Genomic DNA, 282,266 nt, shown 5'->3' on the forward strand with positions numbered 1-282,266 from the left:
CAGAAATTTTTCTAAAGACATTTTTCTAAATAGACACTTTTCTAAAGAAGACATCCAGATGGCCAACAGACACATGAAAATATGCTCAACATCATTCCTCATCAGGGAAATACAAATCAAAACCACACTGAGATACCACCTCACACTGGTCAGAGTGGCTAAAATGAACAAATCAGGGGACTATAGATGCTGGCGAGGATGCGGAAAAACGGGAACCCTCTTGCACTGTTGGTGGGAATGCAAACTGGTGCAGCTGCTCTGGAAAACAGTGTGGAGGTTCCTCCAAAAATTAAAAATGGAACTACCCTATGACCCAGCAATAGCACTACTGGGAATTTACCGAAGGGATACAGGAGTGCACATGTACCCCAATGTTTATAGCAGCACTTTCAACAATAGGCAAATTATGGAAAGAGACAAATATATGGGATAGATAAAGAAGATGTGGTTTAAATATACAATGGAATACTACTTGGCAATGAGAAAGAATGAAATCTGGCCATTTGTAGCAATGTGGATGGAACTGGAGGGTATTATGCTAAATGAAATAAGTCAGACAGAGAAAGACAGATACCATGTTTTCACTCCTATGTGGATCTTGAGAAGCTTAACAGAAGACCAGGGGGGAGGGGAACAGGGGGAAAAAAGTTACAGAGAGGGAGGCAAACCATAAGAGACTCTCAAATATAGGGAACAAACTGAGGGTTGATAGGGGGTGGGGGTGAGGGGAAGGTGGGTGATGGGTGATGGGCATTGAGGAGGGCACCTGTTGAGATGAGCACAGGTGTTGTGTGGACACCAATTTGACAATAGATTATGCTTAATATAAACAAATAAATAAAATAAATAAATAAATAAATAAATAAATAAATAAATAAATAAATAAATAAATAAATATTTGGTAGGATTCCTCTGGGAAGCCATCTGGCCCTGGACTCCTATTTTTTGGGAGAGTTTTGATTGCTGATTCAATTCCCTTCCTGTTTATGGGTCTGTTTGGATTTTCTACTTTCTGTTTCAGTTTTGGTAGTTCATATGTTTCTGGGAATTCTTCCATTTCTTCTAGGTTGCCTGATTTGCTGGCATATAATTACCCATAATATTCTATTATTATTGTTTGTGTTTCTGCATGATCTCTTCTCTTTCATTTGTGACTTTATTAATTTGGGTCCTTTCCTTCTTCTTTTTGATAAATCTGGCTAGGGAGTTATCAATCCTGTTAATTCTTTCAAAGAACCAGCTCCTGGTTTCATTGATCTGTTCTACTGTTTGTTTTTTTATTTCGATATCATTGATTTCTGTTCTAATCTGTATTATTTCCCATCTTCTGCTGGTTTGAGGCTTTATTTGCTGTTCTTTTTCCAGCTCCTTAAGGTGTAAGGTTAGGTTGTATATCTGAGATCTTTCTTCCTTCTTTAGGAAGGCCTGGATTGCTATATATTTTCCTGTTATGACCCCCTTCGCTGTATCCCAGAGGTTTTGGACTGTCGTGTTAATCTTTTCATTGGCTTCCATGAATTTCTAATTTCCTGTTTAATTTCTTGGTTAACCCATTCATTCTTTAGTAGGATGACCTTTAATCTCCAAGTGCTCATGGTCTTTCCAAATTTCTTCTTGTGGTTGATTTCAAGTTTCATAGTGTTGTGGTCTAAAAATATGCACGATATGATCTCGATCTTTTTGTACTTGCTGAAGGCTGATTTGTGTCCCAGTATATGGCCTATTCTGGAGAAAATTCCATGTGCACTGGAGAAGAATGTGTATTCTGCGGCTTTAGGATGAAATGTTCTGAATGTATCTGTTAAGTCCATCCACTCCAATGTGTCATTTAAAGCCATCGTTTCTTTGTTGGTTTTCTGCTTAGATGATCTATCCGTTGCTCTAAGTGGGGTGTTAAAGTCCCCTACTATTATGATATTAATATCACTTATTTATTCCACCTCTTCATCTCACTTCTTTCCCTCTGAGGGTGTTAAACCCCAGGCCAGTGTGGTTTGAACCCACATCTTCAAATTTGTTTCTCTGGGCTACTCTCAGTTCCTAGTTCATCTCTAGTGGCTGGGATTATCTCTTTCTTTCTTTTGAGCTGCGTATTAAATAAAATCTTTTGTTGTAATGTAGCCATTATTTCAATTGTTTGTTGAGGAGAGAGGTCTCCCAGAGCCTAGCCCAACAGTCTGTAAACTGGGGATCCTGCTGACCTTCCCAGGCCACTTGAGGCCACACTCCCCAACCCCATCCCCTGCATTAGCCATGCTTTATGCTCCCCCCACACAAAGGGCCTTTGCACATGCTATTACCTCTACCCTGAATGCTCTCTCTCTCTCTTCCCCCATCTGATTCCTCCTCATCCTCAGGAAAAGCCCCCCCCCCCACACACACACACACACTAGGTCAGATCTCTTCTTCAGGGTCCTCAAACCACAGTTTGGTGCATTTCTCCTTTAAAATACTGCTCAGATGCAATTTTGCATTTGGTTCTGGGGTTAGCAGATGAATGTTGGGCTTCCTAAAGGTAGAGACCATGTCTTTTCACCTCTTTGCTGTACCCCACCTTCTCACCCAGGGCTGAAGTATAGTCATTATTCCAGGAATATTGTTGGAAAAAGCAACAGTATCTCTTGGAGGGTTCCCATGCAGCAGATCCTGTTCTAAGCTCTCTATGTGGATTATCTCATTTTATCCTTGCAACAACCCTATGAGGTAGCTACTATTACTATCCTCACTTTGCAGAAGAAGATGGGTCACAGAAGGCTAAGTAAAGGCATCCTTGCCAAGCCCTGACAGGTGGACAAGGCAAAGGATTGCTTCACTGTCATATAGATGAGGGCGCCAAGGGCCAGAGAGGGCAAAGGTCAGCAGTGGCAAATTAGTGATGGAGTGGGGCCTCTGACTCAAGCCACAGAGCCCAGCCTAGACCCCAGCCCCTGCCCCAGGCTGCTTCCTCTTTTCCCAGCCATGGGGACCCCATATCAACGCATTCTTCCCATCTCTGGGGGAAGTGACCACAGCTGTTCTGACAGGTCCCTGTCCTGGCCATGGAACCCCTTATGTCTCCTACAGCTTTTCCCTGGTTTCCCCCACCATCCATCCTCAAGTAACTGTCCACTGCTCTAGGATGCCCAAGACTGCTTGTCAGAACAAGGTCATGGGCAGTTCCTTTGTGATAGTATAACTCCTCCCATGCCCAAGCAGGTAACTCTTGGTGGCTTATGCTTTAGAAGAGGCGAGGAGGGTATGGGGCGAGGTGGGGAAATAGGGGACCCAGCCCACAGAGGGGCCTCCAAAACCTCCAAATTCTTCTCACCGCCCCTGTTGCAATTGACTGCTTTTAAAAACATGGGCATCTTCCTGATAAAACCATATGACACAAGTTATGGAGAGGTACACATGGTGTTTCAGCCATTTTAGTAACATTTCATTCTTAGGCTCGGAGGTAGGACGTGGGGGGTTTGTCACACAGATCCACAACCCCCTGGTCCATTAAGACCATATGAACTTCCACGTTCAGAATCTTGTGGATTTCAGAAAGGTAGCACCGTGTGTGTGACCTGGATATATGGCAGGACACCCCCTATGGGATGTGGGGTGGCACCCCACAGTCACACACACTGGTCTCTCTCCACATCACGAGAAATGAGATAAATACTATAGATAGCCCCCTATCCAAATGGCCGGGTCTACTGACAGACAGGAGGAAAAAATGTGCAGTTTTCAGAGCTCACTTGCTTTTGTCATTGTAGATAAGGAATCAAGCCTAAGAACTATGTGTATCTTCAATATTTCTTAATGCACAAATGCTGAAGACAAAAGGAATGCAGGTACATCATGGGAAATAGAGAAAAGCGTACTGCCTCCCACAGTCATTCCTAACCTTTGTATTTTTGTCATAACTTAGAGATTAATGTTGGTACATTGCTGTTAACCAAACTCCAGACTTTTTCCACTGATACCCCTTTCTGTCCTAGGATCCAATCCAGGATAGCACATTGCAGCTAGCCTTTTGAACACCTCTTGAGGTTTTGTATTATTTTATTTACTTTTTTGTTTGTTTGTTTGTTATTTAGGAATCTGAAAAGTTCAGTATACTCTGACAACTTACCAACAACAACTTTCCAACAAGAAGCTCTTCCTAAGCCTCTGGGATTCCTGGTATGTGCTTTAGAGAGAGAGAGAGGAGGGGGTGGTTGACTCCCCAGATCTCTCCCCAGCCCCCCCTGGGGACAGGCACAGATATCGGTGGGGAAATATGGTCCCTTCCCTCCAGGACTTATGACCTGACAAGATCCTACCTAGACTTTTTTGTTGTTGTTGTAAGTAAGCTCGGCCCCAACGTGGGGCTTGAACTCACGAGTCAAGTCATACACTCTACCGTCTGAGTCAGCCAGGTGCCCCCTTCTACCTTGACTCCTAATTAGGAGGAAGAATCACCATGAAGACCAGAGGGAGGGCAGGGTGGGAGGAAAGGACCACCTGAGCAAAGGACTGGAGGCTGGAGGCAGATCTCAAGAGAGCGCTCAAAAGGGCTCTCTTAAGAAGGGCCTCGGGGCGCCTGGGTGGCGCAGTCGGTTAAGCGTCCGACTTCAGCCAGGTCATGATCTCGCGGTCCGTGAGTTCGAGCCCCGCGTCAGGCTCTGGGCTGATGGCTCGGAGCCTGGATCCTGTTTCCGATTCTGTGTCTCCCTCTCTCTCTGCCCCTCCCCCGTTCATGCTCTGTCTCTCTCTGTCCCAAAAATAAATAAAAAACGTTGAAAAAAAAAAAAAGGGCCTCAAATATTAGACAGAAGCACTTGGAATTATTCCCACAGTTTCTTTTCTGGGGCATGAGGGTCCAACGGAGGGCCAAATTCTCATCTCTTTTTGATTTCAGAGTTATATCGAAGACTGTTTCCAACTTGAGAGAGGGAAATGGTCTTGGGTAGACGGGGAGAGCTAAGCCCTAGAGTAGCTTACGTCTTTTGTTTTTTTTAATGTTTATTTATTTAGTTTGAGAAAGAGAGAGAGAGAGAGAGCACATGCACTTGGGGGAGGGGCAGAGAGAGGGAGGGAAAGAATCCCAAGCAGCCTCTGAGCTGTCAGCACCGAGCCCAATGCGGGGCTCGAACTCATGAACTGTGAGAGCCGAAATGAAGAGTCGGATGCTCAACTGACTGAGCCACCCACGCGCCCCTCAAGTACCTCATGTCTTAAAGAAAGCAGACAGAAGACCCTAAAGAAAATCAGGCAACAGGACCAAAGGAAATAAGACCCCAGGATCCTTCCCTTGTCTCTTTCCGGGACCCGCCATTCTCCCTGAGTGTCTGTTGGGAAGGGGATCCTGGTGGTATGGCTTAAGGGGGCCGAAGGGGGCAGGAGAGCAATGGCCAGCAGGCTGTCCCCTGAGCCTTGGATTCCCCTCTGTGGACAGTCAGAGGCCACCCTGGGGCCTCTCTCAGGAGAGGTCCCACACGAGGTGGGGAGCAAGACGAGAGGTGTGGGTTGGGATGGACTTCATCACGGCCATACAGATGGATGGATGCCTGCCCAGGCCGTAGGGTCCCCGCCGCATTGGTCACGTGAGTGCCCAGGGAGCACTCACAGTGGCTCTCTTGACGGGCACAGCAGCTTCAAGTCTATCCAGAGCTGTTGGGGGATGCGAACCTCATGGGGAGGCACTCATTCACCTTTTAGGCTCTCCTCAGACAGAGCTGCAAATGCCTCTGACCCCCTAGCCACTAGGAGCCCCGGGTTCCCTTCCTTCAAGGCACCTCTTGAAGGAAGTGGCCTTACACGCTGATGGCCCAGCCAGAGCATGGAGCCCTGTTTCTGGGTTGACCCGGAGAATATTACCTCTGCCATCACACAGGGTGGCTCGACCCACTTTAAGGGCACAGGTCCCCTACTGGCAACCTGGTGTGACAGAAAGAGCTGTGGGCTGGAAGGCTGGGACCCGGTGCAAGCCCAGCCCTGAGCCTCAGTTTCCCTTCCTATAAAATGGGGGCGTTGGATTTGATGCTCTCCGAATTCTTCGACATTGTAGGATATTCATCCATATGAGGTGACGCTCATGGCGGAGTGTCAGACACCATTACTGGGGCGTGCCGAGGGGAAGGCCCCGAGGAGGCCCTGACAGCTTTCTGCTCCCTTCCCCACAGGATACGTGCTCTGGCTTTGCTTTTCTTGTGAATATCTGCTTGCCCATGTGGCTTTGGGAGAGAGGAAAGAGTGGAAGCTGGAATGGCCCTGGCTGGGTCTCCTAGCCTTCCCCTTGGTCAGCAGAGAGCGTTTCCCAGACCCTCTCTCCCCTCCCCCACAGCGCTGGCTCCTTTCAGCCTCTTTGCCTACCCACCATCAAAGGTGCCGTTTCCTCTCCTGACCAGCTTCCCGCGTGAGTTGTCACTCCTCTGTTCCATGTGGTTCCAGTGCTGGACAGGACCTATGGGGGCACGAGGGGCTTCAGATCCTAAAGATGGCGGGGGGGGGGGGCAGTAAGGGACCCTCACAGAGGTCTGCTTTCTGGTAAAAGAGGGGGACGGAGCCCCTAAAAAGTAAATCAGATGTTAACATGGAAGAGAAATCTCTCATAAGCATATTTTCAGTTGGACCACCTTATTCTGATCAGAGGTCTTCTTCCCACCCTCAGGCTGTAGTACGAAAGGTTTCTATCATCCCGGTCTTGGGAGGCACTAAGGCTCCAGGAAAGATGCATGAAGAAAATCCCTCCTGCCACGTTGGCCGAATGGGATGGGGGAAAGAAAGCAAGACACTGGCATGTGCAAAGTCCCTGGGGAAGAAGGAATCATGACAGACTCAGGAAACTTCATGGAGGCCGACGTAGTATAAAGAACAAAGAGCAGAGGGAGAGAGATGAGGTCAGGGTCCACATCATGAGGGTGCCAAAGGGGGCTGGCCTGTATCTTTTTTTTTTTTAATTTTTTTTTCAACGTTTATTTATTTTTGGGACAGAGAGAGACAGAGCATGAACGGGGGAGGGGCAGAGAGAGAGGGAGACACAGAATCGGAAGCAGGCTCCAGGCTCTGAGCCATCAGCCCAGAGCCTGACGCGGGGCTGGAACTCACGGACCGCGAGATTGTGACCTGGCTGAAGTCGGACGCTTAACCGACTGCGCCACCCAGGCGCCCCGGGCTGGCCTGTATCTTGATGGCTAGGAGGCAAGGGCTGATATGGCACTTGGCAGGGGGTGCCCCTTCAGGTTTGGGAAGATTTGTCAGGAGGCCACCATCTCCTGAGTCAGGCTCCTTCCGATCCCTGCTCTGTCCCCTCCAATGCTCTCTTGGGCTGCTTTCTCTTTATCTTGGGGCCCAAAGCAAGGGTCAGGCTCACTAAGTTGACCAGGAGCACTCCTCGGGACTGTCAGGCAGTGCTTCTCGCAGGGTCAAGGTGGTTTCACAGTCCTTGAGCCCTGAGTAAAGGTATTTGGCCAGTAGTTGGAGAGAAGGGCATAAATCCAGGGGTGCCTGGCACTGATGTGGCTGTGCTCATGACCACCACCTTGCCTACCTCCACGTTCACACCCTCACACACGTGGCCTGGGAGGCAGGGGGACAAAAGTGATGAGAGGAAAGCTGCTTCGCTGCAGGGCTGTCACCCGGGCGTGGGTGGAATCCAGGGATGGATGTATTCCCTGCAGGAGAAAGGGAGCTCCCTGTCCCGGGAGGGGTGCAAAAGCCAGGAGGTTGTTAGTGGAGCTTTGGAAGGGGAGTCGGACCACTCCCCCCACTGCCGTCGCCCCGTTCAGGACTGCTGCTGAGACCCTCCTGGGGGAGCCAGCTCATCTTTCTGTCCGCCCAGTGCTCCTGGTGCCTTTCTCTTCCTGTGTCTGCCTGTGCCACTGGGGGCAGAGTCCTTCACCTCTCTCCGCTCGACCTCAGTTTGCGCATCTGTAAAACGGGGTCACGCTCGCATCTGCGCTTTAGGGTCCTTTTGAGGATTAGCGAAATTCCTAGATGGTGTTTGGCACCGTGTCAGAAAGCCAAAGGCTCAGTTCATAAGACCAATTGTCGCCGTTATTCCCTTCTCCCTCCTTTCATGGAGGGACAGGAGCCAGGCCGGGTGGGCTCCATCTCCTCGCGCGCCGCCACCATCTCCTCTTTCCCGCCCCGTCCCCGCCTCCTTAGCGTCCCAGGAGAGCGGACCGTTGAACTCATCCCGGGGTCCTTCTGCAGCGCTCTGACCCCTTCGCGCGCGCGCGCGCGCCTCTGCCTCAGTTTCGCCTCCGCGGAAGCGGCGAGCGCCCGCCGCGCCCCTCGGGGGTGTGTCCGGGTCCCGCCGCCCCGCCGGCGGCGCGCAGGAACGGCGGTGCGCCCCCGCCCAGCCGGCGCGCGCGTGGTCTCCGCACCTCGGGTCCACGTGATTTCCCGGCAGCGGCCTCCGGCTCCCGGCACTGCCCCGCAGCTCTCCGCGCTGGCTTTCAGTTTCGTGCGCAGCGCGCTGGGGAAGGAGCGCAGCCGGTGAGTAGCGAGCGCGCCCGGGGGCCGCGGTGCAGGCCGGGTGGGCGGCGCGGGGAGGTGGCGGTGCCCCGGGGCGCTGGGCGGGAGACCCCGAAGGTCGCCGGCTGGCCGGGTGGAAGGACTGACGGACGGGTGGACAGACGGGGCGCCCGGGGCCGGGCGGCGCTCCGCCTGCCGCCCGGAGAAGTTTGGGGCATTGGGTGCGAGCCGCAGAGGAAGGCAGGTCGGGGTCCCCCCCGCCCCACCGCCGGGCCAAGGGACGGGGGACGCGGCTGCGCTCGCCTTTCTCCGCACCCTCCCAACGCCCCTATCACCTCCTGGAACTTTTAACTTTTAATTGCTTTTTAAAGAATTAAAAAAAAGAAGAAAGATGTGGGAGATGGGTGGGGGGGGGGGTGGACGAAATACATAAAGGTAATTAAGAAGTACTAAAAGATTGCTTTGGATACACAAGATAAGTAAGTCCTAGAGACCTTCTGTACAGCATACAGCCTATAGTCCACACACACACACACACACACACACACACACACACACACACACACACACAGGGCGAGAGGAAACTTTTGGAGGTGATGGTGGGTTTATGGCATGGATTGTGGTGATGATCTCACAGGTGTATATTTTCTTGCAACCTCATCAGGTTGTATACATTACACACAGCTTTTTCTGTGTCAGTCATACTTCACTGAAGTGCTTTACAGAAAAGCGGTACAAACTTTCAGTTACAAAGTAACTCACGCAGATGAAAAGTAATGTGCATTGTAATGGTGACAAAGGGCAGCTACAGGTGTAGAGAATGGTGGAATAGCCAGGTCGGACACCTGAAACTAATATGACATTGTATGCCGACTGTACTTCGATAATAATTTGTTTTAAAAAGAATTACAGAAGCCACGCTGCTCGTCACGCACAATTCAGTCTTTTTAGCGGAAAAATGCTTTTTTGTTACCATGCCACACTTACAGAATAGAGGGAACAGAGTTGGGTTGAGCCAGATGAGAAGCCTCATGTAACCACCACGCCAACCTTCCGCAGCCCATTTTCGTCTCTACCACACCTCATTATTTATCTTTTTAGTTTAGAGAGAAAGAGAGAGTGGGGGAGAAGGGAGGGGAGAGAGGGAGAGAGAGAGACTCAAGCAGGCTCCCCCTGCTGAGCGTGGGGCTCTGCCTGACACCCTGAGATCATTATGACCGAAGTGGAAACCGAGAGTGGCTTGCTCAACCCGCAGAGCCACTCAGGCGCCCCTACCACACCTCATTTTGAAACAAATTTCAAACAGACATCACAGCATTTCAACTGAAATATCTCAGAATGTACTAAAAGATAAGGAATCTTAAAAAAAAATAATAATAACCACACTGTCTGAAGACTGTAAGCATTTTAACGGTAATTTCTTAATGTCAAATTTCCCGCCTATTTCTCATGAACATTTTAACCCCATAGTAAGTGAAGACATAGGAGCATTTTGTTATCTGCTTTTTTGCACTTTATGTGGTTTTTAGACATTTTTCTCACTCAGGAGGTCAGGACATGGAGTTTGCTGAGGTGGCCGTTTGGGGAGGTATGAGAGGGATCCCTACCTGAAGCATGCTTTGCATCTGTTTTATAAGTTGGGGATCCTTACATTTCCTTTTTAAAAGATTGGGGGTTTGGAGACTCAAAAAACAGTTTGAAGGGACACCTGGGTGGCTCAGTCGGCTCAGGCCCTGATCTTACGGTTTGTGAGTTCGAGCCCCATGTCAGGCTCTGTGCTGACAGCTCAGAACCTGGACCCTGCTTCAGATTCTGTGTCTCCCTCTCTGTCTGTCCCCTCCCCCGCTTGCACGCATACTCTCTCTCTCTCTCTCTCTCTCTCTCTCTCTCTCTCTCTCTCTTTCTGTCTCAAAAATAAATAAATATTTAAAAAAACACAGTTTGAAAATCAGCACTTCCTAGTCTCCCAAACCTGGGGGTGGTGGGATGTGGGATGTACCCCAGGTGAGAGCCTCATCCCTCCAAATTGCTTTTCCTTCTAAGAAGCAATAAGCCCAGAAAGGCACTCGGCTGGGTCCCCCACTGGAGAACACAGCAGAGGGAAAACTGATTATTGTAGGGTGCATCCAAGCTCCTCCCCAGTATGCCTTCCTCAAACATGGTTGAACTCTAGTGCCAACTGGCCATTGATCGTGGCCACCTGCCTTGTCTCCATAGCACGGCACGCAGCTGGGTACCTGGCGGGGGAGGCGGGCAGACCAGGGCTCTCAGCACCTTGTATCTGCAGGGTGACCACGAACTAACATCTCTCAGAAGCTCAGTTTCTTATCTGTGAAATGGGGATGATAATGTGTCCCGCAGAGGGTGCTTCATGGTTAGATGAGATGAGACCTGCCCCAGGGCGTGGTCAAACCTCAAAGCACCACACAAGCATGCGGAGAGCCATGGGTCCTTGATGAAGGTGGACGAGCAGAGGGGAAAGTCTCTGGAAGTGTTTCACAATTAAAAAAAAAAAAAGTTGCAGAGGTGACTGGATGTTTGGCAGGCCAAGTAGGCACATATATCGCCCTGCTGAGGAAAATTCCACAGAACTCCTTAGTATGTTTATTCCTGTCTGTTATGGATTGAGTTGTATCCCTGAAAAAGATATGTTGAAGTCCTAACCGCGCTCCCCGCCCCCCCCCCCCGCCCAGTATTTCTGAATGTGACTTTATTTAGAGATAAGGTCGTAGCAGATGCCATTGGTTAAGATGAGGTCATTGGTTAAGATGAGGTCATACCAGAGTAAGTGGGCCCTTAATTCGCTATGACTGGTGTCCCTATAAGAGAAGAGGTCAGCACACAGTGAGGTGACAGCCATGTGACAACAGACGCAGAAGTCAGAATGATGTATCTATGAGGCAAGGAGCCCCAAGGATTGCCAGCCACCTCCAGAAGCCAGAAAAGGCAAGGAAGGATCTTTCCCTGGAGGATACTTTGTTACAAGTCTAGCCAGCTAGGAAGCAAATTCACCATCCCCAAACCTCTCTTCTGCCTCCCACACAGAGTCGACTAAGGGTTAAGCAAATTGATACAAGTGCCAATACTTTGTAAAGACTTTTTTTTTTAATGTTACTTATTTTTGAGAGAGAGGGTGCAGGTGGGGAAGAGGCTGGGGTGGAGGGGGAGACAGAGGATCTGAAGCGGGCTCTGCGCTGACCGCAGAGAGCCCGATGTGGGGCTCAACTTCATGAACCGCGAGATCACCCCCTGAACCAAGGTCAGACACTCAACCAACTGAGCCACCCAGGCGCCCCATAAAAACTTGTAGGTGTTCTAAGGACACAAACTACTGGTGTCCTTTGCCAGGTCTGTTTTTGTGTTGCTGGTAGCCCACAGGTCTACCTTGGCTGAAATCTAGTCTGCAAGGAAAAGGCCCAGATGATTTGCGAAGAAACAAAGAATTGAAAAATTGATCACTTTGGCTGTGGGTGTAGGATTTCTAGAGAAGGGAAGATTTTTGGTCCCTCTGGTCACCCTGGAGAACATGTCTCTCCCACACACTACTTAAAACCATTGCAAAAGCGGTGAGGCAGACAAGCGCTTGGTTACATGTGGGACTTGTTACCTGTAAAACACGCGTCCTTGTGTAACCTGCATGCTATCTGGGGTACTTGGGTCCTTCAGAGCTGGGTGAAGTTGGCACGGACCCCCCTTCTGTTCCTTTGGGAAACCCTAAGTGGTCTTTAGCTCTCTGTGAATCTGGAGGGTGGAGGTAGGTATGATCTTAGTTCTGGCTATCTCTGACCCCAGACTCTTCTTCCGCTCTGTGGACATCCTTTCTCCCTAGTGGACCAAGGCATGAAACCAGTCATTTTCCTGGGATAGGGGGATGAGAGGCCTGGGGAAATGTGAGTTCACTCATTTATGCTGCTTCCAGCCTGACTCTCTGTGATGGGACTCCTGCTCCATCCTTTGGGTCACTCCAGAGTCTTCTGGTAAATTCTCAGACTCAGGAGTCTTCCCCAGAAAGGTTTTGCACAGCCCTTCTCGCTGAGATGCTCTGATGTTTGGTAAAGGAGAACTTCAAAGAGCCTTGAGAGAACATTGGCTTGACCTCAGATCGTCTCTGTTTTCCCTTTGGTTACTTCCAGTCTTTTTTCTATGTGTGTATATTCATATTTTTAAATAGACTCATATGTAAAAATATACATATACTTTTTAAATGTTTTTATGAGAGAGATTGAGAAAAAGCATGAGTGGGGGAGAGGGACAGAGGAGAAGAGAGAGAGAGAGAGAGAGAGAGAGAGAGAGAGAGAGAGGAGAATCTTAACAGGTTCCATGCCCAGCACAGAGCCTGATGCAGGGCTCTATCTCATGACCCTGGGATCATGACCTGAGCTGAAGTCAAGAGTCAAATGCTCAACCAAGTGAGCCATCCAAGTCCCCTGGAATTATACCTTTTGAACTACAATGGAATTATATGTTACAGGAAAATTACATCCTATCTCATTTTTTAAATTATTTCATTTTTTTAGTAGCTAATACATTCATATAGTAAAATAATATAAAACCTACAAATAGGTATATAATGGAAAGTAACTCTCCCTCCCTCTTTCTCCCAGCCACCTGGTTACTTTCCTGAAGGCAACCAATGTTATTAGGTTCTTACGTCTCCTTCCAAAAATACTTCAAGTGGGCCTTTACAAATATGTGTGTGTGTGTGAGTGTGTCTGTGTGTGTGTGTGTATAAATGTGTATATATATGTGTGTGTGTGTATGTATACACACACACACATATATTGTATATATACAAATATATATATATTTTCCCCCCTTTTCACAAATAGTGGTATGCTCTAGATAGTGGTTTTTATCTTTTTTGTTTTGGGGGGGGGTTAAAAAATGTTTTATTTACTTTTGAGAGAGAGCACAAGCAGGGAAAGGGCAGAGAGAGAGGGGACAGAGGATCCAAAGCAGGTTCTGTGCTGACGGCAGTGACCCCAATGCAGGGCTCCAACTCAGACTGTGAGATCATGACCTGGGCCGAAGTCGGATGCTCAACCGACTGAACCCCCCAGGTGCCCCTTTATCTTTTTTAAAATGTAATGTAATTTGGAAATCTTCCCACATCACCACGAAACAAAAATATCTGCTTTTTTCTTTTTAGCGGCTAAATAGTATTTCTCTGTTATGGTTGTTCCACAATTAATTTAACCGTTATTGGGTATCTAGGGTGTTTCCTGTCTCTTGCTGTCCCTAACAGTGCTGTAGTGAATATCTCTGTTCAGGCATCATGTGTGCGTATTCTCACATATGCAACATTTGCAAGGCCAAAGGGAATATGCAGTTTGAGCTTTAGTGAATACGGCAAATTACCCTCCTTATGTGTTGGACTAATGCTCACTCCCAGCAGCTATGTGTGAGGGGACCTGCTTCCCACACCCCGCCCCCCAAACACACGTGTTATCAAACTTTTCCATATTTGCAGACCTGCGAGATGAATAATGGTGTCTTTCCCCCCAGTTTCTCTTATCTTTTCAAATATTTAAGCGTCATTTGTAGTTCTTTTTCCATCATCTGCCTCTTCGTACCCTTTGTCCACTTTCCACTGGGTTGTTGGTCTTTTTCCTAGTTAGCTGTAAATAAAACCACTGTACATATTAAGGAAATTGGCTTGTTGTCTGTAATATGAACATACTGGAACTTTAAGTGGCCACATAGTTGTCCATAGAATGGCGGAACCATATCCACTTTTTTAAGCATTGGTCTTGTTTTCTTCTACTACATGTGGACTGTTTCCTTTCTTTTATATGAAAAACAAAATGTGACATTTTAAATTTTTTAAAATGTTTTTTAATTTATTTTTGAAGGAGAGAGAGAGAGGCAGCATGAACGGGGGAGGAGCAGAGAGAGAGGGAGACACAGAATTCGAAGCAGGCTCGAGGCCCTGAGCTGTCAGCACAGAGCCCGACGGGGGGCTCAAACTCATGAACCGTGAGATCATGATCTGAGCCGAAGTCGGATGCTCAACCAACTGAGCCACCCAGGCGCCCCTAAAAATGTGACATTTTAATTCTTTCCACAGCCCCCCTCCCGCCCCCGCCCCAGATTCCTCTCAGGAAGGGAAGTATTTTGGGAAAAATACCTTGAAAGGATTGGAGAGAGTGGAGCCTGGGTACAAAGTGGTCAGCAAGGACCAGGGTGTGGGGGATGGGACAGACTCTGCATGGAACATGTGAATGGGGTGGCGGTACGAGGGGTGGGTACTGTATTTGCTCCTAAGAGAAGGGAGGAGAGGGAGAGAGGCTGGGCCACCCAGGGAGGAGACCCCCCAGAAACTTCTTGGGGGTAGGATGGCCAGAGGGCATTTTTGGTGGGGTGATGCCCCCTTCTCCACGTAAGGGGGGTACTGCCAGCACAGATTCCCGCCTGGCTCCGCCCAGCGATCAATTGCCCGCTCAGCACAAGTTTCTGTAACATGTCAGGTCCTGTGCTGGGCACTCAGTTATAGCCGACAACACGACAAAGTCTCACTGATGTGCCAATAGAAAAAAGGCAACAAACAATTGCATGGAGATGTGCGGTTGTGGAGAGGCGGTGACCGCGGTAAAGAAAGACTAGGTAGGCGAGGGGGTAGGCGGAGGGCGCAGGAAAGGTTGTGTGTGGAGACGCCAGGCGTGGCCTTCTCTTGAGGGGCACCTGGGACAATTGGGGGGAGTGAGGCAGGGAGCCATGAACCATTATGGTGTCTGGAGGAAGAGGGAACCAGGCAGAAGCTGTAGCAAAAAGCAAAAAGGGAGGGGAGGAGAAAGAGGACCTTAAAGTCCTCTGTGCTCACAGTGCTTCTTGTGAGTGAATTTTTTGCGTGTAATTTAACAAAAGGCTGGACCTGCACTGGAGGCGACCTCATGACTGCAGCCTCCCATCCCCTCCCCTGCGGGGAGACCTGGACAGACCCTAATCTTCCCGAGGCCACAGTATTCCAGGTGGCTTGGTGTCTGAGCCAGTGCATCTGTGTCCGGAAAGGTGTCTGACATCCAGCGCTGTGATGACCATCCTGGCAGCTAGAGCTTTTCACGTTCTGGATTATTTCCTTAGGCTATGTTCTCAACGTGGACTTTTTTTTTTTTTAAGTTTACTTATTTATTTGGAGAGAGAGCAAGTGCTCTGGGGAGAGGGGCAGAGAGAGAGAGAGAGAGAGAGAGGAAGAGAGTAAATCAGAAGCAGGCTCTGAGCACTGTCGGCGTGGAGCCCGATGTGGGGTTCGACCCCATGAACTGCGAGATCATGACCTGAGCAGAAATCAAGAGTCTGCTGCTTAACTGACTGAGCCACCCAGATGCCCCTCAGGGTGGACTTCTAAAGGAATATATGGACTTTATGAAGTTAAAATACACATAACATAAAAATTGCCATCTTAACCATTTTAACCACTTAAAATATTCAGTGGTGTTATGTCCATTCACACTGTTGTGCAGCCATCACCCCATCCACCCCCAGAACTCTTCATTTTGTAAAACCAAAACTCTATGCCCATTGCCCAGTAACTCTCCAGCAACCCCTCCCCGGTCCCCAGCATCACCGCCCTACCTTCTTCTGTCTCTAGGGATTTGATACTCGACGTACCTCATATAAGTGCAGTCATACAGTATTTGTCTCTTTGTGACTGGCTTATTTCACCTAGCATAATATCCTCAAGGGTTAGCCATATTGTATATTGCAGGACTTCCTTCGTTTTTAAAGCTGAATAGTATTCCTCTGTATGAATATGCCACATTTTGCTTGTCCGTTCCTCCATTGATGGACACTCGGGTTGCTTCCATGTTTTAGCTGTTGCAGATAATGCTGCTATGATCATGGGTGTACAAATATCTCTTTGAGACTCTGCATTCAGTTCTTTTGGGTGTATGCTCAGAAGCAGAATTGCTGGGTCATATGGTAATTCTGTTCTTAGTTTTTTGGGGGGAATCACCATCCTGTTTTCCACAGCGGCTGTACCATTTTACAGGCCCACCAGCAGTGCTCAGGCATTCCAATTTCTCTACGTCTTCGCCAGCACCTGCTTTTTTCAGTTTTGTGTGTGTGTGTGTGTGTGTGTGTGTGTGTGTGTGTGTGTGTTTGATAGTAGCCATCCTAATGGGTGTGAGGTGGGGTCTATGTCTGTAGTTTTGATTTGCCTTTCCCTGATGGCACTTATTGGCCATTCATAGGCCTTTTTTGGAGAAACATCTCTTCAAGTCCTTTGCCCAATTTTGAATTGTCTTTTTGTTGTTCAATTCCAGGCATTTAGTTTTGTTACTGAATTTTAGGCATTCTGTATATATTCTGATGATAAATCCCTTATCAAATATATGTTTTTCAAATAGTTTCTCCCATTCTGTGGGTTGTCTTTTTACTCTGGGGCTAGTGTCTTTTGATGCACGGAAGTTTTAAAATTTTCATGAAGTCCAAAAGTAAAATTTTGTGAAGTCTAAGATATATATTTGGTTACCTGTGCCTTTGGGATCATATCCAAGAAATCATTGCCAAATCCATGGTAGTTCAGCTTTAGTCCTATGTTTTCTTCTAAGAGTCTTACTGTTTTGAGTCTTGTAGTTAGGCCCTGGACCCATTTTGAGTTAATTTTGTATGTGGCATAAAGTAAGGGTCCAATTTCATCCTTGTGCGTGCAGATGTCCAGTTTCCCCAGCACCATTTATTGAAGACTGCCCTTTCCCCATTGAATGGACCTGACACCTTTGTAAAAACTCATTTGGCCATATATGCAAAGGTTTATTTCTGGGCCTTCTATTCTATTCCATTAGTCTATACAGTTAACCCTTGAACAATGTGGGGGTTAGGGGTGCTGACCTCTGGGCAGTCAAAAATCCGTGTATCACTTTTTGACTCCCCACCTACTGATGGCAAACTGTTGAGCAGAAGCTTTACCAATAGCATAAGCAGTCGATTAACACATATTTTGTATGTCGTACGTATTCTATACTGTATTCGTATGATAAAGTAAGCTAGAGAAAACAAATGTGAAGAAAATCACGAGGAAGAGAAAATATATTTACAGTACTGTACCGTACTGTAAATTGATAAATTTTGTATTTATCAAAAAAAATTCTTGTAGAAATGGACTCCTGCAATTCAAACCCATCTTATTCAAGAGTCAATTATATGTCTATTTTTATGTCAATACCACATTGTTTTGATTTAGTTTGTAGTAAGTTTTGATATCAGAAATTACGAGACCTTCTTTTTCAGGATTTTTTTTTTTATTTTGGCTATTTGGGGTCCCTTGAGGTTCCATATGAGATTCCATTTTAAGATGGGTTTTTCTGTTTCTGCAAATCACATCATTGGGGTTCTGGTGGGAATTTTCTTGAATCTGTAGATTGCTTTGGATAATATTGACATTTTAATGTTATGAAATCTTCCATTCCATGAACCTACAGTGTGTTTCCATTCATTTATGCTTCTAATTTCTTTTGGTAATGTTTTGTAGTTTTCATTGTACATGGTTTTCACCTCGTATGTTAATTTTTAAGTATTTTATTATTTTTGATGCAATTGTACATGGATTCATTTTTGTAATTTCCTTTTCAGATTCTACATCATTTGTGACTAGAAATGCAACTGACTTTTGTGTGTTGACTTTATATCCTGCGACTTTGCCAAATTCATGCATTAGTTCTAATGGTTTATCTGTGCAGTCTAGGATCTTCTACATGCAAGAATATTGTATATCATCTGCAAACAGATAATTTCACTTCTTCCTTTCTGATTTAGATGCATTTTGTTTCTTTTTCTTACTTAATTTCACTGGCTAAAAATTCCACTACTATATTGAATAGAAGTGGGGAAAACAGACACCCTTGTCTGTTCCTTATTTTAGAGGAAAAGCTTTTAATCTTCCACCACTGAATATAATGTTTCCTGTGAGTTTTTCATTCATGGCTTTTATTATGTGAATTTTTTCATTCATGGCTTTTATTATTATTATTATTTTATTTGTATTATGGCTTTTATTATGGCTTTTATTATGCTTTTTATTATTGAGTTTTAAAATTTTTTAGTATTTATTTATTTTTGAGGCGGGGGAGGGGAGGAGAGGAGCAGAGAGAGAGGGAGACACAGAATCCGAAACAGGTTCCAGGCTCTGAGCTGTCAACACAGAACCCAATGTGGGGCTTGAACCCACAGATTACGAGATCATGACCTGAGTGAGCCAAAGCTGGATGCTCAACCGACTGAGCCACCCAGGTACTCCCTTAGTTTGTTGAGTTTAAAAAAAAATAATGAAACCATGTTGAATTTTATCAAATGCGTTTTCTGCATCGATCGAGATGATTATGTGGGGTTTTTTTCTTCCTTTTGTTGATGTGGTGTATTCCATTGATCAATTTTCATGTGGTAAATCATCCTTGCATTCCAGGAATGAATCCCACTTGGTCATGGTGTATAATCCTTTTAATAGGCTTTGCATTTGTCTTGATATTATTTTGAGTATTTTCACATTAACGTTTACAAGGAATATTAGTCTGTAGATTTCTTATAGTGTCTGTATCCTGGCTTTGGTATCAGGGTTATGCTGACCTCATAAGTATGTTAGGAAGTGTATCCTCCTCTGCAATTTTTGGAAAAGTTTGAGAAGAATTGGTATTAGTTCTTTAAAGGTGTGATAGAATTCACCAGTAAAACCATCAGGTCCAGGGCTTTTCTTTGTTGGGAGACTTTGGATTTCTGATTTAATCTCCTTATTAGGAGATTACAGGTCTATTCAGATTTTCTATTATTCATGAGTTAGTCTTGGTAGGTTGTGTGTTCCTAGAAATTTCTCCATTTTATCTAGGTTTCCCAATTTGTTGAAATATAATTGTTCATAGTACTCTCTTATAATCCTTATTATTTCTGTAGAATTGGTAGTAATACTACCACTTTCAGTTATGACTTTAGTAAATTGAATCTTCTCTCTTTTTTTCTTTATCTTTCTAAAAGTGTGTCAGTGTTGTTGATCTTTTTTAAGAGCTGACTTTGGTTTCATTGATTTTTCTCTATTGTTTTTCTGTTCTCTATTTCCTATACTTCTGCTCTAATATTTATTATTTCCCCTTTTCTGCTGGTTTTGGTTTCAGTTTGTTCTTTTTCTAGTTCCTTAAATTATAAAGTTAATCTGTTGATATGAGACCTTTCTTGTATTTTAACGTAAGCATTCATTTAACACTGCCTTCACTGGATCCCATGCATTTTGGTATGTTATGTTTTTTATTTCATTTATTTCTAAGTATTTTCTAATCTCTTTTGTGATTTCCTATTTGCTCTATTGGTTAAGTGTGTGGTTTAGGGGAGTCTCAGTGGTTCAGTTGGTTGAGCATCCAAGTGTGAAGCCTGCTTGGGATTCTCTCTCTCCGTCTCTCTCAACCCCTCATCCCCTCCTCCCTCCTCCCGTTCTCGCTCTCTCTTATAGTAAATAAACTTTAAAAAAAAGTGTGTGGTTTAATTTTGACAATTTTGTGAATTTTCCAATTTTCTTTGTTATTGATTTCTCTTCATCTCATGGTCAGAGAAGATACTTTGTGTGATATCTATCTTTTAAAATCTATCAAGACTGGGGGCGCCTAGGTAGCTCAGTCTGTTTAAGTGTCTGGCCCTTGGTTTCAGCTCAGGTCCTGATCTCATGATTCATGAGATCAAGCCCCATCTTGGGCTCCACTCTGACAGCTCGGAGCCTACTGGGATTCTCTCTCTCTCATACACACACACACACACACACACACACACACACACACACACACACTCCCTCTACCCCACTCCTGCTCACACACCCACACACTCTCTCTTGAAATAAATAAACTTTAAAAATAAAATCTACTGAGACTTAATGTGTGGCCTAAAATATGGTCTATCCTGGGAAATGTTGCTTGTGCACTTGAGAAGAATGTGTATGCTGTTGTTGGGTTGAGTGTCCTATATATGTCGGTCTAGTTGGTTGATTGTATGCTTAAGTCCTCTATTTCCTTATGTCTCTTCTTCTGGTTGTTCTATCCATTATTGTGAGTTGGGCATTATCATCTCCAAATATTACCGTAAAACTGTCTATTTCTCCATTTTGGTGGTCTGTCGTTAGGCATGTAATGTTTACAATTGTTACATCTCCTTGCTGTGTTGAAGCTTTTATTATTATATAATGTCCTTCTTTGTCCCTTATAACCTTTTTTGTTTTAAAGTCTATTTCCTGTGATATTAATATCGCCATTCCTACTCTCTTTTGGTTATTATTTGCATAGAATATCTTTTTCCATTTTTTTACTTTCAATCTGTTTTTGTCTTTGTATCTCAAGTAAGTCTCTTGTAGACAGCATATAATTGAATCATGTGTTTTTATCCATTCTGCCAATCTCTGTGTTTTGTTTAGAGAGTTAATCCATTTACATTTAACATGATTACTGACAAAGAGGGACTTATTTCTGTCATTGTACTCTTTGTTCTTAATATGCTCTACAGCTTTTTTGTCCCTCACTTCTTGCATTGTCTTCTTTTGTGTTTAGTTAATATTTTGTTTTTTTAAAATTTTTTTTTCAACGTTTATTTATTTTTGGGACAGAGAGAGAGACAGAGCATGAACGGGGGAGGGGCAGAGAGAGAGGGAGACACAGAATCGGAAACAGGCTCCAGGCTCCGAGCCATCAGCCCAGAGCCTGACGCGGGGCTCGAACTCCCGGACCGCGAGATCGTGACCTGGCTGAAGTCGGACGCTTAACCGACTGCGCCACCCAGGCGCCCCATTATTTTGTAGTGAAATGTTTAAATTTTTTCTCAATTTCCTTTTGTCTGTATTCTATAGCTTTATTCTTTGTGGTTGCCATGAGAATGACATTTAACATCCTGAAGTTACAACATTCTAATTTGATTTTATAGTAGCTTAACTTTAGTAGCATACAGAAACTCTGCTTCTTTACAGCTCTGTCCCTACCCCTTTTGGTTGTTGATGTCACAAAATTACAACCTTATACATTGTGTACCCCAAAACATAAACTACTAACTCCTTCAAATATATTCATTTCCTAAATTATGTAGAAAACAAGATTTAGAGTTTCCAACCAAAGTTACAATGATACTAGCTTTTACACCAATAATTGTTTTCCTTTAAATATACTAGACTCTTAAATCCTGTAGAAAGCAAAAAGTACAATTACAAACCATCATTACAATACTAGATTTTATAATCGCCTATGTATTTACCTTTGCTTCTCCATACAGCTTCAGAATAATGTGTAGCATCTGCAGGACTTCCTTGAGCATTTCTCGTAAGGCAGGTCTAGTGGTCATAAATGCCCTCAACTTTTGTTTATCTGGGAATGTCATGATTTTTCCCTCAATTCCAAAGGACAGTTTTGCCAGATGCAGGGTTTTTCGTTAATAGGGTTTTTTTTTTCTTGTATCACTTTGAATATATCTGCCCACTGTCTTCTAGCCTCCCAAGTTTCTGATGAGAAATCTACACATAATTTTATTGAGAATCCCTTGTATGTGATGGTTTGCTTCTTTCTTGCAGCTTTCAAGATTCACTTTTGGTTTTGGCTTTTGAAAATATGATTATCATGTGTCTTGGTTGGATTCCTTTGAGTTCACCTTACTTGGAGTTTGTTGCACTTCTCGAATATTTATATTCATGCCTCTCATCCAATTAGGGAAGTGTTCCGCCATTATTTCTTCAAATATTCTCTCTGCCCTCTTTTCTCCCCCCTCTTCACCTCTGGGACTCCCGCAATGTGCATGCTGGTCCACTTAATGATGTGCAGGTCCCTTAGGCTCTGTTTGCTTTTTTTCAATCTTTTCTTCTTTTTGTTCATCAGCTTCGGTAATTTCCATTGCCCTGTCTTTAAGTTTACTGATTCTTCTGCCTGTTCAGATCTGCCTTTGAATCCCTCTAGTGAATTTTCCATTTCAGTAATTGTACTTGTCAGTTTCAGAATTTTTTTGGTTTCTTTTTATCTCTTTATTGATTTTTTTTTTCATTTTGTTCACATATCGCTTTCTTGAATTTCTGCACCTCTTTAGTTCTCTGAGCATTTAAGACAGTTTTTTAAAGATTTTATTTTTAAGCAATCTCCACACCCAGTGTGAGGCTGGAACCAACAACCCAAGATCAAGAGTTGCATGTTCCACTGACTGAGCCAGCCAGGCTCCCTTTAAGACAGTTGTTTTAAAATCATTGTCTGAGATATCTGCCATGAAGTCTTTCTCAGGGAGAGTCTGTTGGTGTTTTTTTTCCCCCTTGAATGAGTCATACTTTCCCGTTTCTTCATATGGTTTGTGATTTTTTTGGTTGAACACTGGACATTTGAATATAATAGTGTGGTATCTCTGGAAATCAGATTCTCTCCTTTCCCCAGAGTTTTCTGGGATTTTTGTTACTGTTTTTGGATATCGTGTGTGTGTGTGTGTGTGTGTGTGTGTGTGTGTGTGCTGTCTTTGTGCTGACGAGCAGTCTGAGCAGTCTGAGGTGTAAATCTAATGTCTTCTTGTGTTTTTGCTGAGGTTTCCTTGGGCATATGTGGTCACTTTCTAATTTTCTCCTTATGTACAGATTCTGTGTCCTAGTCTTTAATGTCTAGCTCCAGAAAGGGGAGAAGGGAAAAATAATGGTGGGATCAAAGGGGTCTAGCCCTTTAAATCTCCTGACAGTTTAACTGGAGGGAGAGGATTTTGCAACAATGAGGGGAGGTACAACAACAATGACTACCTGCCTTTTTTTTTTTTCTGCACCTGTGATCAGAAGCAATAATCAGCAATCAGAGCACAAATCTCCAATATTTGGAAGACAAGGTCCTTTTTACTCACCCTGAGTCTTCCAGGCTGTGTGCAGGCTGCTTCAGGAACATATGCACAGCTGTCTGCCATGTGACCAGGTTTGGGGTATGGAGAGCCGCTACTGTGCTTAGAGCTGGAATTGACCAAAATTAACCACAATTTACCACCGAGGCCTTCCCCTGGAAGTGGGAAGTCTTCTTCAAAGACTTCAGAGCTCCCCAACAATTCCATCAGACAGATTGTGCCCGTGCAAGTGTTGTCTAGGTGGGGAGAGAGAGTCCTGGTGCTTCCTACTCTGCCATCTTCCAGAATCCTCTCCTTGACCTTTATTTTTAAACTGTTTGTTTCTAAATTTCTCTCCTGTGCAAATGTAGAGGCTGCAGGCAGCTGGGAAATTGCATGATGCCCCAACACCCATGTCCTTGGTGGAGGGATAGAGCCTGTACCGTCACCCAATCCCCATCAGTCCTTTGCCTTGGTGATTCTTTCTGCTCCTCATGGCAAAATGAGGGAGCATTCAAACCCTGGGAAGCTGGTACTCTGAGGCATTTGGATCTTGTGGTAAAGAGAAATAATTTGCTACTTATGTGTCTTCGTGGTAGTCTTTTCCCTGAGTTCTTAAGGGTGTCCTGCGTATTGCTGGGCCTCAGCATCCTCCTCTTGAAATGGACAGGTCAGTGTTGCCCCAAAGAGAGACATATCCAGTAGGAGTCAACACGATTATTTCAGGAGGTGTGCGGTCAGGGCTTTCATGCAAATTGAATCATAAAGTGAGAACATTGTCATCTTTTCAGTTCTCATTAATCCTTCCTGATTAGTCAAGGAGAAAGTCTCCGTTGGTGCTGAATTAGTGCTTCTCACACTCCTGGTCTCCTTTTCAGCAACGGGAGTCCAGGCCCCAGGTCAGAGCCCTGGGCAGGTGGTAACTTCTTCTAGTTCAACAGCACCATTTTTTTTTTCTTGAGGGTTATCTTCTGTTCATGGTGAGCCACAGTTTAGAAATAAAGTTACATGGGAGATGATTTTTAGAAAAGTTTTAAAGAAGTGACATTCTTCTGATTCTCGGATCAGGCAAAAATGTCCTCCACTATGGGTAAAGAGTCATAGAAATTGTATGCCTCTCCCTAATGGGCGAAATCGTGAGATATAAACTTTAAGTTTTATTTTTGCAATGTTTAGGACTTCTTAAGTGACTGGTTATTTTTTGTAAGCAGAAAAATAATAAATATCTATGGAAATGGGAATTTCCTTTGGAAAGAAGACCATTCGTTGAAGGTAGTATGGTGCTTCAGTTAGTAAAAAGTCTCTGGATAGGTCTTATTTCACCCATTTATTTAAAAATTGTCCGTTTTTCACTGAGGTATAATTAACATAGGACATTATATTAGTTTCAGGTGGACAACTTAATGATTCAATATTGATATATATTGCAAAATGATGTCCACTATACGTGACATCCATCCCTACCCATAGTTACAGAAAATTTTTTTCTTGTGTTGAGGACTTTGAAGATCGGTCTCTTAATGATTTTCAAATATGCAATAGAATATTATGAACTGTAGTCATCCTGCTGTGTATTATATCCTCATGATGTGTTTATTTTATAACCAAAAGTCAGTACCTTTTGATTTCCTTCACCCATTTTGCCCACCCCCACCAGCACTCCTTGGCAACTAATCTGTTCTCTGGATCTTTTGTTTGGTTGGTTGGTTGGTTGGTTGGTTGGTTGGTTGGCTGGCTAGGTTTTGTTTTTTTTTTTTTTTAACTCTATGTGTGAGTGAGATCCTATGGTATTTCCCCTTCTCTGACTGACTTTGTCCCGCAGAAATCCCGAAACTAAATTCCTTTGGGATTCTCACCAAAGGGTGGTTGGAGACAAAGAGGGGATTTCCAGACCTTGGCTTCCTTTCCAGTTTGGTGGAACTGTGCTGAGCCTGGGCCTGTGTGAGAGCAGCTGGGAGAGCCACAGAGCCTGCCAAGGAACAGGCTGGAGGCGGAAGTGTTAGTCATTGGGGGATACCCACAGCGTTTCGTCTAAATACGGCTGTCTTGGTGGCTTTCCTGTCCCCAACCTTTCAGAGGGCAAGAATCACTTGGGTCTGGTTTACTGGAGAAGCAGGGTGCCAAGTGCAAGGGAACACAGAACCAGTCTCCCCCAGCTGGGAGTGGAGAACTGGTGTCATCGTGCCTAGAATATTAGTTCCCAAGCTTGTCAGCACATGAGAATCACATGGGGAACTTCCAGAAGTACCGATGCTGATGTTCCACCCCTAGAGACGATGCTGTTATTGGCCCAGGGTGTGGCCCTTTGGAATTTTTGAAAGCACCCCCCCCCCATTATTCTAATGTGCAAACAAATTGGTGAACTCCTGACGTGACCTGACAGATCCCAGGAGAGCCTTCTGGAGGCCCAGGAACATGTTGGGTAAAAGCCTCGTGGAGGCGTCACCAGCCACTTCATGTGGGTGCTGGGCCCAAGCTGCCAGGGCTGAGTGGGAGAGGCAAGGCCACTACCTGGTCCCCTGCTGGCTCTAGGGCACCCCGATCCCAGAGGAGAGCTCAAGCCTTTTGAGCAGGAAGGTGGTAGGGGTGAAGGAGGTGACTTAAAGCCTAGTGATGCGGGCTGGGACCCAGATTCCCCAGTTTGCAGTGAGGAGAAGAGAGAGGCCTCGTTGGATTTGGGACAGGTACCACCCAGGCCTGAGGCCCAGGGTGTAGGCTTGGGCTGCTCCACCCTCTCTGGATCCCTCCCCACCCCCCACCCGTGCACGCCACCCCCCTAGAGGGGCTGCAAGGCCAAGAGACCTTTGTTCACCTGCCGGCTCTCTAGAAGTGGCCTGGGCAGATCCCCTCACTGCTGGGAGCCTCAGTTTCTGCATCAATAAAGGCCTGTAACTGAGTTTAAGTCCTGGAGGAGCCTGACATTGTGAGGATAATGAAGATGGTGGTTTTCAAAGGAACAGTCACCCCCACGTCCTCATCCCCCCACAGGGGTCCTGTGTCAAGGACCCCTCTTGTCTGCTCCACTGGCTTTTGTGGTTGAGGGAGGAAATGGCTGCCAACATCTTTATTTATTTTAATGTTTATTTCTGAGAGAGAGAGAGAGCAAGTGCGTGCACGCAAGTCGGGGAGGGGCAGAGAGAGAGGGAGACGCAGAATCCAAAGCAGGCTCCAGGCTCTGAGCTGTCAGCACAGAGCCCGCTGCAGGGCTCAAACTCATGAACTTCAAGATCATGACCTGAGCCAAAGTCAGATGCCCAACTGACTGAGCCACCCGGGTGCCCCTTCTGCTAACATCTTTCTGAAGGTGTCCCCCCAGGGAACCCTGCAGTGAAAAGAGGGCCATTCCTAGGGTGGGGCTGCATCGGCCTTCTAGAAAGAGCCCACTGGGTCAGTCTGGGTCACTGGGTCATGCACCCAGGCTGAGACATCCTCTGAAGCCTTAGACTGTAACCAGCCACCCTTCAGGGAAGGCAGAGGCCCAGATCTCGTTACTTCTTTCAGGGCTTGGCATTGGGCATTCTGAGAGGGCTTGAGGGCCTCTGTGGGTCGGGTCCATCCCAGGGTCCCCAGGCCTGACTGTCCACTCAGTCCTGAGAAGCCAACTTCAGCGGCATTTTTCTTTCTCACTTGCGGGATATTTCTGTCCAAGTGTCTAAGGTTTCTGTCCTGACAGAGGGTGCCTTTCATATGACCCCACCAACCATGGCCTTTCTGGGGCTGAGGTTAAACCCAAACCCTTTTTTATCTCTGTCCCTCTCTCCTCACTGGCCATCCTCAGCCTCCCCCTTCTGTCCTCTCTTCTCCCACCCGGGCCCAGGGGCAGAACCCAGGCCTGCCGGTGCTGTGTGGACGAGGCTTCTGGCCTCCCATGGGCCCTTCTCCTTGGCCTGACCCTTCCCACCAGCCCCGGGAACAGGGAAGGCAGGTGGGAGACCCCCTGGTAGAGACAAGGAGACGGGACCCAACAAGCCAGTGGACCCGTCAGCCCCCCGTTTCCCTTTTCTACCCAGCCTTCTGGGTGCTCCCCCATAATCCATGCCTGGGGAGTCAGGAAGAGGGAAGAAGCCAAAGGAACATGGCTCAGAAGCTTCGGACTCAAGCTGTGTCCTCTTTGCTGTCCCTCCCTTCCTTCTTTGGACCCTTGCTACGGGCTGGGGCTATGGAGGAAACAACAACAACGCGGTTGTAATCATAGCTAACATGTCTCGAGCCTGTCTAGTGGGCCGGAAGCCATGTCAGGGATTTTTGCCTGCTTCATCGCCCAACAACCTTGCCTGGTAGATATTAGGACGCCCATCACAGACACTGTTGGTGTTCCCTCTCACTCACCTGCTTTGCCCCTAGCCAGCCAGTGCACCCATCCCCCATCCACTGTGGTCCCAGGCCACCAACATCAGCACCCTTCTGGAAGGGTTGCCGTTGGCTAACAGGAATTACTTCATACAGAGATGCCTCCCTGCCCCACACCATGGGCATGACCCATAGCCAATGACTGACTGATATGGGGGTGTAATGACCCAGCCTCCTTGCCTCTTAACAGGACAGACTCTGTGGCATCGTTCACATTCCAGAGCTCCCCCCACGCCGTCCCACCCCACGTGTTAGGCTGAAGCAAGACTTCCCTTACCCTCTCAATACATAACTTTTGCAGGAGCCCCTCTTGTCTTGAGCTCCGCTTCTAGAAGCCTGATCTACAACATCCCCATTTTACAGATGGAGAAACTGAGGCAGCAAGAGACTTAAGTAACCTTACCAAAGCCATATAACTGGCAACTAGTAGAGACTCAGATCCAGGGCCCTGGTGCAAGGTGTCTGCTCTTATCTGGAATCAGGCACTGCCCCTGCCCTCAAGGTATCACCAACACGCAGAGGGAAGCAGGTGGGCCAAGAGAAAATGACAGGGCACAAGATCTGCTGTGGAGGAGAAAGAAGAGAGCGCTAAGGGGTGAAGGCCAGTGGCAGGGGGCGGGGGCATGACAAGGTCTCGGAGGGCAGACGGGAAGACTTTCTGGAGAAGAGAACAGGAGGAGGAGTTGCACAGGTGAGAAGAGACAGGAAGGGGCACCGCAGGGAGAGGAAGTCATGTGATCCAAGCAGGAAGATGGGGAGGTGGGGCTGTGAGCGCTGCCCATGGGCAGGGCGGCAGGTGTGTGAGAGGGCCAGGAGGTGGCCAGCAACCAGGTGGGGAGGGACCATTTATTTATTCATACTTTGAACCTTTCCTGGTGGCCTGATGTGTACCTACTCTGGGGCAGGCATATTAATGCTGTGACTTTATCTGAGAGGTGTTGGGAAGCTGATAGGAGGTTCAGACAGAAACGAGGCCAGACCAGAGCTGAGTGTTAGAGATAGCTCTGGCCACAGGAATGTGCACGCGTGATACGAACGCTGTTCCGTGTCATCCCACATCCCTCAGCCTCTTCCCTCTTAATGGCTGCGTGGAACTGCATTGTTGTATGGATGTGCCACAGTTTAACCAGTTTCTTTTCAATGGACAGTTAGGGTTTTTTTTTTTCCCCAAACTTTTACGGTTATAAACAAGGGCACATTAAGTATTCCCGAACAGAAGTTATTTTGCACATTACGAATATATCTGCGAGCTAAGTGCCTGAGCATGGAATTGCTAGGTATGGTTATGTGACATTTGAAGTTTCCATAGATAAAGTTGTATTCGTACATGCTCCCACTAGCACTGCATCAAAATGCCTGTTAATTCACAACCTTGCCAGCTCTATAGTTTGACCATCTCAGAGCTAGAAAATAGTATGTCTGTTGTAGTTTTAGCATGTATCTCTTTCATTTCCTGTGAAGTCAAACATCTTCTCATAAATGCTCAAGAACTCTTTGTATTTCCTTTACGGCAAACTGTTCGTGTTCTTTGCCCGCTGTTCTGTCAGCTGCATTGGACTTTTTTCTTATTGACTTGCAGTAACTCTTGATATATTAAAAACATTCAATCTTTGATAACTTGCGAATATTTTTTCCAGGTTTTCATTTCTCTTATCACTTTATTTGCCATGTTCTTTGGCAATACAAAAATTCTAATTTGTATCTGATCAATTTCATTCCATTTTTCTTTTATGGTGTCAGACCCTAGACCCTCTCTACTCCGAAATTACGTCGATAGGCTTTTCCGCATGTGTTTCTCCAGCACTTAAAAAATTTTAAGTTCTTTGTTGTCAAATCTAGCACATAGGAAAAAATGCAGGAAATTCAACAAGAGCTTCATGAGTTGTTATAAATTGAATACTTGTAGTCTCCTAGTACCTTTATGGTTTAACTTCTTACATTTAAATTTTGGCCTCATTTAGACTTTATTTTGGCATAATTCAAGGGACAGAAATCCATATTTATTGAAAAAGAATAACTTTTTAAATGTCATGGAATATTTTAAAATTTGTCATATGCCAAGCAAAAAAGGAAAATTTCAACATATTTCCCTAAAGCAGAAATTGCATAGAACTTATTCTTTGCACGGTACAGTAAAAAAAAAAATTAATGGCAAAGGTTTAAAAAATATCTCACCCCTCTATTAAATGACTCCGTTTAAAATTATAATCTACTAGTAACGTGATATAAATTTGATATAAACTTGACATAAATTTATGGAAATTTGCCAAAAGTGTTCTCTCTTATTATTATTTTTTTTAATTAAAAGACTAGAACTGATTTAAACAATAAACTGACTCATAAGCGTAACAAGGAACACTCTCAGTAAATCAGGGAAGATAAGTCAGGAGATTAAAAATTATAAAAGGAAAAAAGGAAAAATTCTACAGAATTAATAAATGAACATGAAAGTGTGTTTTCTCTTTTTAAACATAAGAGATAGCAGCTGCTGGCCCATCTAATAAGGAGAAAAAGACAAAGCAAAATAAACTAAATTAAATGTGAAAGATGCAAGATTTCTAAGTATAGGAAGATATCATCTGCAACTGTGTGCTCTATTAAAGTTTGAACATTCTTGGCAAAATGCAGTTTTCTCACAAAAACATAAAGTGCCAAAAGTTAATAAAAAATAAGTGTCAAATGAAAATTTTAAGTTGTCAAGTTTGATTTTTTTTTTTTAACCGTTCAAACAATTTGAACAGCGTTGAAAAGGACTCTGGCTTTCACTTGGGGTCAGGGGGGCGGCTCTGTGTGCCGGAGGCACCTGCTTTGGGTCACAGTGTGACAGTGATACCCAGGCCCTCCGTGGAGGATGTCGGGGCAGGGAGGAGAGGCACCAGGTCTGCTGGTGCAGGAATCCAGGTGAGAAATGGTGGTGCCAGGTTCCCATCTTTGGCCTGAGCTCGAAGAAACAGGAGGCCGCCCTTCACTGACCTGGGGACGGTGGTGGTGCACGCAGGCAGTGTGGGAGGGGGACAGGGAGGCCAGGATTGCCATTGGAAGCGGGGGACATTTTAAAATGCATACAGGACATCCAAGAGGCGTAGTTGTGAGAATTGAAACCGCTGAGGCCGAAAGGCCCTTGCCTGGCACTGAGCCCGTATTCTTTGCGCTGAATGTTCAGTTCTTTCCATCGAACGTGGCGTTTGGTCCCCATAACACACATGCAAACGTTCAACTAACATGCAGAGGAAATATGTCCTCCATATGTATGAATTACTTTTTGATTTGAATGTTTTAGCCTCTCTCTGTCATACTTAATGCACGTGTTTATCCTTTTTGCTTGCCTTCCTACCTCTATTTTAGTTTTATTATTTAACATAATGGAGGGAACTGCCATTTCTATGAGCCAACACTGATAATTTCTTGGCCCATTTATCACCATGTATTTATCTTCCTTACACATCGGGGAAATGTCTACTCTCATTTTTAATGTAAATGTCTTTACGGTTTTGTTTGTTTGTTTGTTTGTTTGTAAAAATGTGCCTATTAAAAAGTTTGAGGGGCACCTGGATGGCTCAGTCAGTTAAGTGTCTGACTTCAGCTCAGGTTCATGAGTTCGAGCCCCACATCGAGCTCTGTGCTGACAGCTCAGACCCTGGAGCCTGCTTTGGATTCTGTGTCTCCCGCTCTCTCTCTCTCTCTCTCTCTCTCTCTCTCTCTCTGCCCCTCTCTCCCCTGCTCACGCTCTCTCTCTCTCAAACATAAACATTAAAAAAAATTGTTTTTAAAGTTTGAATGTCAAAGTGGTCCGAAAGAGTACAGCGTAAAGGGTTCTCCTTTGCCTGTGCTCTCCACGTCCCCTCCCCGGACATAGTCCTGTCACCAGTTTGTTGTATAGGCCTAGAGTGGGTCTCTGTGTATGCAAATACACACACATTTGAATTTACTTATAAGGATATACTTTGGAGCTTTTTTCCCTTGGCGTAACATTTTTATGGTTCCTCCTCGTAGCATGTGTCCGTACTTTGCTCCTTTTCGTTGCCGAATCACATTGCGCTGTGTAGATGTACTATATTTTGCTTCTCCGTTTGTAAGCTTTGGGACATTTGCATGGCTTTCGCTGTTGGGCTGTTACGGATAACAAACATTTGTTCACACGTTTTTGTGCAAACGTCTGTTTTCGTGTCTGCTGGAGGGAGATCTGGGAGTGGAATTGCTGGGTTATGTGGTAACTCTCGGGGGTAACATTTTAAGGACCTGCCCCACTTTTCCAAAACGTGGATGTGCTCCATTTCACGTCCCCGCCGGCAGCATATGAACTTCCCATGTCTCCTTATCCTCACAGACGCTTGTATGGTCCTTTCGTTCGTTATGGCCATTCGGGGGGAGGGGGTGTGAGAAATTGCAGCTGGTTTCCATCCAGAGCATTTTAACTCAATTACTTAATTGCAAAAATAATTCCTTAAATTTAAACCACTTGTATTACCGTGTGGGTTAATACTATGTGTTTTTCCATATGTCTTCTCTTCATACCATTGATTCGCTGGTGAGTTTTAAGTGAGTGTGAAGCTAATTTGATTCCATTCCTGTGGCCAGTTTGTTTCGATTTTTAATACCGTTCCATAAAGTGTTAATGATCGGTGCTTTATAAGATGTTTTACGATGGTTGGAAGCCTCCCCATTATTGCCTGCCCCTCCCAACAAATAGTCTTTGATATAATTGCCTTCATTTTTTTCTTGTTTTATCTAATATGTTTATTATGAAATACTTATGAAATATTTAAGGCATATGAACACTTGTCGTGTCTGCCCTTTTTCCTCTAAATGACTGTTATTGTAATTTTATCAAGCTATCCAAAGTATCCTGCTGTAATTTAAGTGGTTCTGCCTTAAATCTACATATTTACTTAGAGAGGTTTTTTTTTTTTTTTCTTTTACTTTCTCTGGTCACAGCCAGGTTTGTCTTAGTCATGTCAGGCTGCTGTAACCGAACACCCCAGGCTGGGTGGCTTACACGACACACATTTATTTCTCATGGCTCTGGAGACTGGGAAGTCCCAAGATCAAGGTGCCAGCAGATCGAGTATCTGGTGAAGCCACTCTTCCTTTGTAGATAGCCACCCTGTCCTTGCATCCTCGTGTGGCAGGGACCAGAGAGGAAGCAGGCTTTCCCCTGCCTCTTCTTGGAAGCTCTCGGAACCCATCATGAGGGCTCCGTCCTCATGACCCAAGAACCAAAGGCCCTGCCTCCAAATACAGTCACACTTGGAATTTGGGCTTTAATGTATAAATGGGGTGTGGGGGGAACACAAACCTGTCTAGTTACCTTTTTTTTTTTTCAAAGATTTTTTTAAGTTTTTTATTTATTTATTTATTTATTTATTTATTTATTTATTTATTTATTTATTTATTTATTTTTGGGACAGAGAGAGACAGAGCATGAACGGGGGAGGGGCAGAGAGAGAGGGAGACACAGAATCGGAAACAGGCTCCAGGCTCCGAGCCATCAGCCCAGAGCCTGACGCGGGGCTCGAACTCACGGACCGCGAGATCGTGACCTGGCTGAAGTCGGACGCTTAACCGACTGTGCCACCCAGGCGCCCCATTAAGTTTATTTATTTTTGAGAGAGAGACAGAATGAGCAGAGGAGGGACAGAGGCGGGGGTGCGGGGGTGGGGGACCCAGGCTCCAAAGCAGGCTCTGTCGACAGCAGGGAGCCCCATGCAGGGCTCAAACTCGCGAACCCGTGAGCTCATGACATGAGCTGAAGTCGGAAGCTCAACTGACTCAGCCACCCAGGCGCCCCTCTGTTACTTACCTTTGTTGTGTGAGAGGGCGCCATATTTATGTGGGTTTACCTAAAGCCCTGGGGCTTGGTAAGTTACAGTCCTCACTTCATAGACACACAGTCAGGGCACACGCTCATCTTCTGCCTTGCTTGCTTTCTTCCATGTACTCCTCAGCCACCTTTCTTCTTGCCCATCCTCTATTGTTAGACAGCGTCTCTTAGGCATGTGCGCCAGAGTGTCATTTCATTGTGTTCCTGCAGAGGCAGCGGGCCGTGCCTCTGGGTTTTCTCATGAAGAGGAAGGTGTACTCGCGACCGCCTAAAAAAATACATCAAATGTAATGAGAAAGAAAACCGCAAATCATACCCTTTTGGGAGTTTTACTGGGAAAGGAAATTGGCATCTGTCGTGAGGATTCTTCCTTTCTCGTCCAAATGAATTGGCTGTCATAAGTCTGCTGGATTTGAAGGGCACACTCTGATGCCACAAGTCACTGTGAGGTGAATGTCCAAGTTGGAGGAGGAAGAGGGGCAGCCTCTGGGCCACATGTGGTAGGAGGTGACGCCAGAGAGGGTCGGGCTATACGCGATCCAGGGACAAGAGGAGCTGTGGTTGGGGAAGAACAAGATCGGTGCATGAGGGCAAGGGGACTCTTCTGGATCGAACACCTACCTCAGAGGTGTCTCCAGAGGAGGGGTAAGGGCTGGTGCCTTCCAAACAGCGTTCCTCTTGGGATCTGGAACATTGAGGAGAGCACCCTGTCTCCTCTCTTTAGCAGCCTGCCCTATGGAAACAACCTGAACATCAGCTCATAGCACAAGACTTGGCCCAGGTACTCATGAGACCATCTCTGCGGACACCCTCGAACGTCTAGGATGAACCAGGAAGCCAAGTAGGTGACCTCTACCCTTTGCCCCCTCTCTTACCCTCCCACCCACTCCCTCACTCCCCTACTACTCCCTACCAGCTGCTCCCTACCCAGATTACCCAGGTTTACCTCTCTGGGCTGCCCCTGATATAACAAGCCTACCCTTAGCCACCATTCAGCTTGAGAGTGAAAGTCATGAGACACAGAAAATCAGGAAGGGCCTTGAGACGGCATCTGATTTACCCACCTTACAGATGATGTGACTGAGGCCCAGATAGAGAATAGACTTGCTCAAGGCTATGCTATGAGTGTATCAGCTAGGATAGGCCAATAACAAACAACCACCAATGTCCTGGTGGCTTATGACAACAAAAGCTTACTTCCTGATCCTACTTCTTGTCTATCATCAATCAACTGGGACCTCTGTTCCGCATAATCCTCTTGCTGGATCCAGGCTAAAGGAGCAGCCAAGATCTGGAATACTGCTGGTCCCTGTGGTAGAGGGAGAGAGAGAGCATGGTGAATCACGCACTGGCTCTTAAAACTTCTGCACAGACATGACATGTGTCATTCTTCAGCATATTTCATTGGCCAAAGCAAGTGTTGTGGCCATACCTGATGTCAAGAGAGCAGGGAAGTGCAATCCTTCCAAGGGCCTAGAAAGAGGAGAAAGAGAATATCTGTGAACGGCCCTAATGCTGACCACAGAGAATTAGATACAGAGCCGGGTCAAGAATGCTCGTCCCCTAACTTTGGGGCTGAAGATCTTTCTACTATAATCCTCTGTCTCCAAGGCTATTTTCATAGAAATCTCAATGACCAATCATAATGTAATGTGCTCTTTCTCCCAGGGATGGTTACCCTTAAAGAGCTTGATGCTGTACCCCGAGGGGATCGAGCACTAATGCTAGAGATAAAGGCGTTGTGTCAGACCGGCAGGAGGACACATTTGAAGATGAAAGGACTTCCACAGAAATGATACCGTCCAGGCGCACCTCACTTCCGCCTGACGCCTCGTTGTCCTGGCCGATTTCTTTATGGACATCGTGGACTTTGAACACTGTAGCCCGGAAAAGAAGCTGCGCCCTGGGCCATAACCACATCCTCTTACCAAGATCACACAAAGTCCGGGGACTTGTCTGGTGCCATCTAGGGCTCCAAGGCCTCAGAAATGTACTGATCTGACAGGCGATAAATCTCAATTCTGAGCCTGGCTCTGCCATGGACTTTCAGTATGACTTTGGGTACATCCTTTCCCCTCCTTGGCCTCAGTCTTCCCGTCTGTTCAGTGGGGATGGTGATCCCTGCCTGCCCCATGGATGTGAGCATGTTTCATGAATTCTGAAGCTCTGTGTCTGAGAGAGGATCTATTGCCATCAGTCCAGTTGCCAAGGTATGACCAGAGGAGACTGGGGACACGTGCCCAGAGGCCTCTGGTGGGTGGGACTCAAGGGAACAGCTGCCGTCTGAACCTCAGGACACATAGTCCTGTGCCCCAGCCTCTGGGAGTTGCTAAGGCTGCTCCTGGGTGAGCCTCCCACTCTTCTCAGAAGTGGGGTCTCCATAGATGTGGGGATTATATGAGACACATAAAGCACTTAGAACATAGTATGTGCTTTCTGAGTGTTTGCTACTGTTGTTAAGGAAATAATGCCAGAAAGTTCATCTGGAAATGTTACAGGATTTTCCACTGTATCATGGACCACCAATTAGTTAACTAATTAGTTAACAACTAATGTTGTTTCCAATTTTATGTATATAAAAAGTCTTGAGGTGAACAGCTTTGCAATTAAAAATTTTATGCACACCTATAATGATATCCTAAGGTTAGAGTGCTAGGAACAGATTTGCCGAATCAAAGGGACTGCATATTTTTTAAGCTTTGCTGTGTAAGTGCCCCTGGCCTTATATTGGTATTCCTACCAGCAGGTTGAGAGTGCCAGTTTAGAAAAGAAGTTGCTTAGAGAGAGAGCGATGGTTTGTGTTAGATTGGATTCAATTTTAGGGCAAAAAGCCCTAAAAAATAGTGCTTTAAATAGACATTTCCTTGTCATGTAAGAGACATTCAGGACAGGTGGAAAGGCTTACCTTACACCTTCTCTGCACTGGCTTCCACCTCATGATCCAATATGGCTGCCCAAAGTTCAGCCATCATGCTGACATTCCAACCAATAGGAAGAAACAGAGAAAGATGTACAACACTTCCATCTATATCCCATTGGCCAAAACTTCGTAAGATGGCTAATTCTAAATGCAAGGGAGGCTGGGAAATAAAGTCTATTCCAGATGATCAGGAAATATTCAGGGGTTCTGGTCCTAAGGAAGAAGGGGAGAACGGATTTTGGAGGACAACTAGTTGTCTCTGCCATGAGCTTAGCTCAGAGAGCAGCACAAACAGGTCCATGGAAACAAGAAAAAATAAAGCATCCTCAGGAACCATCTGCAGGAGATAAACTGGACCATTGCAGAGCCAGGACACAGGCACAGGTAATTGGGGGATGAGGAAAAGAAGCAAACCGCTGTCTGGCACCAATCCCTGGGCGCAGGCATTGAGGCTCCATGAAGAAGCCACTTGTCTGCCTATTTACTGCCCCCCAGATATGGGAGGTGGTTCTTGACTACCCTCTTTGGCTTCCTTCTGGCTGAATTGTCCTCCTATTCACCTGTCTCCCAGCTCACCTGTCCTCCAACTCACCTGTCCCCCTACCCCCGCTCACCTGTCCTCCAACTCACCTGCCCCCCACCCCCGCTCACCTGTCCTCCAACTCACCTGCCCCCAGCTCACCTCTCCCCCAACTTACCTGCTCCACAGTTCACCTGCCTACCCTATCCCTGCAGGGCCAGCTCCTCATGGACCCCGTTAGCCTCCAGCTGGGCACCAAGAACCTGTGGAGCTTGCTCGTGAGGCTGCTCAGCAAAGACCCACAATGGCTAAATGCCAAGGTGAAGTTCTTCCTCCCCAAGATGGACCTGAGCTCCAGGAACAAGGCCGAGGATGCCACGCAGGGTGTCATGCTACAGCTCAACAGACTGCACACTCAAGGTCAGGCCACTTGGCAGGCGTTCATCCACTGTGTGTGCATGGAACTTGACGTGCCGCTGGACCTGGAGGTGCCGCTGCTGAGCACTTGGGGCCATGGAGACGGTAAGGGCAGACATAAGAGGCACAAAGCAGCCAGCCAGCCCCCTGCCATGAGAGCCAGGGAGGCCAGGGGAAGGCTGGGACCCACCCAAGTTACACAAAGACGACATGGTCAAGCCAGGAACAAAATTCTATGTTTCTGAGCACTTTCCAGAGTAAATTCCCTATTTTCACCATATCAGCTGGGGACCTGGAAGATCCCTTCTTCCACCCTGCTTCACCCCAGTTGCCTAGAAAGGCTGGATGCAAGGAGAGAAAGGACCAGTACCTACTTCCAAGCAAGAAATTCCAAATAGCCCATAACGCTCAAGACGTTTCTTTCTTCAGCACGGTCAGGAGCAGTTGCGGGGAGAGCCCTTTGACCTCTACGGGTGGGCAGGTGCATTGAACGCTGTTCAGTTCTGTGGGTGTTTCTTGGCACCTTCTACTTACACAGCGTCGTGCGGAAACAAAACATTGAGGGCCAACAATGTTCCTGGGGAGGAAGTGAGAACTCATAGAAGAACTTAGCACACGACAGAGCGTAGGATATGCAGGGGGGTTCACAGTGCGCATGCAGGTGTATGATCACACACACCTGTGCACAAACATGCATACACACAAGCATAAGCACATACCTATCCGTGCACAGACCTGCACATACGTACACATTTCTGCCGGCAACTGCCTTCACCAGTTGTGTCCCCCACAGGTTGTGGAGCGTCCACTTTATTGCTCCCCTGCTGGGGACCTGCCCTGAGGGATGAGCCCTGAGAGCTGGTCCTAGGGCATCCCTCTGCATCCCCAGCCCATGTAGCACTCTCCCCTTCTCTTTCAGGGTTCGCCAGCCAGCTGGAAACTGGTGAAGAAAGCCGACCTGAATCTCAGCTCCACCACGGTGAGAGCTGGGGTTGTGGAGCAGGAGGGGGTGGTAAGCATGCTAAGTCCCCACCTCAAACCCGGAGGAGGATGGTGGTGGCCAGCCAGCTGCTTCCCTTAAACCAGCCTCCTCCACCCTCTAACACTTTCGCCTGTATCCCCGCCCCTCCCCGTGGCTCCTAGTCCCGCCTCCTCCCCCTCTGCACCTGTTAAGGCTTTGGCCTGTTCTGATATGACCTGTTCCCAGGGGATCTAAGCTGGAGCCTCCCGAGAGACTCTGAAGTTGACAGCTCCTGGGCACCTGCCAGAATCATGTCTCGTTTCACTAGGGGAAGTGTGTTCTCACTTCCGTGTCCCTAAGCCTCAGGGCCTCATATTCCAAACCCACAGACTCAGGCCTCCTCCTCATTTAGATACCTTGGGCATGACGCTGACCCACGGACCACTGTCCACACCCTGGAACCTCTGACTGATTTTTTGATGGAGTGCGGCAGGGATGGGGGTGGGGGGTCAGCAGTTAAATGGTGACCACCTCAGGATTTATTCACTCTATTCTCCAAACCTTTCTTTATGTTCATTTTTTTTAAAAACTGTGGTAAAATGCACATAACATAAAACTTCAATCTTAACCATTTTTAAGCACACAGTTCAGTGGTATTAAGTACACTCTCATTACTGTGGGACCGTCTCCACCACCCATCTCCAGAACTCTTTCTGTCTTGGAAAACTGATACTCTATCCCCATTAAACACTAACTCCCCCTTCCCCTCTTCTCCAGCCCCTGGGCCCTTTTACTCTCTGTCTTTATGATTTTCACTACTCTAAGTACCTCTTGTGAATGGAATCATTTTGTGACTGGCTCATTTCACTTAGCATAATGTTCTCAAGGTTCCTCCTACGTGTTGTGGCAGAATTTCCTTCCTTTGTAAGGCTGAATAACATTCCATTGTATGTGTGTGCCACACTTGACTTGCCCATCCAACCACTGATAAACACTAGGCTTGCTTCCACAGTTGGGCCATTGTGAATAATGCTGTTGTGAACATGGGTAAACAAATATTTCTTCAAAATCCTGCTTTCGGTTCTTTCTGAGTATATATTCAGAATCCAGGGTCGTATGGTAACTCTATTTTGAATACTTTGAGGAACTTCCACACTGTTTCCACATTGGCAACACCATTTTGCGTGCCCACCGACGGTACATAGGGGTTCCAGTTTCTCCACATCCTTGCCGACCCTTGTGGTTTCCTGGTTTGTTTGTTTTTTATAGTAGCTGTTGTGATGGGTGTGAGGTGGTACCCATCTAGCGGTAGTTTTGCTTTCCATTTCCCTAACGATTGGTGATGTCGGCCATTTGTGTGTCGTCTTTGTAGATCAGTCTCTTCAAGTTCTTTGTTCCGTGGTTTTAATTGCCTTGTTTGTTTTGTTGTTGTTGAGTTTAGGGGGTCTCTATATATTCTGAATGTTAATCCCTTTTCAGATACAGGTTTCACAGATACCTTTCATTCTGTAGGTTCTCTTTTTACTCTGTGGATGGTGTCTTTTGATGCACAAAATGTTTTTCACTTTCATGAAGCCTGTGGTTTGTCTGTTTTTTTCTTGTGTTACCTGTGCCTCGGTGCCATATCTGAGAAATCATTGCCAAATCCAATGTCGTGAAGCTTTTGTTTTATGTTTTCTTCTAAGACTTTTATTGCTTGAGATCTTATATCTCAGTCCTTGATCCGCTTTGAGTTAATTTTTGTATATGATGTTAGGTAAGGGTCCAACTTCATTGTTTTGCATGTGGATGTCCAAGTTTTCCCAGCATTGTTTGTTGGAAAGATTGTCCTTTCCCCATTAAATGGATGTGGCACCCTTGTCAAAAATTATGTGACCATATAAGTGAAGGTTTATTTCTGGACTGTCATGTCTGTTTTTATGCCAGTGCCACACTGTTTTGATTGCGTAGCTTGCTTGTAAGTTTTGAAATCAGGAAATGTGAGTCCTCCAACAAGGTTCTTTTTTCAGGAGTGTTTTGGCTATTTGGGGTCCCTTGAGATTCCATATGAATTTTAGGATAGGTTTTCCTATTTCTGCAGAAAAGGTTATTGGGATTTGATGGGAATTTCACTGAATCTATAGATCATTTGGGGTAAGATTGCCATCTTAATAATAGTCTTCCAATGAGCCTGGGATATATTTCCATTTATTTATGCCTTCTTTAATTTCTTTCAACAATGTTTTCTACTTTTCATCGTACAGGTTTTCCACCTGTTGGTGGTTAATTCTTAACCATTTTATTCTTTTGATGCTTTTGTAATTTCCTTTTTAGGTGGTTCATTATGTGTAGAAATGCAGCTCACTTTTGTGTGATGACTTTGTATCCGGCTACTTTGCTGAATTCATGTATTCTAAAAAACTTTTTTGTGGAGTTTTTAAGGCTTTCTACATATAAGATCTTCTCATCCATAAACAGATTTTACTTCTTCCTTTCCAATTTAGATGCCTTTTATTTCTGTAGAAGTATGGGCTTTGTACTTATAGCTGTGCTTGGCATTAACTTCAGCAGGCTTTAACAGAACAGCCACTCCATAATCCCAGCTCCCCAGCAGATCAAAACTATTTGTCCTGGTCCCTGTCCCTTCTGGCTTAAATCATTGAACTGGCATAACTATCACATGGCTATGGCCAAGCCTGATTGATATTTAGCCAGTGAGTCCCTTATTAACAGAGAACTTGGGGAGCCTGGGTGGCTCAGTCAATTATGTGCCTGACTCTTGATTTCAGCTCAGGTCATGATCTCACCGTCATGGGATCAGGCCCCGCATCGGGCTCTGCACTGACGGCGTGGAACCTGCTTGGGATTCTGTCTCTCCATCTCTCTGCCCCTCCCCCACTTACGGGCACACACTCTGTCTTTCTCAAAATAAATATATAAACATTTTTTTTAATAGAGGACTTATTGGAATATTAAAATACTCTCAAACAGGTTCCAGTTCCTCTTTGGGATCCCTGAGTCTCCTATAAGCCAGCACCTATAAAAAGTCAACCAGGGAGTGCCTGGGTGGCTCAGTCATTGAGGGTCCAACTCTTCTTTTTTTTTGTTTTTTTATTTTTTTTGAGTGTCCCACTCTTGATTTTGGCTCAGGTCATGATCTCACGGTCCTGGGATTTAGCCCCTGCACACTGAGCGTGGAGCCTGATTAAGATTTTTTTCCCTCTCTCTCTGTCCCTCTCCTGCACTCTTGTGCATGCATGAGCACATGCTCTCTCTCTCTCTCTCTCTCTCTCTCTCTCAAATATAAACAAACAAATAAAGAAAATCTTTTGAAATAAATAAATAATAAAAAAAATTTAAGTTAACACCTGGCAACGCAAGGGACCTCTCAGGGCTGCTCTGATTGGTCACTAATGCCTGGCTGTAGGAATATCCCACATTACTTCTTCAAATTCTTCCCTAAGTCCTCTTTCCCTTCTTCCTCCCCTCCGTCCTCGCTCCCTTTCCTTCTTGTTTTCCTTCTCCCTTTCTTCCTTTCCCAACCTCTTTAGAAAGGCATTAAAGTGACTGTTGACAATCCATAACCGACAAGAATTCGTGAAACCATTAAGGGAAGCATTAAACCAAATGTGGAAGATGTGAAATGAGGGCGATAAAACACACGGGCACAAGAGAGAGGGCACAGGCCTGGCCCATTGGAAACTCCACTTTTCTAACCAGCGGTGGCCTCGACAGACCTGGGTCTTTCCCAAGCCATGCAGTGCTTGGGGCCACGTGTTCCCAAGGCTGCTGGCTGTGGGCCCAGCTCCCTGCAGCCTGGGAGATCCCCAGCCCAGAGCCTCCAGGCCTCTAACACAGGCCTGAGACCCACTTCTGCAAACAGAAGCTGGTGTTGATGCAGCCTTTGCCCGTCGCTCAGTCCCCGGGTGTGGAGACACTTGTCTGCCTGCTACGTATTTGTGGACTGGAGCTCCCCAAAGGTGCTTGTGCCCCCTCAGCCCAGGCTCCCAAACGTCGTCCCTTACCCTTCTTTCATTCTTTCCAGGCCTCAAGCGGCCTCATCAGAGCTGTGGGTCCTCACCCCGCCCGAAGCAGTGTAGGAAGCAGCAGCTAGGTGGGTACGAAGGTGAGGAGAGACCCAGACGTAAGGATTGGATTACCTTGGGGCTAGGGCACAGATCCTGGACTCTGTGCCCTGTTGACAAGCCTCCGAGGGCCCGGTGACTCTTGTTTTCCAAGCTTCCGGTAGATATGGACTGGAGGTCTTGGGTGGGCGGAGGAGAGGCTGGGTCTGGCAAGGAGGACCTCCCCCACAGGAGGCCACAGGGCCTTCTCCAGAGATGGTGCAGCTGAAGGGGCTTGAAGCACTCCCAGTAGATTGCAGCTTCATCATCTGGGCTCTTACGGGGACACCATTTCCTCAGGATTGAGGGAGCCTCAGGGAGGTGACCAGCATGACCTCAGACCTGGACCCTCAGTGGCCAGTTTAGAGATAGGCGGGATGTCAGGGAGACCCCAGCACCACCGCAAGGCCCGGGGGACGGCCGAGGACCAGCTAGGCCAGAGGAAGTGGAAAAGACAGAACTGCTCTCTTTTCTCCACCAGTTGTCCAGAAGGGTCCTTGTTCTCAACCAGTTGTCCCCAGTATCCCCTGACAGTGGCTCCAGTCCTTCCCCTGGGCCACCCAAGATCTCCCAGTGATCCAGCAATTAAAAAGTTAGTACCTCGCGCAGTAAGGGCCCAGCTCCAATTCCGACTGGTCAGCGCTTGGGCCTACAGGTTATTAGCGCTCACCCCTGGGCATTGCAGCCCCGAAATATTAGGGAGAGGAACGGGCTACTGAGATACACAGTCTGTTCCAAGAAGATGCTACAAAGGGAGTGCTCCACTTTTCCTCCCCATCTCATTGAAAGCTTTACATGTATACTGTTGCAGAACAAACAGAACCACGAACCATGCTTCCCCGGTCGGACTTCCCTATTTAAATGGCCCAAAGGCCATTCTACAGAACCTGTGCTTCTGTAGAACCAGTTCCTTCTAGGGATTTGGTTGGTACGACAGCCCCCGTGCGCTCTTGCCAGCCCTCCCACACCTATATATACACAGCTGAGGCCACAGGCTCCCAACTGCCGGTACTGGGGTGAGGGGATCTGGGGGTGGGGGGCTCCAGCCTTCATGCCTCTCCCTGCCCCTTGCAGAGCTGGCCAAGAGGTACCTGCAGCTGCTGAGGAGTTCTGCCCAGCAGCGCTATGGCAGCAGGACGCGCCGGCCAGGACAACCCCTTGCCTTCCACCAGGCGTATATCCCGCCAATCCTGCAGTGGAGCCGGGCCACAGCACCCTTCAACACTCAGGAGGGGGCCATCCTGGGGGACCCCAAGGCAGAAGATGGCACTGAGGCGAGCATCCTGGACCTCTTCAACACCAAGGCCGACAAGGGTCCGAGGGTGACGGTGCTCCTGGGGAAGGCGGGCATGGGCAAGACCACACTGGCCCACCGGCTCTGCCAGAAGTGGGCTGACGGCCAGCTGGACCGCTTCCAGGCCCTGTTCCTTTTTGAATTCCGCCAGCTCAACCTGATCACAGAGTTCCTGACGCTGCCCCAGCTTCTTTTTGATCTGTACCTGAGCCCCGAGGCAGGCCCCGACTTGGTCTTCCAGTACCTGGAGGAGAACGCTAAGGGAGTCCTGCTGATCTTTGACGGACTGGACCAGGCCCTCCACCCCCCTTCCAGCAAGGACACTGCAGGTCCTGAGGCCCCAAGTCCGGCCCTTGCCCTCTTCTCCGGACTCTGCAAAGGGACCCTCCTGCCTGGCTGCTGGGTATTGGCCACCTCCCGTCCAGGGAAGCTGCCCGACTGTCTGCCCACAGAGGCGGCCATGGTCCACATGTGGGGCTTTGACAGGCCGCGGGTGGAGGAGTACGTGGGCCGCTTCTTCAGTAACCAGCCGTGGCAGGAGGCAGCCCTGGCAGAGCTGAGGGAAAACAGACATCTCCAGAGCATGTGCGCGGTGCCCGCAGTATGCCAAGTCACCTGCCTCTGCCTCTACCATCTGCTCCCAAGCAGCTCTCCAGGCCAATCTGCGGCCCTTCTGCCCACCGTGACTCAGAACTATGTGCAGATGGTATCTACCCTCGGCCCCCGTGGGCACCTGCTTCCTGAGTCCCTGCTGGGCCTCAGCGAGGTGGCCCTGAGGGGTCTGGAGACCGGGAAGGTTATCTTCTCTGTAGGAGACATCCCTCCCCCCATGATGGCCTTTGGGGCTGCCCTCGGCTTGTTGACCTCCTTCTGCATCTGCACAGGCCCTGGGCACCAGGAGACAGGCTATGCCTTCACCCACCTCAGCCTGCAGGAGTTTTTTGCCGCCTTGCACCTGATGGCCAGCCCCGAGGTGGACAAAAATGCACTTGCCCACTATGTCACCCTCAGTTCTCGCTGGGTGCTGCGGACCAAAGCTAGACTGGGCCTCTTAGACCACCTCCCCACCTTCCTGGCTGGGCTGGCGTCCCGCGCCTGCTGTCCCTTCCTCAGCCACGTGGCACAGAGGGACGAGGTGTGGGTGGGTGCCAGGCAGGCTGAGGTGATGCAGGCCTTGAGGAAGTTGGCCACCCGCAGGCTCACGGGACCGAAGGTTGTGGCACTCTGTCACTGCGTGGGTGAGACCCAGGAGCCTGAGCTGGCCAGCCTCATGGCCCAAAGCCTCCCCTGTCACCTGTCCTTCCACAATTTCCCACTGACCTATGCCGACCTGGCTTCCCTGAACAACATCCTGGGGCACAGGAATGCCCCCATCCAGCTGGATTTTGAAGGCTGCCCCCTGGAGCCCCACTGCCCTGAGGCCCTGGCAGGCTGTAAGCAGGTAGAGAATCTCAGGTGAGCTGTTCTTGCTGAGGGAGGCTGGGTACGAATCTCAAACATCAGAACAGATAGTCTGAACTACCGCTTAGCCTGAGAGCCGGTGGGGAAGCTCCACGCCTCGCCAAGACCTTAGGGTCCAGCTGGCCCTCCTTTTGCTGCGGTTGCTAGGCTTTTAGTCTCCCCCTCCCTCTCAGCCGTGAGCTGGAGCCTCCGCGTCCAGAGGTGGTTTGACTTCTGGCAGGCTACTTAACCTCTCGGCCTGAGTTTCTTCCTCCCTAAAATGAATTCGTGGTAATACCAACTGCGTGGGGTGGTTGGGAGAGGGGGTAAGAGAATACGGGGAAGACCCTCCTTAGCCAGTGCCTGGCTCATGGTGGAGGCTCAGTATGTGTAGTAGTAGCTGGAGAAAAGGTGAGGCTTATAACAGAGAACCCTTCCCCCCCGAATACAGTGGGTTAAATAATGTTGAATTTTGTTTCGCTGTCATGGGAGACCCAGAGGTCAGTGGTCCAGGTTGGTGAGATGGCTCAGCTCTGTGTGGTCCTGCAGGGACCCAGATCCCTCCCACTGTCTCTCCATCATCTCCTTGGGCGTCTGAATCTGCATGGTCAAAGCTGGGTCATGGGCATATCCGCGTTCTGGCTTAGGGGAAGGGAAGGGGAGCATATACTCAATACACCCAGCGTATTAAATCCCACACACGTGGACACAGAGCACATTCTTTCCACTCACATTCCAGTGGTGACAACATAGTCATATAGCCACCCTGAGCTGCAAGGAAGGCTGGAAATGCCATCTCTGACTGGGAAACCACGTTCCCAATTAGAGCTCTATCAGTGGAGAATGGGTTTCAATGGACAGTTAGCAGTGTCTGCCATAATATGTATTTGTTACTACTACGAACAGCAACTACTGCTACCACTATTAACATAACTGTATTCAGTTCCATCCGTCAGAGGAGGGGGTGGGTGATGGCCTCTAAGCCCTGTTCCGTGCTGATTCTCTGCCATCTTGCCTCTTCCTGTGGCAGCTTTAAGAGCAGGAAGTGTGGGGACGCCTTTGCAGAAGCCCTCTCCAGGAGCCTGCCGACAATGGGGAGCCTGAAGAAGCTGGGGTGAGCCAGGGCTTGGGTCCAAGAGGAATCCTCAGCCAGAGATGCCTGGAACTCTCCCCTCTCCCTTCAACCCTGCACAGGGCAGATTCCTGGCCTACCCCCTTTCCCATCTCTGTTCCTTCCCACCCTCTTTGCTTATCCTGTAGGTTAGCAGGAAGTAAGATCACTGCCCAAGGCATCGGCCGCCTGGTGCAGGCTTTGCCCCTCTGTCCACAGCTGGAAGAGGTCAGGTGAGTGATCTCCAGGAAGACCTGCTGGCTATGGGGACAAGTCACTTCCCAGGTCCCTGTGCACCCCCTGGAGCCTGTGATGAATCCTGCATATTCCATCAGGATCTGGCCAGTTGTTTTTCAATGGGACCCGGAAAGGGGAGGCATAGATCCAAGAACTGTGTGGGTCTGGATCCAAACACAAGGCTCCCAAAGACCCTAGAGCACTGCTTCCCTCATCTAATATTTTGCTCCATCTTTAAGGAGCTTGAATTTTGAGCCCTCTTTCCGTGACCCTGAGAGAAGGGATAGCAGCGTGTAGGCAGGTGTTGGGCACTGTGGATACAAGTAAGTGCATGAAACACACACATACCTTCACACTCGTGCACCTATGTATTCACACTTGCACTCTCCTGCTCTCCTGACCTGCACATTCATAGGTGTGCACACATGCACGCACACTTAGATCCACATACACACTTAGATGCAATTACACACTAACTAAGCACATGAGCACAAATATACTCCTGCCCTGTGTTTGTGATGAGTAGCCTGAGAGGGGTGGAGCCAGGGAACCTTCTCAGCAGTTCATTGGTAGAACCATCACTAGCTTATATGGCACCTTTATGAGACTTAGAAAAGGCATCCATTCATCCAGAGAGATGCAGCCTGGCACTAGGTTGTACTGGTTGTTGAGTGGAGTGTAGGACCTCAGCTCCTATTCCCCACAGCTGAGTGCCTTTATGTGGAATCACTAGGTGATAGGAGAAAAGATTAAGGTCACTCTCAATAATCAGGAAAAACAGCGTTAACAATTCACATTTCCAAACCTTTGCACTGACCAGAGCAATCATGCACAAAGGTACCCTCACACTTCTGTCCCTCCAGCTAGGAACTCAGGCAAGGCTGGGTTGTGGACTCCATTTGACAGATGGAGAATGTGAGCCTGGAAAGAATGTGCTCAGACTAGGGGTCAAGGCCAGAGCTGGGGATGGAGGCAGCATCTCCTTTATCCAGTCTAGACTCTGCTCATCACCTAGGAGCCGAGAGGCCCTAATAAACTCCAGCCGCAGGCACATCCCAGACATAGCCCTGAGAGCAGGGTGCTGGGTGTCCTCATTCCGCTTCATGAGGCCTTCACAGCCCCGTTATCTGGATCTCTTGGGCCTAGGCAGGAGCTCCCCTTTGGGGCTGAATAGGGACAGAAGTGAGGCTGGCAGGGGGCCTTTCCACTTAGCTGGGCTTACTGGATACTGTGGAGCAGGCCACCAACACCTTGTGGGCCTATGACTTGTGTCTCCTGCACAAGGGCAGCCGTATCACCTGTCAACTGGGGCTCCCAAATCCCCCAACTCCATGGCTGAGGGGCTGGGCCTTGGTCTCCCTGCAGTTTTCAGGACAACCAGCTCAAGGACGGGGTGTTGCTGAACATTGTGGAGGTGCTTCTTTGTTTGCCGCGGCTCCAGAAGCTTGAGTAAGCAGTCTTTCCACCCCTTTGCCTGAGTCACCCTCCTCCCTGGAGAGCAAAGAAAGTCTCTTCAGGAGCCCATGGAATATAGGGTTCACTCCTGACACCCTTGCCACAATCTTGCAGCCTGAGCCGCAACAGTGTCTCCATGTCAACCTTACTCTGCTTGACAAAGGTAGCAATCACAAGCCCTGCTGTCAGGATGCTGCAGGTCAGGTGAGCAGGAATGGAATCTGGGCCTCAGGGTCTTGAGAAAAGGGGAGGGGAAGGTAGTGGGTGGGAAAAGGAGCACCTAGTCTGCAAGACCTACATGTGTGGGCACCTGAATTTGTTTTATTCATATCGTTATCTCCAGAGCCTAGTTCAGATATGGCACCTGGTACTCAGTATATAGTGGATGGATAGAAGGATGGATGGATGGATGGATGGACGGACGGACGGACGGACGGAAGGACGGATGGACGGATGGTTGAATGAGTAGAATAATGGACGGATAGATGAATGGATGGACAGATAGTTGAAGGAATGGATCAACAGATCTAGGAAGCATAGGCCTAGCCCAGGGGATAATTAGCCGCATGTTGCTCTCCATGGTGCTGAACTAGGGATACCTGTTTGGATTATGGAGTAGGTTAAGTGCCATGCAAACCTAAAATACTGTAACTCCCATAAAAACTCTTTGCATTCCTAATTTTTAAAAGTCCTCTCTGGGGGCGCCTGGGTGGCGCAGTCGGTTAAGCGTCCGACTTCAGCCAGGTCACGATCTCGCGGTCCGTGGGTTCGAGCCCCGCGTCGGGCTCTGGGCTGATGGCTCAGAGCCTGGAGCCTGTTTCCGATTCTGTGTCTCCCTCTCTCTCTGCCCCTCCCCCGTTCGTGCTCTGTCTCTCTCTGTCCCAAAAATAAATAAACGTTGAAAAAAAAAATTTAAAAGTCTTCTCTGGAAAAAAAAAAGTCATCTCTGTAAAAATTGCTTTCCTGACTTTTAAAAACACTCTTTAAGTATTCATCAAGCAATAGCATAGTCACAATTTTAATTTCTGATTTGGGGCACTTTTGCCAGTTGTTTCTCTGTTGATTACAAAATCAACTTTTTCTAGATGTTTGGAACAGCAAGGGGTGTGCAGGCAGGGGGTATTGTGCTGGTTTCCAGTCCACTGGTCTCATGGCTCGGTGTCTAACTCTTGCAGGGAGGCGGACCTCATCTTCCTTCTTTCCCCGCCCACGGAGACAGCTGCAGAACTTCAAGGGTAAGAACGTAGAAAGGGGGTGAGTCTGGGCTTAAGAGCAGTCTGGGCTCAAGCAGTTGCAGGGAAAGGTGGGCAAGAGAGCACATGAAGAGTTGGAATGTGGGGCTGCTTCTTGCTATGGCTGCCCTGAGAAATGACTTACTTCTCAGAGTTGGCAAAGAACTTTAACTTCCTCTAGCGTATCTGGACCACATCTGGCCCCTGTGATGAGGGAGCATCCCCAGAAGTCTCAGAGCAAGGCAGGCCCTTAGGGAAGGCATGAATATACTGTTAGGTTGGCATTAGTATGTGGAGAACACTCTGGAAAACTCTTCCATCTAAAAAAAGGGGGCCTGGGTAGTTCAGTCACTTGAGTGTCTGCCTCTTGATTTCTGCTCACGTCATGATCCCAGGGTCATGGGATCAAGCCTCATGTCGGGCTCCACACAGAGTGTGGAACCTGCTTAAGATTCTCTCTCTCTCTCTCTCTCTCTCTCTCTCTCTCTCTCTCTCTCTCTCTCTCTCTCCGTCTCCCTCTGTCCCTCCCCCATGCTTTTGTGTGCTCTCTCTCTCTCTCTCTCTCTCAAAATAAATAAACAAATAATAAATTAATAAATTAAAAAATTCTAAAAAGAGAAGACGATGATACCTACATCTCAGAGTTACTCTGAGGATTGAATGAATTAACGCATTTAATGTACTTAAAATACTACTGACATCCAGGTGACACTTAGGTGCTGGCTATTCCAGATGTGCGTGGATTCCAGCTTGGCTAGTCCTGCATGGGTGAAGAAAGGGAAATTGCCTTTCCATGAAAGAACATTACAACTAGGCTTCCTCATACCCCTCCCTGGCTGAGACACACAGACAGATGATGTCTTATGTCCTTGGGCAAGTCTTTTCTCTGAGCTTCAGTTTCCTCGCCCATACAAAGATCCGGGAGGACCAATGTCTTTTTCTCCTCCAACTGTATAGCTGTGATGCCCAGTATGGTAGCCACTAGCCACATGTGGCGATTCAGGTGTATATTAATTAAAATGAAGTAAAGTGAACCTTTAAATTTATCAGTCACATTAGCCGCATTTCAGGTACTCAGTGACCGTGGGAGGCTAGTGTCTCCCGCAGCGGGTGGCACAGATATAAAACATCCTCATCATCGTGTAAAGTTCTTTTGGGCAATGCCAATCTAGAGGTCTGTGAAAACGTAGCTAATAATGTTCCAGCTTCTCGGCAGCCTCCAACCCTCCCCTGACCCAGTGAGAGAGAACCTGGGTGTGCCTGGCCCCCACAACCTGGACCCACTCACAGTCCATGCTCCCAACCTTCTGAACTACAGGTAGCACATATACAAATCGAAAGCTTCAACGTTGAAATAGCAGCTTCTTTTTACTAAGCTTCAATTTTGTGCTTATGCGGGGCACTTGACCGTGCATCATCTCATTTAATCCTTCAATCACTCTGTGTTAGATATTGTCGTCCCATTTTGGAAAAGAACAGTGGAAGCTCAGATAGGTGAAGTGACTTGCCCAAGGCCACACTGCTATATATAAGGCAGAGCCAGAGTTTGAATAAAGCCTATTTGACCTCCGGCCTTTTGCTCTCCTTGCTCTGCTGAATAACGCCTTCAGCACCTTCAGACAACTGTCTTTGTTACTCATTCACTTTGGGTCATGCTGCAGGGTCTTCAGCCCCTAGAACCTAAAATAAGAGGTGTGGCTCATCAGGTCTTAGACTCTTAAGCCAAGGCCAGTGTTGGATTTGTTCTTTGCAGGGCATCAGACCTACAGGGAAATGCCAGCCAGAGGAAAGAGGCTCAGAGCAGAAGCCTGGCACTCAGGTACCTCTGTGGGCTCCATTGCCTTAAGGGGAGGGATATAATATGAGAGGAGGTGCCTTCCCAGGAGAGGTGTAGCAGGGGCAAGGAGGATAAAGGATAAAGGCATGGAGCAGAGAAAGCACATGAATAACCCATCCCGGCTTGAACAAGGAGCATCTGTTACAACAACAATAATTATGATAATTTAATGCGCCCTTGCTGGGCACTGTAGTATTTTATATCCATTACCTCATTGTAATTCATTTGAAAACCCTGCAAAGTATGCTCTATTCTTCCCATTTTATAGAGGAGGAGACTGAGGTTAAGTACCTTGTCCAAGATTTCCCAGCTACCAAGAAGCAGGGCCAGGATGAGACCCCAGGTCTGTCTGCCTCCTGGCTCCCACACCTGGCAGTGGTCCTTAGAGCCGTAGGAGGCATGGTGTAGCTTCTTACCCTGAGCCCCTCTGCCTCCACCCTGACCTCAGGCTTCAGCAGTGTCAGCTCAGGGTCCATGACGTGCAGGAACTCATAGCCCAGCTCCAGGAAGGCCCCCACCTGGACAAAGTGGAGTGAGTATCATGGGAAGTTCTGGGGCGGAGAAGGGTCGTGGGCAGGGCAGGGTCTGAAGGGCCTCTACTGTGTGTGTGAGCATGGTGTGAGGAAGGGCGTGTTGCCTCATTAAGAATTTGGGGGATGCAGATATCATAACAGCTACCACTATTTAGCATTTGCCCTGGGCCAGGCTTTTTTACAAACATCCTCGTATTTAATCTCCCCATCTCTTTGACGTAAGTGCTGTTTACTACACGCATTTCATAGAAGAGGAAGTTAAGCCACACAGAGGTAAGGTCACACAGCTAGGAAGAGTCCAGGCCAGGTTCAAGCTCAGACAATGACTCCCACGGGCCTCGTCCCCATAACCAGTGTCATCAAGACCTGCAGAACAGAAGCCTCATCGCACCTGTCTTCTGGACCACAACTCTCAGGTGCCCTCACCCAGAGTAGAGTGAGACCACCTTCTTCTTTGGGGCTGGAGAAATTCCATTCATGTCCAGCTCCTTGAGAGTAGGGCTTGGGGATTGGTAGAGGTCCTGTCGTGTCATCCGGAGAGGACCCCTGCCAAGACCATTCCAGGAAATCAAACGGGCACGAGGGTGGAGTGATGGAATGCCATAATGTGTTTTGAGGTGAGTGGCCCCACCCCAGGGAAAGATGGACAGGTGAGGGCTTGGTGACCAAAGCTTGAGCCTTGACTTGGTCCTACTGAGAGAACCAAGACAGGATTAGGTGTTTTTACCAAACTCGCATGCTTCCACCCACCTGGCCGTCACCAAGCTTGCCCCTCCCCCGGTGCTCTCACCTGCAGTATGACCCCATCACCCACCTGGCTACACAGACCAAACACCTCTCAGCTCCCTTCCCTTCCCCCCATAACCAGTCCATGCCAAGTCCACCTACCCCTCACGTAGTTCTCAAAACCACCCTCTTCTCATCCACCTCTCCAGTCTGAACCGCTCTCATTCCTCACCTGGATGACCCCATCAGCCTCCTCACTGGGTCCCCTGCTTCCACACTGGCCACCTCCACCGGGTAGAGAGTGAACTGCACTCCACTGCTGCCTGCCCCCTTCACTCCCTCCCACTGCTCAGGATAAAGCCCGGATGCTAAAATCCTGTGTGACCCGGAACGCTGCCTCCAACCCCCCAAGCCCCTGCTGACCCTGCCCTGCCACTGAAATCATCGATCCTGACACACTGTCCCCCTTTCAGGTCCTCCTGTGTGCTACGCCACAGGGCCTTTGAATGAGTTGTGCCCAGTACCGGGATCACCTTTCCCCCATCTCTCGCCCACCCCTTACCTACTGAGCTCCTGGTTTTTTCAAGCAAGTTGTTCAAACATCAGGGAAACTTCCCTGATCCCCAGAGTAGATCTGATGCCCGTATGACTAAGGAGTTTATCACAAGAAGCAGTTTTGCAGATTGAAGCGTAAAGAAAGAGCTGAGGGCGAGGCCTTGGAATCAGGCTGCCTGGGTTCAAATCCCAGGTCCCCCTTTCAGGAGGTGTTTTAACCACTCTGTACCTTGGTTTGCTGCTTAGTAAGGTGAGGATAATAATGGGGCCTGCTTCACAGGGTTGTTATGAGGATTAAATACCCAATAATCATAGAAGCAGCTGGGATGATGCTGCACATGTAGTGCACAGTCTTGCAGCACCCATTATTAATAAGGCTCACTTACCAGAGTGATGCTTTGGCTGAAGTCAAGGAGGGACGGCGTGCATGCAGAGGCTGGGGGGACCCCGCCTTAGCAGCACAGAGCATCAGGCCCTTCTGTCTCAGCCTCTCAGGGAACCAGCTGGACAATGAAGGCTGTCGGCTGATGGCAGAGGCTGCAGCCCAGCTGGACATCACCAGGAATCTGGAGTGAGTTGCCCGCCTCACCGTGGGGTAGCAGGGAGGGCCCCGGAGAGCCCCTGCTGGTCCCTCCCACCTGGGTCCGTGTGCCCAGTCACCAGACGTAGGTCTGCCGCACTGGCCACGCCTACTCTCTCCCCAGTACCAGCAAAACTGGAGTGGTTTGGCCTTGACTTGCCTTTGTCTGGCATGAGCCACTGTCTTCGTTCCAGTTCTTAAAACTCCTTGCCTGTGTAGACCGTGTTCCTTGTATATCAGTGGCTTGCATTCACTTTGTCCTTACGACAGCCCTGGGGTGGGGTGGGGTGGGGTGGGGTGGGGTATTGCACCGGGTGGATGGGTGGTGGGGTACTGGAGTGGGGAGAGGTGTGTTGGGTGGGGGTATGGTGCTGAGGGAAAGGGGTGGGTTGTTGGGGCGGTGGGGTGGACAGAACGAGTAGCAGGCTGTTGGTATGCTGTGGTATTATGCGGTATGGCATAGGGTGGTGTTTGGCTGGGATGTGTTGGGGTCTTGGCCTCAAATGTGGGTTAAAAGTGGGTGAAAGGTTGAGGTTGCGAAACAGTGGTTTGGGGCCTCGGCTTTGGATTTCATTCCTGGCTCTGTCGCTTAGTAGCTTTAACAGAATTTAATGTCTCTGGGCCTCGGTTTCTCCGCTTGTAAAATGGGATTAAAATGGTGTTTATTTTACAGACCAGGAAACAGGCCCAGAGAAGTGAAAACAGTGAGTCAGTGCTTATCGCTCAAGCTGTAGAACCTTATTCTCTGAGTGGGGCAGGGGGCCCAGGCATCTCTTGGCTCATCCACACGGGCCAGAATCCTTTGAGACACCCTGGTTAAGGACCCGGGACATCCCGAGGGCGGCAGTCAGCAAGCCTACGGTGCCAGGAGGAGGGGACCAGAGCGGTCTAGGGCTGAGGACTTCGGCTGCCGGCTGATTGCCACCTTATCCCTCCTCTCCACAGCCTCAGCGACAACGGGCTGTCTGTGGATGGGGTGGATGGTGTCCTGAGCGCAGTGAGCATGTGCCAGACCCTCGCAGAGTTACACATCAGGTAGGAACTCCCAGTGGACCACTGTTACCCACTCCTACCTCCAGCCTAGAGCTCTGGGACTCTCCCATCCTCCTCTCTCAGTCCTTAGAATTCTTTCTGGCCCCAGGCCTTTGGGACCTGTAGAAGGTGCTGCCGCGCCTAAACGCTCTTTTCCCAGCTCCTCTGGGTGTTGGCTACTCACAGTTTATACCTTCTCCGGGAAACTATCCTGGGCTGATAGGAGCCAGCGATGCCTGGGAGGTAACCCTCCCAATTCCCCCAGCCAGGAGTGGCCAATGGCAGAGGCAGAGATATCACTCTCCAGCCCTCTGGCCTCAGGTGGGACAAACTTTTGGGGCCATTCATTCTCCAGAGCTCCCTGTGGGATCAGGCTGACGACTTGCTCTGTTCTGCTTCCCTTCCCTTCCCAGTTCCTCCTGAGAGCAGGCCCTTAGTACATCACGCACACGAGTGACCATCAGGTGACACTTGAGCCACTGCCCCATTCATAGGCTCAGGCTCTGCTTCTAGGGAACTTGACCCAAGACAGGGCCCAACCTTATTTCTGTAAGTCTCAGTATTCAGTCTTAGGAGCTGAGGACAGATGCTAACACAGTCAACACAGTCCCCACCCAGAAGGGCTCTTCACTGAGTAGGGTGGTCCCTCCTTTGAGGAGGAGAGAGACGCCAGTTAACCCAAACGAGAGATTAAGAGACCTTGGTTCACTGTATATAATGATCTGATAAGGGATCCTTAGCTCATTCCGAATGATGCCCTTTATTGCTAGAAATTTATAGTAAAGAAATCATGCTGCTGGTACAAACACATTTAGATGCAGGGATGTTCACCTCAGCATTGGTTATATAGGAAAAAATGAACGTACTTTAAATGTGTAACAGTTGAATATTAGGTAAGTAAACTAAGTTATCTTCAGAGAGAAAAACTCAATGAAAAATAGTGGTATAGGTACAATTATAGCATGGAGAGCTGACTGTGGCGTATTAAATAAACAAAAATTTTGATTCATTGCTTTTACAGTAAGGCTTTTCAAACATACTCAAAAGGTAGAAGGAATGTTGGGATTCTCTCTCTCTCTCTCTCTCTCTCTCTCTCTCTCTCTCTCTCTCTCTCTCTCTGTCCCTCCCCTGCTTGTGCTCTCAAAATAAATAAACTTTAAAAAAATAATAAAACAGACAAACAAAAAAAACAAAAGACTTGGAGAACTCCCAGTATTATCAGTGGTCTCCCACTGATAATCCCAAGTATTATCAGCAGTCATTGATAGGTAGAAAAGATGGTTGGTGGTTTTCTTTATTTCTTTCCTACTTTACTAAAGTTTGTAAGTTCTCCACTCAGAAGAAGTATGACCTCTGCAATGAGAAACGTGTATTTAGCTTGTAGCTTATACAGCTGAGGTTAGGGATGCTCCTGCTGTAAGTTACAGCCTCGGGTGGACTGTCGGTGCCTGTCCCGGACCTGGCAGTGACCCCGCTGTGCTGGGGTGAGTGCCCTCGACCGAGCATGCTCTGAAAACGTAGCAGAGGGAGGAGGGTTTCAACCTGAGGGCCACACCAGAGAGAAAGCAGAACTGAGGCTTTCTTTGAAGGACTTGTCAGGAAACGGGGCTTAATCAGTTTGCAAAATCTCTGTTGCAGAAAGACTTCAGGAGCCCAGAAACTCAGGAAGTGACAGCAAGTAGCTGCAGCTACAGGCGGGAGGTGACACCTTCTAGGTCTCTCCAGGCGAGCTTATAAAATGACACAAGGACCCCCTGTAAGCCTCTTGTCTCCTTCCTCTCTTCTCTCTGCAGCCTGCTGCACAAAACCGTGGTCCTCACGTTTGCCCCGAAGCAGGAGGAACAGGGAGGGATCCAGGAGAGGTAGGGCCGAGCATCACCCTGGCCACATCCTTAGCCAGGGCCGGATCCTCCCTGGCCTCCACAGCTGGACAACATCACTCAGCTGCCAGGGAACCTTGACAGATTCACGAAGGATTAAGAAGCCGACAGACTCAGCAAGGGAGGCAGCCCTGAGAGGGAGTGTCAAAGGACAGACTGCCTCCCCTTTGCCCCGTGACACAGAATGGTGTACTGGGGTGGGGATGGGATAGCCACACAGCAGAGCACCAGAGCCTGGGGTCCTTCAGCCTAAACCCAAGGACTGCGGATTGCTTGGTCTATAGCTCTGATTTTGGTCAGAACTTCTGGCTCCCTCTGGCATGGAGGACCCCTTAGAGGAAGTTTGCCGCCTACAAGGTGCTTGGATTATCCCAGCCCAACATACGGGCAGAGACTCAGCTCTTGGCCCCTCAGTGTCTCCTACAATGTCTTATGTAAGGTCTGAGCTCTAGGCTGACATCTCTGAAGGCACTAATGGTGTTGTGGAGATTAATGATACTAACAGCCAAAGTTAGCTGAGCACTTACTATGATGTGCATGCAGCAAGAAGCACATTCAGGCAGTTCACATGCATTGTCCCAGCGAAAGGCTACGTGATTTGTCCCACGTCACACAGCCTGGAAGCCAAGAAGCCCAAGTGGAACCGAGGTCTGGCTGTCCCCGGGCCTCGTGTAGAGACTGAATGGCGGGAGGTGAGGCTGAGGGTGGGCTTGGAGATAGTGGCTGAGGAGTTTGCTCAGCCTGGCCTTGGTGTGTGTCCCTCCAGGGCTGCACTCCATGACGGCCTTATGCGGCAGATGCCCTGTGAGCTGCCCCCGCACTCCACAAGGATCAGGTACGGTGCTGGCCTGCAGGCCTGGCTGTGGCTCGAGGCTCATCCCTTCCTCCGCTCGAAGCCTGTCCCCAGGCCTCTGGCCTCAGGTGCTCCCTGGAAGACACGACCTGTTGTATCCAGGAGTTGTGGCCTGGCTTCCCTGCCTCCCACCTCCCCTGCCCAGTCCATCCCACCCAGGGCTCACGAGGCAGCTCCTCAGTTACCTTCCCCGCCTGGGAGCCCCCACTCCTCTTAGCTCCCCTGACCTCCAGCAGCTGATGAGTTGCGAGGACTCTGGATGGAGAGAATGGGGACATGTGGCCCCTTCCTTCCTCATCCTGGGACTTAGCTCAGCCGCCACAGGGCTCCTGTCAATATTCTTCTGGACTTCTCTCTTACTCTAGGTCCATCTGATTCTCCCTGTCTCTATTGCTTCTTGTTTCTCTTATATTTCCTGTTTCTCTGTCTTTGCTGCCTTTTCTTTCATTGTCTGTCTGTCCTCTCCTGGCACTGTGTGTGTATGTGCACCTGCATATGTGTGTGTGCGCATGCATATGCGTGTGTGTGCATGCATGTGCATGTGTGCATGCACATGTGTGTATGTGCATGTTTGTGTGTGCATATGCATGTGTGTGCATGTGCATGTGTGTACGTGTGTGTGCATGTACACGCATGTGTGTGTGCGCATGTGTATGCATTGTGTGCACGTGCATGTTTGTGCATGCATGTGCATGCGTGTGCACGTGTGTGCATGTGTATGTATGTGTGCATGCATATACGTGTGTGCATGTGTGTATGCGTGCACATGCATGCGTGTGTACGTGTGTGTGTGCGTGCATGCATGTGTGCACGTGCGTGTGCATGTGCATGCATGCGTGCGTGTGCATGTGTATGCATGTGTGTGCGAGTGCATGTGTGCACGCAATGTTTGTGCGTGTGTGTGCATACTTGTACATGTGTGTGCGGGTGTGCATGCGTGTGTGCATGTGCATACATGTGCGTGTACATGCATGTGTGTGAGTGCGTGTGCATGTGTATGCATGTGTATGTGCACATGCCTGCACGTGCATGGGTGTGTAGGTGCATGTGCACGTGTATCTCTGCATCTGTTTCCTCTGTCTCTCATCTTAGTGTCTCTCCGTCTTAGTCTGCTTGCCTCCCTGTGTCTCTTACTGTCTCTGGCTTTCTACTGCCTTATGCGGCAGATGCCGCATGTGTGGCATGTCTGATGTGTGTGGTGTGCGTTGGTCCCTCTGTCTGGATCCCAGATGCATCCCCGTCCCTCTCCTGAAAGCCTCTCCTATGTGTGTGGGGGTGGTGGCCACTGTCAACCTCTGTTCAAAGAGGCAGACACCGCAGGGCTGTGCTTCCCCCTCTGCAGGCTGACACACTGTGGCTTGCAAGCCAAGCACCTAGCACAGCTCTGCAGGGCACTGGGAGGAAGCTGTCGCCTCAGTCACCTTGAGTGAGTGCTTGCTGTTGGAAGGTGGGTGGGCGGGGGGGCGGGGAGGGGCCCGAGGGGCCCATCAGGCAGTGGGTGTCAGCGTGCTGGGTTTTGTTTTGATTCTTTAAGATTCAGATCGGCAGTCTTTCCTTCCTGCAATCAGGAACCCCTTAGAGAATCTGGCGAGGGGTTCCCCCTTCCCCCTAAAATACAGGTCCCCACATACGACCCCCTCTGAAGTCCATTCTTGACTCCCCAGCATCACAGACCTCAGGATAGGAGCCCTGGGGGAAACTGCGGCTGACCCATGTGGGACCTTCTGAGATCCGGCCTGGCAGCTCAGGGTGGTGTCCCAGTTTCAGGAGAAGCTAAGTGACTGAGTGACCGGAGTGGAGAGACAAAGCTCCTACCAGCCCCAATCCGATCCTGCATTAACCTCTTCTCCCCTCTGCCCTCCCAGCTTCTCAGGCAACGCTCTGGGGGACGAAGGCGTGGCCCAGCTGGCTCAGCTGCTCCCAGGGTTGGGCACTCTACAGTCCTTGAAGTGAGTAGCTAACTAGGCAAAGCCTCTTGAGGCTTGTCCTCATCAGAAGGAGAGAGGGAGGGAGAGAGAGAGAAGGAGAGAGAGAGAGTGAGAGAGTGTGTGTGTGTGTGGGGGGGTGTTCTGTGTCCCATCTCATTCCCTCCTGCGTTATTGTAAAGATTAAATCAGAAAATGCAAGTCAGTAACCTAGTCCAGTCCGTGGCACATGGTAAGTGCTCAAAAAGGGTACTTACGCTGTGATTCCCATTAACAGAGACTGGCCTCTGTGACTCAGTGATCCAGCTGCTGACTTAAGGTTCTGTTTCTTGAACCTGTCTTTGTGTCTCTGCACAGCCTCTCTGGGAGGCCCAGGTCCAAGCATGGCTGAAGTGTCACCTAATGATTAGTTAGCCTAATGACTGGCGGCCATGCTGGCCCTGGGGTGTAGGGAGGGGCTGTTGATAGGGAACAAGCTGGTAGGCAGGGAGGATTTGTGGCAGACAGGATACCCAAGCAGGGTGCCCGGGGAAGCTGGAGAGCAGAAAGAGGGAAGATGTTCAGTATGGGAGGGATGCCCTAGAAAGAGGCCAGGAGCCCCAGGTCTTTGCCTGCAACAGACTAGAGTTTCTGGATGCTAAAGGACCCCTGTGTTTTAGGCTCCCACATACCCATGTCCTCCTCCTGAGCTCTTCTGGGCTACGGTGAGAGGAGCCCCTGGGGAGAGCTCACAACTATTAGTTCTCTGTGTGACCTGAGGCAAGTTACCTCACCTCTCTGGGCCCCTGGTTCCCAGTTAACACCTCAACTATAAGAGGGGCTGGCTCTGGTTTTGTCTACAACTTTAGAATGAGTGCTGTGGCCTGAGGGCCCTCCCTGCTGTCTTGCTGTGGGATCTGGGAAGAAGGGGTGGCCTCTGTTCCTGTTCTGGGCCTGCATGTGGGTGGGGAGGTAGGCCTCACCACTGCAGGCAAATTATATGTAGATGGGCGCAAATTTCCATGTGACGTCCTCCATACTGTGAAATACTCTGACCCCAGACCCATGAGAGTCTGCACTCACCTACCAGTACCCGTGCCAGAGGAGTGCGACGTTAAACGGCAGATAGAAAAACACCGTGACAGATTGACAGACCCAAAGGCTTTGCTCCTGCCTTTTGAACAGGAACCCCTGCATTTTCATTTGGCACTGGGCACCGCCCCTCTTTTACCAGGTGGGGAAATTGAGGCACAACTCTGGCCTGAAAGCACTCCCCAGATTTATCACAGACCCAGGGAACCAGACTTGTATTCTCAGCTTTGTCACTGACATGTCTCATAACCTTGGGCAAGACCTTGCCGCTCTCTGGGCCTCAGTTTCCCCATCTGTACAATAGGGAGTTAGAAGAGGCACCCCCCGACCATTTGGGGTTCAGTGAGCTCTGTTGTCTGGACTCAGGGACAGCTGTCCCCTGCCCTGGGTTCTCACCACAAACAGGGAGGTTTTGAGTCTTGGGTGAGCTCTGTTAACGTCACCCCTATGATTCTCCAGCCTCAGTGAGAACGGCTTGTCCCTGGATTCGGTGTTCATTTTGACCCAGTGCTTCTCAACTCTGCAGTGGCTTTTCCACCTGGAAGTCAAGTGAGTGTGCCTCTGGGCCCCCGACTCTGCCCTCTGACGGCACAGGTCATCAGCTCCCACTGCACTTCCTTGTCTGTCACGATCACAGTGCAGCTTCCTCGGGGCCCTGCATGGTCCCAGGTCCAGTGAGCATGTGCTAGATGTCTGCCGAATGAGCGAACGGCCGGATGAATGAATGTCGCCCTGGGACTCACATCTCTCCAAATTTGCCATGGGACACAATCCATCAGCTCTCCCTTGCTCACTCTCTGGGATTATCCTGGGAGACTTTTATGGAAACTGGGAGCTCCCTTGTGGCCATTGAGCGCTCACTCATGGGGTCTCTGGAGCTGATGAAAATATAGGAGGGAAGTCACCCAGCCAGGCCATGCAGAGGAGCCATGGTTTCAGTGAGGTCTGCCCAGTCCTCCCCTTTCCCCTTCCAAGAGCGGGAGGTGTGAGCACAGACAGATCAGGTGCAAATCCAGGCTCACCACTTACATGCTGTGCAGATTTGAGCACGTCGCTGAGCCTCTCCATACCTGTTCCCTCATCTGTCAAAGAGAGGTAAGAATCCCTCCTTACCTCACTGCGGCACTGTGAGAATAAAAGGGAGTCATGTCAGTGGTGCACCTTGGATGTGCCCTAATCAGTGTAGTTATGCTTAGTCTACGTATGGTTGTATTTGCTGAGAAAGTGGACCACTCTCCAGGTGCTCCTTGACCAGGCCACCTGGTCTCAGTCGGACTGATGCCTCCTCTCTCTCTGCAGCTCTGAGAGCCAGCACGTCGTCCTGAGAGGTGACAGAACAGGCAGGTGAGGAGGGAGAGCTCCGGGGGTAGTGTGGGCTCCCCTCTCCCCCCGGTCCCCATTTCCTCCGGGTGCCCCCCACCCCAGCCCCATGCCTTTAGCCCTAGAGTAACCCGCACAGGTGTGGCACCACTTCTGCACATGTACCCTTCTGTCAGTAGGTTTGTGGTCATCGGCCACTGAGGTCTCTCTTGGAAGGAAGCAGTGCAGTTGGGGAGGGAGGCCACAGTGGTGGTGTTCCAGCCCAGAGCAGGCGTTGGCTCAGGGCTGCCGAGGGGGAGGGAGGGCAGCGAGGCTTCGTCCCTGGAGACATTTGGCAGATTTCTGCAGACTTCTGACCTTGTGTGAGTATGGCATTTGAGAAGCCAAGAACCGTTGGTGCTCGACAAAGTCTCCCCACCTTTGCAGTAAACAAGGAACGACACTTGGTTCTGCGCAGATATTTCTGGCTGCCCCCTAGTGGGGCCGGGCACCCTGGGCTCTCGTGGGAGGTTGGCAAGCCCCAGGGCGGCCTGATGTGGGCCCAGCAGCTGGGCAGAAGGTGTTCCCAGCTAAGATGTCAGGGGAAAACATTGCCAAACCAGCTGGGCCGTCTGAAGCTAGAGTGGCCCAAGGCCCGGGTGGTCGTACGTCCTGGGCCCAGGTCTCTGTTTCTGGGGACTCTGGGTTCTTGAAGCCTAAAGAATGGAGGCACAGGAAGGTGAAGTCCGTGAATGCCGCACTGGTGATCAGAGAGAGGAGGGGCTCCCTCCTGGCTCCCCCTGACCTAGTCAGGTGCTGCCATCTGGACCATGTGTAAGCTGCTGGCTTTTCTCACTCTGGTCTCCCTTTCATGGGCCTCAGTTTCCCCATCTGTGCAGTGAGGACCTTGGTTGTCCCTAGGCCCCCTGCAGCCCTGACTTCTGAGTCTTTCTTCCAATGTGCACGATCTGAACTTCCTTCTCAAAACGGTCTCCCCACCCCAAGGGATCAGTTGGCTGGTGGACCTTTGCCAGAGTTCCCAGCGGGAGCCCAGTTCTCCGCGTTTGATCAGCGCTGCATCCCCAGGAGCGTCTGGTACTGTCTTACCCACTTCTTATTTGGGGGTAACCATGATAGGGGTGAAGGGTCGGGGAGTGAGGAAAGGCTAAAGGGAGCTAAGGCTGGGAGAGAGGGAGTTTGAGGGAAGAGAAAGAGGGCCAGTATGAAGGCTGGTGAGGGGGGCTGCTGGGCCCAGACTTCTCCCTTGAGAAAAGACACCACATTGTTGTTTTCTCAGAAGACTTCCCAGCTCTGCCTCGGGGGGCTGTGTGACCATGGCTGGGCATCTCCCCTCTCTGGGCCTTGCTTTCCTCACCTAGGAAGAGAGCCACCTCAGCTGGGGCCCAAACAGGGTTATCCAGCGGAAGAGTGGGGAGGGGTGTCCCAGGCAGATGGGTCAACTTGGGCAAAAGCCCTGAGGAGGGAAAGCTTGGTTCTTGGAAGCATGTCAGTGTGGCTGGGACATATACAGGGCAAGTGGAGGTGAGCGAAGGCAAGTGAGGCCATGGAAAAGGCCTTTTGCTTTTAGCATAAGAGTAATAGGGAGCCACAGGGGACTTAAGCTCCTGAGAGGCATGGTCAGATTTGCATTTAAGAGATAAGATACTGGCGCTGGCAGGTGGAGGATTCCATGGAGGCCAGAGGGGAGTTCGAGGGTGTTAAAGTGGTCTAGGCAAGTGACAGTGGTGGCCTGGACTCAGGCAAGAGCAGTGGCAGTGGGGAGGCCTTGGAACTGAGCAAGGGCAGCTAGGCACTTGGGGTCCTTTACTGTCACTGTCTGAGTGGTGGGGATCGGGCTATAGGGGACACTTGGAGTGCAGAGCATGCCCTGAAAGGGAAGGGTCCTGCAGCCTAGAGGTGGAGGAGGAGGGGCAGAGGGAGAAGGGGAGGGCCCTGGGGCTGCAGAAGGGCCCTGGGTCCTCTCTGACGCCCTGCCCCGCCCACTGCTCCCTTTCAGCCTCCGGCAGTGTCTGCTGGAGCCCTTGAGCCTCACCCACCTCTGTGAGACTCTGGAGAAGTGCCCGGGGCCTCTGGAAGTCAAGTAAGTAAGGAGGACACAGCCCTAGAGGACACCATGTGGGCATCTGCCCCGTGGGTGGGGGTGGGGGTATCCTGGCTAGAGGTGAGTCTTTGCTGGTCCCTTCCCACCAGACCCTGTAGCCCTGCCCACCCCTTACCTATTGGTGGAAGGCTCCTTGTGTCCCACAGGGCACCTTGCCCCTCCTCCTGGGAGAGGCTGCTTCCTTTTCCCCATCTGCTCAACCCCGGGCTCCTGGGAGCCCCGATCTGCTCCCTCCATCCCTGGAGCCCTGACCACCCCCCGGGCTGCCTCCATGGCTAAAGCAGATCACCTCTGAAGGCCCCTCCTCCGGGCCTCTCTCTCCCGGTTAGCAGCTCACCCACCCCAGAACACTGGGGTCTGTGACCAGAGACTGGACCTTAGAATCAAAGGAGTCCTGGCCCAGCCACCTCCAGGCTGGGTGACTTTGGGCAAATGGCTCTAACTCCCTGTGCCTCAGCTTTGTCATCTGCAGAGATGCTCGGCCTTTCCTTTGGTCCTCATCGTTGTCATCTTCTGACAGTAATTACCTTAAAGTAAATCCAAGACAAGCCTGCCTCACCTAAATATGCCCCTCTCCTCATCTAGTCAGTGCTGTATCCATCTTTCCATGCCTTTCTCCGTGTGCAAATGCTTATGGACACAGAACAAGGGGGTTTTGACATTGTTAACCGACACAGGATCTTACCGTGTAACGTCTCTGCGACGAGCTTCTGTCTCGTGACAGTACATCGTGGCTTTCCTGGAATATGGAGCCAGTAAACTTTTTTAAAAAAATTTTTTTTAATGTTTATTTATTTCTGAGACAGAGATAGAGCATGAGTGGGGGAGGGGCAGAGAGAGAGGGAGACACAGAATCTGAAGCAGGCTCCAGGCTCTGAGTGGTCAGTTTGACACGGGGCTCAAACTCACGAACCGTGAGATTATGACCTGAACCGAAGTCGGTCACTCAACCGACTGAGCCACTCAGGCGCCCCGCCAGTAAACATTTTAATAAACCATTTATTTTAGAATAGCTTAAGACTTGATTTCCAGAAGAGTTGCAAAGCTGGTCCAGAGAATTCCTCCACCCACTGCCCCTACTGTTTATATCACTTGTCATGGTACATTTGTCACAACTGAGAAATCAACTTTGCTACAGGACTATTAACTGCACCCCAGGCTTGATTGGGATGTCACCAGTTTTCTACGAAGGCCCTTTCTCTGATCCAGAATCCTGTCCAAGATCCCACAGTGCAGTTAGTCAATGTCCTTAGTCTATCTGGTCTGTGACAGTTTCTTAGTCTTCATTTTTCATGACTTTGACAGCCTTGAGGAGTACTGGTGACATGGTTTGTGAAACGCCCCTCAATTTGCTTTTGTCCGATGTTTTTCTCACGGATGAACTGGGGTTATGGGTTTGGGGGGAAGAAGACCACAGAAGTGAAGCATCCTTCTCGTCGCGTCTCAGAGGTGCATGCTATGGACTTGACTTAGCACTGTTGATGTTGACCTTGACCGCCTGGCCGAGATACCATTTGTCTGATTTCCCTACTGTGAAGTTACTTTTTTATTAAACACACACACACACACACACACACACACACACACACACACACACTTCTGTAATGGGGACTTTCAAACATATATAAAAATAGAATGAATAAGGGACACCTGGGTGGCTCAGTTGTTAAGTATCTGACTTCGGCTCAGGTCATGATCTCACAGTTTGACAGTTTGAGCCCTGTATCGGGTAAGTTCCAGCCCTGCTTTTGGTGAGCCCTGCTTCTCTGTCTCTCCAGCCACCTCCTCTGCCCCTCATGGGATTCTCTCTCTCCCCCCTCTCTCTCTCTCTCTCTCTCTCTCTCTCTCTTTCTCTCTCTCTCTCTCTCTCTCTCTCTCTCTCTCTCTCTCTCTCTCCCCCCCACCCCCCCTCTGCCCCTCACTCACTAGCGCCCTCTCTCTCAAAAAAAAAAAGTGGAGTGAATATTGTAGTGGGCCCTCAGTCCCTTCCACCTGCCTCAATAATTATCACGTCACGGCCCCAACACACACGTGCACACAGACGTTATTTCGAAGCGATTCCCAGACACCTTATGACTGCATCTGTAGTTATTTCAGTATGCGAAACTGAAAAGTGAGTACTCTTTATTTTTTTGTATAACCACAAAACCATTATCAGACCTGAAATATTAACATTACTATATGACATATTAAAATCATGGAGTAGTCCATGAATTTTTAATCATCCTGATTGTTTCTAATGCGTTTTTATGTAACGTTTGTATATCTGTACCTTTTATTTTTTACACTTATGCCTTTTAATATTAACCCTCCACAGTTTGGATATGCCACAGGTGATTCAACCACCCCTCTCTAGAGTCTAGACAGACATCCAGGCTGCTGCTGGTGGTGTTTTTTATAGCACTGCGGCCAGTACTGCAAAAAGCACCCTTCCGTTATTTCACTGTTAAGCACCTGCTGTATACCAGGCACCGGACCAGGCCCTGGAGGGAGCAAAGTGTGGCTGGACATCACTGCCTGCTGAGGCTCACCCGCCATAGTGGGAGACAATGTAAACTATCTCAGGCAGTGGTCTGAGCACAGATGAGGGTCTAAGCACCCCCCCCCCAGCTGTGGCTGGAAAAATGAGATTATAGCATGAAAGCGCTTTGCCAGCTGTAGAGTGCTGGGACCACGTATGAGAATATTGTTATCAAGGTCCTTAATGCCGAACTCCAGCAATTTGGATGCCAGGGAAGGTGATGGGTTCCGGCCCCCTCCCCAGATTCTACCACCTTACGTCTACTTTGTGAACATTTCAGTATTCCACGTGAGGTGTTGTGATGGGTAACATTTCTATTGCCTAAAAAAAAAAGTGTGTAAAGTCCACATTGGCCCAACCAGAAGCCACAACACCATGTATTTGGGGCCTGGTGAGAAACCATGTGGGGGGGGGGGGGGGGCAGGGGTTGCGGATGGACCCGCCTTTTGTGAAGACCCCCTATTCTGCCAGTGCTTGGAGCCCTTGGCCCCATCCTGGGACAGAGGGTGTAGAGGTGCCTGGACCCTGGCAGAGGTTCGGCCCTGAGGCTCCAGCTCCAGAATAAGAGGCTGCCTCTCCCACGGTAGCTCCCAACCAGCAAATAATGCAGCGGCTTGGGCCAGGCCCCTGGAGGGCCCAGTGAGAGGAAAAAGCGGTCTTCAGGGCACAAAGGAACAGGGACAGAGGAGAGAAGGGACAGACATAGACCTGGGGAGGCTATGTAAATCCCAGGGCGCTTAGACACCCTGCTTGCCCGAGTCCTGTAGCCAGAGCAGACCCCGAAGGGTGGGTATCTAGCATTTCCCCTAAGCGGACCTGGTGGCGACAAATTATCCTGACAATGATCAGCTATTCGGTCCGGTTTTGACAGAGGCCCAGGCATCTCAGATCCTTTGCCGACGTGCTGCAGGCCTGACCTTCCACTATTACTTTACCACGGGTTAAGGGGGCATTCTCTTTTAACACGTGTCTTCCGCCGAGCACCAATCTTCATGGCCCTCGAAATAATAATCCCGCTAGTCCACAACATGTGGGAGAAAGCGTTAGAGCTCCATGGAAATTCACGATGCACGGCAGCATATTCAAACTCTGAGACGTCCTGCAGCAAAGGAAACTATTGAATTTGGCTTAACCAGCATTTTCCAAAACTTCTGTGACTTTCCTTTTCCTCCCGCCTCAATGATACCTCAAGGGCCCAGCGTTTGGAGGGAGCGCGTTGGGGAACCCCTCTCCAGAAGGCTCTGGCTGTGAGGGAGTGCTCCTAGCTTTCCCCACAGCTCCCCACCTCATTCAGATGCTTTGTTTCACAGGTTGTCCTGTGAGGTCCTGAGTGACCAGAGCCTGGAGACCCTGCTGAACCACTTGCCCCGGCTCCCCCAGCTAAGCCTGCTGCAGTAAGACTGGTTTCCCCGTTGCCCTGGCCTGGCCTGAGGCGCTTGGGTTTCAAAGCCATCCCCCTCCTTGCCTGCCGCTCCTTCTCTTGGGCTCTTTCATTTTATCTGCCACAACCGGGAGCTCGGGAGCTCGTCACTAATACCCTGCTAACCTTGGTGGGGCGGGGGAGTTATTTGACCACTCTGGGCCTGCCGTTCCTCATCTGACAAATGGGACTAATAATATTCCCCGACCCCGCCTGCAAGGTCGGGACTCAAACAAGACGCCTTCTCCTACAGGCACCTTGAAGAACGGAAAGTCTGTGACAAATGGGCTCTTGTATGTCTTGCCCACAAAAAGGTCACCAACTCCTAGAAAGGGACTTCACAGATGTGGGTTGTATATATGTCACCCACCCATGTTTAAAGGTCACCATCTAACTCCGTAAAAGGGTAACTTAAGCAGCATTCTCCAAAGTATTTAAAACTCCACTTTCTAATTTTGGCTCAGACTGGTTAGAATTTAAAAAGGATTTACTTTAAATACTCTTCTGGCAGGGGGGAAGGCAGCTGCAGCTGAGATGGAAAAATACAACAGGAAATTAAATCATACCATTAATAACAGCAACATAAGTACTAACGCCAAGGCTCTCTGGGATGCCTGAGACGGCTCGCTTCACATCCAGGATCTTGCTTATCCCTGAGTCCTGTAGGGACGGGAAGGAGGAGACGTGTGACATTCCAGAGGCGGCTCAACCCACGGCACCCACAATGGGAAGGGCTCCTTTGGACACAAAAAGTGGCAGGCTGACATGAACAGGTGGGAGACTCCGGACCAGAGAGAGACCTCTCCAGGCCCAAGTCACACAGCATCGGCCCCAGCTCTCATCCGTCTTTGGAATGAGGTGGCCAGCCTGTCCCTCACCAGGGCTCACGCTTTGTATTACTCAATCCATGGTGGGCCAGGCACTGTTTGGAGCGCTGGAGACACAGCAAAGAGGGGGAAAGAAAGGCTAGGTCCTTGTCTTCTTGGAGCTTGCTTACCTTGTAGTAGAGGGAGCTGGACAATAAGCAAGTAAAAGCACTTAATGCAAATTCAGACAGTGATGAGGTATTTTTCTAGATAACGTGGTCAAGAGTGTCTGCAACGGTGAGGGTGGTCAGGGAATACCTCTAAGAAGGGATGCTAAGGTTAGGCCTGAAGGACAAAAGGGACTATTCGGGCTTGTGAAGAGAAGGGAACAGCATTCCAAGAAGAGGGAAGAGCACATGTGAGACCCTGAGGCAAGATTAAGCTTGGTGGGCTCAAGGATCAGCCAGAGGGCAATGCGGCCAGCACCCTGGGGCAGGCAGGGAGAATTGCCAGACGGGAGGTAGAGAGAGGGACCTGGACCGGTCAACACAGGGCCTGGGAACCATGGGGAGGAGCTTGGGGGTTTGTGTCCAAGGGGGCTCGAAAGGCAGAGGGATGATGTGTGTTTTCAAAAGCTCAGTCTGGCTGCTGGGTTGAGAAGGGGTTAGAGGACAAGAGTGGAAGTGAGAGCAGGGAAGAGGCTGTGCGGGGTCGGAGATGGTGCGGGCTGGGGATTGGGGGCCAGGGCAGAAGTAGGCAGATCCAGGGTAGAACTTGAGAATGGAACAGACGCGACAAGCTGATAGAGAGTTTGTGGGGCAAGGGAAATGGAAGCACCAAGGATGCCTCTGAGGGCAAGATGGAGCCATCTCACTTTCTGGAAGGCAGGGGTTCACAGCCAGGGGTGATTTTGCCCATCAGGAATATATGGCAACGGAGATATTTCCGTTGGTCATGGCAGAGGGAGGCGGGCGGTGAGAGGGGGAGCTACGAATGGTGTTTAGCGAATATAGGTCTGGGATGCTGCTAAACACCCCACGGGACAGCCCCCAACGCGAACAAATTATCTAGCCCCAAATCACTGAGAAACGACTCGAAGGGCCTAGCGCCTCCCACTCCCTGTCAGCAGGACTGGCCTGTTTGGCCCATGCTTGAGGGAAGAAACAATATAATAAGAAAACAAGCCTGGGTGTCGTGCCAGGCAGTGCACAAGCTTGATAGGATGAGGCCCTCACGACACCCTAGAAGAAGGTCTATGAGTAGTCCTTTTTTCTAGGGAAGGAAGCTGATGCTTAGAGAGGTTAAGTGATGCGTCCAAGGACACACAGACGATAAGCAGAACTGGGGCTCAAACCCAAGTCTCCTTGACTCTAAGCTCCTATTTGTCCCTCTTGAGGCCCTGCCTTCTTCCTCATCGCCTTGCTGGCCCGCCAGCCCTCCGCATCCTTTTTTTCTCTTTCCCCTCCAGCCCATCCAGGTTCCTTGTCCGCTCTTGCTTGGCTCCTACTTGCTCACATATGGTCCCACTCCTTTCCTTCCCAGGCTGAGTGAGACAAGGCTGTCCCCAAGGAGCCCCCTCCTGCTGGCCAACCTCTTCAGCCTGTGCCCGCAGGTTCAGAAGGTGGATCTCAGGTGGGCATTGCCCTAGGACAACTGGGTCTCGTCTTGGAGGGTTGTGCCTAGGGTCTGGTAGGTGTGTGGGGGTTGGATGCAGACAGTAAAAGCCAAGTCAGAGGCTTGGCTTCTGAAGGAAGCCTGCCCCAGGAGGCCCCCTGAGGCTGTAGCCAAGGGTGGCTGACTCAGGTGCTGTCCGTTCCAGGTCCCTGTATCACACAACCCTGCACTTCAGGTCTAGCGAGGAGCAGAAAGGCGAGTTCTGTGGGTAAGTCCCTGGAATTGTGCCCTGGCAGCCGGTAGGTATTGGGGACAAGAAGACCTGCCTCCTGGATGCCCAGAACTGGATACAGATTGCCAGCTGTAGAGCATCCCCTTGAAAGGCCCCTGCAAGGAGGCTTGTTTCCTCTGACATAGAGAAGCAGAGGGCCAGAGAGGACCAAGCTTTATCAAAGGCAAATAAGGAGTACCTGTCAGACTACACCAGAGCTCAGGGGCCTGGTCCAAGGAAAAGTACTTCCTAACCTGCCCACCAGGCTTTAAATCACAGCTCCACAGGGCCTGGTGCCATGGACAAGCTCCTTAACCTCTGTGATGCCCAGCTTCCGCAGCTGCAAAGGAACTGCCAGGATGTTTGCAAGGATTAACTGAGACAGTGTGTAAAGCGTGAAGCGCTTACAGATGCGAGTGTCCTTCCCCTGCTGACTCCTGGACCAGTGCTCTGTGGTTGCCTGGGTAAGAGGGAGGAGGTGCTGCACCGGAGGCAGGATGACGAGGCAAGAGGACAGCCTTCAAGTGCAGAAATCATGTTTCTGGTAGCTGATGCCACTGGCTCACCGAGAGATCTTGGACCGGACCCTTCTCCCGTGGGCCCCAGCCTCCCCACTCGTGAAGTGACAATAAATAGAAGAATCAAGATACGTTGAGTATCTGCAGGGTGCCATTCTATAGCCTTTTGCACATTACTGCCCTGTAAGCCTCACAGCTGTGGTCAGTTGGCCGTAGGGGGCAGTCGGGATTCGAACCCGAGAAGGTCTGCAGTGCTCCTAGCCCAGCGATGGACAGATTTTTCCCGTAAAAAGTTAAGATTGTAAAGACTTTGGGTTTCTGCAGGCCACACAATCCCTGCGACAGCTACTTGACCCTGCCTTTGTAGCTTAAACCAGGACCCATGCCTGCGTGCCAGAAAACTCCTCTATCGTTTACAGACCCTGAGACTTGCATCTCGTGTATTTTGTGTCAGGAAATATTCTTCCTTTGGTTTTTTTACTCAACGATTTGCAAACGGAAACATTATTCTTAGCTTGCAAGACGCAGGTGGCCTTGGGCCGTAGTCTTCCGCGTCCTGATCTAGCCCAACACGACCCTGACTTCTGGAATGCCCTGATAGCTTCTAAGTCAGCGGTTTCCAAAATGTAGAACAGAGACAGGATGGGATGGTTTTCTAGGGGGCGGGGCAGCTGGCAGAGTAGTTCATCATCACTGAGCCCCTCAATGAGGTCACTATTCCCTTTTTGACTCTCGATGTGATTAAGGCCAAGAGGAAGTCGAGCTTGGGCAGTGGCCTGACTCTAATGCTTGCTGAGCCCCCCTTTTAATAAGAGAGAGAGAGAGCCCTCGTCCAGGAAATTCTGGCTCGAATTTAATGATGCTGTTTTGCTCTCATTTCGTGCATTCTTGTGCTTATGGTCTGTTTGTGGCACCACGTGTAATGTTTCCATTTGAGTGAATGATAACAGGGTTTCCTTTTATAATAAATGCGTCTAGTCAAAAGAATGAGCTGATTTAAAAATCGGAAGTGAATAATACTATAATAAGGAATTTAGGAACAGGGAAAAGATCATGAAGGGCAGGACCAGTGATAAAAATTTGAGATATTGATTTTAGGTACTTTCTCGTTTTAAGATGCTTCCTCCTTTTCTTTTCTTTTTTTTTTTTTTTGTTTTTTGTTTTTAATTTGCTGGCTGGTTACAGATCCTTCATTTACCTTTTTGTGTAGTCTCATTTATTTATTTTTTTTTATAAATTTTTAATTTTTTTTTTCAACGTTTATTTTTTATTTTTGGGACAGAGAGAGACAGAGCATGAACGGGGGAGGGGCAGAGAGAGAGGGAGACACAGAATCGGAAACAGGCTCCGGGCTCCGAGCCATCAGCCCAGAGCCCGACGCGGGGCTCGAACTCACAGACCGCGAGATCGTGACCTGGCTGAAGTCGGACGCTTAACCGACTGCACCACCCAGGCGCCCCTCATTTTTTAATTAAAGTATAGTTGACCTACAGTGTTGTATTAGTTTCAGGTGTACAACCTAGGGATTCTATGACTCTGTACATTAGGCAGTCCTCCCCGTGATAAGTACGGTCACCATCTGTCACCATACAACATTACTAACTATATTCCCTATGCCGTACTTTTCATCCTCTTGACTTATTTATTCTTATTTATTTCAATAACTGGGAGTTTGTACCTCTGAGTTCTCTTCACCTTAATTCCAATATCAAAGGCAAGAGCAGACGTTCCCCCCCCCACTTCTCCTCTCCCCCCCACCTCTCCTCCGCCCCACCCTGCACATCTGGTCATTAACAGGACCCCAAGAGCTGTAGTTCTCCAACTTGAGGTTGAATCAGAGCCACCGGGAGATCCTTGCCTCTACGATTTCTGGTTCAGTGGGTCTGGGCTGGTTTCCTAGAATTTGCATCTGGACAAGTTCCCAAGTGTTGCGGGTGTGGTTGGTCAGGGACCACGCTCCGACAGCCACCTCCCCAGAGGGAGCCTGTGGGTGCCAGGTGAGCTCTGCTGTGATCCAGGCGGAAGTGGTGGATGATGGACAGTTCCAGAGAATCCAACCTTGGGTGAGGCCCCGTGGGAACTCAGAGGCCACACCCAGGATGAGTCAGGGCAGAGCAGATGTGAGCGGCTCAGTGCCCCCCTCCTCAGGCTTGCTCCCCCTCCTCCAGCAGGTTCATGGACTGTGCCCTCAGTCGGGAGCATGTGGAGCCGCTGTGTTGGTTGCTGAGCAAATGCGAGGACCTCAACCAGCTGGAGTAAGTGGGGGGTGGGGGAGGAGGGAGAGGAGCATGGGAGCACGTGCCTGGGTGGCAATAAAACTGTGTGTGTGTGTGTGTGTGTGTGTGTGTGTGTGTGTGTGTGTGTGTGTGTTCATGCACTCAACACCTCTCAGGGCCAGCTATCAGGGATGCCTGGGACACATCCTGGGTCACGTTCATAAAATTTCCCTGTACCCGTTTATCTCTTCCACCCCCTACTCTTGCCATGGTGGAGCTAGTTCAGCTTGCGCCCCTTGATCTAATTTGGGGAGCTCTTCAGAACAGGGCTGTAAGACCCCTTGGCCTCATGATGATAAGACATTGGAGTTCTGCTGGCAGATGGGAACCAAAACGAAGGATCCTTTGGTCGGCCTGGCAAGTGGTTAAAGGTACCAGATGGCTCAGCGTGAGGAGGGTCCGGGAGCCAGCTGGGGTGAGGCCTCATGGGCCCTTATATTGTTGAGAGGTGGCACCTGTATGACCTGTCTTGGGTGCCCAAGTAGCACAACCCCAGATGGGTAGAAAAATTAAAATCGGTAACACCTCCTGAGCACTTTCTCCACTGTGCTAAGTGCTTTACATATTCTTTTTACCCTCCCCAAACCCTAGGTGCTATTGTCCCCTATTTTATAGATGAGAGAACTGAGGTTCAGGGAGGATTTAAGGACTTGCCAAGGTCACATAGTTAGGATGATGCAGTCTTTGCTCATAACTGCTAGGCGTCCAGCTTAGGACCAGTGGGACATAAAGAGAGCTGTCTAAAAGCACATGTGCGCGCACACACACACACCACACACACACACACACACACTTTAAATTCCTATTGTGATGTAGCCAAGAGAAATGGGGCTGGTGGAAATCACATATTAGGTAAATCAGCAGTACAGCTTTGAGTTTTCCTGTTTTTCATTGTAGAGGGAAATTTTTCTAATTGTAAAGATTACTTTATCAAGTGGCTTAATGAGACACACCGAGTTTTAATTTTTAAAGTCTCTCCGAAAAAGACAAGCCTCAAAAGAGTCATCATCAGGGACAAAATGAGTTCAAAGATGCAAGACAAGAATCAGATATTCCAGGCCTGCTGATCATACTGTTCCTGCAACCGTAGCTAAAACCATAGGAGGCTTGCTTCAGTGAGAGCAAATAAAGTATTCAAGTGCAATTTCCGATATTACATTCCCGAATTAAAAGAAGAAATCTCCTGGGTAAACGCGGCCTCCAAACATCTTTCTTTTTCCTGAATTTACTCTTGTGCAAAAGTTGTGTTTCTCAACTGATGTGGGCCAAGGGCACAGTAAAGGCAACTTTGTTTTTCTCTAACTCCGGGGAGCCTGCTGGAGGCCCGGGGGCCCCAGTAGGTGAGGTGACCCCAGCCTGCGGTGCTGGTCAGGGGGCGGTAGTGGGCAGTGCAGGAGCTGTTGTGTGCTGGGCGATTGTGCAGGGGGTGCCAGAGATGATGGTGCAATGGAGGTGGGCATGGTGCTGTCCCGCCACAGCGACCTCATGATGGTGACCTTGGCACGGAAGCAGTCCTGTGTGGATTGGGTAGCAGTGATAGTAACCGTGAAGAGAAAGGCCCCGGCCAAGGGGGCGCATCTGACCACCACCGACTTCTTCCTGACTCTCGCAGCCTCTCTGCAAACCTGCTGGGTGATGACGGGCTCCAGTGCCTACTGGAATGTCTGCCTCAGTTGCCCATCTCCGCTTCTCTTGAGTAAGTGATGAGCAGCCTGGGGGACAGCCCCATACCCGCCCCTCTCTCCCTCATTGCCCACCATAGGCAGAGCCCCCACCAGGCATCCAGGAGAAGCTGTAACTAAAGCGTGGTGACCCAAGCTGACTTTGGGACAGGGAAGTGACAGTTTGTCTCTAACCAGCTGATGCAGGACACCAGCTGTCCTGGCTCTGGTCCATCCTGTCCCTGCAGCTCCCCTTGACTAACTCTACGGGACACAGATTTGGAGATGTTCCCACAGCAGGGAGGGCCCCTAGGAAGTCACCCACACTCTCAGCCGATACCCCAGTGACTCACAGAGTGGTGGCCAGACACAGCAGGTCGCTAGGCAGCTGAGCTGGGCTCTGGGTTTCCCTGAGCCCCTTGGGCTGGAGCTGCCGGCCTGGCCTCATCAGCCCTGTCTCAGACCACAAGGACCCTGTGTCAGCCCCAACTCCTGAGGACTCGGGGCCCGGTGTCTGACCCGCCAGGGATAGTGCCCCTCTGGCCTCTCTCTGGACCTCAGAGTCTGCATCTGGACATTAAGGACTCTCCTCCCAGAGATGACAGCTGGAAGAGAGGAGACGGGGGCTGGGCAGGGCTGCCCTGAGGTGCGCCCCCATCCTGAGCCTCATTCCTCTTCCAGTCTGAGTCACAACAGCATCTCCGTGGAAGGTGCTCTGTGCCTGGTGAAGACTCTCCCCTCCTGCCCACGTGTCCGGGAGGCCTCCGTGAAGTAAGAGATTGGTGCCACTTGCTGATGGGGGGAGAAGCAAAGGTCCCACGCTTAGCAGCCCTCTGTCTGACTTGGGGCAACTTGTGCCCCTTTCAGCGTTCACTGAATGGGGGATCATAGTTTCCATCCTCTGAGGCCTGCGTGACATAGGGACCAGGGAGGTCACAGGATGGAGAAGGCCGGGCTCCAGTGCCCCTCACAGAGTGGGTTGGGGGTCTCCTCTGGTCTGCCTTCCCCCTGCGGGCCCAGCCCCCTTCCCTGGTGTACCCCCTGGTGTCTGAGTCTCAGGATGCTGGGCCTCCCACACCCTTCTCTCTGCAGCCTGGGCTCTGAGCAAAGCTTCTGGATCCACTTCTCCCGACAGGAGGAGGCCGGGAAGACATTACGGTAATTCCTGGTCTGGGGTGAGGATAAAGGGGAGGGAATGGGGAAGAAGAGGCTGACCCCGTGGCAGCCTCCGTGCCTCCTTCGCTGGGCCCTTTCCTCCGTCAGACACCCAGCGTCATGCTCACGGCTTGGGTTTGCCTCCCCCAGATCTGCCCCCAGGCCCCCCACACCTCCAGTCCTTGCGGCCAGGCCTTCGCGTTGTATTTGTGCCTCTTAGCCATGTCTTAAGTCTGGCAGCTTCTGAGTATCGTGGTTAAGAGCTCAGACTCTGGAGCCACCTGAGGGTAAATCCCAGCCAGGTGACCTTGAACAAGTGACTTAACCTCTCTGTTTCAGTCCCTCATCTGTAAGATGGGAATAATAGTAAGACAGACCCTTGGGGTTATTATGAGGATTAAATGAGTTGATAAGCGTAAAGTGCTCGGAAAGGGCCTGGCTCTCGAGTGCCGTATCAGTTGTTATTACTCACCAGTAGCCTTGGGCTCAATCCCTCTCGGCCTCACCACCACTGTCTTGGGTCACTTCCCCTATATGTCTTTCTTCAGCTGTGATCATGGCCTCTGAACCGGTCCACGGCCTCTGGCCAGGCCTCCCCCAATCCATTCACTTCCCAGCAGCCAGAGGGATCTCCCAGCACAAGTCCGACTGTGCCCTTTCCATCCTGACAAGCCCTTTGGTGGCTCCCAGTGTCCCTAGAATAGGGTTCAAGTTGTTCAGCTTGACCTTTTCCTCACAGTCTGATCTAGCTGCCACTTCCTACTGTGTTCCTCCTCGCCCCCCAATATCACACACATATACACCACACACACACACACACACACACACACACACACACACACACGCGCGCGCGCGCGCACCCACACATTCAGCCCACGGGACCTTCACTCCTTGTTCAGAGCACACATGGCCCGCTGAAGCTTCCTTCCCACGGGGCACTCAGCCTGACACTCTCTTCCCTGTGGTTTCTGAGATAAAGTTCCCCCTGTCCTTTAACGTGCAGCTGATGTCAGCCTCTCGTGGAAGCCTCGTTGTTGTCCCTTGGGAGTGAACTGCCCTGGGCCACCCAGGGCCAGAGTGCCAGGAGGGTGGGCCCCCCCCCCCAGAGTCCCAGGCCTCCTCCCTCCAAGGGAGCCCGGAGTAAAGCCGTACTGGGGAGTAGGGCTGCGGCGGTAGGTAGGCTTGGGGTCTGGAGTCAGGCTGACCCGGACTGCAACCCGATTCTGCCCTCACCGCTCACCAGCTGTGCGCCCCGGGTTAGTTGGTTTCTTTGCCTGTAAACGATGTGCTTGGAATTCCGCGAGATACTGCACGTAAGGCGAGCTTACCCGGTGTACCCAGAGGCGGGCACACGGCTTGGCATATAGTCAGGGCTCAATGAGTGACACTCCCGGCCCCTTCTTGGCGGGGTCGGGGTGGGGGTGGTGATCTCTCCCAGGAGACGGGAAGCTCCCAGAGCAAGAACTGCCCCTTTGGCCCGTTCTGAGGCCTGGCTTCCGGGCCTTTGCACTCAGGGTGGGGCTCCCCATAGACCCTGGGGCAGACAGGAGGAAGCAGGACAACAGCTCCCACAGGCCTCACCTGGGCTCTGCCCCTTCCCCTCTGCCCTCAGGCTGAGCCAGTGCAGTTTCAGGCCAGAGCACGTGCCCAGACTGGCCACCGGCCTGAACCAGGCCCTGAAGCCGACAGCGCTCACGTGAGTGACCCGGCACAAGGAAAGTGAAGGGATAGGGACTCCCTGTGAGAGCCACCCCAGTAATGGACCTCTGTCCCCAGGCTGACCCAGTGCTGCCTGGGCCTGAAGCAGCTGACTGTTCTCCTGAGTCTGGTGAGGTGGCCCGTGGGACTGTTCAATCTGAGGTATTGTCTTCCTCTGTGGCCCTGGGAGGGGGCTGTGGCGTGGATGGGGTCAGGGTGGCTACTGGAGGATGAGCCCCTCGGGATTGTGGCCCCAGCCACTTCCTGCACCCAAACCCCACCACTTGGATCCTGACAGTGGTCCCAGAAACCCCCTTAGCACACAGAGAAGCCACCCTCCTTGAGGTGGGGCCTATGCTTCGAAACATAAGAAAAAAAGGAAACCCCCAAGGACACCCGGCTGAGGTCAAAAATAATATATAACAGGGTGCCGGGGTGGCTCAGTTGGTTAGGCATCCGATTTCGGCTCAGGTCACGATCTCGTGGTCGAGGCCCCGCGTGGGGCTCTGTGCTGACAGTTCGGAGTCTGGAGCCTGCTTCGGATTCTGCGTCTCCCTCTCTCTCTGCCCCTCCCCTGCTCGCACTCGTTCTCTCTCTCCCAAAAATAAATAAACATTAAACATTTTAAAAATAATAATACATAACAAATACCATGTGTGCATGTTTGCTATGATCATTTTAAAACTTTCAGAAAAGCATTGAAGATACTAAAAAGTAGACTAATTTTGAAGACCCATGTTCTTATCACCTGGGTTTGACAGATGTTCAGGGTTCTCTATATTTGTTTCATATCTTAATTTTGTTTTTCTGGCTACAGTGTTTCCAAATAAGCCATAGATCCCATAAAATATTACTCCTGGGGCGCCTGGGTGGCTCAGTCGGTTAAGCGTCCGACTTCAGCTCAGGTCACGATCTCGCGGTCTGTGAGTTCGAGCCCCGCGTCGGGCTCTGGGCTGATGGCTCAGAGCCTGGAGCCTGTTTCCGATTCTGTGTCTCCCTCTCTCTCTGCCCCTCCCCCGTTCATGCGCTGTCTCTCTCTGTCCCAAAAATAAATAAACGTTAAAAAAAATTAAAAAAAAATATTACTCCTAAGTATTTCACCATGGATCTTTAAATATGAGGACATTTTGTACATAATCACGGTTGAATTAGGACACCCAGGAAAGTCAGTGGCAGTCCTAGTGTCGTGATTACCCAACCCGGTCTGAAAATTCCCATCGTCCCCAAATGGGGCAGCTGGCTCGTTGGACCCAGGATCCAGGCAAGGTCCGTGTTGGCATGGGGGGCTCTTAAGACTCTTAATCTGTATCCCCTTCCCCACTTTCCTCTTTTATGCCAGTGACCTGTGGACAAAACCGGCCGTGTGCTATAGACTCCCTTGCCGGTTCTGTGACGTCACTGTGTTTGTTCCTCTCAATCCCTGACTTTCCTGGAATGGAAGTTACATCAGAAGAGGCTCCGTGAGATTCAGTTGCATTTTTGTGTCCAAAAAACTTCCTTCGTGGCCAGTGCTGTGCACCTCTCAGCACAGCCAGTGATGAGGCGTGTGAGTCTGGTTGTTCCCCGAAATAACATCCTTGTTTAATTACGGTACAATACGCATAACGTGAAATTTACCATCTTAACCATTTTTAAGGGTACAGTTCAGGAGTGTTAAGTACATTCATGTTGTTGTTCAACCCCACCTCTTTGGTTGAAAAACTGCAATTTCATGCCCCTTGAACAAATCCCCATTTCCCCCTTCCCCAGCCCCTGGCAACTACCATTCTACCTTCTGAATCTATGGATTCGACTGCTCTAGGTCCCTCCTATAAGTGGAATTGTACAGTATTTGTCTTTTTTGTGACTGGCTGATTTCACTCAGCGCAGGATCCTCAGGGTTCATCCATGTTGTAGCACATGTCAGACTTTTCTTCCTTTTATTTTATTTAAAAAATTTTGTTAATGTTTATTTTTGAGGGAGAGAGAGAGAGAGAGAGAGAGAGAGAGAGAGAGAGAGAGAGACAGCGTGAGTGGGGGTGGGGGCCAGAGAGAGAGGGAGACGCAGAATCCAAAGCAGGCTCCAGACCCTGAGCTGTCAGCACAGAGCCCGACGCGGGGCTCGAACTCGCAAACCGCAAGATCATGACCTGAGCTGAAGTAGGACTCTCAACTGACAGAGCCACCCAGGCTCCCCATTAATTTCCTTCCTTTAAAAGGCTGGCTGACGTTCCATTGTAGGGACACACCACATCTTGTTTATCTATCCATTCATCCGTCCGTGGACACCTGGGCTGTTCCACCCTTTGGCCACAGTGACTGTGGCCAATACAGTGACTGTATTAGTCACTGTGAACATGAGTGTACAAATCTCTCTTTGTATCTCTGCTTTCAATTCTTTTGGGTATATACCCAGAATTGCTGGAGCACCCAAAATAATGCTTTAAATGAAAACTTTCCGTTCCCTAAAAATAACACATACTCGTAGAGATTTGTGGAAAATCCAGATGAACATAAGAAAATAGTACTTTGAAAAAAAAAATTCAACATAACTTCAAAAGCAGAAATATTTTAAACAACTCTTTTTTTTTTCTGCTTCTAAATTAGTGCATGCACATTGTAGAAAGTCTGGAAAATATTGGAAACTAAGGAAAAAGGGGAAAAACCATTTGTGAGAATTCTACCGTCTAAACAACCAGCCTTAGCATTTAATGTATTTTTCTTGTATCTCTGTCTCTCTGTTTCTCTCCATGTTTTCTTCCCTCTCATATTTTTCCTTGTTAAATGTTTTTCTTAAATGTTTATTTATTTTGGGGCACCTGGGTGGCTCAGTCGGTTGAGCATCCAACTTCGGGTCAGGTCATGATCTCACAGTTCGTGAGTTCCATCCCCATGTCGGGCTCTGTGCTGACAGCTCAGAGCCTGGAGCCTGCTTCAGATTCTGTGTCCCCCGCCCTGGAAAATATTGGAAACTAAGGAAAAAGGGGAAAAACCATTTGTGAGAATTCTACCGTCTAAACAACCAGCCTTAGCATTTAATGTATTTTTCTTGTATCTCTGTCTCTCTGTTTCTCTCCATGTTTTCTTCCCTCTCATATTTTTCCTTGTTAAATGTTTTTCTTAAATGTTTATTTATTTTGGGGCGCCTGGGTGGCTCAGTCGGTTGAGCATCCAACTTCGGGTCAGGTCATGATCTCACAGTTCGTGAGTTCCATCCCCATGTCGGGCTCTGTGCTGACAGCTCAGAGCCTGGAGCCTGCTTCAGATTCTGTGTCCCCCGCCCCCTCTCTCTCTGCCCCACCCCTGCTTGTGCTCTGTCTCTGTCTTTCAAAAAAAATGAATAAACATAAAAAAATGTTTTTAATGTTTATTTGTTTTTGAGAGAGACAGAGACAGAGACAAAGACAGAATCAGAAGCAGGCTCCAGGCTCTGAGCTGTCAGCACAGAACCCGACGTTGGTCTCAAATTCATGAACCCCAAGATCATGACCTGAGCCGAAGTCAGATGCTTAACCAACTGAGCCACCCAGGCACCCCTTCTTTTTTTTAAATACAAATTGGGATGTTTTATATACAATTTTATTTCCTTATCTTTGCCACATAATGCTATATAGGCCTTTCCTTAAGTCTAGAACTATTGTTTAAAAAAGAATATTTTCTGTTAGGATTGTTACAGTAACTGTCGGAACAAGGATGATGTTAATTTCCTGTTTTATGTTTGTGCGTGGTTGTGTAATTTCATAGTTTTTAAATAAGTCAAACCAAAAAGCCTCCTTGGCCCTCCTCCCACGCCCTCCCCTGCTCAGCCTGGGGGACCTTCATCTCCTTCTGCTTCTGTGACAGGGTGGAGGAACCATGGGTAGGCAAAGCCGGGGTCCTCGCCCTGCTGGAAGTTTGCACCCAGGCCTCAGGCAACATCACGGAAATCAGGTGAGTCGAGGGAGGAGGCCGCTCTGAATGCTTCATCTTTTCAAGACTGTTGGGACTGTCCCTACCCTAGACATCGGTCTCTTGGCCTGTGGGCTAACAGCTCTGTCACTAGCAAATTCTCTGGATCCCCAAGATGGCAGGGGCTACCCACACGTGTCGTGACTTATGCAGTAATGAGGCCACCGTGCCAGCAAGAGGAAGGAACCGCGGATGCGAAGAGCCGTTGGATCACGGGGGTGCACGGCCGGGAGGCCGTGCCGCGTGCCCGGTAGCGGCCCCTGGATGACAGTAACGCGCAGTGTGGCTCTATGACCGGAGGCCACAGAGATGACACAGGGCAGCTAAGAGCGGAGGCTGTGGGGTCCCGCTGCCCCAAGTCTGGTCCCTACCGGGTCTGGGAGCTTAGAGTCAGTCGATTGGCAGCCTCAGTCCGGAGCTCAGCCTCCATGGGAGACAGCTGCAGCCCTCACGCTGGCTACCCCTTCCCTCCTCAGCATTGCCGAGGCCCAGCAGCAGCTCTGTCTCCAGCTGGAGTTTCCCCGCCAGGAGAACCCAGAGGCCGTGGCCCTCAGGTGGGACCTAGTACCTGGACCCCCAGACGAGTAGCCGGCGGTGGGGTAGGGGTGGGGGCGCCTGCTGCTTCTGATCAATATTTCTCATGCGTCGCTCAGAGTCCTTTGATGTCCAAAGTGTCTAGGTGGCCAGTGAAAGCCGGCCCAACCTGCCTCTCCATGCTCTCCATCCCCACCCCAGATCTTAGTCTCAGCTCCAGTCACCCCCACCATCTTTCACTTCCGCCAACGCCACCTTGCTCCCTCTGACCTCAGGGCCTTTGCACAGGCTGTTCCTGGACCAGAATGTTCTCTCTCCCCCTACCCTCTTCCTTCTGATTCACCTGGCTACCCGCCCCCCACCCCATTCTCCAGGTCTCAGCTTAAACACCACTGCTTCAGGAAGGCCCCTCTGAACCCCCAGAAAGAATCAGGTTCTCCCGTGGTCCCCTCCTACAGATGCTTGGATTCACAGCACCCCGAATCCATGCGGCACGTTTTGGAAACTAAAACATCACCCCTTTTAGGTGAATGCACAGCCTTGCAGTGTACATTCTGGGAAATAGATCCTAGCTGGAACTCGGCCCCGGCTCACCTTCTTGGCTGGGTCCCCTGGTGCGGTGAGCAACCTGCACAGCCACACCAGCTGCCCCATCTGGACCCCTCCTTCATAGCACGTCCCATAAATGAATAGAAAGTTGTGGGACTTTATTTCATTAGCATTTATTTATCCCTAAAAGGTAAGCCCCATGTAGGCAGGGACTGAGTCCCCAGTAGTAACCCCGGTGTTCAGAAACTGCTGCCTCCCTATCTACCTCCAGGTTGGCTCATTGTGACCTTGGGACCCACCACAGTCTTCTTGTCTGGCAGCTGATGGAGACATGTGCCAGGCTGCGGCAGCTCAGGTCAGAACCCTGAAACACCTCCTAGGGTCCCGAGGTCTCTGGTCACCCCCGTACCCAGTCCAGGCCACATGGGAGAGGCTGGCCAGTCTGTGATGGGGAGGAGCAGAGCCTGGGGCAGCACTGCTTTCCGGGGCCTTCTTGCTTCCCCAAGCAGGAGAGAATCATACGTGGCCAGTTGAGGAGAGCTCCAGGGTGGCTTAGGTGCCCCCACTGGGAACTCTTGGGTGGCTTTTTTCCCCCCTCTTGGCCTCCCCATCTCTATGTGATGGATGTTCCCTGAGGAGCATCCCACCTGAAATCCTCCAGAATATGCCTGCGCCTTTTCAGCTTGTCCCAGGTGAACCTCTGCGACACCAGCTCCCTGCTGCTGCAGAGCCTCCTGCCGTCCCTCTCTGAGCTAAAGACATTCCGGTATGCAGACAAGATGTTCACGCGCCCCCTTGCACCCCCTTGCTCTGCCCCCGCACTTCCCGCCCTCCCCAGCCCTGGGCTCAGAGGAACTAACTCTGCGCCCCCCACCCTGGGGGCTGGGACCACTCCGTGGCTCTGGAAAGTCAAGGTGTGTGGTCATCCACATGGCCGTATGGCAGAGAATGATTTCCTTTCCAATGCTTTCTTTTTCTTTACTATTTGAAATAATTGCAAACTAATAAAAGACGGAGAAGCGGTTCCATATACCATTTTCCCAGATTCACCCCTTGTCAATATTTTTTCACCTTTGCTCTTTTTCCCTTCCTCCCTCCTTCCTCATCCCTCCTCTCTGCTCTTCTCCTCTCTCCCTCTCTCTTTTTTCTGAGCCATTTGGAAGCAGTTGCATAAACCTGCCCCTTCCCCCCTTACTATTTCAGGGAATCTCCTAAGAACGAGAACATGCTCTCCCATGACCCAGTAAAAGTGTAAAATGCAGGAAATGTAACATTGGCACATGCTTGTTATCAGAACTACTGTTTTTGTGCCCATTCTGCCAAATGTCCCCATAATATTGTTTGTTGCATTTTTATCCTAGTCCTGGATTTCACCGAGGATCACACACTGCACTTAGTTGTTATTTGCCAACACTAGTTGACAATCTGGAAGGGTCCTTAGGCCTTCTTTGTCGCGCGTGATATTGTCATGACATTTACATGCCAGTGATTTTGTAAAACGTCCTTTCGTTTGGCTTTGATGTTTCCTCATGTTTAGATTTATGTTCTGCGTGTGGAACAGAAATATCACAGAGGTGATGTTGCGTTTTTCCCCGGAGGCACATGTTGTCTCTTTGTCCCCTGACTGGTGACGGGTAACTGGGATCACCTGGTTAAGCTGGCGTCTGCCAGGTTTCTTCCCTTGCAAGGCGACTGTTTTCCCCTTTCTAATTAACCTGTATCTTGTAGGGCGATACTTTAAGACTGTGTAAACATCCTGTCCTTCCTCACATTTCCATCTGAAATCTACAGATTTCAACCTCCATTGATAATTCTTGCCTGCGTCAGATATCAGTATGATGGTTGCAAAATGGAGCTTTTCTAACTTTTCCTTCTCTTTGAATCCAACTGATTGCATCAAGGAGAAGGTGTCCGTTTGGTGCCAGGGCATCTTTAACACCTCTCCAGTACTTGCTACTCGCTTTTGCTGTTGAACTAAAGAGGCAGAGCTCATGGTCAAAGATAGTAGCTAGCTAGACTTCGTGGCTTACATTGTGAAGTTGCTACCTGAATATGGTTTAGGGAAATGCTCAACTAGTCCATGTTCCTGCCTCCAAGCTATACCTCAGCTTAATGATTCCGTGGCAGGGAGGTTTATGAAGGGAAGGAGGGCCCCTTCCCCCCGCCCCACCCGTCCTCTTTGCTCTCTGCTACCGGCATTCCGGGTTCTCAAGACCCACAGCCCCTACCTGACCTGCTGCCCTTTGACCCCCACAGGCTGACCTGCAGCTGTGTGAGGTCCGAGGGCCTGGCCCACCTGACATCCGGTCTGAGCCACTGCCTCCACCTGGAGGAGCTGGAGTGAGTCGCGGAGCTGGGAGTGGGGAGGTGGGGGGAAGGGGTGACCCAGCTGAGGGTGGTGAGGACAGTTGAGGCTCTGATAAGGCGGGTGGGGGACTCCACCTATCACTTTGCTCCCCGATGAAGCCCAGCGACCCTGGGTGTGGCCTGGGGGAGCTGAGCACTGTCTCCTTGGTGCCAACTTACCACTCACTCAGGGTGACCCTGGACAAATCAATAACTGTGCCTCTCTGGGTTTGGACTGTCTCATGTAAAATGGGGGTCATCCTCTTTCTCTGCCTGGGGGTGGCTGTGGGTACCAGGGTACAGTGAGGGCTCCGGGGCGGAAGGGATCACTGCACGTGTGTGTGCGTGTGTGTCCCTTGTCCCCGGCTTCCCCTTTTGCAGCCCTCATCCAAGGCATCCTTTCTCAGCTGGGTCAGCTGTGATGGCCGTGTCTGGCCCTTAGAGCCAGCAGTGCCCTGGCGGGGCCTGGACAAAGACGGTGGTCTAGGATCTGCAGACCCAGAGCTGCCCTCCAGCGGGGGGCACTGAGAGATGGAGGGGGCTGATGAGACAGCTCCAGGAGCCAGGGGGCTCGTCTAACACTCACCTCGTACCCGGTCCCTTCCAGCTTGTCCAGCAATCAATTTGGCGAGGAGGGCACCAGAGTGCTGATGGGGGTCCTCGAGGGCAAGTGCTGGCTGAAGAGGCTGGAGTAAGTGGTGGTGAATGGTGAAGGGGGGAAGGTGGGGAGGAGTCGGGAGCACGGCCAGGAACCTCTCCATCTCCTGCGAACACAAGCTGTGAAATCCCTGGATGGATGCAGGTGAGCTGAATGCCCTCCCTTTTACCTCCTCGCCTGGCTCTGAGTGCCATCAAAGTGCTTGGTCGCTGGAAATAGATACTCGCTCAAACTGACCCACGCCACAAAGGGATGGATCCTCACTGCCCAGACACCTCTTCCGGTTTCAGATCTGCCATTTCCCAGGGTCTCTCCTTGAGCTCTCCAGCTGATGTCTTCCACCTGTCCATCCGTGGCCAAGTGATTAGGGGCACGGACCCTGGTTAGGAGCCACCCCACCTGGGTTCAAGTCTCGGTAGGGTGACCCGCCTGTCCCGGTTTGCCCAGAGCTGAAAGTCCCGCATCCTGCAGACCCCCTCAAATCCAGACACCAGAGAAACCCTTGCTGTGGAGATCAAAGACCCAAAAACCAGCCAGGCTGAAATAAAAAATGCTGTAACTGAGATGCAAAACTGACTGGATACAGTCACAATGAGGATTGAAGAAGCAGAGGAGAGAGTAGGTGATACAGGAGATAAAATTATGGGGGACAATGAGGCTGAAAAAAAGAGGGAGAGGAAATTCTTAGATCACAAAGAGAGACTTAGAGACCTTAGTGACTCCATAAAATGAAACAGTATCTGGATCATAGGAATCCCAGAAGAAGAAGAGTGGGGAGAAAGGGGCAGAAGTTTTATCTGAACAAATTATAGCTGAGAACTTCCCTAATCTGGGGACGGAAACAGGCATTCAAGTCTGGGAGGCACAGAGAATGCCCCTTAAAATCAACAAAAACAGCTCAACACCACGACGTAGCATAGGGAAATTTACAAAGTACAAAGATAAATCTAGGCAAACCAGGACACCTCCTGCTTCCACCTCTGACTGTGTGAGCTCGGGCAAATTACTTAACTTCTCTGTGCTTTTCTCTCCATCTTGACTTTGGAGATAACAGCTGTACCTACCTCCGTGGGTTGTTATAACGATTAAATGAGATAATACGTATTAAGTCCTTAGAGCCTGGCACAGAGTTCACACTCTACAAGTATTGACTACTACTATTATTATTATTATTATTATTATTATTATTATTATTATTATTATTCCTCTCTCCTGCCCAGACGGGGGCCTTAAGGAGTGTGATCCCATGGGTAACAGGTAGTTGGGGTCCAGGAATGGGAGTCCTGTAGCCTTGGCTTCTGTTCCCAGGGCTTCTACTTTCTGTGTGTGGCCTTGAACAAGTTTTCTAATGCTCTGAGCCTCAGTGTGCCTCATCTGTAAAATGGGGGTGATAAGAGTTCCACCTCTCAGGACGGCCCTGAGCTCAGTGCTTAGCCTATAGTATGTGCTCAGTAATAGTATGCTAGTATACAGTTGTTGCTATGATTCCTGGTCAACAGTCTGGGTCCAGTGTGATTTGGAACATAGAACTGTTGCCTGGATGGCCTTAATCCACGCAGAGAAACGGCCTTTGGATTTCCCAGGCAGTTTCGTTTTGTACAACGTGTTTACTCGCTGTGGATGTAAGTGGCTATCTTGGGGGTCCCTGGGCATTGCTTAGCACCAAGATCTCAAGCCCCCAGACCGGACAGGGCCTCAGTCTGCCCCTGGGACCCAACCCCAGCCATACCAAGCCCTCCTCTGGCCTCTTCTCTTCCAGCCTCAGCCATCTCCCGCTGGGCGGCTCCATCCTGGCCGTGCTCACTCAAAGACTGAGACACATGACCCTCCTGCAGAGCCTCCGGTGAGTGACCAAGTGAGCCCGAGGGAATGAGTGGGAGGGCATGCTCCCCAGTTCCACTGGGACCACCCACCCAGGGAAGCACCAGGGGGACTTCCTGAGGACCCTCTGTGGCTCCTCTGCTGGGGACATCGCTGCCCTCCCAGGTCGGTGCCCACTCCTCTTGCCTTTGGATGCCACCAGCTTCCTCCTGGCTACGGAAGTGACCTGAAGGGGTCGGGCCCAAGTCCTGGAACGACCCTTAATGTGCACAAATTCACCCAGTGTGACAAGCCCCCAAGTAATACCAAGTCTGGGGGCCACAGACCACACACATGGAGTAATGAGGGTCTAGACTCAGATCTGGTGACTTTGACATTCTCGCCTTGGGCCCCTGGCCACCTTGATTAACAGATATAACACTTCCTTTTCATGGGATTTTTTTCAAAATATGAAATGTGGTGGCTAAGAACAAACCCCAGCAACAGCACAAAACACTGCTTTGTTTTCACCCAAGTCCCCACCCCCGACGCTAGCAGTATGGAGTGGGTGGTAAATGCACGGTCAGAGAGTTCTGGAAGCATATCAGATGAGACTAGGTCATTCCACCCAAAATTAATTTCTAGAAAGGCACTTCACTGAAGTTGATTTTGTGAAATGAAAGAAAACAAAACAGTCTTCAAAGACTCAACATGGGGCCAAGACAGTTTGCCTCAGCTGTTTTGTTTCGTTTTGTTTCTCCCCCCTCGTGGAGGCAGGGCAAGGTCAGGGTGCAGAAAAGACAATAAACTGGCTTTATAGAAAAGCCCAGCATTTGCATAGATTAGAGCACCTATGCCCTAGAGAAATGATTTGCCTGAATTGCAGAGCCCACGTGAACTTGGCATTCAGCCGGCTGGAGATCCCTGGTACAGAGGCTGAGGCAAAGCTTGACCCAACCAGAGAATGTGGCCACTGCTTCCAGGATGGGGGGGCGGGGGCTCCAGGCTTTCATTTCCACTTTGTCTGGGAGTCACTAGGAGACTTTGGCCAGTCATGGCTCCTCCCTGGTCCTCTGTTTTCTCATCCGGACTTTGGGTACAGTCATGCCCACCTCGCCTGTCCCCCTCCCCAACCCCTGAGGTTTAGTGACGGGCACATGGGTTCCTGGTTTTGTAAAAGCTTTGTGTTTGTTTGGGTTTTTTTTTAATGTTTTATTTATTTCTGAGAAACACAGAGCATGAGTAGGGGAGGGGCAGAGAGAGAGGGAGGCAGAATCCAAAGCAGGCTCCAGGCTCTGAGCTGTCAGTGCAGAGCCTGATGTGGGGCTCGAACTCACGAACCGTGAAATCATGACCTGAGCTGAAGTCAGCTGTTTAACCGACTGAGACATCCAGGCGCCCCTGGATGTGTAAAAGCTTTGTAAACTGTAGAGTTCTTAGCGCAGCACCTGCAAAGGCCTCTGCTCCCCACTAAGGCCTCTGCTTCTCCAGTCTGAGCAGGAATGGTGTTTGTGATGTCGGCTGCCACCTGCTTTCCGAGGCTCTCAGAGCTGCCACCAGCTTGGAGGAGCTGGAATGAGTTGCCTGTCCCTCCCCCAACCCAAGACAACTTTGGCAGGGTCAGATGATAAAAGCAAGGGGCTCCCTGAGAGCACGCTTCCCTGCTTAGTCCCATGACCTTCACCCACTTCCCCACTGCATGACCCCAGGCCAAGACCACCAGGAGACCCCGAGATAGGGTGCGAGTGTGGATTGCAGCAAGAGGGATTCAGGTCAGACATCAGGGAGAACATTCTAAACAGAAGACAGGAGTTTGAAGTCCTCACCCAACACAGAGTGAGGGGACTCTCTCGGTGTGAGCTGAGGCCTCTCTCCAGACTTCAGCCTCCTCTTCTGTTCTGGGGGTGGGGGGGCATGGACAAAATGACATGGGTGGCAGGCTGCTGGTTCCAGATCATCTCCTGTTCTCTGTCCAAGCTTGAGCCACAACCAGATTGGAGACACCGGTGCCCAGCTCTTAGCTGTCGTCCTACCGTGGCTGCCGGAGCTCAGGAAGATAGAGTGAGTGGCTGGTCCTGCTGACAGGGCCCCTCAGTGGCCACACCACGGCCGGGGTGGACACTGGCCCCTGCCTCGGGCTGACATTCCTCCCCAGACCTCAGTGTGCAAGTGGTGGGCCTGGGTGGCCTCCTGGCCCTGCCAGCTTTGGGACCTTTAGTTGGCCCAGGCCCCGTTCCTCTCTGGTCCTTTCTGCCCCCATCAGGCTGGGAAGGTGTGTGGCAGGGATGCTGGCTCTTGGGGCCCTAAGCAGGTGGGGGGACATGGGGTGTCCAAGAGCCTAACGCCTGCCCCGCCCTCAGCCTCTCAGGAAATGGCATTGGCCCAGCTGGGGGAGCGCGGTTGGCAGAATCTCTCGCCCTTTGCAGGCACTTGGAGCAGCTGATGTGAGTACGAGTGCCAGTGGCCGCCCTCTGCCCTCTGCGTCCCCACCGCCCTCCTGGCCTTTGTGTCCCCCACGTGGGCACAGGGCAGTGCAGGGGTCCGGAGCAGACCAGCCCCCTGCTCAGACTCATCCCTCTCCTCTTGTAGGCTTGGCTGCAATGCCCTGGGGGATGCCACAGCCCTGGGGCTGGCCCAGGGACTGCCTCGACACCTGAGAATCCTGCAGTGAGTGTCCCTCTGCCTGGGGCTGGTGCAGGGCTAGCAGGGAGGGGTTCCCTGGGAGCAGTGGGGGACCAAGGCCCCCACTGGCCCAGCTGCCCTGCCTTAGGTCAGACTGTGGTACATGTACTGGGGCTGCTTGTGTCCACCCTGCCCGCTCCTCGCCTGGCTCTGGAGTCCGGGGCAGGGCTGTCAGGAGACCTAGCCTAGTCCCGGGTTGCCACCAGCCCCTTACTGGCCCTTGGCCTAGCCACTACCCCTTCTGAGTCTCGGTTTCCTCATCTGCAAAAGAAGTGTAATAGTCTCAGCTCTGAGCCAGTCTGTGAGGGTGAGTGAGGGCGCGTCGGCAAAGGGTGACTCAGGAGAAAAACCCCAGTTCGTGCCCACGGTCTCGTTTGAGCCTCACAGCAGCCCCGCGGCCGCGGTTTCTAGTTGTTCCGTTTTCCAGGCAAGGGAACTAAAGCCAAGAGAGGCATGGAGAGCTTACCTTACTTACACAAGAAAGAGCCAGGCCTTGAACTTGGGATCTCAGACCCCAAAGCCAGGGCCCTTAATACCCACCCAGGTCCTGTGTGGATGGGGAGGCGGTCGGGGCGTGGCAGGCACCCAGAGACCACGTAAGGTCTGATGGTGCGGCCTGAAACAATGCCGAGTGTGGGGGATCTGGGAAGGTTCCCAATTCCCACACTGGTCCCCCACGCCCCACTCACCTCCTCCCCTTTCTCCAGCCTGCCATCTAGCCGTCTGGGCCCAGAGGGGGCGCTGAGCCTGAGCCAGGCCTTGGATGGATGCCCATATGTGGAAGAGGTCAGGTGAGTAGGGACCATGGAGCCTGGGCAGAGGGACAGGCCAGGGAGATCTGGGGACTCCTCTCACAGGTGTCTCCCTGCCCTACAGCTTGGCAGAGAACAGTCTGGCCAGAGGGATCCCACAATTCTGTCAGGGGCTCCCACTGCTCAGGCGGATAGAGTGAGTGGCCTCTCCTGACTACCTGGGGGGGGGTGCTGGGACGGGGTGGGGGTGGGGGGAGCCCTTCTCTGGCACCTGGGAAGGCCTTTGAAGTGACAGGGGCCTCAGGTGTAGGGGAGTCTGGAGCAAAAAGGGGCACCTTCCTAAGACTCCCACCCTGCCCCGCACCCTGGCCACTCCTCTCCCTCCCGTTCTGATCGCAAGATGGGCAGAGGCGGGCTGGCTGGAGGTGCCCCCGACTCAGACACCCTCCATCCCATCCCCTTCTCTGTCCCCAGCCTGGTTTCATGTGATATTGACGACCACACTGCCAAGCCCCTCGCTGCCAGCCTGCTTCTCTGCCCGGCCCTGGAAGAAATTCTGTGAGTGCTTGCAAGAAGCCTAAGCTGGGAAAAGCAGGCATCGGGGGCTTAGCCTGCCTGCCAGTCACTGTACAGCCTAGAGCTGGCCCCTCCCTCCCTGGCCGGTCCCCGTCTATAAACGGGGAAGGCCATTCTTGCTTAAACCTCTTCTGGAGGAAGTTTCAACATGTGGGCTGTGAGTGATGTTGGGCAAATTCATTCAGCCTCTCTTGCCCATTTCCCCACCTCTGGAATGGTGGGGGTGGGGCTGGGTGGGGCAGGGAGGGAGGCCGGCTCCTCTCTAAAGGCTCTTTGCCCCTGACCTTCCCTTTGGGAGGCGGCTGGATAGAACACCTCACCCGGTTTACAGGGCCTTCATTTACAAACCACCGGTTCGTAGTGAAGAATGGCCCAAACCAGCATGCCCCTGACCTGCCCACGGGCCATGTGCACCTTGCTCTTGGCAATCAGAGGCGCTCCGACCTTGGGGAGCACTACACTGCCAGGACTAGCCTGGGACCCTGACCACACAATGGGAGAAAATGCCGTCTCCTGAAATACAGGACACAAGTGATTCTAAGACGATTTTAGGTTTGCATCGTAAAGGTTTTAATCCTTCTCATTACATGAGACCAAAGACAAAGTGTCAGATCAGTGCTAAGGCATTCTCCCTTATTTATTTACTTTTTTGCTTAATAGTCAAGAAATATTGTATGTGACCACGGAGCAGATACTTACTTCATACCAAAGATAAATCAGAGATTAGTCAGTTAGCCTCATTGTCATGGTCTTGAAATATTTCCGTGCCGGAGAGTAAATTTCCCAGTGTTGGAATTTTCTCTGCTTCAGTTTCTCTTCATGATTCTCCCTTTTTAGCCAGCAGGGGGCAGGCCACCGGCTCATCACCCTCAAAAAGAACCTAGGTTCCAGCTGGAAGTTAATACTGTTGTCTGCACTGCGTTTATCCTTATAACTACCTTCCTTTTCTTTTATTTATGTATTTATTTTTTTAATGTTTATTTTTGATAGAGAAAGAGAGGGAATGAGCAGGGAGGGGCAGAGAGAGAGGGAGTCACAGAGTCTGAACAGGCTTCAGGCTCTGAGCTGCCAGCACAGAGACCGATGTGGGGCTCGAACTCGTGAACTGTGAGATCGTGACCTGAGCCGAAGTTGGACACTTCACCGACTGAGCCACCCAGACGCCCCATAACTACCTCCTATTTAGGGTTGTGAACACAGGTTTTCCATTGATGGTGGTGATAACCATTCCCTAAGATTAATTTCTTGAAGTGAAAAAAGCAGGGTGGGGGTGAGGACTGCTTTAAGAAAAATATCACACAAAAGTAGAATACAGGAGGTGCATGGATAGAGCAAAAATTATGATAGAGGCACCTGCGTGGTGGAGGTTTGGACCCTGGCGTTATTGCTGCAGACCGTGTGCTCTGAGTTGTCTGCACAGCCAGCTCCTGAGCTGTCTGGGGTCTTGAGGCATGACCAGTTGGAAAACGGGGTTCAGGAGTGGAAGGGACTACCTGTGCTCCGAAGTCTTTGGGGAGGCCACACAAGCACTCCATCTTGGCCTTTCTGGCACCTGCGTGGCAGCCCCCCATCGTGGGCCGCCAGGCCTCCCCACCTGCCTCCTTGTCTCACCCCTCGGCCTCCCTGTTCTCCTGCCACTGACCTTAGGTCCCCTACCCTGCAGGCTGTCCTGGAATGTGCTCGGGGACGAGGCGGCTGCCGAGCTGGCCCGGGTCCTGCCGCAGATGGGCCGGCTGAAGAGAATGGAGTATGAGGGACACCTCCTGGGAAACCAGAAGGAGGGGAGGGCGCGAAGGGGAAGCTGCATCCTGGGGAAAGCTGAGAGGCCACTGGGTCAGGCCCCTGCCTGCAAGGAAGCCCTCACTGAGTTGCACACTCTGCTCCCAGCCCGTGCCGGCTTTCACTCTCCCTGGGTCCCCGCCTTTGGCTTTCCCGCTGCACTGTTGTCTGTTGGGTTCCGTTGGGCCTGGGGTGGGGGGCATAGAGGGAAGCCCATCCCCCACACTCATGCCAGTTTCTCTCTTTCCCTTCTCTCTGCTGTCTGTTGGGAAGCCTGGAGAAGAATCGGATCACAGCTTGTGGAGCCTGGCTCTTGGCTGAAGGGTTGGCGCAAGGGTCTGGCATCCAAGTCATTCGGTAACAAGGGCTCACAGGGGCAGGGATGGTGGGTGGGAGGCCACACCAACCTCTACAGTGTAAGGGGACTGACTCCCTGTGGGAGGGGGCAAGACCCGGGCTGGGGATTATCAGAGGGGACTTGCATCACTCCACCAGGAATTAGACAGCAAGCAGCTGGGATCAAATCCCAGCTCTGCCATTTGCCAGTTATGCAACTTTGTGTCAGGAATTCAACCTCTCTTCTCCTCAGTTTTCCCCATCTGTAAAATGGGGTCAACGATAGTATCTACCTCAGAAAGTTTCTAGGAGGACTAGACGATTATATGAAGCACTGAGCACAATGCCTAGCACGTAGTAAGCACTTAAAATTATATAATCAGAGCCACCACGTACAGTTTTAGAGGCTGTGCACTGCACAAGGGCATTGCCACCAAGGGACATCATTTATATAGTTGACATTTTGAATTTCTAGTAAATGGTAGTGAAGTGTCTCGTGCTATGGAAATCGATATCTTATGACAGTTTCAAATGATGGAAGTAGAGTGTCTTGAAGAAGATAGTTTTTCCCTCTTCGCCCAAATGTGTCATAAGAGCATGGCCCCGGCTGGGATCGCTAGCGCCCAGAGATGGAGACCCAGTGGGAGAAGTCGGGAGGTGGGTGTGGAGGACACCCTCTCCCGAGGGTGGCCGTGCTCGTCTAATACCTGCCTCTGCCAGGTAGCCCTGGGCATGGCTCTCCCCCTCGTGGGCTTGGGTCTCCCCATCTGTAGATCAAACGGGGGATGGAGACAAGAGAATGAGTGAGCAACTCCTAGACCTGAGTGCCTGCCTCTGTGCCCTGCAGCCTCTGGAACAACCCCATTCCCCCCGACACGGTGCAGCGTCTGCAGAAGCAGGAGCCCAGGCTGGACTTCGCTTTCTTTGACAAGCAGCCGAAAGCCCCTTGGGGTACTTGATGGCCCCCTCAAGGTCCTTCGAATACAGCCAAGTGAAGCCAGCTTCCACCCACCAGGACTGAGGGCTCGGGAAAAGAGCCGCAGCTGGGTCCCCCTGTATGCTGCCCTAGGAGGGCGGGGCCTATTTGTGTTGCTACAGTCTTCAAGAAGGGCCCAAAGCCTGGTGTGGCCAATAGACTACCCTGCATCACATGTGACATTCATGAGCAGTCGGGGACATGTCGCACAATGAGAGTGTCGTGATGTGATGGGTGACGCAGGTCACCCGTGGCAGAATTCTGTGTGGCATTACATAGAGCTTGCGGTGTGGCCTCGGGGTCAGTGTCATGGGTCCTAGCACCACACGTGGCAGGACATATGATTTGTGGCTCATAGATGGCATGTGCTAGCTGCTCATATCGTAGGATATGTGCTGGCAGGATACCCTCAGGCTGGTACAAAATCTAATTTATTACTTTTTAAAGGCAAGTATGTATTTATATATTGCATTTCCAGAGCATCTAAGCTAGGGAATGGCCTCCACCCAGAACTGGGGATGGGGAGAGGTGTCCAAGCACTGATCAGCCCAGTGGCCTGAGAACCAAGCCAGGGACTCAGCCCTGAGGCTTTTGGATGAGTCCCCTCCTGCCTCAAGCCTCAGTTTTCCCATTTGTGAATGGGATGACTCCCTCCTCTTAAGCACTGGCTTCCAAGGACTTTGGGCCCAGGGCTAGGTACAGTCCGTGGGAATGGACAGGCCTACTCTGACCTATGTAAGGGAAGAAGCCAGGTCTAAGGGTGTGGGGATAGGCACTACCAAGATAATCAAGCAAGGCCACTGGGTCCAGTCACTACCTCAGCAGGATCCGGGTGAGTTCCCAGGGGCTGCACGTGCTACGTAATATTCTTGTCGCTTCCAAGGACGGCCCTGCTACACTGTAAGCCAAATTTGACCAATAAATGTGTATCGTGTTAACAGCCTCTACCCTGAGTCTGATGTATCCTGGTAACTCACCAAGGTCAGAAGTGGTTCACCCCCTGCCCCAGGGACTGGAGAGTAGGACAGACGACAGAGAGATGAACTGAGAGGAGCAATGGCCTGGGAGTCAGGAGACATGGGCTTAACTCCAGACTCTGTCTCCATATGGTCACGGGCTCGTGGGCAAGTTGCCTTCTCTCTCCTGACTCAGCTGTACTATGCGGGTATTATAGAAGCTCGAAGTGTTAGAAACATTCTTTGTTGGACCTGCATTATATTTAAACTCTTTTTGGAATCAATTGTCAGTATTTAAAATTGGGAACTTTTACATGAAAATCTAGATTTTCAGCTTTTGTTAGGTGTTGGTCCCACATTCTCACTCAAGAGTAATCCGGGGAGTCATATGACCATGCACTTTGGATATGACACATACCTCCCAGTTTGCCACAGTCCCCACCACTCCCTGATGTATCACCCCTCCCTTTTGCTGCTTGCCTGGCAGTCCTTGTGAGAGCCTAGAATCTCCTGGCCTAGAGGGGTCCACTGGTGGGTGGAACATTAAAAACATGGCTTTGGAAGTCAGATGGGCATGGAATGGACTGTGACTTGACTCCTTGCTGCTGGTCTTTGAAGACAAGAACTATTTCTGGACAAGAGTTAGTAACCACCCCCGCCCCCCAACACCCAGGACCTTTGGAGGCACCCAGGAAGCATGGTATACAAAATTCCTAACAGGCAGTGGGTAATGGTTTATTGCTATTTCCCTTCTCCTTTTAGGGTTGAATACATATGAGGTGAAGAGATGCTTGAAATGACAGGAGAACGGCACCCACTCTCCGTCACCTGCCTGTGGGTTGAACAAATTGATCACAGGGCGCCTTCCCCCAGAGCTGCACCCCATTGTGAAAAAGCGGGCAGACAGGGTGCAGTTACAGCTTAGCGCCACTAGAGGGCAGGTTGGCCCACTGGTGATTCCTGAGATTACTTCCTATTGGACCCAGAATGAAGTTAAGAGGTGATGCTAGGGGCCTGTCCCACCTGGCCTAGGATCCTGGGATACTCTGCCTACTAGTGGTTCACCTGGGTGGCTCAGTCCTGACCTTTGCCGCTCTCCATGTTGTCTCCGGTCCCCCGCCAAGCACGAGGAGAAAGTCCTCCGGCCAAGTGCCAAGCACCCACACCCCACACGAGGACACTCTTATCGGGCTAGGGTCAGGGCACACCTGGCACCGAATGGGGCCACGATCCTGGTCATGGGGGAGGGGATGGGCAGGCAGAGGTTCTAACAAGTTTCCCCAGAAAACTGGAACCCCAAATGCTATCTCTCCTCCCTGGGAAATGATGCCAAGTTGACTCTGGATCCTTCAAACCAAGCGGGGGAGGGGTGCTTGTACTGTCCTCTCTCTGTGCCCAAAACTGGAGTATGAGTCCCTCAAAGCCTGAAGGTGACTTGCCCAGGAAGTCATGGCTGAGGAAGGAACAGGGCACCAACCAGAAGCTCCAGGCCAGATGAAATGCGCACCAGGAGAGCCCGGAGCTCAGGGATGCTCTTCATTTGCTGCCTATTCGTTTTACATTTTCCTCCTTCTCTCCCTTTCAGCTCTGGCCAAGTTCTAAACCCCAAGAAACTTTCAGCAGCTGCCCTGAGATAAACCGAATGTTGGGCACTGCAGAGCTGGCTGGGCCCACTACGGGCGGTGTGCAGGCACCTCGTTCCTTTTATTAATCTTCCTCTGCAGCCACCTGCTTGCTGGAGGCCTGGACTGTTTTTCTACCCAACACCGATGAGGTCCAGTCTCCCTACCCCCTTCCTCCGAAAAGTAAGCTGTTTAAATAGACGCATGAAACAAATACAATTCAAAGAAAAGGGAGGCTGTGGCCAAGTGAGCAGGGTAATGAACATGGCGCTCGCTCCCGATTTCTGTCCGTGAATTTTCTCCCCAAGAATGTGAGCCGGCTGGTAAGTACTCTCATCTGGCCGCAAGGCTGGGAGAAGCTCATTTTGCTACTTTGTCACTTGGCCTCTGTCCTATGGTTTTACAGATTGAACATCCACCTTTCTGATGGGCGTCACAGAATCTCCCTTCCTATCCCCACAGGCCGCAAATCCTCCCCAGTTGCCCCTTCCATCCTGGCCCCAAACACACACGTCTGAAATCCACTGTCCAGGCCACTGCTTCTTGAACTATAAAATCACAGTTACAGAAACTGTAATGTGGGTCGAATCATCTGGGGATCTTGTTAACAAGCAGATTCTGGTTCAGCAGGTGTTGGGCAGGGCCTAGGATGCTGCATTTCTAAGAGCCCCCACGTGATGTCTATACTGCTGGACCACACTCAGCTTTGCAAGGCTATCAACCAGTGAGTGGGTCTCAACCCTGTCTGTGCATTAGAATCACTTGGAGAACTTTTTTTAAATGCCTTTTTAAAAATTTATTTATTTGTTTTGAGAGAAAGAAAGCATAAGCAGGGGAGAGGCAGAGAGAGAGAGAGAGAGAGAGAGAGAGAGAGAGAGAGAGAGAATCCCCAGCAGGCTCCCCACTGTCAGCGTGGAGCCCGATACAGGGCTCGAACCCATGAACTACAAGATCATGGCCTCAGCCAAAGCCAAGAGTCAGAGCCTCAACCGATTGGGCCCCCAGTCTCCCCTAAAATGCCTTTTTAAAAAAACAGAGTATAGTATTTAGGGGCAGCTGGGTGACTCCGTCAGTTGAACATCCAACTCTTGGTTTCAGCTCAGACCATGATCTCACGGTTCATGGGTTCGAGCCCCCGATCCGGCTCTGTGCTCTCAGCGTGGAGCCTGCTTGGGATTCTCTCCCTTTCTCTCTACCTCTCTCTCTCTCTCTCTCTCAAAATAAATAAATACACCTTAAAACACACACACACACACACACTATTTAGAAAGCTCCCCAGGCAATGCTGACGTGCAGCTGTGGGTGTGGAAGGCAAGACAAGACTTTATACCTGGATCCCTTCTTTTGTCCCAAGGGCCCTCTCTTTCCAGATGAGGACACTGAGACCCAGAGATTTTTCCTGACTTGTCCAAAGGCACAAAGCTAGTAAGTGGTAGCACTGGGAATCAAACCTACGTTTCATGACTTTTCCCCCCTTTCCTGTTTCAGTGAGATACAACTGTCCCACAGCACTGTATGAGCGCGAACACGTCGGCTAAGGACTTGCATACATTGTGAAACGATCAACACAGTAAGTTTATTTAACATCCAGGATCTCATATAGTTACCAAAGAAAACTGAGAAAGAAAAAAATGGCTTTTTCCCTTGAGATGAAAGCTCCTAGGATCCACTCCCTTAACCACTTCCAAATTTTGTGACTCAGTTCCACAGGTGCAGCCCCGGTTTCCCCATCTGTACGGTGAAAGGATGAGCAAACTGAGACAAGGCACGAAGACCTACTTTCACAAGTGCCGCAAAGGTGACCCGATGGTTAACTCTCCCTCGGGGAGGGTTTTGAACCCTCTGTCACCTGCCTTGCCTGGCTATTGTCCTGTAGGATTTCCACCATCCACGACGTCCTCTAGACCCAAAGCCGTAATCTCAGCAAGAAGCTACCCTGTTTTACAAAGGAGAAAATGGAAGCCCAGAGAGGAACGGGACTTGCCAAGGTCACACGGGGAGTATTCAGTGGGGCTTCAATTCCAGTCGTGGAACAAGCAGGAAGTTGAGGTGGTCCTGGCTGGGGATTTAACTGGTCTGCAGGTCTGTGTGTTCCTCAGAGAGCACCCCCCGCCACGACCCCCACCCCAGTCTGGAGGGCTGTGCAGTCTACCTTGTGCTCCCAACCCCCTCCCATGGCCAAGGCCAGGCCAGAGGGTGGTGACCCCAGCCAGAGCTGGACACGCCCAGAGCTGGACACACCCTCTGGACACATCCAGAGCTTCCTGGGAAAGACCTGACAGTGGCTGCTTTGGTAAAGCTCCTCCCAGGGCTGGTCTCAGGAAGTTCTGGGGACAGCTGGTCCTCCGGTCCGCCCTCCCGCCGCAGCCACCCTGATGACGCACCCCACCCCTACCCCATGTGTCTCCCAGCTTCCAGAGCTGGCGTCCTCCCTGACCCCGGGCCTTGGAAACCATACCTTGTCGTTCATCCCACACAAACTCCAGCCCTGCCCTGGCTGCCCAGAAAGTGACCTTTCCTCTAAGGAGGAGGCCACCAAAAAAAGGAGCTTTCACTTGAGAACAATCCAACTGGGGTCCCCAGGTTGAGTTCCTAGGACAGAAGCATCGGTTTCCCCAGCTGCTCCTGTGGTTCCCCACCCCCACACAAATATTTCAGTGTAAGGTTGGGTCCGATGGAGGCGTCTGGGGCTGACTGAAAGGGCAGGGGAGCCCGGGCATCCTGACCGGAGAAGGGGGCATCCCTGTGTTACAGTGACCACAGCCCTGGGACCTAAAAATAGTCAGAACAATGCACCAGCCCTGGTGTCTAAGCGTGCTTGGTACTGTGCTAGCCACATAAGGGTCTCACTGAATTCCCACAAGCATCCCCAGAAGCAGACACAAGTCTATCCTTACATTTTACAGAGGAGGAAACTGAGGCCCAGAGAACGGAGTGATCTCACCAGGCAATAACTAGAGCGGCTGGGATTCAAACCCACAGCCATGACTCTGCCTGAAGCCTGGCACTGGAGTCAGCCATGAGATTCTTGAGGGGCTGTCTCCGTCATGAATATATCTCCATATCAATTCCCTGTGGCAGACGGTATTTTCCAAAGATGGCCACCACAATTCCTCCCATCCCACATGCTCTCCCTACAGTGTGACAGTGACAGTCCTCTCACTGAGAGGCGGGTCTCTGGAGGGAGCTGGTAACTACGGCAGAAGTGACATGATGTGACTTGCAAGGCTAGGTTCTATAAAAGATAACAAGGCATCCACCTGGTTCCCCTGGGATGCTCACTCTTGGAACCCAGCTGCCATATTATGTGGAAGTTCAGGCCGCACGGAAGGGTCGTGGGTAGGTGTTCCGGCTGACGGTTCCAGCTGAGGTCCCAGCTGACAGCCGGCATCAATTGCCAGACATATGCCTTCTAGATAACTCCAGCCCCTGTCATGGGCTGACTGCAACTGTTTGAGAAATCCTAAGCAAGAACCACTCCCGCTGAGCCCAGTGACCCCCAGAGCCATGAGAGACCATAAAGTTTGGGGTGATTTGGATGCAGCATAAATAACTGGGACCCCTTCCATCCTCTACCCCCTCACACATCCCTGAGGCCAGCCAGGGCCCGGTACACAGGCAGTACCTTCACGTGTCTGTAATTCACAAACACACTGAAGTGTACAGGCAGCCCTGCTTATTCCGATCTGTTTGTCCCGACAGCCTGGACTGTGGAAATAAACACCCAGACGGCAGGTGTTTTACATACTAGGCCAATTTGGGGAAATTGAGGCCTCCTGCTTGTGCAGTGAGGTCTCTACCAGGGCAAGGAAAGACGTCCTCCAACATTTTGCTCTAACGGCCTTACATTGTGTGTGGATCAAGGACAGAGGGTAAGACACCCGGCCTTAATCAGTTGACCTCTGGCCTCTCCTCTTTTTAAAAAATGCTTATTTATTTTTGGCGGGGGCAGAGAGAGAGGGAGACAGGATCCGAAGCAGGCTCTGCACTAACAGCGGCAAGCCCGGTGCGGGGCCCGAACTCACGAACCCCGTGGGATCATGGCCTGAGCCGAAGTCGGACGCTTAACCGACTAAGCCACCCAGGCGCCCAGACCTCTGGCTTCTCCTAATCCCTGACTTTCTTTTAGACAGCTTTGTTGAGCTATAACACTCACCCCTTTAAGGGTATACAAGTGAATGGTTTGAGTATACCTACAGTTGTTCAACCATCACTATAATTTCAGAGCATTTTTAATCACCGCCCCCCCCCAAGAAATCCCATAGTAATAGCAATTACTCCCCAGTCTCCTCCCAGGCCTAGACAGCCACTAGGCTGCCTTCTGTCTCTGTGGATTTGTCTAGTGTGGACATTTCACATAAATGGAATCATACAATATGTGATCTTTAATGACTGGCTGCTTTCATTTACCATGATGTTTTCAAAGTCCGTTCATATTTACCTTTCTATGGCTGAATAATATTCCATTGTGTGGACAGGCCACATTTTGTTTATCCATTCATCTGTTAATGGGCATTTGAGTCATCTCCACTTTTTGGCTATTCTGAACCATGCTGCAATGAACCTTTGTGTATGAGTTTTTTGCGTGGACATGTGCTTTCATTTCCTTGGGGCAAATTCCTAGGAGTGGAATTGCTCTGCTCCCTGGCCCCTGTCTTCTGTCCATTAGGCCAGGGATCCAGTATCTTCTTCACCCTGGGTAGGCCCACATACCTCATCCTTCAGGGCTTCTAGAGGAAGCCTGATTTCCTCGCTGAGTTGGGTCTTCTATGCCACCCCACCTCCAACCTTTGCACTCTTCACACAATAATACGATTGCAACTTCAGGGGAGGGGACGCTGCTTGGGTTCACCATTGTCTGTCCCAGTGCCTGTCTCTTCTGTGGCTCTGGGGCAAGGAGAGGAAAGGGAATCTGGGGGCCAGATCAATCAGGAAAGGCTTCCTGGGGGAGGTGGGGCTGGAGCTTGGTCTAAGAATGCCTATAGATTGGTTTGCCCCACAGCTGGGCTGAGGGCTTTGGGGACTTTGGTGGAGGAAAGATGAGGAGAGCTGGGAGAAAAGAAGGATGGATGGGGGTGGGGGTGGGGGGACAGGCAGGCAGGCAGAGAACAAAGCTCAGAGCCCTGGGGTTTTTCGGTGGATGCCCCTCTAAGGCTGCAAAGTGCCCGTGACTCAGACTGGAGGGAGGTTCACAGGCTGCAGCTCGAGTCTCCTAGTTAACCCTCTCCTACCTGGAATGGAAAACCCACAACCCAAGCGCAATGCGTTAACTCACAGTCGCCCAGTCCTTGAGCTGTAGGGCCAAGGGCTTCGGACATGGCCGTGAGATCTCCCACAATCTGGTTAAATGAGGCTCAGCTGTCTGAGACACTGAATGGGAGGGGGGGTGCACGTAAATACCGCTGAGTGACCTGCAGCAGGAGCTCCCGGCGACAGATGCATTTCTCAGGAATCGGTGCTTCTTCTAGGGAAAAGATGGCCTTCGCAGAAAGGGGGGAGTCGGTGCCAGGGCCTCAAGCCCCCCCTTAATTATGCTCCCGCTCACTAGCCCCAGGCACTGTTCAAACTCTTTATCTTATCCTTTCTGTCTGAGAAATATGTGTCATCTTCCCAGTGCCTGGCGACAAGAAAATGCCGAGCTCTTTTACTGGGGGGCGGGGGAGACGACACTGCGGTCCTAGCGCTGCTCAGTACGGCCCAGAACCTAGCCCTGTGGTGTGTCCCCGAGGGCGCAGCGCGGGGCCCTCGGGGTCGAGGCCGCAGGCGGCGAGCTGGGGCCCCGAAGGCCCGGGCTGAGCTCACCCCTCGGTTCCCGCGTCCGCGGCCCTGAGCGCACGGTGCTCGGAACTCGGAGGTGTCCGCGACTCCGGCAGCACCGGCCCGGGAGGGTGCGAACCAGAGGCGTTCCGATCCGCGGAGTCCCAGCCTGGAACGTTCGGACCCTCGGATTCCGGCCTCGAGCGTTCGGACCCTCGGGTTCCGGCCCCCGCGGCGCTGAGAGCCCGGAGCGCCAGGGCGCGCCAGCCGCGGGATCCGAGCCGCGGACGGCGGGCGGGACAGCTCCCCCGCTCCGCCCGTGGGGAGCGCTCGCCCCTCCAGGAAGCGCCCGCCTCGCCTCCCCACCCCCGCCCCCTCTCGGCCGGAGGGAGGAGCCCGAGCCGCCGCCGCCGCCGCCCGCCCGCCCGGGAGGAGCACTGGACCCCAGGCGGCTGGGAGCGCACGCGAGCTGGCCAGGGCCGCGCGGGCAGCGCCCTGAGCCCGTCCCGCGCCCGCGGGCCCCGCCAAGCAGAGGAGCGCCCCGGGATGCCCCGGCGGCCCGGAGCGCGGGCAGCGGCAGCGGCGACCACGCCGTGAGGGCGGCGGCGCCCGCGGGACCCGTGGTGAGTGGGGCCCGGGCGGGCCAGGGGCGGGCGGGGCGCCCTGGCGCGAACGCTAAGTTCGGCCTTTCGGCTCGGCTTCTCGAGCCGGTGGCGGGTTGGAAGGAGGCTGGGTTCCGCCTCGGGGGCCGTGACACCCGAAGCCCCCGCCACCCGCGCGCACCCGGGCTCTGGCCTTTGGGTGACTCAGCTGCGACCCGGCCACGCGGGGGCGCTCCGGCTGCGCCCGGACCACGGTGGGGGAAAGAGGAAAGGGTGCTGGAGGAGGGTGGTGCCCCTCGGTGTCCGAGCCCAGCTGTGTAGGGACTCTCCTACCTCCTCCCTGGAGCCTGGGAGCGTCCGGAAAGGTAGAGTCCCCGCTGCCGAAGTCCCAGCTGCCGAAGACTTGAGGTCGGGCTGGTCCCTGGCCACCGCCCCCCCCCCCCCCCGCCGTAACCTGCTCTCAACCTCCATATCCCACCCACCCCCCCGCCCCCGCCCCAGCGTACTGCCGGAGAGCCAGCTCCCGGCCCAGGAAGAGGCTACGAAGGGAGGGCGTGGAGCTGGGCAGCTTCCCAGAAGTCGAAGTGTGTTTGCAAACTAGTTTTTTCGCAAAAGCTGTCTGGCACCTGTGTGGTTAAGGGGGGTGGGTGGGGGGACATGGGAGAGAGAGCAAGACTCCTTCCTTTCCGTTTCTCGCAGCCCTGTTTTTCTGAGAATAGAGGTGTCTTACTCCCCTCTTCCCATCCCATCCCATCCCAGCCCCGACCTCTGCCCCCCTCCTTGGACAAGGCCTTTGGGAAGGGGCTCCTTCAAAGGGGACTGTGATTTGCCCAAGAGCACAAGTGGAACTGGAACCCAGGGCTCTGGTAGCCAGTTGAGGGTTCATCCTGGTGTCTGTGATTCTCCCAGCCCTGTTGCGTATTTCGGGAAGTGACACCCTCAAGGGATCTGGGAGAATGTGAGCTGCCCTTTGTTTTGTGTGCCCTTAGTTTTTGCTTGCCTAGGAGTGTGTGCTGTCATCCATGGATGGAGGGCTTTTTCTGTTCCTTGGGGCACCCACAGCTTCAGTAATTGGTGCGGACGTGGGAACCCCTTTGTACCCTTCAGCAGTTGCAACCTGTCTGTGGCCAGCTTTGGGAGACCTGGGGCTGAATGCCCACCCGGTGGTGGGCTGGGGGCCCTTCCTCTTCTCTGACCTGGTGCTTATCTGTAAAATGGGCTAATTGTCAAGGACCTGTGTGCCTGGAGGCTGGGTGCAAACATGAAGACATAAAGGAGTGGTTTTATTGCAATCCCTCTGGCACAGGGCCCAGTGAGCACTGCTTTGGCCCCAGGCACGCGGTCACTCAGGCAGGTTTCTCCATGGAAAGAACCAGGGGCTGGGAATGTGGACACTTGGGTTCTCCTTGCCCTCTGCCACTTCCTGTCTGTGTGCCTTGTCACTCACTGGGCTTGGGGCTTTTTCCATCTGTAAAATGAAGCAAACTATGACACATTCCCGTTTCTAGGGCTGCTGGGAGGCTGGAACCGGGGGACAGGGGTTCTGCAAAGTGGGGTGCACTTCATGAATGGCAAGTGTGGTGTTTCAAGGGACCCCTCCCCTCCCAGGGTTCATGAAAATTAAAAACTCAGGTACATAAGAGGGCCGGGAGTAGAGCCTCTGTTTCTATACCTGTAAAGTAGTGAGAACAATACGCTGTATAGCTTTGTGATCTTTTAGGGTGGTTGTGTATTTATTTAAAGGTAGTTGTGAGGATTAAATTAGGTGACAAAGGGTTCACATGCCAGCATTTTGACTGGCCTGGTGGTAAGCACTCGGTGACTGGTAACTGTGAGTATCGTTATTCCTGGGAATATCCATAATCCCTGTGAGGGCAGCTGCATTTAGGATTCCTTCTGGGATTTTCTCAGGCCAGCCTGCTCCTCCTTCTCCCACCTCCTCCCTGGCGAGAGGAGCCTCAGAAGCCAGATGTCAGACTTCTGGACTGTTCAGGGTGCCGAGTCCTGAGTGGGAAGGTTCTACCAAAGAGAACATCATGAGGGATGCTGGATGCAAAAGTGTTCCCCCTCCGTGCACCTTGGGCTGGCCCACAGGGCTCTGAGGAGTGACAGAAAAGCTCCTGTCAGAGCAGGGAGCATTGGGGGCAGGAAACGTCCCCTACTGAGAAACCCCCAGCCCAGGGCCAGGGCCCCTGTCTGCCTGCTGGAAGTCTCCTTCCCTCTGTCCCCGTCTAACCCTTACAGGAGCTGCTGAATCGGGGCCAATCATTTCAAGAACCCAGCCCCCTCTGCCTTGGAGAATTGGCTCAGAAAGGGAACAGGATTCCCCCCCCTCCTGCCCAGCCCCCTGCAGGACACAGGATGGGCTCCTTGGGAGCCAGGAGGCTGGGTCACCCTAGGATCTTGGCAGCCAACAACAGGAGAAGGGGACAGTCATGTCCCACCCCCACTGTCCAGAGGGAGAATATGGGGTCCTAAGGGGGGTCATGGCTTCCTGAGGTCCTGCACTGCCTCAGAACCGCGTGGGGGTCCAAGGCGCCTCCTCATCGTCAGCCCAGTGCCCTCTCCCCTCATTGAGCCACCCGGCCTCTGCTCCCATGGCGAGTCAAGTGGACTGTGCTCTTCAGTGTCCTGGAGTGTTTCTCTCCTAGCTCTGTCCTCACCTTCTTCCTTCAGGGTCTGAGATGAGGCTAATTAGCTGCTACTTGCTCACTCACTATGTATCACCTTGCTTAATTTTTCTCGGGCGTTAGCCACCTTCTACACTCATCTTATTTATTCATTTGTGTATCACCTTATTATCTGCCCCCCTTCCCAAAGAGTGTCAGCGCCACGAACAGGCGAGGATAGTGTCCATCTTGTCCAGGGCCCTTTCCCTGCACTTAGAGAAGATAAATGACTGGGGCTGCCCCGCACCATAGCCTCCTGTTAAAGGAGTCTGTGATGTTGGCTGATGGAGCCCCGAGGAGTCATAAGCTTGCCCTCTCGGGTCTCTGGAGGGAGCCCTGCTCTCCCTGCTAAGTGCTGGGAGACCGGCACAGGGCAGCGGCCTTGCTGATGGAGGAGGGAAATGTACGAGTTTGGAGAAGGTGGGATTTGCCTGGCACTGAAGGACCCGGGGCTGGAGGAGACTGAGGTGGCAGCTGCTGCCATGGGCTGCCCACTCAGGGGGCTGAGGTGTACTGGGGAGAGTCCCCATTCCCCGTGTGACCTGGGCCATGTCTCTTAACCCCTCTGACCTCCGCTTCTTTGTCTAGGAAATGGGGACTCTTAGACCACGAGCTGCCCCCACTGCTCTCTTCATGGGGTTCTTTAGGCAGCTTTGAAAGGGCTTGTAAACTGAAGAGGGCGGTGTATGGATGTCATTCCTCTTCCACCTGTGGCTTTTGGGTCCCACCTTCCATTCATTGTGTGGCCACCTGTCACTCAACAAATGTTTACTGAGCAGCTCCTCTGGGCCTGGGGCTGTGCTGAAGCTGGGAGCACGGCTATGGAGCTCAGAGTGTAATGGGCAGGGGGACAGAGAGAGGCCAGCAAATGACAAGGAGACAGAAAGACTTCAGATAGTGGAAAATGCCCCAAAGAGAATAAAGCAAGGTGGAGTGAATGATGGGGGAGTGCAGTGTGTGAGGCTCAGGGAGGCCTCTAGAGCAGGAGGTGGTGACATTCGAGCTGGCATGCTAATCCAGGGCCTTAGTCTCTGGTTCATGGCTGTATCCCAGCCATGCCTGGTGCCCAGCAGGTGCTCAGTGGATATTTTTGAATGAAAGAGGGAGGCGTGCCCCAGAGGAAACAGCACATGCAAAAGCCTTGCGTTGGGAACATGCTTCGTGTGTTCCAAGAGCCCATTCTCCTTATGACCCAGCTCTCTTTCTCCTTTCGGTGGCCCTTGTCGGGAGCTGGGGGCATCTGGTTTGCCGACTGTATCCCTGCTCTCCCCTCCCCATGATGCAGGAGAGAGCATGCTCAGCTCCCAGCAGAAGCCATTCAACCTCTCCCTCCTTTGGGCCCCAGCAATCTTTCCAAGTCACCCCGCGGCCCCTCAGGAAGGGGTGCGCTTTGCAGCGTGCACATAGGGAGCCCAGCTGCCTGGTGTCACGCTCTGATTTGCCATGGACCAGCTGGATGACCTTGGGCAGTGTATTCGTTTTCTAGCGCTGCTATAACAAAGAACCCAAAACCGGACGGCTCAAAATCACAGAAATATATTCTGTTTCGGAGGCCAGAAGTCCAAATTCAAGGTGTGGGCAGGGCCATGTTCCTCTAAAGGCTGTAGGGGAGGTGTGTTTCCTTGCCTCTTCAGGCTTCTGGGGACATCACACCGATCTCTGTCTCCTTCCCTCAGTGTCTTCATACGGTCCCTCTCATAAGGACACCAGTCATATTGGATTAACAGCCCATCCTACCCCTGTATGACCTCATCTTAACTAGTCACATCTGCAGCTCCTGTATTTCCAGATAAGATCACATTCTGAGGAATTAGGAGGGTAGGATTTCAACTTAGCTTTGGGGGGAACATAATTCAACCTCTAACCTCTACAAAACCTCTTTGTGCCTCAGTTCTCCGATCAGTAAAATGGGATGCTAGTAAGAGGGCACATGTCCTGGGATTGCAGGGAGGCCTAAACAGAATGCTGTCAACCTCAGGGTAGGGCCAGGCACGCCCAGTGCATGCTACTGTTTACTTCTCCTCAGGGAGGACTTCCTGGGAGCTGGGACCCAGAGCTGAAGAACAGATGGCAGTGTCCTTGACCAGGAGGACTTGCTGAGAAGGGCCTGGGCCTAAAGTAGCACCTGCTCTCTGGCTCACAGACACCCCTCCACGCTGTCTGGCTGAGGAGGGGCAGGGGGCACCCCTTCAGTGTGGCAGGGTGTGGGCTGGGCAGCATAAAAGCTACTGGAACTGTAAGACACCATTGACAAAGAGTAGGGAGAGCCCCACATGCGGAGGGGTGAGTAGAGGTCTAACCCCCATGCGGGAACCCATGAGGGGATTTGGTACTAGGTGATCCCCGATGACTTTCAGGGCCCATCAGTCCAGAGATTTTGGGTGGGAGCTTGGGGCTGAGGCTCAGAGCAGCCCAGGAAAGACTGAGGGGTATTTAGAGACTCCTCAAGGCTGGAAGGAGCCCAGGCTCTTCACAGGCAGGGAAACTGAGGCACAGAGAGGGGAAGGAACTTGGAAGAATTCCAAAAACACACTTTTTGGGCACCCCTGTCTCTAGTCTCCCCATGGTAGTTCCCAGGTAGGCATGGGCACCACAGGGCAAGGCCCAGGGCAGCTTCCGTCCCTCAGGCTGCCACACAGCCCCCTACAAATGAAGCCAGGTTGGAATGACTTTGGCTGGTGTTCACTGTCACCATGCCCTCCACCCTCCATTAGCTTGGTCCACCCTCCGAGCTTGGCCAGACCCACTCCCGAGTTCCCGAAGTACTTTCTGTATCCCAGAGTATATCTACACCCATCTTCTGTCGCGCTTCCTGGGAGGTGGGAGGGCAGGCCATCACCTGCTCCACTTTGCTGATGAAGGAGCTGAGGCCTAGGAGGGAGGAGGTGGCAGAAGCAGGCCTTGACTCCTGACTCCCAGAGGGGTGGGGGGTGGGCTGGAGGCCGCCGTGTAGCCTGCTGCAGCAGCCCCTCGAGGGATAGGCTGGGGAGACACGGGGCCAAGCCCTTTGGACCAAGATTGAGCTGAACCAGGGGCCTCGGGGTCCCAAGGGAGGCCCCCTTCCCCAGTGGCCAGAGCTTAGTGATTAGGTGGGGGCTGCAGAGAATAGCCTCCCCTGGGTGTGGTCTGATGGAAGCTGGGGACCCCAGGGGTGTCAGACCCCTGCTGCAGCTTCCACGCTGTGCTGTCTGCATCTATATTTATCCCCATAATGGCCCGGCTGCCTGTCGGGAGTGCGGTGTCTTCTGAGTATAGCAGCCGGGAGCCTAGCTAAGGTAGAGAGGCGATTTGTGGATTTGTGTCGAGATGCCCCCTTCACCTCGCACCTCGGAGCCAGCCCCGCCCACTCTGGGGGCTGTCCCTGGCAGGGGTTTGCAGGAAGGGCCCAGGGGTATGAGCAGCTTGGGGCTGCACCAGCCCCCCCTCAACTCCGAGAACTGGGGCTGCGGGATGCTGGGGTTGGTATACGCCTGGGAAGGTGGGACCAGATAAACCAAAAGCCTTTCGGCTCAGGGATTCAGGGGACTGGTGATTCTGAAATCCCAGACTTCACCAGCCCTGGAATTCTGAGAATCTGTAGTCCCCCTTCACCTTTTCACTCTTCCTCACTTTCAACAAAGGACGGTGACATCTCCTAAGCCAGTACTTACAATATGGTGACGATGTCAGTGCCCCCCCCCCCCACAGACCAGGGGCTCAGGAGGGGCTTTGTAAAGGAGTCCTCGCGTCTTATCACATTATAAAACATACAAAATAGAGCAGACATCCCACACGTACAACTCCGTGACTGTCCACACACCAGAGCATTTGTCAGCAGCAGCCGGACAAGGAACAGAAATGTGACCATCACCGAAGCCCCCTGGTGCCCCCTTCGGGTCACAAGCACCCCTCCCTCCTGACTTCCAGCAGCACAGATCCGTTTGGCCTGCATTTAACTTCGTATAAATGAAATCAGATAGGACCATGCGCTCCTTTATGTCTGCTCTTCTCCATTCAGCGTGTTCGTGAGACCCGTCCGGATCATTGGCACCCTCGTTCTGCCCTCGTGTCCCCAGCAGTATAGTCTACTGCTATCAGGGAAAGTAGACTTCTCCTGATGAGGGGTGTTCAGGGTGCATCCAGTCTGGAGCTACCGTAAATAGTGCTGCCGTGAAAGTCAGGGCGGGGCTTGGGGGGGGGGGAGTCCTTTGGTGAACACAGGCGCATGTTTCTGTGGGGCATTGCTGGCTCATCACAGGGGCTCCGTCGCGTAGCTTACGTAGACCCTGCCAAACATCCCTCCAAGGTGGCCGTCCGGGCACACACCCTTTGGCAGCATGAGAGTTCCAGATGCTCCACGCCCTTGTCACCACTTGGTATTGTCAGCCTTTTTCCTTTTGGCCATCCTGGGAGGGGCGGTGGGGAGGTGGGAGGGGGCACAGCAGTATCACTTGCGTTTGGTTTTGCTGAGCCGAGCTGGAAGAATGAAAAAGCAAAGTAAACAAGGGGGAAGGGCGCTCCAGGCAGGTGGAACAGCATATGCAGTATGGTGGAGAAGCATTGCTGCACCTCTGTGTGGTGGACACCACAGCTGGAGCCGGAAGTGGGAGGGGCTCTGTCGGGGGGGGGGGGGGGGGAGGGACTTGGATGTCGTCCAGAGAACGGCCCAGAGCCACGGAGAGGTCTTCCTCATTGTGAGCCAGCACTTACAGTGTGTTAGGCATTTTTTACTTTCTGTTTGATGGATAAGAAAACTAAGATTCAGAAGGCCCGAGCTTATCCAGAGGCTCTGGATTGCAGATCCTTCCAAGCCTCATTTTGCTCATCTGGAGAATGGGGGTGATCCTAACCTCTTGCTTAAGGATGCTGTGAAGCCGCAGAAGTTTAAGCCCATAAGGTATTGGGCACAGGGTCTGGGGCGGACATTATTATTACTCTTATTTTATTATTATCTCTCCATCAGCACAGCCACACTCACCTCCTCTCTTCCCTTCCAGCTGACAGGGTGGGAGTAGGCCCACCCATCTCCTACGTCTAGGAAGGGCTGGCCCAGAACTCCAGCCCCACACCCTGTTTTTCTTCCTCATGGCAGGTCTCCCAGAGGCTGAAGTTTGTAGTGATGGTTAATTTTATGTGTCAACTTGACTAGGCTCTGGTGACCAGTTGTTTGGTTAAACACCAGCCTGACGTTGCTGTCTAGGTATTGTTTTAGATCTGATTAACATTTAAATCAGTGGACTTTTATTAAAGCAGATTACCCTCCATTATGTGGGTGGGTCTCGTCCAATCAATTGAAGGCCTTTTATAAAAGTAAAGACCAAGTTTCTCCAAGAAGAAGGAATTCAGCCCCAAGCCTCCAACATAGAGGGGCGCACAGCTGGCACCTGGCTGAATTGGTAGCGCATGCAACTCTTTTTTTTTTTTTAATTATTTTAATGTTTATTTTTGAGAGAGAGAGATAGAGTGTGAGCGGGAGAGGGGCAGAGAGAGAGGGAGACACGGAATCCGAAGCAAGTTCCAGGCTCTGAGCTGTCAGCACAGAGCCCGACGTGGGGCTTGAACCCACGAACTGTGAGATCATGACCTGAGCCAAAGTCGGATGCTTAACCGGCTGAGCCACCCAGGTGCCCCAGCATGCAACTCTTGATCTTGGGGTTCTGAGTTTGAGCCCCATGTTGGGGGTAAGTCGTTTTTTTAAAAAAATACTGAAACATAGAAATCTTGCCTAGTTTCTAGTCTGCCTGTCCTGTCCTGTCCTGTGGATTTTGAACTCAAGACTGCCACATCACCTCTGACCTGAATTCCCAGCTTTCCATCTTGTCCTACAGATTTAGAATTTGCCAGCCCCCACAGTTGCATGAGCCAATTCTTTAAAAGAAATCCCTTTTATATATATAGATATCCCATTTGTTCTGTTTTCTTTGGGGAAGCCTAATACAGCTACCATCTGTCTTTCTGGATCTTCTCATCTAGGAAATGGGGCGAAGGAGCAACTTAGATCTAGACATATTTGAGACGTGATCTGACCCCAGAAGTTCAGCCAGTGCAGCCATTGGGGCCAGTGGGGACCAGGCATCTGGTTAGCCAAGGGTTCCAGCTCACAGTGTCACCCTCTAGACCAAACATTGCAAACTCAGAGATCTGCAGAGACCTGGCCTGCAGACTCCGTGTGTGAGGCTGACAGTCCTTGTATGAGGACCAGATACAACGTCTGCCTTATTCTGCCGAGTGTGGGCTAAGCAGAGCCACCCCTGACACATGGTCAGCCATTGGGTGGCCATATTGCAACCTCTGATCTAGGAGCTCAGGCTCAGATGGGTGGCCTCAGCATCACCCGGGAGCTTGTTAGAAATGCAAATATTATGGAGCACCTGAGTGGCTTAGTCAGTTAAGCATCTGACTTCACGCACGGTTCATGAGTTCGAGCCCCATGTTGGTCTCTGTGCCGACAGCTCAGAGCCCGGAGCCTGCTTTGAATTCTCTCTCTCTGCCCCTCCCGACTCACCCTCTGTCTCTCTGTCTCTGCCTCTGTCTCTCTCTCTCTAAGATGAATAAACATTAAAAAAAAATAATAATAATAATAATAAAAAAAGAAATGCAGACATGGAGGTCTCTCCCCAGACCTGCTGAATCAGAATCTGCATTTTAGCAAGATGCCCCCCTGGCCACCCCCCTGGTGTCTGTTTGTACTTTATTAGCCCACCGCAGAATCACCAGGAGTGCTGTTAAAACACAGGTTGCTAAGTGCCACTCTAGGGATTCTGACTGAGCAGGTCTGGTGGGGCCCAGGATGCTGCATTTTTTTTTGTGTGTGTGTGTGTGTGTATGTGTGTATCAATTTTTTAATGTTTTATTTATTTTTGAGAGAGAGATAGAGTAGAAGCAGGGGAAGGGCAGAGAGAGAGGGAGACACAGAATCCGAAGCAGGCTCCAGGCTCTGAGCTCTCAGCACAGAACCTGACGTGGGGCTCGAACTCACAAACCCCGAGATCATGACCTGAGCCAAAGTCAAACACTCAACCAATTGAGCCACTCAGGCACCCCCAGGATGCTGCATTTCTACCAAGCTCCCAGGAGATGCTGAAGTGGCCCATCTGGGAAAATACGTGGAGCCATGAGAGCCTAGGGCCATCGCCCCTGGAGCCTTTGTGGTCAGTGATTAAACCCCACTGAGTGGGATTTGCTGCATGGACAAGGACCCAGAGGCCCTGAAGGATGCACCTTATGGGGTCCGAATCCGTTATCCACTCCCTGGCCCCCCACCCACCACCTTGCTCTCCACTGGTATCCCAGCACTGTGTCTTCCAGTTAAGGGGAACCTAGGGCCGTATTTCTCAACCAGTTTTAACTCTTTGTCCCCTTTACATAATCTGCAAACTTCACGTATCTCCTGGGGTTTTGATCTGCCCTGCTTCCCCCCAGCCATCAAGAATTGCTGATAATAGCACAAGCTGCAAACTGTCATTCTAAGTGCTTTACTGCACTTATTCCTTGCAATACCCTCCCCCCCCCCCCCCCGGGAGCACTCTCACCGTCTGCCATTTTGTAGAGGGGGAAACTGAGACCAGAGACGTTACGTAACTTGCTCAAGGTCACACAGCAGATAAATGGCAGAGCCAGGGATTGAAAGTCAGGCATTCTGAGTCCAGCGTCTGTGCTCTTAACTGTTGGGGGTACTGATCAGAGGACTGAGCCCCTGTCCTTGTTACTACCACTAACAAGACTTTGTAGAGCATTTTTGTTCCACAGTTGGCACCAAAAACAGAATTTCTTTTCCATCTTGTAAATATCAAGTTGAAGACGCTTTTTCATGCAGCATGTGATCCCCCCGCCAGAAGTCCTGATAGGCCGTCCCATTGTTACACTTGCCCCGTCGTCCCCACCACTTGAGACTCTGGGGTGGGGGCTGCTGCCTCCCTGAGCACCTCGGTCAGCCCTTCCCTTCCCTTCTGTCCCCTCTTCTCCCTAGCTGGCTCTCCAGGTCTCCAGCTCAGCTGTCTGCCTCCCCCACCCCCACTGCCCATCTCCCTGTGCCTGCCTCTTGGTGTCTCCTTGTCCCTGCCCATCTCTGAGTCGGGAACCCTTCTGGCCTCACCATCTCCTCCCTGCAGTGAGTGAGGCGCACAGCCCAGCCCCTGGGTCCTGAACCACTGGAGCCAATAGTGGGTGAAAGGATAGAGTCAGGCAATGTGGCCTTCGGCCTCAGCATCATCCTTCCCTATTTTAGAAAAACCACTGCCCCTTCTTGGGCCTCAGTTTCCACTCTTGCGAAGTGGGATATGAGGCCCTCTCCTGCTGGCCTCTTGGAGTAATCTTGAGGCTCCAGGGTTTGAGTAATGGCTTTGTGATATTTGTGATGTATGTCAGGGAGACGTGGTTGTGATTTCTCTGGGGCTGGAGATTAAAGAGCCTGTATGGTGGGCTCTCTCCCTCCCTCATTCATTGGCAAGCATTTATTCAGCACTCGGTGTGTGCAGAGGCCGCCCTAGGTGCTAGAGAAGCAGGAATGATCCCTCCCTCGTGAAGGTTATGTTCTAGGGTGCCAGACAGACAATACACAGGCAAATAGACAAGTAAAGTGACTGCACATTACAATGATCTGTGAAGGGAACAGTGTGGTTGTGATTGTGTCGAGACAGAAATTGCATTAGCTCAAGCGACCAGGGAAGGCCTCTGACAACTAAGACCCATCCTGTGAAGAAAAGCACATCTGGCAGAGGGAATAGCAAATGCAAAGGCCCTGAGGTAGAAGAGAGGCTGATCTGTTTGCAGAGCAGGAGGAAGCCCGTGTTGCTGGGACAGACAGGGGGAGGGGGGGGTGGCATGAGATGGGGTCAGGTCAAGGAGGGCCCTATAAGCCTAGAGAGAATTTGGGTTTGGTGTGGCCTGGAAGGCGAAGCCACTGGAAGATTTTTAGGTAGAACTGTGGTAGCCTCTGATTTGCATGTGTAAAGACTCACTCTGGCTCCTCGTTGCTCCGGGAGATCTGTCATGGACCAGTGCGTGGCTGGGCGTGAGATGATGGCGGTCTGGCTGGGCCAAGGCAGCGGAAGCGGGGGAGGGGGTGATAAGGACATTGCTCGCTGCATCTTGAGGTGGAATCTACACAGCAGGGGGATATGGGTAGTGGCGGGGGGCAGGGGGGAAGGAAAGAGAGAGGTCAAGGATGATGGGTTCCTAGGTTTCTGGCTAAGACCATAATGTTCTAGATCTATGGTTCAGCGCCAGTGTCTCCAAATCCCATCCTGTCCTCCCCGAAGGGCAAGATGTATTAGCTGGGGCCACGAGAGCCTGTGGGGGCCGAGGCTTCTGTGTCTTGTTCATTCGTTACTCTTCACCGCAGGGCACTCAAGGAACGTTTGTGAAATGACTGAATGGGAATCCCCAAGCCCTGCCTTCTCTTTGCCTCAGCCGACCCATCCGTAAAAGCAACTACTAGTTTTGTATTATCCCCGGCTTCCAGCTCCTTCCCTGGGGATCCGGTCGCCCTAGAAGGCCCGTGCCCATCTGGGCCAAGAATCGGGACCATCTGCGAGCAGGCCCTGCCTGGCTCCCCATGCCCCCTGTGCAGCCCGTAACCTCGAATGACCTGCGGGGCGGGTGCTGCATCAGGGAGGTTTCCATTTCGCCCAGATGCGCATGGCAGGCCCAGCCCTCCCTTAATGACACCTTGCCCGCCTGCCCTCTTGCCGGAGTAGGAGGGGAGGGGGCCTGGCCCAGCATAAGCTGTGATTTCTTTTTCCGTTGCGTCAGGCCTCAGGGTCCGGCCCGCCTGCCCGCTGCCGGGCTGGCACAGAGGGGCCCACTCTGACCCTCGCCTGCCCCAACTCCGGACATCATGTGCTCCCCATTTCGGGGATCCAGAAGCTTCCAGCCAGAGGGTGAGTTGGGGACGGGGGAACCTAGCCCTGGCTGGGGGAGACGTGCCCCTGCCCTGCCCACCCCTTGCTCGCTCTAGCCAGGGCCTGCCAGCTAGACCAGGTGGAGTCACGGTGGAGTCCGAGGAGCTCGGCCCAGCCTGACCCTCCCCTGTGACCTGGCCCTCCCTGCCATGCCCTCCGCCAGGCCGGAGCCGGTGTGGGGCAGGAGGACAGCGCAGGGACACTGGAGTGACGACAGTGGCTCGGACTGGGGGAGGGCAGGGGAGAAGCAGCCCCACGGTGTTCATAGGCCTACGTGCCTTTGCCTGTGTTGGTCTGGGGCGTGTGTACATGTGCGTGTGTGTGACCACACACGTGTGTCCATGCACAGGAAGTGTGTCAGCCTTGGCGTGCGTCCTGACACCCCTCAGGAGGAAAATAGATGCCTCTGACTTGGCAGCAGGGGACAGGTGGCCCTTGTGGGGCCGTCTAGCGTGTCACGAAGGGGGCCCGTGAGGTGCAGAGGAGGCAGGTAAACTGGAACCCACCCCCTCAGCGATGACCCCAGAAGTGCGGACAGTGCGACTCCAGAGGAACTGGGGTTCCCTCTGCCTGGCCGACTCCCCTCTGTCCCCACCCAGGTCCTAGTTCCTAACCACGCTCAGCAGCACCCCTACCCCGGCCAGAAGCACGCAGATTGGCCTGGGGAGGCCAGAGAGACCCAGCTTATGCCCTGCCTCTGCGGTTACCTGGCTGTGAGACCTCGGGCAGGTGACCTCTGTTCTCTGGGCCTCAGCTTCCTCATCTGTAAAATGGGGGTGACTCTTGTGACCCACCCCACCTCAGGGCGGCTGTGAGCACAAACAGGTGTTCTCCCAGCCGCACGGCAAGGTGTCCCTTTTGGACGTCCCTATCCCCTCCGCCCTCCTGACTGGGTCGAGGATTTGCTCACCCCGCCCCCACGTGGAAGGCCACCCAGCTGCACTCGGGGAGAGTGAATGCAGTCCTCCGGCCCCTCCAGTGGAAACTAATTTTTACACGACAAGAATAAATCCCGCAGGCAAATTGCAGTGCTGCCCTGACGCTCCGGGCTCGCGTGATTATGATGAGGTTGTCGGGACAGACAGTGGGAGGGAGAGGGCTGAGGACTGGCTTTGCCACTGTCCGGATCCTCCCAGGCGTGCCCGGGGCTCGCTGTGTCTGCAGAGGGAGAGGGGCCTCTGGTGCCAGCCCCACACTGGCCTGGGCCTCCCGCAGACTGGGGCATCTGTCTGCCCAGCCAGAGGCTGGCGCTCAGGGGTCATGGCTATGGCCTCAGCGCTATGGCTGGGGTCAGAGGGAGACGGGTGGGCGTGCTTTGGTCCCTCCTCCCTGGATGACAGCAGCCTCCTCGCCAGCCCCCCCTGCTGCCTCTCCTAGCCTAACATCCCCTCCTCCCCACAGGGGCTGGAGCCAGCTTTTCCAAACACACATCAGGTCATGTCACCTCTCTGCTTAAAACCCTCTGAGACTTCCATCACTCAGAACAAAGCCCCAGTACCCCTAGGACCTGGCTGCTCTCCCCGAGCCGTCAGCCAGGCTGTGAGGGCTGAGACTGGGCAGCCTTTTTACTGCGGGATCCCAGTCCTGGCTTGGTTCTTGGGACCTAGTAGATGCTCAGTAAACACTCTAGAGTGGATGAACGAGCCTCGGGGTCCTTGTCTGGAAAACAGGGTGATATTAGTCCCTGACCCACAAGACTGAATGAGAATTAGAGACATGGTGCAGATCACGTGCCCAGCTCGTGGTCAACACTGTAAGTTGGGTTCGCGTTCCCCCCGAGGGAACACCCTTCTCTTACCTCTCCCCCCTGGGGGAGTACAGGGCTGGTTACTCACTCAGCAGGGAGGGGCTGAAATATTAGTCAAGGCCTCATCCACATGGGGTCAGGGCTTGTGTTAACTACACACGAGCCAGTGGAAGAGACCTGACCACAGGAGTTCGGCAAGGCTGTATCTTGATGTCTCGTGGGTAGAAGTGGAAACTGAGGCACAGAGAGCCAGATGGCTTGTCTGCAGGGCCTTGTTATGGGCGGAACCCAGAGCTCCCCTCCACCCCCGAGATGGGTTTGTCTTCACTTGCTCCAAATGAACACTTTGCGCTTGCTGGAAAACAGAACTGCTTAACGTAAGCAAATGCCAGTAATTAGCTGTGACAGTGGAAGGGTACATAAGGCCCTGGGCATGGAATCTGGGGAAGTCACGTACGAGCGGAAGAGTTCTATGTTGGGAATAATGACCAACTCAGGCAGAATCTGAGCCATGTGGAGGGTTTGTCCGTTCACTGATTTAGACACTCGTTCCTCTTTTTTATTCAACAAGCCACACACTAAGTGCCTCCTTGTGCCTCAGTCCCTGTGCATCGGCCCAGGATACAAGATGAACAAGACTGCAATGAACAAAGTTGAGTTTTGGATAAGTTATCAGAAGTGAGCTTCCTAGTGGCCAAAGCAATGAGGGAAACCTGAGCAATGATAAGCCCCACGGTAGCCACACCATTCCAAACCGTTAATTGCTCAGGAGAAGCCTAGGTTTTCCTGGCAAAATGAATATTTTAGGTGCCCACATCCACTGTGATCTGTCGCTGATTTGGCAGCGGCACCTTGGACTTGTGTGTGTAACAATTGACTGGCACAGATAATACCTTCAAACTAAACATGCCTGCTAAGGACCCGTTTTTCTTCATTCTCCTTCGGTCAAGCTTTTGCTTGTGTTATCCCATGCACACACCTTTCCTTCCATCTCTACCTGCATCTGGAAGGGTCAGGTTGGTGACACCGCCTCGGGGTAGGGTGGGAGAGCGGATGTCTGTGTCCTCTCTGACCCCCACCTCTCTCCCCGCCCAGACTGCCAGGAGCTGCTGCCAGCACCGACAACCCCTATGGCCTACATCCCTGGTGGGGGCGCCCCGGCAGCGGGGGCGACCCCCGTGGGCTCCCAGTATTGTGTGTGCAAGGTGGAACTGTCAGTGAGTGGCCAGAACCTGCTGGACCGGGATGTCACCTCCAAGTCTGACCCCTTCTGTGTCCTCTTTACAGAGAACGATGGCAGGTGGATTGAGGTGAGGCCCCTCCATGTGTGCCCTGGCTGGGTGGAGGGTGGCTAGGTTGCCGGGGAGGGGTTCCCACTAGATCCTGGGACCTCCAGGTTAGACAGACCCTTGGAGGTCATTGGAGGGTGGGCCAGGGGTTACTTAGGAGATTGTTGCTTTTAAAATTGGATTTTAGGGGCACCCGGGTAGCTCAGTCAAGTGTCTGACTCTTGCTTTTGGCTCAGGTCATGATCTCACAGTTCATGAGATTGAGTCTTGCATTAGGCTCTGTGCTGACAGTGCAGAGCCTGCTTGGGATTCTCTCTTTCTCTCTCTCTCAAAATAAATAAACATGTTTAAAAATTGTACTTATAATATTATTTCAAATACTTGTATTTGTAAGTTATTATAATTCATAGATTTAGATTTATAATTATATTGTTTCATATCATAATATTTTATTAAGTTTATCTATGTATTTTGAGAGAGAGAGAGCATGCATGCAAGCAGAGGAGGGGCAGAGAGAGAGGGAGAGAGAAAATCCCAAGCTGACTCCATACTGTCTGCACAGAGCCCTATGTGGGGCTCAAACTCATGAACCAGGAGATCATGACTTGAGCTAAAGTCTGACAGTCAACCCACTGAGTCACCCAGGTGTACCCCCCCCATATCATAATATTTTAAATTACTGTAATATATAGTTAAAATATATTTTAGGGTTTTACAAAATGCTTCCATTTTTAAAACAACCTTCCACATTTATTTTTTGTTAAGTTTATTTATTTATTTTGAGATAGAGAGTACACTTGTATGAGTGGGGTGGGGGGCAGAGAGAGAGAGGGAGAGAGAGATCCCAAGCAGGCTCCACACTGTCAGTGCAGAGCCCGACATGGGGCTCAAACTCAAGAACTATGCGATCATGACCTGAGCTGACATCAAGAGTCAGACACTTAACCGACTGAGCCACCCAGGCGCCCCCCCCCCCGACCATGTTTATTCCTAAATGAGCATATAGTCAGTGAGAAGCAAACAGAGAAATGGGGAACTCAGTCTTTGGTCCCAGAGCTGGGCCAAGACCTAGGTCTGTCATTCCCTGCTGTGTGACCTTGGGCAAGTGGCTGTCCCTCTCTGAGCCTGTCTCCTCATCTGTGAAATGAGGATATTTTCCCTCCCGCCTACCTTGCAGAGACCCAGACCTGGGGCTGTGGATGGTGCTGAGGACTTCTGAACTGGAAAACTTTGGCCTGTGGGCTGATGAGAAATGCAGCCTGAGGAAGGATATTGAGAAATGCAAACTGTTAGCACTTTCAAGTTTTAAAAGAGGTTTTGTTTTTATTTCAAAACGGGTCTCTGTTCATTGTAGTAAATTTAGAAAATACATACAGCCCTAAAGAAAGTAATCAGCAAAGGTGGGAAACCTGTGTGTCAGAGAGAGAGAGAGAGAGAGAGAGAAAGAGAGAGACCCACTGTTAACCGTTTGGTGTCTGGCCTTTGAGATAGTTTTATGCATGTAAAATTTCCAAAATACGTATCTATTTTTAATAATTATCCAGCTGAGCCACAGCGGTCAGCCCAATGAACGTACTGTGGTTTACAAAGAGTTTCCACAGATGTTGGCTCCTTCTCATGATGCCAAGGAACTGGTGCTGAGATTGTTGACCCATTTCACAGAGGGAAAACGGGCCCAGAGTGGGTAGGGGCCCCTCTGTGTCACCCAGTGCATTGGTGATACAGCCAGAAGCGGGAGGTGGAACATGAGGTCAGCCGAGGACGAAAGCCAGCATGTCTGGAGCACGCTGGTTCCCTCTGCCGGGTCTCTGGGACCTCCGCCTACCCCTCAGGGAATGGTGTAATCCCCAATGCACCACACCCCCACTCGTGGCTTCCACCCCCCACCCCTGACAATCTGTCTCTCCCCCAGGCTGGCCACCCTGGCTAAAAATAGCCCAGGGCCAAGACTTCTTCCATCCCTGCTTCTCCAGCCCTCGGAAATGGACTGGGTGGGAGGAAAAATCAACATAGCCCAGGCCCCAAAATAGACTATCGCCCAGAGTCCGTGGTTTGGGGCCTCAGGGTAGAGGCCAGGAGGCAGTGTTCTTGTCCCAGCCCCACCGCTGACCCACAGTACAAGGCCCTGTCTTTACCCAGGCCTTGGTTTCCACAGTGGGGGGCGGGGGGGGGGGGATTTGGTCTGTACAGTTCCCAGTTTGGACATTCCAGGAATCTGTACAACGTACCAACATCTGCCCCCACCTGCCCCTAAGTACCCCTCCCTCTTTCTATTCCCTCCCTCAGCTTCCATGTGAAATGTGGTTTGAAAAAAGGGTTCATCCCTTCATTGCACAGAACTGGAAACAGAGGCCCTGATGGCGAAAGGGACTTACTGTCTGCCACTTACCTAGGCAGAGACATGGCTCAAGCTCTTCCCCTGGCACCTGGTGTGGAGCCAGAGTCGAAGAGTTAAGACTGTCCGTGCTAGAGCCAGACCTGGGTTCAAATGTTGACACTGCCCCTCTGGCTGTTCAATCTTGGGTAAGTCCCTTAACCTCTCTGTGCATCAGTGTCCTCATCTGTGAGCCGGGAGTAATAACTACCTCAGCCACCCAGGTAACTGGCCACGAGGGCCTGCCAGAGTAGGTGTTCAGCAAGTTTGAATGACTTCGGGCAGCCCGGGAAGGGTTGAACCAGCTGTCTGACTCAGGCTCCTGCTTCCCCGCCCCTTTGCTAGTACGACAGGACAGAAACTGCCGTCAACAACCTCAATCCCGCGTTCTCTAAGAAGTTCGTCCTCGACTACCACTTTGAGGAGGTGCAGAAGCTCAAGTTCGCCCTGTTTGACCAGGACAAGTCCAGCACACAACTCGATGAGCATGATTTCCTGGGCCAGTTCTCCTGCAGCCTGGGCACGGTGAGCCGGGCCCCTCCCGGTGGACGAGGAGGGCAAGGGAGTCCTCCCCTTGGGCATCACCCTGCTCCCAAGGACAGGGCGGTCCCTTGGAGAGGGCCTCTGCTGCCACCTGCTTTCCCTGGCCCCATTTTCCTGGCTGGCTTTCGAGGTAGCATCACAAATGCGGATAGGCTTGGGGGGCAGCAGGCACGAAAGGGGGTAAGCAGCCTGGTGGTTTGGGGCCAGGCTGAAGAGTTTTTGGTGGAAAACACTGAGCACGGTGCCTGCGAGCTGTTGCCACACAGGAATGGGGACCCCATGTGGCCAGAACTGATTGTCAGAAGTGATCAGATGCAGTCTTGACTTCCTGGTTTAGGAGCACCTGACCAGCAACCACGGCACCCATGGGCATCCTTCTCCGTGGCTGGCTTACCGTGTAACCTCGGGCAACTTCCTTTCTCTCTCTGGGCCATACTTTCCCATCCAATTCAGTCCTTGGTGAGGTTATCGAGGCTGGAGATCGCAGGGTTAGGAGTTCCAGCCCTTTTTGCTGTGTGCCCTTGGGCAAGCCCCCACCCCCTTCTGGGCCTCAGTCTCCCCCCATTTCACTTGGGGCCTGCTGACGACTGCTTAGTCTATGGTGATGATGGAGGAACAGTGCACATTAAAAATGGCCTGGGCCTTCCAGGAGATGGGATGGAAAAAACGCAAGGGCCCACCGTTGTGTGAGAAGCAGGGTGTGTCCCTGGGATTCTGCCTGGAGTCCTCGCCCTCAAAGGGTAACTGAGGAGAGAGCTGGAGGGTGAGCTGGTGGCAACTGCCACCAGCAGGACTGCCCGTAGCCTGGAGAGGGGGCAGGGCGGGCAGCAGGTTGCCAGGGCCCCGTGAGAGGTGTGGCCACGGCATGGAGGCCTCTGGACTAGAGCTGAAGCCGTGGGAGCGTCAGGTCTGCCAAACCACCGCTCGGCCTTGCTCTCCTCCTGGTCGTCTGGTGCCTTTTGGCGCCCCCCGTGGCTGTACCCATAGCCCAGGGTTGCACGCGGGGTGATGAAGGCCACCGTGCTCCGAGCAGGTAGGGAAGGGCGAGGGCAAGACTGGACTGGGGAGGAAAACCAGCACGTGCACACGGCAGCACAAAGAAACACTGGCATCCCCACCCCCCCCCACCCAAGAAACCAAGGACCAGGGTGGCCCAGGAAGAGTGTGGGGATGGGGTACAGAGATGGCGGAGGGGCAACTTTACAACGTGTTCTGCTCTTCCTCTCTCTATTGTGTTGATCGCCGACCGAGCGCTGTGTGCATGTCCTCTCTCTTCGGAGCGTGAAAATACATAGGATTTGCTCTTCTCCATCAGGATCACACCCTGAGGAGGGTGGGGTCTGTAGGTGGCTTTGGGGGAGGCAGTGAGGGGGCTTGACTCCCTGCAGGGGCCTCCAGAATGTGAGCCTGGGAAGAGCCTTTGCCTGGGGGCAACCGGGTCAGTGGGAGTGGACTGCAGGGATTGCGCCCCAGCTGTGGGGCATCCAGTGAGTGTCTTAACCCCTCTGGGCGTCTGTCTCCTCAGCTGCGCCCTGGAGTCAGCGATGGTTGCTGGTTGCATGGGGAGGTGTAGCCAGCGACCCGCCAGCGCCAGTGCGGAGCCGAAGCCGCGTGCATGCGCGTGCTGTGAGTGGTGACTGCTGAGCATTTTTCCTCCCCACCAACGCTCAGGAGCGCCACTCTCCTCTCTCCTTCCCCACCCCAGATCGTCTCCAGCAAGAAGATCACTCGGCCTCTGCTGCTGATGAATGACAAGCCTGCAGGGAAGGGCCTGATTACGGTACCAGCCCCCTCCCTGCTCTCCGCACCCCTCCGCCTTTGCTCGCTGCCCTCCCCCATCAATGGGCTGCTTCCCTGCCAGATAATCACCAGCTTTGTTTGGAGTAAAAAGGCCCAACTTACAACTTAGCAACAGGTCTCTTAGCAACGGGCTCCTGGCTCCACATATGATGCGTTGGGGGCCGCCAAGCTGGGAGTAGGGGGCTTGCTAGAGGCCCCTGTGGCCTCCTACTCCCAGGGCAGGGGCGCTCCTACTCATTCCTGGAGTCCACCCTAGCCCTCCCAGCTGGCCCTCCCCTCCTGGCCTGCCCTAGGGGGTCTTTGAGGAGCGCCTGACCCGTGGAGCTCTGTTTGCGGCTGCAATGCGCAACAGTTCCAGCCGCGCGATGCGCAATAGTTCCAGCCATGGGATGTGCAATGATTCTAGTGATGCCAATGAGTCCAGCCTTACGCAGGTCCTCTGCTCGGAACAGTCCTGGGTCCTCAAGGTCTCCTAGAAGGCTGGGAAACCTGTTTTACAGTTGAGGGACCTGGAGCCCAGAGAGGAAGCGCCCTGGGGAGGTGAGGCTCAGTGAGATTCTCTCCCTTCAGAGACTGCGTGAGGCCAGAGCAACTGGCCAGCTAGAGGGAGGAGGGCCAAACCTATATGTGCTCATATATAGTCACCCCCCCTGCTCTGGAGCCTCCCTGGCTCCCCACTGCCCGTGGAGCTTTGCATTCAAGGCTGTGAGGGACCCCACCTTGCTTTCCTGCCTCAGCCGTGTTTTACGCCTTCGTGTGCATACTCTGGCTTCGAGGCAAACTGAATTCTTAGTATACCACACATATCACAGACCATTATCCACGGTTCCTGCCGCCTTGAATGTCTCCTCCCAACCTCTTGGGGTTCAGAACCTCCTTATCTAAATACCTTCACCAGCCAGCTCCCCTCTACTTGGAAACCAGCCCGGCTGGTGTAACTGTTACCCCTAGCACTTCCACCGTGCCACTCCAAACCTCAGTTCCTAACTCTGTGAAATGGGGGCAGTAATAGGACCTATCTTGCAAGGTGGTTGAGCAAGTCTCTGCTGGAGGAGAGGAAAGGGAGCCTGGCATCCAGCCTGGCTTCCGTGTAGTTCTGGAAGGTCAAGTATCTTGTAGGTAAGGCTGTCCTACAGGTGTGGGGGGAGAGGAAGCCCTAGCCAAGAGAGGACCCAGCTCACCTGTGTTGCTGTTGGCCCAAGGGCGTTCCCTGCTACCCTGTGAGGAAGGGGAGACAGAGAGAGGCCTAGAGAGGGCAAAGGTAGCCCCAAGGTCACTCAGCTGGTCCATCACTGGCTGGGTTGGGGCTATAGGGTCATGGCCAATGGCGAAGGTGTGGAAGACAGATGACAGCATGAGCTGACAAGACAGCAGAGGGAGCTCAGGTGACTCCTGGACCTCAGTTTCCCTAGCTGCACGGTTAGGTTGCTGGAATCCCCCAATGCCGTGGCATTTTGAGGTCTGCAGTGGGGCATGAGGGGGCCTGTCAAGCTGCTCCCTGGCCCAGAACCTCTCCCCAAGGCTCAAGACCTCCCCTCATGTCTGGTAACAGCTTCACATGGCCTCCTCTCTTGAGCCACACGGAGTCACTTCTGGTTCCTCATATTCAGATGGGTTACCCCATTTTCCAGAAGATGGCAATGGAGGTTTTGGAAAACCTCCATTGAAAAGACAAGGGGCATGACCAGGGTGGCCCGGTACTCCCCCTCCTCCTTTTTCCCCTTCCCAGCCCTGGAGAACTGACTCCTGAGCACCCGTGCTCACTCTGCCTGGCGGGGCGCCAGGGGGAGCCAGAGGGACAGGTCCCACCCCTCACATTCCTGTGGCTTTACAGATTGCTGCCCAGGAGCTGTCAGACAACCAGGTCATCACGCTGAGTCTGGCGGGCAGGAAGCTGGACAAAAAGGTAAGGCAGGCAAGGAGGGGTTTCTCCATCAGGGAGCAGTATCCCTCCCCCAGCCCAGGGGTGTGCGGCCTAATCCTGGTGCTTCTGGCTATCACCTTTATCACCCCGCATCCAGGAACAAGTCCGTAGCTTAGGATCAAGTTAGAACCTCTTTACCACTGAGGTAGTGAGTTTCCCGTTATTTAGAGGTATTCAAGACATAACTGGAAACCCACTGCTTAGAACTCCCGGTCTCAGTATAAATTGCTAGGATCCTTATAGTAACATACAGGGCCCCGCCCCTGTCCACAGCCCCCACCGCCCCCCCCCCCGACCTCACCCTTTCTACTCTCCCCACCTTCATTCTGCCTCAGCCAAATCAGCCTCATCATTGTTCCAGGATTACATCAGGCACTCTCCTCAGGCCTCAAAGGCCTCAGGACCTTTGCCCTTGGTATTCCCTCTGCCTGGGAAGTTCTTTTCCCTGAATGTTCCCTGACACATTTTTTTTTTTTTAACTTAAATAAATGGATTTCCAGAGGACATCATCTCACTTCTGTGATGGGCTGGGATAGTTTCAGTTTTTCAGATGCCCACTAAAATAAATTAAAATCACATCCTCCCATTGGCATCGCCCTGCACTAGAAACAATCGCCCTTTGGAAGTCCCGGCCAGCCTACGTTGTAGCTCCTGCGGACTCCAGGTCTCAGGGTCTCTGAACACAGGCTTTGGTAACACCAGGATGGTGGGGGAGCTGGTTGGCCCCAGGCCACTGGCTCTGCCCACCGCTCCCACACCTGAGCCTGGGTTGGGCGCAGCGGCTGGGCCACCCCACCTCTCATCTGAATCCGCCAGAGTCGTGCCTCCCTCACCCACATCCTCCTGCCTCCTCCAGGACCTCTTTGGAAAGTCAGACCCATTTCTTGAGTTTTATAAACCGGGAGATGATGGCAAGTGGATGCTGGTTCACAGGACTGAGGTGGGTGCATGGGATTCTGGGGGTCTCTAAGCCAGTGGGTCTCTAGTCTGGCCACCCCCAGTGTCTCAGGATGGGGCTGTGTGGTCGCAGCCATGCAGGGAGCAGGAAGGGCCACAACCGTGCCCAAAGGATTTGTTCCCTCCCCACCACAGAGATCCTCACTTCCATCCCCAGAAGCATGGTCGTGGGTCTCCCCACCCCCATCCCCATCGGGTCCCACCCCAGAGCACTGCTGCCCTGGGCCTGAGTTCACCCTTGGCCCTCACGTCCTGCAGGTGATCAAGTACACGCTGGACCCTGTGTGGAAACCATTCACTGTGCCATTGGTGTCCCTGTGTGATGGGGACATGGAGAAGCCCATCCAGGTGAGGGGACGCTGGGAGCCCTGCACCCCACCCTGCCAGCTCCAGCCTCCCAGTCTATCTGAGGCTTTCTGGGGATGACTTGGCAAAGCTCTTTTCTTTTCTTTTCTTTTCTTTTCTTTTCTTTTCTTTTCTTTTCTTTTCTTTTCTTTTCTCTTTTCTTTTTCCTTTTCTTTTCTTTTCTTTTTCTTTCTTCCTTCCTTCCTTTCTCCCTCCCTTTCTTTCTTTCTTTCTTTCTTTCTTTCTTTCTTTCTTTCTTTCTTTCTTTCTTAACTTAGGATTTTTTTAAGTTTATTTATTTATTTTTGAGAGAGAGAGAGCACAAGCGGGGGAAGGTCAGAGACAGAGGGAGAGAGAGAGAATCCCAAGCAGGCTGTGCACTGTCAGTGTGGGCTCAATCCCACAAGATCATGACCTGAGCTGAAATCAAGAGATGGATGTTTAACTGACTGAGCCCCCCAGGGGCCCCCAAAGCTCTTTCTTATCAAGGTAGAAAGGAGAACCTATGTAGGGGGAGAGACAGGGGACCTGGGCTCTCGTCTCGGGTCTGCCTGACCTTCTGAGCCATCTGGGCAAGGCTCCCGTCTCTGCGAGCCCTTCTCTAAAACAGGAACAGAATGGCTGTCTGGTTCTTCCCAGAGGGCTGCGTTGCTGCCAGCTGGGATAACAACTGTGGAAACACCTTGGAGGTGACCAAGTGTTGTCCCTGTGGTGTTTTGAGGTGGACAACTGATGAGGACAATGAATACTGGTCTCTAAAAACCCTCAGGGACCATGTCTGAGAGATGGGGGAGAGGAAGCCAGCAAGGCGAGGGCGGGGATTCTGAAACACAGTACTAGGAAACCTAGTTCTGGGTCTTCTACTGCCACTGCAAGACTTGGGGCAAGTGCTTCTCTCTTGAAGCCTCAGTTTACCCGTCGGTGGCATGGGTATGATAATTCCTGCCTTCCTCCTAGGAGTGGTGGCTAGATTAGAGAGCATGGAAAACTGGGATTTTTTTGTACCTGTGTCAGGGAAAGTAAGAGTCTAGGGAGGGCCTCAGGCCACGGCCTGCGAAGACAGGTAGATCACAGCCCCAGACAGATGAGGAGCGGAGAGAGACAGGTGTGTAAGGAGTTAAGCTTCCTGCTCCAGAGTGTACAGCCTCCATTGCTGGGGTGCCCCTTTTGCCGGCAATCATGGAAGGCTTCCTGCAGGAGACAGTCCAGGAGCTAACAGTGTCATCCCAGGCCAGCGAGGCAGATGCTGGAGGGTTTGGGGAAGCATAAGCAAAAGGAAGACATGGGGTTTGCTAAGGCAGCTGAGAGGGCTGGAGAGCACGTCCTTGGGGGCTGCTCTGAGGTGACCTCGCTGGACCCATCCCAGGTCATGTGCTACGACTATGACAACGACGGAGGCCATGACTTCATCGGCGAGTTCCAGACCTCAGTGTCGCAGATGTGTGAGGCTCGTGATGGTGTCCCGGTGAGATGGGCCCGTGTGTGTGTGACCCTGAAACCTCAGCGGGGGCCGGGTGAGGGGCACAGGCTTGGGCAGACTAGGGCTCAGATCCCACCTCTCTGGCTGTAGGACCTTAAATCAAGAAGGACTTCTTAAGCAAAATATCCAGTTCCTCTGAGCCTCAGTTTCCCCATCTGTCTAATGGGGCAGAGGAAGAGAGTGGGAATTCAATGAGATGATACAGGTAAAGTGCCCAGCATGTGGGAGCACTCAAGAGTTATCCATTTAACTCCCCCCAAGAAGCTGGGCCCTGGGGGGTGGTTCTGGGCATACACATAGTCCTGGACATGACATAGATGAGTCATCTGGGGTAGGGAGCAATGCAGATCCTCCTACCTTAGGCAGGCACAGCTTGGTGTGAGCCTGAAGTGTCAGGAACCTTTTCTGGGAGTGGGCATCCAGGAAGGCTTCCTGGAAGAGGCACTGTGGAGGGGATCCTGCGGCCCAGGGGAGGGTCAGTCGCCATGGAAGCGCTGAGCTGAGCTTTTCTTTCTCTTCCCATGTTGCCCAGCTGGAGTTCGAGTGCATCAACCCCAAGAAGCAAAGGAAGAAAAAGAACTATAAGAACTCAGGCATCATTATCTTGCGTTCCTGCAAGGTGAGCCAACAGGGGTGGGCACGGGGCAGGGGCCTGGTTTGGGGTCACACAGGGAGGTATCACCGCAGAAGGTATAGACAGAGCATTGGGGATGGAGCCAGAAAGGCCTGGATTCAAATCCTGGTTCTGCCACATCCTGGCTCTGCGATCTTCTGAGCTTAATCTCTCTGGGCCTCAGTCTCCTCATCTGTAGAATGGGGATGTTAACTAGGTAAAGCATGTGAAGGGTGGTCTCAGCTCACATTCCTGTGATATAAGGAGGTCCGAGAGGGCATGAGATGACCTTCCAGGGCCTCTGCTAGTTGGAAGGTCACTGGGAAGTTGCTTCCCATGCTGGTGGCTTTCCCACCGCGTGTTTGGCATCCCAGGGGCAGAGGGACATCGGGTGGGGGTCTGCTAACATCATCGAGGGCTCTGGTAACTGTGACTCCCGTGGTAGAGCTGGATCCTCTGAGGCCCAGAAGGGGAGTGAGGTTCACACCAGCAGTGGTCAGGGCTGTCCCTGGATGTCTGGTAGCCAAGCATCTGCTGGAATGAGGCCGGATGTTAAGGAAGACAGCCTGGGCTGGGGCAGTGAGAGCCCTGGTCGGTGGGCCTGAAGGTCCCAAGTGAGTCCTGGCACCCTCTCCATGCCAGCTGGCTGACCCCAGACCCCAGGCTTCTATGTCCCGGTCTGGAGTCCACGCTGTCACAGGCTGGGGTTTCCAAGACTGTTCAGTGAGGTCACAACGCGGAAGTGCTCTGCGAAAGCTGATCCGTCAGGTTACAGCATCGTGATTTTGGGTCCTTGTGCCTGACGCCTCTGTCCCTCAGATTCCCCTTCATGATTTTTGGCACCTGCCTTACTTACTCCTTTTTGTAATCAGCCCTTCTTCTCCCATTCTTCGATTTTTTGTTTCTTTGGCTGGTTTTTGTTTTTTTTACTGAAATACATTTATTTTGAAAGGAACCCCCCTCTGACTCCACCAAAATTAGAAGGCCAGCATCCTTTGCCAAAAGGAGCAAAGACCATCAAAACCAACACAGTGTTTTAGCAGCTTTATTAATTTATAGCAGAAGGCCTTGAGCTGGAGGCCTGGTCTCTCTCCGTTCGGAGCGGAGCTTGGTCAGGGCTAAAGAGGGCTTAAGGACTGAACAGCAACAAATTGAGACTTTCTCTGCCGTGTAATTGGTAGGTATAACTGACACTGGGCCCTTGGGCCCTGCCTGGAATCATCGTGCGCGCGCGCGCGCGTGTGTGTGTGTGTCTCAGTCTCACCCACTGGAACTGTTGCTCTGAGTGTTGTTATAGAGACTGGAGTTTGGTTATAATGAGACCGGGTCTTCTCTTGGCCTCCTTGACTCTACTAAGGTTTCAGGGCACAGAGCAATCACCTCTCCAAAGGTCATTCTTGGGTATTGTGACTAGGTAGAGGGCCAGGCCTCAGGTGCAGAGCAGGGGCCCAGTGACTCCCCTGATCCCTTCCAGATAAACCGGGACTACTCCTTCCTGGACTACATCCTGGGAGGCTGCCAGCTCATGTTCACGGTAAGTCTCTCCCCCCAACCCCCCCCCCAACCCAACCCCAGTGAGGATCCTCCCTAAGGGCTTGGGTCACGACTGTAGCAGGAGGGATATGGGGTAAACTTCGGGAATGACTTCTCCAGGGCAAAGGGTGTGTCTGGCCCAGAGGAGAGGGCATAGGTGATTGGGCCTGAGTCAGGGTGTAGCTAGAGATCAGGGCATGGTTGCCCAGCCCTCCGAGGATTGCTGGTTACACCTCTTCAGCAGGAAAAGAAGCTCTTCAATGGTCAGAAGGCCTTCCTGTCTCCTCTGCTGCCCCTCCTGTTTGCTCATTCGGTTCCATGCACACAGGACCCCACTGTTCCTCCAAGATGCGACGCTCCTTTCTGTTCTAGGGCTTTGCATATGCTGTTTCCTTTTTCTGAAACGCTCCTCCGGAACCTTCTCATGGCTGCTGCCCTACCACCCTTCAGGCCATGGCATAGAGGTCACCTCCTCAGGGAAGCCTCCCCTGATGCTTCCTGCTTCCTTCTTGTCTCTTCTCCTATTTTGATTTTCAGGACACTTGCCACTCTGAAATTATATAAGTATTTTTTCTCTTGTCCCTGTTTGTCCCACTCTGCAGACTGTGAGTACCTTTAGTGCAGGGATTTTGTTTCGTTTCTGTACGAACCTCAGCAAATCACTCAGTGCCTGGCACACAGTAGGTATTTAGTAAATGAACTGTGCCTCTGCCTGTGGCCTGGAGTGTAGGCCCCACAGACTTGTCCTGTCCATCTGGTCTTATGCTCCTCACCCAAAGGGGACCTTGGGGCCCAGGGGTCCTGCTGGGGTCCCATGCTCTTGCCCACCTCCCTGCCTTGCCTCACTGTTCTCACCACCACCTCTAGATTCCATGGGGCGGGAGGTCATCTGCATGAGTATATGGGGTCATGGGATTGGCCTTGTTGATCTCTGACCCCACTGGTCACCACTACCCTCTCATTCCAATAGGCTGGGCTCTCCTGTTCCTCCTGTGTGTGTGTGTGTGTGTGTGTGTGTGTGTGTGTGTGTGTGTTCATTCAACAAATGGATACTGAGCACCTCCTCTATGCCAAACCCATCCCACGATGACCAAGTTCTAAGGTGGCCATCTTTCTCCCTGGATCCCTCTCCTAATCCCCCCTTGCCAGGCAGGCTTGCCCACTCATCTGCTAGCCCTCCGGGGGCTGGGCTGGAGTTCCCTGCAGGCTGAGAGAGCAGATATCAGCCCCAGCTCCTGTGGAGCATCTTCCCTGGTGCTCTGTGCCTAGTCCCGGACCTGGCTTCAGGGGCACGTATCTTGCCTACAGTGAGCACTGACTCTGGGCAGATGGGCACTGCCGTACCGGGCAGCCCTAGGTCCCGGGGCCTCTTGGTGGAGGTGGCTTGGGGAGGGGAGAGGGTGTCTGGGAAGGCTTCCACGGGGCAGCAGATCCAAACCGGGCCTGAATGATGGAGGAGAATTAGGGAGAAAAGATGGCCTGGCTCTTTAGGTAGAGGGAACCTCATGAATAAAGGCCTGGAAATGGAAACAGATGAGTGTGTGGGTAGTGACAGTGAGGGGGAGAAAGGAATTTGGGACTATGAGTTGGCTTTGTGTCACATCTGGGCAATAGACTTTATGCTTGAGCAATAGGGAGCCAAATGGCACTAGAACCAAATGGCACTGGAACCAAAGGAGTGACAGTCAGTTCCCAGGTGTCAGACCATCTTACGGAAGGGTGGGTTGGCACAGGGAGATGAGTGGGCTTCCCATGTCCCATCAGGCTCATTGTTCCCTGGGGATGCGATAGGGAGCTAGGGTCTGTGACCACCCTGAGTGGCTGTTTTTTTTTTTTTTTACCCCCACGCCACAGGTTGGGATAGACTTCACAGCCTCCAATGGGAATCCCCTGGACCCTTCCTCTTTGCACTATATCAACCCCATGGGCACCAACGAATATCTGTCAGCCATCTGGGCTGTCGGGCAGATCATTCAGGACTATGACAGGTAAACTTGGGGAGGGACCATGAAGGTCAGCTCCAGCTTCATCCAACCAGGAAGCTCAGCTTATCAAACTGGAAGGGACCCAAAGATCATCAAACCTAGGAATGGCCAACACATGACGTGCCTTATTGCCCCTTCCCGCACCTGCGGCAGACTTCGCTAGTCAATTGCTGACCTCTTACCTACGGAGCCCAGATCCAGGCTGGAATCCTTCTCCATATGGTACCGCAAGTAGCCAGTAAGAAAAGGAATCAAGATGGAAAATGAAACGTGTTTGCTATTGTTGCAACTTTCCCTTTTAGAGCTGGGGAAATGTAGGCTTGAGAAGGGCGGTAGAGAACGTATCCGAAGTCACACAGAGCAGGGGGACTGGCACCCAGACATGCTGATTCCTGGGCCTGGCACCTAATGGCCTAATACTCTCACTCCTGCTGGGAACTTGGAAGGAGCAGCCAGCACGTGTGGGCCCTCTTCCCGTGGCCATGCTTCCTGGAGATCTTTGGGTTAAGGAGGGGGGGCAGTGGAAAGTCAATGAAGGAAAGCTGTGTAGGGGGTGTGGCTTGGAGGATCAGAAGCCACTTGAAGGTTATGGCATCATTGCCACAGGTGGTGCTTATTAGGACCTCCAGCCCAGAGGGCAGAATGACTAGGAAGCCAAAACATGGGGAACAGGGAAGGAAGGTGCAGGTGCCAGAGATTTGGCAGGAACAACAGCAGGCTCAGGAATCCTGTGTGCACTTGGCCTCCTTGAGAGAGACAGCCTTACTCCCAGTGTCTGATTCCCAGGTGGGGGGTGGGGGGCTGTGATCCCTGCCACATTAAGAGAGGTATAGCCCACAGGGCAAGGGAGGTGAAAGTCCCCATCTGCATGGTTGGGCAGAGGAGCCTGCTGTTGCTGCTCTGGAGTCCCTTGTATCCAGCTGCCCACTCAGTCCCTTCACTGAGCCTCCTCATGGGCATTTGGACTTAGCAAAGAAGGACCTAGTAAGCTCTGGGCATTTGCCCCAGCCCCTACCCCTCTCACCCTCTTCCCCATCTCCATGAGAGGCACTACCACTCACCCAGAACCCTTCACTTTTTCCTTCCCTTATCTCCCCCAGTGTTCTTTCAGCAAATCCTTTCCAAACCTAGTTGAATCTAGCCCCTTCTCGCACCCCTACTGCTACCAGCCTGTTCAAGCCAGCATCCCTTCCCGCTCAGACCACTTCAGTAGGCTCCTCACTGGTCTCCCTGCTTCTGTCCTAGTACCTGGTGGTTTGTCCTTCACACAACAGCCAGGGGATTCCTCAGTATGTAAGTTGAGTGAATGAACAGGTGAGACATGATCCCTGCCCTCAGGGAGTTCCCACGCAGGGAGGAAGACAGGGAACGAATCACTGGAGTTCCGAGAGAGCAGTTTACATGTGAGGCAGGACCTATGGGAGCACCAAAGAGAGGCATTCTCAGGCCTCAGGGAAACCCACAGAGAGAAGGGGCCATTTGAATTGGGCCTTAGTGGATGAGTAGGAGTTTGCCACAGGGAACAGGCTGGGGGCAAAAGGAGATATAACATGATTGAAATTGGAGCGTGAGGTGCCCTGTGTGTTTGGGACACAGCTAGTGGCCAGTGGCCAGGGCTGGGCCAGTGGGGTATGAGGGAGGGCAGCAAGGGCCTTGACACTAAGCCAGGGTTCTCATTTAGGAGAATTTTTCTCAGACAGAAATGGGAGGTTGAGAGACAGGCAGTATATTTCTGTAATGACTGTGGTTTAGCGGATGCCTGAGGTCCCAGTTTGAGAAGGACCTAAAAGCTGCATCCAGGCCCACCGGTTGGAAGTGCGGTGATTGATTAGCCATGTCTGCCACAGGTGTGGATAGGGTCAAGCCTCACATTCACCAGGTACTTAGAGGTGGGTGTGAGCTCAGTAGATCATTCACACAGAGCTCGTTCTAGAGGTGGTGAGCTTTTTCCTTCTGTCCTTGGAGGTGCGCAAGGCAGAGTGGGCCCAGCCCTGGGCGAGGGCTGGGAGGGGTGGGTGGGGGCAGTGAGGCCTCTGACCTGATGTCTTACAGTAGTTTTCTTCTCCTGTCTCTGATTAGTGACAAGATGTTTCCGGCTCTGGGCTTCGGGGCCCAGTTACCCCCAGACTGGAAGGTGAGTGGAGCTGGACTGTTTCCTTTTGGTCGAGATGGGATTTGTGTGTCTGGCCTTTCTGGAATCTGGAAGTTGCTGGAGGCCCCCCCCCCCCCCAGCTGCCCTGTGTTCTCTGCATTTACCCCAAACTCAACACTCTTTCCTCAGCCTGAACCTCACGTAGGCGCTGGAGGCTATAATGAGCAGGACAGTTATGGTCTCTGACCCCTGGTATTCAGGTCAGGTTAAGAAGACAAGTAGGAGGCCAGATCTGGCAAACAAAAATCCAGGATACCCTGTAAGTTTGAATTTTAGATAAACACATTTTTAAAGTATAAGTATGTCCTAAATATTGCCTGGGCCATACTTATCCTGAAACGTTATCCATTGTTTGTCTGGAATTCAAAATTGAACGGGGTATCCTATATACTTCTGGAAGCCCCCAGGACTGGAAGGTCATCAGTGCTGAGATGGGGCAGCATGGGCCCGGGAGGAGCCTAGAGGAGGGCCCCAGCCTGGCCTGGGGGTAGCAGGGAAGGCTTCCTGGAGAGGCATGGTCTAAGTCAAGAAGGAGTTTGCAGAGTGATTGGGGTTGGTGATGGGGCAGAGAGAGTGTTGAGAGCAGAGAGAACCAGCTTTGCAAAGTCTGGGAGGCAGGCGGGACAGGGAGAGTTGGAGGAACTGAAAGAAGGTGGCCATGATGGCCTCTCTGTGGAGAGTGGAGAGAGACATGGCTAGCAGGGTGGGGGGCCGGCCACTCAGGGCCTCAAATGCTAATTAAACAGCAATGGGCAGCCACTGGAGGGTCCATGTAGAGCGTTACAATCCAGTTGGCATTTTGAAGACTTTTTAAAATGTCTTTTATTTATTTTGAGAGAGAGAAAGCGTGCATGCAGGCTCGAGCGAGTGGAGGAGGGGCAGAGAGAGAGAGAGAGAGAGAGAGAGAGAGAGAGAGAGAGAGAATCCCAAACAGGCCGTGTGCTGTCAGCACAGCACCCAGTGTGGGGCTCCATCCCACGAACGGTGAGATCACGACCTGAGCCAGAATCAAGAGTTAGACACCCAGGTACCCCTTTTTAAAGATTTTTTTTAAACGTTTTTTATTTATTTTGAGAGAGAGAGAGAGAGAGAGCAGTTGGCATTTTGAAGGCCCGCTCTGGCTGAGTGGGGACTGGCTAGGGTGAGAGTGGGCCAGATGGAGGGATGAAGAGAAGGAGTGCTGTCCATTCTCCAGGTGAAAGAACAGAGGCTCAGGTGATTTGCCCAAGGCCGTGTTCCCAACAGGGAGCCTGGATTCCAGCTGGGCAAATGGAGGCTTCCATTTGTTCTCAGGATCTGCTGCCTCTCCATAAGTGAGAAGCCTGGGGCCGTTGCGGGCACAGAGGGCTCCTAACCTGCACGTGCGTCTCAGCTAGTGCCCCCTCTTGTTGCCCTGCTGTGACCCACGCTGCTTCCAGTGAGCATTGCCCTCCCACCCTCTCTAGGGAGGACCATCTTCACCTAGGATTTTAGGGAGCGGCTCTGTGGCCTCCTGGCCACCGTTCGGTGTGGGGGTGCAGGGGGCAGGATCCTGCAGAACCAAAGCTGGGCCTCTGGGCAGACAGTGATGCCACTGGGGGCAGGGCAGGCTGGTGCGGCCAGGCCCAGCAAGAGCCCGTTGCTAGGACACCAGCCAGCTTTGAAAGAACTCTGGCTGAATGAGACGTTTTCTCGCTCAAAAGCCTCCTTGGAAATGTCACAGGGCAGCTCTGGAGAGGCTCGGGCTTGGCCAGGCTGGAGGGCCCGGCGGCGCCAGGAGGGATGTGGGAGCCAGGATGGGCAAGGGCACATGCCAGGTCTGGCCCTCCCAGCCCCTTCCCTTCCCTCCCTCTCATTCTGGCTGGCCTTGCTCCAGCCTCTTGAACCTTCTTTCATTGCTCCCCACCTCAGGGCCGTTGCGCCTGGCCTTCCCCTGGCCTGTTGCTCCCGTTCACCTCTTTCCCACTCTTAGAGGCCAAGAGATCTTTCCCTCTGGGAGGTCTTCCCCGAGGAAGCTCATGCGGGGCCCTCCTCTCCTCCAGTGAGAGGCAGTGTCCTCACAGAACTTTATGGTCGCCTCTGTATGTGTGGGTTGGCCTGTTTGTTGCCTCCCTCCAGGGTTTCACGGTCCGGAAGGGCCCCTGCTTTCCTCCTTTCTGTGTCCCAGCTCCCGGCACACATGAGGAGTGCAGAACTTGTTTGTTGACAGTGAATCGGCGGCCTAGCAGCCTGAGCAGACAGAAGTGTTGGTTCTCTGAGGGTGAGAAGCTCGAAGGAACGTGCACTTGGGACCTTCGATCCTCCCTGGGGCTGGGCCAGCTGCGCCCCAAGCAGACCCCTACCCTGGATGGTGGCGGAGGGACTCAGGAAGCATTTTCCTGAGGAGATGACATGAAGGCTTGGATGTTCAAAATGAGCCAGAGTCGGTCAGATGAAGAGAGGGATGAGGCGGGAAGGAGGGCACGCAAAGATCTGCGGTGGGGAAGTGCACAGTCCATGACTCTCCCCACTGTAAGGATGGGGTAACTGAGGCTCAGAGAGGACAGTCCCTCTGGGGTCCCTTCAGCTCCCTCCCCCATGCCCTGCCCCCGCCAGGGCCACAGGGAGCAGCGTCTTAAGTAACTCACTGACTTCGGGCCAGGCTTGGTGAACAGAACCACTGATTGTCACAAGGCAGCAGGGAGTCCCAGGACAAAGACCTGTGGCCAACAGGCCCCCAGGGGCCCCTAATCTGGCTTATGGCCTCCAGGAAACTTGTCCTGTTTACTGGCATTTCTTAGGCAAACCAGGGCAGCAAGCATAGGAGGGGGCTGGGCTGCTGAGCGCTTGTCTCCCAGATCTGGTCCCAGCTCTGCTGTGGCTCATTCGTGTCACCTGGGCATGCCCTGACCCATTCTGAACCTCAGTCTTTTGACCTGTAAAATGGAGCTGCTGGTCTAGGTGACCTGAGGGACCTCTGGGCTGGATGAGTGACCTCCACAGCCCCATCCACTTGGACCACCAAGCCCTCCTGCAAAGAAAGGGGGGAAGCAGTGAAGAATCAAGAGTCTGGGTGGCCGAGAAAGCAGAATATTACTCCATTCCTATCAGGAGGGGGCTTTCCCCCTTGGTCTCTAAAATCTCCTAAAATCTGATTTTGTAGGAAGTCATTGGCCCACGGAGGCCTGTTTCCTTGGCAACCATTTTCCTCTCTCAACCCCTCGGTACAAGCCCCCCTCTTAATCTCTGTAGAGGCTCATGAAGTTGCCATGGCAATGAGGACCTCCAGCCCCCGCAGCTGGAGCCCAGATTGGGGTCAGGATGAAGAGGGCCCCAGGGTAGGGAGAGGACCCAAGACGGTCATTAGGGGACTGGCTCCGTGCCAGCCTTTAGGGCTGAGGGAGCAAAGAACAGAAAAGCTGTTGCCCAGAACAGGGAAGTGTCTTCTCAGGCCACCCAGTCACCCATAGGGCCCACCTGGGGTGAACTCCTCGTGCTGAGTCTCACCCCTCTTGGCCCAGGAGGGCTCACAAGGCCAGGACTCCAACTCCCACTCGACGCATGAGAGGTTCAGTTCTTAGGCCTGTTCTGCTGTGTGGCCTTGGCACCTGGCTTCCCCTTTCTGGGCCTCTGTTTACTTGTGAAATGGGTACACTGGACTTGGTGGGGGCCTTCTAACATGCGCGTTGTATAGAGCTAATTATCTTGGAGCTAATGAGTCGTCTGGGAGTGTTTGTGCCCAGACTAAAGCTCTCACCTGGCAGATACTCCCCTAGACCTCTTCATCTTCCTTATTTAAAACTGGTGGAAGAGTGTTAGAAGGCGGAGGAGGGTCGGTAAAGTATCCTCCGGACTGAGAAGTCACTTTAAGAGGGAAAAACGAAGCAAGCCACTCCCCACCGTTTCCACAACTTAATTCAGGATAACTTACTGATGGGCCAGCAGAACCTTCAGCCGCAGCTTTTACAGAGCAAGGGGCGTGGTGGTGAGGTCACAGGGTAGTTATCTAAAGTGGGGCCCTCTGTGTGCGCGCCTTCTCTACTGGTTAGCTAACGTAGGGCCTTCGTGCACCACTTTATAAAGATCAGAAGAAGCCCTCCTGCATTCCCATGTGGGCGTACATTAACCTCCTTGGGGCCTAGAACACGTAGCCCCGAGGGAGGTCATTGTGCAGACACAAACAAGATGGAGTCCTTGTCCGCACGCCTACCGAGAGGAACGCCTTCTGAGGTTAGTGGGTTCAGGAGGCAGCCTAACCTTGGTTCTAGTCCCAACCTTGTCCATCGGTAAATGTGAGAGCCTGAGAACTTTCTAGAACATTCTGTGTCTGTTTCATCTTCTGAAAATGGGGTAATTGCAGGCCTTTCCCCGTTGGGTCATTGCCAGGAGTGAGGGGATGCCTGCAAAACTCTGAACGTGGGTTGTGGCATGCGGTAGGGAAGGGGGCCGCGTGGGGATTTTGTGAGAGGGCAGCAGGACAGAGAGCGGGGAGGGCCCCATCAGAGGCCCGGGTTCTGCAGCCCCCGCAGCCCCGAATGGGGTCTAGTTATTGTTCCTCTGTGTTCCTGGATCGGGAGTGTGCAGAATAACCCACAGGGCTGGGGGCTGGGTCTGGAGGCAGAGAAATGGGACCGGGCCCCAGGGGAACTGTGATAGCTGTCCCTGCCCCCCGTTCCTCTGGTCCCATTATGCTTCCTCATCCCCAGTCCAGCTCTGAGCAGGCTGTCCGCTAATCCCGTTTGGCTCCCTGGCGTAACACAGGCTCCTTTGTTAGCACTCATGCTGTTAAGTCGGGGGAAAGCCCTCAGGGCCCTACAAAGTGGACCGTCAGTGATGGTGTGTGACAGAGGCTCAGTTCAAAGGCTCCTGGAGCCCACCTGGATGCCTTCAGAAGCCTCTCTGTCCCACTCAGGAACTATCTTGGTGGGGCGAGGAGACACAGGCAGGAGCCTGACCCCCCGGCAAACAGAGATGGGGGTGATGTGGTGCCCATTACAAAGTGAAGGTAGTCAGACCTCTCTGTGTGGCTCAGCCCCAGCACCGGAAGGTGGAAGCAGATGTAGGGGGGTGTCAATAGCCTTGACCTGGGGTGGGGATGGGGCTTGAAGAGCCAGGTACCCACAGAGGGAGACTTGGCCCAGCAGTGGGTGGGGCTTGGAGCCAGGAGGCTGCCGGCTCAACATTTTCTCTGCACTTCAGGTCTCCCATGAGTTTGCCATCAACTTCAACCCTACCAACCCCTTCTGCTCGGGTGAGTGCTAAGCCCACCTGCGCCTGCGCTGGGCAAAGGGAGGGGCAGAGTATAGGTTTTGTCTTTTTCTCCCTTCCCCTCCCCCTCATGCTTGCTCATAATGACAGATGGGGAAGAGCTGGAGGTTGGAGTCAGGTGGTCCTGGATTCAAGGCCAGCTGCTGCCCTTTCCTGGCTGTGTGACCTTGGAGAGATCACTGCACCTCTCTGGGCCTCTGCCTCCTCACCTGCCCCAGGGAGTATGATACCTGCTTAGCTCACCTCACTGGGTGGTCAGGTGAGAATTAAGGGACGCGTTGACAGGAAGCCCTGTGTAGAACAGGACGAGGTGAGGGCGGCAAATTATATACCTGCCTCTCGCCTCCCACCTGCCCTTGCTGGGAGGACCCAGCCCTAACCCCACCCTGCTCCCCCTCCCTTCCACAAAGAGCCTTGGCACCCAAGGACTGAGGGTTGCCAGAGGGGAGGGGGAGAGAAAGGGGCAGGCAGTGAGTGTGGTGCCTGTGTTCACCCCTGCCCCCTTGACCTAAGAGAATTTCTGAGCCTCCAGAATCATTTGAGAAACTATTGGAGGAGGAAGGGGGCCCCAGGTGGGTATGGAAGAGGGTGGTCCCTGCCATCACGAGACCTTCCAGCCTAGGATCTGGCTTGGGTATAGCACCTGCCTTCCCTGGGGGTTCCCAAAGCTGGGCCCAGTTTGTACTTGGAAGGGAAAGGTGTCAAGTCACCAACTTGCAAACGATGCTGTGACTCAGAAGCCATGGGCATCTATCTGTTGGCTAAAAATGTAGCCCTCTGCTGTTCCTGGGCTCTGCCTCGTTTAGAGCAGGTCTCTAGAGACTTTGTCCAAAATTGGGTTGGTCAACCTCCTCCCCAGACAAAGGCCTCCTGGACAGGACCACCGGGCAGTGGGATATTCTTAGGGGCCGTGCAAGCATCTCAGTTCCCCACGGCAACCCTCAGCCAAAGCCATAGCCTGTCCAGAATGGACCTCAAGACTTGGGCTGCCAAGTTCCTTCTCTGGGAAGAGCCTGCTGGGTCCCCTCTTGTCAACTGCCCAAGAGTGAAGATTATCAGTCCCATTGACAGACAAGGACATGAGCTCAGAAAGATTAAACAACTTGCCTCAGCTAAGAAGGGGCCAAGGCAGGATTTGAACTTAGGTCCGCCTGACTCCATATGCAGGACTCTTTGCTTTATACTTGGCCCTGCCCTCTGGGAGCTTCCAGTCTCACGGGACCTACACTGGCCACCATAGGGGCATTTAGGGTGGGCATGAAATAGAGGTAGGGTCTGCAAATGGGATGAGGGTAGGTGAAGGGCCGGGGGGCAACCTTGCTGATACAGTCTTCTCCTCGAGGCAGGTGTCGATGGCATCGCCCAGGCCTACTCGGCCTGCCTGCCCCACATCCGCTTCTACGGCCCCACCAACTTCTCACCCATCGTCAACCACGTGGCTCGGTTTGCAGCCCAGGCCACACAGCAGCAGACAGCCACGGTGAGTAGGCAGCCACCGGCGTGGACGTGTGGGAGAGGGCGGGCACTGGCTGGGCCCTCCCTGCCTGACATGAGGGAGGGCCAGACCGGGGCCTGTCTTTCCAGCTCCACCTGCCCCCACAGGGCTGGGGAGCTGGATATTCTGCCTTCTGTGCCTCAGTTTACCTGCAGGTCTGGCAAGGGGGTTGGACCAAGCTCAACTCGATTGGTGCTGGCTTTCTGGAGCACAGACTTGAAAAAGACACAGTGATTCTGTTTATTCTTAGTGGTGAATAAGGTTGAGATCATTGGGAGGTGCCTCCCCAGGACAGGGGGTATTTGGTATTCCTGGGATACATGGACACCAAGGGATGGTGGTCCTTGTGGGCCCTAAAGCTACCCTCTGGGCCACTGTCTGGCCAGCGGTGAGGCGAGGGCCTGGCCAGACACTGCCAGTGGCATCTGGAGTACATGGCAGATGGCCATCGTGGGCATCTGCATCCCTGGTCCTCTCCCTGCTCCCTAGCCTCAGGCCGAATGCCCGTGTTGGGGTCACCAAGGGTCACCTTGTCCACTCTTCCCTCCCCCACCGGGATTTGCGCTGACTTGACTGTTGGGAAGTCTTCGCCCCCCCCCACCCCCCTGGCCCCAAGGGCAGTGTCTTGTGTAGTACTTCCCAGGTCCTGTCCCCAGGCCCACCGGTCAGGCTCGAGCCACAGCTGGAAACCCAGCTTCTAGCCCTGGGGTGGAGCCTGGGCTGCCACCCAGGAGACTTCGGTCTGACTCCTGCCTGGCCACCCCCCCCCCCCCCCACCGGGGGACCTTCATGAGCCTCTGCCCTTCTCTGGGCTTTCCCCTTGGAAAGACAGAGTAGCTGCATCCATGCCTAGATTCTCTCTCAACTTCTCCTTCCCATGGCCAAGGCCACCGTCTTCCGTCATCTGACACCACAGCCACACCCTCACCCCTCTGGCCCCTACAATCCGTTCTGGGGCCTAGAATCCTTTCTTTTAACAGCAAATGTCAGATCTGGCCCCTCCAGGCCCCTCCCTTCCACAGAGACCTCCTCTCCCACCCTTCCCCCACACTTTCCTCCCTTTATGATTCTATCACCAACCTCATTCCTGTTGCTCACACACACAAGCTTGTTCCCCTCACAGAGGCTTTGCCCCGGTGACACTCTGCCTGGCCGGTTCCACCCATTCCTCAGGGTCCCCTCAGATGCCCCCACTGTGGCGGGCCTTGACCACCCCTCTGAGGTTGCTCTCCCACCTTCTCTGTTTATTCTCATTTGGACTCCGAGGATGGCAGCAGCATCTGTTTAGCTCGTCTCCATTTCCTCGTCCGTTGTGCGTCTCTCCCCATGACTCACAGCCCCAAGGCCCGGGCTGCTGCTGTTGTGTCCGCCGTCACCTCCTGCCGGCCTGTGGCAGGTGCTCAAGCATCATGGCGGGGGGGTGGGGGGTGGGGGGGTGGATGAATTTGTCCTAGGCCCTGCCTCGGACTGGGCGCTATGCAGGACTCGAGAGGCAGGAGGAGGGAACCCAGCAGGGCCTCTCCTAAAGGGAAAGGGAGGGTGAGGCCCTACCTGGTCGCTAGGGAGGTGGAGGTTGGCTTCGGGAGTGGTGGTAAAGATGGAGGAGGTGGAGGTTATGAGCGCGAGAAAGAGGACACCAGGGCTGGCCCGGAGAGGGCAGGACGGCAGGATACGGTCTAGTTGTTCAGAAGGCCACAGGGGGCTCTGGGATCAGGCTGCCAGGGTTTGAAGAATCCTGCTCACACTCCTTCCTCATTGCGACTTGGGCAAATCACGTAACCTCTCTTAGCCTCAGTTTCCTTGTGTGTACGATGGGGGTACTAAGAGGACCTACTTTGAGGAGGTGGCGTTCAGATTAGCAACATCATGCGATGCCTGCACCCAGGAGGCGAAAGGCCAGGCAGACAGGACGCCAGAGGCCGGGACAACATGAAGGAGGTCGGCATGCGGGTCAGGGGAGAAGGAAGGCGGTCCTGGCATCTTCCTCAGGGGGCATGGTCTGCTCTAGCGCCAGTCCTGCCCGGCCGCTGGCGGCTGAGGCCCTGAGGCCAGTCGCTTCCTGCTCTGAGCCTCTCTCCGTTAGGAGGTGGGAGAAATAAAGCCCCCCTGGGTGCCCTGAGGATCTGGGGCAACCTGAGTGAGACAGCAACCAGGGAAAGGCCTGGGAGGGACTACTTTTGCATTCCTGGGGTGCAGGGCTGGAATGGGTTGGAGGGCAGACGAGAGGCAGCCCTTGGGCTTGCGCCGTCTGGAGGCCTGCCGTCTGTGAACCAGGCCGTTGTCCCCCCCAGTCTGTTGTCCACCTGAGCCAGCTTTCAAAGGGATGGAAAAACGGGTCCGCACTCTTGTTTAAAAGGAAGAAACGCGGATGGTAGCAGAGCGAAGCCAGTGCTCTTGCCAGGCTCACCCTGCAGCCAGGGTAGGACGGGGCGGGACGTGTGGTCCTGGGGGGAAAGGTGCCTGTGTCTGCTAGGTCCCGGGTGTGCCAGGGGCTTGGGCCCTGGGCAAGGCCAGGAAGGGGACCTTTGTGTCCTGGGGAATAACTGCTGACGGCTCCCCAGAGGGGAAACTTGGTCTTTTCTCTGTGCAGCCCCTGATCTTCTCAACACCCCAGGCACTTTTGTCACGTCCCTGGCTCCCACCCTGGGGAGGCAGCCTCCTCTTGGCACCCTCACCCCTCATGGAAGCACCACCCCGCACCCCGGTGTGACTTGGGCCACCTCTAAGCAGGAGTGGGACAGAGGGCCTCTCTCAGCCCCTCCCACCCTGACGTCCACACAGACGGGCTTCTCCACCTCTGGCCTTGCTGTCCCACATCTCACTGTGCTCCAAAGGTGGTGCCGCCTGATGGTTCAGCCTCCGGCTCCAGAGGCCCGGCGACCTCGTTCAGACCCCAGCTGCTCCACTTGCCTGGCCGTGTGACCCAAGGCAGGTTGCCGAAGCTCTCTGAACCTGTTTCCTCACCCGTACCATGGAGGTGATGCAACAGTGGCTGCCTCATGGAAACGCTGTGAGAATTCAACCAGTTTGGCATGTAAATTGCTCAGCACAGTGCCTGGCACACAGTAAGCACTCAAGAAATGTGGGCGGCTGAATCTTCTGGGGTCACCTCTTGATGGCACTGAGCACAATTAGACCTAAGGCACACGGAAATAATTTGCGGATTAACTGACACGTTTGCACAGCCGCTTTAGGGGCAATACGTGGTGTGGCTTCACCTTCCCTGTCCCTAGATGTATGCACACCCACGTATAGGAACTCGAGAGCAGGTGGTGGGAGGCAGCTCTCTGTGCAGGCCTGTCCTCTCCCGTTCACACACACACAGCCTGCCTTCCTGGATCGTGTTTTTTGTGCGGCACTGGGGAGACTGTGATGCACGGCCTCTGCCCTTCCAGAGCTTGCAGTCTAGTGGGGAGCCTGGCCTGGAAACCAGCTGCGGGTGCAAGGTGAGCAAACCCACGGTGACGGAGGTACAGGATCATAAAGGTGCGCCTAACCTAAGGGGGCTCAGGGAAGGCTTCTTGGAAAAGTGATGTCCAGGCTTGGAGGATGCTTAAGGGTTAGCCATGAGTGGAGTGCCCCAGACAGAGGGAACAGCATAGGCAAAGGCCGGGAGGTGCCGTGTTTGGACATAACTGAAGGGAAGGAGTGTTGACGTAAGAGGGGTGAATGGGGATGGATGAGGGCCAGCTACCATAGGGCCTTGGAAGCCAGTGAGGAATCTGGATTTTCTCTTGAGGGCTGTGGGGAGCCACTGAAGGGTATTAAGAGGTTCAGCTGGGGCCAGGTGGGTCCCTATCGTGGGACCTTCATCCTTCCCTCTGCCCATAAACCCTGGGTCTTGCCCATTCCTGGTTGGCTACCTAGGTATCTGCTGTCCCAGTGGCGGGGGGAGCTGGGACACAGTCATCCTAGGAATTTCCCCCCACCACCAGAATCTTCTGTAGCCAACTTCCAGAAATAAGCCAGGGAGCAGCTTCCCCAGACTGCCTGGAACTGTCATGGTCGATTTTTTACAAATCAGATCACATGTTAAATGCATTAGGGGAAGTGACTGTTTACAGTTCCAGAAGCCTGAAGAACCTCTGGGTAAAGGCAAAAGATACTCCATCCCTGAGTCGTAGTGGGGGTTTTAATTTTGGTTGGAACACTGACTGGCTGTGTTTCTGGAGCATGGAGTCCTCAGAGTGTGGGGGGAGAGAGAAGCATCCAGAGGAGACCTCCCCAAGGGGTAATGCTGGCAGGGGAAGCAGAGCTCAGGGCCCGGAAGGGCCTTCTATCTGCTTGGGACGGAGGTGTGGACGCTCAGATGGATCTTGGAGCTGTGGCTGGAAGGGTACGCCAGGCAGGAGGAGAGGCACCAGGAAGGGCATGGAGGTAGGAAAGCTTGGGGTTGGGGAGACCCGGGCTCTCTGTGGGGACAGCAGAGCCCCCTTCCTCCCTCCTCCTGATTCTGCCCTTCATTCTCCTCTCCCACAGCCCCCTCCCACTTCTGTCTTGGAGGTGGGGCTGTGGACCCCTGGGGTTGTAGTGGCTTAAGAGGCTCCTGGACAACCTTGACTCTGCCCCGGGTAGGTGAGGAGCCCAGGACTTGTTAGCTGCACGTTCATTGCCAAGGCCTGCCCAGCTGGGCAGAAGCTGCGGTCGAGCACGTGGTCGTGAGCATTATGGCGGGCTGGCGCATTAGCAAGGGCTAATGTCCGGTGCCATGCTTCTGGGCTCTTCCCTGGGCTGCTGTCTTGGACACTAAGGCTGTCTGACCCCACGGTGTGGGGTGAGGGGGTGCAGAAACCGCCTCCCTGCCAGGGCCCACTACTGGAGAGGCTCGGCCACAAAATGCGGGTGGTAGAGGAGGACACTGTGGAAAGAGCCCCAGCTGTAGAGTCAGCCAGGCTGGTGTCTGAACCCACACTCTGCTCGTTCCCAGCTGTGAGGCCTTAGCAAGTCACTGAACCGCTCTCAGCCCCTCTCCCCATCCCTAAAATGGGAAGCACAGGGTGAGGAGGGCCAGCACTGTTGCCGTGTTAGCAGGGACTTCTTCACCCTGGCAGTTGGTACTCGAGGTCCTGCGGGAACCCAGGCCCCATTTGTGCCCACTTTCCCTGGGAAGAAGGCTCTAAGGCCCGAGGGAGGAGGCCTGGGGGCCACAGGCTCCAATCTCCTAGCGTAGAGGTGCGGCCGATTGAGAGGGGAAAGCCAGGAGGGTCGTTGGAAGGAGGGTGGGAGGCCAGTCCTGCCCCCAGTGGTGAACCTGTTGACAGAGGCCAGGCATCCTCCCTCCCACCAGGTTAGGTGCCTGGGAACTAATGCTCTGGACTATCCTGCAGGATGGAAGGGGGGCCAGAGGGCCACTTAAGGAAGGGGTGCTTCCTTAAGGAAGGGGTGCTTCCTTAAGGAAGGGGTGCTTCCTTAAGGAAGGGGTGGGCTGTGTGGGGGGGGAACAAGGGTGTAGATGGGGTTATAAGGCCCCCAACCAGGGAGGGGGGCAGGGGAGGGGAGGGGGAAGGGCAGCAGCTGCCCTCCACTGCAGGGATCTAGGCTGCCATCTCCATAGCAACAGGTATCCCCAGCCAAGGGCTTGGTCTCTTAAAGGCACAGTGCAGGCTGTGCTGCACGGCAGCCACAGGAAGCAGGGGGTTAGGATGGTGTGTCTACACCTCCACACGGCTCACTTGCTCCTGCTACGACTGTGTGAGGTACAAGGGGGAGAGCAGGGCATCCAAGGGGGCCTCTGTATGTTCCCCAGGGAGCAAATGGCTTTGCTGGGTGAGAAGGTGGCCAGGCGCTGATCTGAGATCTGGCTTGGGTCTGCCCTCAATCACCTGGACAAGGCTGGGCCCCCTACTTCCTCTCCTGAGAATCCGGAGGATCAGGCTAGGAGGCAAAAGCTTCCGAATATTAGGGCCACATAGGGCTTTTCTGCTTATGTTACAGAGGAGGAAAACCACATTCCTCAAAAAGGGGCCAGAGGGTGCTAAGGTCAGGGCCAAGTTGAAACTGAGGTCTCAGCCTGCTTAGAATGCTGGGTCCCTGCCCAGACCAGCCAGTGAGCCTTCTCATTCGCCTACCCACCCCCGCCCTTTGCAGTTCACGCTATGGCCAACATCACCCATGCTAATTAGTGTTTTTAAGTAGTTTTATAAAGAAACTTTGTAGCCCAACTAAGCGAAAAGTTAAACTTGCCATATGTAGAGAGTAAGAGTAAAAATAAACACAACAAACCGGACCTGATAGTGAAGTCTAGCTAGAAACTCTGGTCCCCCGAAGGGCTGTGCTTCCCGCCTCTCTGTTGGTAAGGAAGGTTTGCAAATGGTAGGCGTTAAAGGCACACTAGAATCAAACAAGACTCCCTCCTGGGTACAGTTTGTGGAATTTAAAGACCTGCGCGGAATTAATACCATGGCTTGATGCTGTCTGCCGTGTGACCCCAAGTCACTTACTACCAGCAGAGTCCCACAGGGCCAGAAGCGCCCGCCTGCATGACCAGTGCGCCGTCTCAGAGGCCAGCCGTGCGGATCGGGCACAAGCGGGCTGCGGGGGTTTCTGCGCAGGTGGAACAGAGCCAGGGAGGCTGGTCCCCGAGTCCGCCGGCCAGCATGGGTCTCCCTTCTCAGCCGTGGTCCTGACTGCCAAGAACGCAGCTGTTGACGATGGAGCGCTGCCTTCCTCCCAGGGGTCCGAAGGTTTGGGGGAGGCTAGGGAGCGGGGGGCAGAGGCCTCAGCGCACCTGCTGTCTCCTTCCCGCAGCAATACTTCATCCTCCTCATCATCACGGACGGCGTCATCAGTGACATGGAGGAGACGCGCCATGCCGTGGTGCAGGCTTCCAAGCTGCCCATGTCCATCATCATCGTGGGCGTGGGCAATGCCGACTTCGCTGCCATGGAGTTCCTAGACGGGGACAGCCGCACACTGCGCTCCCACACGGGGGAGGAGGCCGCCCGCGATATCGTGCAGTTCGTGCCCTTCCGAGAGTTCCGCAACGTGAGTGTGGGCCTGGGCTGGGGAGGGGGCACTTACGGGACCCCAGCAACCAGTTAGGATGAAAGTCTGGGGCAAGTCTCCTCCACCCTCCGCTCCATTGACTGCGCCCCTCCCGAGGGCCTGCCCCGAGAGGAGGCCCCGCGACCACATGAGCACTTGCTTCCCTGAGCTCGAGGAACACACGGGGTATTGCCTGATCTAGACTGGGGCTCCAGGGCAGGGTTTCATGGAAGCCCTGCCCTCTAACCTGGGTCCTGAACCAGAAGTTGGGAGTTATTCCTGTGGGTCAAAGCCAGGCGGGGGGGGGGGGGGGGGGGGGTGTGAGAGCAAAGGCCCAGAGGTGAGAGAGGCTTTCCTGGTAACCTTACCTCAGCCAGCATCCTTCACAGACAGGAAACGAGGCCCATCTTAGGATGGCCTCCACAGGGGGACTGGTAGCCCCCGCCTTGTTCCTGGAGGTGGCTCTGAGCCTATTTGCAGGTGACCCCAGGTCTGCCCACAAGGTCGCTGCTCTGGCAATTGGATCCCAGAGGGAGCAGTCTCTCAGATGCCACCCCTGTACTGCCAGCCCGGGGCCCAACTCTTATTTGACCAGAAGCTCACTGTGTGGCCTTGGGCAAGTCCCTGATGTCTCTGGGCCTAGGTTCCCTTGGCCATAAGGCCTCTCGGGGTTCTGTGGCTCAGATCCTACAAACTAGTCCCAGCATGAACCGATTGCATATTTTATACCCAGTGGTGCTCACAACTCTGCCCAGTGTCCTCTGGGTTTGCCTGAGATGGCCCAGCTCCTTCCTCTGGAGCATTAGCTTCCTGAGGCTCCCCATTCAGGCTGAGGACACTGACTGACTCCCTATGCCTGGCCTGCAGCTGGGCGTTCAGCGGTGAGCCAAACAGTCCCAGTCCGTTTATGGTGGCCAAGGAGGTGCTCAGGAAGTATCTGCCAGGGGAGTAGGCTATGCAGCTCGCCTCCACCATCTCTTTCCCCAGAAGCTTCCCACACACAAATTCATCCTAAAACGTTACTCCCAGGCATCTCAAGGGCTCAAGGTAAGAATCAGACTTCATATAAAGGAAAGTGCTGCTAACAGTGGGGTTTCAGGCCTGGGCCGGGACAAGGGATGCGCGTTCTAGACCACTCTGGCCCTCCAGGGCCACCCTCTCCCTCCAGCAGCTGTCTGGGCCTGGTGCCCCTCACGACTTTCCTCCAGTAACCCTGTCTCTCCTCTCCACCTTACCACCCCCCCCCCCCCCCCCCCCCGCAGGCGGCAAAAGAGACGTTGGCCAAAGCTGTGCTGGCGGAACTACCCCAACAAGTTGTGCAGTATTTCAAGCATAAAAACCTGCCCCCCACCAACTCGGAGCCTGCCTGAGCGCCAGCCCGTGCCCAGCCCCAGCATGCCGGCTGGGCCTCCCGCCCTCTCCAGGAACGTGCACGCTCACCCTGCTTCCTTGTGGGTGGCTTTTTTAACCGATCCGTTTTTTTTTTGTTTTTTTTTTTTACAACCGGACCTCCACCCCCAACTTCCCCCAGCCCAGCTGGGCTTCCTTTGTTGGAGTCGACTGATGATGCTTCCGGGCCAAACTGGCTTCCTCCCTACCCTTAAGTATTGAATGTACTTTGTATAATTTTAGTGGAATTACTGTTATTAAAGAGAAAATTTTTACAATCATAACTGGCTTTTTCCAAGTAACTAGCTGCAGACTCTGAAAGGAATGTGTCCCCAGTGCATACTTTGTGTCATTGCCTGCACCTAATTCCTGCTCTGTTTTTTTATACTGTGACTGTGTTCTATTTGTAATACTCAGGGTAATAAAGGAGTTTCAGATGTTCCTGTGTCCTCTCCTTCCTCAGCTGGGACCTGATGGGCTCACTGATCTGGGAAAGGAAACACGAAAACCTCTTTCTCCCAACAAGCCTGGCAAGATGGTGCAATCATTTCTACTTGGGGGGGGGGGGGGGGCAGGGCACACATTCCACACAAACAGTAATCCCTCTGTTAAAGTGGCACAGAACTTGGCACATTAGAGAGCTGTGGATGGATACAATGGCCGGCCCTACCAGTAACTGAAGCCCATACAGAGCCTACACCAGTCTCTGGGTACTTAGGCCCAGCCACTACCACTGACCCCTCCCCCTCCTTCCTCCTCTGTCTACACTCTGTCCTGAGTTGCACCACACGGGCACACAGGATAGCAGTCACTGACGTCCATTAGCTCCTCTTCCTGGTCTCCAGGCATCGGGGGATGGGCTGTGGTCTGCCCTGTGTGAAAGCCTCTGCCCTCAGGACGCTAACAGGGCTGCTTGTGTCCCTGCTGACAGCAGCCACTGGTTTCTAGGGCATGCCACACCCTGGCGCAGGCCCAAGTTCATGAAGCTAGCCAGGGGTCCTCCTCTTTTTCTCTGGTCTACCTCCGGCCTTGGAGTTTCCACGAGTCCCTGCCATAGGCTTCTGTGTAACCAGTAACAACCAACATTTATACTAAGCGCTGTTTCCGGATCCATGTTAAGAGCTTTACAGGCATAATCTTGATGAATCTTCCAATCACCCCTGCCTGGGACCATTTCAGACATGAGGAAATGAGCAGAGAAGCTAATCAAATCTATTAAAGGCAGAGCCAGAACTTCCATCTGGATCTGGCCAATTCCAAAGCCTCTACTGACTCCACTGCAACTTCCTTTGACTCTGTAAGGGAGTCTGGTCCGGTTGCTAATGAACCTGTCCTTCCTCTGCACTGAAACCGGGAGGTCTGTTACCTCGACCTCCTCTCCCAGGTCATTCTCCCTGGGCCCCGCTAGACCTGAGAGCACACACCAGGCAGGTTCCTACCTCTGGGTACCTGGTAGGCTCGGGAACCGAGGTCTGTCTGGCGAGGGCGAGTGAAGATCTTCGTTCTAAGCTTCCAATACTCCCGCTGGTTCTGTGGCCACCAAAAGTCGAAATATCCTTTAGGGACACGTTCACTTCTGAGAGGGCTGCAGGATCGCATGGAGCTCTGCTCCCCAAAGAACCTTCGGGAAATCACAGCACAATGGCCCAGGGGCCAGCTGGCAACACGGATGGAATCCCAGGGCTAGTGTATTGGTCTCCTTTGGGTCATGCCTAACTCCTGCTTATGCCAGCTGTTAAGACTGCGTGCTAAATAGCACAAGTCTGCTGGTTTGCCCACCTGCTCAGAAGCTGACATGAGTCTAGCTGGATATCACATCCAGGGAAGTTTGTACCCACCCAGCCTAGAAGAATCTGTCAAGTCCTGCAGTCAAATGCTCTACCCCTGAGATATACCCCCTAATCTGTCAAGTTATCATTGACCAGAGGTCTCTAAAGGGGGGCAGCCTTCTTCCTCCCAGCCCCACATCCCCTCCTTGGCCCTTACAGGACACGTATGTTGCAAGGGGGGGGGGCACTTCTCATGCAGACCCTTCCCTTCTACCTCCCCATGGGAAGAATTTACCAGATTGGTGAGAGAATCCCTGCCTTATGTTGGGGTCCATCTCAAAAGCTCAAACTCTTATGGACCATCTACCTCAGGTATGGTGGCCACAGCCTTCACTCACCTCCAGGCTTCACATGGGAGCAGACCCTGACATCTCTGCTTTCTTTCCCCTTCTCTGCCCAGGTTGAGTAAATCAGTCAAGCAAGCCCTCTACTCCCAGCTGGCTCAAGTTCACAGGGGAAAGGAATGCGCCCGAACTCCTGACCAGGCCAAATCACCACTTACAAAAAAACAAAAACAAAAAACAACAAGCCAAAATAAATAAGTCCTGAGGGTGTAACGTAAAGCATGGTGGCTATAATTGATAATACTGTATTATATCTGAAAGTTGCCAAGAGCCTAGATCTTAAAGGCTCTCATCACAAGGAAAAATAAAAAACAAGACCATTTAGCAATATACACAAGTACTGAATAAACTGCACACCCGAAACTAATGTCAATTATATCTCAAAAACAAATTGAGCTTCGGTGATGCTGGTACTTGATTCTTGGTACATGGATAGCAAGCTAAAAAGTGAACTTCAAAATCTAAAAGACCCCTCCACCCTTGAATCACTGCTGCTGAGGCCTGGGCACTAGCATTTGTGTAAAATTTTCACTGACACCACAGAAAGTCAGACTTCAGAGTTAAAGGCTCAAATTCAAATTCTGGTCCTGTCACCTAACTGTGCAGTCACAGGCAAGTCATAGAACCACTACGAATTTCGATTTTCTCTATAAAATGTAGAGAAGGGCTGCTTCGTGGGACTTTTAGGATGAAAGATATTACAGTCCACAAAAATGGTCCACAAATGTCCCGAACAGTGCCTGGCACACACATAGCAGCCTCTCGGTATACAATGAATGAATGAAACAAATCCACACAAGGCATAATGACATGCCTGTTACTAAAACAGTAAGGGTGGAATCCAGCCAACAGCTCAGAGTAGTGGCTGTCTCTGGGTTTTGCTGTCCTTCTCCTCTGTGAAATGCTAATGCTGGGCCACATTCTGCCTGTCACTGCTGGGACACTCCCCTTCTCCCTAAACCATAGCTCCAGCAGGTAAGGGAGCAAAATGCCAGCTCTTGCCAGCGTCACGAAGGCACGAATGTGCAACTGGCTTCTTGCATTCACCCTGTGACTACAACGAAGTTGCCAAGATTCTAGCCTCCCACCAAGTAGAACTTACATTCCATACTGTTACGTGTAAGTAGGCTGGGCACGCCAGGAAATCAAGACAACGCTCAAGTCCAAATAATGGTGCACTGCCACTAAGCTCTCCTTTTTGTTTTTCTGGAAGGGGCTTAAGACAACAGCTGAGCCATATACCCACGAATAGGACGCCCGAGCCAAGGAACCGGGTGTGCCTAAGCAATTAACATTTAGCTGAGAGGGAAGCATACAGCAGAAGCTGGTGGTTGGAGCTTTGACGACCAGATCTGACCCTTCGTCATGTCAGCGTTTTAGCTGCAACCAAGTACTGCCAGTAGGATGGGGAAAACCTGCCATAAATCAGCACTAACGGAAGCTCTGGACGCCCACCGCGAAACAGGGGAGGCCAGCAGTAACAGGGCTATTGAAGATGGCTACCATTTACTGAGCGATGTGTGCCAGATCCCACACTAAGTACCTAATCCAGATTATCTTTCACCGTCACTAGAAAGCTGGTCTCATTATTCCTATTTTCCGAGGAGGAAACTGAGGCCCAGAGAGGTTATGGACCTTGTCCCAGTGACCCAACTAGAAAATGTCTGGCTCCGAGCACAAAACCACTATGGTACATCCAGGGAAGAGGGAGTTAGGCGTCGTTCCCAGGGAGAAGCAGAAGCAGTGGGGGAAGTCTTAGGCAAAAGCAGCTTGTCCTGGGTAGAAAAGAGGTAGCCGGAAGGGAAGAACCTAAGGTGGAAACTGGAAAGAACACGGACGCAAAGAGCGGGCACTGGTCATCCCTAGTTAGGGGCCCAACTTCCAATGTCCGGTCTAAGATACGTCTGAAGAAAGCTAGAGATCCCCACCCCCATCCCAGTCTAAATTTGAGAAGCCAGGTTTTTTCTCCTCTGGGGTCTTGAGATCAGGGAAGTCCTATGTAAACAGATCACCAGCCACCTCTCAGGTCCAGTCACATCAGCTCCCTAGCTTTTTTATAGATGGAAAAATGAATGCTTTGAATTTCATGCTTTCTCCCCACTCAAATGACAGGGCCAGAAGTTAGCAGAACTGGTTGAGAGGGCACGGTGTGACACAGACTAGATCATCCAGAGAGAATCGGCAATAGAGATCATTCAGAGACAGGCTTTCTCCCTTGCAGGATTCAAGAGTTGTAAGACTACTACCACTCAGGACAATGTAAGCACCCCCTGCCCCCCAGTACACACACTTTGCCTTTATCCCTTGTCACCTAGTTATAAAACCCCAATTATCTATTAAGGCCTGAGTGCTGCACTGTGTAGATTAAAGCAGCCCGTTTTTTCCATCCTTCTTTGGGTTTGAACCACACTGTCTACACTGGATGCTTTCCAAGGCTGCTTCCTCTACTGGGGAGACCAGATCCTGCTCTGCTAGTCATAGTTTCTATGGGGCATGTGTCTCTGTTCCAGGACTCTATACCAACAGGTACAATGAACACTGTGAGGTGCCACCGGTGACTCTCAGTCTTTCCTGTGACATCAAGAGCAGAGATCTCCATCTGAAGAGCCTCAACTTTCTCAACACAATCTAGGTGTGCTGGTAAATGCGGAGGGGGCTGGGAGTGCAAGATTCGGTACAGGAAAAGCAAGATCTTGTTCTCTGACATGTATCAGCTTTCAAGTTAACATACAGTTCTAATCCCTGTAACCTTTTGTCAACTTCCAACAACAACAGAGGCCACAAGGTATAGTAATGGCTTCCTAAAAGTCAAACCACACAAAGACGGTGATTTTGAATCCTTGGTCTGCCTCCTGAAATGAGGTGAGGTTGCTCTGGGTACGTGCTGTAATAATGACAGCGCGATCGCAGGAACAATGAAGCAGAGAAGCAGAAGGTGCCTACACAGTTTTACCTAAATGTCTTGTTTGTTAGGATGAAGCTGATGCGCCTGTACCGACGGGAACAATTAGCACTGAGTGATTCTGAAAAGGAGGAAGAATTCACAAGGCATCACTTATGGGTGAAGGGAAGTCACCATCTGCTAACAGGCCCAGAGTGTCACTGCAATGGAAGGGGAAAAGGAGTGGGTTGGAGGAGATCCAGGGGCCTCTCTGCCCACATGAAGACTGAGTAGCTTCTCTGCCTGCCAGCATCACAGTGTCAACACATTCTCTGTGTGTCTCTCTCCGTCTCACACCCAGAGAAGTAGAAACAATTGACGTAGGAACCCAGGGGAAGAGAGAACCGTACAGATTCATTCTCCTGAAGTGGGGAGCCGTTTGTTTTTTTTTTTTTTTAAAGCCCATGCCTCCCTCGGTCCATAAGGCCTTCATACCTCATCTGCCTCCATCCTGGAGGGAAAGTGCCTGCTTCCCTTTAGGAGACCGAGATGGGACAGTACCTCTAAGTCTTCGCTGCTCACAGCCTTAAAGCTGCCCTGTGTGCAAAGGGGAAAGAGCAGAGGGGAGGAAAGGACAGGGCAGCACCTTTAGGCCAGTAATAGCTTCCGTGGTTAGAAGCCACAACTATAAATGTACCAAATGGAGAGGGGCCTCGACAGTACCCAGCAGGGGCAGAAGATGCAGGTGTGTCCCACTGGTGTGCACTCAGGATCCTACAAGCTGCCAGAAGTAAGTCCTTGCATCTACACACCTAAACAGCACTTCTGCTTCCTGGCCACGATGAGATAAGGCCTGTTTGTTTCTCCAAGCTTTAGAGTCTTAAACACCACTGGATGGAGGGAGGAAGGCAAAGGAGAAGGAAAAGGAAGGAAGAATAAGGAGAAATTTCACAATAAGTGATGAGTGTTAAGTGACACTCCCTGCAGACGCAGTTCAGAATCTTTACTTAGTCACACAACATCGAGAATTGGTTAGTTCCAAGGGAGGTCGCCATTCCGTCACCCGGCTCATTTCTCCCACCCACCCCCGTCCCCCATGTGTTCCACAATGCAGTACAACCAAACGGGATGGTCATCTAGAGCCGAATGTTTAAATAGTACCTGTCCAATAACTGCCCTTGCTTCTTTGTGCTGTTGGGAAAGGAAAAAAAGAAAGCAACATGATCCAAACACTCTGCACACCAGTGGGTGCCTATCTTCCCAGGGCATTTTCAGTGGAATTTCTGCTGAGCCCTCCTCCCCTCCCCCCAGCACATCAGCAAGGAAAGACGCAGCAGGACAGGTCTGGACATCTGCACTGGAGTGAAAAGAGAAACCAAACACAAGTCGGGCCACAAGTGGACTCTGGCACATTTTTAGATGAGGTTAAAAATGTCACGGTGTGCACAGGAAGCAGGCAAAGGAGTTCTGAGGGAGGTAATGCCCGTAGGCAGAACAAACCGTCCGGTCTACTCTTGGGCAGGAGCTTGGGAGGGACACGGGAGCTAGGGGGCCTCGAGGAAGGTGTTGGTTCGGAAGATGGAGGAGACGATCTTGCCAGTGGCGTTGATGGTGCCTTCACTGTCTGAGCTGGACTCGGAGTCGCTGCTGCCGGAATAGGCACCCAAGCCTGGGAGGATGCCAATACAGACCGCGGCAGAGGGGCAGTGGATGGAAGGAGTGCTCAGGGACGTGCTTCCAAGAGACATGCAGGACGGGGCTTCTGCAAAACAGGAGGAAGCACTGTGACTTCACCATTTTGCCCAAAATTCACAGGGTACTTTCCACATGTGGGGCACAGCGCCTCGGGCTCTACCCTGAAGCCCCAAACCGCTCTGTGCAGTCATCATTACTGTCCCCTGCATCGGACAGCTGTGTTCCTCTTTTACAACTGAGAAAACTGAAGCCACACTCAGAGAACATTTTAAAGCCATGCAGAATGTGACCACGTAGCTAAGGCTCTTTTTGCTCCGGGAAACCCAGAGTCACTGCAGCACCCCAGTGATGGAAAGCCTCAATCCAGGGGAATACGGCACTTAGAAGTAAAAAGAGAAGTTAAGGACTCTACTCCACCACTCCTGTTGCCTCTAAATGTTTCCGGACTCAATGAATCACTACAACAACCTGCTATGTAGGTATCCCTATCTTACTGATGAAGGAGGTCAAATGACCAGGCCAAGGTTAAAGGCCACTTAGAGTAGAAAACGTTAAACTAAATCTGAATCAAAAAATAATGTACTAGAATGATACCAGAGCTCACTGTAGACTAAGTGCTGGACTTTAAACCTCAGTGTCTCAGGCTGACAAGCATATACCTTCCTGGCTTTTGCCTTTACAAGCCCCTAACTGACACTTTATGTAAATGTGAAAAGGATACATGGTTCCACGTATATGAAATCAGGAGGAAGTCAAAACTACCACTGAGAAGCAAGAAGAGACCTCCAGCGGCCAGTACACAGGGTTGAGAAGCTCAGTGGATTTGCTGGTCTTACAGGAAGTTCTAATAGGGGAAAAAGAAGCTGCTGAAGAAAGGCAGTGTTGAAACACAGAGATGTAAGAACGTGGCCTGAGAGCCAACACTGATCGTAAAGACGGTGATTACAAGACTACATGAAAGCAGAGGCAGATTTTTGCAACAAATACCACAAAAGTCAATTTCTTCGTGAGATCAGGTTCTTCCGACACCAACCAACCAACCAACAACCGAATAGAAAACTGGACACAAGGTACAAATAGTTCACAGAAAAAGCAAAACAGACATTTAAACTCGGGAGAGGAAACAATCTATAAGGAGGGAAGGTATAGGGAACAGGCATCTTTATATGCTGCTGAGAGGATGTGGGGCAGTTTGGCAACGTCCTTCAATCTTAAATGATGTTCATATGAGAACATTCCCTGCGGCACTGTTGACAGTAGCAACTGAAAGGTTCATTAATAAGGGACCAGTGTAATGGACTATTATTCAGCCATGAAGAAGAGTAAAGCCTCTACGTACTGGTACCAAACCACTATGCTTTGTGAAAGAGGCAAGGGTATGTGTAAGCTATAATCTGTAGGGAGGGGAACATGCCCATGGACATGCATGACGATGTCTAAAACAATACATATAAAACTGGTAACAGTGGTTGTCCTGGGGAGATCATAAGAGCGGTTGGGGAACAGGGAGACTTAACTTTTTTTATTCCAAACTTTTTAAATTTTATTTTTATTTAAAAAAAAATTTTTTTTTTTAACATTTATTTCTTTTTGAGACAGGGAGAGAGACAGAGCATGAACGGGGGAGGAGCATAAAGAGAGGGAGACACAGAATCGGAAGCAGGCTGCAGGCTCCGAGCCATCAGCCCAGAGCCCGACGCGGGGCTCGAACTCACGGACCGCGAGATCGTGACCTGGCTGAAGTCGGCCGCTTAACCGACTGAGCCACCCAGGCGCCCCACCAAACTTTTTTAATTTTAGAATGAATAAATAAACTTTATTTATTCTTTTGCCCCTTTTGAATTTTCTATGCATATACTGCCAATGCAGACAATTTTTTAGAAAAGCAAATGCAAAAGTTCAAAGAGCATCATAGTCTACTTAAATTGGGGAGGAATAGCCCCATGTATCTCTGTAACCTCATGGGCACCCCACTCTTACAGCCAGGAAGGCTGCAGAAGAATGGACAGTCTAACAACAAAACGGGTTGCTTGTCTGTATGTTCTCATTGTAAGCCACTTGAGGGCAAGGGCTCCTTCTTCACCACTCCGTCCCCATAGCATGGGGTCTAGCACACAGCAGGCCAGCATTTGCCATGTGTTAAAGATATTTTACACATTTCATTGCAAATAGCTAAATTGGAGGGGAGGGGTGAAAATTTGGGACCCAACATCAAACTGTACATTATTCATTACTTGAACATTCCCTGTATTATTATTTTCACATATACAGTGATACTTTCAGTATTCTGTTAGAAATATTTGGTTAAGGGATGCCTGGGTGGCTCAGTTGGGCTCAGGTCATGATCTCACGGTTCATGAGTTCGAGCTCCATCAGGCTCTCTGCTGTCAGTGCAGAGCCTGTTTTGGATCCTGTGTCTCCCTCTCTCTCTGCCCTTCCCCTGCCACACACTCTCTCTCTCTCTCAAAATAAATATATATTTAAAAAAATGAAATATTTGCTTTAAAAAAAAAACCTGATTCATAAATCAGTTACTCAGAAAATTTATGTGAAGCTGTTCAATGAGATGTCATTTTATTAAGAATTTCAAGGGTGAATTGAATTTTAGGGTCTATCTTAGATAGAAAAGGAGGATCAAGTTCAGAGTACCTGTGCAAGACTAGAGCTGGCCTAACGGAAGGACGGAAGCCAGCCACGAAATGAAACCAAGAAATCTGGACCACAATGGCATCAGCAGAGTTTAAGCCAAAAGACCAAATCTCCCGATTATCTAGGTTTCAAGAAAGAAAAGAGATTGCAACTCTGACAAATTTCATTCCAAAAATAGTTCAACTGTCCAAAGAGAACAAAATGGTGCCCTCTGATCTCACCCATTTGGTGAAGTTTCCTGCCAGCTTCTGCATTTGCAGGACCACGTTGTTATACCAAATTAACACCGAAAATTACTAATAGGGAATGTTCTTGGGATTCAAACAGATGCGTGAGTTGAGAGTCGATGGGGCCAACTTGTGCGTTCACTGGCTCTGCTCAGAGCCTAAGTCCAGAGCCCCCAATGGGGGAAACCTGAATCTCCATTAGGGTCACAGAGTTCTTTTCTGGGGGGAACAAAGGCACAAAGCTTTCTACTGCGAAGGACAAGACTTTCAAGCAAGCTTTTAGAGGATATTCTTCCAATGGGGCCTTACTAGCAAAAGAGGGTATCTCTTGCCCAGCTGTAAGAATGCTGCCGTGAGAGTGGAAGGGAAGACAAAGAGATTAAAAGGTGGCTCTGAAACATGGTGTCTGCCTTAGATGGTTTTTTTTTCAACAAGTATTATTATTATTTTATTTTACTTTGAGAGAGACAGAGTGCAAGCAGGGGGGGAGCAGAGAGAGAGGGAAAATCGAAGCACTGCACTGATAGTGCAGAGCCCAACACAGGGCTCGAACTCACAAACTGTGAGATCATAACCTGAGTCGAAATCAATAGTCAGATGCTCAACCAACTGAGCCGTTCAGGTGCCCCCTAAGATGGTTTCAAAAGGCCACACAAGTGGGGCACCTGGTGGCTCAGTCAGTTAAGCGTCCCACTTCAGCTCAGGTCATGATCTCATGGTTCATACATTCGAGCCCCGCATCAGGCTCTGTGCCAACAGCTTGGAGCCTGGAGCCTGCTTCAGATTCTGTGTCTCCCTCTCTCTCTGCCCCTCCCTCACTCACACACTCTGTCTTAAAAATAAATAAACGTTAAAAAAAACAAAAACAAAAACTGCCACACGAGTTTTCCTTTCCACTGACTAGTGCAAATACTTCCTACAAGGGAATAAGCACCAGACACAGACAGGGCTAGCTGAAGTACATTTAAGATTTCTATGAAGTTTTATGTACTTGTGTGTATGTGCACGTGTATACGCCCACAGTATACACTTAATCCTATTTACACATCCAGATTAGCAAGTTTCCTATATATTAAAAAGACATCTGTGAAATGGAAGTCCTATATTGCTGATGGGAATGTAAACTGGGATAACTTCTTTGCATGGCAATTTTACAATATTTATCAGAATTACAAATGTATATCTTCTCTGTCCCAATAATTCTATTTAACCTAACATATCATGGGTGTGAAAAATAACGCATGTACAAAGTTTTTAATAAAACATCATGACAGAGAAAGCATGGAAGCAATCTAAATGTCCATCATAAAAAATAGAAAAAACATACTATGTTGCAACCACAAAACAGGATACTACATAGTCTTAAAAAGGAATGAAGCTCTTTATGTACAGTCATGCAATGATTCCCAAGGTACTACAGGTGAATTAAACAATGAACAGAGTATGTTAATTAAAATAATGACGATGACAGGAAGTACAAAACAACGTATGAGGTATTCTTGCCAAAACACTTGAATTGATCAAGCTCTAGATCTAGTTACCATTTTCACAGGAAACACAGGAATAAAGGAACACCATGGAGATATAATCAACAAGATCTAGAGCATGGGAAACTCCACAGGACAAAGAGACCCAGTTTCTTCACAAAAACAAAGGAAGCAAAAAATAAACATAAAAAGGAAGAAGAATCTATAGGCCAAATGAGACTTAAAAGGCACACTAGTCTATTGTTAAGATGCTATCTGATGGCAATATTCCCAGACTGATCTACCGATTCAGGTGATCCCTATTAAAATTCCAACTGCCTTTGTTATTGAAATTGACAAGCTGATCCCAAAATTCATATGGAAATGCAAGGGACCTCACATAGCCAAATGATCTTGAAAGAGAACAAAGTTGGAGGACTCACACTTCCTAATTTCAGAACTTGCTACAAAGCTATAATGATCAAGACTGTGTGGTAACGGCATAAGGATAGACATACAGATCAATGGAAGAGAAGAGAGAGCCCAGAAATAAACCCATACATGTTGGTCAACTGATTTTCAACGAAAGTGCCATGACAGTTCAGTCTGGAAAAAGTAAGTCTCTTCAACAAAGGGTGCTGGGCCTACTGGATACACACAATGAAAATGAATCCCTACTTCAAACCATATACAAAAAATTAACTCAAAATGGATCAAAGACCAAAATGGAAGAGCTAAAGCCATAAAACTTAGAAGAAAACACAGGTGTAAGTTTTCATGGCTGTGGATTAGGCAATGGTTTCTTAGATACGACACCTAAAGCACAAGCAACCAAAGAAAAAATAGATAAGTCAGATGTCATCAAAACTAAAAATGTTTGTGCTCCAAATGACTCTATCAAGAAAATGAAAATGTAACTCACAGTAAGGGAGACAATATCTGTAAATCATCTATCTGACAAGTGTCTAGTAACCAGAATATATAAAAAACTCTTTAAACTCGACAGTAAAAAGACAAGTAACCTAATTTAAAAATAGGCTCAGGATTTGAGTAAATATTTCTCCAAAGAAGATATACAAATGACCAATAAGTACATGATGCCAACACCACTAGTCATTAGAGAAATGAAGTATCACTTCCCACCCACAAAGATAAACAAAATAAAAAAGACAATAACAAGTGTTGACGAGGATATAAAGAAACTGGAGCCTTCACATGCTGCTGGTAGAATGTAAAAATGGTGCAGTTGTTTCGGAAAACAATTTGGCAGTTCCTCAAAAAGTTAACCATATAAACACAGAGTTACCATATGACCTAGAAATTCCATTCCCAGGTATACACCCAAGAGAAGTGAAAATAGCTGGTCACACAAAAACTTGTACACAAATGTTCTTAGCAGCATCATTCAGAGTAGCCCAAAAGTGTGAACAATCCAAATGCCCATCAACTGATGACTGGACAGAATGCAGCATGCCATACAACAGAATATTATGCAGCGTAAAAAGTCCCGATATGTGCTACCACATGGATGACCTTTGTAAACACGTGAAAAGACACTGGACACAGAAGGCCGCAGATGGAATGATTTCATTTATAGGAAATATCCAGGAAAGGCAAGTCCACAGAGAGAAAAGTAGATGAGTGGTTGCCAGTGGCTAGAACCACTGTGCCAGTGGGAAGAACGGGGATAACTGTTAATGGGCATGGGGACTCTTTTTGGGGTGATGAAACATTTTGGAATTAAACAGTGGTGATGAATACACATTTCTGTGAACATATTAAAACAAAATCACTGAATTGTGCTTCTTTCAAAGAATGAATTTTATGGCACTGAGTTGTATCTCAATATTTTTTTAAAAGCCATATAGGCCAGATACAATGTATGACTGATCCTTGCTTGGATCCTGATTTTTAAAAAACCAATTGTCAATGGAGCCCCTGGGTGGCTCAGTTGGTTGAGCATCTGACTTCGGCTCAGGTCATGACCTCGCAGTTCATGAGTTCAAGCCCCTGCTCTCTCTGGCTCAAAAATAAATATTAAGGGGCGCCTGGGTGGCGCAGTCGGTTAAGCGTCCGACTTCAGCCAGGTCACGATCTCGCGGTCCGTGAGTTCGAGCCCCGCGTCAGGCTCTGGGCTGATGGCTCAGAGCCTGGAGCCTGTTTCCGATTCTGTGTCTACCTCTCTCTCTGCCCCTCGCCCGTTCATGCTCTGTCTCTCTCTGTCCCAAAAATAAATAAACGTTGAAAAAAAAAATTAAAAACAAATAAACATTAAAAAAATAATTGAAAAACCAATTGTCAAGAAAAAAATTGTGAGAAAATTGGGGAAAATGAATACTAATATGCTATCTGATATTATTTAGAGATCACTGGATGGTGGGTGATGGGCATTGAGGAGGGCACCTGTTGGGATGAGCACTGAGTGTTGTATGGAAACCAATTTGACAATAAATTTCATATTTAAAAAAAAGATCACTGTGATGTCAAAAACAAACAAAACAAAGAACCCTTATTTTTTAGTGATATGTACAGAAGAATTATGGATAAGACAATATAATGTCTGACATTTGCCTCATAACACTATAGTTAAGGAGGTATAAATAAGATTGGATATGTGTTAAAAAAACTGATGAAGCTACATGATGGGGTTCCTTATTATCTCAATGTTTGAATATGTTTTAAGTTATCTCAATAAACATTTTTTTAATTTTAAAAGCATATATTTGTAATTGCTTATACAGACACAGAATAGCTCCGGATATACACATAAGAAATGTATAATACTGTTTCTCTCTGGGAAGCAGAATTGGATGGAAGAGGATATATACGTAGAAAGAAGACTCTTCACTCAATGTCCTTCTTAAAAGTAATTCTAGAGCAAAAAGTTATCAGCAACAGCGCACCATTACTGGTGCTCAGCAGATATACATTTTTAAATATCCATTATATTTTGAGGGAGAAATCAATGTAAGCCCTGTTTTATAGATGACCCACTGAGTTTAGCGCAGAATCTCAGTCCCCCAGGGAGTCAGGGGTAGAGCTAAAAACGCTCTTGGATTTCTTATCCCCGATCCAGCCCTCAGGAACACTCACCTTCACTTACAACTCTGTGCCACTTAATACAGTGCCAGATTTGATTGCATAGAAGTAACCACCAAAGAAAGTATGCTTCTGGAGACTGTATTAAGCTTCCAGGCTCAATCCGATCCAACCATCAGCAAGAGCCAGGCATTCTACCTCTCACTGGTAGCCAGCCAGGTGAAATCAAGAAACTTGACATTTGGGGGACACAGAGAAAAACGCTTTGTGAGCAGAAGTGATAGGACCAGGGCTTTGGCTTTGTAAGCACTTCTGGGAAAGCACAATTGTCATTTATCAGTTCCACTGGTTTCTAACATATTGCTTGGCAGGGCAGTTGACATATACTCTTGGGTATAAATCCTGCCTGGTAGAAAACAGTTTGGTAAACTAAATTTAGATCGGCTTGCTCAGAGACCCATGCATTCCTTGACAGCTGTGCTGCGGTCCAGCCCTGTACTATGGTTCATGTGTATTACAAGTAAACAGTGAAATGAAAGCTGCCACCCTACCTTGACTCTTGTCATCTGGGTCAGTGTCCGACTTCAGTCTTTTCACGCTGTTCCCGCTCTCTGAGCTGTAACAAAAAACATGGTAATTTGAGCTATGTCCAATTGTGGGAATTAAAACTTTGGGACGCAGGAATTCCAATAACCATTATATGGGCCTTAGGTAGCCTCAAAGAACTGGGATGATCTGAAATGAAAAGTCTTCACTTCAGGTTCCTAATCTCCTTTCCAGTTACATTACTGTTATAAGGACAACATAAACCCCTGGCCAATTCAAGGGGTGAAGCATTAGACCTTCAGGCATCACCTAAACTTCAGATTCTTTGTTGTCCTTATCACTCATCTTGGTTAGAACCACAGATGGATTTGAAGAATATCTGGACAATTTCATACGTGATGAAAATTTATTTAAGTTCTTAAAGATTAAAGGAAATCTCTTTAGTGACATGTTAGTGATTCTGAAAGTCACTCAAAAGACCTTCACTGAAAGACGGTCTAGAGAACGTACTTCCCTTGCTGTGTAGCTTAGTGCAATACCCCAAGCTCTACCATTACTGCTAATATTTAGGGCAGTCAAAAAAAAAAAAAAAAAAAAAAAAAAAAAAAAAAAAAAAAAAAGAACGCACTTCAACAAGGAAAGAAATGATCCCAGAAAGAAGGCTTTAATCACAGAAGGAAGGGATAGTGAACAAAGGAACTGGCAAACACAATCTAATTTGTGGTGTTCAACACGACCATACTCAAGTCCTGGACAGTAGTAGCATGTAAGGAAGAGGTGATTAGAGTGTAAAGTTCTAAGGTCAATGTATAATTTTGTAGGAAAGGAAGACAGCTATGTAACTTTAGGTTGTGCTAAGTACTCCTAGTAAGTTGCAAGGTTAGCCACCAAAAGAACAGAAACACCGCGTGAATCCAAACCAGTAGAAAGAAAACGAATAAACAGAAGTTTTTAAAATCATAATTAATTTTTTAAAAATACAAGGAAAAATATCTTTTAAGTAAAAAGACAAGCAACATTAAGACAGCAGAAACTGTGTCAAAAATCCCAACAAATCCAAGCCTACCTGTAAAAACAGATGAACATACTCCATTTAAAATCAGATATTTATGAGACAATCCAAAAGATTTAACAAAAGTAAACAAAAACAAACAAGACCCAGAAAGATTGAAAGCAAAGAGTAGCAAGAGTCAGTAAGGCCAAACCCAAAGAAGGCTGAGCTATCCGGCACAGTATTAGGAAAACAGACTTTAAGACCAAAAACATTACAAGAGGTAAAGTTTATAATGAAACAAAGTTTAATTCATTATGAACAAATAATTCTGCACCTGTATGCTTCTAATTAAAGAGGTTAAAATAGATATTCAACAGAATTCTGAAGAAAAATCAAGAAATCATCATTATAGCGGGAGATTTCAAAATACTTAAGTACTGACAGAGCAAGCAGACAAATATGTAAAGACACAGAAGATATAAACAATACAATTAACCTGCTTATTTGGTGGTACCTACATAGAACCCAGAAATTTGCAAAAAATAAATAAACAGATTCTCCTCAAGCTCACTCAGAACATTTGTAAAAATTAACCTTAGGAATAGGTCACAAAGCAAGTCTAAAGGAATTTCAAAAGAATTAGCACACATAAACCATGATGCAATTAAGAGAGATATCAACAACAAAAGATAAATATTGTATGTCATAGATTCTAAGATACCACTGATAAGGTGTTAAAATGTGGGGGTAGGGGGGGAGCTTCATCTTAGTCCTGTGAAATATAGTTGAGTTACCTGAATATGTTTGGAAACTATTTTTTAAAAAAAAATTTTTTTTTTTTAACGTTTATTTACTTTTGAGACAGAGAGAGAGAGAGGATGAACGGGGGAGGGTCAGAGAGAGAGAGAGGGAGACACAGAATCTGAAACGGGCTCCAGGCTCTGAGCTGTCCGCACAGAGCCCGACGCAGGGCTCGAACTCACGGACCGTGAGATCGTGACCTGAGCCAAAGTCGGATGCCCAACCGACTGAGCCACCCAGGCGCCCCGATGTTTGGAAACTTTAAAAAATGTTTCTAATTCAGAAGTCAAAGAAGAAATCATAATGGGTATTTAAAAATAGTTGGAAATACAAAATCGTATACAGTGAAAGCTGAGGAAGAATTACACTTCCAGGTGCCTATAACTAAAAAGAAAAGCTGAAAATTAATTAGCTAGGTATCTGACACTCATTTATGACAGAAATTATAAAAGAATAAACTTGAAGTAAAGAATACCCCAGAGAAAGAAGGTAGGAGAAATTAAGAAACCAGCCAAAATAAGAATAAAAATACAAGCCATCAATACATGGGATGAAAAAGGACACAATTACAGATACCACAGCAATCAGAAAAACAAAAAAAACACTGGGGCACTTGCGTGACTCAGTCCGTTGAGCATCTGACTCTTGATTTTGGCTCAGGTCATGATCTCACAGTTGTGAGATCGAGTCCCGCACTGGGCTCTGTGTCGAGCGTGGCACCGGCTTGGCCTTCTGCTTCTCCCTCCCCGCCTCTCCCCTACTTGTGTGCGGTCTCAAAAAAAAATAAATAACCCCGAATTGGGCCCTGTGCTGACAGAGTGTGGAGCCTGCTTAGGATTCTCTCTCTGCCCCTCCCCTGCTTGTGTGCTCTCTTTCTCAAAATAAACAAACATTTTAAAATATAAATGAAAAAAATAAATGAATAGGGGCACCTCAGTGGCTCAACTGGTTAAGCATCAGACTTTGGCTTAGGACATGATCTCATGGTTGGAGAGTTTGAGCCCCTTATCAGGCTCTCTGCTCTCAGCATAGGAGACCGCTTTGGATCCTCTGTCCCTGCCCCTTCCCCCCACTTGTGAGCTCACACGCACATGCTCTCTCTCAAAAACATTTAAAAAATAAAAATAAATAAATAAAAATTTAAAGTTACTAAGAGTTATTAAAGAGTTATTGTTAAGGTTAATAAGAGCTGAGTGACCAGATATAAATACTCCAAAATTGGCTGCACTTTTACAAACCAGCAACAAAAAAATTATAAAACGCCTAAGAATAATCTAATAAAATATATGCACAACTGTTAGCTTTTGAAAGATAACTTTAAGACTTTATTGAAGAACATTAAAGGAAACAAATAAATGTATATATACCATGTGTAGAAAGACTCATATCCATAAAGATCTGTTTCCTCCATAAATTTATCAAACCATTTAATAGATTCCAATAAACTTGAAGAACTTAATCGAAAATTTAAATCTAGGTGTGCCTAGATCTAGGTGTGGCTCAGTCGGTTAAACAGCCGACTCTTCGGCTCAGGTGATGACCTCATGGGTTCAAGAGTTTGAGCCCTGCATCAAGCACCATTATACGACAGTGAAAATGAATGAATTACTCTGAGCTGACAGCACGGAGCCTGGCTTGAGATTCTGTCTCCCTTTCACTCTGCCCCTCCCCCGCTTGCTCACACACTCTCTCTCTCAAAATAAATAAAAATAAACTTAGACTAAAAAAATAAAATTTAAATCTAACTAAAATTTATATGGAAGAACAAAGTGGCCAACAATAGACAAAATACCCCTGAGAAAAGTATAAGGGGGCTAGCCTTACCAGATATCAAAATTATTTATAAAGCTACAATAAGTACACAGAGTGGTAGTGGTCCTATAGATCCGAGGAACAGAAAAAAGAAAAAGAAAAGAAAAAAAAAAAAAAAGAGAGAGAGAGAGAAAACTCCCAAACAAAGCCATATATGTTTGGAAACTTGTTATAAGACAGAGTAACACTGAAGATCAATGGGGAAAGGCAGTAGTGTTTGTTGCTAGAAAATTAGCTACTCACTTGAAGAATAAAATTGAAAAGGGATCCCTAGCTCATACCTTCAAAAAAAAAAAAAAACTGATTTCAGGGGCACCTGGGTGGCTCAGTCAGTTAAGCATCCAACTCTTGGTTTCAGTTCAGGTCCTGATCTCATGTTTGGGGAGTTTGAGTTCCTTGCTGGGCTCTGTGCTGCCGGTGTGGAACCTGCTTGGGATTCATTTTCTCTCTCTCTCTGCCCCTCCTTTGCTTGCTTTCTCTCTGTCTCTCTGTGTAAAATAAATAAACTTAAAAAAAAAACTGACTATCTTCAAAAGGTATAAACTTCCAGTTAAAAGTCATGGTGTTGTAATGTGTAGCAGGGTGACTATAGTTGATAACACTGCACAGTGTACATTTACAAGTTGCTAAGAGTAGGTCTTAGAAGTTTTCATCACAAGTAAAATAAAATGTGTAAACATGTATGGTGATGGATATTAATTAGTCTTACTGTGATAATTTCACAATATATACATATATCAAATCATAATGCTGCATACCTGAAATTAATATAATATTATGTGTCTGACTGCCTTAGAATTTAAAAACCAACCACCTTAAAATTAATTAATGAAAGTAAAAAGAAAAGCTGTAAACTGGGGGTTGGGGGGGATAGGGAAATGTCAGGACTATATTTAAAAACAAACAAAACACACCTGCAAATCATTAAGATAAATACAAATAACCCAGTAGAAAAATGGCAAAATATTTGAACGTACCTACCACAGAAGAGGACACCTGAATGGCAAAACATATGAAATACGTCAACTATATGTGAACTGGAAATGCAAATTAAGACAGCAAGGAAACACTATTTCACAAAATCACTACATCACTGATCTGTGCTGTCCGGTAGGGCAGCAGTTAGCCACTTGTGGCTATTTAACACTTGAAATGTGACTAGTGTGACTAAGGAACTGGACTGAAAATTTTAGGTTTTTTTTCTTTTTTTTAATGTTTATTTTTGAGAGAGACAGAACATGAGCAAGGAAGGGGCAGAGAGAGGGGGAGACACAGAATCCGAAGCAGGCTCCAGGCTCTGAGCTGTCAGCACAGAGCCCGATGCGGGGCTCGAACCCGTGAACTGTGAGATCATGACCTGAACTGAAGTCAGACCCTCAATCAACTGAGCCACCCAGGCACCCTGAAAATTTTAGTTTCAATTAATTCAGATTTTGATAGTCACAGGTGGCCAAGTGGCTACCACACTGAACGGCACAGCTCTGGAGAAACATATGCACATACATAATAGAGCACGTCCTGGACCTATCAGCACCATTTATTATAGTTCAAGCACGCATCCACAAGAGAATGGACACATTTTAGTATCTCATAAAGCACTATGATATGACAGTGAAAATGAATAAATTACAGCTATATATACATGAACACACACAAAACTGTTTCAATCACAGAAACAATTGGAGTGAAAAACCAAATTTACAGAAGATCACATACAGAATGAAATTGTTTTTATAAAGTTCAAATACGAGCAAGCTATTACACTGTTTATGAATACGTATATAGGTAGCCAAAACAAAAACAAACACAAACAACCCCCTCCCCCACACACGCAGAAACTACTAAAAGTAAAGAAAGGCAAAAACATGATAAACCAGACTTGGGAACGTGGTGTGAGAGCAGCAAGGCAGAAAAGCAATGGAGAGGGAGCACAGAGGTGGACTCAATTTTGTTGATTACGTTCTAGGCACACACCAGGCACCAGACTTTCACAAGCATCAGAATCACCTGCGGAACTTTGAAAATCAGACTCCCAGACCTCACTTCAAACTTAATGAACCAGAATTAATGAAAGGCCTAGAAGCCACAGTAACAAACTCCCAGGTGATTCTAATAAACCCAGGGCTGGGTAGATTAGGACTCCTGCCCCAGGAGACTAATTTGTCATCTTGCCACAAAAAAACAATAATAATCGATGATCTAATAAAAGGTGATCTAAGGACTAAGGAAAAGAGATGGTTGTAACATCCATTCTGCTAGCAGCAAGACGCTGCTGAGAGGTATCTAACTGCCCACCTAGAGAGCCCTTTCTTGGTGAAGTCCAGTAAAACGGAACCAGGGCCAAATCCTGAAAGACACTGGACAAGGCACGAAAGCTTATGTGAAAACTGGAAAGGAATAATTCATGGCTCAGGTAATTGGCCCTTTTCAGGTTACTGCTACTCCTCCCCTCCACCGCTAAACCATGACGACATTTTTAGACGTAAGCCACGTCCTAGGAACATTTGCAGCGGATAGATGGTGCACCAAACCACAAGAGTGCATCGATGCGCTCCCTTAAAAACATGTGGCTGGTTGCCTTACTGATTTTCCTAACAGACTGCATCTGAACTTAACATTATTTCGCCCATGGTATGGCTGGTCAAACTGAAATGACCGGATTTAATCACTGGTGCCATTTCAAGATTTAGAAAGGGAGGAGCAAACCTAAGACAGAACTTATCAAAACCTCCAGGCAGTGCTGCCCCCCCACATCAGAACCCCAGCCAGGTCTATAATGCGGTCACAGCTTCCAGGGTCTCAAAGGCCACGGTGCCTTTGCAGCAGCTACTCCCGCTGCCCGAAATTTCTCCTCTCCCTCGTCCGCCAAAGCCCTACTTGTTCTATATAATCAACATCTCCCTCTAATGCTTTCCCTACCTTCCCCAACCTGAGCTCACATGCCCTCTCCAGTGAGTTATGTGTTTCCTCCTCCCTGCTCTCATTACACCCTACCCAAATCTTTTCACAGAACTCGCTCCCTCATTTGCCTAGAAATAGAGGCCCAAATATTGAACTCCATACCTCTGTTACTCTGTAACCTTGGACAAATGTTCTCAACCCATCAAACTTGTACTTCATAGACTTGTGTAAAGAGATCATTCCTGGAAAGCACTTAACACAATGCCTGGCACATGACAGGTGCCCAATGAAGAGTAGCTAGCGTTCTGTTGAATGAACAGTCCGACAGACAAGGGTCAAAGGCTACAGAAGACACCAAATCTGGAGGGGAAGAGAGAGGTAAGGCTACTAAAGAAACATCACCAAGACTTTCCGCTTAAGTATTTGCTCAGGCTACCATTACCAGTGGCATTCCAGAGTACACAGAGGGACATTTCAGTTGTGTGAGTGCTGGCTGACCTCTTATGTTTCACAGCTCCTGCCAACAGCTTCGCCTGGGAGAACTTGTTCTTGGTTTCTATGGATTTCACAGCCACTTTCTTCTCCACCTCCTTCTTGTTTTCTGGAGAAAGTCCAACTTTGTTGAGATTACTGTGTTGTAGGTTAAGGGTCAAACTAAGCAAAAAAAAGAGTAATGGCAGGACAGTGGTAAATCAAGAGAAGCCAGACTCGCATAATCCACTAGGACTTCAGCTCTGCCATGTAATGTTTGGCCTACTTATATTCAAAATAATGTCCTCTCCTCTTTATTCTGCCAGGAATATCCAGCTGATTTAAAGAGAGATGAAGGTGACCACAGAGGGAGAAGACCCAATTTAATATACAGAAGCAAACTTTTTCCCTCTCTCAGTGAAAATCTGAGTTACAGTCTGAAAACCTCCCTAAAGATATGGCCAACATCATGCTTGCTGGCAAAAACAAAAATCTTAATATAAATGCAACAGAAAAAAAACGTGGCTTCCCCCCAAATTTTTAAATATTTGCTTTCTTCCCCCAAGGGTAAAATCAAATCTTGCAGAATGTCCTACCACCAATGGCATTCAATCTTGGACACCACAGAGACTAACTCCTACTCTGCTGGTGCAAGACAACATCAGAATCACCTTAAGCCTCGTTAAAATACAAGAGTCCCTCCCCTGTCCCAAACCTACTGAATAAGGACCTCCAGAGGCCCAGGAAACTGTCTAAAATATTCTCTTCAAGGTGATTTTACCCAGTGCACATGCAACACAAGAACCAAAATGTCTTTAAAAGCACAACCAGTTCACTTGTAACATCACTTCTTGCAGGCTTGACCTCAATCTCTGGCTGTCAAGCTTTGGCACTTTCTTTTGTTCTCTCCGCCAGCCCCTCCCCGTCCTTCCCTTTCACACTCTCACAAACCATTAGCAATAGATTTGGACTTGGTGCAATTCTTTATTTAAGAGGCAGCGATGCCTTAACGGAACAATAGTGACACCTAGCGACCAAAACATCTAAGAAGCAGGTAATATCAGCCCAAAGCAGAGGGGGTATATGTATATGGCCTTTGAATCCTGGAGAAAACTGGGTATCAGAAATAAGGAAATTCTAATTCTGATCACTCTTCAGGCACTCACTTTCTTACAAGCACCAGTGACCTTAAATATTTGCAGTGTTCAATGGAGATTACACAAAACACTCTTACTATTCTGAGTTTCATCAATTTAAGGGTTTCAAAGTCAACATGGAAACTGATTGTATGTTAATATTATGTGTTTGGCCTTTTAGAATAAAAAAGAATCAGATTTCATCTTTCTAGTACCAAATGCCAAAAACCACCAGCATGATGATTTTTACCTGCAACTCCTTCATTAAGGGATAAATTCTTTTGAGAGACAGAGAGAGAGAGAGACAGTGTGTGAGTGGGACAGGCAAAGAGGGAGACAGAATTTGAAGCAGGCTCCAGGCTCTAAGCTGTCAGCACAGGGTCCGACGTGGGGCTCGAACGCACGGACCGTGAGATCATGACCTGAGCTGAAGTCGGATGCTCCACTGACTGAGCCACCCAGGCACCAAGGGATAAACTCTTAAGAGAAAACTCTTAATATTGAAAAATAAAAATGGAAAAACTTAACAAAACACACATATTTATAATACTAGGACACAGACAAAAAACACTTCACTTTTTATTCCTTTAAAGTGAAGAAAAACTGGGGCGCCTGGGTAGCTCAGTCGGTTTGAGTGTCCAACTCTTGATTTCGGTTCAGGTCATGATCTCACTCATGATCACGGGACTGAGCCCCACATGGGCCTCCAAGCTGAGCGTGGAACCTGCTTGGGATTCTCTCTCCCCCCCTCAGTCCTTCTCCCCAGCTCATGCTCTTTGTCTCTAAAATAAAAAAAATTTAAAAATCAATAGGTGAAAAAAAACGCTGCAACCTTTTTTTTGGGGGATGGGGTAGAGAATAATATTACTTTTGATCCAGAGCCAAAGCATAAGCCATTTTTCCCCTTAAGTTCCTCTCTCCCTAAAATGCTCTATATACACAAGCACACCTCAAAAATCTCAAGGAATTCATTAGATGAGGCATTTTTTTTAATTACATGCTTTTTAACACATATAATATCGCTAAATACTGGTTTAATCTGAAGAAAACAAAAGTTCTATTGTTTATATGGCACAAACCACAGTTTATCATCTTTACAAGTATCACATTATAAAATGTCTCCTATTATAACAATCAAGCAAAGTCAAGAATCTGCTCCTGACTTAGAGCTTCAATAAACAAATGTCTAATCCTTCAGTTCCTATCTCAACATGTCTCTGGCTGCATGCATGCCAGGGATCCGTGCATTACAGATCAGTGGGTTGGAAGGCTTGCTTTTCTACGGTTTTTCTAGACAGTTGGAACTTACCAAGTTTCCAACAAAAGCCACTACCCGTGGGGCCTCTCCAGTGTTGTCCTGTAATGTTAGCAGGGCAGGAAAGTTTCTTTTTGCCTTACTGCTGCCCTGTTCATTCTTCCCTTTGAACTGAAAACTGGAAGGCTTTGCACACTCATGCCAAACCAACACCACGCTCCAGAACGTTGCCTTGGGAGATGTTCTAGGTCTTATTTGCTAGCCTGCCAAATTAAGCACGTAAAACAAGACATAATTCTAATGATCACTGTAACTGATGTATTTCCTTAGAGGAAAAAAGGCTGGTGCGTGACACAATGCAGTATGTACCACATCTGCCCATCTCTACAAACATGCGCAGTATTCTTCTGGAGTCGCCAGGGAAGGCAGTGGAGAAGGGGAGCACCAGAAGGGCCAGCTTCAATCCTACAGTTGGGATTGAGGTGTGACTCTCCATCATCTCCGATCTTATTTTTTTTTTTTCAACGTTTATTTATTTTTGGGACAGAGAGAGACAGAGCATGAACGGGGGAGGGGCAGAGAGAGAGGGAGACACAGAATCGGAAACAGGCTCCAGGCTCTGAGCCATCAGCCCAGAATCTCACCAGAGCCCGACGCGGGGCTCGAACTCACGGACCGCGAGATCGTGACCTGGCTGAAGTCGGACGCTTAACCGACTGCGCCACCCAGGCGCCCCTCATCTCCAATCTTAAATGTTACACCAGAATCCCACTAGGAAAACCGGGACTGGAAGCCAGGGCTCTCACCACCAGTTCACAGTGGGTTTCACGGCACCAAGCTGCCACCTTATCTCAATTGTTGTCAGTCACCTTGATTTCAGCCAAATCCCTGGGAATTAGTCCACATTTGCTCCTACACAGCTCTTTAACGGAACCTACTGCACATTCCCTGCAAAAAAAACCAACTAGCACATAGACACAGCCGTATCACTAACTTTAGAGGTAAAGCCTGCTCAATCACACCAGTGGGGTTATTCAATTTATAAGCTTGAAATATTCAAATAAGTCTTCTCATAGGAAAAAAGCTAGGGTGGCTCTCCTGTGAGTCATTCATTAATTTGTTCACACATACACTGAGAACCTACATGCCAGGAACCAGGGAAATCAGTGGTGACCAAATCTTTATTCTCATGGATCTTTATATTCCAGCAGTAAGAGAGGCACAGAAACCAAGAAGCAAATTAAATTAAGATTTTCTTAATTTTCTTACGAGAATTACTGTTAAAAAGTGACATCATACACACTGATGTGCTTTGGTGAAATTTTAGAGGGGGTGTGGAGGGAAGAGGGTCTCTATGAGGGAGACGAGAGCTGAGACCCAAGTGCCATGAAATGCCAGCCCTGTAAAATCTGAAGACAGAACATTCCAGGCTGAAAAACAACAAACACAAAGGCCTTGAAATGGAATCACAAAGCTCAGCCTGAGAGGAACATAAAGGAGGCCAGCAGGCTGGAGTGTAGTGAACACGAGGAAGCAGTTCAAGACGCAACAGGAAGATGGGTTGGCCTAAATCATGCAGGGCCTGGTAAGAACGCAGACTTTTAAGCCTAAAGGCCACAGGAAGCCACTAGTGTTTCAAATAGGAAAGTGACAGGATTTCATGTATGTTTTTAAATGTTCTTTTTGACCAAAGTGAGAATGGATTGTTGCAGATGAGAGCAGAAGCAGAGACTAATTTGGTGGTCACAGTGGTCCTGAGAAGCACAGAGAGTCGAACTGCACAGAGGTGGAGTCCATTTTGGAAACAGTTTTTGGGCCAGGCCCGTGTAGGCACGGAAGCACCGTTACGGAGATCTGAAAGAGCAGAAAAAGAAGAGATCGGGGGGCGAGGGCAGTGTGAGGAGTGGAGAGTAGGGGTGGTGAGGCACAGAACTGAGAATTCTGACTCAGCCAAGTTACACGTGGGATGCCTATTGACACATGCAGGGGATGACAAAAAGGCAACACTGAGCCAAAGCGAGGTCATCTTTGTTGTCTTCTCGGTTTTCCCCTCTGTGGAAACAGAACAGAAGATCTTAAGGAGGACACAGGAGAGTCGCTAAACATTTCCTTTTGAAACTCAGAAGCCAATTTCCCCCCTGGATGAGTTTACTGCAGCGCCCATCTGTTTCAGAGTCTAATCCCACAAGGCAAAAATACCCTGGTACTGACTATTAGGATTTAGGCCTTTAGTTAATCCTAAAGGATCTGGACTTTTGATTGCAACAGACTCTTGCATGCGACCTAACTCCATAAATCGCTGCCAGTTATTCAGTCACAGGAATGTCAGTGTTGAAAGGGAACTCAGAGGTCACGAGGTAGAAAACCTTATTCTCATTCTATTTGTGAAGAAACTTAAATCCACAGACGTTGACGAGGAAACGGACACCATACAGATTTGTCTCAAGGTACAAAGGATATTCTGTATTCCTTCAGTTCTTTCAGTTCTTCTTCTCTTCGCTGCTTTTCTAGTAGTTCCTGCTGCCGGGAAACCTCGTCGAGGAAGTTAGTCTCATCTTCGTCTAAGCCTCTTACCATGTTTTCTGAGGAAATAATTGAACAAGGAACACTTAGCAGGCTAAAAGGAAAACAGAGTCAAATAAGATTTTTCCTTCTCCTTATTTTTAATAAGCAGCAGATCCTTTAGAGGATTAGAAGAAAGAATTTGTAAACACCTCGGCTTCTGGAGAGGGAACACAGCATAAAATCAAGGCATTTCTTCCATTACTAGACATTAGCACAGAATTAAAATGGGTATCTTGAGCTCGAAACAAAAATGTTCAATGTGGTCTGGAAGGCAGCAAGCTATCTCTTTTCCACCAAATGAACATCTAGAGACTAGATAATCAAGACAGTTCCGTGGCTAGTTAGACAAAGTGTTGCATGAGGCAAAAGTGCACCAAAAAGGCTGTGCGGAGTGTGCTGGACTGTTTCTGAAGCTTACTGAATTTGAACTGCTCCTCATACTCCTGCTGCTTTCTGTCTTTCTGTTCCTGTAGCCTTTCATACAGAGACCGAGGGTCATAAACCTCCTCTGGACATTCTGAAAGAAAGGGGGAGGGAAAGAAAGAGAGGGGGGAGAAAAGGTACATACTTTAGAATTGTTCACATTATTTTGGAATCACAAAGGATTTCAAAGATAAAGTCAAGTCTCTGCATGATCTGAGGGCAAGGATAACACAAAAATAGCACAAAGTCCACAGCTTCCCTCTGGACCTGAGAGAGGGGCCGGCAGTTCTCAAAGGCAACCACCAACGGCAAGAGGACCCACGGCCGAGACAGTTAACTGGAAGAGGGGCCAGCCCAACCCCCACAAAGCGGCAGCATTCTCAGTCGTTCAGATCCTGCATCCCCCTGTAAAGATGGAACAGACTTGCAGAATCTCCTAGAAGGCAGGATGGTGGCATGGACAATGCATACTGTGCTTCTGCTCCCACCACGGGGGCCTTGCATTGGCTCCTGCCCCACTCTGAGTCTCAATCCCCCTACTCTAAAGTGAGGACATTAGTGCCCCCTCTGAGGGCTGCTGTGAAGATCAGAGATCGTTACGCTGAATACCGAACTGTAAGCCCACATACCTTCTGGATCTTCAGGTTTTCGAACTTTCTCCCATTCTTCTTGCCTCCTTTTGCGCCGTTCATCTAGTTCTGCCTCGGACACAAACCTCTTTTTGATAACAAGATTACCATCATCCCCTCCATCCATAATGGAACAACTGGTCTACAAAAAACATATGAAACATTTCAAGTGAGAACCGCAATTTAAATTCTAAGGTGAAACAAGATTTAGCTCTGTCTCACCTAGCAACAGATTATAGATCATTGATGGAAGCACATGATTACATTTTTCCTACTGTATCAGGCAGTTTTATTCACATTTATGTTATCTACGAAGTCAGCGAGAGGACCTGGACTAATTCTTATTACCTGCTGTAATTACACGGAAGTCTTACACTGCAGATATTTCTTGGTCCCTCTAATCTAAACCAATTGGCTTCCTGGGCACCCTAACTTTTTCCCCAGTTTTCAACCTCTTTTATTTCAGTGACATCTGACATTGTTCCTTCTTGAAATACCTGTTTCAGGGACATTCCACTACCTCCATTTGCGTTATTGTTTCCAAGTAGGTCTCAGAATGGAGAAACTCAGGTATTCAAGGAGCCCTGGAAACAAAGTCTAGTTTGTACAACAGGGAAGGGATGTGCCTAGAGGCACACAAGCCCCAAATGGAGAAAGCGAGACGAGAACCCAGATCTCCTAACTTCAGGTTTAATGTGCTGTGCGCCACACTGAGTGGGGTTCAGGTCTTTCCTGACCTTCCTTCCTGTAAGCTACAGATCTATGCCCCTAAAGAGTCTATCTTCAATCCTTCCCTTTTCTCACTCCCACAATGACCTCGCCCACTTTATGAATATCTTGATGTACAAGATTCCCAAATCCCAAATCCATATACCTCTACCTGAGCCTCTCTTCGGAAGGAAGGGACAAAGAAATATAGAGGAGTGTGCATTACTCCTTTTAAGCCTTTCTGCTTTTCTTTGCTAGTTTCTTCCTTCCTTCCTTCCTTCCTTCCTTCCTTCCTTCCTTCCTTCCTTCCTTCCTTCCTTTCTGAAGAACCATGGAATTAACTCTCTACTCAGACATGTTGTATTATTCACAGAATTACACCCTAACAAGGAAGCAGATATTCTGCACTACTAAGACATCAACTCAATGTCCATTCCAAGATGATCCCGAATAACAAATGTAAGTCTCTACTGATAGCACAAAAATAAAGAAGCTGCCATTTATTGAACTCTTACCATGCACCAAATACATTTTTATGTATATTATCTCATTTATGCTTCCATTGACCCTATGAGAAATACTCTCTCCTCACAGATGAAGAAATGGAAGCCCAGGGAAGTTAGGTCACTCGTCCAAGGGGATAAAAGGTGGTGAATGGTAGAGCTGGTTTGACATCAAAAATTCATACTCTTACCCACTTCACCATCCCCTTCCCCAGAAACCTGGGATCCTGGTTAAAAAGAAGGACATGTCAATTTCAGCGTTCTTCCTGTACCAAATTCCAGGCTGAAACTGTTCATGTAAATATTTTAATAAAGATGAAAATGGAAGATAAGAAAACAAATCCAAACATTCTTAACAAGAGACCAGTTTCAGCCCAAATCCTACTGTAGCTGAATTTTAGTTCAATATAACAACCATGAGAGAGAATTTTGAAATTTACTAGAAAGAAAACCAAATCAATTGGCAGAAGCTACTGTTCCCACCTAAAACCCACAACCTGCACACTTGTGATTTACCCTCAATGTCTCCAGCCAAAGGACTGTTACAGAAACAGAATTATTCAGTCTCTGTTGACCATGCCAAAAATTCCTCAAGTTCTGCAGAATAACCTCTTAGGAAACATGAGCTGACATATTCTTAAATGTCTTAAATTAGGACTCTAATGAATGGGAGGGATACACTGGATTCTCGATGTCCCCCCTTTCTTATTTCCTGGTAAATAATTCAGAGTGGCTCGGGTCCTTATGTCACACCTAACAGGATTCTCCATCCAACATACAAATCCACCATACATACCCAGGAGATTTTCATCCAACCCACACTCTAAAACTTCAACAGGGACCAATGCACTCATTCCCAGGCAGCTGACTCCCTCTCTGAGTAGATTTGACTGGTAGGATAGTTCTTCCTTAAACCAAACTGCAATCTGTCTCCCTATAAATTCCACACTCAGGTTTAATCCACTGGGACTACAGAAAAGGAGCCAAATCCTTTTTACAACATGACAATGCTTCCACTGTTTGAGGACAACTCCCACGGTCCTCCTAATCTGTCACTTTTCTGGACCAAACATCCCTAGTTCTTTTAATCTTACGAAGCAGAGAAAAATAATAGTTTCTCAAAGCAGTAAACTTATCAGATTGCATAGGATTTCAACCTGGGAAATAAATGTTAGGATGTGGCAATGCCCTGGCCTTCCTACTGAATGCATCTCTCTACTCTCATTGTACGTTTTAAAAAAGGAAAGCAAATAACATATTAATACTGAAAAAAAGTGTTCCAATAGGCAAAAACAAAACAAAACAAAACCTAGACTCGCAAATGGTTCCATCTAAATGAGAATTCAGTCTCTAAGATTTATTCTTATAAATCAAAATTAAGAAAGTAAAATCATTAATTTTCACAGCTTGTTGCATTTTTGGAAAAGGAGAACCTGTCTTCACTTAAACTTTAACCAAGATCCCTGAACTCAAGGGACAAAGCCTTCAAGATACACGTGTTAAAAGATTTGAATTTGAAACAGAAACTAGAGAATCTTCCAACACTTCACTCTGGGAAAAAGACAAACCTATGGGATTCCAAGAAATCCTTATTCTCTTTCTCATCAATCTTTTTTCACTTAAGTGTTAGAATTCAACTTCTACCCAAAGAGTTGAGTCTGTGCCATTCACCATCTTTCACACCACAAGGACAAAACCAGGAATTGGAGATGGTTACCAAAACTCAAAGAAGATGAAGCAGCACGTTGAAAATGAAGCAGCACGTTGAAAAAGGGAAATTTAAAGACAATGGCTTCAGAATTTGACAGAGAAACTACCGCTCTCAATGGGATGGTTTCCCGAAAACAGAGTCAAAACGAATGAACACTTAAAAAAGCCTGCTCTTTAAAGCTAATATTATAGTCCTGATATTCCCTTGTCTCAAAATAACTTTTAAAAAGCTAGATGGCCACACCTAATTATAATGAATTTCTGAGCATTAAAGGGATACAACTAAAGCACAGATTGCTCTATCCTTTCTAGCCTTTCTACATCTTCCGTGTGTCCTCATTCCCTGGCACTTCAACCATCATTCCCTCCTTGCCTTCAACCTTGCCAGTGGCCGTCCTGGCTACTGGTCATCTTCCTATGTTAGGAGAGGTCAAAGATAGGGACAGAAAATGCTCATGAACAAGTGGCCATACTCCTGAGTATTCAGATAATGGTCAGGATATTCCCTCTCCAGAAATACTCGGATTTTTTTCAGGATTCAAAACTTCACTGTCAATACATACCGCCAAGAAGCAAGCTTAACTTCACACACCTTTCACCACAACTTGATCGAAGTTCCCCACTAGAAAACAAGTACCTTCTGTACCAGTCTCCTTACACAAGGCAGCGCAGGTAACGATAAAGACTTTACACTCTGTCTGAAATCAAGAGACCTCAGTTCTGCCAGTTACAAGCTGTATGCCCTGGGCAAGTCACTTAAGTGCTCAGAGTCTTGGTTTCCTCATCCCCAGGTTGCACTCACCAGTGGGGATTAAAATAGTCCTGCACAACAGAGAGTTTCTGTGAGGATAAACAAGGTAATTTGTGCAAAGCACTTAGCACACTGTTTGACACATGCCTAAAAAATGCTTTGAAAGGTCTGCCATTACTACAAAGCACTACGCTAAGCTCTGGACTGATTATAGGAGAGAAATACTGTCTGTACTCAAGGAGTGGGGGAGAAACAGATCAGTCACGTGAACAAAGGGATTACATCAAACAGAGAAATTAGGAAAAACTTACATGTATATATAATTTGGTAATTCTATATTTTCCCTTTAGTTGGTTTCTCCATTTTACTATTTTATTAGGTTAATTTAAATAAACTTGACATTGTGCTTCCACTAGTCCAGCACTATGCCAGATTCTATGAGGTGCATAGAAGAAATAAACTTTAAAAGAGTTAGTACCCTTAAGCTAGTTAATACCAGATAATAGTGCATATAACGAATTACTACAATGAATAGTACAAGTAAGGGGCAACAATGAAGGGCATAAATACGGATCAATCTAGTTTCCCTGACTGAAAACCTGGACATGAACCTTTTCCCTCACTGCCTTACATCTCACCAGTCACCAAGTCTGGTGTTGCTACCTCATAATGACCTCTTTTTTATCCATCTTTCCTTTTTTTCAAGAGGAGAGTCCTTTCTTTTTTTTAGTTTACTTATTTATTTTGAGAGAGAAAGAGAGAGCTGGGGAGGGGCAGAGGGAGGGAGAATGAATCTCAAGCAGGCTCCGCACCCCCAGCACAGAGCCCGACACTGGGCTTGAACCCATGAACCGTAAGACCATGACCTGAGCCGCAATCAGGAGTCAGAAGCTCAACTGACTGAGCCACCCCGGCCTCCTGAGTCCTTTCCTTTCTAATGTCTTCTTTTCAGGGCCTCATCCCGGCAAGGGCTACTGCAATAGCCTTCCACTAGTCTCCCTGTTTCTACATTCACCCCTACTCGAGCAGTTTCTAACTCTAACACGACCCCAGCACTGACCCACTGTGTTTTACCGTTTGTGACTGTTCCAACGGCTCTTTGTATTCGTAGTGCTTCTTAGCACAGTGTCTGGCATGTATTAGGCAGATAATAATAAATACTTATTTAATAAACCAACCATGAAGAGGATTTCAAGAATTTATGCAGGGAAGAATGATCTCACATGAATATTCTAAGGTAATGTCCACACAAGTTACAGAAAATAGTAGATGTTACGTAAGCATTTGCTCAAGCTCCTATGTCTCACAGGGAATTCTATTCAAACACAAAATTTGGGTGGCCAGAAACACACGACCAAAAATTAAATCGCTTTCCTATATTACATAATTGATATCTTCTTCAAGAATAACTCACTACTTTCCTTTAATTTCAACTGACTGAAAAATGCTGTTACACTGAAGAATAAGTATTTCCCACACAAAGCATTTTTCTTTGAAGAGTTCAATTTTCATTGGTTGTTTATTCTGCAAAAGAAGGTGATGAGAACCTGGAGCTCATTCACCTCCTTCTGGAAGTAGGCAAGAAGAGGAAAATAAACTGTTTATTTCTAAATCCTACTGCCCTGCTAAATTTCCACAAGTCTCTTATTTTTCCCCTTTGCTAGAATAATTAAAAACAAAACACAGGGGCGCCTGGGTGGCACAGTCGGTTAAGCGTCCGACTTCAGCCAGGTCACGATCTCGCGGTCCGTGAGTTCGAGCCCCGCGTCGGGCTCTGGGCAGATGGCTTAGAGCCTGGAGCCTGTTTCCCCTCTCTCTCTGCCCCTCGCCCGTTCATGCTCTGTCTCTCTCTGTCCCCAAAAAAAAAAATTAAAAAAAAAAAACAAAAAAAAAACCACAAACAAAGCCCAGGGGCCTGGGACCGAACTATAAAGATTCATGTAGGAATAAAGAGTATTTACAACAGGAATATTCGTTTTCTTCAGTGTTTAATTTTAGAAAGAATAAATGCTGTCAACTTTCCTTTACTCACATTGCTTTTTTCCCCCGTAAGATGATTCAAGTTTAATTATCAAACTAAACATTGCATTACCTTAAAAAGGATTAAGTTCTTCAAATAGGGAATTCATGGAAAACCAAAACCATACCAAAATCACTTTGTGCAACCTTAAAAGTTACAAACTGACACTTATAAATAAATAAATAGTTTTCACATTTGCTTGACAGCCAAAAAAACACAAAGTTCTTATATATCAGGCCAAAGTAACTGTTAAACATAGCACTTCTGTGTTTGTACTGGAGACTGTGGTATTTAATTTCCAGGTTGGAGGGACAAAATGCGCCCGGTGACACCGCATGCTATACAAGATATAAAACTTCCACTGCTGCTGCCCCCAAAGTAATTCCTACTGCTGACTTGAAAAATTATTCCATTTAGCTAGTGCCATGATACAAGTTAATGAGATCTGGTTTCCTATGGAATTGAATTTTGTGATGGCAGACTACTTAAGTGTTTACATCACTGGCCACTACACCTTCCTAATTCTAACATTAGACTGTAGTGTAAAAATACACCAGGGGGAATCAGATTTCTTTGTTATGGTGTTCTGAGGCTTCTCTTTGGGAAGCAAAAACAATAGGCCAATCCACTTTCCTTTCGCCAGTAAATATACTTAAGTCCTGCTCTTCCAACATTTTTACCCTGATGTTCAACTCACATGGGATTTCAAAATGCAAGACAGCAATTAAGAGGAATTTGCCATCTGGCAAACTCAACTGTATTCCAAATAGATAGCTTTCTGGCCAGAAGTCACTTCTACCAAGCCACAGTAATTCAGATCAAGATGACTTTCCCTATACATTATAAAACTTCAGAGCACGACAACTTCTAACAGAGAACAAGATGAGCATTTGTTACCAAAGTAACCCTCAATCTAACATTAAGCCTTATTTAATGCACTCCAGTAGCAGAGGAGACTAAAGGAATCTAAAAATCAGGGTACAGCATATGCAATTTTATTCATATTTAAAATGTTTATTATAAAGAGCAATTTGTCACAATCTTCTGGTTGTCCAGGCATCGAAAAAAACACATGCAAAAAAAAAATTTTTTTAAAGCAAACGTATATATACATTTATCTTTTCATAGCACAAGAACAGTCTCGGGGCGCCTGGGTGGCGCAGTCGGTTAAGCGTCCGACTTCAGCCAGGTCACGATCTCACGGTCCGTGAGTTCGAACCCCGCATCGGGCTCTGGGCTGATGGCTCGGAGCCTGGAGCCTGTTTCCGATTCTGGGTCTCCCTCTCTCTCTGCCCCTCCCCCATTCATGCTCTGTCTCTCTCTGTCCCAATAAATAAACCTTGAAAAAACAAAAATATTTAAAAGAACAGTCTCATCATATGTGCTTTTACCTTGAATTCATCTATATGCACTGAAAGAAAAAGAGATCTTAAAATATTGATTTCCTTGACTGATCATCAGTTCCTTAGTTTATGTGTGCCTCTCAGAGTATAATCACTTTCCTCACTATGTATGATTCTAATATTAGCTGTATTTTTTACACATTGTGACTCCTAAATGCCAACCAACTAGTTCATCTGGGGTTCAAAGGAAGATAAACTTTGCATTACACAAACCATACAAGGCCAACTAACCCATTCAGTGGTATTGTTGAAGTCAATCTTTACAGGGGACCTACTGTGTGCAAGGCACAGAGTGCTAGGTGCTGAAATGGCACTCTACAATTTAGCAAATGAAAAAGTTGCATTCAGTAAAAGAGATAAGGTTGGCATAAGCAATTTTAGGAAAAGAATGAGGTTAAATGCTACAAGAGAATAAACAGAAGCTAAGCACTATGGAGTTCAGAAAAGGAAGACTAAAAAAAGTACCAGGGAAGCTTCATGTTGACAGCAGCTGTGACACTATATAGGGAAAAGTGGTGGAAGTTTAAGGTATACGGAGAAAGACGATCTTTAAGATTGCCTAAAATCACAAATTTCGCATTCCAAAATCAACACGAAAGGGGGCTTTCATTTCCAGAAATAGTGGGCTAGGTAATTAAGACCAATCCTCTACCTCTATGATTAAACAAACAAAAACTGGAAGAAATTTTTTAAATGATTCTTAAACAGAAAACCTAACAAGGCAGTAAAAAATAAAAAATAAAATAAAAAAAAAAAAAGGCCCAAAGCCAAGAAAGGTGAAAGAAAATCAGAAATTAAACCCAACATTCAAACTGGTTTTCATCCTGAGGATTTCTCTGACCTTGAAAACTGCTGTTTTGATGCACTTACGAAGCAACAGAAACAAAAGTCAAAGCCAGGAGTCCACAAAAGGTGCAGAGTCTGATAACCAACTTCTTCTTCATCTTAACCTAGTGTCCCAAAGAACTATACCATTAAGATAAAGGTGGGGGCGCCTGGGTGGCTCAGTCTGTTAAGTGTACAACTCCTGATTTCGGCTCAGGTCATGATCTTAGGTTAGTGAGTTTGAGACCCGCGTCAGTGCAGAGCCCTCTTGGGCTTCTGTCTGTCTCTGTCTCTCAAAAATAAATAAATTTTTTAAAAAGGTAAAGGTGAACTGGGAGGAAAAACAGCAGCAATAATGAGCAAAAGGAACAGACTCAAAGGGAATTGACAGTGGAATTAACACATATAGATTATAAAACAATGCTTACTGCGTTGAAAGAAACAAAAACCAAGCCTCTAAATTAACAGCAGACTGTGAAACAATGGCATGGCACATTTGAAAAAGGATGAAATAGAACCTCAGGGACTAAAAAACACAATAACTGAATTTAAGATGTCAATGGAAGGGTGTAATAACAGATTAGAAATAACTTGAGAATTAATGAAGAAAACATTATCCAGGATGTAGTATGGAAAAATAAAGGAGTAAGAGGCATAGACAATAAAGTGAAAGGATCTGTGTTAAATCAGCAAAGGAGGTAAACAATGGGGCATAGCAATATAAAATGGCCAAGAATTTACAGAATAAAAAGAAGTCTGACAAACACCAAATCCAACAAAAACACATCCATAGTTGGATATATCGCCAGGAAAATGCAGAAAACAAAAAACAGAAAACAACTTTTAAAATACATCCTACAATAAAGAAACAGATCACATTTAAGAATGAAGACAAAGCATTTTCAAAAGGTGATCAACAGTGAATATACCGAACTTGTTTAATGCAGCTGCCCAAAAGGCACGATTACAGTATGAGTGCATGAATGGCGGAACCACGCACTTTAATTACTTCACTTACCAGCTACGTGGATTTCAATTTCTGAGGCAGCAGCTAAACTCTAACCAAACATCAAGATTCTTAGAAGGTAAAAGGGAAGACTGCTAACCAGGTAAATGGTCTTGACATAATTCTTCCCGATTGTAAAGGATTAAGACACCAACACTTCAGCTGAGAAAAATAGGCGGCCAGCCTCTGCTTTCAGACCCCTATAAATTGTTAACAGCTCCTCTCATGCTCCATTTGAAAGACTGTAAAGGCTGCTTTTATCCCCGCTCAATTCCTGGTTATCAAAAGGGAGTATAAACACTGATTCTTTTCAAGGATTTCAGAAGTCGTGCCCTCCAAACTATTTCATGAGGTCCCTGTTTGATATCAAGTCAAACAGCCGAACAATCAACAAATCTTACCTCACAGCTGGTATACACAAGAGGGCATCGGGAATTCTCACCACCAGGCCCGCACTTGGCTTCCCTGGGTCCCAACTGCAGACCTACTCAGTCAGACTATCTGGGGGGTAGGGTCCGAGAGTCTGCATTTAAGCAGGCCACAGAAGATCTCGTTTTCTACTAGATTAAGAACCACTGCTATCAACAAGTAGGTCGCCACCTTTACACCTGTGCGCATTGACAACTCACGTGAGCAAACTTTCAATCAAGATCCTTCAACCCAACCCTCAGTCTTAGTTTCCTTTTTTTTTTTTTTTTTTTTTTGCGAAACGAGCACGGTGGATTGCTATCTATCAGAAGAAAATGCATTGAGCACAGCAAAAGGTGCATGGTGCATAATAAATGTGTTTCCCATCCTACACTTGCACGCTGTGATTCAACCATGTCCAACCAGGCACTCCCACATCTCCTGAGTAGCCCGGGGCCTTTCCAAGACCCCTGGGAGAGAGCCCGCTCCTCACTTGGAACCTGGGTGGCCCCACTTAGCAGAAACGGTGGAAGAGATCCCGCAAGAGGTGCGAAGTCCCAAGACCGCTAGAAAGGGCCGGGATCCTTCCCCCCAGACGACTTGGAGGCCTTCCCGCGGGTTCCCTCGGCTCCCCTCAGGCTGGCCCCCAGCAAGCCCCTGGCCCCGGTGACTCAGAATACTGGGCAAGTGCGCAGACTGAGAACGGACTTGGCTCTAAACCTCACACCAGACGTAGCCCACCCCCCCCCCCCCAACACACCCCCATCTCCTCAGCGAAGAAGCTGGAGCCCAGGTCTCTCTGCCAGGGCCCAGGCCGCACTCACCTACCAGCGTGCAGGAGGCTAGACCCCCTCACCTCGGCGGTGCCCACCCCAAACCGCCACCACTAAGGCCACGCGCTCTTTAGGGGAAAAAAAAAAAAGGGAAAGAGAGAAAGAAGAAAAGAAAAGAAGGAAAATAGCCTTTGCTTTTGTATTCCTTTTGACCCTTCAGGGCTTCCTCTTCCTCACCGCCACAACAAAGTTCCGCCCCGCTTCCGGTAGCGTAACCCAATCCGCACCTTTCTTCCTCCCCAGGAGACAGATGGAAATCCGGTACCAGGAAAGCTAGCCAGAGAGACTTGATTGGGCCATTCTCACCTCAGCAAGGGGATTGGCCAGCTCGTGCTTGGGGGGCGGGTCGGGCCCGGCGATCACGTGATACCACCCCTGAACTATGATTGGCTGTAAGGGAGAGGGCTTGCCACAGAGGAAGGGGCGTTTCCTAGGGGACTGAGGGAGGGCAGGGGCGGTACGAAGCGGGGGTGGGCCCAGCGCGTAATGGCAGCGCCGTGGCCTCGCGTCCATCTTTACCGCTCTCTCGGACCTGTCACAAAGGAGTCGCGCCGCCACCGCCGCCCCCTCCCTCGGGTGGGCCCTGGAGCTGGAGAAGTCAGTGCCGCAGCCCGGCCGCGCTGCTCTGGGAAACCACTGGGGACGCGGAGCTGGGGGGAGTCCGAGGGCTGGGGACGTCCGTGAGGGAGGGGAACAGCAGCCCGAGTCTGCGGTGGGGAGACCGGACTGGGGCTGAGGGAGACTCCGGGAAGGGGCCCGGGAGGGAGTGGCGTTGGGCAGAGCCCAGGAAACAGCCCGGAGGTTCTCCACTGAGGCCCGCGCTGAAGGCGCCTGAAGAGGTACCTGGAAGAGGGTGTTCCCCCTTTAGCGGATTCGTGACCGGAGGAGGTTGTTGGGGGTCGCCCTTCCGAGGAGGCCGTGGCTAAAAGGGCCCAGGTGAGAGGCAGGTAGCTCTTGGGAGGCTCCTGATGTTTAGGGGTGCTCCTCGGGGGTGTCCTGGACGGAAGGGGTAACGGGAGGAGGCTTTGGGAGGGTTTTCTTTTGTGGAGTTTAAGGTTTAGGTGGCACGGGTGGAAGTCGGACCTTCCCCTGGGAGACATAGAAATGCCTTGGGGTCGAGAGACACCTCAGGGAGAGGGACTAGGAGTTGGGAGCCAGAGCTAGAGGATTCTTTTACTCCAGAGGCCCGATGTGGAAAATGGGTAAGGGCCCTAGAGAGAGGTTGTTGCTGAGCGGCTCTGGAGAGAAGAGACCACCATCGGTAGGAAAGCCCGGCGGAGAATAGTGAGAGGGAAGCAGCAATGGCAAGGGTTTTCCTCTCTGGAGACCGAACCTGTGTCTCAAACACAGGATTCAGCTGCTTCTGGGCAAAGTGCAGGTGGGGTGGAGGGAAGTCCATCCTAACAGCACTGCTTGCGTGACTCTAGCTGTGGCTTTTGTTCCTACCTGGTGCCTCAGTTTCCCTGTCTTCGGGGAGGGAGAGCGAGGCAGAGATGGTTCACTGAAACTGTGCAGTTCCATGCCGTAGAGCTGTCTGAATGAGGCTGGCTGCTCCCCCTTGGAGTGTTGTACTTTGAACTTCAGAAGGTTGGAAGTGTCTACGAGTGACTGAGTAGGGTCCTGCAGACGTCCAGGCCCCTCACCTACCGTGTACCGTCCTTATTAACCTCCTCGGGTCCCTTCTGTAAAATAGGGCAGTACGTGTAGATACTTTGGAAACTACAAGCTGTGTGCGAGTCAAGTACTGCGATTCTACCACCAAAGGGGTTGGAGAAGAAAAGTGAAGGCGCTTTCTAAACTGTAAAGCAGTATGTAGATGTAAGGGATTAGTATTAACACAATTGTTGATCACCTCTTGTACTGGGAGCCATATTGTATGAAAACCTCAAGGTTCAGAGCTTTCTAGGTCATATTATGATCTAAACCCATGGTTTCAGCCCCTGCTTAGATGGGAGTGGAGGGATTTCCGGTTTTTTGCTCCCAGAGTTTTAATTTACTCTGAACTGCTGATGGTGCTGGCAGGAGGTAGCACTAGAATATAATGAAAGTTTTTCTCTGACAGCTGAAATTTGATCTCAATATTATAAACCTCCTCCCCTTTTTCCATCTATATATTTATGGCCTTTGGATGTCTACATGTAGTGAATATCATGCTTCCTCTCTTGTGCTTTTGTAAATGAGACCTCCTTTCTTCCCCCCACGAATATTATGCCTTTCTGCACTCTGCGGTGGCCTCAAACTAGATTATGAGGCACATAAGCAATTGCTTTTAAATTTCTCTTCCACAATGGTTCTTTTTATTTTTCCCCATATATAGAAGTTACATTTCCTCGAATGACATCTTGCTTTGTAGCTCCCCCTATGAAGCTATAAAATACTTGAGTCCATGTATGACATTTTCCTAATATTCGGTTAATGGCGTTTGTTAGCTAGTTTTCCAGATGTTGGATAATTTGTGATTTTTGAAGTTTTTTTTGTTGTTGTTTTTTAGCTAAAAGCTGGCTTGAAATTCATGTTTTTCTAATTTTATATTCCATGGGTCTTTAAAAAAAAAAAAAAAAAAAGCACTGTGGTGATTTTATGAGCTTTCTGATTTCCCAGGATACATGTTGTCCTGACCTACTGCTTAATGTCTGTGGCCTGCTTTTGCTGTTTTCACAAACCCTTCATTATTTCTGTATTCCATGATTATTTTTAAGTTATTGATTATAGGAAATGTTCCAGCATGCTCTATGTGGACTTTTTCAGTTTGTCAACAAATGACTTTTCACCTTAGTAAATTGGCCAAGAAACAAGGGGAAATAAAAACTTAGCATTATATAAAAGTTTGTTATTCGATACAACTCTGAAGTGTGTTTTGGCAAGAGAATAACAAAAAAATTGTTGTGTGTTCCTGAAGTGCATTTACTCATTTTGTTTCTACTCATCTTAATTCAGCCTATCAGGAATTACAAAAATAAATAATTTTTTTAATGAAGTGAGAAGTCATTTTGCATCCTTTAAAATACAACTCTCCTTGATACTCTAATATCTACATAGTTTGAGAAATTATTAGGAATTCTTAAGGATGGTAATCAGTATTACTACTTCAAATTGGAAGTTTTCTGTTTCGTGATCGGATGCTTGTAAAGTAGGTGCGATAGTCACAGGGCTTAAAAAGTAAATGGAAAATCATTAGGCACCACAGATGGGAATCACAATGGAACCAGCAGTCTATATCCAGAGTTATTTGGGAGCAGTAAACTATCAGTGTAGCTTCTCTTCAAATATTTGGCATCTTTGCGTTTACCATTGAGTTTGGATAGTTTTTTCCTTGGGTACAATTTTGAAAATTGAAAAACAGAATAGGAAGTGGTGAATGATAAAACTTGGGCCAAAACCATTAGAAGGAGACTTACAATTTTAGTAGTGCAAAAGAATGAATATTTTCACTTTGGCTTATCTATTCGGTGGTCAGCTTTTGAAATAGCTTTTGCAATATGATTGGGAAAAAAGGTAAAATTGTTAAATTTTACTCTCCGTGTCCATTTCAAAAGAGAATGCTTGCTGGTTAAAGATGTAAGAGCATATTTAACTATAGAAAACTGTATAAAACTGTGTGATATATACAAGGCTAAATGAAGCAAACATTTTATAGTGGTTGGCTTTAAGAGAATATTTTCCTTTCTCCCTTTCTGAGCTTTTGAAAATGAAGAATGTGTTTGAAAAATTAAAGAATTGATGCACTCCAGAAGTTTGTTAATGAGTGAACCGTGCATGTAACTTTCTTGCTGTTTGAAATTATTCCAGGCATAATATCATGGGTCCTATACACATCAAATAGAACGTTTGAAATACTTGACTTGGCAAGTTTATTATTACCTCGGTTTAACGTTGCAATGTAATTTTTTTCTTACCCCTTCTACCTCCGGAAGAGTTAAGTTTCTGCTCCTGGGCTCCCCTAATGCAGTGACTCTCCAAGTACGGCTCCTACTCCACCGTTCTTTGTGAGAAGTGCAACTCCTTTTTTCAGTTCTTATTGCTTCATAGTTGTTCATACTTTCATATACCTAAGGGCTGCTTATTAATAACTTATGAAGTGAATTGTTAAGAATTACTAAAATGTGTATTCATAAGCCAAAACTAGTATAGCATTAGAGTTTACTGTTGTCCCTGAGTCTGTCCTGGGAAACTTGGCAACAGTGCAAAGCTTCTTACATGTCATATGCAGAATGGGGTTCCTGCCATATTCAGGAAGGGTGCTTATTTAGGATGTATCCTCAGTATGGTCTCAAATGGATCTTGGGTTTCCATTGTGCTTCCTCTTTTCTACCCCCCTCCCCCACCTGCCATTTAGATTACTATTAGCTTCATCTTTATCTATTTAATTTATGGGCTTTTGGTTAACTTTTCACTGTGTGGCTAGGCATAGTTGTACCAAAAATGCTTTGGCTTATAATTTAAAACATGAATGTGTTGCAGCACAGATAAATCTTCATTCCCCTTTTGCTAATTCTGGTATATATAGTCACCTAAAAACTTGGTTGTAAGAGATACTTGAAGGTCACTAAGTTCCTTTTCCACTGGAAAAACGGTCGAGGGAGAGGCCTCCTCCTAGTAGACCTAATGCTGTATCCGTAAGCTTCTATGGCATGTGCTGTGTTATGGGTCCGGCACTAGGTGTGTTGTCTGTTGCTGTCCTTTGTCCCTCTGCCAAAAACATGAGGACCTTTCTTTGGCTTTGCTTGGTGCATATAAGCATTGGATTTATATTTATTGAGTGATATTGTCTCAGTTTTTCAAAGTGATAACTCCTTTGGAAATATTTCATTTTTACAGATTTTAGAATAAATTCACTTAAATTACTTATTGACTGCCTATTAGTTTCTAATAGGTATCCAATTGAGTATGCAATTGACTATTTAAGTAGATCTCTTTAAGGAAAGTGTTGCTATACATGCTATTGACACATTTTGTTTTCTTAATAGCAGAGAGTTCTGTAACAGTAAAGTCCTTTTCCTTCAGATTTGTGGATGATATATGTGTTTGAGTAACAGATCTATATGACTTCCTGTTATTTGGTCTCCCAGGGGGGATAAATCCCCAATAGTGTGGCGTATTACGTGTGGTTTTCCCCTCCGTACTGTAGCCATCATTAGCGCTTACCTCAGTTCTTCCTTAGCATTTCCGTTTTGGATTCAAGGCAAAATTTTCAATTCTTGAGACCAGGCAAGTATTATTTACTTGTCCTTTTTTACTATTATTTGCTTCTGGAAATTCCTTACTCTATCCCAGCCCTACATTTTATTTCTTGTTACAATTTTTGAATATTAAAAGGATTTGACTCTTCTCCTTTGTGCTGTTTCAGGTCAGGGCTATCTTCTATAATTTATTCTGCTAAAAAATCTCACCTGACCACAGCCACCACTGCTACTGAGTTAAAAAGTTCCCAACGTTTTAGAAGCTTTTTCCAGCTACTCCTTCTCTACCAATTCAACCAGAAAAATTAACTACTTTTCCTCCCAAAGTTGTACTTTCTCTAACTAACCTCTGTGCATAGCAGAAGTATGAAAATTACCCAGTGCTTTTCTCGGACAATGTGAAGGTTAGTTATGATCTCTGGGATAATAGTACCCTATCTGGCTTAAACTTCAAGTGGCCAGCACTAATGCAGATAGTTTTGGACACCTGGGTAACATGTAAAACTATCTTACCAGAGCTGCTTTTCCTTTTGGGGGAAAAGTGAAGTCCCAACCAAATATTTCACAATCTTCCCCCCTCACCCCCACCCCCACCACAGAATATCAGATGCTTTTGAGTCTAGAGAAAAACACTCTTGTTAAAATGTCTTTAGGTGGTTTCTGTTTCAACTTGTAAGTATACTCTTGACATATAATACACTTTTCTTATCTACTTATTGTACAACTAAATAACCTTGTTGACCTCCAACTTTTCCCCATTTAGACACAGTCTTCAAAAAAAAAAAAAAGTTATGTTCTTTGGGCTGTTCTGTAGAATATTTTAAAAACAAAAATATTTGAGTAAGGTTGTCGACCTTTGAGTTACACAGGTGTATGCATTTGACAAAACTTGGCACGTATATTCTTAAGACTTGTATCTTTCATTATGTGTAGATTTAACCTCTGAAAACATATTGAAGGCCAGTTAGTGATATACATGCTGAATTATTTAGGGAGGCAGTATACTAATACCTGTGATTTACTTTGAAATGCATCAAAAACAGATGGATTGAGGATAGGTGTGTGATAAAGCAAGTATAGTAAAATGTTATTGTTAGAATGTAGATGGTGGGTATGTAGGTGTTCACTGTAAAATTCAACTTTTCTGTATGTTTGAAGCTGTCCATAATAAAATGTCGAGGGCGCATTAAACATGACACTGGACGCTATCCCTGGTCCTATGCATATTCACTGTCTTAGGATAAAATCCAAAACTTGATCTAATGAAAGAAAACCATTAAAATTTTCAATGTATTACATGTTGTTACTCTTCATGCTATAGGATTTAGTCTTTGAGAATTGGGGAGTGGCTTGGAAAAAATTACTGCATCCTGGAACACTGTTTTGGAATGATGAGGTGAAGATGACAGCAATGGTAATTTCATGCCCAAAGTGTGTTTTTTCTTCCTATAGCCATTCATTTAACCAGCTTCTCCCTTCTTGGCAGCATAATCCTGAAGTCTTATTTTCAGAGAAAATAAAGTATTCTTAATGTCACTGAGCTTTATTATGATTGAATGCAAGCAAATATTTGAAGAGATGAATCATTGATTCCTGGACCATCGTCAGACAGGGTTAGATCAGTTGGCCAGATGTCTCTGTGGTGGATAGTTTATGATGGTAGAGGTCTGTGTTTTGAGTACCAGACCTCACTGCCTTAACACTGAACTTTCTGAGAGCCCAAGTTTGATTTCTTTTTCCCTTTCAGAGCAGCGCTAAAGTAAATAAAATGTAAAAATCTAATAAATCATAAATGACATAGAAATGGAAAGAATAGTTGTTACTTTATTTTGTAAAAGGAAATGTTTTATAATTATGCACTTGCAGCAAAATGGCTATGAACAGTATAATGATTTAAAACGCATTATCATTTAGATGGTAAAAAGTGTCTCTACTAAGCAATGGCATCCAGTGGCATCATTATAATTTAATCAGTTGGTGGTTGCCACGTCAGTTGATGACTGCTACAGCCACAGATCTAGTCCTTGCGTATATTTAAATTATGTGACTAGCTTTTTTTGTTCTCAAAATCGAGCCAACCATCTAATGCTAAGTAGTCATCAAAGTTATGTGGAAGTATATAGGTATTTGAGATGTTTTGCCTTTACATAATCTCTATTCTTATTCATTTTCCATTTCATTCAGTCTGTCAACCATTGACTGACATTACCCATCAGCAGGGTACCATCTCGATTCATGATGCTTCATAGGGTGGGTCTGTTGGGAAAAATAGGGAGCTATTTTATTCATTATGTCAATATGTACTGTATATAATCATTAATGGATGTAACTGTACTCTAATGGCTTTTTTGGCTGCCTTCTCCAGAAGGCTAAGTTCAAAGATAGTATCAGTTCATTTTTCTGGAAAGGGAGATTAACTTTTTTGACCTCAGAAGAATCACTCTGTAGTGTTTCAATTTGTTCCTTCATCCAGTTAGTAGGTCCTACCTATTGTGACACATTTCTGTGTTAGGTTCTATAGCACAGTGATTTCCAAACCTGACCACCATCAGAATCAACTGGAGAATTTGAAGAAAATAGTTGCTTGGGTCACATCCTAGAAATTCTGATGCTGGTGATTTGGAGTGGAACCAGGAATTTGCATTTTAAGAAGTACTTAAGCAATTCTAATGGACATTGCCTTTGGGATGATTAAGCTACAATCCCTTCTAAGGTTCTTTGTCTAAAAGTATGGATAAGTAAAAATTATTTTAGTACAGGGTAGATGATAACTATAAAAGATAACTTCTTTGGTTATCTTAGTGCTGTTTGTTTCTTTGTTTAAAGTTTATCTCGAAAGAGAGGGGAGGGCAGAGAAAGAGGATCCCAAGCAGGCTCTGCACTGTCAGCGCAGAGCCCCACGCCAGGCTTGAACCCACAAACTGTGATCATCACCTGAGCTGAAATCAAAAGTTGGATACTCAACTGACTGAACCACCCAAGTGCCCCACAGTTATCTTAGTGCTCTTTTTTTTTTTTAATTTTTTAATGTTTATTTACTTTTGACGGAGAGAAAGACAGAGGGAGAGCAGGGGAGGGGCAGAAAGAGAGGGAGACACAGAACCTGAAGCAGACTCCAGACTCTGAACTGTCAGCGCAGAGCCCGACGCAGGTCTCAAACCCACGAACCATGAGATCGTGACCTGAGCCGAAGTTGGACGCTCAACCGACTGAGCCACCCAGGCGCCCTTCTTAGTGCTCTTAAATCAGGTCTTACTCCAGAGTCCCCACATCCCAGATTATTTAGTCACTCATTTTATAATAACATCTTGCATTTTTGGATCCAGTGTAAGTGTAAGGCTCTGTGCCACATGTTTTACATGCACTATTCCATTTAATCCTCACAGTAGTACTGTGTAAGAACTATTATTAATTATCTCCATGTTTTAAAGTGTGTCAATAGTCAGGGTACTTAGAATGCATAGCTGTAAATATTGCAGAGCTGGGACCTGCGCCCAGTCTTTCTGACTGCAAAGCCCCGTACCCTGTACTGGAGGTGGCCTCTGGCATCCTGCATAAGATCTGTAGGCTGAGTGTTACTGTCTTAAAACAATGGTCCTTCGGAAGAGGACCACATAATGATTTTTGGAATGAGATAAAACAAAGCTGTGTAAAGTGTAATTGTTTAACTTCATTACCTAGTCTTTTGCCTAAAGTATTCACAATTTGTTCTGTGAGAGAAGTATAACAAGTGGCAATGATTTCCTGATAAAAGCTATACGTTCTTTAGTACTGAATAAATCTAAAAGATCATACCCTTTGTTCACTTATGTCCCCTGCCTTTAGATGTGACCCTTAAAGATTCTCTGTATGTTCATTTCAGAAGTTTTTTAAAGATACCAGCTCTTTTTTTTTTCTTGTATGTTTCAGATTTCCCCCACCTAATTAGCCTCTTCTTTACACCTGGTCTTTAATTAAAGAGAAAGTCTTTAATTTTAAAATATTTGAAAACTTTATTTTTTTACTCCCATTTCCTCCTATGACAGATTTTGTAGTTGGCATCATTTTGGGGTCATTTAGGGAAAATGACTCCTTTGGAAGAACTTGACCTGGACTACACTTGAGTTCAGTATGAAAATAAGCAACAGCTCACTGAATTCTTGTCATCTGCCTCCAAATTGAGTCAGATTTTTATAAATACCTATAGGTACTGGATAGCTTCCCTTTAGAACAGTACTAAAAGGAAATCTGCATAGATTAATTCTTCTATATCCGGTTTAGCAAAACATTTTTGGATAGAATGAAGTTTAAGACTTTGAGATTCAACAAGCTTTTTTTTTTTTTTTAACCCACTGTATTTCTCAGAAGCATTCCCATCATTTCTTGTTAATCTAAATAGCTTTACAAGTGATGGCATTAAACTGTAATTGTAGGATTCTCTGTTCTCTCCCAACACTTTTTCTGAGACTTAATCTCAACTGACATTCTCAAATCATTACCAGTTTTTTAAAATGCCTGATTGGTCTCCCTTCCGCAGTTATGCATTCCCCAATTTAATGTGTCTGAGTGGACTGAATCTTATTTACATGACACGCCTATCCCAACTTCCATATTGATCATCTGGAAAGGCTCAGGAGCTTTAGAGAAGCCAGTAGAATTCCCTCTGCTTCAGTAACCTCAACACCACGGAGCAGTTCAGGGTAAGAGAGCACTTGGCCAGGAAATGAAGCATTACCAAATAGAGTTCCCTTGTATTGAATCCTGGACCACTCCCACTACCGTCCCCGAAGTATTAGTTGGCTTAGACACAGATTTTTATGGCCTAGTGGGTAAGAAACTATGACAATCCAGAGTATGGATTTTGATACAGACTTAACTGGGATGAGGAGTAGTTTTAGATATACTGGTATAGAAAGATGTGCTGTTGGTGTGCCTGGGTGGCTCAGTTGGTTAAGCATCCAACTCCTGATCTCAGCTCAGGTCATCTCCCCCATTCATGAGATCGAGCCCTGCATCAGGCTCTGTGCTGACAGCATGGAGCCTCCTTGGGATTCTCTCTCCTCTCTGCCCCTCCCCCACTCATGCTCTCTTTCTCAAACAAAAAAATGTATTGTTAAGAAGAAAAAAAGCAAACCTCACATGTTTATGGCATCATCCTATTTAAGTTAAAAAATTGGCGGGGGGGGGGGGGGGGGGGGGGAGTTGGTGCACCCGGGTGGCTCAGTTGGTTAAGCATCTGACTTCAGCTCACATCTTGATCTCATGTTCTCGAGTTCGAGCCCTGCTTTGGGTGAGCTAAAGCCCCACATCGAGTGAGCACGAGCCCCACTTCAGGTGAACCCCACTTCTCTTTCCCTTTCTCCTCTGCCCCTCATGGGATATTTTTTTCTCTCTCTCCCCACCCCCCCACCCCTGCCCCCCATCCCAGCCGTTTTCTCACTTGCAGCCTCTCTCTTAAAAAATGGTTGTTGTTTTTAAGTATATTAGTGTGCAAACAGACACATGAAGCTTTAGCAGGGGTTACCTCTGGGAAAGGAATGGGCTATGCAGAAGAGAGGCTTTCACTTTTCTGTAGATTGTATGCAGCATTTCAGTCTTAAAATGAAAGTGCATCCATCTTTTGTTTTAAAAAGTTAACAGATGGGGTGCCTGGATGGCTCAGTTGGTGAAGTGTCCAACTTCAGCTCAGGTCATGATCTCATGGTTCATGGGCTCGAGCCCCATATCGGGCTCTGTGCTGACTGCTCAGAGCCTGGAGCCTGCTTCAGATTCTGTCTCCGTCTCTCTGCCTCTCCCCCACTCCTGCTTGCTCGTGCTCGTGCTCTCTCTCTTTCTCTCTCTCAAAAATAAGTAAACATTAAAAAGTTAACAGATAAAAAACTTTTAATATAATTCTTTGATATTTCATGGGAGTGCTCTAGTGGCATATCAACTGGGCAGACCTATCAGAAAACGTTGGGTTCTTTACCCGCTTCATCTGAATTGTTCCAACAGTGTCTTCTCTGAAATTTCTGTGAGAAGGGCTGGAGCACTGCTTCTTAAATATGTTACTTTTTGGTCTTAGCAGCATAGTTTATAAGATCAAATTTATAGCAGGGACCCTTTTAAAGCCTTATTTCTGATTTCTGTCTCTTGTCCTTTTAAGCATTGAGAGCTCTTAATTATCTACTCTCTGAGGGGAATTGTATGTATACCATGGTCCCTGCAGTAATGGGAATGGTATTACTTCAACTCTTTGTTGATTCTCTTTTAAGAAGCTGTTTCCAGCAGAGTCCTTGTCTTATACTCCTACCTATACTTCAGTCACATCCTTTTAAGTATAACCTCCAAATTTTAAAGACAGCCTGACTGGGGAGAACCAAAATACCTATGGTATTACTTGGCTCAGCCATTGCTATCTTGCTAGTCTGGAGAGAGATACTGTCTGTTAACTCTCTTCTTTCTTCCCATCCCTCCCTCCTCTTCCTTCTGTTGTCCCTCCCCCTCCCTCTATGGGTTATATTAATTATTATACGTATGAGTAAAGGCTTTCTATCTCCATCTATCTTCTATCTCCATCTCCTTTCCTTTAGTTTTCCCCCATGAACAGTAATTAAACTAGGCAAATATTTAAAAGAATTTGCTGCAAATCTGTCCCAATAATGGAGTTAATTTTTCTCTTGCTTTTCTCTTGCTCCATTGAATTACACATTTTATTTATAGCTATTCCTGAGCCAGTGCTCAATATACACAGTTTAATTGTAAATAACCAAATGTTGAGAGTACACACTAGTCTCTATTCCTTATACGTCCATTTTGTCCTTATGGGTCTTGTCTCCGGGTCTTGGCATGATTTTTTACTTTCTATTGCCAACCCCCTCCCACTTCTGTTTTCTTCTTCCAAATCCTTTCTAGACCTAACCAGATTTTCTCAGTTTAATGAGGAGGTGGTTCTATCATTAGGTTTTTGTTGATGACCAGACTGTATGGGATGAGAATTGCCATCCATGAATTCCTAGAGGGCAGGGACTGTGCCTTGTTCATTTTTATTCTCCCAGTGCCAGCATGGTGTAGGCATAGGGTGCCTTGTCAGTATTTTTAGACAAAGATCATGGGTGTGCTCTTTCGTAACTTTGTAGCAGCAGACATATTGTACAAAAAACTCATCGTTGTGAAAATGTAACTTTGTAATGTATATTTGCCTCTCTCCAAACAGTCTTGCTGACATAACAGAAAAACTTTGTAACTGCTTGTATGATTTCTGTAAATTCTCAAGAGTGCCTCCAAATGGGAAACGTGTACGGTTTGGTGATTGCATTCAAGTGAAACACTCTACTCTTTATTCTCCTTGATATCAAGTGGGTGCTAGCATATTTGTATCATAACTTTTTTTTTAACAATAAGCATCTGTAATTAGATAGTTTATTTGAAATATTAACTTTTCTCATTTAAATTTAAAAAGGAAACAGTTCTTTTTTCTTTTTTTAATCCATTAAAGGAGTCTTTGCAACAACGGTACATATTCTTCTAATGTATTTCTGCATAGGTAGAACCATGCATATGGATTTTGGGGGGAAAAATCAGTGGTAATTTGTGTGGTTTACAAGGATATGGTTTAGCAATCAACTTTATGTTGTAGTGCTAAAAAGAAGTTCTTGATCGTAATTCCCTTATGTAAAGGTACCTCTTTGTGTCGGAAACCTATAAAAATAACCAGAGATGATTTCCCACTGTAATCCTATGCCTATAAAATCAAACTTAGAAACTGTGAGTAATTAAATGACCAAGAATCTTTGATGCATTTTTCTTTTCTTCTCTTTTAGAACTGCCACTGGATGACCCAGATTCCCTGGAATTGATAATGTTGGAGATCGGTTCTGCAACTTTCTTCCATATTCGTTTGTTAAAAACAAATAGAATGCAAGTTCCTCCACTCCAGATTATGAAAACAGTACTTGGAAAACTGAAAACTATCTAAATGATTGTCTTTGGTTGGGCCGTGTTCTTAGTGAGCAGAAGCCTTGGCCAGGGTCTGCTGTTGACTCTTGAGGAGCACATAGCCCACTTCCTGGGGACTAGAGGTGCCACTGCTACCATGGGTAATTCCTGTATCTGCCGAGATGACAGTGGAGCGGAAGATAGTGTTGACACCCAGCAGCAACAAGCCGAGAACAGTGCAGTACCCACTGCTGACATGAGGAGCCAACCCCGGGACCCTGTTCGGCCACCAAGGAGGGGCCGAGGACCACATGAGCCAAGGAGAAAGAAACAAAATGTAGATGGACTAGTGCTGGACACACTAGCAGTCATACGGACTCTTGTAGACAAGTAAGTATCTGCTTCCTCGCCACCTCCTATGAGATGACAGCGTTCTATAGGAACCATAACCTTTGACTCCTTCACTTCATTAGGATCTCTTCACCAAGCCTTGAGCTCATAAGGCGAGGGAGAATATTTTATTTCTCCTCTGATGGCAGAGTAAATTATAAGCTTTGATATTTTTACTTGCTAACATCTACTCCTGTTCGGAAGTATCTAAACATTTCAATAGCAGAAAACACAAAGCTATGATCTTTATTAGGGAATGTAGTAAATAAGGAGCGAGTTTGTGTTGCAAGCTACAATAGGAAATGGTTTCACAAAGACTGATTCTTATCTTGCTTGCCTATCTACGCCACAGACCAGAGATTCAAGATGAGTTATTTTTCCGAGAGCATGGCTGTGTGCACTTTCTGTTGGCGATGTAGGGACATAGATCAAGGAAAGCGTTCGTCCTCCTCTCTTTTTGTATCCCTTATTTGGCCATCTCAGATCCATTTGGGAAGCTTGTAAATTGAAACTGCAGGGCACACCTGTACGTGTTTTGTTTCTCCCCTGCTTTGTCTAACTATATGTATGAAATCCCAGATTGAATAACAGTGAAATGAAAGAACATTGTTCAAGTTGAAAAAATATTTTAACTTAACTGCAGTTCAGTAGTTAAGAGCAAAAGTTTTAGAACCATGATCAACCAAGTTTCAAATTTCAGCCCAGCCCCTTGACTAGCTACATAATAGTGGGTGAATTAATTCTCTAAGCCTCAAGTTCCTCATCTATAAGAGGGAAATTATGTCTTTCTTACAGAGATTATCATAATATATGTAAAGCTTCTAGAATAGTGCCTTACACATAACAATCACTCAGTAGATGATAGTATTTTTTTTAATGCTTATTTATTTTGAGAGAGAGAGAGAGGGAGCACAAGCAGGGGGGAAGAGCAGAGAGAGAGAGAGAGAGAGAGATGAGAGAGAGAGAGAGAGAGAGAGAGAGAGAGAGAGAGAGAGAATCCCAAGCAGGCTCCACACTGTCAGCACAGAGCCTGACACAGGGCTCGATCCCATGAACTTCGAGATCATGAGCTGAGCTGAAATCAAGAGGAGCCAGACATTCAACCGAGCCACCCAGGTGCCCCAACTTTTTTTTAAAGTTATATCTGGGTTCTTTTTGCCTCAGGCTCTGCTAGTAAATTTAAGTATCTAAATATTTGATAATCACTTTTATAAAACCTAGTTTTAATTCCTCAAAATTATAGCGTTAAGCAAGGTATACCTGTGCATATTATTCTGAGGGGAATTTTTTCCCTCATAGAAATAAATTTATTTTGTACATCTTAATATCTGCTGTAGAACAGGCCGGGGAAAGGAGGTTCTTACAAATCTTCTCCATAACCAATTCAGAAAGGTCTTCCTAACGTTATTAATACCAGCCTTTGAAGCAGTTCTGGTATCTGACTCAATTTTGTTTATACTGTGGATAGACTCTTTTTATTTCTTTTTTTAAATTATTTATATTGTAGTTAATATACAGTACAACATTGGTTTCAGAGGTAGAATTCAGTGATTCATCATTTACATTCAACACCCCGTGCTCATCACAAGTGCCCTTCTTAATATTCACCACCCATCTAGCCCGTCTCCCACCCACCTCCCTTCATCAACCCTCAGTGTGTTCTCTGTCAGTTAAGAGTCTCTTGTAGTTTGTTTCCCTCTCTTCTCTTTCCCTGCCCTTCCTATATACCCATCTGTTTTATTTCTTATATTACACATATGAGTGAAATCATGTATTTTTCTTTCTCTGATTGACTTTCTTCACTTAGCATAATATATTCTAGCTCCATCCACGTCATTGCAAGTGGCAAGATTATTATTATTTTTTTGATGGCTGAGCAATATTCCATTGTATATATACATCTTTATTCATTCAACAGTCAAGGGACATTTGGGCTGTCTCCATAATTTGGCTATTGTTGATAGTGCTGCTAGAAGCATTGGGTTGCACGTATCCTCTTGGAATCTGTATTTTTGTATCCTTTAGGTAAATACCTAATAGTGCAATTGCTGGGTCATAGGGTAGTTCTGTTTTTAGTTTTTTGAGGAATCTCCACACTTCTTTCCAGAGCGGCTGCATCAGTTTGCATTCCCACCAGCAGTGCAAGAGGGTTTCCCTTTCTCTGCATCCTCACCAACACCTCTTGTTTTGTTGTTAATTTTATGAATTTTAATGCTCATATGTTTGTAGAAAATATTTATTGAGTATAAATCTATGCCATTTACATCCCTCAAACTCAGTCAAGAAGCTAGAAACTGTTATTTACAGTTTCTTCATGGTGCCTGTTTTTTGTTTGTTTGTTTGTTTTTGAGAGACAGCACATGCAAGCGCGTGAGCAGGGCAGGAGCACAGGGAGAGAGAATCTTAAGTAGACCTGCACCTGGGGGGTGGGGGTGGGGTGCACACACACAAGGCTCCATCTCACAACCCTGGGAGGTCATGACCTGAGCTGAAATCAAGAGTCGACGCTTAACTGATTGAGCCACCCAGGTGCCTGTCTGCATGGTGACATTTAAAACATACTATAAAATTATAATGAAAGGTTTCCCTTCCCAAATAAGGAAACCACAAGCAGTGTTATTTAAGCCCATTCGAGAAGTACAGAATAGGCTTTGCCGTATTTTTTAAGAAAGTGATTAAGACAGTATGGAAGCAGAGTAGGAGATTTATCTCCAATCTTTTAGAAAATATTACACATTATAAGTGAACTTGTTGATGAAGCAACTAATTCACTAACCTGAGGCAAATAGCGTACATTTGAGTAATAGGGTCATCTTTACCGTAAACCTGCTTACACCAAATTATAGCTAGAACTCTTCTGAGAAGGAGCAAATAAGGCAGATGTAGAGCAAGTGTGACGGGACCTGTTCGAGAAGCTAATGGCCAAACAGCGTTCAGACAGTTACAAACATAGTCACTGTAGCTTGTTTTTCAGAAACTACTAAAGGAGAAGAATTTCATACCTATAAAGTTTATAAGGCTGTTAAAACTAACCGTGGAAGATAGGACTGATGGACTTGGTAAGAATATACCTAAAAGGATGTATGCAGATGTCACAATTCTAGAATAATTGGTATTGATTGTTCCCCTCATTCTGCTTGTTACTTAGGAAAGGATGATGTTGATCTGAGAGAGGGGAGCAGTTTCTAAAGCTGTAGTGAGAGGCTTATATAGGAAACACACTTTAAATATACTTAAAGTCGTTTTGAAGTTCTTATTTGCATTTTTTTTTTTTTTGGTAGTGACTTTATCCTCAAATTGTCAGTGGTATTAATATTATTCTCATATAGTTTGGGACTTTAAGTTACAGACTCCTCCTGATGGAAGTTTTTTCCTCACTGTGTGTGTGTGTGTGTGTATGTGTGTGTGTGTCTGTTCTGTCTTCCTCTCTGTCATTCTGTCTCTCTTCCTGTCATTTTTGCTGTTATCTCCATCTACCTTCAGTCTACGACTTAACCTAAAATTGGCAGGTCTGCGTTCCCATAGCCTGAGTCCTGCTACATGGCTTTCTTTGCCTTTTCTGTCACTGGAGACTTGCAGCTTGATATCAGTTGTAGGTCAGATTGTCATTCCTAACTTTCTTCCAACTTCTTTCACTGAGAGGGGAACCCCATCTGAGCTTCACTTCCTGAGTCTGTTCCATCCCTTGCACAGGTGTGGTTTTGGTCCCCATTACCTACCCTGCAGGCATAGAGCTCCTGGTCACCTCTGTCTAGTTCCAGACAGTGAGCCCCATTGTCCTGCAGCTTTAGCTCCTGCGTCCCACCAGGAATTTCTGCTGCATTTCGGTTGCACAGAGAAGTTTATCTTGTTTTTTGAATGTAAGGATGTGTGTGTGTGTCCTTAAAGTGCATCTGTGTAGAATCGAGGTGTTGTAGTCCTCATTGGTCACTGACTCTACCACATTTTTATTATTCTTTCCTTTTTCCCTAATCCTGTTGTCTCCTTTGCCTGACCCACTAACCAAATATCAATGGGTAACCATTCTCGTGAATTTAAGGTTATTTTCTTCCAATCTGCCTGCCATATGTATGTTTGTGTCTCTATAGGAAGTTTATAATAGTATTTTGTGTGTGATTTTAAAAACTTACATAAGTGATACATAAATCTTTGTTTTTAACTTCTGTCAACATTATTTGAGACCTATGTTGCTGTGTATCAAGCTACAACTGCTTCTGAGTCCTGCAGATTATTCCTTTGTATGTTTGAAAGTCTTATATTTTGTTATCCTGTTATCTGGTGATGGTCACTTAGATTGATTCCAAATTTTGTTCCTACAAATAGCATTATGACAAATAATCTCCTACACATCTATTACCTGTGTTAATAGTTTCTCTGGCATTGTTGGGACATTTAATTTCATTATTGCCAGATTGCTCTCCGGAAATATTTGTAATTGGTCAGTTATATCATTTAAGACAAATCTTTTGAATGGTTATTTGTTATTTCTTCTGAGAGAGAGAGAGAAAGAGAGTGTGTGTGTACACATTCAGGGGAGGGGCAGAGAGAGGGAGAGAGAGAATCCCAAGCTCCATGCTGTCAGCTCAGAGCCCCATGCAGGGCTAGATCTCACAAACCATGAGATCATTACCTGAGCTGAAATCAAGAGTCTGATGCTTAAGGAACTGAGCCACCCAGGTGCCGCTAAGGCAAATCTTTTAAATGATAATTTTCCCTTGCTATGGAAAGGTACAGGGTATGTCAGATAACCAGTACCTAATGAGTACCTGAAATTAACTTAATAATTTCCATATCATAAGAGTATTCTGAGGATTAAATGATTGAAAACAATAGTTTTTACAGGTTTCTTCATAGTAAAGCAGAGAGCCATGACATGTAAATAAACCTGAATTAGATCTAAGTAATTAGATTTATCATTGTTTGATGGAGAATATTTCGTTCATTAGTGAAGTTCCCCTAAAGCACTTCCTTAAGATTCCTGGGATCACAGATTGAAAACCCACTAAATTACAGTTTATAATGCCATTTTAGAGCATCATCTACAATATTAAATATCTCCTTGATTAAGTTTGGTTTCTTTTTCTTCTACTGCCATTTTATGAAACTTAAGCAAATAGTGTTATCTCCCAGAAGAACACTTAAAAATGAAGACGTTTATGTAGGCGCTTGCTTCCGTAAATCCTCAGTTGAGATTGTAATCTCCCTTCCTGGTGTTTCTTTGAGGTAAGTTGGAGGAAGATGATTTGGGCCTCCCTAGCTCATCTTGGTTGGCATTGGGCCTCTAGAGAAAGCTGAGTAGTTCTGTGGTCTCCAGTTCTAGTCCCGTGCTTTTGCTCCAGGCCATGTGGTGGTCCGTGCCTATGCCCTCCCGCCCCTTTTATTTGTGGGCCATCACAGATGATGGTCTTGGTCTTGAAAATGAACACATGTGGTGTATATTTGTCCTCACAGCGTGTATCTCCAGTTGTCTCTTCCATCTCTTTCTCCACAACCTTCCATGTTCATTTCCTCTTTCTCTTTCTATACCACACTGTCAGTTTGAATTTTTATTTGGAATTGTCATTTCTTATTTCTTCAAGTTTGATGTGTTGACTATTTGTTTTTCAGTGATCAGGAACCTCCGTATTCAATGATTACATTGCACGAAATGGCAGAAACAGGTATTTTTCAAATTTTTAAAAAAATATTTTCTAATGAATTCATAATTATGGAAAATATGACCACTTTATTTTAAATAAAAGATTCCAAAAGTACTTAATACACATGACCATTAAAAGCCTTACGTGTGCAGAAGTTTTCCTATCCAAAGGTAAAAATTAATAATCACTATATATTGCATCCTGAATATGTAGCTGCACCTCTCAGCAACGGTTTTATTGCACCTAAATTATTAAAAGAGAACTTGGGGGAGCATTGACAGATCTTTGACCAAAACTCTTCCAGAATGGGAAGGGTAGTTTTTTGGCCCTTAATTTCCTAAGTATCATTCTGAAAGTAGAGCCAACTGCTTCAGATATTTAATCTTCTCAGTACGCTCCTATGTTATAAACAAGATGCTGAAAACTATTTTAATTATAATTTGAGAACCCAGGACCATAGCTTCAATTCTCTCCAAATAAAGATGCCTCCAAATCACCAGTCTCCTGCAAATTAAGAATCTTTGGTTCTACCGTGATGACTACAATTAATGACTGTCTATGCCAAATGTTAACTGCTTAAAAGCTACAAGATGAAAGCCAAAAGTGTTTCTATTTTAATATAAAGTCACCTTGTGTTATAAGTGATATATTTTCACATTTTAGAAATAGTGGCTCTACCATATAATCTTATTGATTTGCTCTTAGATGAAGGATGGTTGGATGTTGTCCAGTCTTTAATTAGAGTTATTCCATTGGAAGATCCACTGGGACCAGCTGTTATAACATTGTTACTAGATGAATGTCCATTGCCCACTAAAGTAAGTTAATACTTCTCTTTAATGAAACTGTCACCTATGCTTAAACACAGGATAAATGCCTACAAAGAACCTTTGATATAATGCATTTCCTCTTTATACATTTGTGGTCTGTTTCATTCAATATTGACTGAATATTGACTGAGGGGCATTATGTAAACTTTTTTATTTCTAATGAAGTGCTACATCCTCTTTCTATCACTAACTTACTATAAAGCTTTGGTTTAAAATTTTAAAATGTTAAAAATTAAAACATTTATATTTGAAACAGCAATCTTCTTGAAGTTGGAAGACAATGTTCAATTGCTGAGCTGATTTTCTTACCTGTCTCTAAACAAATTTCCTCATAACAAAAGGTTTTCTTTAATGTTTCCTATTAAGAGAAAAAGCTATTATACTAAAAGCCCTTGTGAGTCTTACTCTAACATATTAAAGATTGGAATGACCTTGATTTTCCCTTAAATAGAACAAAAGTATCAAACTTTCATTGCCTTCGTCCATATCTTCTATGGAATGGGTTTTTGTTTGTTTTTTTTTTTTAAATTTTGGGTGCTGGCATCTGTCATTTGGTTGAACCTCAGACATTTGGGCACAACATGGAAAAACTTATGAACAGAAGAGAAAAGCCTTTGGCTCAGTCACTGATGAAATGACCTTTACCTAGGCTTATGAGAGGTTTCTGTTATAATTTGCCTCAAAAACTCTGGTGAGCTTTGTTCTTGCTTGATTAAAAAAAAAAAAAAATGTAAGTAACCTTTTACTTAAAGGTTACTTTAAGTCACTAAGACCCTATTATTATCAATCATATTGGCATTTGGGTGGATTTAGTCTGTTTAATGATTCAGGAGTAAACAGCATATTTTTTAATACAACTGGTACATTTTTTTTTTTTAATGTTTATTTATTTTTGAGACAGAGAGAGACAGAGCATGAGCAGGGGAGGGGCAGAGAGAGAGGGAGGCACAGAAGCTGAAGCAGGCTCCAGGCTCTGAGCTGTCAGCACAGAGCCCAACGCGGGGCTTGAAGTCACAAACTGTGAGATCATGACCTGAGCCGAAGTCGGACGCTTAACCGACTGAGCCACCCAGGCGCCCCTACATTTTGAATGAAGTAGAATCTAGCAATTCATGTAAGAAAACTTCCAGGTTTATCAAATAACATTGATATCATTGAGTGCATTGTATCATTTTGTAGGTGCATTCTGAGTTAATTTCATAACTGGCTATAGCTTTTGTCTCAAATGATTCCCCTGGAGGAAAAAACCTAAGTGATGATATATTTACCAAATTCCCTTGTACATTTTTGTTTTTAGGATGCACTCCAGAAATTGACTGAAATTCTCAATTTAAATGGAGAAGTAGCTTGCCAGGACTCAGGTCATCCTGCTAAACACAGGAACACATCTGCAGTCCTAGGTTGCTTGGCTGAGAAACTAGCAGGTAACTCTGGAAACCTCTACCAAGAAAGATCTTCAGTTTTTTTGACATGATGGGGAAGATTGCAGGTCTTTAATCAAACCTGTATCAGAAAGGAGTGTCTCAAAAGAAATAAAATAAAAATTTAATTTAATTTAATTTAATTAATACTGAGGGACAAGAGCTAACTGGAAAAAAAGTACTCAAAGTCCAAAGAGATGGATGCAATCTAATTTAGCTTTGAGGATTTTCAGAGACATTTATTTATTTTTAAATGTTTATTTTTGAGAGAGAGAGAGAGAGAGCACAAGTGGGGTAGGGGCAGAGAGAGAGGGGGGCACAGAATCTGAAGCAGGCTCCAGGCTCCGAGCTGTCAGCACAGAGCCCGACATGGGGCTCAAACCAATGTACTGGGAGATCATGACCTGAGCTGAAGTCGGATGCTTAACTGACTGAGCCACCCAGGCGCCCCCAGAGAGACATTTAAAAGAAAAAGTTGTACTCATTTGCTTTAAAATTAAGAATAAAAGGTTACATTCAGTATAATAAATAAAGATTATGGAGGTATGTATTTATGCATATAATAGATAATATACATTTATGCACTTTATAGAGTTTAGCTAGATAATAGAGACCTACAAGGTAGGAGAAGAAGAAAAGGAACTGTCATTGTAGCAGTTCCTGAGAAGAGAAGCAGATATTTAACTTGTTTATGAACATTACCCACTTTAGGAAAGTTAGCATCAAAGTGCAGGTGAAGAGCTCAGCTAGTCAGAATCCTGTATGGTGGAAGAAACAATGGATTCCAAATCAGGACCCGTGGGTACTGCCTCCGATTCTGCCATGTGCACCCCAAATGCACCAGAATGAGTGACTTCACTGTGGGCTCCATTGCTCAGCTGTGAAATAGAAACAGTACTATTCCCTGCCTCAGAGCAGGAGGCTTGAATAAGACACTGTGCGTGAGAGTACCTTGTCAAAGAGTTCTGAGAAACAATTTTACTGTTATTAGTTACTGATGAAAAAGAATATGGCCCATTTCATTGTATCTTGTGTTTGTTATGTTTGTCCAGGTCCTGCAAGTATAGGCTTACTTAGCCCAGGAATACTGGAATATTTGCTACAGTGTCTGGTAAGTGAGGCATCAAAGCCAGTTATTCTTAGTCATCTACAACTGTGCATTTTTCTAAAATTGCCAGCTTAACCACTGGCACAGAGAATGGAATCAGTTATAAATTTTATTTGCAGGTGTTTCCTGAGTGTTTATCTATTCCCTCCTATGTTCAAAAAAAAAAAAAAAAAATGAGGGCGGGATAGGAATTTATTGCAAGCAAAAGCAGCTGAGTTGGTCTGGTTTTAAATTTAGTCCTAAGATAGCTGCTATGATTGGCTTTTGTGTGTGTGTCCTTAGGGTCGGCCAAATGGTAGTAGGGACCTCTGCAGCGGAAACAAAATTACATGGCATTCCAAGCCAGGAAACTGTCAGGTCAGATTGCCAGTGCATATAAATCTCCACTTCTTCCCTCCCCCTCTGGCTACTGCTCTTGTAACTGTTGTCGTGGAGTACTTGATCTATTGTCTGTGAAGCTTGCGGTTTGCTGAGGTTGTGTTGTCAGATCTCTTACACTGCTGGACTGCAGACTTGACTGGTCTGTATTTGTTAAAGTTATTTTTGCAGGCCTCCTGAGCATTGGCCTTCTTCAAAATCTGAAAGACCTTATTTTTCAATATTTATATGATATGTATCTAAGACACACCCCACTATGCTAAGCAAGCCCTGTGGGGATACAAAAGTAGTATAACCAGTCCTTTGCCCTTAAGAAGTTTCCTGGTTAACTGGGGGAATAGAACTACTCGGACAAGACAGTTAGCCTCCATTTTATGACAGGGCATGATCAAGGGCAAAACCCCCTCTCTCAGACTAAGTGCCGTAAGAGTACTGAGAAGGTGATGGGGAGGTGGAAGATGGTGGTGGTAAGGGCCAGGAGAGCTATGGGAGACAGGCTTCCAGATGAAGGTGGCATCTCAGCTAGGTCACATCATAGGTTAGGATTTGACTGTGCACACTGGAAGGAAAAATGGGTTTTGGCTAAGGGTCCATCACCAGCAGAAGCTCAGAGATAGAAATGACCATGCTCCTGGCATATTACAGAGAATTGTCTGTTCAGGAGACAGTGTTTAGAGACAGGAGGACAGGCCTGAACATCCTGATGGGGAGGGCTCTGGGCCTGAAAAACCAGACTGAGGAATTGAGAGTGGATATGGCAGGAAGCAGGGTACCGAACAGGCTTCGCTGCAGGGCATGCTGGTGGTTGCATGAGAGTTGCAGAACCTTTGAGCCCCAGGGAAGTGAGTAGGAATCACCTGATGTTCTAGAGCTCCTTTGCAAGCTGCTAACGTAGCTGCGGTAAAGGATGGCTCTGAGAAGGTGTGATGTTAAGCAGGTAGGTTTTTCTTTAAATGATGAACACATGTGATGTGAAGTTAAATGTAATTTAAAGAGCGCTGTCGCACCTACCATTAGCATTTGTGGATTTCCTTGCAGAAAACAGACTGAAAACTAAGCCATAAGGTATTCATTCCATCATTTATAATTTTGGAACCTGGTAGTAATGTGTGGTTCCTTTAAGGCTTCTAAATAAAAGTCATTCTTAGCTACAATTCTAGGTTTCTGTTTGGCTTGCTTAGATCAATGTAAGAATCCGCATGGTTTTCTTTCACAAAGCCCTACTATAAATGTTACTAAGTGGAATAACACAGTGCATTTAACAAAATACTTCTGAAATTTGCATATCTGTAAATGAACCCGGTGGCTTCAAGAAAATAATATACAAGTTTATGAGACTCTGTCTTGGTTCCTTATTACTAGCAGTATTAGCAAACAGGATTAAGGACTCAAATGAGTAAAACTCTTCTGATTGCTCCAAAAAAATCAAGCACATATTGGGTAAGAAGAAGAAATTGGTAACTCGCCGCCTCTGCAGGGAAATGATGTTTTTGCTTTATGTTTCTCTATCTTTTGTTGTCTTTCAGAAGCTACAGTCCCACCCCACAGTCATGCTCTTTGCACTTATTGCGCTGGAAAAGTTTGCACAGACAAGTAGGTATAGTGACTTCTTGCACTAATGATCTTCTGAATTGGCTGTTAAAAATCTTATTTTTATTACTTACTGGATGAGCTTATGCTTTGAGCCCCATCAAACAGGTACACGTTCCGTATTTGGGTAGACACTTCAAGGCCAGTGAGATATAACAGGGACAAAAGCCAAGAGTTTCTCACCTAAGAATCAAAGCTTAATGACCATGGTTACTGACTTTTTGTAGCTAAAAAGTTAATGATGAGGGGTGCCTGGGTGAATCAGTCAGTTAAGTGTCCAACTTCTGCTCAGGTCATGATCTCACAATTCATGAGATTGAGCCCTGCATCAGACTCTGCTCTGACAGCACTGAGCCTGCTTGGGATTCTCTCTCCCTCTCTCTCTGCCCCTCCCCCACTTGCACTTTCTCTCTTTCTCTCTCTGACGCAAAATAAATAAACCTAAAAAAGAGAAAAAACATTAGTGATGAGATTGCTACTTCCCAGAAAGTAGTCAAGGCTCCTGGGCTATGTCCTTATTCTAGTTTCCAAGTTTTCTAATTGCCTGTCCTCACTCCTTCCCACCCCTTACCTGCCCAGCAAATCATCCTACCCTTTCATGGTTAATTCAAGGTTTTATGTCTTCCCAAACAGGTGAAAATAAATTAACTATCTCTGAATCCAGTATTAGTGACCGGCTTGTCACATTGGAGTCCTGGGCTGATGATCCTGATTATCTGAAACGTCAAGTCGGGTTCTGTGCCCAGTGGAGCTTAGACAATCTCTGTAAGTAGCAATTGTCCTTCCAAAAAGGAAAAAGCCTGTTTCCCCTTCCAAACCCATTTCTTACACAGGACCACTATTCTGTAATTCACTATTTTGTAATAGTGAATGTGACACTTTACCTTATAAGGTCCTATACTGTAGCTTGGCTGTATTCTAGCAGAAAAACATTCTAGGGACCCTCTAGATAAGAATTATATGGAATGCTTCTAATTCCAGCACTCTTTCTGTTCATAAACTTTTACTGATACCCTACTTCCTGCTGCATCAGGGCCATTAATCAAATGGCAGTGTCTAGGGGTGCCTGGGTGACTCAGTCAGTTAAGCGTCTAACTCTTGATTTCAGCTCAGGTCATGATCTCATGGTTCATGAGTTTGAGCCCAGCATCGGACTCTGCTCTCATAGCATGGAGCCTGCTTGGGATTCTCTGTCTCCCTCTTCCTCTCCACTCCTCCCCCATGTGCATGCGTCTGCTCAGACTCTGTTTCTCTCTCTCTCTCTCTCTCTCTCTCTCTTTCTCTTTCTCTTTCTCTTTCTCTTTCTCTTTCTCTTTCTCTTTCTCTCTCCCTCTTTCTCAAAAGTAAACATTAAAAAAAATAGCAGTGGGGCACCTGGGTGGCTCAGTCAGTTAAGCATCCAACTTCGGCTTAGGTCATGATCTTGCGGTTCATGAATTCAAGCCTCACGTTGGGCTCTGTGCTAACAGCTTGGAGCCTAGAACCTGCTTCAGATTCTATGTCTCCCTCTCTCTCTGCCCCTCCCCTGTTCTGTCTCTGTCTCTCTCTCAAAAATAAATTTTAAGGGGCGCCTGGGTGGCGCAGTCGGTTAAGCGTCCGACTTCAGCCAGGTCACGATCTCGCGGTCCGTGAGTTCGAGCCCCGCGTCAGGCTCTGGGCTGATGGCTCAGAGCCTGGAGCCTGCTTCCGATTCTGTGTCTCCCTCTCTCTCTGCCCCTCCCCCGTTCATGCTCTGTCTCTCTCTGTCCCAAAAATAAACGTTGAAAAAAAAAATTTTTTTTTAATAAAAAAAAATAAATAAATTTTAAAAAATAGCAGTGTCTAATCAACTCTTCTGACACAAACTATCTCCTCACTGTCCTATAAGCGGGCCCCAGTCATTCCTGCCTCTGGGCCTTTCCCTCACTTGGAGTTCTCTGTCTTTACTGTCCTCCTTATCCTAACTTGGCTCTTCAAAACTCAAGACTCGTCTTACCTATATGAGGAGGGTTGCTCCCAGCTTTTCTTGTTCCCTTTCAACAGCTGCTAGAACTAAAACTACCCCTACTACTAATCCTCACTCCCCCTCCAGAGTTAGCACTGTGCAGAAGCACGGCTGGACGTGTGCACCCCCTGCTCCTGCCACAGCACTGTGGGGAGTTGCTTTGTGCACGGCCTGTGTGGTGCCAGTGAAAGAATCGTTCTTAGAAAGTATAGTTTGGCTTTGGTTGCATGCAAAATAACAAATCCAGAGAGCAGAAGCATGAACCTCACAGTGCTGTCCTAGCCTGTCCTAACTTTTGCTTAATTGATCCTCATGTGGTCGTGCAGCAACAGAGCCAAGGTCTTTAAGTCTCCCTACCAATTCTGCCATTTCTGAGCACCTCCCCTTAACTAGAATGGCAGCCAGTGATGACACTAGCTTTTTCCCCACAACAGCCTGCCTTAGAAACATGACCACTTTTTCTTTTGCAGTTTTAAAAGACAGTAGGCAGCTGACCTATGAGAAAGTGGACTTGAATAGCATTAGGGCCATGCTGAATAGCAACGATGTCAGCGAGTACCTGAAGATCTCGCCTCATGGCTTGGAGGTAAAGCTTTCATGGATGGAACATTCAGGGGGAAGAAATCTTGGTCTCATTTTCACACCCTGGTTCTGAACAAAAAAGCAATTTTTTGCAGAATAGATGGAAGTTCATTTCATACTCCAGGAGTGTTTAGAGGTAGAACTGGCAGACAGAAGGTGTTTGGGATATTACTTAGTCTTTTATATCCCACATGTGCTATACTCATAGTAAGTAAGCACTATAATATTTTTTGACAGTTTGATTTTTTTTTTTTTTTTTTTGTAGTTTCAAGTTTTCTTTAAATTCCAGTTAACATACAGTGTAAATATTAGTTTCGGGTGTATAATTTAGTGATGCATCACTTACATACAACGCCCAATGCTCATCACAACCAGTGCCCTCCTTAATGTCCATCACCCATTTAACCCATCCCTCCACCCACCTCCCCTCCAGCAATTTGTTCTCTATAGAAAATTTGATGTAAATATGCCTGTTTTCAATCTCTGCCATTTTATTCAGCTAAAGGTACAAAGACTAGTGTTTCCTAAAGAAGCCCTTCCTTTTTAAATCCCTGCATAACCAGTTGTATTCTTTCTAATGTTCCGCCTCTTCCCTGTGTGTTGGAAATGTTGCCGATTTTGTGGTGCACGTTGGTGAACGCTGCTTCTGTACAAGAAGGCACCATAAGGCACTAGACATGTCAAGATTAAAGAACTGTTTGAAGAGTGGCTGCAGACAGCTCTTTGATCTTGCGTATTGCCAAACGCCTCCGTAGTTTTCTGCTTTAGATTATCTTGGGGTATCCCGTCTTATACCCTTCAGTGTCCTTCTCTGTCTCCATCCTAACAAGTGCAGGTTAAGGCCATGTTAATGCATCTGTAAAAGATTCCACTGTGAAGGTAAATACCTGTAAGTACTTCAAAACAGTAGCCCTCGTTAATTCTTCCTGTGGCCATGTTTGAGGCCTTTCAACCCTGTTAGAACTCCTTGGGGATAAAACCATAAAACAGAGTGTGCTTCATTCTGTTTTGCACTTTTTGTACCTGGGGATGTACAGAGAAGGAAATGACCATCCACCAGAAGCTTCGATAAGGAAAAAGACTCCACCTCTGAGTGGTCACTTGTCTTTGGTAGTCTCCAGGCATTGATGGTAGACTATGACCCGCTTTGGTTTTGCCAGGCTCGCTGTGATGCTTCCTCTTTTGAAAGCGTGCGTTGCACCTTCTGCGTGGATGCTGGGGTGTGGTACTACGAAGTCACTGTGGTCACTTCTGGCGTCATGCAGATCGGCTGGGCCACGCGAGACAGCAAATTTCTCAATCACGTGAGTACCCTAGAGAACTGTGTGAACAGGGCCAACCGCAGGCTTTTGGTGAGCGGGTGGAGGACACGGCTTTTTCAGGTAGGCTTGCAGTGTCATCGTGCCTCGGGTGCACCACGTGCTGCCAGATCCCTCGCAGAGAGGGTGCCGAATGGATTCAGAAAAAGCGAAACACAAGTGAAACCGCCCATCAGCTTTTTCCCCCCTCGAGTTTCAAGTTCACATTCGTTTTTCCCTACAGGTTGGATGTGTCCTTTGTCTCTGTAGGGTGTCTCCGCCCCCAGCCACATTGCTGGCTTGGTTTTCGTATTGGGACCCAGCATGACTTTTACCTTGCATTTAAGCTTTAAGAACCTTGTAGGAATTCTCTTCCTTTCATAAAATACTAAATATTGGCTTGACTTCTTTAACTTGACTTTTATCTTGTGATTGGTAGGCACATTTGTTTTCAATATTTAGTATTTATCTTTTGTTGTAGAAAGCTGGCAGGTAAGAGGGAAGATGAAATCCACTAGAAGAAGCAGGATTCAGCTACCGCTGCTCGAGTGTGAGGGCAGGGCTTCCTCTCTTTCCTATAGATATTAATTTCTTGCCAATTTATGCCCTTCTGATGCCCAGCCTGATCGTCTTTCTTGTGTTTCTCCAATTTTAAGCTGTTTGGAATCAATCCAGTTTTGATCTGGAATCTTTTGTGTGGATGTATGATTTTTACCCTTTGAACTGGGAAAACACTTTGGATTATTTTGCTAATTTAAACAGTAGTCTCCTATCTGTAAGGTGCTAGGTTGGGTGTTAGAAGTGAACCAACAAAACCAAACTCTGCTTGCCTGCTTATAGGTATAGTTTCGGAAGGACCATTTCAGCAAGGCTGTGTAGCATCTTAGAATTGTGCATGGCCTTTTACTAAACTCCTTGCTGGAGAGACAACTGGAGGAAGAGAGTCAGTGGAGAGGTCAGATTCTTGTCCAGGATAGAAAACTAGACCCCAGTCTGCTGTTGCTTTTGTCGGGACCTTTCTCTGATGAAGGGCCTCCTCACTGACAGCACCTTAATTAAGACCTGGATGCGTGAGGCTTTATTGTGGCACCATGTGGTCAGAAGTACACGGGTCTGGAGAACAGTGCTGGTGAGTCTCTTAGTTCCCGCCTTGGGCACTAATTTAAAGCAGGTAGCTTCAATTATCCTGACAATCTGACCCAAAGGAGGTCCCGAAGACAATTTTTTAGACCTTAGGGGGCAAAAGGGTTTGTTTCCAGAGCGTTGTCATTTTGGAGCCATTCCTCTGACTCCCACAGCAGTCTGTACTGCCACCACGTCCATTTCACATATGATAATTGGAGACTGGGAGGACCTAAAGAATATTGGACTAGAATTCAGGCTCCTTCCTGTTCTATAAGAGTCATCTTCTTTGCATTTGAAAATGGAAAGAATCTCAGAGAATTAGCTAGGTTCCTCATTTGGGTGTAAAAAAAAGTTGTTCCAGAACTAGAAGAAAGATGGAAATCTCTAGGGAGGAAGCTCTAGGACAACATTTGTTTCTCGTCATTTGGCAGCAGCACCACCCCCCCCCCCCCCCCCCCCCGCCGCCCATGAGTCTGTGTGTACTATATCTAATTCTCGATATTGTAAATTGTTTTTAATATTAAATTTTTTTTTATTATTTACCAGTGAGGCTGCCACTAATTTCTGCCATATCATTGCAGAAACTTTGGCTCCTCAAATTAAGATCCTTAAAATGCTGTTTTCCTATCCTCTAAATTGCTTGACAGACTTTTAATTCCTTCCTTTAAAAATCAAAACCAGGGGTGCCGGGGTGGCTCAGTCTGTTAAGCATCCACCTCTTTGGTTTTGGCTCAGGTTATGATCTTACGGTTCATGAATTCGAGTCCTGTGTCGAGTTCTGTGCTGACAGTGCAGAACCTGCTTGGGATTCTCTGTCTCTCCCCATCTCTTTGCCCCTCCCCAGTGTGTGTGCTCTCTCTCCTCTCAAAATAAATAAATTTAAAAAAATGTTTTTTAATCAAAAAATATTTTTTTCCTGATCTAAGTACTTGTTGATTCTCTGTTAGAAGTCAGTGCAGTCTGATACCTCTTTTCCCAAACGTAGGATTTTAATCATGTTGCCATACTTACAACTTTGCTTCAAACGGACGTTCTGGTAATTCTGATTTTTTTTTTTTTTGCCTGTACAGATGGTGTGTGGTTTTATGAAATAAGTCATCCCTAGGATACACCCAGTCTCTAATGACTTGAAGTCAATCCACAGTGCCTCTTCTTTTAACTCTTACTGCTTGGGCTTCAGTTTTGAAAGGATGATAAAAGTGTTGGGCTCTCATTAAAATGAGAAGCTTAAGGACAGTTCTTGTTCAGGTCACCTACAGAATAGTTGGTCTTGTGTATTTTTATGGAGGTTTGGGTGAAACAAGTTTTTAAGGGTGCATTTTGAGTTATCTGAAATAACTTTTGCCTTTTCATGAGCATCTACCATACTTTCGCATACTATCTCTAATCTTTTTGAGAGTTTGGGGAAGGTATTATTCTCTCATTTAAAGATGAGAGTGAGGTTCAGACAAATAAATTTAGAAACTTACCCGAAGTCACCTGGCCTCCAAGTGCTAGAATCACTCCAAGAAGAATCGAGACCTTGGTCAAGATAACCCATGCTCCTTCCCCTGGAATAGCCTCGTCCCTTGGAGAAAATGAGTCTGCTTTCTGAAACAGAAAAGGGGAATAACTCGGAAGCCTATTGGGAACTCCCAGGCTGTTGAGGAGTTTGGGAACTAGACAGGCACCAGGGCAACATCAGAGAGCCAAGAGACAGGAAGTACAACAGCCAGTGTTTTAGGCGCTAAGGTGCCAACATTTCTGCCACAAACCAGTCCTAACCATTCCTCCGTGTGGGTCACTCCTACCACACTAGGTGTCTGCTGGACGGATCCAGCTGGCCAAGCCTAGGTTACGTCCTACCCCTCCAACTCCTGAGCGGGAGGCAGGACATTGTATCTTCATTAAATTCCCTAAAACAGGAAGGGGTTGGGATGCTGGACAGCAGAAAAAAAAGGGGAAAGAATTCAAAATATTTCCTGAATGTCAAGCTATGGATAAAACTTTTTGTTTTCAGTAATGTTTCCGTTACTAAAATATACATGACCATAAACAAGCATATCAAAATTATTACTCCAAGTACTAAGCTAGCTACCCTGTTCTCCCATTTATCTGTCTCAGCTGGAAACCACAGTCCTGCTGGGAATGTTTTCAGGTTGACAGAGGGTGTAGGGCATCTAGCTCGCTCTCAGAGATGTCAACTCAAAGGGATTTTTCCAAGTGATCTCTGCTTGGTAGAAGTACCTACTTCTTAGCCTGTAGACGTTGAGCTCTGGTTGAAATTATTACAGTTCCACCTTTGTCCCACAGTGCCACTCTCCAGTGAAATTCATCCTGGCATGGAAGACATTGCATGGTAAAAGTCTGATCTTAACCAACTCTTGTGGCTAGAAATCTTCTAGGAATGTCTTCACGTTGTTCCACAGAGGACTTGGTAGTACATTAGAAAGTGAATTGCTTGCCTTTTGCCTATGACCAACACGCATAAAATAAAAAACCATTTTTCCTTGTTCAGGCTTGGAAAGGAGGGATAGCAAGGTATTCTTTCTAGTCAACTGATGAATTTCTTCTCTGCCTAAAGACAGGTAGATGAAAGTTCATTTGACTCTTGAATAATCTGAATAGTGCATTCAGAACAGCTGGTTCAGAAGCCTCACTTGGAGAACACTCATGAGAATTCAGTATATTGTAGTCCCAAGTAGTCAAGGAATATGTTCGAGCCTTTTCTCCGGTCGATCTCCTCACTGCATTGTTTATTCCAGAGAACAAGCAGAACATCACCAAGGACCTGAAATCTTACTTGGATTTGGCCCACTAAGAATCTTTCACCATGAACCTTTAAAGATAGCAGTTGTCTGATCTGCATGCTTCTTCTGTTTGTTCTATTTTTTCATAAGCACTTAAAATAATTTAAGATCCCATCCACCCTTTTAACAATAAAATAATTGTGAAATAATTAAAAGGCAATAAGAAATAAAAGAAGCTGCCGAGGACTTGTATGATGCTCGAGTTGAGCCCACCTCTGAATAGCTATTAGCTAACTGTCCACTATAACCTTTTTCTTGTGTCCAGTTTTGAAATCTCCGTGTATGTGGTTGTTTTGAAGTCTACTACATGCAAGAAAGTTGTTTTCCCAACCACAGTGAAGTAGAAAGCACACCATTCTTAGGATCAGAAGAGTCCAAGGTCCAAACGTGGCTTTCTTAGTAATGATTTGTCTTTGGGTGATGTGGTTGACCTCTCTGAGCCTTTATCTCCTCTTAAAGTGGAGCAGGATGCCATCAGCCTTATGGTGGCTCATGAGAATTAAAAGAACTAACAAATTTGTTGGTGAGGTCATTATCCAGTCACGGAGAGCCAGGCTTCCGGGTCAGCATTTTGGTATCTTCTAAGAACCATAGGCTCCCTTCATCTGGAAAGCTTAGAATTCCAGCCACCAGGTCTATGGTTACAAAAGACACACCGTCTTTTCTCAGAACACAGCAGGCAGAGCCTTGCTAATCTTCTGGGCCCTATCTCCCTCCAGGAAGGCTATGGCATTGGGGACGACGAATACTCCTGTGCCTACGACGGCTGCCGGCAGCTGATTTGGTACAATGCCAGGAGTAAGCCTCATCTACACCCGTGCTGGAAAGAAGGTACCCGTTCCTCTCTGTCATGAATTTATTGACTGGGTCCAGACATCTGGTTATGATGAAGGCATCTATTATGTTGGGCCTTAAAATGTTTTAATGGAAGAAGATGTGATATGAAAAGGGATATGAGCCTTTGTATTCCCCCTCATGGATGTAAACAGCGTTCTGATAAGTTCACCTCTGGTAGAGCCCTTCCTTTTGCAAAAGCATTTCAGACTGTAGAATTCTTAATTGAGTGGGGAAAATGATAAGATTAATATGAATTCTAGTTTTCTCTCTGGGTATATGCTTTTTTTTTTTCTTTGTTGAGATTTTATTTTTAAGTAATCTCTATACACAACTGGGGCTTGAACTCACAACCCCAACATCAGGAGTCACTCGCTCCACCAACTGAGCCAGCCAGCCGCCCCTCTAGATACATGCTTTGAATCAAAGCATTCAGGGAGATATTGAGGACACTGATATTGTAATGCCAGTAAAATGAGGATATTTTTAGAGGCCAGGTGGCTATGGAATAGGCACTATTCAGTGGCCACATTCTGGGCCCCACTAGGGCAGCTTTTAAGGATGAGTTGAGGGCACCTGGGTGGCTCAGTCGGTTAAGTGTCTGACTTGATTTCGGCTCAGGTCATGATCTCACGGTTTGTGAGGTCGAGCCCCGTGCTGGGATCCATGCTAACAGCATGGAGCCTGCTTGGGATTCTGTCTCTCTGTCTCTCCCTCTCGGTCTCTGCCCCTCCCCTGCTCATGCTCTCTCTCAAAATAAATAAATAAAAACTTAAGAAAAAAAAAAGAGAGGCACTGTCTGCAAAGACTGTCTCATTTTTGTTTTCTAATAATTTTAAAAAAGATTACTGAAGTAATATGTTTAGCATAAAAATTTGGGAAATAGGGGAAAGGAGTAAAATGAAAATCCCTTATAATTCCTCCATCCAGAGATTTTTTTTAAAACACTTAAAATTTGGTGTATGTATTTTTTGTTATTGTCTCCTATGCCTTGAACAGCTTTCCAGGTTATTAAATAACATGACTTTTTTGTGTGTGAAATTTATTCATTTTGAGAGAGAGAGAGTATGTGTGCCAGGGGGCAGAGAGGGAGAGAATCCGCGCTCTTTTTTGCCACCCAAGTGCCCCAGCAGCATTTTCTTCTTAATCGTAGTCTAAAATATTAGACCAGTTGCAGAAGAAGCAAGACTGGTGAATGTGTTGATACATAGCTACAGATGCAGACTTGACTTGATACAATGACTAAAACCCTTGAGACACTGAGCAGAATCCTGGTAGTAGTATACACCCTAACCCTTAGCATGTTTCACTTTCTCCTGTAGGAGACACAGTAGGATTTCTGTTAGACTTGAATGAAAAGCAAATGATCTTCTTTTTAAATGGCAACCAGCTGCCTCCTGAGAAGCAAGTCTTTTCATCTACTGTGTAAGTAAGCTTTCCTCAGTCAAAAATTTGAGTAGATGCATGGAATTCACTTTTCTCCAGAAAAAGACTTTGTCCATTTCTGTAGTCAGTTGTGATGAGAAATCATTTTATTTAGAGTAATTAAGGACCCATTTGATCATATCTATAACCGTCCTGAAGCTTAATATAAGAAGATGAGGTTAGGACATTGTCAGGGTCACAGTCCTGTCTAGGTTAGTAAACAGAATCCATTACCCTTCCTTTCTACTAGGGGATAATGTCTAAAAACCACTTCCGTGTATGAGCTTTACTTTGTTTTCATGAATTCTGTTGACCTCTGTACTCCTTTTTACTTGTAGATCTGGATTTTTTGCTGCAGCTAGTTTCATGTCATATCAACAATGTGAGTTCAATTTTGGAGCGAAACCATTCAAATATCCACCATCTATGAAATTTAGCACTTTTAATGACTACGCCTTCCTCACAGCTGAAGAGAAAATCATTTTGCCAAGGTAAGGAATCTGCTTAGACTACCTGTAGACTTTCACGTGCATCTCATAAGAAGCTGAAACAGTTCCTGAAAGACTTTTTACAAGTAATTTTGAAGACCTGAAAAAAATGGATGACCTCCTAGGAAATATAAATTACTCAAACAAATCCCAGAAGAGATATAAACTAACCAGTTATTATTACAAAATTAATTGAAATGAAGTAAGAGATATGTCCCCCAAAACACACCAGACCTGGGTGATTTCACAGGAGATTTCCACCACATTTTTTTTTTAATGTTTTTATTTATTTTTGGAGATGGAGACAGAGTACGAGTGGGGAGGGGCAGAGAGAAAAGGAGACACAGAATCCGAAGCAGGCTCCAGGTTCTGAGCTGTCGGCACAGAACCCGGCACAGGGCTCAAACTCATGAACTTCAAGATCGTGACCTGAGCAGAAGTCGGACACTTAACTGACTGAGCCACTCAGGCACCCTTCACCACATTTTTAAATAAAAGATAACTATTTAAATATCACTATTTAAGGGGCGCCTGGGTGGCGCAGTTGGTTAAGTGTCGGACTTCAGCCAGGTCACGATCTCGCGGTCCGTGAGTTCGAGCCCCGCGTCAGGCTCTGGGCTGATGGCTCAGAGCCTGGAGCCTGTTTCCGATTCTGTGTCTCCCTCTCTCTCTGCCCCTCCCCCGTTCATGCTCTGTCTCTCTCTGTCCCAAAAATAAAATAAAAAACGTTGAAAAAAAAAATTAAAAAAAAAAAAAAAACGTTGAAAAAAAATACAATTTACCAAAAATAAATAAACGTTGAAAAAAAATTTTTTTTAAAAAATCACTAAAATGTTTCAGAACCAGAAAGAAAGAGCACTTCCAAATAATTTTTATGAGCTAAATAATATCGGTATAAAAACCAGGCAATATAACACATGCACAAACACACAAAAAAACTGCAAGCTAACTTTACCTGAATGTCAATGAAAAATCTTAAATATTAGAAAATCAAGTACATTTTTTAGCAGATATGCTTTTAACTTTGGAGTTTGTTGAAACATACTTCTCTCTCTCTCTCTCTCTTTTTTTTAACATTTCTTTATTTTTGAGAGACAGAGAGCATGAAGCAGGGGGCGGGCAGAAAGAGAGGGAGACACAGAATCTGAAGCAGGCTCCAGGCTCTGAGCTGTCAGCACAGAGCCTGATGCAGGGCTCGAACCCATGAGGCATGAGATTATGACCTGAGCCAAAGTTGGACGCTCAACCGACTGAGCCAACCAGGCGCTCCAGAAACATACTGTTGCACTGCCAGCACTGTTCTACAGCCATTAGGACAGTGAATGCCATCTTGCATAAAATTCCACAGCCCTTCTTTGCCGAAAAGTGTGATAGACATTAGTTATCTCCTTGGAAGAGTATCTGCTTTTCTTTCTTATGAGATGAACGTGGTCTGTTCCTTAAGCTGAGAAAGACTCAAGCTGCTTCCTGGTAATGATCTGAACTGGAAGCTTGTTTCACAATACGAACCAAAGCTTATCATTTTTTAACAGAGCAGTTTTCTAGATCCCTGTGGGGAAGGGGATTCTTGCCACATGTGTTATATCAATGACAGAGATCACACTGGCCATGGTGCGGTCAGTGTTGGGCTGTCATGCCCCGGAAGGTATATGTAACATAATGTTATAATCCTAGCTCCTGTTTTGGCTCAAAAAGCAGGTCTATAAACAGCCCTTCTGGGCCATGCTTCACCTTGGACGTAGTGTCTCAAGCCTGAAGAGCGGCTCAACAATTTGCAAACGAACCAGAAAAGGTCACAGAGTGACCCAGCAGCATTGCCTGCTATGGCAGAACCTCCGTAACGTCACAAGAACAGAAGGGCCCCTTACATACCAGCTCAGGGACCTGAGGTTCATTCCTAGAACTTCCCTTCAACTTGTGTTGGTGCCTGACAGAGATTATGAACTTTAAATTCCTCTTGAATTTAGTGAAAGTCTGAAGTAATACCTCTCTTGTCTGTCATACCTCATTCCTTTTTAATTTAGCGTGTCTCACTGGAAGCGGCCCATCACTAAGCCTGCCTTGTGACGTATACCCTGAAAAGTGAGGGCAGGCTCCAGGAGTTCCCCTGGAGGCTGGCCTTAGTTAAAACGGCAACAGCATTTAGAGGACCACCCCCTGCAGAATTAAGCTTTGTGAAAGTCGATGGCAATAGGTGCCAGCTGTTCAAAAGTCTCCTTTTACGGGCAGCTTCCAAGTACTCAGTACCCTGTCAGGTCAGCACCCAGATGCAGCCTGCCTTGAGTAAGAGCAGTTCCAGGTTAGGGCCTCTTACGTTGCACTGTCTCTGACAGTGACACCAACACGGGAGTTGCTGGAGGCTGATTGAGTGGCGTCCTCCATGGCACAGAAACCTGCCCCTGTCTTTCACCTCTTTAACATCTCAGTTGCACCTCATTGTGGCATTAGGTGTGAATGTGCCTGAGACCATTTCCTATGCTGTTAATATTTTCAGCCTGTGTTCCAAAAGCTTATATTCGGCTTGTGTTTGTTTGTTCACTGGAATATATTCCTTTCTGGCTTCATGGTAGGAGATCATGGCCCTGTTGCTATCTGGGATTTTGTAAATTGCTCTATATACTCTCTGTCTCTAATTCTCATTCATTTATTCACTCTTTTTTTTTTTTTTTTTTTTTTTTTTTTTTTGCTCCTTCTTAACCTTTTTATTATTTGGAAACTTCAAATACACACAAAAGAAAAACAGACTATATGGCGAACCTAGTCACATACAGGGTTGGAGGGGAACTACTGTCTTCCTTTGTCTGAGCTCCGTTGTCATTCCAGGTCCCCTGGCCATAATCCTAGAGGTTCTTTGACACCTTACTTTCCACCATGCCTACATCCTACTCAGAAAATACTGTGGGCTGTGCCTTCGGAATATATCCCACATGCAACTACAGCTTGTCACCCTCACTCCTGCTACCATCATCCAAGCTGCCTTTTTTTTTTTTTCCCCTTTAGCTAGTCTCCCTGTTCCTACCTAGACCCCCTTCAGTCTATTCAACACAGCCTCCAGAATGATTTTGTTACAACTTAAATCAGATCATGCCCTTCTCTGCTCACAAGACTCTAGTAGCTTCTCGTTTCACTTAAGATAAAAGCTTAAATCCTTACAGTGACCTTCCAGGTTCTACATGATTTGTCCCCTTCCTTCCTTTATTACTTCTCTGACTTTACCTCCTACTTACCCTCTCCCACTTGTTCATGATCCTTATTCAGCCACCCTGGCCTCCTTGCTGCTCCTGAAACATACCAGATCTATTATAGCCTCAGGGCCTTTGCACTTGCTGTTCTTGCTGCTAGAATGGGCCAGTGTGTGTTTTCCAGCACCACCAAGCAATTAACTCAATTCCGACACTGCCTGACTGGAGACGGTCAGTGTCAGGTCCCACAAGTTAAGGTCTCATTCCTACAAGGCTGCCCTCTACCCCGACTTCAAATGCCAGTCGCAAGTTCAGGTTTCTATATTTGCTTCTGGCTGACTGGCTGTAAATTGAAGGTTCCCATGATCCCCCTCATCAGGTTTGAATAACCTGCTAGAGTGGCTCACAGAACTTAGGAAAGTAGTTTCTTTGCTAGACTGACTACCAGTTTATTATAAAAGGATTTAATCCAGGGACAGGTGGAAGCAGTGCAGAGGACAGTCATGTGGGAAGCAGCCTCCATGACCTGTGAGTGTACCATCTCCCCAAACCTCCACATGTTCACCAACCTTGAAGATTTTCAAACGGTCCCCTTAGGGGTTTCTCTGGTGGCTTCATTACAGAGGCATAGTTGATGAGAACCATTGGTCATTAGTGAGTACATTCAATCTCCAGCCCCTCTGCCCCTCTGGGAGGTAAGGGGAGGAATGAAAGTTCCAGCTCACTGATTAGTGTTGGTTCCCCTGGCAGCCAGCCCCAAACTTAGGTTACCTAGGGGCTTTTCAAAGCTGCCTAATTAACATAGCAAAAGACATCTATTGCTCTCATCTCTTAGAGAATTCCCAGGGTTTTAGGACCTCTGTGCCAGGAACCCAGACGAAGACCAAATATGTATTTATTATAAATCGTAATATCACAAATGGTGTCTCTCCAGATATCCACAAGACTCAATCCCTCGCTCCCTTCATATCTTAAATGTCACCTTAGTGAGATCTTCCTTGGCTGTCATATTTAAAATTGTACCTCCCTGCTCCTCGTATACACACTGCCTTTACTCTTCTCCCTGCTTTATTTTTCTTCATACTGCTCATCAGTGCTTAAAATTCTATATATTTTACTTTTTTACCTGGTTTCTTTCTGTCTCCCTTCACTGGAGTGTAAGCTCTCTGAGGGCAGGCATATATGTTTTTAGTCCTCTCTTCACTGCTGAGTCTCCAGGCTCAGGCCAGTGTCTGTCACATGGTAAGGCCTGAAGTGAATAGAATGAATGTTTCATGTTTCTCTTGCCCCCTGGCTGTCAGGGCTGCACTTTTAGCAGAGCAGTTCTGCCTGTCCACTTTTCCGTTTCAAACTGAGTGGAAGTGTCATGCAAGGATTCTAACCTGAGGTGTGTGGACTTCCAGAAGAGTCTGTGCTGGCCTATCATAAGCACCTGAGACTGTATAGAAACTTGTGTGTGTGCATTTTTCTTGGGAAAGACGCCGCTGCTTTTCATCAGACTCTCAGAGCTGTGTGACTCAAAGGTGAAAATTTGCCGGTAAAACAAAGAGTACTAGTCTGAGAACCAAAAGGTTGGCGTTTGATTCCTGAATCTGTTTCCCATGTGTTGACCTTATGCAGATCACGTCCATGAACTGGTTCTTCGCCTATAAAATGGGATTGATCGCATCTGTGTCATTCTCTACTGTAGAAAATCACTGTCAGGTTGAAATGAGATGCGTGTGTGCAAACCTTCCTGAACAAAGCTTAAGGAGTGCATAGCATACTTCACACGGACAGAGCATTTTCACAGCATTTCATATGCATCACTGCTCATAGGCCCATTGATTTGTTGACCAAATAAGTTGTGAACTACACTTTCTCCTCAGGCACCGGCGTCTTGCTCTGTTGAAGCAAGTCAGCATCCGGGAAAACTGCTGCTCCCTGTGTTGTGACGAAGTAGCAGACACACAGTTGAAGCCATGTGGACACAGGTAAGAGGGTTTGCTCATTTCTTCTTTTTTGTATTACATTAGGCAATCATCCTATTCTTGAATTATTTTATGGTTATCAGAGAGGAAGAAACTTTCCTCTGTCCAGGGTTCTTCTAACTGGACTAAGAATTAAATATATATGATACAGATTAACAGGAGAGAATCAAATGTAGTTACGTGCACATGGGGAATCCACACAGACATGAAATTCCAAAGACAGGCAAAATGAGGTATGCATGTCGTCCTCAGTTAAGGAAGGGGGTAGGGGTCTGGGGGTAAAAAGGGAAGGAAAGCCCTTAGCAGGAAGCGGAGGGGATGTTTGGAAAACAAAGGTTGCCCCGTTGTGCAGATATGTTTCTTAGGTAAAGAGGAATCTCTTATTAATAACTCTCTTCCTGGTAACAGGTCCTCTATTTAAATTCTTTTTAGGCAGTTGCAGGGAGGTCAAAGTTTCTTCCTGAGTCTTTTGGACCTTGATTGTTTTCAGCTCAGAATAATCTGTGTGTCTTTGCAGCCCGTCTTGGGCTGTCTACCCTTGTACCCCACACAATGTTACCAGTTCCATAGCTGTTCTTTAAGGTTTATTATATACAAAGTGGGCTGAGAAATTCGAGTTTGCCAGACAGTTCATGGCTGTCTTCCAGAAAGTACCTGAAATAGAAGACGCTGTTTGATGGAAGGCATCTGTTTTTATCTTGTTTACTCAGTACTATATTTTAATACAGTTTTACAAAATGTAAAAGGCCTAATACTACTTACGATCCTCTTGGGAAATCCCTTTTAGTTTTATTTTTAGGGCCTCCTCATTTACTAGCTACTTAACCCTCTAACCATTGAGAAGGCGGCACCTCCCTCCCATGCAGCCAAGTTGAACTAGAAGGCAGCCTGGATCCTGTAGAACAGTGTCTAAACATCAGCAAGAGCAGCAAGTATGATGCCCCCAAGAAGGCCTCCCAACCGAGTTTGGAAGCAGAGAGAGATGGGGCACCTGGGTGGCTCAGTCGGTTAGGCCCTGCATTGGGCTCCACGCTGGGCACAGAGTCTACTTAAATAAATTTTAGAAAGGAAACAGAAAGAGGAGCTGGGCGGTGGGCTGGCCCTGACCTGGCCCAGGCATGTATGCTGACTGGGTGAGCAGTGCCCGGGCCAGTCTTCCAGGCCAGCTCCCTGTAACTCAGCACATCCTCTCTCCTGCCCTGCTCTTATTTTTGACAGAGCTTTAGCCACCAGAGCTCCTGAGGGTCCAGAGTCTGAGTGATGGACCCCAATTGTCACCTCCAGGTGTGGCTTAGTCTAGGCCCTTCACTCTACCTTGCCAACTTTTGCAGTGGGTTGTTATCTAATTGGCTGATAAGGGAGGTGCATGCTGTGTATCTTATGTCACTGCTCACTGTACCAGTTTCTCTTCAAAAAGAAAGGCACGGTGACTCCAGCGGTAGCTATTTCCTTGGTATCGACTCTGCAGCCTAGAATTCTCAGTTTGAGCACCTTTGAAGGTTTTAGTTATTAGGGCCTCACAGGCAGATGCAAAGTTTAAAGGATGGATATCTCGATACCCCTTTTGATCTTTGTTTGTGGGAGGATGTTAAGATCCCAAAGAGCAGTATCTGGTCTTAACTCGTCTTCGGGCTCTCTGGCCTTCTCAGTGGGTTTGCTCACAATGAGCACTTGTAAATGAGGGCTGAAATCTAAAAACTTAGAACCAGGTATCTTAGCCTCCATAATAGATATATACAAAACAGGATTGGAAGAGGAAATGTAAAGAGTTATAAGAAAGGTTAGCTCAACTTTCAGCAGCAACAACAATTTCAAAGGGTTAAGAAAGGAAATCCGGATAAACTGAATGTCGTGAGCTGACCCTGGGAAGAAATGGACAACCTAGGCATTTCTATTACCGTAGAAGAAAATTGAAATGATTATCAAAGGTATATTTGCCCTCCATTCCCTCCGCCCCAAGCACTAAGCCCAGATGGTTTCACTGATAATTCTTTCAAACTTTGAGGGGCTGGGTAGATTCTATTTAAACCTCTCCAGGCCAGGAGCACCCGGCTGGCTCACTCAGTGGAGCATGCAACTCTTGATATCAGGATTGTGAGTTCGTGCCCCACTTTGGGTATAGAGATTACTTAAACAAGTACATAAAAAAAATAAACAAGGGCTGTCTAAGAAAGAATACGTACCAAGAATTATGTGGTGCCTATGAGAAGAAAACTTTTAAACTACTAAAGAATGCAAGATACGATTTGAATAAATGGGTCTGTTCTTGGATAGGAAGTCCTGTTGGTGTTTTAAAGGTGACACTTTTCTCTAAACCGTAAGTTTAATCTGGGTTAACTTTTTTTTTTTCTTCTGAAAATAGAAATGCTAGTTTAAAAGCTTGCTTGTGTGCTGGGACACCTGGGTGGCTCAGTCGGTTAAGCATCCGACTCTTGATTTCAGCTCAGGTCATGATCTCACGATTCGTGCGTTGGAGCCCCGTGTCAGACTCCACACTGTCAGCGTGGAGCCTGCTTGGGATTCTTTCTCTCCCTCTCTGCCCCTTCCCTGCTTGCCAGCTCACTCTCTTAAAATAAGTTAAAAACTTTAATTAAAAAAAATAAGTAAAAACTTACATGCTATAAATAAGAGAAGAAAATTCTGAAAGAGAAGAGTTACAGAGGGGACCAAACTACCTACCACATCTTAAGATATATTAAAATAAATGCTAATAGTTCGCTCCCCATATATAAAAAGAATGGCAGTACTGTGGAGAACAGAATAGAAACCCAGAAATAGAACTAACCACAAGTGAAAATTTCACATATAAAAGCCTCGTGTCAAATCTGCAGTGCAAGATGGACTGTTTGATATTGGGATAAGTGGCTAGCTGTCTGGGAAACAAAGCGTGTTGTGTTTCGACCTACCATACACGTCTGTAAGTTTTTTTCGTGTACATACAGACTTTGTGGAAGAATATACTTGAACTTTTTACTTACTCCTCACAAGAGGATGAGGGAGGATCAGAAATGAGAGACTTGTTTGTTCATATATTTGCTTCGTTTTTAACCATGTGTAATGATTACCCTTTCAATTAGCCAGCTTGTTAATATTTTAGACTGAGTTGGCACATTGTCAGTTTGACCTCCTGAAGCATTAACCTAACTGGCACTTGTATCTTTCTCCTTAGTGACCTGTGCATGGATTGTGCCTTGCAACTGGAGACCTGCCCATTGTGTCGCAAAGAAATAGTGTCTAGAGTCAGACAGATTTCTCATATTTCATGACACATGTGAAGAGGCATCATGGACTTATTTCTACTCAATTCCAGCCAATATTGAAGAGAAAAAACAAAGAAAAAAAAAAACATCTCTAATCAGTTGTGCGCACATTGAAACTTATAGCCATGGCCAGATTTTATGCTAAAAATGGTAGTTTGTCAAAGACAAAATTCTCTTAGAATCTAACCCAACTTGCCAGCCCTGAGAAATTCCTTTTAAGGCCAAGGAAAGCTGAGTGCTAACAGCTAGGCCTGTGGTACTTCCATGGAACACGCTAGGAGACAGTGCCCTCCCAAGTGCTGAAACCACACCGGAATTCTCCCATGTTGGGTTCATGTGAATGTCTAACAGGATGTTTTCTCTCCTATTCTAAAGTTTTTATTTGGGGCAGAAGTCATTATGGAGAAGTAAATGACAGCGGTTCTGGGTTAAGCATAACTTCCAACCGGTCAGAGAGGCCCCGGTGTGTTAAGCGTGGATATTGCCCTGCAAAACTTGAATCTATAAACCAGAACCACACAGGTCAATACTACAAGCAACATGGAGGGCCCGAAAGAAGGTGCACAGACTGTGGAGAAAACCCAATTTTTGATATTTCCGTGATTCCAAAGAACATTGTAGGTTTTTTTTAACTGCAGAAAACTGGTGTATTTTCACATTCATGGTGTTTCTATCCAGTTTCAGTATCCGCATTTTGTGAGGAAAAAATGTTTTAACAATGCGGGAGGAATTCTTAAATTAATTGCAATGTTAGACTGGAGAAAATTTGGTATTTAGGGTATTTTTAAGGTACCATCAAATCAGGTTTTTTGTTTTTTGTTAAAATTTTTTTTTAATCAGTATTGTTTCTGGAAGTAATATACTTTGAAACTCTTGAACTAACAGTCTCAAAAACTCTTAGAGGACAGTCTGAGAGCACGTATTCCTGTTGTTTTAAATAAATACCTGTTTTTGAATAGTATATTCAATCATGGATTGCTGACTATGTCTTCATCAAAAGTGTTAATCCCTCTCAGGGTCTCTGGTGAAGACCTTCAAGAGTTTGGTTTTTTCTCCCAGAAAATTGGAAGGTAGAATTGTAAATTCATAGAACTTATTTTATAATGGTGTACCTCAGCAGCTGCCTTTCAATTTATGCCAAGTCCTTACTGAGTTTATACTTGAATAGTAAATACGTCTTCTGAGTTTTACAGTGTCTTAAACTCAATGCACATCTTTCTTTCCTCCTTTCCTACCCTTTCTTGTTTGTAATTCATTAAACTGTCCTATTATAGAGATGATTTCCTTCCTGGCCGTACTTGTTGGGGTGCTGGATTTTTTCCATGTCTTTAGTCTTCCATAAATTCAAATATATATATAAATATATATATATATATATATATATATGTTCTCTTCTTTAGCTTGTGGTGAATACAGTAATTTGCATTGAAGAAATAAAACATTTGTTGCCTTTTTTGAGTAAGATTTCACAACTTTCATTGGTGCCTGCTGCCAAGGTCCCAAGACCTCACCCTCTCCGATTTCAGGGCTACTTTCCAGGGCAGGAGAGAATCAAGTATTAGATTTTAAGAAGCAAAGGTAATCACTTACTCATCCCACAGATCTTTACTGAGCACATAATATGCTCTGGGTACTGTGCCTAAGTGGTATACAAAACAGATCTATTCATGGAGCTGCTGGTAGTGGGGAGAAGACAATATATTTGTTTGTTAATGCCTTACAAGATTAGGGTGCTATGAGAGAATGAGGGGGATTTAATTTAGATGGGTGGGAGGGGCAGAAGAAACCTCCCTGAGGAAGTAATATTAGTAAAAACTCCCTTTTTTTTAAATTTTTTTTTTAATGGTTACTTATTTTTGACAGAGACAGAATGCGAGTGGGTTATGGGCAGAGAGAGAGGGAGACACAGAAGCAGAAGCAGGCTCCAGGTTCTGAGCTGTCAGTACAGAGCTCGACGTGGGGCTCGAATTCACGAGCTGTGAGATCATGACCTGAGCCGAAGTCGGACGCTCAACCGACTGAGCCACCCAGGCGCCCCAAAACTCCCAAGGAAAAAGTAGGACATGGCCAGGCAGAGACTGAGTGAGGACAAGCTTCCAGGACTATGTAGCTATGGGAGCACAGCATTACAGGTGAAGGCCTAACTAAGGAGAAAAGGAGCTCAGCCTCAGGATCTGATGGACGACCCCCGTAACTAACAAGGGGGTAGAACAGTATGCTCCCATGTTGGAGAGGTGAGGAGATTGCTCATGAAGCCATGTTAAACATTTAGTATTTTATCCCAAGTGCAATAGAAAGCGAAAGAGTTTAAGCTTTGTTAAAGTGCTTTGTTAAATCGTTTTAAAAGATAGCTCTGGCATCTTTGTGGAGAATGGAAAAGAGAGGTGTGGGGTGGGGGTACAAGACAGGACAAGCAAAATATGGAACTAGTAAGACCAGTAGAGCGACTCTGAATTCCAGCAGAGAGGTGAAGGTGGTCTATAAATTTAGTGGAGATAAAGTAGACAGAATTAATAGGTAATCTGTCACAAATCCGAGGAATGCAGGAGCCCGTTAGCTTTCTAGAAATCTACCCTTGGATTTTGTTCCTAAGATGGTCTATTCCAATTCTTCACTGCTAGACCATATGACAAAAGGACTTCAATATTGATAAAGGTATTCAGGATGGAAGCAAAGTTATATAATCTTGGAGCTGCTTCAAAGGGAAAGACCACATAGAAAAAAAAACAGGGAACAGCAAGCAATGTGGAAGAGAATAAACAGCTTTATATTCTGCACTGCATGTAAACATTTTAAGAGAAATTGAAAGGTAGGCTGGGGCAGGGAGGGGGGATTAAGTAATGGCATTTCTCCAATGATTCATTGGGGTAATGCTACTAGGGTTCCAGCCAAAAAAAAAAGGTTTTAGTGAATTGCCGTCTTTTTGGAATGAGATTGATAAAGCAAAGTAAATTTGGTGCCATTTGCACACCAGGAAACAGGATTCAATCACAGAAATCAATTTCACTTGCAGAAAATGACTTTTGCATGAATTTCAAACATCTTGAATATGTATCAATGAAACAAACTATCCAACTAAGATCAGCTCTTTCCAAGATTGTCCATTATTCACTTAAAACCATTTTTAATGTCAGGGCGCCTGGGTGGCTTAGTCCGACTCTTGATTTCAGTTCAGATCATGATCTTGCAGTGGTGAGATCGAGCCCTGTGTTGGGCTCCGTGCTGACCACGGAGCCTGCTTAAGATATTCTCTCTCTCTCTCTCTCTCTCTCTCTTCCTCTGCCCCTCTCCCCTGCTCATGCTCGCTCTCTAAAATAAAACAACTTTTTAAATGTATTTACTTGAGAGAGAGAGAAGGAACAAGGGGGGAGGGGCAGAGAGAGAGACCAAGAATCTCAAGCAGGAATGTTTATTTTTGAGAAAGAGAGTGAGCAGGGGAGGGGCAGAGAGAGAGACAGAATCTGAAGCAGGCTCCAGGCTCTGAGCTGTCAGCACAGAGCCCAATGCAGGGCTCAAACACAAACTACAAGATGATGCCCTGAGCTGAAGTCAGACACTTAACCGACTGAGCACCCCAGACCCAAGCGCCCCTAAAATAAAATAATTTTTAATGCTAACCCACAAAGGATTTAAGAAATGATTATTAATGAAAAATATTTAATATATTTAAATTTTCATTTTTTTTCTTTAAAGGCCACTTCTGTTTTCAGCAGAAAAACTTCACATTCTGATTTCCAGGAGTATTTGACAACTCAGGAATTGGAGCTATTTATAGCATGATGGTTAAAACATGCCCTTGGGTGTGAGCTTGGAACCAGTTCCAGCTCGTTTAGCCTTTCTTTCTTTTTTTTTTTAATTTACATCCAAGTTAGTTAGCAAATAGTGCAACGATGATTTCAGGGATAGATTCCTTAATGCCCCTTACCCATTTAGCCCATCCCCCCTCCCACAACCCCTCCACTAACCCTCTGTTCTCCATATTTAAGAGTCTCTTATGTTTTGTCCCCCTCCCTGTTTTTATATTATTTTTGTTTCCCTTCCCTTATGTTCATCTGTTCTGTGTCTTGAAGTCCTCATATGAGTGAAGTCATGTGATACTTGTCTTTCTCTAATTTCGCTTAGCCTTTCTTAATCTCTAAAATGAAGATTATAATACCTCACAGGAATTGTGGGGTGTTGTTATTGTTGTTTTCTCCTAGAGTTTCAAGTATTTCAAAAAGAGACAATGTATTTATAAATTTTTAGCACAGGGTGCCTGCGTGGTTCAGTTGGTTGAGCCTCCAACTCTTATTTCAGCTCTGATCATGATCTCAAGATTCATGGGATTGAGCCCTGAGTCGGGCTCTACACTGAGAATGCAGAGCCTGCTTGAGATTCTCAATCTCTCTCTTTCTCTCTCTCCCCCTCTTCGCTCACGTGCATGCTCTCTCTCTCAAAATAAATATTTAAAAAAATGTTTAGCACAGTAACTAGCACATGCCTGAGTATATGGGTACCTATTATTATCTTTATGCCCATTTGTTCTTAAGGCCAGACATGATGAAGTGGATTAAAAATAGCCACAAATTCTTTGATAGCCCTCTCATCTACAAATGAAATTTATGCCCCTCCCCTAGAACCTGGGTGGATTCTGCGTCTGTTTGACCAATAGAACTCATTGGAAGTGATACTGTGCCAGTTCCCAGTCCTTAAGTGACTGGTAGCTTCCACTTCCTGTCTTTTGATATATTTGCCCTTAGCCCCAGCAACCATGGTGTGAGAAAACCCACGCATCTCTGGGAAGACCTACATGGAAAGAAACTGAGGACCCTGTCCCCTCCAACCACCAGCCATCTGGCCAACATCCACAGCTGAGCCCCCAGACAGGAGTCAACAGTTATTTGCCAGCCATGTGAGTGAGCATGTCAGAAGAGGCTCCTCTAGCCCCATTCCAGCTGCCCCAACTGATGACAAGTAGAACAGAGACTAGCTGTCACTAACAAATCTTGCCCAAACTGAAGATTAGTGGGCACAATAATTGTTTTCGGCTACTCAATTTTTGGATGGTTTGTAACAGTAGATAATAACCAGCAACAGATGAAATCACAAAGTTTTCTCCTCTACTCTGATTCCATATATGATTTAGAAGTAGGAAAAGGGTGGGAAGTTCATTTAGTCCACAAGAAATAAGTAGTTTATAGAGAAAATAGGTCATGAGGAAATTTGCTGAGTTTGCTTTGAGCTGCAAAATGGGTACTTGACTTAAATATAACTCAGTCCAAGTAATCAGCAAACCTTTACAGATACCTGTCCTCTACTTGGTGCTGAAAAAAATAGAGAGAGAGAGAGAGAGAGAGAGAGAGTATAGATATAGATATACAGATAGTATATATCTCTGAGAACTGATCTCACCCTGGATACAACTATGTCTTGGTAACCATTTTTAGTTGCAGACCCCACCGATATCTATTTTATGTCCATTCAAAATGTCCATTCAGGCTGGCCATCTGACCCTCAGATCAAACCGAAGTCAGACCTTAAACCACTCTAGACAGGTAACACACATTTGGCCCAAAGGTATAATGCAACCGAACAGCCATGCCTAGCGATCCAATAAAGAGAAATCAGCTCTAGGGAATCCTTTTGCAAACTCTGGCAGTTTGGGAGGGGAGTTTTTCTGAAAGTTATCCGATTTCTGGTTGCGTTGTCCAAAGTTGAGTGTCAACTTTTATCTTGCCCAACTAGCCAAGAAACTAATAAGTGCCAGATAACGTTTATGATGTGTGTGTGTGACAGAGAGAGAGAGAGAGAGGGAAAGAGAGGGAGAGAGAGAGAGAGAGAATACTGTATGATGTAAGTTATGTCTACTTCTTGCAGTGGGGCTTTCCTCCCATGAAAAGGAGTAACTATCTTGAGAGCCCCAACAGGCATCTTGGCAATCAGGCAGGCCAGAGGTCTGCATTATCCGATTCAAAAGCTGAGGGACTGGTTCTCAAGAAGTCTGCAGTTCATAGTGCTCTTACAACCCTCTTTAAATTATTTAATCTTCTTAAATCCTGTAATTTACCGACAAATTGCAAGTGAGAAAACTGAGGCTCTTAACTTCGATTCCTTCCTCCTTAAAATGGGGGCGATGTGAGACTTAACCCCACACAGCGAGAGAACACCCAGTAACCCCCACCCAGGCTTGCCTCTTGAAGCTCAAGGAGCTTCCCCTCGCGTCTCTCTATCCCTTTCCTGGCTTCCTCTCCCTATCTTTGCCCCGCCCCCGGCGTCGAGCAGCGCGCGCCTGTGATTGGCTCTTGGGAGCCACGGGGCAGCGGATGGGGTTGTGGTGGCCATGGTGACGGGAGGCGGGGCGCGGCGGTTGTGGGTAACTGACGCCTGTACTTCACTGTGGCTGCGGCGCGCGTGGAGAGGCCTGGCCCCGCGTGGGGCCGAGCCGGCGCGAGGCTGCAGCCGGTGAGCCTGAAGCACGGGCCACGCACGCAGGGCCCAATCTTTTGGGCCGTGAGCAGCCGCGGAGTTGGCGGCGAGACCTCCCAGATGCCGGTTGGGGCTCTTAGGAGCGGAGCGCAGGCTGGGCCCGGGCCGCGGGCGGGATAAGAGTCCGACGGGCCTGCTCGCCCCGCGCGTGGATGCGGCGGCAGCGGCGGCGGCGATGGACGCCGTAGAGGAAGAGAGCTTCGCCCTGTCCTTGTGAGTGACGCCGTCGGGCCGGGAAGGCCTCGGCTTCCGCCCTGGGGAACGGGTGTCCTCGAGGGGTGGAGTGGGGGTGAGGGACCGCCAAGGCTCCTCCCTAGTTCCCGCTGTTGATTGTGCGGCTGCTGTGACCTCCGGGTTTAAGCCCTGAGGACGGGAGTGCGGGGCGAGTGTCTCGCGATGATCAACGCCTCCATCACAATTCCCCCGGCTTTGACCCTGGTTTGAGCTGCCAAGGTCCGACCACGGGTCAGAGGACCCTCCACCACCTCCACCAACAGGGACTTCCAATCCAATTGTCCCCTTGCCAGTATCTCGCTCGCGCCAGTTTCACGCTCACAAGCTGATGGGTAGGGGGTGATAGCGAAGGTGCGGTGAGTAAACCCGAAGGAAATACATAAATACGAGGAGCCTTAAGATGTGCCATGTGAGCCTTTGCTCCCTTTATATGTCCCTTTTGTAGTTCCTTGTGTCATAACAGGTTTTCTGAAAATGGAGCCCTTGAACCCTAATGTCACAAAAATACGTTTTCTTCGGAATTGCTACAGTAGACAATAATCATTCTTAATTGTTGAAGTTGGGTGATGGGGAGTTCATTTTTCTGCCCTCTTTTGCACCTGTGTGAAAGTGCCTCTAATACAGTTGTTTAAAGCGAATTATTTGAAACAGCACCTAATCCAGGTATATTTTTCAGCTCTTCCGCCTCCGATGCAGAATTTGATGCCGTGGTTGGATATTTAGAGGACATTATCATGGGTAAGCTTCCTTACCACAGTCTCACCTGTGCTCTCTCTAGTTCTTAGATCTTTGCAGCTTGGAGGGTTAATTTTGAGAGAAAACAGCAAGCTGCATATAATTTTTAATGTAGCACAGACTCATGTTAAGTGAGATTAAGTGGTTTTAGAGGCAAACGTTCTCCTTGTTTTAACAAGTAATAATCATACTCAGGTCTTGTAAGGCAGCTATCCAGGTAGTGGGGCCCTAGACGTTACGGACCTCTTGGCAAAACAGGAGCGACTTATTTCAAAGAATAAGAGGAATTCCATTTTTTTTTGGTTTTGAGTTTTAACATTTTTTGTACCATAAACCACAGCATGGTGACATCATCACAGCGTGCGTGTCCGTGAAGAAAATAAAATGCCATACTTTCGCTGGTTCTGTATTTTCCTGGGTTCTGAGTTCCTATTCGTGCATTCATTTTTTGGTGCGCACAGACCTGCTAAGTAACGAGCGGTGACAGGCACCCGAGGTTTAAGACAAATGTATGGGAAGGGGAAACTCTGAGAAAATTTTTGTCTTGAGTTTTCTGAGAATTAGGCGAAAAAGAAACCTTTACTGTGGTGGTGCTAGTGATGTTTCTTAGTCTAGTTCAGTCTGAAAATCACTGACCCACACGTTTGTAATCTTCAGGTCCCAAGAAAGTTCATGCCCTTAATGCCTAAATACAGGTGTTTCACCATTAAGCCCTTGTCCTGTGTGGAGGTGAAGATTTCTGGGGAATACTGAGGAATACCTTGAATTCTTTTGTCCTTTGCTTACCCTGTGTGCCATGGGAAAATGAGCCCTTTTTGACCTCAGGGTGTTTACCCTAAAGTCTAGGTCATTTGTGAAGCTTCCCTTTTATTTTTAGAAGTAATTATTGTCTGCACTTGTTAAAATTCCCTGTTCTCTCACGTTCAGGTGTTGGCTATAAGCCAGTCTTTCTACCAACCCTCATCTGAATTCCACCTGGCAATCCTATGCGATAGGTACTAGGATCATTCTCATTTTCTAGTTGACAAAACCGGGGCTTAGAGAAACTAAGAAATGTGCCCAAGGTCACACAATTGACGTGGCTGAGCTAGGATCAGAGCCCGTGTGCTTGATCACTACGCTGTTCCCACCACAGCTGCTGAAATCATGTTCAAGTGAGAGATCCATTTCATTCCGTTGTGGGAAAGGAATGTGATGGAGTTCCCAGGCCACCCCGTATGGGTGGGTTTAAAATGGACTCAAGGATGGTAGTAATGGCTGTACAACAATGGGAGTGTACATAATGCCACCAAACCACACTTAGGGGCGCCTGGGTGGTCTGACTCTTGATTTCAGCTCAGGGCACGGTCTCACAGTCGGGGGCTCCCCACTGGGCATGAAGCCTGCTTGGGGTTCTGTCTCTCCCTCTGCACCCCCCTCCCCCACCTCCGTGCTCTCTCAAAAAAAAGTGAATTCATGGGAATGCAAACTGGTACAGCCACTCTGGAAAACAGTGTGGAGGTTCCTCAAAAGGTTAAAAATAGAACTACCCTACGACCCAGCAATTGCACTACTAGGTATTTATCCAGGGGATACAGGTGTGCTGTTTCAAAGGGACACATGCATCCCCATGTTTATAGCAGCACTATCAACAATAGCCAAAGTATGGAAAGAGCCCAAATGTCCATAGACAGATTGAATGGATAAAGATGTGGTATATAGAGACAGTGGAGTATTACTCGGCAATCAAAAAGAATGAAATCTTGCCATTTGCAACTATATTGATGGCCTAGAGGGTATTATGCTAAAAGCAAAGTCAGAGAAAGACAAATATGTGACTTCACTCATACGTGGAATTAAGATACAAAACAGATGAACATAAGAGACGGCAAGCAAAAATAATATAAAAACAGGGAGGGGGACAAAACCTAAGAGACTCTTAAATACAGAGAACAAATTGAGGGTTGCTGGAGGGGTTGTGGGTGGGGGGGTGGGCTAAATGGGTAAGGGGCGTTAAGGAAGACACTTGTTGGGATGAGAACGGGGTGTTATACACAGGGGATGAATCACTGGAATCTACTTCTGAAATCATTATGGCACTATATGCTAACTTTTGGATGTAAATAAGATAAATAGTAAAATAAAATACTTAATGTGTTTCAAACTATCAGGAACCACAGAGGTATGAGAGTAAGGATGTAGCTAGACTCTTAATAGAAGGCTTCACCTCCCCTGCCTTTCCTCGAAGACTCATTGATGTGGAATACTAAATACAGGACTTAGAAAAATGTGATATTATGTGACTCTTGGTTTTTTAGCATACTGCATTTGATACGTTTCTTAAACTTTATGTGACATATTAGAAGGGCTTGCAACAAAAAAATAATGAATTTAATGTTAGGTATATTTTACCACTATTTTTAAAATATTAATATATATTAATAAAAAGACTGAGTTTTAAAAATATTAATTTTTTTAAATTATGAAAATATTTTTAAATTTAAATATTTTAAATTACTATTTTTAAAATATTAATATTTATTAATAAAAAGACTGGGCTACTTGAACATCGGCGTCCTATTGAACACTTCCCTAAAACACTGTTAGCTTTCCCTCTCCTAGAGACTGACCATTAGGAAGCAGTTCTGCTGACATAGAATTTGGCCTATTTATAAATCAATGGTTTTTAATCTCTTGAAAAGAATAAAATTTTCCTGTTGTTCAGATGACGAGTTCCAGTTATTACAGAGGAATTTCATGGACAAGTACTACCAGGAGTTTGAAGACACAGAAGAGAATAAACTCACCTACACACCTATTTTTAATGAATATGTAAGTGGTTTTCTGTTTCTTTCCCCAGAGATTAGAATTTCTTTAAAATGTGAATTCAGAATCCAAATATGTTGACATTTCGGGCACCTAGGTGGCTCCGTCAGTTAAGTGTCCAACTTCGCTCGGGTCATGATCTCACGGCTTGTGGGTTTGAGCCCCACGTGGGGCTTTTTACTGACAGCTCAGAGCCTAGCACCTGTTTCGGATTCTGTGTCTCCCCCTTTCTCTGCCCCTCACTCGCTTGTGTTCTTTCTCTCTATAAAAAAACAAGAAACATTTAAAAATTTTTTTTAAGATGTTGACATTTGGAGGACTTTAGAAGCTGCCACCAGTAACTGCCAGGAATTGTAGTTAGAATCTCCCATTGCTGGGGCGCCTGGGTGGCTCAGTCGGTTAAGCATCTGACTTCGGCTCAGGTCATGATCTCACGGTCCATGGGTTTGAGCCCCGCGTCGGGCTCTGTGCTGACTGCTCAGAGCCTGGAGCCTGTTTCAGATTCTGTGTCTCCCTCTTTTTCTGATCCTCCCCTGTTCATGCTCTCTCTCTCGGTCTCAAAAATAAATAAATGTTAAAAAAAAAAAAAAAAATTTTTTTTTAAATAAAAAAAAAAGAATCCCCCATTGCTTTCTTCTGCAGTTCTTGAGGGTGTTTGATGATTTTTGTCCAGCTCCTATTTTTATTTCTTTCTTTTGAGGGAAGGAGAGAGAGTGAGTAGGGAAGGGACAGAGAGAGTCCCAAGCAGGCTCCACACTGTCGACTGTGAGATCATGACCTGAGCCAAAATCAAGAATGGATTCTTAACTGACTGAGCCACCCAGGGGCTCCTCCAGCTTCTGTTTTAGAAAATGCTTGGCTTGATCAAAATCCCGTTTTCAGTTACAATATATGGGTTCTATAAACCTTGCATTCATATACTCTGTGTGTGTGTATGTATATATATGTGTGTATATATATATATATATATATATAGTATACCATATGTATATTGTATTCATATACAATATATTGACCTTTTGACTTGCACACAATACAGTTAAACAACATGGGGACTAGGGGTGCCCACACCTGCACAATTGAAAATCCACGTATAAAGGCGCCAGGGTGGCTCAGTCAGTTAAGCATCTGACTTCAGCTCAGGTCATGATCTCACAGTTAACAGGTTTGAGCCCTGCGTTGGTCTGTGTGCTGACAGCTCAGAGCCTGGAGCCTGCTTTGGATTCTGTCTCCCTTTCTCTCTGCCCCTACCCCACTCACACTCTTAGTCTCTCAAAAATGAATAAACGTTACAAACAAAAAAAATTAAAAAAAACAAAACCTGTGTATAACCTTTGACTCCTGAAAAACATAACTACTAATAGCCTATTGTTGACTGGAAGCCTTACCGATAATGGAGATAGTTGATAAACACGTATTTTATATAGATACTCTGTACTACTGTATCCTTACAATAAAGGAAGCTAAGGAAAATGTCACTAAAATCATGGAGAAGAGAACATACATTTATGGTATAGTGCTGTACTTATCAATACAAATAAGTGGAACCGTGCAGTTCAAACACTGTTCAAGTGACATCTGCATTTTGTTTTTTTTTTTTTTCCTACTGTGTAATCAGGTGCACATGACCATTAGGTAGAAGCGAAAACCAAGGCTAGATCCCCAGGAGTTTCAACTCTGGACCCTTGGGCCTTCCCATTGTGCTGAGGCCTCCGGTAGCCTCCTAGAACAGTCTCATTTGAGAAGAGGTTTGAGCCTCGAGAACTTTCTTAACCTCAGAAGCATGGCATACCTGATGGTTTCCCCAAGTCAAGCCTCAGCTTACAATGAGGAACCTGTGATTACCTCCAACAGTATGCTTCTTTATATATTCCTTTTTAAACGTTTTTTTAAATGTTTATTTTTGAGAGAGGGAGGACCCAGAACCCCAAGCAGGCTCTGAGCTGTCAGAACAGAGCCCGACACGGGGTCCACAGACACAAACTGCGAGATCGTGACCTGAGCCGAAGTCAGACGCTTAACCATCCAGGGGCACCTGTACACTCTTTTTGCACAGATTCCATCTACCCAAGAAAAAAGGCCCCGCTTCGTTCCTTACTTCCTGCCGTGGGGGGTGGGAGCCCTGCTGTTCACGGTCTCTACCTACATTAGCGCATTCATCTTGTCACAGGGTAATTACCTGCAGATGCCTCTCTCCCGTGGTGTGCCAGGGCACATGCTCACGGAGGACAGGAGCTGTATTTTGGTTCTCTTTAGTATCCCCTGTTCTCAAGATGGAGCTTGGCACATAAAATAGGCCCTCAGGAGATGTTTGCGAACGTTGGAGGCCAGGCTTTCTGAAAAGCCGCCTTGTTTTCCTAAAACCAAGATCCTGTCCACTCTTACAGATTTCTTTGGTAGAAAAGTATATTGAAGAACAGCTCCTGGAACGGATTCCTGGATTTAACATGGCAGCTTTCACGACAACTTTGCAGTGAGTTGAACTTGACTCTGCATTTTTGCCTGTTTTCCCTTTCTCCTTTACTCTGAAAAAAGACCTTTTTTTTTCATTGCTTGATCATGAAAGTTTACAGCCCTTGGCGGTTAGGTCCTGGGTGGGAAGGCCCTTAAAATCTGCAAATGGAATCTTGAAGGGACAGAATCTGTTTCAGTCTTCCATGAAACAGCCATCCTTTTCTTTTGCAGGCATCATAAAGATGAAGTGGCTGGTGACATATTTGACATGCTGCTCACGTTCACAGATTTTCTGGCTTTTAAGGAAATGTTTCTGGACTACAGAGCAGTAAGTCCCTCTTGCTTGTGTCATTAGCCACATGGAACCATTGAGATAGTTCCAGATAGTTCCTAGTAGACCAGCTGCCATGTTTCTCCCCATGACTGGCCAATATCAGTCTGGCAGCTAGCAAGGTGTCCGGAGTGAGCAGCTGCCTTCTGGGCAGGACCCAGGTTCCTCTTAAAGTAATCCCTAAATAATCAGAGGGACAAAACCAAAAAGCAGGTCTAACTGCCTTGCCTTTCTTATAAGGCAAACTCTTAATAGGAAAAAGAGGTATTTTTCAGTGAAGAGAGGTATACTTTTTGAGTGACCGGGCCAGTGCTGAACAAGAATGCAAAATAACCCCCTTCCACCCTCCCTCCCTCTGTGCCATAGGCAGGGTTTGGAGCTAGGAAAGGACTCGTGTTTTTTCCCTCCTCCTTGCCGCTTGGGATTCTTTTTCTCATGCAGGAAAAAGAAGGCCGGGGACTGGATTTAAGCAGTGGTTTAGTGGTGACTTCATTGTGTAAATCATCCCCTGTGCCAGCTTCCCAGAATGATCTGCGACACTAGACCCTGCCACCAGGCAGAGATATCTTCCTGGACGTCGCCAGCCCCATAGACTGGAAGAGGCTTTGGCTATGTGACAGAATACATCTTGGAAAGACGGGCTCTGTTCCACAACTCTTTGCTGACGTTAAGTATTGATGGGTCAGAAGACAGTCCATCTGACCCTCCTAGGCCCCTGAAGCACCTTGTGTTCAGTAATCCTAGCACTCCTCCCCAAGTAGACCCCTCTCTCAGGCCTGAGTCAGGCTCCTCTGGAGCAAGCCTGAGGCCATCATCCCCCCCCCCCCACCCCATCCCCAGCATAAAAGTTGGTAGGTCAGCAGCATTTGGAAGAACCCACCAGCTCCACCCCTCTTTGGCCCCGCCTGTCCATCAGGCTTTTTGTGTGCTAACAGCTTCCTGTATGCATCAGTTTCAGTCCTGCAGCCTCAGAGGGGTTTCTACCCACGTGGGAACATTTCTCTAGGCTGTTCCTTGAGACAGCTGCCCTCTGCAGCAGCTCCCATCCCAGCTGGTCCTGGCTGTAGGAATAACGGAAAGATGCCCCTTACCTGAAGCTACCTGTGAAAATCACTTCCTTGTCTTACAGTCGGCAGTCCCTGCATCACTCTGTCTTCTGTTGGTCCTGATGTAGTCTGTTTCTAGAATTCTTTTAAGCATTTATAGATAACTATTTTTATAGATGAATACTCAGGCTAACCTAGTGGCTATAATCTTGGAGCTTCCATGATTACCCACTTAAAGATCAAAGTATTATATACTGTGTGCTTTTTAGCTATTAGTGCTATGAAAGCAAAGATGCTTTCTACGTTGGTGTACCTAGTTTACTGGGCACCAGTGAGTGTGTGCTTATGCTGGAAGTAGGCTAAAAGGTCTCCCTTTCTTACAGCATGTTAAGTGTTCGTACAGGTTTGCTAAAACTTTACCCTTCTGTGTAAATCAGTTTGTTAGGTTTTCTGTTGGAGTAGGGCCTCTGCAGTTCCTTCCTGTCCAGATCTCCCTACCAAGGCGGTGTTCCGCTGGGTTGGCTCAGCATGAGTAGGAGAGCGCAAACAGCTTCACTAGTCATATGTATGCCTTGATTTAGCAGTGTTTCATAGAAATCACCAGAAAACATGGATGTCACATCTCTAGAAAGACAAGACATAGTATTTCAATTCTCAATGTGTACCTTCCATATATATATTTTTTTTTTCTTTTTTTTAAGTAAAAAGACTATACTTATAAACTTCGGTTGGCTGTTCTGGTCTTAAAGTGTGAGCTGTAGACTCTTTCTGTACTGATGCGTGGCACTTATTACTTTTGTACCATGAATATACTCGGAGGTGCATTGCAAGAGTCGTCATTCTCCACGAGTCCCTCCCCTTTCTTGGCTATCACCCCTGCCCTCAGGGTCACTGCTGCTTTGGTCCTTCAAAGCCAGAGGCCCTCGCAGAGCCAGCTTTTTCCATTGCTGCCCCTCCTGGCCTTGCTTTCCCTTCTTGCCCTTTTTCTATAAAGGGCTACTCACTGTAGGCTGGGCATGTCCGAAGTACTTGATGAAGACCTGGTTGAGAAAACCCATGTATGTGGACTTAACGAAAAATGAACAACAGCAGAGGTAAACAGTTCTTTTCCACTCAGAAAAAAAAAAAAAAGCAAGCCTGTTGCTTACTATTAGCAGATAGGCTTTCTGATTTTATAAAACCAGAAACCTGTCTCTGTCCACGCAGGGACTTCCATCATCGTGTGCCACCTTTGGTGGGGCTCAGGGCTGGCTGGGATGAGAAAGCCCGCCATCCTGCCCAGTCTCCGTGACAGCTGCCCTGTCATATTGCTCAGACCTCCTCGCCCATGGGAAGCGCAGGGAAGCGCAGACCCTTCAACTGCAGGGTCTGAGGATCGGGGAGGCATCGGCCTCACCGAAAGGTAGTTGTTTGAGGAAGCATGTTAATATCCGCAGTGCAGTGGGCTGTGTGTTAGCAGGTTAGAAACTGGTAAGACCTTGCCTAGGACTTTGTTTCCTCTTAAGCCAAAAGAAAATGAGTTGATCTTAACACTAAACTCCCTCCTTATGGCTTAATCATGGAATGACTCCCGTTTATCATATTCTGAGCCACTTGAGAGTAAAAAGCGATCCTGTTAGTATCCACACCAGGACAACAGGCAGGCCGTGGGCCTGTCCCAGGCTAACCAGGACATGGGCGTCTGACTTAACCCCGTCCCTCTGTTCTGGAGCAGGTCCCCCACAACTGTTGGACTCAACAGTAGCCCCCACCTGCAGGGGATCTGCCCCGAGACACCCCCTCCCCGTGGATGCCTGAGATCCCAGATAATACCGAACCCTCTTCACACTGTTTCTCCCTGTACGTCCACACCTGTGACAGAGTTCAATTTAGAAAGGCATGGTAAGAGGTTAACACCAAGAAAATAGAACAATTACAACAATATACTGTAATAAGAGTTACGTGACGGTGGGCTCTCTCAAAATATCCTACTTCCTGTACTCTTGTGATGATGGGAGGTGAGGTCTGGCCCCCAGGCTGAGATGAAGTGAGGTGACTGGCGCAGCTTGACCCTGCTGGTAGCCTCAGGAGGAGGACCGCGTGCTCCCAGGCTACTAGCTGACCGCGAGTAACTGAAAACGCAGAAAGCGAGAACGTGGATAAGGGGAGCCTACGGACTACTGGAGTTACATCCTAATTATCCCCGGGTTTTTGCAAAAGGACCAAGGGGTGCCCAGAAATGCCCTCCCCTCAGCCTACTTACTATCCAAAGCATGTTACTCTGTGGCAGCAGAAACATAAGCTCGGTCAGGAGGACTTCCTCTCTGTGGTCTGCCGCCGGCCCCCCGGATCCAGCCTGTTATTCGCGTTGATGACTTGATCTCTGAACTGCGCACTTTCAAGGCAGGGGACAGGATGGCAGTCTCGCCTTCAGCAAGGTGACCTTGATGTGCCTAAAGCTGGGATGACTGACTGGCTTAGTGTTAAAAGGACACCATTCTGAGAATGGGGCGGGGGGGGGGGGTGGGGATCTATTAAATATGTCAGGACAGCTGGCATGAAGGGGAACTGTCCCTGGCAAAGAAAGCAAGCAGGAAGGTACTCAGGTAGCCTCAGGTCAGAGTAGCAGCTGGGGGTGCTAAGTCCAGAACCGGATTTTGAACCTCCCAGTACATTTAGCTGCGGCTTCCTGGGCTGTATAAGCGTCTACAACCATGATTACCCAACATCTTTTCCAAATAGGTTCTTCCAGCTTTATTTTTGTAAAAAACAACAAAAAAAACCCAAAGAGAACCAAGTCACCAAGCACGGGACAACTTACCAGGCAAGGTCTTGAGTCCCTCCCTCCTCCATGTCCCATGTGCCTAATCAACAGCGTCCGGGAAGCAGGTGGCACGGTTAGCTTTTCCCAGAGGGGATATTACAAACAAGGGCTTGGGTACTGGACGGAAACCTGGCCAGGTTTTTAATCGCTGAGAAGTTGCTTAAGACCGATTGCTTTAAATAACTGGTATGTTTGAAATGCAGGAAAAGGATGACCATGCTGTCAAATCCTAACCCTCTTTCCACAGATGACTCCCTAGAAGCCACCTGTTGGCTTGAGGGAGGGAGGGTCAGGTCAGAATTGCGGTTGAAGGAATGAGGCCGGTTTCAGAGAGCTCGCTCTGCAGTCCCAGGGCAAAGACTAAGGTAAATACGCGCGGCTTGTTAGGCTTATTCTACGGTGGGCCAGCGGCTGCAGGTCTGGAGTCCTCGTTAGTGTATTTAGTGTTGGTGAGAAGACTGGGCTCCAGCCTTGGACACTGGAGTCTCTAAAGACAAAGCGGAGAGCCCCGCGTCCCCCGTCACCTTCCACTAAATACGGGGGACAGGCAGGTGGTGTCAGCCATGGGCCTCTCTCCAGCCCAGGCGCTTGCCGACTTGGGCCAAACCAGAGGAAGGATCCCGATTCCGTAGGAGCGCTGGGTGAGCCCGGGTCTGAGGAGCAGAGCAGAGCAGGTGTAGTCCCTTCCAGGCCGACTCCACAAAGGGCTCAGGCCTCGGGCTTGCAGGCCGCCCCGCGCTGTGACCCAGCTGTGACCCAGCTGCAGCCTTCGGCCCCAAGGTGGGCCATGGCACAGGTGGCCTAGGCGTAGCCGCCAGCCATCTGACTGGTGGCTGCGTTGCTGCCCACGCCCCGCCAGGCCTGGAAGCTGAAGAAAGCGCTCACTCCGTAGGCAATCATCACTAAACATGCAAAGAACTGAAAGGAAGACGACACCAAAGCTGAGTTGGTGTGCGCTGTGGCACTGGGGGGGCAGGGTGACAGGGATCCGAGTGCCAGACAGACCACCTCAGACCCACAGACTGCAAAACCTTGAGGAACACCCCTCCATTAACCGGAACAAGTTGCTCTGGCACCCGCACCAACTCCAACTTAGCCATACTTTCCTACAGCAAGTGTCTGGGGCTGCCGATGGGTGCCAGGTTCTGGGGCTGCCGACATTACATTCTCGCGGGGGAATCTATTAAGAACCACGCAGGCAAGGTATGTCAGACTGTGATGAGGGCGACTGGATGATGTGCTAAGAGTGACCGAGGGGTAGGAGCCAGTTCACACACACATCAGGGATTTCGTTTTAAAAAGACAACGTGATTCCAGGGAATCTTCTGGAATCGGTTCATAGGTGCCCTACACTAACACTGGTGGCCATTTTCAGAAGCTCCGTGTCTCTACCACGGATTTCAAAACCATCTTCCTGGTCTAGCTCCTGCCCTACCCTGGACTTCCCCTAGGTGTGCTCACCTCTCTGAGCCTCAGTTTCCTTGTCTGTCCACAGGGACTACCAGTCCCTGTCCTCCTCACTGTGGGAGTCAAAGGGTCCTGTGAGGAGAGGCCTGTGTGGGGCCCCTTGGAGTCAGGCAGGACAGGTGTGGTGGGGGTCACTGGTATTTCACTGGCTACCTCACGGGGAGCCTGAGTTTGGCCTTTCTGAGAGACTCTGTAAATCCCCCCAAATGGTTTAAGCCAAAAGGTTTTGCAAATGCCCCTTTCAAGAAGGGCCGACAGTTTTTAACAGGTCCTCCCAGGGGGCATATGACTGTCAATCAGTATGGAACACCCGGGTTAACAACAAAGTTCAACGGTTAACCCAGAACTTCATTTACTACCACAAAGTACTTCCCAAGCATTCTGGTTCCTCAAGGTTTTACTGTTAATTATGGAAGACTGAAAGCTCAGCTTCCCTGAACCCCTGAGATGATGATAACTCTAGCGGTGGCGGGTGCTGGCCTCAGTCCAGAGAGTGGTGGGAGTCCCGGGGCATAGACTTGGTCTGGCTGGCCCGTCTCCCCTGTGACTAACTGCCAAGGGCGCCCTGGGGAACCATACTCACAGAGGCAGCCGCACGCTGGTTATACGGCCGGGTGCCCTTCAGGGACGTCAGCTCGACCGCGGCAGAGCAGGCGATGAAGGCCGTGATGTAGAGAACGGTGGCGCCCACGTTAAATATCATTAACTGGGGGGCGGGGGGAAGGGAGAACAGGCTTAAGACAGCAGACTCTTCCAGGAAGCGTGGAACCTCTTGGTTCCCAACGGCACCTGCCTTTAGTAGCCAGGACCGGGGCTGGGGCTCAAGGAAGGGGAGGGAGACCTGGGTCTTTGCCACTAGAAGGGAAGTCCACGTGGGGTCAGGCCAGTGGCCATCTGAGCTGGGAACGTAAACACACCTAAGGCTCAGCGGGGAGGGGACACGATGGGGGAGGCCCGAAGTGATCTGGTCAGGAGCAGCGGCGGTCCCAAGAGGCAAAACCCATTGCCAATGGCAGGAGATTGAACCAAGGCCTGCTAAAGAACCAGCTAAAGAACTCCAGGGCCACGCTCTTCCATGTTGGCTCAGCACAAGCTCGGCCCTCCCTCTTGGCACCGCAGGCCTTGGTCCTGAGGCTGGGCCTGGGGGCACCTCACATCCCTCTCTACCCCGGTGGGAGGAATCTATGTCTGCCTTTTGGCCACATCTTCGGCTCAAGCCCCCCCATGTCTAATGCCAGGGTCAGGACCCCGCAGGGTTCTGGACCAGACTGACAGGGAGGACCCTCAGCTGACATTCAGGCTGAGTCCCATTTCCCCAGTGCTTGGCCCCTGGAGCCAGTAAACAGTCTTAGCAGACACTGCAAACTGGGGACCCTCAGGCATGTCTGGTTCAACCTAGAGATTTTTTTTTTTTTAAACTACCAACATTCTAAGAGCACCTGGGTGGCTCAGCCGGTTAAGTGTCCGACTCTTGATTTCGCTCAGGTCATGATCTCACACATGGGGCTCTGTGTTGACAGATCAGAGCCTACTTGGTATTCTCTCTCTCTGCTCCCCCCACTCCCTCGCTTGCTGGCTCATTTTCTCGCTCACTCTCAAAATAATAAACATTTAGAAAAAATAAAGGTTATTTTCAATAAATAAAAATCACCAACATTCTAAAATTAGATTTCACATGAAAACCTGAAGATTTCATATAAAACTTTCAATCCTAACATATCAAGAGTTGGCACCAGGGGGCCTGCACTCCCGCTAACAGTAGGAACTAGGAGAGGTGGCTCCCTATGGACAGGTGGATGCGGGGTCTCCGGAACCCCTCCTGATCTACTTCACTCACTCATCTTGCCTGGGCCCTGTAGGGTGCTGGTGGCCCCCGTCCCAGACAATGACCCTCTGGCGATCCCAATCCAATCTTCTCTGGATGCAGTCAAGCCTTCCCTGCCCTATCTGCTAATGGGCCCAGGAAAGGAGCCTCCTTCCATCAACAGCTGGGGCTGGAGCCCCAATCAGGGACACTGAGGCCTCGCCATCTCGGGAGAGCTCTTTCTTCAAGGCTCCTGGGACACAGAGCAAGGGCTGGATCCCAGCCAGGAAGTCCGGCCACCCCTCCTCATCCCAGGATCTTCCCTCCAAGCCCAGCGCCCGCCACGAACACTGCCTGGCTCCTGCCAGTGATGTCAAGATCTAACAAACCCGGTCTGTCTTGAGGATGACTCACGTTTCCTCGGTTTAAAAAGTCATTGAATTCCAAACAATGCCGCCTAGTCCCAGCCTCGCTTGCCTTACAATCATGTGCCTCTCTTGCCTCGCTGCAGAGCTGAAAGCCTCAGACCCCAGCTGCAGGGGTTTTCCGGGTCAGAGAAAAAAGCCCAGCAGCTCTCTGTGTGTCTGGCCGGGGTCCTTCCTATGGACGCTCTCAGCTCTGTGTCCCGAGGAGACTGGCCCGGACGAACCTGGGACACCACCCTCTCCCAGGCTGTGAGGGCCTCGTCCCGGGTAATTCCGGACAGCTCAGCCCAGCCTCCAGACACAGGGCTGCCAGAGTCCGACAGACCCTTGGCAACACGGGAATCCCCACTGCCCCCCAAAAAGGAAAAATACTTTCAAGATCCCAAATGGCCTCTGGGCTCTCCATTCAAGAGCTCCTCACTTCTACTCCCTCCCACGGAGAAAGCCAAACCTGTGTCCTCCCTGGTTTGTGGCCATCAATCTTCCCTCCCCCACTCGGCCCTGCAGGCTGGCTGAGGGCCAGCCCCAACGAGCCACTCCTCACGGAGGGAGAGGGGTCAGCCTGGAAGCACCCCCGCCCCCCCCCCCCCCCCGGCTCCCACCCAGACTCACCACCAGCGGCCAGGGCACCATGTACAACTTCATGTGCAGCTGAAACAGGTAGAGGATGAAGAAGACAATTGTCACCAGCCAGAGGAAGACAGCAACGAACATGACCCAGCCGTAGGCTGGGTACAGGTGGTACGGGGTATCGGCAATCAGGGCCCACACCAGCAGCCCCAGCACCTGGAGGGACGAGACAGGGCCAGAGTCCCCCAGAACCCCCACCGCTCTGGCTGGAGGCCACAGGGCTCCCTCTGCAGGACACATTTCTCATTTAGTCGAGAAAAATATTTATCTGGCTCCTACTGTATACCACCATGTACCAAATCCTCAGGTGGAATGTTACATACCGTGGGACACCTTCCCTGCTCCTCCAGTCTGGGTTCTAGAACGTTCTTTTGTGCTCGCATGGCCCCCCTAGGCACCTACCACCCAGGACTGGGATACTGTTTCCTTCCCAGCCTTTAAGTTCCCTGGGGGCAGGCCAATGACTGTCTCACCCATGGCTGCACCCTGGCAGCCAGTACCTGGGCTCAGTAAAAGCTGCTGAAAGGTGAAGTCGCCACCCCTGAGGGATGGACACAGTCCAACTTCCAGAGGGGGGAAAACCCACAGCCTGTGCTGTCCTCCCACCCAGGGCCTCAGGGTGACTTCCACGTGACACCCTACCAAGCCCTTCCCACCTTCTCTGACTCTCCTCACTGCCTCTCTATACAGGTGCTACCATCCCGTTTCTCAGGGAGAAACTGAGTCTCACACCATTCCCACATGGCAGGCTCCAATATCCCTGTGTGTGAAACGGCTAACGGCATGGACCTTGCAGCCCACTACCAGATTTTAAACCCTGCTCCCTTCCCAGCTGTGTGACCTTGGGCAAGTTCACGACCTCTCTGTGCTTTGGTCACCCGATCTGTAAAATGAGTATAGTGACCATACCTACCTCATAGGGCTACATCAAGGGCCTGTAAGTTCACGTATATAAATGGGTACAACAGACGTTTGCTTTTATTATTCCCCGCTGGATTCACTGCCCTCCGGGCCACGGGGAATTCTGCGCAGACAGGCTGATACCGGCTTGGGGAACTTGGCAGCGTGGGACTGAGCAACGGGCTTGCTCTGAGGCACGGCCCAGGAGGCTCAGGAGAGCCCACAAGCAACACCTCACATGTAGCCATCCCCGCCTCCTCCACACCTCTCCTACCCTCTTCCTTGCTGCCCAAGACCCCTAGGCTGAGGCGTCCTCCCTTGTCCCCAAGGGCATTCTTTGGAATCCCTGGAGCTAGGCATGACTCAGGTCTGGCTGCTGAGGCAGGGAGGGTCTACCATGGGGCTTTGGAGAAAGGCTCCTTTGCTGATGAAGATGCACAGAGAGAGCTGCCCTCTTCTTCCTCGGGTGGCATCCAGGCACGTGGCAGCAGGCCTCGCAGTGACCTTGCCACAGCCTGAGAATGAGCAGACCGTCGGCTGGATCCCAGAGAAGCGCCTCAGAAGCAAGATCCACCTCTAGCCGCTGGTCTCAGAGACAAAAAGTGCCCCCCTCCCGCCCCCCAGGCCAAAAGCTCCTCTGCCGGCCAGTGCTGGGCACCTGCTAGGCACCCCCACCGAAGCACCCCTGCCAAGGACCAAAAGGGAGGTTTCAGTACCCATCCTCCTACACTTGGGGGGCAGGGCAGGAACGGCCTTAGGTGAGTGGGCCCGGAGTCCGGCAACCCCTAGAGCGACCTGCGACCTTCCCTTCGGTCCTCCTGCTGCTCCGACACAAGAGGCTGGGGAAGGGTGTGGTTGACTGGCGTCCCTCCCACAGCACCGCTGGAAAGTGGGAGGTGGAGCCCCAGGCCTGGGAGCCAACAGCTGGGGGTCAATCCTGCCCGTGCTGCGGGACACCGGGCGAGCACCTTTCCCCCTCTGTGCGGCTCCCGGGGCAACTCCGGTCCGTCCACCAGAATGCAGGCCCCGTGAGGAATCCAGGTTTGGTCACTGCTGCATCTCCGGTGCTCAACAGTGCCTGGCATATACCTGCTCAATACCTATGTGCTTGGAGCTAACAGGCCTCAGTTTCCTTATCCATGAAGTAGGAGTCAGACACCTGCCCTGCACAGGTGCTGTGTACTAAAAGAGGAAGCAGGTGTGAGTCAGTGGATGTACTGCGGGCCTTGCCCCCCCCCCCCCCAACCCGGGGAGAGATCTCAGCCCAGGGCGGGAGGCGGGAAAGGCATCCACTCCTCCTCTCCAGAGCCCTGCGCCCGTTCCCCGTCACCCAGTGGGGTGGGTCCGCAGGGACACCACTCATACTGCACCACGCCAGCCTCAGCTGCCCCATCGGAGATGGGCAGGCCCACTTTGCAGGTGAGGAAGGTGGGACAGGTGGCAGGGCTTTGCCCACAGGCACACAAACTGGGCACAGAGCCGTTCCCAGTGAGGCCCGTGAGCCAGGTTGTCTCAGCCCATCGCCCCACCTTCTACCACCCATCCTCAGCATACCCTGCTCAAAACAGACACGTCAGGGGGGCAGAGACCCCCCCCCCCCCACCACCAGAGCTGGGTGAGCTCCCTGCTCCGAAGGAGAACCAACCCTCCTAAAGCAGCAGGACCCTCCCAGGTGAGAACTCGGCACATCAGGGACAAAGAATGATCTTAAAGTAGGGTCCTTACAGGCCTGCATGCCACTGTGCTGCAGGTTCCAACTACCTAAAAGGAAGTTGAAAACGCAGTGCAATGAAAATCAAGAAAAGAGCAATTCGGGGGCGCTCGGGTAGCTCAGTCGGTGAAGCGTCCAACCTCGGCTCAGGTCACGATCTCACGGTCTGCGAGTTCAAGGGATGCACGGGGCTCTCTGTCACCGCAGAGCCTGCTTTGGATCCTGTCTCCCTCTCTCTCTCTCAAAAGTAAGGAAATACTAGGAAGGGAGGGAGGGAGGGAGGGAGGGAGGGAGGGAGGGAGGAAGGAAGGAAGGAAGGCGGACCAATTCGGTCTACCCTAATGTACACCTATGAATTATCAGTATTATTACTCCTAGATTTGGTCGCAATAACCACTTAATGCTCTCCAGCTCGGTGCCGCACAGGCCTCTGGAAAGCACCTCCCCTTTTATTTCACCGTTTCCCTGTAACCCCCTCACCAGTTGGTACTATTTATTTTCCCCATTTTCCAAACAGAAGCTCAGAGGGAAATGAGCCTGTGGTCACCCATGATCACCCGTGGGTAAAGGGCAGGGCAGAAGCTGAACCCAGATCTGTCCTTCTCTGGAACCCAGGCTGCTGCTGATTACTTAGTGTTGTGTGAAAAATGAGGACACTTGAGCTGTCTCCTGGCTCTGCCCTGCCCTCCAGCCCTGGTTTCCAGACCAGCAAGCGCAGCCTCGGAGAGATGAGCTGGTGGATAAGCAGCAGGAATTTCTGGTGTCCCTCCTGGCTGCGCCCCGCTGGCCCCGTGCCCTGGGAGCCGCCACCTCGGTTTCTGCCTCAGACAAGGAAAAGTCCACTTCTCCATCTGAACCAGACAGACTGGTTTTTCCCGTCCGCTCTCCCCCAAGAATCCCAACGGGGCACCCCAGGCCAGGGCCTCAGGGAGACCCCACTCAGGACAGGGCAGCCCCACATCTGCCGACCCCTCTGCCAACCTGAGCAGCCCTCCTGCTGTGGACCCACACTTTAGCGGGAAGAAGGGGTCGGAGGGCTTGTCCTATGGTCATATAGGTCCTATAGGAGAGTAAACACCATGTTTCAGAAGGAGGGGGACAGCGGTAGGTAGCTGAGGGCAGAGAGCAGGAAGCCGCGTGTCTCCAGGGCCTTACCCGGGCCCCTCTGTCCGCGACAGTCACCTTGCAGCTCTGATGCCCTGAGCACAGGCCTCGGCACGTGCGTCTCGCTGAGATCATTCATTCAACCAATATCGAAGTGGCCTTTACCTCCGGGTCCCTGTCTCTTGCCTACACATTCATCATCTGCCCCCGCGTTTCTCTGTGAGAAACAGACACACAAACACAGAACCCAACCTTACCCCTCGCTCCTTTAATGCATCCCTTGCAACATCTCCTTCAGGCAAGCACTATAGATAAAGAGAACTGTCTGGAAATCTTGAAGGTGCAGGCTTTTTTTTTTTTTTTTTATCCCCCTGAGAAAAAATCTAAAGACTTCAGATCCGAGATTTTTCTCTTTAAATGAGGACTGTCAAAAAGGACACATTCACACATTCCCCAGGACCTTTGCACCTACAAAAGAATTTCTAAACAATTGAAGAACAGCGATATTTTTGTTAAAATCACCCGCAAAGAGGAGAGATTCATCACAAATGCCAGACAGAAAGGCATTCCTTGATGAGGATGGGCCCTGATCCAGTGACTGGTGTCCTTATAAAAAGATGGAAAACGGACAGAGATACACAGAAGTAGAAAGCCATGTGAAGATGGAGACAGAGACCAGAGTGATATGTCCCCAAGCCAAGGAACACGAATGCTGGCAACCACCAGAAACTAGGAGACAGGCAGGGAACAGGTTCTCCTTCAGAGCCTCCAGAAGGAACCCACTATGCCCACACATTGATTTTGGACATCTAGCCTCCAGAACTGCGAGACAATAAATTTGTTTGAAGCCACCCAGTTTATTGGTATTTTCTTATGACAGCCCTAGGAAACCAGTATGTCTTTCTGAGCAACTTTTGACTGCAGATTAACATCATGATCTGATCTGTGTGACACTGGCATCAGTTTTGACGGAAGGCTGGCCTATTAATTCACTGGGTTCGAGCTCTGGCCCTGCCAACTTCCTAGCTGCGTGACCTAGGGCAAGTTGCTGAACCTCTCTGTGCCGCAGTGTCCTCACCTTCAAAAGGTGCCTACCTCATAGGGTAGTTCTGAGATTAAATGAATATCTGTAAGGTACTCAGATCAGTACCCAACATGGGCTTACCACTCAATACAGGTTCTACTGTAATTATCAGTCTGAGAGGTTGGAATATGGGTTTTCCAATTCATTCTCTGCCTGGGTTCCTGAGGTAGTAACAATGTGTGCAGTTCCTTGGGGGGGGGGGGTGGGGGGGTGGGGAGGCCTCCCTCAGATAAAGAATGTATCTAACCTTAAGCACCAGGCACCGTGTATTAAGTGATAAGCTTGTGCCCCACCCATCTTTCAGATAAGGCAGCTGGGCTTATCTGGAGAGGAGGCCCCAGAACGTCAGGAAGTATACTCTCTGTTCCTCACAGGTTGAAGGGCCCTGGGCAGAACCCTTCAGCCCTTAGACCTCGGTCTTCCCCTTAGTACAACATGAACAGGGAAGGTCTGCTTATGTTCCCCAAGGCTCCCTTCAGTCTGGGCCTGGCACTCCTCAATGCACACCCCCTCCCCACCAGGGGGACCCAAAGCCCTCCCCACCCCCCCCACCCCCCCCCGTACGGGAGGGACTCCAGCAGCCCAGCACTAAGTTAAGTCCTCTCCCACCCAGGGACAGTCACCCCGACTCTCCTAACCCTCTCCACTTCCTGGGCTAGGTCAGACCCTTGTGGATTTGCTGTGTAGCCTTGGGAGAGTCACCTAACCTTTCTGGTCTATTTCCTCATTTGACATGTGAGACAGCTGGGCAGGCACACCTATCCTGATCACCTCGCAGGCGTGTCATTGCAGGTAAAGGAAAAAGTTAACAGCTGTAGGAGTCCGGAGTGACTTCAGGGGCTGTCAGACTGTCCCATCCCCCAGAGTGAGGGAGCCACGAGGAGGGACAGCACCTCAGAGCCTGGAGTCTGACACTGGGGACTCAAACTCAGCCAAGGCAGGCAGGTCACAGAAATGGCCAAGGTGGGTCAGGTAGGGACTGCGGAGCTGAGAGCAGCCTGCTGGCACCCGGGGGAATGCAGCCCAGGGTTCCAGGACTTCCAGTTTTCCAAGAGACACTAAACATCTGAATTTCTATGTGAAATTTTCAGCTTCAACGTTGACAATGAACCCAAAGGTTTTGGAGACGATATGAGGATGGGGCCCGCCCAAGAGCCCCCAGGACTCCCTTCTCCCCACTGCACCATCCAGGAAACTGAGGTCCAGGGGCGACATGAGCCCTTCCGGGGTTCCCCCTCCCAGGGACACATCTGGGCAACTGAGGACACTCAGAACTTGGCCTGGCCAGGCCCAGTCTCCACCCCCGCCCTGGCCCTTCTCCCTACAGTGAAAGGGACTTTATGGGGACAAAAAGCCACCCATTGTGTCACAGGAGACAAAGGCGCAGGGGACAGAGGCTCCGGGTGCCTGAACTGGCCACAACAACCCCACGCACCACCCCCTCCCGGTGCAGAGGAGGTGGGCTTGGGGGTTAGGCTCGGCGGAATTCCCGCTCTGTATACTCTGAGCGCTTGCTGTATACACTGTATACCTGAGCACTCAGGGGGCCCTGGGGCCACCTCCCGGCTCCACCAGGCCTGGCACCGTGTTTACCTCCTCTCAGCCTCCCTCTCACTGGAAAGCGGGCACGGGAGAGTCATTCGGTCATTGAACAAAGTCTCCTGAAGGCCGGCTGTGCGCCAGGCTCCCTTACGGACCCTGGGAAAGAAACACAGAGCCTGCCACCAGAATGTGCGCACGCAGCACGTGGCTCCCACCCCGGGCTGTGGCAGGGAGCACGGGGACGGGAATACTGGCCCAGGGCCTGGCTCACCCAGAGGCAAGGCTTTCCAAATGTGGCTTTTGTCACATTACTTGTTATTCTTCAGTCTTGAGCCTCGGAACTGAAAATTTTAAATCCCAGAGGTGGAAGAGATTTCTGCACACCCACCCCAGCGGCCCAGCGGCCCAGCGGCCCCTAGAGCCCCCTACGTCCAGTGCCTGTCAAGGAGCCCACTCTGCTTGCACTCTGCGTGTCAAGGAGCCCTCTGCTACCCTGTTACTTTGTGGTCTCCCTCAGAGTTTTAGAAAAATCTTCCCAATGGACTGCCTCCTGCTCATCCCCGGGCCAGTTCCCATTCTCCACTCTGGGGCCAGACAGCCCATTTCACAGATGAAGAAACCAAGCCCTTAGAAGATCTGGACCTGGCCCAAGGTCTTACACAGTAAGGAGTGGGGCCTGGACAGTTCTGTGGCCCAGCAGCTGGAGACGCCCAGAGGAGGACGGGTCTCCATATTACGGGGTGGGGCGGGGGGGAGACCAGGGCAGAGAAGGGGCAGGGCAGACCTTGAACCCTGGGGCAGAAGGGATGACAGAAGCTTATGTACTTAGCACCCTGGGGGGCCTGGCACCACAAACAGGTCCCAGTCCCGCCAGTGACCCTCCAGAGAGAGCTGGCTGTCGGGAGTATATGGAACTTCATTAGACCCATGCAGCCTGGCCCCACCTGATGGGGAACAGGGTGGTACAGAGAGCCTGAACTGAAGGTCATCCATACTCCCTGACCCTCCTTCCTCAGACACTGGCTCTGGTCCTGACTCTAGACCTGCTGTGGGTGACAACCCACAAGCCCTGCCCCATCTTAACTTCAAGGAGGGACAGGTGACCCCATCTGGCCAGCCTCATATAGGGTGGCAGATCATCTGATGTGTGACTCCCTCACCCCCAAATGAAAGCTAGAATGACCTAGAACAGGCCCAGGTCTATCACCTAGCAGCTTGAATGCTGAGCCCTACATGACCTTCGGCCCTGGCCTTCGTGCCCTAATCTCCCTATGAGACCCTGGGGTGCCACCCTGGCCTCTCCCCCTTGGGCAAACAGGACAGGCCAACCCAGACCAACAGCAAAGGGCTTGTTAGTATCGAGGGCTGAGCTCACTGGGCTACCAAGAAAAATAGTTCCACCCCTCCCTGCCCACCATACAGGTTCCTGGTGGCCATGGGGACCAGGGCGGCACCCCGGTGGCTCCCCTAGACTCTCTATGAACAGGAGATCAGGGCCCGGTCCTCACTGAATCCCGCCACACAAACAACTCACCAGCTCTCAAGGGCTGACCAACACCTGACCCTGCCACACAGAAACAGCAACCATCCACCAGAGTGGACGGCTTTGCAGGCTCCTCCCACTTATACCTGGTTAAGGAGACCACCCCAGGTCACCCAGCCAGTAACCCGGAATTCAGGGCTACTGCTTGCTGCTGTGTGTTCATGGGAAAGTGTCTTCCCCAATCTGAGCCTGAGGGGCCTTCAGGTGCCACCTTTGTAGTTTTTGCCATACCCACAAACTACCTGTACTACTTTTGTACTCTGTATCTTCATTGAAAGGTTTTTCAATACGTTATTTCATTTATTTTTTAAATACATAATCTGATTTTTTAAATCCTAATCTGTAGGACACGGGAGGCAGTAAAAGGGTGTTTTTGACCTGTCTCCCTCCTCCCCTGAGACTCCATTTCTTCCCCAGGGGCAACAGAGAGTGGTTTCTTATGCATCTCTCCAGAGATCATGTGCACGAGCACGCACACACTCTTTGGACAGGTGCCTGGCTACAGTCTCCCTATTTCTCCCATACAAACGACAGTATTTTCTTAAAATGTTTTTATCTTTGAGAGAGACAGAGACAGAGCACAAGTGGGGGAGGAATAAAGAGAGATGGGGAGACGCAGAATCCAGAGCAGGCTCCAGGCTCTGAGTTGTCAGCACAGAGCCCGACGCGGGGCTCAAACTCACCGACTGTGAGATCATGACCTGAGCCGAAGTTGAATGCTTAACCGACTGAGCCACCCACGCGCCCCAAATGGTAGTATTCTACACACAAAGTTTGGCACCTTGCTTTTTTCACTTAACCGTACAGCCTGGAGGCTGTTGGCCATCACATACAGAGCTGCCTTATTGTTTTCTCCAGGGGGTAAGACATTATCTTTTTACTAGCTGCATGGTACGCCATTGTACAAATGTATAACAATTTACTGTAATAGCGTCCAATGCATTTCAATTAAAAATAAACAAACTGGCGGGGTGGCGCCTGGGTGGCTCAGTCGGTTGAGCGACTGACCCTTGACTTCGGCTCAGTTCGTGAGATCAAGCCCCATAGTGGGCTCTGTGTTGACAATGCAGAGCCTGCTTGGGATTCTCTCACTGCCCCTCCCCTGCTGGCTCACTCTCTCTCTCTCTCAAAAACAAACAAACATTTATTATTTTTTTTTAAATGCTTATTTGAGACAGAGAGAGACAGAGCATGAACGGGGGAGGGACAGGGAGAGAGGAAGACACAGAATCCAAAGCAGGCTCCAGGCTCCGAGCTGTCAGCACAGAGCCCGACGCGGGGCTAGAACTCACGGACCGCGAGGTCATGACCTGAGCCTAAGTCGGCAGCTCAACCGACTGAGCCACCCAGGCGCCCCACACAAAATAAACAAACATTTATAAAAAATATATATATAGAAGTCTGTGTGGCATTAAAAAAAAAAACAAAAAAAACACCATGACCAAAATCAAAAACAAAACTAGGAAAAAGATGTTTGCAAGTCATCTGAAGCTCCTAGCAATTGAAAGACAGACTTACAACTTTATAGAACAGAGGAAGAATACAAACAGACAACGACATATAAACAACTCTTAAACATGCTTTTAGGGGCGCCTGGGTGGCTCGGTCAGTTGAGCGTCCAACGTCAGCTCAGGTCATGATCTCACAGTTCGTGAGTTCGAGCCCCGCATCAGGCTCGGAGCCCGGAGCCTGCTTCCGATTCTGTGTCTCCCTCTCTCTCTCCGCCCCTCCCCCGCTCACACTGTCTCTGTCTCTCTCTCACAAATAAACAAACATTAAAAAAAAATTCTTAAAGCAAACCATGTTTTTTTAAAGGTCAACCTCACTCGTAAGAGAAATGCAAACGCTACTTACGGCCCGTGCTACCCTGACCTATCAGACGGGAGCAGGTGCTAATTCACCAGGCTGGTGACCCCTACGGAGGGCGTGTGGCACTCTCTCTCAAAACCACACACACATACCCTGAGCCAGCAGTCCTACTTCTGGAAATGTACTGTACAGACGCGCTCAGGGGCTCGCGTGAGATCGTTCCTTGCGACAGCGTGTGCAGCAGCAAGAGCGGAAACGCCACGTGTCTGTCCACAAAGGAACGGGGCCGCTCAAGTCACACAATGGAACGCTGCAAAGCCCGAAGACCAATGTGACCGTGCTCCACACGCGGAGACAAAAAGACTGCCAAGACACATTTGTGAGTGGAAAAGGCGACGTGCGGAAGGATGTGGAGAGACCGTATCCCTTGGGTAATGTGGGGACAGGTGTGCCACATGTGCGTTTCTCTCCTTAAAGAAAAAGTCTGAGAAACAAAGACAGCTGGGGAACAAGAGTGGGGGGTGGACAGGGCAACTCGAAACCAGGAAGGGACAGAGACTTGTCCCCGCGCTCTGGCCCAGGCTATTTTACTCTGAACTGCAGTAAATATATTACCTATTAAAGAAATGAAGAGCATAAAGGATCCGAAAAAGAAACACAGTGCAGTGTGTGCTGACATAGAACATCCCCAAGGGGGTTGCCAGGCGGGGTGGGCACACACACACAGTGTTCCCATCTGTGGTTATTAAGCGAGGACACAGTTATGTGTAGAAGGCTTCGACTCAGCGGGGACTACGCCTTCGCACAGGTGGCCGCCTCGGGGGGACGCGTCCGGGATGAGAGAGACGAGGCTTTCATTAATCACCCTTTGCATTGTTTGGATGTTTTGCCATATCCCTGTATAATTTCCTCAATACAACAGTTTTGAAAGAAATACTATTTTTTAGAGAAAGCGTGAGCAGGGGAGAGGGGCAGAAGGTGAGAGAGAATCTTAAGCAGGTTCCACGCTCAGTGCAGAGCCGGACGTGGGGCTTGATCCCAAGCCCCTGGCATCATGAATGAGCTGAAATCAACAGTCCGACGCTTAACCGACTGGGCCACCCCTTAAATGGGCCCCTCAACAGAGAAACAGTGACACTAGGGCAGACCCTGAAACAGTTAACAGGGAGGGACACAGCTCGGTATGACAGAAAGGATCTCAGGTGCCTGGCGTGTAAGAAAAGCAAAGTGCTGAACAAAGGATACAGAATAAAAGCATCCATGTTTTTTTTACAATGTACAGGAAAAAGAACCAGAAACACCCAACAGTGGTCCCCTTGAGGAGAGGGGCAGGTGATCCAAGAATAACTTTGGCCTTCTGTGTTATAAGTTTTGACATTTTAAGGAGAGTGTGCTCACATATTTATTGTGAATACTCGACTCCCTCCCGGCAGGACCAAACGGGCGTGTGGGTGGAGCTAACAATACAAAGCGCGGGTTTCCTCTGGACACAGGAGGCAGAAGATGAGCTCGCAGGGCCTGGAACGCTGCACCAAGGAGGCTAAACCCCTAAGTCTCAGTGGTCAGGAAAGGGGAAAGCCCTGGGAGGCCCCGGCACTGCAATTCCAATGTGGCTGACCTCTGCACGCACTTCTGAGACCCCAACCACCTCACCCAGGCAGCCTCCTCCCCTCCTCCTGGAGGAGAGAGGTAACTTGCATGTAACTTGCCCTGTCCCCCACCTGGAGAGGAACGAAGTGCCTGCGGGGGGGGGGGGGGGCGGGGGGGGCGCACTGGGGACAGAGCCAAGATCACCTTAAGGAAGCACTTTCTAACACTCCCAAATACACAAGGATGGAGCAGGCAGCCTTGAGAGAGGAACTGAGCTCCCCGTCCCTGGAAGCATGCAAGCTCGAGGGACCTCTGGAAGCAAGCATAAGAACCCTAGGATTCTATGGCTCGGTGAATCCTAACTGCCCTTCATTCCAAAACACGCTGCACCAAGCCCTTTACAGCACCATCTTCCATATTCCTCGCTATTGCACCATCACTCTTTTACCGACAAGGGCACGAAGGCTCGCTCCCCCCAGTACTCTGCAAGACCCATGGATCACAGTGACCTAGTGACAGGTGAAGCTTCTGAGAGCTGTTCATTCACCTGCAAAAAGGGAAGGACAGAAGGTACCAGATACTGACAGCCCTATTGCCACAGTCTATTTATCTGGGCTTCTGCGCCTGAGGCCTCAGGGATGCCTTCTGACTGCTGGACTTTTACACAACCTGTTCTGAGGTTCATCTGTTCGGAACCTCCTTCTTACTACTCCCTTCCTTTTAACTAAACCCTTCAGGGCCCACTTCTGTCAGGAAGCCTTCCCTAGTGGCCCTGGCCCCTGACGAGTCTCCCTTCCTGAAGTTCCTTTCCTTCTGCTCCAAAGCACCCCAGAAACCTCCACCCCCCCACCGAAAAAAAAAAAAAAAAAACACAAAACAGGAGGCTAGAGCCAAGCTTTGGATTCCCAGATCTGAGTGCAAATTCTGACTGTGACACTCTACCAGGTGTGACCTTATACAAGTTCCTCACCAGTAAACCCAGGTAGGATCATCTTTTCCCCCAGGGCCATAAGTATCAGTTGACCACACCTTGCACAACTTTCCTGCCACATCCTAGCCACACAAAGATTTGCAGCATCAAAACCTCCAGTTTTTTCTGGAAGTCTTTATGACCAAGAGTTATCTCTAGATCAAACTCGTCTGCTTGCTTTTTAGACGCTACCTTCATAAATGCATCATGTTTCCCCCTTTGCCTAGGCCGCTAGGAAACTCAACAAAGACTCAACAGCCTTCAGGGCATGACCTTGTGATTCCCGAGTTTGAGCCCTGTGTAGGATTCAGCGGCTTCCCACTCTCTCCTCTCTCTGCTCCTCCCCCACTTGCCCGTTCTCTCTCTCAAAATAAACTTAAAAAAAATTTTTTTAAAGAATCAACAACCTTAAACTTGCTATAGATTCCTAGTACAGTGATCTCTTTTTAGCTCTCTTTAAATCAACCCTTCCCCCTCCAACACAAACACACACACACACACACACACACACACACACACACACACACCAACTTTAAGAAATATATTACTTTAGAGGTGCCTGGGTGGCTCAGTTGGTTGGGCAAGCTACTCCTGATTTTGGCTCAGGTCATGACCTCATGGTTCGTGAATTCAAGCCCTGTATCGGGCTTCTCACTGACAGTGTAGAGTCTGCTTGGGAGTCTCTCATTCTCTCCCTCTCTCTAAACAAACAAACAAGCTTTAAAAAAAAGCAATGTATTACTTTAACTTTTCTGCTGTACATGGCTTAATATCACATTCCATTTAAATTCTTTCTGGACCCAGATGTGGGGGTGATAAATCAGTGAACACTGAGGTTCTTCAGGACACATTTAATACCAAAAAGCACATCTCCTTCCCAAGGAGCTGGGGCCTTTCTGCCCACCCCTCCTCCCTCCTCCCACCATTTCTAGAAAACGTCACCAAATCCTTTGGGAAATAAAGGAGAATTAGCTTTCATCTCCCATTTACTGTCTCCTCCATGCAGCCTTCCCTGATCCGTGCACAAAACGTTCGTCCTCTGGCCACCTCCCTCACAGACTAAAAGCTCCTGGAGAGCAGGCAGGTGTCAGGGATGACCTCCATCACTCCCTCAAAAGCACCACACCTGTGACCTGTGGGAGCACAGCTGACCGTGGTAGTTAAGAACATGAGCCAGAAAAGTCTGACCACCCAGGGCTTAGATCCCAGCTCTCTCACTCTGTGAGATCTTGGACAAATAACTAACCTCTGAGCCTCAGCTTACTCACCTGTAAAATGGGGAGAATAAGAGGACAGAATGCCCTTGCCAAAGAACCTGGAGCATGGTTCGCACCTGACTGGTGGGAGCTTTCATGGCTTCCCAGCAGATGGCGGTGCCTGTTGGGTGGAACCAGGAAGCCGTCCATTGAAACTGTCTTTTGTGGCCAAAGAAACAGCTCAGGAAACAGCTTCTCCCACAAGTAGATTGGTTAAGGCACTAAAGGGTGCAGGTCTTCAGAATTCTGATGAGAGACCCTCATCCCCCCACCTCCAGGGGCAAAGGCACTTCAGGGAGGGCAAAGGAAGGCCACCCCACTCACACCCAGTCCCTAGGAGTCCGGAGACCTAAGTGCCAAGCTTCCCCACAGGCCTCGTGCAAGTCCTACACTCTACGTAGACCTCAGTGCTGATATCTGTGCAAGGGGCCCAGATGCTCAGCGCGGGGCTGCTGGGCCCACAGGGACCCCCAAACCAGAAACAGCCTCCTGCAGAGGAATCGACCAGGGATCTGGCAGGGACAGCGGGGCCCTCTTATTTGCTCAACCCCAGCTCTCAGTGTTCAAATGCAAATGATGCCAGACTACCAGGATCACGGCCTAGGGTTCCAGCCCACCAGCCTCTGCAGAGCCCAGTAGAGATCTCCCCGTTGTTGCAAACCCCGCTGAGGCTGCCAGCTGAACTGGGTTCCCATCTCCCGCGGTGGTACTCGAGGCCCTCAGCTTCCGACCTCCTCAGAAAAAGGGCTTCAACCCCAGCTTCACCAACCGGACTCCTACTCCCCCCAACTTCCTCTCCACTCACCCATCCCCAAGCCCTGCTCACACAGCACCCCACGCTCTGAACCCCCTTTCCTTCGCTCTGCCACAGAGTTCAGTGAAGTCCCACTCAAAAGCTCCCTCTCCGAATTCATCCCCCCTCTCCTCTGCCCCCAGGGCCGGACGGAGGCTCCCACCCAGGAGGAGCACGTCTCCTGAGAGGTGCTTTCTACCAGCCGACTTCAATCAGCCCCCAACCTGACGTCCTACCCACCTTCCAGAATCTCCCAAACAACTGAGAGAAGATTGCAAATGTAGATTTCTGGGCTGCACTTCCTGAGATTCAAATTCCAATTCCACATTTCTTCCGGGGTGGGGATCCAGAATCTACATTTCAAACAAACCCCTCCAAGAGTCTGAGACTGGGATGGAGGAGGGGGCCCCAGGGAGAGATTGGTGAAGTTCTAAAACAGAGCTAGCACTGACCCAGGTGCAGATGGAGGCGGGCAGACACCTGGGGGGGGGGGGGGGCGGAAATCTCCGACCACCTAGGCTTCCAGCCTGGCAGTCAAGCTAGGACCCAGCAGGAGGGGATGGCAGGAGATGCCCTAAAAGAAAATGGATCCTGACCCACCTCCAGTTCCACCCTAGTCCTCTGAAAACGGACCCTCCGTTGGTGGGGAAGCTTCCCACAGGGGCAGCCACCCGGCTTCCTGACTGCCACCTGAGGGTACTATGGGCCTGAACTGATGTGTGGAGGAGTGGGGCGTCCGGGGTGTGCACAGGGTCGGGGAGGCATCCGAGCCCTGCCTCTAGCTTCCCACAAATCCCTCCCGCCTGCATCGGGCGGGGTATCTAGGCCCCGCGGGACCGGCCAAACCGGCTGGAACCTGGTGGGGCACCCAGTGGAAGCCAGAAAAGCCCGGCTCTCGCGCGGGAGCCCCCAGGGCCGTGTCTAAATGTACGCGCCGGAACGGATGTGCCCTCTCGATTAGACAAGGAGTGTTCTGGGGAGTGACTACGCGGAGCCACTCGGAGGGGACTTTGCCTCACTCCAGCCGGGTGCCCTGGAGGGCTGGGGCCACGTCCTGGCAAAGGCAGAGACTGAGAAAGAGACAGTTGTGCGCAGCGATTGTGCGTCTGTGAGCGCTCCTTTGGTTGGCCTCCAGTGACCACCTCAGGGCTCGACGGGCGTGCGAGAGCGGGCCCCCGAACGCGGGTGCTTGCAGGGTCTGCAACGGGGAGGTCTCGAGGCGAGAGGCCTCCAGGGTGGTCTCGGGGGCGTGCGTCCCGGAGGCGCCCCGGGATAGGCACCGCGCGTCGCGGCCCACGGGAGCCGAAGGTGACGGTGTACTAGGAGCAAACCAGGCAGCCCCCGGAGCCCCGACTCCTCCCGTCCCGACCGCCCCCGACCCCGCGGGCCCGCGCGCGCTCACCAGCTGCAGCAGCATGAGCGCACCGAGGCTGGAGCGCACGAAGCCCAGGTCCGGGCGCAGCGCGGAGACCGAGGTGCCGGCGCCCTGCGCGGGGCTGCTGGTCCGCGTGCTCACTTTCGACGGGAACTCGGCCATGGCGGCTCCGCTAGCCTCCTGACGTCCCTCCGGCCGCCGCCGCCGCCGCCGCCCCTCCCGCCGCGAGTGCCCGCAGCCGCGCCGCTCTCCCCGGGGGCTCCGGCTCCGGCGCTCCGAGCAGTGCAGGGGCGGGGAGCCGCGAGCCCTCAGGTGCTGCCGAGCTGCGGCCCCGCCCCCGCCGCGGGACCCGCCCCTTTAACGCTTCGCTCCCCGCTGGCCGCCCCCACCCACCCCGAGCTGTTCGAGGCCGCGTCCCACTTTCCAGACGGGGACACCGAGACCGCGGCCGATGAGATGGGTCTCTGCCACAACCAGCCTGGACGGCGGCTCCGTTCTCTAGCGAGGAAAGCCGCCTGCCGGGACTCGCCCTCAGCCTTGACCGCTGCTCCGCGCCCTCCTAGCCCGTCACTTCCAAGCCCAGGGTAAACTCGGCTGGCAGAGCGCAGTGCTACAGGCCCTCTCCTGGATGCCTCTAGGGCGCTGGGTGCCCTACTCTCTGAGCTCTCTCCTTAAGGCGAGGCCCGCCCCTCTGTGCAGCGCCGCCTAAGGAGTCCGGGAGACCTAGCACCCAGGAGGTGAGGGGCTGAGTAAACTGTGGCTGCACCTGACTCCACTGATGTGGTTTTCACTTCCGAACGCGCTAAGCAGTAACTTAGAAGATCGTTGAGCCTCGGTTTCCTCGTCTGTAATAGAGGGACTGTTGTGTAAAATAAATGAAGCTCCTGACATACCGTGATGGGGGGAAGCCACTCACAAGGTGGGAGACGATGTTGGAGTTAGGGTTTCGTTGTTCCACCTGCACCCCGAAACACACGCGCGCGCATGCGCATACGTACACACACCCTTCAGGCCTTGGAAGCTTGTACAGATTATTTATTTACCAACCAGTGTTTGCAGAACCCCTACTATATGTCAGGCCCTAACCCAGGCCCTGGGGATACAGCAGGTACAAGCCAGGTGAGGCTTCTCAGATCCCACTTTCTACTGGGGATGACAAGTAATGAACTGGGAAGAAAAAATGACTTCAGTGACAAATGCTGTGAGTAAAATAAAATAGGAGGATGTGACAGAGATGGCCAGGAGTCAATTTTTAGATAAACTAGGCACAGAAGACCTCTCAGAGAAGTGACATTTATGCAGAGAACTGAATCATCAGTACGGTCTGCCTTAGGGAAGATCTGGGAGAACAACTTCGTTAGTGCAAAGGCCCTGGGGCTGGAGGAAGCTAGTTAGTTTGAAGAACAGAAAGATCCTTGGTGGTGCTGTGTGCAAAGTGAGCAAGGGGGAGACTTGACAGGTGGGCAGGGACCAGGTCCCATAGGGCTATTTAGATGATCAGAATAGCTTCCCATGGCTGCCACCTGAACATGGTGGCTTAAAAAACAAACACAAAAACAAAACAAAAACAAAAACAAAACAAAACAGAAATGTACTCCCTTACAGTTCTAGAGGCCAGAAATCCAAAATCAGTTTCAGTGAGTCAAAATCAAGGTATCAGTAGGACAGCTGTTCCTCTGAAGGCTCTAGAAGACTATCTTCCTTGTTCTTCTAGCTCTGGGTGGTGGCCTTGACCTTGACCTGTGACCTCATCTCCCCAATCTCTGCCCACCCAGGTAATCCAGATTACCTCCCATATCAAGACTCTAATCTGCAAAGACTCTTTTTCTTTAGACAGTAAATTTACAGATTCCAGGGATAGGATCTGCTATCTTTGGGTGGCCATTTATTCAGCCTATGCAATAATGGAGGGGAGAGGTTAACATTTTATTCTGAGGACTGGTGGGTTTCAGACAGGAGGGTGACAAGATCTGATGGCTAATATCTGATGGGAAATATCACTGGTGGATGATGACGGAACCACTGGGTGTCCAACCCCTTCTGCCACAATGCACCTGAGCCCCTCCTGCCCACCCCGCACACACTCAGGAGATGAGGAGAGCTTCTTGGTAGCTGCAGACTCAGAGACCAGCCTCTCTGCACACGGTAGGAGCCCAAGTGCAGAACACAGCTCTTGGGTAAACCCTTAATTTTACTATGACACGGGAAACAGTAAGATGATTGTTTCTGAGGCAGATTCTAGAATAGTAGAGTGTTTGGGTTTTGGTTTGGGTTTAGATTTTGCTTTTTTGGTTAATCCCACTCTCATTCCTTTCAAATGGCAACAAGCAAGACTCAATCACTGCATTGTTTTTTACTTTGACATTTTCTTCCAAACCAACTTCACTCGCCGCCCTCCCACCCCTCCGTCAGAAAAAGTGGGAAGGAAACTGCCACCCACCCAGAGTCTCCACTGGCGCCTTAGAAGGTCTGGGAAGGGGTGGGGGAATGAGAGCCAGGGATGAGGCCCAGAATGCCTGTCCTTTCCAAGGGTAGTCTCCGTCCCTGGGGTCCGAGCAGGCCATCTCCACACAGATCACCAGCAGCGCATGCCTTGTCTGAGTCCTCAGTTTTATAAAGACTCTCTACTCTGGCCAAGCACCTACTATGTGCTGGGCCTCCCTCCCTTGGGGTGGGATGAGGGCATGCTGGAGAGGCAGTGGAGATTCAGGCCCTGGGCAGATGTTTAAGGTGTACCTTGCATGGGCTGGGCACTGAGGACAGAGCTGTGAGCCATCCAACCAGAAACCCTGCCCTCAGGAAGTCTGATGGCGGAGACAGACAATCTAGATATACAAACCCACAGATAAATTGATAGTTACCAATTGTGATAACATTACCACAGGAAAAGAGCAGGACCCCATGGGAGAGAATACTTGAGGGTTGGAGAGTGTCAGGGAAAGTATAAACATTGAAGCAGAGACCTGAAGGATGAATAGGAATCAGGCAGAAAAAGAACATTCCAGGCAGAGAAAACCACCATATGTGCAAAGGCCCTGGGGCAGGAAAGACTTTGGGGTCTTTGAGGCGGGACAAAAGATTATGAGCTGAAGGGATTGGGGAGAGATGATGTTTAAGAGGCAGCCAGGGGCCAGACCACCTGGTTATTAAACCCTCGGTAATAGAGTGGGTTTTATTATTTTAAAAAATAACGCCCTTTGGAGGCGTTAAATCTTTCAATTCGCAAGTTTTAAAAATTCGCAGAAAGGTTCCCCTAGGGCTCATCCAGCAGCTTCCAGAAGCCAACTCTGGGAAGTTGCTGATTATAATCAGCAACTATTAATTGAACACTTTTCCATCCGACTCTATGCTTCGTGCAGTAGGGTTGGTTCGATTTCTTTATTTTTGATCACACAACTAATTCATTCATTGATTTTGTTGCACGGCACACACATGTCTCCAAAGCTGCACCTTCACCTCCAGTTAATCACTGAGAAGACTTTGAGTATCTGGCACATCTTTTGTCTTCTTCTCTCGCTACCACATCGATGTGGGGGGAAAAGGCAAAACGGAAATGTAGATAAAATTAAATTTCCTTCTGGGGTGTCTGGGTGGCTCAGTCGGTGAGTGTCTGACTTCAGCTCAGGTCATGCTCTCACAGTGTGTGAGTTCAAGCCCTTGGAGCCTGGAACCTGCTTCGGATTCTGTGTCTCCTCTCTCTGCCCCTCCCTTGCTCACGCTCTCTTTCTTTCTCTCTCAAAAATAAATAAACATTAAAAAAAATTGAAATTAAATTTCCTTATAACCTGCAGCCCACTATAACATTCCTCCAGAAACTCCCGCCAACCTTGGCTGGACTATAGCTAGGCCTCCAGGATCCTGTAGCAAATGAGAATGCTTTTGGAAACTTCCCCAGGTCTTTACCTTCGCCACCCCCGCCCCCAATATAATCAATACCCCCGCAATCACCACCCCCGCATATAATCAATAGCTCTTCAGGATCCCAGGGCAGCACCTCTTTCTGCCCCTGAGTCCTATCCCTGTGCTTTAATAAAACCACCTTTTTCCACGGAAGACGTCTCAAGAATTCTTTCTTGGCGGTTGGCTCCGAACCCCAACATTTTCTACATTAACATAACGTGTAGAAATGTAAAGACTTGCTTTGAGTGTCATTTAAAAAAATTTTTAAAAAAATTTTTTTAAACATTTATTCATCCTTCAGAGACAGAGAGAGGCAGAGCATGAGCAGGGGAGGGGGAGAGAGAGAGACACACAGAATCTGAAGGAGGCTCCAGGCTCTGAGCTGTTTGTCAGCACAGAGCCCAATGTGGGGCTTGAACTCCCGAACGGCGAGACCATGACCTGAGCCGAAGTTGGACGCTCAACCGACCGAGCCACCCAGGCGCCCCTAAAAATTTTTTTTTACCAAAAAATAAGTTTCTACTATATATATTGAAACTTGACTTGCACTTAACATCTTGGAAATTTCAATTTCACACGAAGACTGACCTTTTTACGTGTCATGTAATATTGATAAAGTGGCTACTAATTCCCTGTCCCTTCCCCCCAACTGATAGGTGATTTCCAATAGCTCCTCATTACAAGAAATATTATATAAGTCTCCTTATTTACACATCTTTCCTCACAGGTGAGATTTTCTATGGATCCAGTCTTCAAAGCAAAACCACTAGATTGAGGGTATTTACATTTTTTGATAGATACCGCCAAATTTTTGTAGATTCTACAAAAGACCATATTTGTTGACGCCCCTGTTAAGAGTGAGCTTAACTATTTGCCCAACCCCCAATATGTGTGATGAGCATTAAAAAAAAAAAAAGTCTCTTGTTTCCATTGGCATTTTCTAATACTTGGCTAGTGGGGCTGGGGTCCTACTTAAGCCTACTGGCCATTCATATTTCTTTTTCCCTGAATTTAAGGTTTGAACCATATGCCCTTGTGTGGTAAGGAATTTAAAATTTCCCGGGGGTACCTGGGTGGCTCAGATGATTAAGTTTTCCACTCTTGATTTCTGCTCAGGTCAGGATCTCAGGGTTCTGAGATCGAGTCCCGCATCGGGCTCTGCACTGAGCATGGAGTGTGCTTTGGATTCTCTCTCCCTTCCCCTTTGCCCATCCCCCCTCAAAAAAAAATAAAAATAAAAAATAAATAAATAAAATAAATTTGCCCAAAGAAAGGTCTGGTCTTTGCTCTTGGCTTCTGGGAGGTAATCTCTAAACCTCTGGAATGTCATGCCCGACAGAAATGTCCTTCTTTGTTTAGGGTGGGGTCTGGCCACACCAGATATTCTAACAGTGTGGTTTAGGGTCAGGGAACTGGGTATCAGCTCATTTAGCTCTACCTGGAAGAGCTGGAAACTGAGATCAGCTCTGCGGGAAGTCAGTCAACTGTGGCTCCATGATGAAGGGCCTACAAAGATTTGGGACACCGAGGTGGTGAGTGTACCTGATTGGTAATAGTTACACATCAGTGCTGAGAAAACAGCGCATGGAATCCATGATTCCCTGGGGAGAGAACAATGGAAAGGCCATGTTTAGAACTTAAAAAGCACCCTTTAAAAAATTATACAAGTCATGGGTTTCAGTATATTCACTGTAATGCACCATTACGGCTCTTCAATTCCAGAGCAATTCCATCAGCCCTGTGTGCCCTCCCCTTGGGTGATTTTAATCTGTATCCTTTAGCGGCAACAAACCGTAACTGAGCCTAGCAGTTTTCATTGCTTTCATTGCTTTCATTGCCTTCTAACTAATGAATTACTGAACCTGAGGGAGGTTTAGGGAACCCCCTGAGCTCTGCCGTTGTGTCCGAAGTGACCGTGGATTACTGGGCTCCCCTCTGACACCGCAGCCCTGCTTGTGCTTTCAAATGCTCTGAGCTCTTTTTACATTCTGAATGCTCATTGTTTGTCACTTTTATGTGTTGCTATTGTTTTCTCCCACTTCGATTCTCCCACTCTGGAGCATTTTGGCAAATGTGTATAGTCCTGGAATCACCACAAAGATTAGAGTATAGATCACCCCAGAAACTGCCTTTATGACCTCCACCCTGGCCCCAAACAACCACTCATCTGTTTTCTGTCACTGTTTTTTTGAGCCTTCTAGAATGTCATATAAATGAAGTCTTACATTATACAGTTGTGGCAGGTTGAATAATGCCTCCCCTGCCAAGGTGTTCAATTTTGATCCCCAGAGCCTGTGAATGTTACCCTGTATAGCAAAAAGGGACTCTGCAGGTGTGATTAAGGATTTTGAGATGAGATTATCCTAGATTATCTGGGTGGGTGATAAATGTTACCACTGTATGCTGATAAGGAGGAGGTAGCGTCACCTGCCTAGCTCAGTCTGTGGAGCAGGTGACTCTTGATCTCCAGGTCATGAGTTCGACGCCCCATGTTGGGCATAGATTACTTAAAAAGGCGGGGTGGGGGTGGTGAGTGGGCACCTGGGTGGCTCAGTCACTTAAGGGTCCAATTTTGGCTCAGGTCATGATCTCACAGTTCGTGAGTTCGAGCCCTGCATTGGGTTCTCTACTGTCAGCACAGAGCCTGCTTCAGATCCTCTGTCTCCCTCTCTCTCTCTCCCCTTTCCCCCACCCTCAAAAATAAATAAACTTAAAAGAAGAAGAAGAAGACAACAGCGGTGGCAGAGAGGGACATTTGATAACAATAGAAGAGAAAGCAATGCGAGCAAAGAAAGAGAGACCACTGTGGTGCAGCCAGGAGCTGCCAAGAAAGGCAGGCAGGTGGCTTTTAGGAATGCAAGAGGCAAAGAATGGATCCCTGCAGCCTCCAGAAGAAACCAGTCCTGCTGATGCTTCGATCTAGCCTCTTAGGATTCATTTTGGACTCTAGAACTGTAATAGAATATCTTTGTGTGTGTGTGTGTGTGTGTGTGTGTGTGTGTGTGTGTGTTTAATTTGTGGGTTTTTAAATGTCTTTTAATGTTTGTTTGTTCTGAGAGAGAGAGAGAGAGAGATAGCAAGTTGGGGAGGGGCAGAGAGAGAGGGAGAGAGAAATCTGAAGCAGGCTCTGCACTGACCGTGCAGAGCCTGACAAGGGGCTCAAACTCAAACTATGAGCTCATGAACTGAGACAAAACCGAGAGTTGGATGCTTAGACTGAGCCATGCAGGCGCCCCTTAATTTCTGCTTGTGTGTGTGTGTGTTTTTAAGCCATTAAGTTTGTGATAATTTGTTACAGCAGCCAGAGGAAGCTGATACAGAAGTCCTTGGTGAAAAGCTCTGTCCGGTTAACATAAAGCTTTTGAAATTCATCTGTGCTGTTGAGCATAGGTTAAGTAGATTGTTTCTTTTTAATGCTGAATGTATTCACTTGTATTGATATACCACAATATCTTTACCCATTCACTAGTTGTTGGACATTTGGGGTTTTTTCCAGCTTGGGCAGCTATGAATAAAACTGCTGTGAACATGTGCATGCGTGCAAGCTGTGTTTGTTTGTTTGTTAGTTTGTTAGTTTGGTTTTAAGATTTTATTTTTAAGTAATCTCTACACCCAACATGGGGCTTGAACTCACAACTCCAAGATCAAGAGCCCCACATTCCACTGACTGAACCAGCCACAGGCCCCCGGGGTTTCTTTGTGCGAGCAAATGTTTTCATTCCTCTTGGGTAAATACCTAGGACTAGAATTGTTGGAGCATATGTTATGTGTATTATTAACTTTACAAGACATTTGCGAAACTGTTTTCCAAAGTGGCTGGTCATCACTGGTTTTACAGATGAGTACACCAGCTGGAAAAAGGGCAGAAACTTGCCCGGGGTCACCGGTTGAATTAGAGACATCAGCAGAACTAGAATCAATGTCTAAGGCTTCTCATCACCAGCAGGGATCCTGAGGGGCAATGGCCCAGGGCAGTCATCAAACATCTATGATGCTTCATTACATGCACTTTGTTTTTAACTTTGCTATCAATCTGATTACGCCGAGGAGAAAACCTCCTTTGGTGCTGATAGGTCTTCAACACCTCATTCTGTTCATTCTTTTTAGTGAATAAATATTCTGGCTAGAATTTCATGACAGTGGTTTGGTTCCCATTGTGCTTATTTTTACTGTAACCTTCCATTTCTGGGTAATGAGGTGGGTTTTCTATTCTAGCCGTATTATAAGTTTCTTCCCATAACACATTTATTAGTTTTAAAATGAGGCCATTCTAAGAAAATATTTAGTTTTTAAAAAGTGCACAAAAACCCTTGCATAGATGGTCAAATGGTTTTGCCAAGGGTGTTGAGACCATTCACTGGGAAGAGGGCAGTCTTTCAAGAAATGTTGCTGGGAAAAGTATACACACACAAAACAATGAAGTTAGACCCTTACCTTACACCATCTATGAAAATTAACTCCAGTGAATCAAAGACCTAAAAATTAACTCTAAAACTATAGAAGAAAACATAGGGGGGGAAATCTTCATGACATTGGATTTGGCAATGATTTCTAGGGAACCATGCCAAAAAGCACAGGCAACAAAAGTAAAAAAAAAAAAACACCGGACTATATCAAAATTAAATTTTCTGTGCATCAAAGGACACAATATGTGAAAAGGTGACCAACGTATAGATTGGGAGAAAATATTTGCCAACCATATATCTGACTCAAGGGGTTAATTAACTCAGTATACAAAGAACCCCCTACAACTCAATCTCAACAATGAACTAAAAAAAAAAAAAAAAACAAAAAGACAAAAACTGGACAAAGGACTTGAATAGACATTTCTCCAAAGAAGATATACGCATGGCCAACAAGAGTATGAAAAGATGCCCCGGGGCGCCTGGGTGGCTCAGTCGGTTAAGCCTCTAACTTCTGCTCAGGTCATGATCTCACGGTTCGTGGGTTCAAGCCCCAAGTCGAGCTCTGTGCTGACAGCTCAGAGCCTAGAGCCTGCTTTGGATTCTGTGACTCCGTCTCTCTCTGCCCCTCCCCCACTCATGCTCTGTCTCTTTCTCTCTCTCTCTCAAAAATAAATAAGCATTTAAAAAATAAAAAAGAGGGGCGCCTGGGTGGCTCAGTCGGTTAAGCATCCGACTTCAGCCAGGTCACGATCTCGCGGTCCGTGAGTTCGAGCCCCGCGTCAGGCTCTGGGCTGATGGCTCGGAGCCTGGAGCCTGTTTCCGATTCTGTGTCTCCCTCTCTCTCTGCCCCTCCCCCGTTCATGCTCTGTCTCTCTCTGTCCCCCCAAAAATGAATAAACGTTGAAAAAAAAATTAAAAATAAATAAATAAAAAATAAAAAAGAAAGATGCTCAACACCACTAATCATTAAGGAAATGCAAATCAAAACCACAATGAGATATCACCTCACATTCATTAGGATGATGACTGCTATTAAAAACAAACAAGCAATCAAGAGAGAAAACAAGGGTTGGCCAGGATGTGGGGAATTAGAACCACCGCGCCCTGGTGGTAGGAATGCAAAAATGATGAAGCTGTTGCGGGAAACAGTAGGACGGTTTCTCAAAAAATTAAAAACAGAACCACTGGGAGGCGCCTGGGTGGCTCAGTCAGTGAAGTGCCCTCTTGATTTCCGCTCAGGTCATGCGCTCACGGTTCGTGAGTTTGAGCCCTGCGTCTGGCTCTTTGCTGACAGCAAGGAACCTGCTGGGGATTCTCTCCGTCCCCTCTCTCTCTGCCCCTCTTCCACGTGCACCCTCTCTATCTCTCTCTCAAAATTATATTAGCGTCAAAAAAACAAAACCCAGAATGACCATATGATTCAGCAATTCCACTTGTGGGTATACGTCCAAAAGAACTGAAAGCAGGGTCTGGACGAGATATTCGTACACCCATGCTCACAGCAGCATGAGTCACAACCACCAAAGGAAGAAGCCTCCCAAGTGTCCGCCGATGGATGGATGCACAAACAAATGTGATATGTCCATACAGCGGAATGTTATTCAGCCTGAAAAACGAGTAACATTCTGACCCATGTTATAGCATGAACTTCGAAGACATTATCCTAAGTGACACAAGCCAGTCACAGGGACATCTACTGTTTGGTTCCACTTCTATGCGGAGTCACAGTCACAGGAACAGAAAGTGGGACAGCGGTGGCAAAGAGGTGCAGAAAGTGAGGATTGGGAGTTAATGTTTAATGGGGACAGAGTCTCACTTGGGGCAGACAAAAAAGTTCTGGAAATGGAACGGGGTGAGAGTTGCAATAGAACGTGAATGCCACAGAACCATATACTTCAAATAGTAAGAATGGTAAATCTTATGTTTATTTGTGTCTTTAAAAATATTATTACTATTTTTAACATTTATGTATTTATTTTGAGAGGGGGGAAACATGAGCAGGGGAGGGGCAGAGAGAGAGAGGGAGAGAGAGAATCCCAAGCAGGCTCCACACGGTCAGCACAGAGCCCAACGTGGGGCTTGATCTCATGAACTGTGAGATCAGGACCTGAGCTGAAATCAAGTCTTGCTTATCTGACTGAGCCACCCAGGCGCCCCTATATGTATCTAACTACAATTAAAATGTTTTTGTTGGGGTGCCTGGGTGTTTCAGTCAGTTAAGTGTCCAACTTCATCTCAGGTAACGGTCTCATGGTTCGTGAGTTCGAGCCCACGTTGGGCTCTGTGCTGACGGTGCAGAGCCTGTTTGGGATCCTCTGTCTCCCTCTCTCTCTCAAAAATAAATAAACATTAAAAAAAAAAAAAGGTTTTGTTAACATGCACAAATGGTATACAGATAAGGAAAAAGCGGGTAATAAATGCCTAAAGTTTGGGAAGTGCAGTGATCCAAACTCCTCCCATCGCCACTGGGACATCTGTCCATTTCAGGGAGGGACAGGAGTTACCTCAAGTTGCACAGTAAGCCAATGTGACCAGGGGCCAGATGGTTCCTCCTGTCACTCTCCAATCTCCTAACCTCTTTGGGTACAGCCAAGGGGCAGGCTGGAAGTGGGGTGAGCCGGAAAATCAGAGCCAACAGCGTTGCTGGGCTCTACGAATTCGAAGCAAAGACCCATTTCCATGAAATGCCACCAGGCTTGAACTTCCTGGTACAGAGAGAAGATGTGGGGCCTTCAGGGTGGAGGTGCCATTTGAACAGAGCCTTGAAAAGAGCAATTTGAGAAGGAGGCATTCCAGGAGGATGATACAAGACCAAAGAGCAGACATCAGGACGCTGAGTGGTTTGGGCTGACGCCCTTTGTGTGCGTGTCTCTGTTGAAGGACACAGTCAAGGCACGGACGCAGTGGGTGGGGTGCTGGCATGGCCCTGCCAACCTCTGGGCCAGTTACTGATTGGCTCAGATGGAGGCAAAGGTCAGACTGGAGGTTTGGTTATTTTCCCTGCCCGAGCCCTTCTGCCTACTGGGATTGGAACAGGGGTTGTTTGGGATGGGAGGTCCAGAGCTCCAAAGAGAGGGTGTTGGATTAACTATTTGTTCAAGGATGCATGGCTTCTATTCCTGGGCGATGGGGGCAGGCCAGGGCTCTGGCAGAGTGACCCCATTCTGTCCAGGCGCCAGCTGCCCGAGGAGGTCTGGGGTGGCATTTCCAGGACTTCCTGCCTGGGCACACCCCTATCCTATTGTCTCATTCATTATTCAATCTGCACTGATTTATCTCCCTCTCCACGTTTTTGTGTCCTAGGCCCCAGGGTTTCAGTGGCAAAGACTCTTGCAATCCCTGCCCTTTTGAAGAGCTCAGTTTTAGAAACAGGAGAAGACACACATACCTAGACAGGCCATTCCAATTCCATTGTTGGGAGGGGTTTGCCTAAGAGCTTGCGGGAACACAGAGGAAGCCAAAAATCCTCGGTAAGAGAAAGGAGCATCAGGGAAGGCTTCCTGGAGGAGGTGACATAGGAGAAGCAACTGAGGGGAGGAAAACCTCTGCTAATCTCCTTCAGCCTCCCTTTGGATGGTGGAAGATCCAGCTCCAGCCATGGGAGGGGTGGGGGTGGTGTCAATACTGTCCCTCTCCTGACTCTGGCTCTGGGCGCTGCTGCTGGGAATTGTCCCTATCCCTTCATCCTTGTCAACCAAGCCTGCATGCAGTTCCAGGACCATTCCCAAGACCTCTTCTCCAGGACAGGGGGCTTCACCATCTCCATTATCTCCCAAATGTCCTTTTTTCTTCTTCTGCCCAATGGGAAATCGGCACATCTACAGCAGTCTGTAGATGCCACAGTAGCACCCATCTGTAGATAAATAACCCTATTTTCCCACTGGATGTGGAGTACATTTTGTTAAAGGATAAATTTTTATTTATTTCTTATTTTAAAGTTTATTTATTTTGAGACAGAGAGAAAGGGAGCACATGGAAGGGCTAGAGAGAGAGGGAGAGAGAGAGAATCCCAAGCAGGCTCTGCACCAGCAGAGTGGAGCCCTATACAGAGCTTTTCCACCAAGTGGATGTCCAGCCTTGTCTTGATTGCCTCCGCTGACGGGGTTATCACTATCTACACAGACAGCCTGTTTCCTTTCCAGCAAGCTCTTTCTTCTATGAAAAGCTTCCTCTCTAACTACCTACCCCCTGCTTGTCCCCTCTTGGAGCAAGGAGAGACGGACACAATCCCAATCCCTCGTACACATCAGGCTTTTGTAGACAGATAAATCGTCTCCTCTCCAAGTTTAACAGCCTCCGGCTTTTCCCTTGTTCAGTTTATTAAAGAGGTATAAAAGCCAAATTTCTCTGGCTGTGGCTCCAGTTAAACACGCGTGGAATGGGATTCCACGGCTTCCAATCCTGAGGAGCTCAAGGCAAAGTTCTTCGCAGAGCACCTCCCTTCCAAAAAGAATCGTCTAAATCCCCTCCCCACTACCCTCAGGGGCCCAACAATAGTCCTGACCCTGGCGACCGATAGTATCAGTCGTTAAATACACGTCACATTTTCAGGTTCCGAGCATTGGCGAATGGCTAGAATTTAACAATATAGTTTTGTTTCCATTGTGTTTATTTTTACGGATATTTTCTAGGGATGGCAAGGGAAACTGATTTCCCAGGCTACACAGTTTCCATACGTAGAAAAAAGACGGAAGAAATTGAAAGATAACAGCGAGTCTCGGCAACAGGGGTGGGTTTTGGGGTTTTTTTGGGGTTTTTTTTGTTTTTTGTTTTTTGTTTTAACCTGTGGACGCCTGGAGCAGTGCGGCAGGACCTGGGGCTGCCAGCTACCCTAAGACAGCTTGCGGCTTCTCGAACCACGTGGCACGGAAATGGCAACTATTGTGAATCTTTATAGGCCACTGGCAGGAAGTCAGGATGGCCGAGCGGTCTAAGGCGCTGCGTTCAGGTCGCAGTCTCCCCTGGAGGCGTGGGTTCGAATCCCACTTCTGACAAGCCTACCCTTTTGTTGTTTTCTTTCTGCAACGTTAGACAACGTCAGAGAAAGGTGCATCTCTGCGGCACGCGTCGGGGCTTTCTTTTTACAATCCAAAGCCAAATGAATGTCACTAAGAAGAAAATGCCTGTTAGGAAGGAAATACTTGTTTTGTAAAGAGATGAAACGAATACCCAAAGGTGTAACGTATTCCCTAGTTGATTTGCGGCTGTTCGTGGAAAACAAAACTGACTTGCAGCTGTTGGTGAAAAACAAAACAGCACTTGTCAGGAGTGGGATTCGAACCCACGCCTCCAGGGGAGACTGCGACCTGAACGCAGCGCCTTAGACCGCTCGGCCATCCTGACTGCTCGGACGCTGCTTTGCAAGCAAACCTCTTCGGAATAGTTCTACTGTGCGCATGCGTAGCGAACAACCGGCTCGGGCTTTGTTTTACGCCGGGTGCCGGGAAGACCTGGAAAGAAAAGCGCTCTGGCTCACAGGGGAGGGACGAAATGGGACGAGGAAGGGCGGAGCGAGGCGCGTTGGTGGCAGCAGAGGGCGCGCGCAGCGTGCTGGAGAATCGAGGACTGTCACTTTGGCCCCCAGGCATTCGTGTCTCGGACACGTATTCATTATGCATGCATGCATTCATTTACGATTCGTGTCGGCTTTGATACTTGCATATCTTCGAGCACCTTTGCATTTCTGCATACACTTCCTGCGCATTTCCTGCACGAGGCAGTCAAGCCCACATTCCCGAACTGGCTTATGTAGATCTCTGCTGGCGCCCCTACCAGGTGAAACCCGGGTATTTCAAGGTCTAATCGCAAGCACCTCGCGTTCTCCTTCCAAACGTTTGTTGGAACCGCAACTTCACATTTATATGCGTGTTAAAGCCATTTATTCAGGCTCGGGGTTAGACCGCGTCCTGCAGCGGCACAACCGGATACGCTCTGTTCCCTGACCGTGTCCTTAGAGCCCAAACCCTGTTTGGCAGACAACGGGCGCGCAGGGAATGTCCGTGGGTTCATCCTTACCTCGCCTCCTCCTTCCTGCATTCTGTCATTTTGTGATTCACTTTTCCTCCCCAGCAGCCGCCTCTCACCCGCATCCTCACCCCGCCTCTGCGGGAAGCAGATCCGGACCCCTCCCCGCCCGCCCCGCAGCACCTTCCGCCCCCTCCTGCCATAACCCCAGATTTAGGCACGCACCCGCCTCTGTCCCGGGATCAGAAGATTTAT

The 282,266-nt window shown here is 48.6% G+C and overlaps 6 protein-coding genes, 3 long non-coding RNA genes and 2 other non-coding genes across 35 annotated transcripts in view; 7 read left to right on the forward strand and 4 right to left on the reverse strand.

The window, feature by feature from the left end:
• Positions 1-8,320: 8,320 nt before the first annotated feature.
• NLRC5 (NLR family CARD domain containing 5) lies at positions 8,321-95,286 on the forward strand. 15 transcript variants are annotated; one of them, XM_011290148.3, is made up of 49 exons: positions 8,321-8,451; positions 34,110-34,226; positions 35,054-35,595; positions 37,041-37,347; positions 38,162-38,254; positions 42,228-42,308; positions 43,381-45,055; positions 46,071-46,154; positions 46,301-46,384; positions 47,754-47,837; positions 47,958-48,047; positions 49,019-49,078; positions 50,829-50,894; positions 51,361-51,444; positions 53,214-53,297; positions 54,252-54,341; positions 56,132-56,200; positions 56,985-57,053; positions 58,414-58,497; positions 58,937-59,020; positions 60,527-60,616; positions 61,367-61,411; positions 62,372-62,461; positions 63,384-63,467; positions 67,320-67,403; positions 69,778-69,867; positions 70,055-70,117; positions 72,807-72,893; positions 74,527-74,610; positions 75,257-75,346; positions 75,668-75,733; positions 77,343-77,426; positions 77,507-77,590; positions 81,251-81,337; positions 81,832-81,909; positions 82,710-82,793; positions 83,121-83,204; positions 84,695-84,778; positions 85,392-85,475; positions 87,202-87,285; positions 89,220-89,303; positions 89,603-89,686; positions 89,832-89,909; positions 90,632-90,715; positions 90,801-90,872; positions 91,151-91,234; positions 92,916-92,999; positions 93,305-93,388; positions 94,215-95,286. In XM_011290148.3, the coding sequence occupies exons 4-49, from the start codon at positions 37,053-37,055 to the stop codon at positions 94,324-94,326; spliced, it is 5,568 nt and encodes a 1,855-aa protein (XP_011288450.2). In that variant the 5' UTR covers positions 8,321-8,451; positions 34,110-34,226; positions 35,054-35,595; positions 37,041-37,052; the 3' UTR covers positions 94,327-95,286. The 15 variants fall into 15 exon arrangements, with proteins under 15 accessions (XP_011288450.2, XP_019675330.2, XP_044901589.1 ...); XM_019819771.3 differs by having other exon boundaries at positions 8,329-8,451; positions 34,113-34,226; XM_045045654.1 differs by lacking the exons at positions 8,321-8,451; positions 34,110-34,226; positions 35,054-35,595 and adding exons at positions 35,614-36,689; positions 88,734-88,817 and having other exon boundaries at positions 38,162-38,221; positions 42,228-42,296; positions 72,810-72,893.
• Positions 95,287-98,167: 2,881 nt separating this feature from the next.
• On the forward strand, positions 98,168-101,497 carry LOC123382361. Its single transcript, XR_006590625.1, has 2 exons — positions 98,168-98,491; positions 98,624-101,497. It is a non-coding gene; the product is annotated as an uncharacterized LOC123382361 (long non-coding RNA).
• A 1,665-nt stretch (positions 101,498-103,162) lies between these two features.
• CPNE2 (copine 2) lies at positions 103,163-150,107 on the forward strand. Of its 2 annotated transcripts, XM_023245147.2 has the most exons (16): positions 103,163-103,301; positions 118,673-118,887; positions 121,586-121,765; positions 123,489-123,563; positions 125,418-125,489; positions 126,364-126,447; positions 126,723-126,812; positions 128,176-128,274; positions 128,822-128,908; positions 130,377-130,436; positions 132,290-132,423; positions 134,500-134,554; positions 139,730-139,781; positions 141,145-141,278; positions 148,041-148,277; positions 149,540-150,107. In XM_023245147.2, exons 2-16 carry the CDS (start codon positions 118,708-118,710, stop codon positions 149,645-149,647), a joined length of 1,647 nt encoding a protein of 548 aa, XP_023100915.2. In that variant the 5' UTR covers positions 103,163-103,301; positions 118,673-118,707; the 3' UTR covers positions 149,648-150,107. The 2 variants fall into 2 exon arrangements, 1 of the variants encoding a protein (XP_023100915.2); XR_002738427.2 differs by lacking the exons at positions 103,163-103,301; positions 149,540-150,107 and adding an exon at positions 144,128-144,358 and having other exon boundaries at positions 148,041-148,176.
• A 6,011-nt stretch (positions 150,108-156,118) lies between these two features.
• On the reverse strand, positions 156,119-187,949 carry PSME3IP1 (proteasome activator subunit 3 interacting protein 1). Of its 6 annotated transcripts, none has more exons than XM_006941530.5 (7): positions 187,803-187,949; positions 177,330-177,471; positions 176,696-176,794; positions 176,173-176,294; positions 171,349-171,482; positions 164,348-164,412; positions 156,119-156,482 (listed from the first exon to the last, which is right to left on the reverse strand). In XM_006941530.5, the coding sequence occupies exons 2-7, from the start codon at positions 177,454-177,456 to the stop codon at positions 156,265-156,267; spliced, it is 765 nt and encodes a 254-aa protein (XP_006941592.2). In that variant the 5' UTR covers positions 177,457-177,471; positions 187,803-187,949; the 3' UTR covers positions 156,119-156,264. The 6 variants fall into 6 exon arrangements, with proteins under 6 accessions (XP_006941592.2, XP_006941597.1, XP_006941598.1 ...); XM_006941535.4 differs by having other exon boundaries at positions 187,724-187,862; XM_006941536.5 differs by having other exon boundaries at positions 187,674-187,813.
• Positions 187,950-187,953: 4 nt separating this feature from the next.
• RSPRY1 (ring finger and SPRY domain containing 1) lies at positions 187,954-232,145 on the forward strand. 3 transcript variants are annotated; one of them, XM_045046659.1, is made up of 16 exons: positions 187,989-188,432; positions 199,851-199,992; positions 200,458-200,962; positions 206,570-206,622; positions 207,307-207,419; positions 208,729-208,855; positions 209,905-209,963; positions 211,865-211,931; positions 212,562-212,693; positions 214,383-214,498; positions 215,655-215,798; positions 220,426-220,537; positions 221,863-221,965; positions 222,304-222,456; positions 227,504-227,608; positions 230,775-232,145. In XM_045046659.1, exons 3-16 carry the CDS (start codon positions 200,613-200,615, stop codon positions 230,869-230,871), a joined length of 1,731 nt encoding a protein of 576 aa, XP_044902594.1. In that variant the 5' UTR covers positions 187,989-188,432; positions 199,851-199,992; positions 200,458-200,612; the 3' UTR covers positions 230,872-232,145. The 3 variants fall into 3 exon arrangements, with proteins under 3 accessions (XP_006941600.1, XP_044902594.1, XP_006941599.1); XM_006941538.5 differs by lacking the exon at positions 199,851-199,992 and having other exon boundaries at positions 187,954-188,093; XM_006941537.5 differs by lacking the exon at positions 199,851-199,992.
• Positions 232,146-237,197: 5,052 nt separating this feature from the next.
• On the forward strand, positions 237,198-245,661 carry LOC101084154 (ADP ribosylation factor like GTPase 2 binding protein). 3 transcript variants are annotated; one of them, XM_006941540.5, is made up of 6 exons: positions 237,198-237,543; positions 238,241-238,302; positions 241,004-241,110; positions 243,492-243,577; positions 243,790-243,886; positions 244,407-245,661. In XM_006941540.5, exons 1-6 carry the CDS (start codon positions 237,506-237,508, stop codon positions 244,479-244,481), a joined length of 465 nt encoding a protein of 154 aa, XP_006941602.1. In that variant the 5' UTR covers positions 237,198-237,505; the 3' UTR covers positions 244,482-245,661. The 3 variants fall into 3 exon arrangements, with proteins under 3 accessions (XP_006941602.1, XP_003998116.1, XP_044901844.1); XM_003998067.5 differs by having other exon boundaries at positions 237,201-237,543; positions 244,331-245,661; XM_045045909.1 differs by lacking the exon at positions 237,198-237,543 and adding an exon at positions 237,700-237,920 and having other exon boundaries at positions 244,331-245,661.
• Positions 245,662-247,653: 1,992 nt separating this feature from the next.
• LOC101084409 (plasmolipin) lies at positions 247,654-268,041 on the reverse strand. Its single transcript, XM_003998068.5, has 4 exons — positions 267,769-268,041; positions 252,047-252,220; positions 249,789-249,911; positions 247,654-248,656 (listed from the first exon to the last, which is right to left on the reverse strand). Exons 1-4 carry the CDS (start codon positions 267,901-267,903, stop codon positions 248,540-248,542), a joined length of 549 nt encoding a protein of 182 aa, XP_003998117.2. The 5' UTR covers positions 267,904-268,041; the 3' UTR covers positions 247,654-248,539.
• LOC123382233 lies at positions 252,215-253,033 on the forward strand. Its single transcript, XR_006590280.1, has 2 exons — positions 252,215-252,590; positions 252,755-253,033. It is a non-coding gene; the product is annotated as an uncharacterized LOC123382233 (long non-coding RNA).
• A 3,073-nt stretch (positions 268,042-271,114) lies between the features above and the next one.
• The window catches only part of LOC123382311, a 12,009-nt gene continuing 857 nt past the window's right edge, over positions 271,115-282,266 (reverse strand). Inside the window, exons 2-3 of the long non-coding RNA XR_006590513.1 lie at positions 273,080-273,242; positions 271,115-271,257 (exon numbers count right to left, since the gene is read on the reverse strand). This is a non-coding gene — a long non-coding RNA (uncharacterized LOC123382311). The remainder of the gene's footprint in view (positions 271,258-273,079; positions 273,243-282,266) is intronic.
• TRNAL-CAG lies at positions 280,959-281,041 on the forward strand. The gene has a single exon. It is a non-coding gene; the product is annotated as a tRNA-Leu (tRNA).
• Positions 281,308-281,390, reverse strand: TRNAL-CAG. The gene has a single exon. It is a non-coding gene; the product is annotated as a tRNA-Leu (tRNA).

Source organism: Felis catus, chromosome E2 (assembly GCF_018350175.1).
Source record: "Felis catus isolate Fca126 chromosome E2, F.catus_Fca126_mat1.0, whole genome shotgun sequence".
NCBI lineage: Eukaryota > Metazoa > Chordata > Mammalia > Carnivora > Felidae > Felis > Felis catus.

What these genes read in the sequence shown, in the direction of transcription:
- NLRC5 (XM_045045654.1), top strand. Translation starts at nt 36,489, where the DNA reads ATGATCAGGAAATATTCAGGGGTTCTGGTCCTAAGGAAGAAGGGGAGA. An exon ending in CCGCACTCCACAAGGATCAG is followed by an intron (nt 57,054 to 58,413) that starts GTACGGTGCTGG and finishes CCCCCTCTGCAG; the next exon opens with GCTGACACACTGTGGCTTGC. An exon ending in ACCCTCCTGCAGAGCCTCCG is followed by an intron (nt 87,286 to 88,733) that starts GTGAGTGACCAA and finishes CTGCTTCTCCAG; the next exon opens with TCTGAGCAGGAATGGTGTTT.
- CPNE2 (XM_023245147.2), top strand. Translation starts at nt 118,708, where the DNA reads ATGGCCTACATCCCTGGTGGGGGCGCCCCGGCAGCGGGGGCGACCCCC. An exon ending in ATCATTCAGGACTATGACAG is followed by an intron (nt 132,424 to 134,499) that starts GTAAACTTGGGG and finishes GTCTCTGATTAG; the next exon opens with TGACAAGATGTTTCCGGCTC. An exon ending in TACCAACCCCTTCTGCTCGG is followed by an intron (nt 139,782 to 141,144) that starts GTGAGTGCTAAG and finishes TCCTCGAGGCAG; the next exon opens with GTGTCGATGGCATCGCCCAG.
- PSME3IP1 (XM_006941530.5), bottom strand. Translation starts at nt 177,456, where the DNA reads ATGGATGGAGGGGATGATGGTAATCTTGTTATCAAAAAGAGGTTTGTG. An exon ending in TGAGGAGCAGTTCAAATTCA is followed by an intron (nt 176,295 to 176,695) that starts GTAAGCTTCAGA and finishes TTATTTCCTCAG; the next exon opens with AAAACATGGTAAGAGGCTTA. An exon ending in AAGAACTGAAGGAATACAGA is followed by an intron (nt 171,483 to 176,172) that starts ATATCCTTTGTA and finishes AACCTACAACAC; the next exon opens with AGTAATCTCAACAAAGTTGG.
- RSPRY1 (XM_006941538.5), top strand. Translation starts at nt 200,613, where the DNA reads ATGATTGTCTTTGGTTGGGCCGTGTTCTTAGTGAGCAGAAGCCTTGGC. An exon ending in AATGTCCATTGCCCACTAAA is followed by an intron (nt 207,420 to 208,728) that starts GTAAGTTAATAC and finishes TTTTGTTTTTAG; the next exon opens with GATGCACTCCAGAAATTGAC. An exon ending in GGAAAAGTTTGCACAGACAA is followed by an intron (nt 211,932 to 212,561) that starts GTAGGTATAGTG and finishes CTTCCCAAACAG; the next exon opens with GTGAAAATAAATTAACTATC.
- LOC101084154 (XM_003998067.5), top strand. Translation starts at nt 237,506, where the DNA reads ATGGACGCCGTAGAGGAAGAGAGCTTCGCCCTGTCCTT. An exon ending in TTTAGAGGACATTATCATGG is followed by an intron (nt 238,303 to 241,003) that starts GTAAGCTTCCTT and finishes CCTGTTGTTCAG; the next exon opens with ATGACGAGTTCCAGTTATTA. An exon ending in GCTTTCACGACAACTTTGCA is followed by an intron (nt 243,578 to 243,789) that starts GTGAGTTGAACT and finishes TTTCTTTTGCAG; the next exon opens with GCATCATAAAGATGAAGTGG.
- LOC101084409 (XM_003998068.5), bottom strand. Translation starts at nt 267,903, where the DNA reads ATGGCCGAGTTCCCGTCGAAAGTGAGCACGCGGACCAGCAGCCCCGCG. An exon ending in TGGTGCCCTGGCCGCTGGTG is followed by an intron (nt 249,912 to 252,046) that starts GTGAGTCTGGGT and finishes CCCGCCCCCCAG; the next exon opens with TTAATGATATTTAACGTGGG. An exon ending in ACCAGCGTGCGGCTGCCTCT is followed by an intron (nt 248,657 to 249,788) that starts GTGAGTATGGTT and finishes TCTTCCTTTCAG; the next exon opens with TTCTTTGCATGTTTAGTGAT.